Consider the following 249,831-nt stretch of genomic DNA (forward strand, 5'->3'; position numbering starts at 1 on the left):
ACGTGTTTCACGTCTCCATGTTGAGGAAGTATATGGCAAATCCATCGCATGTCTTGAACTTCGAACCGTTGCAGCTCACTCCGAACTTGTCTTATGAGGAAAGACCGGTGCAAATCTTAGACAGACAGGAGAAAAAGCTTCGGAATAAAATGGTCAAGCTAGTGAAAGTCAAATGGCTTAATCATTCGGAGGAGGAAGCTACGTGGGAATTTGAGCCAGAGATGAAGAGTCGATATCCCGAGTTATTCGGTAAGATTTAATTTCGGGGACGAAATTTTTTTTAAGGGGAGAGAGTTGTAGAACCCGAAAATCAGATTTCGTATAAGCCATGCATAATTGCTATTATTTAAATAAAAAATGAATTTTTATAAATATATGAAGTGTTTAAGTCATTTTTATAATTGTTAAGTCATGATTATTTATTTTAAAAGTAGATGTTTAGTTTTATCTTTTCAGAATAAATACGCGAGGCCGGACCGGAGTTTGGAGATTAGGGATAAGATTAATAATAAGAAAAAATATTCCTAAATTTAATTTAAGTCAAGGAATAATTTAATTTAAAGAAAAAGAATGTTTTATGATTTATCAAATTAATTGGAGATAAGTTATTAAATAAATTATTTTAGGTCCAACATTCATGTTATGTTATGAGCCACTTGCTTAGAAACATTATCTCTTTCAGAAAAATTTTGACATGATATGACAGAGCTCTATCGAGCAAAGCTTTTACGTATGATTTTCAGATATGCACGTATTTATAATTACTCATGATACGATTTTTACCGTACGCTTCATGATATTATATTTTTACGTTGCATGTAACTTTATGATATATTTACTTGTTATTCACGATATATACATGTTGAGTCTTTACACTCACTAGACTTGATTGTTGTAGGTACTGATGAGGTTGAGACGGAGGGCGGAGGCCAGTGAGTATCTTGGGGCAGCAGTAGTAAACCCGATGACCTCATGATTGAGTTTATTTACCTTTATTGTTCAAACTCAGTTTTAATACGCCGGATATATTTTAATTTTTGTTTGAAAACAATATTTACTTCCGCTATTATTTTAAAGTTAAATTTTATTTACATGTTTATTTTATAAATGAGGCAAGTTAAATATTTATTTAGAAAATTTTTAATAATTCCGCAAAAAAAAAAAAATACGAATACGAAATACGGGCCTTTACATGACAACAACTTGCTTTCCGATTGTTTTCTTGATCGTTTGTGGTGTTTAGGTGATGCTCTAGGACTCTAAATTCATGAAAAACAATACTTAATTTTGTTCTATTCTTGGCAGCTCTCTTAAACACATAATAACATGAATTTGGAATAAAAAACTATGCTTGAAATTTCATGTGGTATACAAAAACGAAAATACACAAAAGTGTCACTTGTTTCCCATATTTTCATGCATGAAAAAAACATATTATGGTGTGGTAATGTTTTGAAGGAAAGAAACATGCATGCCTTTGCGTATTTAACACACGAAAAATCGTTGACGATTGCGAAGAACGGGGCAAGAACCTTGGCTTTAATTCCTTGAGCTTGTTCGAATTTTTTCTCTTCAATTGTTGTGTGTGAGTCGTGTGTTTATGGAGTGTTTTGGTGTGCCAAAATTCTGAAAATTGAGGCGTGTCTTTTTTTTGTATAGTTTGGGGTGTTTTACATATTATATACCATTAAATTTTTTAATTAAGATTAAGCCCATTAAGCCCCCAAATTAAGCCCACTAGTGCTTGATTAAAGTTTAATTAAAATTTTAAAATAGTTTTGTTAAAATAATCTTGTGAATTTATTGGCCGGGTTACCCAAAAGTTCGTATTTTTGTTGAAAAACAACACCGATAAAATTTACGTCCCAGCGTATAAATCATCTCAAAACTCCTTATTTTCAAAAATATGAAAACCATCAATCATATTTTAAACAATTAAAATAATTATTAAATAAAAACATTTTACGTTTTTCAGCCATCGGTCTCCGTTCTTCGATCGAAATTTGAATATCCCTTAAACAAATACAATTTTATGCATAATGACAATGAAATCCTATTTAACATATAATCATGCATGTCACATAATCAATTAAGCAATTACATCAATTAATTACTTATTTTTCATATTTCCCAGATTTGCATGAAGTTGAATTACGTCGTCTTAATTTTGGACCTTACAATTACTTCCCCCTTAAATAAAATTTCGTCCTCGAAATTAGAACATACCGAATAATTTTGGATAGCGACTCTTCAAGTCCCTCTCGGTTTTCCAAGTAGCTTCTTCTTCCGAGTGATTCAGCCACTTGACCTTGACCGTTAGAATGACTTTGTTTCGCAGTATCCTTTCTTGTCTTGCCAAGATTTGGACATGTCTTTCTTCATAAGTTATATTTGGAGTCAATTGTAGAGGTTCATAATTTAGCACATGTAATGGGTTCGACATGTACTTCCGCAACATTGAAATATGGAACACATTGTGAACTCCGGAAAGCATTGGTGGCAATGTGCTATACGCTAGTGTCTCAATTCTCTCCAAGATCTCAAACGGACCAATAAATCTTGGACTAAGCTTGCCGTTCTTGCCAAAACGCATAAACCTTTCATAGGTGCTATTTTCACAAATACATGATCTCCCACTAAAACTCCAAGTCTCTTCGTCTTTTGTCCGCATAACTCTTTTTCGACTTTGTGCAGTCTTCATTCTATCACGAATTTTGACTACATGCTCGGCAGTCTCTTCAATCACATCCGGACCGATCTCTCTTCTTTCACCAACCTCGTCTCAATGAATAGGAAATCTACATTTTCTTCCATAAAGTGCCTCAAAAAGAGCCATCTCGATTGATAATTGATAGCTATTATTATAGGTGAACTCCACTAGATGTAATCTTGGTTCCCAACTGCCTTGGAAATCAATAACACAAGCTCGTAGTAGATATTCCAAAATTTGAATAACTCTTTCGGACTGACCATCCGTTTGAGGATGGAATGCTGTACTGAATAATAATTTGGTCCCCATCGCTGCATGCAGACTCTTCCAGAATGATGACGTAAATCTCGGATCTCTGTCAGAAACAATAGATACAGGAATCCCATGCAGATAAATTATCTCTCGAATATACAACTCCGCATACTAAATCATGGTGAATTTGGTCATAATAGGTAGAAAATGCACTGATTTCGTAAGACAATAGACTATCACCCATATGGAATTAAATCCCTTAATAGTCTTTGGCAATCCCACAACAAAGTCCATAGTGATGTTTTCCCATTTCCACTCGGGAATAGAAAGTGACTTAAGTTTTCCTGCTAGTCTTTGATGCTCTGCTTTAATTTGCTGACAAATCAAACACTCGGATACAAATCTCAAAATGTCCCTCTTCTGCCTAGCCACTAATACAATAACTGCAAATCTTTGTACATCTTCGTGCTTCCCGGATGAATGGAATATGGTGTGTCATGAGCTTCCTTCATAATGAGATCTCTCAAAGAGTCATCACTGAGAACCCATAAACGATCTCGGTATCGAACTATACCATCCACCTCAGAATATAACTTCCGGCCCTTAGCTTCATCTCTAGCTCTCCACTTTTGTAACTACTCATCAGTAGACTGCCCATCACGAATTCTGTCCCTCAAAGTCGACTGTACTGATAATGTGGCAAGAGTTGGGGCCTCACCCCTAGCATAGACTGTAAGCTTAAACCGCTGTATCTCGGATTGCAACGGTCTTTGGAGTGATAATTGAGTGATAACTGCTGCATTTCTACTTAATGCGTCTGTCACAACATTAGCTTTCCCCGGATGATAGTTAATCTCACAGTCGTAGTCCTTCACTAACTCAAGTCATCTTCGCTGTCTCATATTTCATTCCTTTTGGGTGAAGAAATATTTTAAACTTTTATGATCGGTGAATATTTTGCACTTCTCCCCATAAAGGTAGTGTCTCCAAATCTTCAATGCAAAAACTACTGCTGCAAGCTCAAGATCATGAGTAGGGTAATTTTTCTCGTGAATTTTCAACTGTCTCGACGTATAAGCTATAACTCGGTCATTTTGCATCTGAACTGCACTCAAACCAAGTTTAGAAGCTTCGGTAAAAAGAACATACTCTCTTTGCCTCGATGGCATAGACAACACTGGCGCTGATATCAATGCTTGCTTCAATATATCAAAACTTGTCTTGACACTCGGACCCCCAAATAAACTTTGCATTCTTCTTAGTCAAGGATGTCAAAGATACTGCAATAGATGAGAATCCCTTGATGAATTTACGATAATAGCCAGCTAGTCCCAAGAAACTGCGTATCTTGGTAATGCTCTTCGGTACTGGCCACTCTTTCACCGCCTCAACTCTACTTGGATCGACTTCGACTCCACTACTATAAATTATGTGGCCTAAGAATGCCACTCTATCAAGTCAAAACTCACACTTACTGAATTTTGCATATAACTTTCTATCTTGTAGTACTTGCAGTGCTGTCCTCAAATGACGTGAAACGTCTGCCCTTTTTATTGCTTTAAAAGTACTAGAATTTTTTTTCTATAAACACTCACTTTTCGACCATACACAAAAATCTCATGAAAATAAAATATTTTCCCCTTTAAAATAAAACATCATCCAACTAACATTTTAAAATCAAGTGCAATAGTCATAAAATGAAATCGTCGCATATTTTACCAAACCTAAAAAACAATAAATTTGAAAAGTATAGCTCATACTAAACCTCTCAAAAATCTCTCAAAGCATAAATAAATAGTCTTAAAATCTTTTACGTAAATCCTGAATCATAAAATGTAAATGCGGAAAAGTAGAAGCGCTGGTCCTCAGGTTGTGTGAGCCTTCAGTCCAGTCAAATCATCCGTCAAGACCTCCCTCAACCTCACCTGCATCCATCACACCTAGTGAGTCTAAAGACTCAACACACCATCATCTTTATAGCAAGTAATACATAATACAGTCAACATATAACAATGAAAAATACTTGTACTAAAAATATAGTTTTTATGAAGATGCATACACTTCAAACATGAACATTTTCGTAAACCTTTTTATGATGCATGAACTTTAAATAGAAATATTTTCATAATGATGCATTAACTTTAAATATAAACATTTTCATGACATTCATCACATAAACCTTAACCTTTTCCTTTCTTTTTCCTCAAAATGACATAACATAAAACATTTTTCATGATCATAAACATTTTTCCTTTTCCTTTTCCTTTTATTGAATTCAGATCGTTAATTATGACTTTCCTTAACCTTAAAAAGTCGATGGATCCATCTACATGAAACCACAGTACTGGGTGGCTGGGGACACCAGCAACACTCTCACCGGTCAACTGGGCCCTGACCTATTCTCTTGCGAATAGAATACGATCGTCGGGACTCCCTCTGGGGCCATTTCACATAAATGGGCTCCCTCTGGGGCCATTTCACCTCACGATATTTCATTCTTACCGTTACCACATACCGTTACCACATATTCGTAATGATGAAAATACGATCGTCGGGCTCCCACTGGGACCGTCACCCTCACGATATCTCCAACATTATCGAATTAGTCACAATTACTTCACTTCCTTCAACGTTTACATTCTCATTACTTTATAAAAATCATGCATAACATATTATTTTGTTTTGAAACCAAGCATGCAACATATCTTTTAAATGTCTTCCTTAAATCATAAAAATCCCATAGACATTTAGAAATCATAATTTAATCATGAACATTTCATAAACATTTAAAAATGACATTTTAACCTCAAAACATTTAAAATAACATTTTGACATATTAAATCATAAACATATAAAATTCCTTAAACATTTAAAATATCATTTTAACATATAAAATCTCATTAACATTTAAAATATCATTTTAACATAAAAAAATTCTATAAACATCCATAACTATAGAAAATAATCATATTAGCACATAAAACAGCATTTAGGGCACTGCCATTACGTTTACTAATTTTAGGTGTAAAAAGACCGTTTTACCCCTAGACGTAAAATTCATCGTTTTTGACATTTTTCCTAATTTCATTGACTCTAACATGTCCCAATTAATTATTTAAGCCTACATGAATTTTTCTATATTTTTATTTGGCCTAAATCGACGACTTTTAAATTAATCTTTAAATAAGACTTATTAATACATTTTAATCCCGAATTAAACCAAACCTTAATATAAAATTCTCAAATTAAAAAATTAGACTTTTAATAATTATTTAAGTTAAATATAATTTTTCATTGTTTAATAAAGCTTAAAACTAGGCGTTTCAATTCACTCGTGTGTTTGATGCATGTGATATTGATAATTATGATATTGGAGGTCTTGATGGGTGACTTTGCTGGACTGTTGGTGCACATAACCCGAGGGCCGGAGTTTCTATTTTCCGCATTTAAGTTTATGAATTACGTTAAAGATTTTACGACTATTTATTTATATTTTGAGAGATTTTGAGAAGTGTAGTATGAGCTTCATTTTTCAACATTTATTGCTTTTTAGGTTTGGTAAAACGTTAACGATTTCATGTTTTGACTATTTCCTTTGGATTTTCAATTACTAGTTGGATGTTTTATTTTAAAATGGTGAAAGATATTTTCAACATATTTATATATGTATATGTAATTGCCGAAATTTTGAGAGCTTTTTTTAAAAAAATTCTAGTACTTTCTTAGAAAACGATTAAGCAGACGTTTCAGTTAGTATCAGAGCAATGGTTCTGTAAAGGATTGTGCCACCATCAGTGCCGGAAGCTCAGTCATCAAGCCTCAAATTGTAAGTTTACATGCTTTATATGATTTATATGTTGTTACCTGCATGACTACATGAATTATATTTTTACGTCACATGTTTAATAGCATTATGAGGATATATGTTTTATATGCTTTAGAATTTTTATACGTGATACGATATGAAATAAGAAATTATTTGATTTCAACGCATATTGGCTTTGTGGTGAAATTGTAATATGTTGATTTTGTGTGTTAGTATTGACATTCTACTTTTTGGGTCATAAATTAATCGTGAATATTATGAATGCTTTTGGGACATGTAGATTTTTCTAAGAAAATATTCATGATTCGTCACTTCTTTCAGAAAACAAAACATCCTTATTTTTTTTTATCTAAATATTTAATTAGCTTAAATCGTAGACTAATAAATCAGAAATAAGTTATAGAAGTCGAGAGATGTGTCCACTCTATTTGATCACATAGAATCGATCCAGACGCTAGGAGCTTACAATAAAAATAAATTCGTATTTCTACTGGATAATGGGAAAACGAGCCTTCTTTTTTTCTTTAACCAAAAAAATAATCTTTTTTAGTTTTGTTCAAAGAGTTGAATGAAAATATATACTACTATTATAAATAAATGGAAAAGAAAAGGAAAATAAAGCCCGTTTAATGTCACATGTTCAGAATTTTTTCCATAATTATCAGAAAGTTAATAAATTATATATTATCGAATTGTATTCTTAAAAAAGTAATTTAAGAATAATTTGATGACGATTATGAAACGTGAAAGCACTATGGGGTACGGCGCTTTTGCATAGCATTATTGCAAGAGCATGAAAAATAAAACCCATGGATTGATTGCATCGGAGAAATTGGATTACCATTTTTTTTTAAGAAAGCAAAAGAACAGTGCCATATTCACTTCAAAATCATTTCTTCACATAAAACAAAGCATAGGCAACCACGCTTCTGTCTTAACATAATGACATATATAAACAAAGATACAAGCTTGAACAAGACGACTCACCTATAAACCCAATATTCAAAAGCTGTGGGCACATCAGATTATTCGGAATGAGAGATCCAATAAATCAGCCCGCTGCATGGGAAAGCAACAAGTAAAAAAAATCACGAAAGTTGCATAGATACATTGATCAAGATTCTAAAATTGATGGACCTTTCTTTCAAGTATAAATTTGTCATTTTGCTGAACAGTTGTTTGTTCATACGCCAGGGCAGTAGAAAAGTTAAATGTAAATACACAGATCTTTAAATGTCATAACTATATGTTAAAGTAGGAAGAAAAAAAACCCAGAAAACAACACATCCCTTACCTGATCAGCACACACACACATTGAAGAACACTTGCAACGCCTGTCCATGCTGAAGGACCGGTTGTCACCATCGCATCTTGTATCAATATGCCAACTGATGCAGCCAAAGAGACAAAAGATACAACATACGCAATGAAAAGCCAAACTTTCAACCTGAAAAATTAAGGGAGCGGCAAAATAGATTAAGTAAAAAGTTGTGTCATTTACAAGTCAGTTTGCAGCGAATTTTATAGCAGAAAGAATGCATGCAGTCGATCAGATAAGGATTTTGATGTTATTTGTTAAGATTTGCGCTGTTATATTTAAGCTAATGCATAGCTCACATGGATGACAAGAAACCTTAATTAGATAACACCATATAATAAGGAGAAACATGCAAAGACACAGAGATGGTAGAGAAGATTCAAGTCATTCTGATGTCACGCCAAATTACACAGTTGATGACACAAAAATAACTGAAACGAAGATCAACACATAGGTGAAGATATACATTCTACTTGTATCAAATTAAATTGGATGAACACGTAAAATTAAGCACGCATAAAATAGTTTCCCTAACTTCTTTAGCGAACAAAATCTTACTAGTCACCGAAAATACTAGAGTTCCGGATCATCGAGTTTCTCTATACTACAATCTGAGGTGCCTTGATCTAGGGTAGTTGCTTAGTATCTAGAATTTTGAATAAAGTTTTCCAAAGATCAAGTTTGCATTCCTAAAAGTGTCCGTAATCCTTGGAATTTATCTCTGGCCGATATGCTATACTAAACAGCGGTGCAAAAATTTACAAAATGGTTCTCTTCTTACCATAGATTGCGTCAAATAAAAATCCCAAGCCCTAACAACAATCGAAAAGACACAATGTCATCACGTCATGTCGGTACTTTAAAAGCATGTAAGATACCTCCACTCTCCTTCATCGTAGGGCGAGTAATCAATGTCCTCTTTCTTCACGCAATTAAACATCAAAGCAGCAAAAGATGCAAAAATTCCTGCAAATAGCAAACGGAAAAAAAAAATCTAATAACAAAACGCAATATATAATAACAAAACCAAACTTTGTATCTATAACTTGAGGACAAATACCTGGGAGAGAGTGGACGAAAGGAACCTTGACGACGCTACAAACAACAGCGTCAACCCAAAACCACCAGCCGACACCGAATACCGCGCCAGAGATTCCGGGTCCGAAGATGGCCAACACCTCAACAAAATCCATAGCACGAAACGAAAAATCAGAATTCTGAACAGGACTGAGGATTTTGGAGCGATTGAATTGATTTTGATGAAGTACTGGTGTGTATAATGATTTAACTCTAAACAAAACAATTTCGTATAAAGTGAACAAACATAAGTACGAGGATGTCATTACATCGTAATGGTAAATTGCAACTGTTCTACAATAGAGTAATTAAATTTCCTTTCCCCAGTTAATTTGATTTTCGAACAGAATATCAAGCTATATATGTATAGCTCGGAAAAAAAAAAAAAAAGCGAACCAACCAAACAAAATTAAAAATGGACAACTCCATAAATTCAGAAGAAATAATTGAAAATTAGAACGTTTACTAAAAAACATTCGATTGGATTTATATTTATTAAAAAAACAAAGCCGTTACTTCCGATTTTATCAATAATTAGTAAATAGATTTAACCAATTTTTATAACGATAATCATAAGCAAAATAAACAAATTGAGCCAGTTTTTTTAAAGTAAGAATCGAATTTCCGAATTAATCGGTTTGATCTAGTTTAACCAAAGTTTTACTCCCCTAAAAGAGCATATCCTAAGCACAGAAGCCAAGTTAGCTAATCGCAGCACCACTCTCCACTGTCTTTTAAACTCGTGCAGATATCATCAAACTCCACTCGGAAAATGACGACTGTATACCAAGTTTGGACGCAACAATTCAGTGTCCCTTTTGAAAAAAAGGAACAAGGGTTGAAGATTAACTCGACCAGTAGCTCAAAATACTGAAAATCATCGACAGCGAGAGAGAGATCGAACGCCGCCTCATAAAACACTGCTAGACAAGCATAGGAATACATGCGAGAAAGTCGGCATCCAAAAACTGACGATAAATTCTGCCCGTCTGCCAGATAATTTGCATCCATAGCATCTACCGCTCATGTTACTAAACATGCAACAAAAGAAGAAGAAAATAATGTCATCTCATGAAAGAACAGGACTCGTGCAATTTAACAGCAGGTTCAATCACCAGTTGAAAGAGATTCTTCCGATTAATATATACAACCCAGCTCCCGTGGTGAGACTACAAGTTCGATTCTAGGCTTCTAGCCAAACATCCAATCACCCGTTGAAAGTGATGCCTCTAGAAAAATAAATGCAACGCAAAATGATGCCATACCTTTACTCTGTGTGCCACAAGGTGATGGACTGAAGGATTGCTCAAACTATCATAATTCAAACCATCTCCTGCCCAAGTGCAATTCGTTGATGTTCACGAAAACTGAGCATTGGATGCAAAATATCAAACAGAAAAAAGCAACTTGAAGAGCATTCAAATGGCTCCCGTGCGACCAAGGAGGGTCAAACAAATGAATAACTTGAGCTTGCGGTTGCAAAACTAGTATTTCAATAGGTCAAAAACTTAAAATATTACAATGGAGACACATATCAGCTAATTGGTAAAAAGAGAGAGAAAAGAAGGGAGCGTACAAAGTAAAGAAGGATCACCTCAATGGGAGCCCGGTTCATGAAATATCAAAGCAGCAACTATAAACATTGTGAAGCATGCCAGCGTAGGAGGACACTGAACGGCCATTTGAATCTCTTCGAATGTAAGAAAACAAAAACATCAATCAACTTACTTCTGGCAATACGAAAACCAGAAACCGGACAGAAAGGATGTGGTGCATCCATAAGAGACAAGTCAAAACCAGATCACACTCTAGTCTCACAGCAAAGGTGTGAATTGAATTTATCATGCTGGGATTATTCTGCTGCCAGGTAAACTAATTGCTTTTAATGTAGAATTGAATATATACACCAACTTTTACAGAGTCTATAAAAGGTACTCCATCGAATGGCTTTATACAATTACAAGAAGCAGAAACTCATTGCCCTTTCTAACATGGAGAAAGAAACTACAACTAATCTAAGAGGGTTAAGAAGACTAGAAAACAAGTAACGCGACTTAACCAATTGAGCTGCTTGAAATACATGAAATGGGAAGAAATCCCTTTCCACTGTACAGTATGCTTTGATAACGCATATACAACAATAATGCCCAACTTCCTGAACCGATCACATGCTCAGTCCATTTCAGCACTAAATCAGCCATTAATGGCACGAAAAAAACATTGCTGTGCCAAGGCAGGTACTGTTCTGGATTAGGACTTTGCTCACAACTGCTAGGCGCCTCAGATCCAAGATGATTATGAATCTACACATTACGTTCCATAGGTTCACCAGAAGATGCATCTGGAACAGTTTCCTTGTCCTTAGAAAGGCACTGAACCGGAACATAAACAAATCCTTTAGGTAGCCGCTGATTCTTCATGGATGCTTGGTCTGAGGTCATTACAAGCTCTTTTTCGAAAGTTTCAGTATGCTGCATAAATATCGAAAATAAATAATACTATTACGATACAAAATAATCTGAATCACATCAAATACCATAATGACACTTACTTTATTATACTTATAATGCTTTTCCACATCATCTGAAGGATTCCGAGGCACAAAAGAATCTATGTGTGGAGTTTGCTTCCCAGAAACTGAAACCCTCTCCATAGGTTTTGGTAAATGAAGGTTTTGGGATGCAGAACTGTAGGCTGGTCTTTGGTTGTCCATGGAGATGGAAATTTTAATTCGCCTTTTACCTGCAACTGTGCTATCGACCGTTATGTCGTCTGATCTTTGTACTATTTCGCTGCCTGATTTGTAGCCATCAGTGTAACCTTGGATTGAGGTTGTAGCTGATTCCGAACTGATTTCAGGCTGATAAAAAGGGTGACGAGCCAAAGCAGATAGAACAGAGTCTCGACTTGAAGCAAGAATATGATGTGAGCAAGTAACCAATTCACGCTGAAAAGTACAAAAGCGGAAGAAAATTTTAGTACTCCACAGGTATGGTTGCGAGGAACACATGCAGAGCTTACCTTCAATTTCTCCCTTTTGATTATTCTTTCACATAGAAGGCGCAATCTTTCCAGTTCAACCTGCCAAACACAAACGTGGATAAAAGTCAGTCCTATGTAAGTTATAAAAACATAAAAGAGAGAACCTGAATATAGGAAATTTGATTCAAACCCAAATTCCCTTCCACTGTAAAAAGTGTAGCTCATTAAATAGCCCAGAGTTGGCTAAAACAACATAGGCACACAGTTTTATCAAATATTATCCTTGCCACACACCAAAGGTTCAGTTAAGATCAATTATGTCCATGAAATCCCGATCTAAACAATAAGTGTCAAGGATTATAAATGAAAAGAGCACGAGTTATAATCTCACAGATAAATATCATTATATTACTGTATGTTCTATCAATTGCCCAACTAAAAAAATCATAAATTTTCATTTTGAATGGCAGAAAAACAAGAAGCAGATACGACCACACAAAAAAAAGGAAGCCATGGTCACTTACCCTAAAATAAAATACCTTGGCTTTCTGCTCTGAACTATGCTTTTCACAGTATGCCTTGTGTTGTGCCTTGCCCCCAACAGTATGCACCGTCATGTGGAAAGCAGAACTTCTAGCACAAGTAGGATGAAATGTGGTCTGACAGTGACCATAACTACACTACATAATTTTAAAAAAAAACACAAATAATGACGTTGACGAAAACTAAGGTTAAGAACATGTGTGACAATCCACATATCTTATATATCTTCACCTTAAGGCAGACACCCTGTTTTCGAGAGCAAACAATACAAGAATCAACTCCCTTGCAGACAGTTTCCTGAAAAAATAACGACTTATTAAACCTCACATAGGCAGTAAAGGAGCAAATGAAGAAATAAACCCAAAATCAAAATACACCTACCATTCTCTGGATAGGATTGACTTGTCCTCTTTTGTAAGTTGCCTCCAACACCCACTACGTTGATAACAAATGACAAAGCACAAACTATGAGGAGAATGCAAAATAGAACCAAGAAAGTAAAATAATTTTTTTAGGCGGAAGAAAGAAGTATTTACTTCAGCACATAAGGCGTGTACCCATTGACCATCTACTGACTTCCTGAAAGCACCTGCGGTACCACCACATAAAACACATTCCGCAAACAAAGAGTATGTTGTCGAAGCTCCAGGTCCTTGAGAAGAAAATAATTCTTCACATAATTCACAATGCCATGGCACCGTTGAGTTTTTGATGCTACGATAGCAATCCAAATGTACGGTAACCTATGAGGCAAAGGAAGGTGATTAACACGATAATACTATTCGGAACATTAAATAAGAATGCTACTTAACAAATAAAAATTACAGAACTACGAAAATACCTTGCATCTGGAACAAACTAAAATTGGGTTCAAAATTGTCTCAGAATGTCTACATATATCACAGGTTCTGGGAAGTTCTTTCGAAATATCTGAAGCTAAATTGAAAGTATCACATGTTGTATCTAGTGAGCTTCTTGCAACAGCAGACGTAGAAAGAGTCTCTTTCACTCGAGGATTCAACTGAGAGTAAACCTCGGGCCTTAAATCAAAGGCATTCGTTTTCAAAAGTTCCTGAATATGAAAATAAAAATAAATATACAGAAAAACAACAATCGCTAGTAAAAATTTTAAGCAGAAGGATAACCTCCTGGTGTGCAGATTCTTCGAGTGTATCTTTCCTAAATGATGAAATTCTAGATGAAGCAGCAGCTGCAGCAGTTGCAGCAGCCAATATAGCCTGAGCTTCCCTGTGCCGACGCTCTTTCCTGCCTTGCTTTTTTGTTTCCCTAAGCTCATGATTATATTGGCAAATGAACACAGCATCCCATTTTTTATTTCTTACATCATCAAGCTCCTGAGGAAGACTCCTAACAACCTTCATCACCACATCATCTGGACACAGAACAGCAGGGAAATAAACTCAGTTACATCCTTTATAAGCATGTAACAAGAAAAGCCACAAGTCTCCAAATAAAAAGGTAAGAAAATGCGACAGAGCACGGACCACATAGGTGTCTTTTTGTCACAACGTTGCTAAGGAGCCTTTGCTGATAATAAATGAGTTCCCCTTCCACATCGTCTTCAGGAGACAATTTCAGCATACTTAGATTTCTCGCCTTGATCAACTGGTCAAGACTTTCTCTGTCAGATTCAGATAGCCCGCCGCCAGAAGTTGCCCGCAAGCTGTGATTATGACAACAGTGGCCAGAACTAGAAGATGCTTCGAACTGTGAAACTTCTCGGTCTGTCAAATCTGCCAGATTTAGTAAGAAACCACCTGGCCCCATGGATAAATACAGGAAAAACAGACAAAATCTTACCTGAAAACTCGTAATCCACAGTCTTCTCAAGCATGCCATTCTCTGTCTGCAACAATTTGTGGTAGATAAATGGATGCACATATGAACCGGCCACAAATTCCCCATTTCTACAGAACAAAGATAGATTATGTCTGAGACTATCATAATAATCTTAAAGAGCTGAAAAATAAAAGGGAAATAAAACTCAAGGCCCTAAGACACCTACACCTAATCACAAAATAGCCATATCCCAATAAAAAAATGGTTCATTCAACCATTCAAGGCTTACGTCACCAAGAGTGAGTGAGTAGTCATCTGCTTTGATTTTTGAATCTCCCGAGCTAGACCATGACACTGGGACAGATCGCTCGACATCTCATCTGTCATAGCAAACAGTCAAGGTATGTAAGAAGTAGGCAAACAATATTTGAGAGAGTGGAGGAAAGAGTTCTCAACAAACAGAACTCGCTGAGAAAATCATAATATATTAATATACCAGTTCCAACAAAGCTGAAACACAAGTTCAACAGTGATAAATCTGGCGCACGAAACTCAAGGATTCATCGCGAAATAAACTCAAGGACTCGTCGTTTAGCTAAGAAAGAAACCATAAAAATAGCACGAAAGGACGATAATGAACTTCAATGCTTATCTGTTTTATTCTGCTAAGTTATTCTTGAAGGCTCCTTTGTAAATAGAGATACATAAGCTTCTTAACAACAAAATAGAAATTCCGAACATTAATATAAAATACTCAGATATATTGTAGATACAGAAAATTCAATAACATCCAGGTACCATTTATTCACCATTTTCACGAGGAAGAATAAATCAAACCACATTTGTGACAGTGTCAATATAAAACAGGAGGAAAAGAGGATACACTGTTATCCGGGTTCCAGAGAGTAGTAGCAGGTGCATTAAACATACAACAGAAAAAAAATATTCCTTGTGAATAGCTTAGACCTGAATAGTAATTGATTTACACACTCTCTCTCTCTCTCTCTCTCGCTGAATCACTTTTTTTAAAGGACTCTTTCACCAAATTAAGACTTCATAAAATAAAACTTTATTATTTGAAAAAAATCCTCATTTGACAGAAACAGCACATCTGCCAAGGGTTTTAATTTGCTCAATATACAATTCTTGCTTAGACTGATAAAGGAAACAAGAGGTAGGAAATGTCTGAATATTCAGCTCCAGGTTGCCATAAAACAGAATCGGGAAGAGTTGGAGAAGGTTGCCATAAAACGATATTTCAACAATGCTGGGGTCAATTTACTTGTGGTTGTTTAATGATGATGATACTTGACATACTCACTGCAACTATGTACATCTATTACTTCTGAGAAAATACAGTAACCTTATTAAGAAAAGTATACAAATTAAATGCAACACAGAAGTAGGTTTCATCAGAGTAAATTTCAAATCAGTACCACCTTCAACAGCTGTTTAAATTTAAATGTGTAACATCAATCCCCTATCTTCTAACACAACCATCACACACTGGATTAAGTAGCATACCTCCAATTTTCAAGGGTTCGCTCAATGAACTATCTTCGTGCAGCACAGGATCAATCACCACCTGCATAACAGAAAGCATATGATGAAACTTTAGAGGTTCAAAATCACATTAGAAAAATATGAATAGATTTATTGAAATTAGCACAATGACATCCTTCATTACATTGGATGCAGTATCAACCTTGAAAAAAATCAGACTTCTGACCACGAATCAGAGACAACCAAAAAGAATTCCACAGCACTAAAAGGTAATAAAAGGAAACCAAGAAGGTGATCGAATGTCTAACTGGATCTCTTATATGCCATAAACGGGACTCTTAAACAGATGGGTTAATACTCATCAATCTTACGTTCTTTCACGAGACACTTCCACTTTGCAACCACGATAAAAATTGGAAAAAACAAATGTGACACGCAACACAAAAACTTGGTTAACAAAGGCAACGCAGAAGCGCACCAAGACTATCACCAAAAGTTGAAACCTTTAAAACACAAAGGCCGTCAACAATACCTTGGTTAGACCAGGTAAAAACTCCCCAAGTGGACCATTTAAATCCTCTCCACCACGAACGCACATATCACCACCTTGCTCGGTGGTTAAATCAACTTTCTCCTTACCTCTACTTGATTTTTCGTCTCCCGAAATCCTCATGTTTCCTTTGGTTCTTCTCCGGTGAGGAACAGATTTAACAGGAACTGTATCAGGCAATATCAGATTTCTCAACTGAAACAGAACTAGCACCTTCAGCTACATCAACAACAGCATCGGGTATGACTATTGGTTTAATCTTCACTTTCAAAGTTTTCTGTAAGCTAGCAATATGAGCATGGTTTTTTAACCATTTAACTATTTTGCATTGTAATTCAGGAGCCATGTGATTATCCTGCTCAAAGAAAAACAAGATGAGAAAATGCAAACAAGCAAAGCAAGTAAAAGCAAATGAAAAAGGATAAAAAAATGTAAAGGCAAATCAAATCAAAGATACATCAACCGATCACCCAGAAAGATAAATGTTCTATCGACATTGTCAAATCAGCTACTGGATTTACAATATTCAGCTTGCAACTGAATCAAATCACTCAGCAAAGAGAAAATACAAAAAGAGAAAAATAAGAAAATGTGAACATTACAGTTAAAATTGAGTTCAATGAACCCGGTGCAACACCAATCTCTAAGGCCACATCTTTTGCGTCAACTTTACGCATATCAATCAACTGCATAAAACATATGATTGGCTTATTAAAAAAACAACAAGAATTATTTTGCTATCCTACATTATTTCACAATACCTTCTTCAGTATAAAAGTGAAATTGAGAGCACCATATGCATTAACATCTTCATTGTCATTCCTATCTACCGCCTCCTTATCAACATGATGGGGTCCAGAACTTGGTCCATTATTATCTAATAAAGCCTCTTTATCCATCAAAATATCATCCAGCTTACTAAGATCCTTGTCAGCTGTTTCAGTGTCAACAGAAAAGTTATCACTCTTTGTTTGGGTAATTTTTAACTTGTGAGATTCATTTACTGTTGACATCATCTGTCGTTGCTTACTAACATGAGAAACAGAATCACCTGCAGAAGAAACATCTTCAGCATTTTGACTGCTACTATCATGCTGAACTTCCGAATGTTTAGAGCAATATGCACGCAATTCAACCTAAAAGACATTGGAAAACCAGAAGACATGAACAAAGGGAGAGGAAAAGAAAGAAAACTGCAAATATTAAGAGGTCTATAAATGAGCTAGCTTTAGCAACAAAAAAATGAGCTGTTTTCAAAACCACAACCACAAAACAATAGGAATCATAATCCCAAAATAGTTAACTTACAGTTTTACAGATTAAAGCAACAAAAGAATTAAAAAAACAAGAGTACACACCTCATCACATCCAAGTTTTCCCCATATCTCCATTCTATATGTAGCCTCCCTGGCACAGATTGGATGGAATGAGGTTCTACAAGCTCCTAACCAGCACCAAGTGAACAATTCATCAGTAACAAGCCGAAAAACAAATTAATGGGAAGCAATTAAATGAACCAATATCTATGATCACAGAAGGAGCTTAAATTATTTCATTCTAGTCAATTACTTCGACTCTTAAACGAGGAGGAAGAAGCACATGTGGCTTCAATGAGCCGGTATAAACTCGCATTGAAACATAGCTTCTACAGAACACGATATGATATCAAACAAACCACCAAATCCATCGGGTAATTAACCTCCGTTCAGTAGAATGTCATCCCGGAAGTACAGCTTCGGGTATACAAACTGCAGAACCCCTTCAAAGAACAATTTTTAAAAACCCTTGATTTAACAAAATCAAAGAGCTTCATTTGATTTTTTTTGAGATGGAGGGGGTGCAATGGGTTCTTCAAAGACAAAAAAGATCTCCATGACCAGTATAAACAATTTAGATACAAAAATTGAAAAGAACCTTAAGTCCTTAACCACACAAACTAATCCATAATCTACATTTGAGTAAATTCTATAAATATGAAAAAGAAAGGCTTATGCTACAGATATGTAAATATAATATCTCCACTTCTGCAATTAATCTTAAAAAATATTCATCCATACAGGTAATTACTCATTTCATGCTTCGAGTAGACCTTAAGTTCTAGATCAAATCAATTGTCTGCCCGCCAACATGGTCCAGATTCCAAAAATTTTAAATATACAAAGTAAAGTAACAAGTGCATCAATACAAATTAACGAATGGGACAAACCAAATGATGATCATCGTAAAGAAAGATATACAGTGAAAGAATCCAATATCAAAGTTAGACCATGAGACTTCTTTCAAAACAGAGTTAGATAACCTTTATCACCCATTTTGTTCAGTATTCCATTAGAAGTGATTTACAATTTGATTTTAGTTTTTCATATTCCATGATTAAGCATAACATCGACTAGTAACCGTAGCACACACGCATGTCCACAAAATATAAAAATAAATTCAATAGAGTTTTGTAGAACAATAGAATCGATTGTGAATTTGTGATCTTTGAAAGATTTCTATTTTGTATGATATTGTATGAGAAAAGAAATGAATTGTAAGAGTTGAATGAATTGTGGATCGTTGCAAGAAAAATATTGGAAAAGCATTTGCACAAAAAAAAGTGTGAAGTAAACATTCAAACAGATAAAAACTGCACACACGAGCTTCAAACACAAATGAACTAATGAAGCTGCCAAAGCTTTTCAGTGGGATCATGATGCACCAAGCATTTAAATTTAATTTCCTTCATATAGGTTAAATTTTTTCTCAGGAGAGGAGACACTGCTGTAATTTTTTATTCTCTCGAACGATTAAAAACAGAATTATCTCTAGAAACAAACAATCTATGTCGATCATGCCAGCTTCTGGAAACTTATAACTCCGAGTTTTTATTTAGCCAAATAACAAAGAAATGTTGTGTGTCCAGCCCATTCACATGGGGAAGAGGGTAGACTATTTAAAGGATCTTACAACGGAACCATTTTAAAAATGAAACAGCTACACACGGACAATTACCACAGCATGATTAAAACTGATGTACCAAATCCTTCTAGTTTTAGATATGTTGTTTGCATTTTCCTCGACGGCCAACAGACTTGTGCAAGATGTGACGCAAATTTTAGTCGCAACCCACAATTTACGGAACATTAAGTATCATGCACTTAAAAAACTGTGGGCCATTTGTTTCAGCGGGCCTGACATTAAAACAGGTTAGAGGAGAGCGATTATAGGATCCAAGACGGCCAAACCTTTTGCATCAAAAAGCAACTTTCACAAACAATAGAAAATCAATTGCAAGGTCAGTAAGCAATAAGTATTCAAAGTCACTGTAAAGGCCGCCACTAACCCCAAAAGAAACATGCGCTACTTGTAGGAAAGGTAAATTAAGGGAAATAGAGGAGAAATATAATTTTTGAAAAATGAATGTCAATCTCTATTTTATTAATTATTTTCAATCAGTCTCAGTACAAAATATTAGATCAGAACGTGGCAGAGCTTTCTCTATTAGATCAAGTAGTGAACTACTAACATAAAACAAGAATCAAATGACAAAACATGGAGCAGTCCAACTGTCCAATATGTGAACGCACTAAGAAGCCATAGCACAATCACAAATATTTGCTGTCCTGCCATCCAAAAAGAAAATGGAGGGTGTAACATAAGAAAGCAGTAAAGCATACCGTTGCTGCACCAGACACAGGCACCACATTTAACCTTGCACAAAGTACAAACCGACTTCCTTCTCACGTTCTTTAATTTATCCAAATTCATGATTGGCTCCATTGATCTAGTGTTCTCCAAGTAGACCTCAGGAATCCACTGGCAGCAAAACAGATGAGCAAACTCAACCTCGGAGCTCTCATCCTCACTCCCAAAACCTGTTTTACACACAGGCTTCAGGGCACCACCTTGTTTTGGGCAAAGCAAACATGGCCTCTCCGAAGTTAAACCCAGAGTATCCTTAAATTTACACCACGAACACAGCCAAGAACTATTGACCTCTTCTTCAACCCCATAACACCTCTGATGTACCACCATCCCACAAGAACTACACTTGATTAAGCAATTCAAGGGGTCACCATTTTCACCATAACTACAATAATGACAGATATAATCTAAATCTGCAATTGGACGTGCCACAAGGAGCTTCTCCAAGCCTGCATCTGTCCCTAGCAATTTCCTTTTCTTAGAAGGACGCTCTGATGCCAAATAAATTTTATTCCTTGATCCTAAAATCCATTCTACACCACTAAAAGAAGAAAGTTTTTTCTCGTCGTTTTCTCTCTTCTCTCCATTATTTTCATCATTGATTAGTAGATTGCCATTTTCTCCCTCGTCGCCATCCACATCCATGGAGTCTTGCTCGTTCTTTTCTTTCACCAACATCTCCTTAACCATCCCATTCCTATTCAATTCATTTGCATTAGCTATACTCGAGTCATCATTATCACGGAACCGCATAAGCAATCCATTTAATGCATCATATCGTCGACGAACACTGTCATCATTATCCAAACATGGAATCATAAAACACTTTTCATTGCCAGAAAACCCAACTGAGACCTCTTCCAGCCTTTCGATATCCTCAATCGTCAATTCTCGAAAGTACTCATCAGTCTCAGTCCAAAGAATGCCTGCGCGTGGCTGCCTGGGGGCTGAGGACTTTTTATCCGCGCCAGAATGCGGCTTCTTGTGCCTTTTACGACCATCGGAATGCCTACTCAACAAATGTGTCAGTCCATTGGGTAAACCATTAGCACCGGAAACTGAAGCTGTAGATGTCTGTGACTCGTCTGAAACGAAGGGAGGGCGAAAGGATAGTGCTTTACGAGCATGAGTGTAGAAATCAAGCTCAGCTGTAGACGTCGGGGGCAGTTCCGTAATATTTGGAAAACCCGGGGGCGTTTCGGTAATTTCGGAATTGGAATTAGGGCACTCGTTATGATTGGTATTAATATCAATCTTGGTCTCGGTGGTGCCCCTACCACCGGCCATCGTTTTTCTACGCCACTGGCGTCTACCTCTGCCTCTGCCTCCGCCGGTCATCTCGCCCATCGCCGCTTCCGACCGCCACTGAAATACATTTTCCTCGAACCAAACCCTAAAAATTTCCCCAAATCCTTAACAAGAACTAACCTAATTCGATTCGCCTTCTGCAGATTCAGCAGAGAGAAGGGGTGTCGCGGAGAAGATTATCACGTGTCTGTTTTGAGTGCGCTTTGGTTGGAGGATGCGGCTAGGGTTAGGGTTTCTTTTCAATTTTGGGGGTAAATTTTTGGGCCTGCTTTTTTATTTAAATTTAGTGGGAGGGTCCGTTGGCTTTTGTGGATCCGTTTTTGGGTACGTATTTCGGGTTTCTTCGAGTGACATAGACAGAGTCGCGTTGGTGAACAGCGGTTCCTTTAGGGGTTAAGAAAACGCTGATTCGTTCGGTATCGAGAGATGCGACTTCTGAGCCCGTATGAATGGTTACGTGTTGTCGTGTTATTGGCTCGGTCTTTGACACGTATATTGGTGCAGTGTGATAATGCGAGCTTCGGAGTTTGCTACGGTGAGATGTTAACGTCGAGGCCCGTTGTCTTTGCATTCATATTTTTGTATTTATGTATATATTATTATTATTATTATTATTATTATATCTATAGTATCTTATCTATACTTCTATACTATTCTATACTTCTATATTATCTTAGTAAGTTTGCGACACTTAGAGTAACTAATTTTTGTGTCATGGTCTGTTTTAATAATTATATATATTAATAAAATGTTAAAATTTTAATGCAAATTATATGTAGTTCAGCGGATAGAGTTATTGTTTTTTGGGTTTAAGTTATATGTTCAATTCTCATTGAGGTCATTTTTTTATTTTTTTATTTTTCAATTTATTTTTTAATTTATATATCAAAATTACAGTGTAGTCCCTCGCTATTTCTTATAATTATATTTTGATCCTCATTTAAATATAAATCAAATAAATTATAAAAATATTATACAAACACGCAACGTGTGCGTCGGTGCACTAGTATTTTATTAAGGTTGAAGACATGATAATAATCACCTAGAAAATGACACCAACTTTTCTTCCAACTTTACCCTTATATGATACTAATATTAAACTTTTGTTTTTTTTTTAAATATTCAATACACACTTTTTTTTTATTTTTTTATTTAAAAAATTCAAATATCAATTTAGTCCTTCCATAATTTATCAAATTTCACTTTAGTCCATCGATAATGATAAAAAAGACTGTACACAAGCATCACGTGTGCAGAATAACTAGTGTGTGTGTGTGTGTGTGTGTGTATATATATATATATATATGTTACATTGAGAGGCTAATTTCTTTCCCCAAAATTCCCTCTCTAATAAAAAAACAAAATCATCATCCATATTAAAAACAATAAAAATATAAACATTGAAATTTTATTTGTTAAAAAAAATCATTTATGAAAAATCTTTTTACCTTAAAAACGAAACATAAACATAATAAATTTGATTAAAAAATTAGCCTAACACAAAAAATTATTCAAACAAATTATAATCTGAAATATAATTATTTTACATAACATAAATACTGATATTATAAAAAAAATATTAAAAAATCATGCAAAACGAGCTTACGAAATACGAGTACGTCGGAGAGTAAATTAATTGGGTAATAAAACTTGAAAAATAAATTTGTACAAGAGTATAAATTCTGATCTTTAAAGGAGAAAATAAAACTAAATTTTAAAAAGAAAAAATCAAATTAATCAGATTGCAACTTCAAACTAAAACTGGATCAAAACCAAAATAGCCAATCTTTATGTTCCTCTGGCCCAATAGGATTCAGCCTGGCCCACATTTACCCGACCCAAGAATAAAAAAACGATCGAACCCGGAGTCGAGCTCAAAGCGTCGTTCGCCAGCTATTTTCATATCTTGTCGGCCAAGTAGGTCGATCTCCATTTCGAAGCCCCAAAATGTGAGAATTTGCGACCATTTGTTTGTTTCAAGGTCATGATTACAAAATTTCACGAGCTCAAGCTACAATGTTATTTTGATTTCTCAATTTTAATCTCCTGCTGTTTCAATGCTTCTTTATTGATGGGTTGGAGCAATCACAATTCAAGATTACATTGAAGGTTCGTTTTTTGAAAAAATATTATCTTCTTCCAACTGATTGCAACTCTGTAGATGATTTGGAGGGCCAAATATGCCACGAAGGTTAAATCTCGATGTTTTTTTTACTGATAATGTTCAAATCTTGATGTGGAGGTCATGGATTGTTATTTTATCTCAAGTAAACAGTTCTAGATGTTGGATTAAAGGTGGGCTTTTAGGCTTATGGGCTTTCCACGTGAGTGAATGGAAATTTGGAAAGGTGGGTTTGTCCCACATTGGAAAAATGAAGTGGTATAGATAAGTTATATTGTGTTACACTTTATGGAGGTGTAACTATGATTGGTCAAGAGGCTCTATCTCGCGCACACAGGCGCAGGGGGGTGCAAATCATGGGCCCGATTTGCAGTGGAAAAAAAGCTTGACTCGTGTGCAAGCGTACGAGCGCGACCTGGGCGCGTCGAATGTCGGACCGATCAAGGCAAAAATCGCCTAGCAGTCTATGCCATCTTTTGTTATTTTTTTTTTGGTTGAGACCTTTCACATGGCTTGGCTTTTGATGCTTCATCTCACCAACTCTTGGTGTTTCATCTACCATCTTTATGGCAACCTTTGGCCTTTCATATGGATGGGATTGACATGTATAAATAGGAGATGTGCTTAGCCAAGAAAGGAGAGAGAAAAAACACCTGCAAATTCACTTTCCCTTGCATTCTGTTTTCCATCTTGCTGTCGTTCTGCTGAATTTCTGGTTCTACTGCAATTCTGCTACAGTACTGAAATTCTGCTACAGCACTTCTGCTACAGTACTTCTGCATTGCTCTGCTACAGTACTTCTGCATTGCTCTGCTACAGTACTTCTGCATTGCTCTGCTTCTGCTCCGTCTACTGATAAAGTTCAAGTACTGATTTTGTTCGCTAGCATAGTGCTTTGTGCTGCAACTCTGCTGGTTTGCCCGTTGTATCCTGGGAAACAGACGTCCGTGAATCCTCGGAGCACATACTGGAGGGGGCGAATCTGTTTTAAGGAAACTGTACAAGCTACAGGCCTCTGTTTGATTTAATTAAGCATTATTCTATTGTTTTCTTCAAGATACTGATTTGCTGGTTTTATACATTAGTCATACTCTACTGTGAACAGCACGCTTGTTTGGTTTACTGCATATCTGTCCTGTTTTTCCTTATAATTTTATCAACAAACTTAAAACAGATTTTACTCATTACGCGGTTTAAAGTTCAGATATGGCTACTGAATCCAGCGTGCAAAGGGAAACTAGTCATGTTGTCCCTACTGTGCCTACTCAAGTTGTCCCACGTGCTGCTGCGGTTACTGTCCCAGCCAGCCACGGTGAAAAGCCTGAGAGGCCAAGAAGTTTCTTGTAGGCCGCTTTCTGGATTTTAAAATGGTGGATTATAAGCCGGTTATCAGTCAAGTTCAAGAAATCCAAGTGATTCTTCACGAGATTCACGCCGAGGGGATGACGTTGAGCGAATCTTTCCAAATGGCTTCTATAGTTGAGAAACTACCACCAACTTGGAAGGATTTCAAAAACTACCTGAAACACAAGCGAAAGGAGATGAACGTTGAAGAGCTCATTGTTAGACTTCGCATCGAGGAAGACAAGAAGAGTTCGGAAAGACGATTGTTTTCTCCTGTTGCCGCTAAGGCAAATGTTGTCGAGCATGGCCAAAGCTCGAAAAAGAGAAACTTCTCTCCCTCCAACAAGAAGTTGAACCTCAGACCCAAAGGAGGTGTTTCAAAGAAGAAGTTCTCTGGAAAATCCTATAACTGTGATAGCATGGGTCACAAGGCATCTGAATGTAAGAAGCCAAAGAGAAACCGAGAGGTGAATATGGTGGAGAACATATCTCAAGAGGTTTCGAACATGAATCTCTGTGCTGTAATATCAGAAGTTAATCTGGTGGGTTCTAACCCGAGGGAGTGGTGGATCGACACTGGTGCCACTCGCCATGTTTGCTCCGACAATGAGATGTTTGCTACTCTTGAGGAATCTATGAATGGTGAAAAACTATTCATGGGAAATTCCGCCACTTCCGAGATCAAGGGACAAGAGAAAGTTGTCCTAAAGATGACATCTGGAAAAGAACTGACTTTGAACAATGTGTTGTATGTGCCCGACATCCGCAAGAACTTGGTGTCAGGGTCGCTTCTGAGCAAGCATGGTTTCCGCATTGTATTCGAGTCAGATAAGGTGGTTTTGTCGAAAAGTGGAATGTTTGTTGGCAAAGGTTATGTTTGTAATGGGTTATTCAAACTCAATGTTACGGCTGTTAAGCCTGTGATGAATAAAGTTAATACTTTTGCTTACTTGCTTGAGTCTTCTTGTTTATGGCATGGTAGACTTGGACACGTTAATTACGATACAATTCGTAGACTAATTAACATGAAAAGCATTCCTGCATTCCAAATTGATAAACAACACAAATGTGAAACTTGTGTTGAGGCAAAACTAACAAGATCATCTTTTCGAACTATTGAAAGAAATAGTGAACCACTTGATCTAATTCACAGTGATATATGTGATCTAAAAGGTGTACAAACTCGTGGTGGAAATAAATACTTCATCACTTTTGTTGACGATAGCACAAAATTTTGTTATGTGTATCTCCTCAAAAGTAAGGATGAAGCTATTGACAAATTTGTCCAATATAAGAGTGAAGTTGAAAACCAACTTAGCAAGAAAATTAAGGTGCTATGAAGTGATCGTGAAGGTGAATATGAATCACCATTTGCTGAGTTTTGTGCTCAACACGGTATCAAACACGAAAGAACTGCACCTTATTCTCCTCAGCAAAATGGCATTGCAGAGAGAAAGAATCGCACATTGAAAGAAATGATGAATGCGTTGTTATTAAGTTCTGGTTTACCAAAGAACATGTGGGGGGAAGCTGTTCTAACAGCAAATTACCTTTTAAATAAGGTGCCCCAAAAGAAGCAAGATAAAAGTTCATATGAGTTATGGAAAGGTAGAAGTCCTTCTTACCAATACTTGCGAGTGTGGGGGTGTCTTGCCAAGGTAGCAGTACCCACTCCAAAGAAAGTAAAGATATGACCAAAAACTGTGGATTGCATTTTCATTGGATATGCTCAAAACAGTAGTGCATATCGTTTTCTTGTACATGAATCTCAAATACCTGATATTCAGAAGAATACGATAATGGAATCAAGAAATGCTTCGTTCTTTGAACACATGTTTCCATGCAAATCTAAGGAAGAACCAAGTTCATCCAAAAGATTATATGAAACAAATGATGAAGAACAAGAGCTTGATCAAGACACAGAACCTAGACGTAGCAAGAGAGCTAGGACTGAGAAATCATTTGGTCCGGATTTCATCACTTTCATGATGGAAAGTGAACCTCAAAGCTTCAAGGAAGCAATGAGTTCATCTGAGGGACCTCTATGGAAAGAGGCTATCAATTCCGAAATGGAATCCATTTTACAAAACCATACGTGGGAATTAGTAAATCTTCCTCCGGGAAGCAAACCACTAGGCTGTAAATGGGTTTTCAAAAGAAAAATGAAATCAGATGGAACCATAGATAAGTATAAAGCCAGATTGGTAATTAAAGGTTACCATCAACGTGAAGGGCTTGATTACTTTGACACATATTCTCCTATATCGAGAATAATCTCTATTCGTGTGATACTTGCGATTGCCGCCTTGCGGAATCTTGAAGTACACCAAATGGATGTAAAGATAGCTTTTCTAAATGGAGATTTAGAAGAGGAAGTTTACATGGAACAACCTGAGGGATTTTCTGCGACTGGGCAAGAAAATAAGGTTTGTAAACTGGTGAAGTCTCTGTATGGCTTAAAACAAGCACCAAAACAATGGCACGAAAAATTTGATAAGGCCATGTTGGAAAGTGGATTTAGATTCAGTGATTGTGACAAATGTGTATACATAAAAACCACTGAAAATGGATATGTCATTTTATGTCTTTACGTAGATGACATACTTATCATTGGTAGTAATGATAAAATGATCAAATCCACCAAGAAGTTATTGAACTCTAGATTTGACATGAAAGATTTGGGCTTAGCCGATGTAATCCTTGGAATTAAAATCCATAGAACATCAGAAGGGCTAATCCTAAGTCAGTCACATTATGTTGACAAAATACTTGAAAAGTTCAATAATGATGACTCTGCATTGGCTAGAACCCCGATAGATACCAGTCAACATCTATCAAAGAATCGAGGTGAAAGTATGTCTCAATTAGAATACTCTCGAGTCATTGGAAGTCTGATGTACTTAATGAGTTGTACAAGACCAGACATAGCCTATGCAGTAAGCAAATTGAGTAGATTTACGAGTAATCCAGGAGTTGAACACTGGAAAGCAATTATCAGATTGCTAAGATACTTAAGGTACACTCGTGATCATGGGCTGCACTATACCAGATATCCTGCTGTTATTGAAGGATACAGTGATGCAAATTGGATATCTGATATGAAAGACTCAAAATCTACAAGTGGATTTGTATTCACTTTAGGAGGTGCAGCAATTGCGTGGAAATCTTCCAAACAAACTGTAATAGCCAGATCCACGATGGAATCTGAGTTTATAGCTCTAGACAAGTGTGGTGAAGAGGCTGAATGGCTGTGTCATTTTTTAGAAGATATTCCAGGATGGGAAAAACCAGTGCCGGCTATATGCATACATTGTGATAGCCAATCTGCGATTGGAAGGGCAAAAAATAAAATGTATAATGGTAAGTCTAGGCATATACGTCGTAGACATAATACCATTAGACAACTACTCTCAACTGGAGTTATCTCTGTTGACTATGTAAAGTCAAAGGATAATATAGCGGATCCGCTAACCAAAGGGTTAAACAGAGAGTTAGTTGCGAAATCGTCAAGGGGAATGGGGCTCAAGCCTATAGAATAAATTGGTGCGAAGGAAAACCCAACCTACGCTGACTGGAGATCCCAAGAACTAGGTTCAATGGGACAACCTAATCGCACTAATTTGGAGAATCATTGTGGGGGTTATCCCTAGTCCATTTCTATTATGAAACAGTGAATGTTGATGATAAGCTTACGGCTTTTAATGATTCTGATAAGAAGCAATATAGAATCACCTATGTGAGAGAGAAGTGAGGCCGCTTCGAAGGAATTGCAGGGCTCAATTCTAGACCCTCTTGCAGAACCAGGCGTGTGTTCATGGCCAAAAAGAACACAATCATGAGAACTTAATAGTATCAGGGAGAGTCTTGTGTGAAGTATATCACCATTCACACAAACGGATGTACAGTTCAAAGACATCACGTCTACTGTCAACCAGTGAATTAATATGCTTTCACAAAGGAAGGTTCAAAGGGTAATACCTATCTATCCTATGCAAGACTCAACTGTTGAACTTTATCAATGGAATCCTTTCGTATAACTTTAAATTCCCATTCATGTGGGGGATTGTTGGATTAAAGGTGGGCTTTTAGGCTTATGGGCTTTCCATGTGAGTGAATGGAAATTTGGAAAGGTGGGTTTGTCCCACATTGGAAAAATGAAGTGGTATAGATAAGTTATATTGTGTTACACTTTATGGAGGTGTAACTATGATTGGTCAAGAGGCTCTCTCTCGCGCACACAGGCGCAGGGGGGGTGCAAATCATGGGCCCGATTTGCAGTGGAAAAAAGGCTTGACTCGTGTGCAAGCGTACGAGCGCGACCTGGGCGCGTCGAATGTCGGACCGATCAAGGCAAAAATCGCTTAACAGTCTATGCCATCTTTTGTTATTTTTTTTGGTTGAGACCTTTCACATGCCCTTGAGACCTTTCACATGGCTTGGCTTTTGATGCTTCATCTCACCAACTCTTGGTGTTTCATCTACCATCTTTAAGGCAACCTTTGGCCTTTCATATGGATGGGATTGACATGTATAAATAGGAGATGTGCTTAGGCAAGAAAGGAGAGAGAAAAAACACCTGCAAATTCACTTTCCCTTGCATTATGTTTTCCATCTTGCTGTCGTTCTGCTGAATTTCTGGTTCTACTGAAATTCTGCTACAGCACTTCTGCTACAGTACTTCTGCTTGTTCTGCTACAGTACTTCTGCATTGCTCTGCTACAGTACTGTTTCTGCTTGTTCTGCTTCTGCTCCGTCTACTGATAAGTTCAGGTACTGATTTTGTTCGCTAGCATAAGTGCTTTGTGCTGCAACTCTGCTGGTTTGCCCGTTGTATCCTAGGAAACAGACGTCCGTGAATCCTCGGAGCACATACTGGAGGGGGCGAATCTGTTTTAAGGAAACTGTACAAGCTACAGGCCTCGGTTTGATTTAATTAAGCATTATTCTATTCTTTTCCTCAAGATACTGATTTGCTGGTTTTATACATTAGTCATACTCTACTGTGAACAACACGCTTGTTTGGTTTACTGCATATCTGTCATGTTTTTCCATATAATTTTATCAACACTAGATATGATAAGAAATTAAGTCCGCTACTGGTGCAAATCTTTGGCTTCATTTGATTGTTGGACGACATCAGTAAAAGACTGGAAATGGTCTACTTTGGGTTGGGTACATGTTTGTCTAGTTGAGATGTTTGGGTTGGGTGAAGATTGTGGTACGTGTTTGTCTAATACAGTTCATTTGATTGTGGGTATACGTTTGTTTAGTTGAGATGTTACACAACTATAATAGAAGATTGGAAATGGTCTACTTTGGGTTGGGTGATGCACAAGTATTACTTGATCATGAGATAAAAATGTGCACCGTTCTCGAATGTCCAATGTGTTTGTTTTTTCTTTTTTTCATAACACTGCTTGTGTTTAAATCTTTTTGGCATCGATTAGGGTAGAATGGGCAGGAAAGCTGGTACGTTGTATATTAATCCAAAGAAGTTCGGCAATCTTCAAAAACCTTGTATGAGAGAAATGGTTTCATTTCTCAGTTGTTTGGCTCTAAGCCAAGGGAATGATGTAAAATGTACTCGGCAGAAGTCACTTTTGAGTGCTTGCATGGATGCTCAGGTAAGTGCAATGTGAACATTTTATTCAACTCCCTCTTGGCAATTTTCGCATAGAATTTGGTTTCGTGCTCCAGGAAAATTATCTTCATGTCGGGGCATCTTGCTAGTGACTTACCATTTCTATTCCCTTTCTGCAGACTGCTAATAAAAGAAAGCCTTGGGGTAGCATCAACTATCACTTGCAGAGGCTTAACAGAGGAAGAAAGTAGGAACTGGACTTTGGTATTTCCTTATGATTATGAGACTGCATCAGCTGTCATCTTCTGTGTGGAAAACAAAGCCCCGAGTTTAAGTATTTTTTTATGGGAATTCGTTGACGGATTAGCTAAAGAATATTCTGTTTCTTCCCCTTCTCATATTCTGGCTGTTTGTTCAAATCTAGTAAACAAACGTAATTTCAGAGTTTTTTGCAAGAGTTTATAATGTTTATGTTTCAAGCTGGAGGGAACTTATGTTCGGGAAATTTGATGTGATTTGGATCGATCCACAACCGTATCTATCTCATCTCTGTTGGCATTCCTATCCCACCAATGCGCTGTGTGAGTTTCTGCAAATAAGTTCTCATTTAAGTATTAAGAACGTATTAAAGTTCCCTTTATCCAAGAATGGCTACCAGATATTCTCCTCGAGTCACTTGAATCGGCACCAATTTATCGTGATTCATTGAGGACACTTTCTTTCACCACCATTTCTACAAAATGCACAAGCTATAAATTTTACACATTAACAAGGAGAAGACTCGAAGATGGAAGTCTGAAATTGCTATTAATTGATGCATTAACCGTAGTGTAATGAAAAGCTCGTTTGAGCAACTGTTTTTTAGAACACAAGACTTCTTCTTCTTTTTTCTTTGAATCAATATATATATGGTAATTTATGGTAATTTTTATCTATTATTTTACTTCAAAAAACGTTTATTCACAATCAAATTTGAAGCTGGATCTCGCACTTTTAAACTTGACAATAAGCTCGAAATACCATGATTTTGTTTCTTCGTCTCTAGATCATTAAAACTAATTTGTTAATCCAGTACACTAACACCTGATCAGTGGAAATATTGTTGACAATCCCATGACTAGTGAGTTTGTAGGAATTAGACAAATTGACATGCTGCAATAAGTTTGAGGATTTTATGCTGCTTGTAATATATCCTGGCACTAGTAAAATGTCAAGTTGTTCTTTATATGTAAGGCTCTATTTTGACGGATACTTATGAAACCATTTTTTTTTATAAAAATATTTTTACAAATTTTTATGAAAAGTTTCAAAAGTTGTTTTAAGAAGAAATATGTGTTTGGACAATTATTTTATAAAAATGTTTTTACGATTAAAAAGCAACATGTTTTGATTTCAATTATTTCTTTCATTTCTAAAAACATTTCTCAATTGTTATTTAAAACTGTATTTTTATAACAATTTTAAAAAAAAATTAATCGCTTTACGAAAATATTTTTAAAAATATAAAAATGTTATTCGAATACATACTTTAAATTTTTTCACTTGTAAAACGCTAAACATAACCTTATTGTCTACTGTTAATGTTGAAACTACTTTTCTTGTCTTAAACCAAAACGAAAAATCATTTTGTTTGAATTCGAGTATGTATCGATAACTGGTTTGAAGTATGCATGTTTTGACAACTCCCTGTTTAGTGTTTTCAATCAGCCCATTTGGTTGAATTTTGTCCTAACAAGTAACAAAAACTGAAAAAGGAAAAACTATGAAATAATTAAGAGAAGAGGTTACATCTGAATTCGTATATGTTATATATATTATGTAGGTATATATCATCAAACCGGTGGCCTAGGTGGAAAATTGTAGTTTAGCAAATGAATCTGTTGAACCTGCAAGTGTTTTAGAGCCACGCCGTTACACCTTCTCTTCCAAATATTTATCTCATCCTCAGCGGACCCCTAGCGGCGGTGCCGCCCTATGCACCACTGGCAAAGGCGGATCAAGGTCACCTATATCCACCACCTTAACACAACCTTCACCACAGCCATTAGTCTCTAACTTTATAATCGTCGTCTCTGCGTTTGTTCTGCAGCCTCTGATTCCACTTTTGGCTCCGTTATTGGTGGTTGTGGGCAAAATGGTTTTGCTAGAAAAGAGTTTTCTCGGTTTGGTCGACTTGTGGTAGTTGGCTGATGGAGCGGGGTGGCCAAGCACTCTGCTGTTTCTCTTGACTTGTCCTATGCAACTGACTTTGGGTGATGCAGGTTCTTCCACTGATGTATGATCTTTCCGGTGATTGTTTACTTTGATGTCTTTGATTGACAAACGGCAAAACATTGGCAAGAAAATGGTTTTTTGGTGGATGTTTTTGCTGTGATGATCACATCTGCTTCCCATGAATTTTGTTTTAAAATCTTCTTCTCTTTATGTTTTTTCGGGTCTTGGTGTGTGCTTTCTCGATTTGAAAAATAAAATGTGCTAAATCTTGGGATTGGTTTTCTTATATACATATGTAGGCATGGATAGACAGGCACGCTCAAAACTAAGTAGAAATTTGAATACGGTCATAAAGACTCGTGTCTCAATGTGAATTATTACACATCAAAAGTAGAGACACCAAAAGGTTGATAATTTATACAGTAAGGCATACTGTCTTGTGGCATTAAAATGCCAATTTCTGGTAACCTCGTCAAAAATATTTTTGGGAGACGCGTATACATAGTTAAAAACATCTTCTATTTGAAATCGTCATACATTTAAAATAATATTGAAACCATAATACTGTAAATTTGAGTATATAATCTAAAAAAGATTAGCATGCTCGTGGATATTTAACGATAAAAAAAGCCTAAAAATTTTGATGAAAGTACCGTTTCTAGAGGATTTAATGTTATTGCGATAATTTGGCCGTCAAGATGATTGATTGCCATGTCCTTGCATATCAATGGAAGGAGCACCACTGGTTATTTGAAATATAATTCTAATTATTTATTTTGTAATTTCAAAATATTTGTTCAAAGTGGGAGAAATGAAACCAATGCTCGCATTCAATTTGTAGCGCATGACACAAGATTTCATACCCCACTATTCTCACACCTCGAAAACATGTATGCACATTGGTATAATTAAAGATGCAGCACACATTAAAGTTATAATAATAAGGAACATAGTTTATTGAGATAATATTACCTATGTGCAGCTTGCTGTCTGGTTGCCTAGCTGGGGACAAGCCCTGAAGTAAAACTATCTATTTAATAAACACTATTTTTCTTGTGTTTGAAGATTGTCTCCTGCTGCGAATTTTCGCTTTAGATTTTACGGACCCCAAGATATGTAGGGGATGATTTGGAAATCGAAAAATACAGTAGGAGATTAATTAAAAGAAGAAGTGTATCTCTCTTTTTTACCTTTTTTTTTTATTATTACAATGAGCACAAACATCAGATGCAATATTACACGAGATAACGTGAGTCATGGTCATCTTAGAGAATTTTCATCCCCTCTATCCCCTTGAGTTCGCAAAGTTCCTTCTTCAGACAACTTTGGTTTCACATTTTCCAACACAGAAACAGATCCTTCGCCTAGGTCATTGACTAAACTAGAAACGTTTTTAAGATCATTGGTTTTTTCTGATTCCTAGGCGTGACGAGGCAGTCACGCCCATTCCTTTGGCAAGACAGACATACTTCAACACCAGTTGCTTGTAATTGTTTAGCAGATCTTCTACATCACTAACCGTTAGATCACCATTATAGGCGTATAGATACGGGAAATCATGAAAGATTTGGCTTATGTCGTCTTCCTTCAACACCATGGTTGCACTTTTATTTTCCAAGTTTGAGATAGACGGAAATTTATCCGAAGATACCTGATCTTTCCCGAGAGATTCCTCGTTTCTTGACCCACTTTCAGACGACTGGACCTGTAATTGAGGTTGTGTTGCCGAGAGCTGATGTTTCCTAGAATTCGACGCTGCTTTGTAACTCCAGTGGTTCTCCCCTAAGAATGTGTCCGATACTTCGATCTGCTTGACTATATGAATCGTCTGAGCTCTCTGAAAGACCGGAAAGAAGTGCCCGAGCTGATTCCATGTATGTTTCATATTCTATTTCATCCATTGAAACTGAAAGGGCCTTTGCATCAAGATTCATAATGAAAGATTCTACAGAGAACATGTTTGTAAAGAAGTATGCCGCTTCTGATACCAAGTGAGTTTGCCGCCTAAACCGTTGTACATATAATAAGTTGGGGTGTAGTTGAGGCGGGTTCGCCTGGTCAATGGGCGCTCAGTGATTTAGTAGATTACAGCAACTACAATAATGAAGAATCACCATGATAAGTTCTTAATGAACACGTGTATTCAATCGGACAATCACGAAATCACGTAATAACAGATCCACCGGAGAGAAGCAAATTCATATAACATTAATGGCGAACCAGATAGCAGTCGTCAAATTGAATCATAAATGGTAAATAATAGAGAATCTTCCAACTGATGCCAAATCAAAGAAACAGAATTACCTTTATGGTGACATAAATGAGAACTGGGAGAAATTCATCAGCTCCTGTATGATCTTGGTTAGATGCAACAGAGACATTGACCAGTAGGTTGTTGATAACCTTACAACAATGTAGAATGCACAGAAGTTTATCTCTAGGTGCCTTGTACATGTTAATCTTCTGCAGCTCTTTCTGTGCAAGCTGGACGATGGCAAAACAAGAGTGAAGTTAATTTCAATTTATAACATCTAGTGGAGTAAATGATTTTAATTCACAGGGAATCGCATAGCATTAGATAATTTTCTTAGAATAATCAAGGGCATACAGATCTCTGCTCATCTTCTTTCTCTCATCGAGTAACTTTTTGTTTAGAATTACTGACTACAAGTTAACTTCTCCCTTCGATTGATCAGTCACCAAGAATGCTATATAGTTTGTCAAGTTCATCGTGCCGCACAGCATTCAACGACTTAGAATACTGAATAAAATACAAGAAATCTTGAATGACTTTGCTGGCTTATTCATCAATATCTGAAATATACTCATGAATTTGTTCCAAACATCTGGCATATCACATATAACAAACCAGATTGATGATTCTATAAGTAAGCATTGAACTAATTACTATAAGCTGTGACAAATAGGACAAAAAAATTATCCGATGAAACCACACATGACATCCAAGGTATCTGGATTGAGAAGAAGACTGATTAGGTAAGAGTCTACACCTGTGTTACACCCTTGATTTCCTCAGGAAAAATCATTTGCAGCAAACTTAACAAATTGTTGTGAAGTACATAGCTAATGAATCTCATAGTTTCACTAGTCACTTCCTTCACAAATTTGACTCTGTCAGAATTTACTGTAGCTAATTTGTAAGTTTACTTTTCAATTATAAGCAGGAAAGAAAATTATGCTCCCCCTATCAACGACATATTGCCTACGGTGTCCAAGAAATTACTCCAAATAAAATCACATCAGGACGATCAATTTCATCTTGGGGCATATGGTTTGAAACATCAAGAAAGGCCATGCCATGCCAGCACAGCCTCCTATCTGTGGTAATCACATACCAAATGTTGAAAAAATATCATTATCTTAATTTTACTGCCGTGAAGGGGGAAAAATCAAATTATGAAGAATGAAAACCTTTTTACAATTAAAATCTTAATTCTCGTCTATATGAAAAAGGTCGACAATGAATTGCCATAAACAAAAAAAGTTTAGACAATGAAAACCCATTTTATTAAATAATTCTCTTACAAATTTTTTTAATCGATAGAATTGTGCACATTTTGATATTTGCGAAATGATTCCAATTGAAAATCTGAAGGATGAAAAATGATTGATTTAATTTGATGTGGAAGTGATATTTGTTAGAAAAATAATTTAATGATGCAGCGTGTCAAAATATTGGTTATATTGAAATATGCAAGTTGTCAAATACCTGGAGTTACTTATTTCAAATCCATAGATTTTGAATATATTTTTTTGATGACAAAAACTTGTGTGAAACGGTCTCACGGATCGTATTCGTGAGACGGATCTTTTATTTGGGTTATCCATGAAAAAATATTATTTTTCATGCTAAGAGTATTACTTTATATTGTGAATATGGGTAGGATTGACCCGTCTCACAGATTAAGATATGTGAGACGGTCTCACATGAGACCCACTCTTTTTCGATAGGCAAAAATTGCGTGAGACTGTCTCACGAGTTGTATTTTGTGAGACGGATCTCTTATTTGGGTGATCCATAAAAAAATATTACTTTTTATGCTAAGAGTATTACTTTTTATTATGAATATCGGTATGGTTGACCCGTCTCACAGATAAAGATTTTGTGAGACCGTCTCACGAAAGAACTATTTTTTTCGATATGATTAAAATTCGTGGTTGCACACTAAATAAACGCCTAAATATATATAAATCTATTCTATCTTATTAACGTTGAGCACTTAGTAACTACATAGGAGGACACCAATTTTTTCTTCCAATTTTATCCTTTTACGATACTAATATTACATTTTTGTTTTTGTTATTTTGTTTTTTTTTTAAATTTCAAAACACATTTTTATTTTTATTTTTTTATTTCAACCATACAAATATCAATTTAGTCATTTCATAAATTATCAAATTACACTTTAATCCATATAAAAAAATTTTTTACACACGCGATCACGCGATCGTGTGCATAGTAACTAATATTAATTAATATTGAAAATATCCGGAGAGATTTAACTATATTACGCCTCTAATCCTTTTCAGGCTAGGGTTTCCAGCCTTTCCCCCCTATAAATACACGCTGCTCTTCCTGTGTCTATCTTCCCCCCTCTGCCCTCAACCACGAATTCGAAGCTTAAAATCTCTACCTAATCTTTCTTCACTTTAAATTTTCCCTTCTCCTACCAGTTAAAGGTTTTTTTTCGGTCTCTAATCTTTCGATTTTTTTGTTTATTGCGTTCTATTGTCGATGTACGTTTTTCATTTTGAGTTTTGTTGATCAGTAATTTTTATTTTCTCGATCCAGTTTGTTATGTTACTATTTTCGCTTGTTTGATTTACAGATCTGTATTTCTATGCGATTTCTTTTATTTTGTTTGATTGATTGAGATTGGGATTGAGATTATTGTGTAGGTGGTTTAGTCGATTTAGGATTTGAGATGAATCTGGATTTCATGGTCATTGTTTTTAGTTCTGAATTTGTTAGTGGTCGTTTGGATTCTGAAAATGGAGATTTTAATTGGATTCAGTTGGTTTTAAAATATTGAATTTGAAGTTTGAATCGATGACCTAAACAGTTGTGATTGAATTACTTGGCTGTTATAATTTTTAATCATATTCTAAAATTGATTTTGAGATTGTGAATATTGAATATGATATTTATTTATATACGCGCGATAATCCACAAGATTGACAGTATAATATATGCGAAGAAAGATATATTTTCTGTTAATAGTTATGGATGACATCATAAGAGTTTATCTGTATCAATTTTTTTTCAAAAACCAATATCTTCACTTCTTTTATTAGTAGGGTTCGGTTACCTATTTGAACTAAGTGTGGCGGTTTTTGACACTTTTTCTGTGTTTTGGATCAGAGGATTGCTATATGAGTGTTCGTGTTATGTATCAATGTTATGGCTTATCAAAAGTGTGCCAATTAATACTGATGAAGTAACAAATGATCTGAAAATTATTTATGAATTTCACGCCACTCCTATCCTTAATGTCGAAATTATTGATTTAAATCTGATTATAAAAACTATCTAGTTCTGCTGATCAAGGACTATCATTTTCTTAGTCTTCTTTGTCAGTTGATAATATTTGTGTACTTATACTTGGATTCCATAAATTTACAGGTACTGATTGGTACAACTGCGGTTGCTGCAGTCAGCAAAAGTGGAGGAAATCAAGTTAGAAACGTCTTTTATGTCTGAACAGGCCACTTTCGTTTTATCGTCGATCGGGTTACTTGGAGAATACTGCCCTTGGTCAAGAAAAAAAGATAGCCATTTCGCTATCAAAATTGGCTACGCTCATCTAGAGTCTTTGCAAGGATACGATATTCACGGCCAACATTTCCAGTTTATGTGGACTGCTCCCTTAGCTTGGTATTTTTACCATATCGAAGATTAGTTATATTTTCTTCATCTGTATAAAGATATCCTGCTTAATTTCTGAGTTGTCATGCAGAGATACATATTAAAGAGTAGAAAATGGCTCTGCTGAATATTGGCGCTGGAAACCAGGATGATGCCTTCTACAGGTATAAGATGCCCAAAATGATTACCAAAATCGAGGGTCGTGGAAATGGCATCAAGACCAATGTAGTCAATATGGTTGACATCGCGAAGGCATTGGCTAGGCCTGCTTCATACACCACAAAGTATTTTGGTTGTGAACTGGGAGCTCAATCCAAGTTTGATGAGAAGACTGGTACTTCCCATGTCAATGGGGCCCATGATACAGCAAAACTTGCTGGACTCCTTGAGAACTTTATCAAGAAGTTTGTCCAATGTTATGGTTGTGGGAACCCTGAAACTGAAATTGTTATCACAAAGTTGCAAATGATTAATCTCAAATGTGCAGCTTGTGGTTTTGTATCAGATGTTGACATGAGGGACAAGCTCACAACATTCATTCTCAAAAACCCTCCTGAAGCAAAGAAAGGATCAAAAGACAAGAAAGCAATGAGGAGGGCTGAGAAGGAGCGGCTGAAAGAGGGTGAGGCTGCCGATGAAGAATTGAAAAAACTCAAGAAAGAAGCTGGAAAGAAGAAGGGCTCGACTAGTAATTTGAAGGATGTGGCCCCAAAAGTATCCAGCAAGAAGAAATCCCATCACTCTGATGAGGACCATTCGCCATCTGGTAGCCAGGAAGATGAGAATGAAGCAGCAGTTGCTGCTGGCGGCGGCAGCGATGATGATGTTGAGTGGCAGACCGACACCTCTGCTGCAGCCGCGCAGCAAAGAATTCAAGAGCAGTTGAATGCTGTTACCGCTAGTATGGTCGTACTTTCGGCCAACGAAGATAAGCCAAAATCAGGGAAGAACTCTCCAGGAAGGGAAGAGAAGCCTATAGTTAATGGACAGGCAAATGGGGTTAAATCTGTCAAAGCTCATGTGGAACTTGTTGACGCAATCAAGGATTATGTTTCGAAAGGTTCTTCCACAAACGAACTCAAACCCTTTTTGGAATCTCTCACTGGCAATGCCCAAGAGATAACGGATGCCTTTTTTGAAGCCCTGTTCGATGGAGTTGGAAAAGGTTTCTCGAAGGAGGTTGCGAAGAAGAAGAACTACATTGCTGCTGCAGTTCAGGAAGATGGTTCACAGCCAATTCTGCTTCATGCCATAGAGAGCTTTTGCGTGAAAGCAAGCACCGAGGCAGTAAAAGAAGTGGGTTTGGTCTTGAAAGCACTTTATGACAACGATATGCTGGAAGAAGAGTTCTTAGTGGAATGGTACGAGAAAGGCTTGCATGGTGTCAATAAAAGCTCCCCAATTTGGAAGAATGTGAAGCCGTTTGTGGAGTGGCTGCAGAGTGCTGAGTCTGAGACTGAAGAAGAGTGACCCTCTTATGCATACCAAGTCTCTGTTATTTCACCTATTACTGTTTCTGTTGGTGCATCTTTACTAGTTTGCATAACTTCTGTGATTGATAATAATGCCATCGACTTGGTTGGAGTGGCTTAGTAGTTTGATATTCTCAGTGTGTGTGTTGTGTTGTAAGCCTTTTTTTAGACGGTTGAGCCCTTGAAGGCTTTAAATATGAGCTAATGTGGTGGATTTTCTTGGGTTTTATTATACCTTGCTCGGCTTGTCGTATAAATCGGTGGAGTATTTCAATGGTATTTAATCAAATAATATGTTGGGTAAGATAAGTTTGGGGATGAGCGATTTTGCTTCTTCATCTCAAATTTCTTAAATCTTTACCCGGTTACCGGTGTATGGTTGATATTGGTGGTGATTTTGAGTAATTTTGCAACTGTATTTCATGATCCCAAGTTTGGTTTTTGTTTTCAAGTTAGAAATTTCATGGTAGCTCTAGATTTTTACCTTGGTTTTGAATTATTAAAATTGGAAAGGCGATTTTAATTTTAAAGTGATCAAATTTTCCTACCTACATTATGATTACATGTACTCGACGGATGACTATAACCCGTGGTTGGCTGGGGAAAAAATTTGGTTTGGTTTTAAATTGAAACCCTAAATTTGGTTGAGCTTTGGGTCCCATGATTGAAATGCACGAATGAATCGAACCCAAGCTGTATCGCGTTTTGTTGTTTAAGCTACAGAAACCTAACCGAAATCAATCTGAGTCCTAGAAATAACAATCAAAATACAAAATGTTTTAAAGTATGTGTTAGTTTCTTCTTTTTTCCTCGAAAAATGCAGCCAGATTTTGCTAATGACATTCAATTGTAATTCAAAATAAAGAACTAAGTTCTAAAAATTACAAATAATAGATTTTTTAACTTTGATCCCATTTCACACAAACATTCGCATAAAGAAGTCAATTGTTTTATTGTTTAGCTGGATATACTCCATATTCTTCCCATAAACATCGTCAAAGTCGAACAACAGCACAAATTCATGACAAAATTTGTCGTCTTCGTCGCAGCCACAGTATTAGCTTCTCTGTACAACATCACAATTTACTCTACTGAAGTAGATTTTAGCTTAACCTCGGACAAGAATTCACTTTTTGCTTTCAAGAACTCAATCATTTTGGACCCTTATCAAGTCTTGGCCAAAAACTGGTCAAGAGATGCATCCGTTTGCAGCTGGATCGGTGTGTCTTGCAGCGCCGACACCAGGAATCAACGAGTCACATCCTTATATTTTTCAGGTTTTAGTTTGGATGCAACCCTTGCTCCGAATTTTGGAAACTTGACGTTTCTCATATCTTTAGACCTCAGCTTGAATGATTTCGGACTCCATTCCACCTGACCTCCCTAATTTGCGCAGATTAGAAGTGATCAATTTAGAGTCCAACGCATTTACCGGAGAAATCCCATCATGGTTTGGAACCTTACCGAGACTTGGGGAAATTTTTCTGGGCATGAACAAATTCTCTGGCAGCATCCCAACATCATTATTCAACAACTCAAGGATAAGGATATTAGGATGGCTTACAATTTTCTAGATGGAAATATCCCACAAGAAATCAACAATATTTCTTCTTTGGGATCATTAGATCTCAAGTACAACGCCATTACGGGTGTGATACCCCACGGTATCTTCAACATGTCTTCACTTGCATCCATCGATCTCACTGGCAATAGCCTGTCAGGTAGTCTTCCACTGGATATGTGCGATAATATGTTGAAGCTCAACCAACTCTTTCTCTCTAGTAATAAGCTTCATGGAGAAATTCCATACAACATATACAAGTGTGAGGAGGTTCAAGATTTTTCCTTGTCTTTTAATCATTTCAGTGGCAGCATGACGAGATCAATTGGCAGTTTAACAAAGCTCCAAAATCTGTACCTTGGGATAAACGATTTCCTGGCGGTGTGTATCTTTTTCTATTTGAACTAAAAGTATGTCATATAATTTCTTGACTTGATTTAAATATATCTCAGAATCATATTTGTAAATAATGTTAATATATGATGGCCTTCATTTACAAGAATCCTTGTATCTGAGTTTTGATTACGCTCCAGGAGAAATTCCATCAGAACTTGGCCATCTTACACGTTTAGAATTATTGAGCATGCGGGAGACTCTCTAACAGGGAAAATTCCATCTTTTAGCTTCAACATGTCCTCCATGATAAGTCTCGATCTAGCCAACAACAGTTTGTCTGGAAGCCTGCCGGTTGGCATGTATTTTAATCTTCCAAACCTGGAACGGATGTGGCTCTATTCCAATAAGCTAACTGGCCAATTTTTTTACCTCTTATGGGGATGTAAACGCCTCTCTTTCTTTTCATTGTCTGAAAACAGCTTCACAGGTCACATACTTAAACAAATTGGAAATCTCACCGGGCTGCCATATCTTTATCTAGCTAATAACAATTTTACAGGTGTGTTTTAGAGAGCATAATTGATATCGATTTTTCTTTTAAAGATTTCATGTGTATGCCACAGAATAAACTTCGGTTCTGGATGATAATTTCCCATGAGTAGCTATTTTGACAGGTGAATTGCCATCAGAGCTTGCAAAACTTAATCTTGTGGTATTTAATGGCCTTAAACTTGTCGACGAATATTCTTAACGGATCCCTGCCACCTGCTATTGAAAATCTTAAGGTTGTCGGAGAACCAGACTTATCACAGAATCAGTTCTCAGATGAGATCCCTAGTAATATTGGCGATCAAGAATCCTTATCTTTCCTTTCTCTGGCGCAAAACATATTAGAAGGATCTCTTCCCGGGTCTATTGGAAATTTAAGAGGTTTGGAATCCTTGGATCTCTCTTTCATTAATTTGTCCGGATTCATCCCAATGTCAATAGAGGAATTCGAGTACTTGCAATATTTTCACGTGTCTTATAATAGACTAGAAGGGCCAATTCCTGCTGGAGGAAAATTTGCAAACTTCATTGCTCAGTCGTTCCTTAATAACTCCAGTCTATGTGGTGAAACGCGTTTACAAGTTCCACCTTGTAAAGGAAAATCAGGATTGAATTATGCTGTCAATCTGATGATCAGCAATCTTGATAGTGGCTTTGATTGTTATACTAATGAGGAAAAGAAAATCGAATAGAGGCACACCGGAGTGTGAAAGTGCATTAATTGATTCATGGGGTGGAATTTCATATCAAGAACTCTTACAGGCAACAGATGACTTCCATGAAAGCAACTTACTGGGAAGTGGAAGTTTTGGTTCAGTATACAAAGGAGTGCTTTCTCATGGCTTAGTTATTGCTGTTAAAGTTTTCAATTTGCATTCAGACAGAGTAGCCAAGAGTTTCAAGACAGAATGTGAAGTTCTTGGCAAAATTCTCCACAGGAACTTAGTTAAAATAATTGGCTGCTGATAGAGATTTCAAAGCTTTGGTTTTAGAGTACGTGTGGTGGGAGTCTGGATGAAATGGCTTTATTCCCAGAAGTTTTTCTATTTTGATTTGTTACAAAGATTGAACATAGCAATGGATGTTGCGTTATCCCTGGAATATCTTCATCTTGTCCACACATCAGTTATCATTCACTGTGATTCTAAAGCCTAGAAACATATTGTTAGATAATTATATGACTGCCCATATTAGTGATTTTGGTATTGCCAAACTCTTTGACGAAGGGGAGTTATGGCTCAAACCAAAACTCTGGCAACGATCGGATACATGGCACCTGGTAAAACTTTTGTGCACTACATAAAATTCCACTTCAAAATGTTGGATCTGAACATATCTTTAACCTGTCCAATTGTTAAATATCAATGCCGAATATGGGACTCAGGGAATAGTATCCACCAGCGGTGATGTGTATAGGTTCGGTAAAGTGCTTCTGGAGACTTTCACAAGAAAAAAACCGACTGATGAAATGGTTTGACGAGGAAACGAGCTTGAAAGATTGGGTGATTATCTCACAATAGAAGAAAACAATACTTGAAGTTGTGGATACCAATTTGCTTAAACCAGAAGGCCTGGATTTCTCTGCAAGGGAGCAATGTGTGTCTTCTGTTCCTGTTTGGAGATGCCAGGATCGTAATCAGGGAAGTCGCCACCAGACTGTAACAGATTAATTTTACTTTATGTACAAAATAGCATGGCTCGAAATAAGTATGTTTGTATAAATATCATAACAGTTATGACACAAGTGAAGTATTTGTCTCTTGTGTTTCACGGGTTTATATTCGTGAGAGGGTCGATTCGATCTATGTCTACCATAGAGAATAATAATTTTGACATAAAAGTTAATAATTTTTTATGAGTTGGATCAGATCGAAAATCCGTCTCATAAAATTATTAATTTGTAAGACAATTTCACGAAATTTTTTTTGTAGACATTAGTTTTTGTATTTTATTTAGAATGCAAACAACCATCCCCTTCAATTCTTTGATTTTGTTTATTATACGAGTAAAAATTATAATGAAATGAAATTACTACAAATCCAATATCGAAAGAAAGAAAGTAAATGGACCGGCCAGGGCCGGGCTTTTACATATGGAGCCTCCAGTTTTTATATTCCGACTCTGTCGGCTCTCAAATTCTCCATCACTCCAAAACTGGTCCATGCTCGAGTCAATTCAAAACTGCGTCGGTGGGTTCTTCGATTAGGGGTTGCGAATTTGCCATGGCTTCGATGCCTCCGACCACCGGAGCTGAACCTTCATCAACCTCCCAATACACGTACACAGCCTCCACCGCTTCCTACTTTCCCACACCCTTTCATCTCCAACAGACGCCTTCCGTATCGTATATTGGAGCTGCAGCTCCGCCACCTATTCCGTCGGTTCAGCTCCCCGTGTATCCCGCTCCTCCATCGGTCTACTCTTTGCCACAATATCAACAGGCAATTTATTTTCTTTCTTTCCATTCTAAATAATCTTGAATTTACATTTTGTTGCTTCTTTTTAATTTGTCAATGGAAGTTTCAGGATTGTTCATATAATTGAATAGTATGCGAGTTTTTTTTATTCCTGAATTTTTTTAGCATGCCCTAAATGCTTTGGATGCATGTGCTTGAACAGGGATTTATTTAAAGTTAACATATTTGAACTTGTGTTGATGCATATAACATCATTACGGCATAAAGAGTAATCTTAGATATTGTGGACTTACCCTTTTCCAGAGTATGTGGGATATTTTTCAATTCCTGCATTTAGCATGCTCTAAATGCTTCGGATAGATGTGCTTAAACAAGGATTTGTTTAGAATTTTAACATCTTGTTTGTACGCAAATAACACCATGGAAGGTATTGACAGCATAAGGATTAAGGAGTCATCTCAAATATTGTGGTCTTAACCTTTTTTAGAATCGTCAATTTCTTCAATTCGACAAAATTAGGGGCTATTGTATTCCTGTATAATTATATTGTATTGGTGAGAGAGCCCTGACAATGACTTCATCTTTGACGGGAGAACTCATCATATATGTTTGATTACCATTCTGATACATGTTTTGAAGCTACATTATAGACATTGCTCACTATGTCGACTTTTCTGTTTATTTACATTGATTTTTATAGGCATTTTTTTCCTGAAAGCTCGTGTGCTTGTTTACAGGCACAACAGTTGTTTCAGAGAGATGCACAGACAATAACCCCGGAAGCACTTGAGAGTGTGAAGGCTGCACTTGCTAGCAGCGAGATCGAGCGCAAAACAGAGACTAAGAAAAAAGCAATCCCCCGGAAAGCTGCTGGGCAGGCTTGGGAGGATCCAACTCTTGCAGAGTGGCCTGAAAGTAAGAATTTTCTCTGTTTTTTTATGGTATAATTTTCTGATTTTGCAGACATGGTCAAGACTTTGAGTTATTGTTTACTCCTCTCCATTTCCCTCGTTAGTGTTTGCTGTTAGTTTTTGTTTTTTCCTTTAAGAAATGTTGGGGTTAAACAGGTATCCAGGATTTCAATCTATGCATAAATCCCCACAACTTGTCTGCGTTCTGGAAAAGTAGTTATGCATTTTTTAAGGTCCAGTGGCCAAATTTATTTACTCATCAATTTGCCTCAAGATCATATGTAAATGTTGCCAAAATGATAAAAAACAATGAAAGGTTCTGATCATTTGAACCGTGTCTCATTTGCTTGAGATCGACTTGCTTGGTAGCTCGAAACCGAGATCAGAAAAACTCCAAAGCTCTTACTTGATTTGCATCTGCATGTCATCTTGGCTCGTATTGTGTGCCTATTTAGGAATTCGTTTTCATTTTATCACATGTAATTGTTTTCAGTATATTTGTCTTTTCATATCTACTCTTGTCCTTTCGTCTTTCTGTGCCGAAAATTGCAGGAAGCAACTCAACTCGTGATATTTTCTAACTTACAGATGATTATCGTCTATTTTGTGGTGATCTTGGAAATGAGGTGAATGATGATGTTTTATCGAAAGTATTTACAAGATTTCCTTCCTTTAATATGGCCAGAGTAAGTTTTTCTACAGTCATAAGTTGTTTCTTGTTTGTTCATAATCTAATTTACTTCTCTTACTCATGTAACAATCGGTACATGAGTATTGCATGCTGTCTTCAGACGTTAAGTTAAAGAGCAGAGCCCTCCTTTGACTCGTGTTCAGTGAGGTAGAATTCTCTTTGGTTTATGCTATGGTGTGCTTGTCATGATGGTTTCAATCTTCAAGAGCAGATTGATTGACGGTCAAATTAACATGTTTGCTGCTGCAATAAAACGCTATAACAATTGACTGCACAACCTGACTGCAGTTCAGTAATGAGATTTGTAGGTTCTTGAATCCTGATGTTTGATAGTAAAAGGTAGGCTAACTTTAGCAAGTGAAATATTCTTGATGTTGCAATTTTAAAATTGCAAAGCTTATCAGTAATCAATCCATGTTGACTAATCTGAGGTCATAACAAACAAACCTGACAGGAACATTCAGATGTGCAGTGCTACCCCAAATTTTTACTAGAGATATTTTAAGTTCACATTATTCTGTATTTATTCCTTTTTGGGAGTTTTTACTAGTTGTGTGTATTAGGCGGCGTCTCCCCATGATATAATGCTCCTTTCACTTGGCATACATTTCTGGTAAATTACTCAAAATAAATGTGGGCTACTAATGAAACAGGTTGTTAGGGACAAGAGAACTGGCAAGACCAAGGGTTATGGATTTGTTAGTTTCTCCAATCCAGCAGACGTCGTGGCAGCACTGAAGGAAACCAATGGTATGCCCGTGTATCTGTTGCTTTTGTCTGGCCTTTTGAGTTGTGGCATTTCTTTTCTTGTCCTATGGACCACAATTTGTGAGCCTAATTTATTTTTGTCGCATATAGTATTTACTTGTGGGCAATCACATAAGAGTGTGGCCTCCCCCATTTCACTACTCTTTTGAGGTCGGAACTTGGTGCTTACTTGTCGCTTGTTGGAATACGACGTGTGGCTTAGGTTAATTATTTAAGAGTAATTACTTATGCTTTGACCTCGACTCTGAACTCTGCCCTGTTTGCATTTTTGTCTAGTGCTGGTCGCGTGTATAAAAGTCTTGATGATGCATAAAATTTCTTACTGCAGGTAAATACGTTGGCAATCGACCAATCAAACTTCGAAAGAGCACATGGAGAGAGAGAACTGATCATGAAGCCTTGGAAAAGCAAAAGGTGAGACTGATTATTGGTTTACTTGGTTCTACACGCTAAATTAATGATATCTTGGTTCTTATTTCATGGTTCTTGCTTTTGGTACAGAACCACTTCCAGAAGAAAACAAAACCACCAAAGAAAAGTGTGTTACACAAGTGAGAACCAAGATTATAAAATCCCTGTGACGATCTATTAAACATTGTTGTTGGATGTTTTTAACAACTTGATTGGTTGATACTTGGCCTTGCATCTCATGAGACGAAATTTCGGCATTGTTAATTGCAAAAGTTACCTATTACTGTACGCCCGATACTGATATTTTTACTCGGTTGACATATTTACTTTACGTGCAACTCTATTGTTGGTCCCAATTCCACTGGTTCAAACCATGGATCTGCCATTTTGGATAGTAGAGATGCGACTGTTTAAACTGAAAACGTCGGATGAATACGTAAGCATTACCAACCAATAAATATAGCATGGTTGATTTGTTTCACAATAGGACAAAGGGGTGCCAGTGTTAGAGGGCGGGCGCGAAGGTTTAAGGATTTGCATCGGAAGAAAAACACAATACTAAAACCTTAAATTGTTACAACCATGCAAAAGAACTTAAATTACACAAATTGTTGCAACAACGAAGCTTCAACCGCCACATGCCGGTATCCGCTTGTGACCATCTATCTGAGACCATGAGCCTTCATTTTTCGAGTTTTGAGCTGTGATCGACCGATATAACCACTAATCGGCGATGTTCTGTGATCGACCGATATAACCACTAGTCGGTGATGTTCGTATCTAACAGTGCCCATCTGGATTATAACATGACATGAAAAGATGGTGATTCCAACTAGTATTAGATCATGACTATCAAGAAGAGCTACTACACTGCATGCGAAAAATGAAGATCTCAAAGGGTGCACACATCTAATTTGTGGCTATTTCTGCAGGTTCTCACACACTCGAATGCACATGGTTATGAGTAATGCTACCATATTTTTAATTTACAAATCTACATGCACTGTCCAAATCAACTTTCATAACATTCAGCCAAAAAACTTGTTAAAAAAATCTTGAAAGAGATGTTCTGATCAAAATACAAAATACATAAAATTAGAATGTTAAGGCATAGACGTGACACTGAAACTCTACCATTCTGATGAAGGATTTTGGGTATTAATCCTGTTATAAAATTGAGTGAATCTTCGTCGGCCGGCAGGCTTAGGCCTGACATGCTTCTTCCGCAGACCAAAGATCTCCTGAACTAGAGGCACGTGAACCAGCACCAGCTTCCATGCCAACAACCAACCTATACACAACCATAAATGAAAAAGGAAAAAGATCAAATCTTTACGCTAACAACAAAAACAAAATCCCATATTCAATATAAGCATCGCCGGAAAAATTAACCTCAAAATATTCTTAAATGAAAAATTCCATTATTCACCTAAAACAAAGAAATATTGGAACCTAGGTCAAGAAACCCCTAAGAAAAATATTACTTGCTCCAACTTTTCAAGGCACCACATCAAGAGAAGTATGCCAAGTTTACACAGTACCTAGAATCAACGAAAACTCTACAGGCTACGCAAAGTCGCAAACTTCAGCGTCCCAGATTAATTCACCTTAAAATAAAATCAAATGGAACCTCCCACGATTACATACCCAAAGGATGCATAATATCAATAGCACAGAATAAAAAAATACGAGAAACATGAGTTAAGATCGCTTGCAGAAACACACATAGAGACAAAAATTCACTGACCGACGAAGAGTATCGAGAGGGAAAAGAGAAGAGCGGCAATAGGGCGGAGAAAAAGTAAGGTTAAGTAATCCAAGTTGTAGGGAGACGGTGGTTCTCGGGAGAAAGAGTCCATTTTTTTTGGGGTCGCAGTCTCCGATCGAAACCAGTATTGTATTTTATATGCTCAGCAGTTTTTTTTTTTTTATTATTTTAAGCAATATAGTATGTAGTTTCAAGTTTGGGTTTCATTGGCAATTACCAGAAAGCTTTTATTAATCTGTTTAAAATTCTTGCGAATCAATTTTTTAAAATATTATGAATTTTTTAAAAAATATTATCTTACTTAATGTGTGTGTGTTCAAATATATACTCTCTTTTTCGAAAAAATAAAAATAAAATTTAAACCACATTTTATTGATAATTTTTTTTATCATTCTACTACACTTTTTCGGAAACTTTATAAAACTAATGTGTTTTTTTAAAAAAATTAAGCAAAAATTTGTGTGATACGGTCTCACGGGTCGTATTTTGTGAGACGAATATCTTTTTTGGATCATCCATGAAAAAGTATTATTTTTTATTGTGAATATCAGTAGGGTCGATCTGTCTCACAGATAAATTCGTGAGATCGTCTCATAAGAGACCTACTCAAAAAATTATCGAACCACGGTGACCAAATTGTTTTTAAAAAATTGACGTTATGTATATATTTCACAAATGGAATCAAACAAGTCGAGAAAGCTACACAATCCGTGTAAATTCAAGTAGAAAATAACTAATCTTTTTAAGTTTGGAAGTAAAATGAAAATGGAACAACACACAATGGTTTCCTTTATTCTCAAAGATAAGAATGTGTTGTGCATAAAGAAAAAGAAAAGGATCATACGGTGCTTTTAAATTACAAAATAAGTAAAATAACATAAACAAATTTGAAAGCCGCGTGCGTCTACGGCGTTAATCCGATGGTGATTCCTTCGACGGCGGCCGCTGATCCTACGTCATCTTCCTCGAACCCAAGAAATCGTCGAAGCCCTTTTCGGTATTTTCACTGTAGCTGCTTCAGACGCTGCTGCCGTTGCTTCTGCTGCTTTTATTTCTATCCCTGACCTTTGTACATGAAATAAGTTACAGCACATGTACGTGTGATGAAGTTCTTGTTTTTTTCTCGTATTTGCGATAACTTTAAATTCCATTTAGATTCTGATTGTACACGAGGTTCTGCCATGGATACGTATGGGATTATCTATGTATAAATTATAAGCTCTGTTGTTAGAGAGTAACTTATTTATGTGACTTGTACGAGAATTTCCTTGGATTGATGTGTGTATAATTTGGAATTGCTCCTCATATTTCTTGAAATAATGAGACACGAAAGTGCAGAAAAAGAACAGAGGGCAAAATGACAGAACAACAGACCTTGAGTTCTATAACCTTCTCCTGTCCATCATCATATAATTCTTATGGCTTATGGGATTCTTCTGTCATTTGAATCACCATGTTGCAAACATTACCCGATGTAAAGGTCTGCACGTGTCAGGGACATCACATATGGATTATGCATCGGGAAGATGACAAAACATCCAAGTACAAATTCAAATAGACAGAATATACCAAATCTAATGGCAATCAATGAGCCACAAAAATCTCTAGACAGATGAACGCAGACAGCACAAAATGGGAACAATGATATGCAACCATAGCATAAGCACACATAAAAGCAGGCTACATTTATCCATCATTCTAGTTTCTATTGGATGCAGCTCATATCTCAAATAGATTGTTATAAAACTTATACGAAAAAACTCATTTTGAATTACAATTCAGCTATTTAGGTTATAGTTGTTGACAACATTAAGATAGAATTATGCTGTAAACAGTCTATCATTAGATACTTCGCAGAGAGTGTTTTCTTCATCGTTTTTCTTCTTCTTGCTGTTTTTGAATCACACAAGAAAATGTGACTATCCCATTGAGTATTGACCAAACACGACACGAGTACGGTAGATACAATGCAGACATATCTGTCTTGTTTGTTCCCCAACTCCCTTGTTACACTTTCATGGTACGAAAGCAATACCATATTTACATTTATGAAACTATTTTTTCTAATCTTCATAATTTTTTATTGTCATTTTACACTATAGGAAGTGTTAACAGAGACAAGAAGAAGATGGTCTCCTGATGAAAATATTGCTTCCATAAATTGCAGATAAGATGTCTCCCTGCATCGAGGCTTTTATATGCTGGAGATTGCTCCAATAATTTGGAGTAGATATGCATATAAAGCTTGAAACAAATTGATGGTATCATATAAATAGAGTCGAGATCTGAGTTTTACTACCTAGTGGATAGCATTATTAACGGAGAAACTAGAGAATAGAGATAGAGCAGTTGGACAAAAAATTGTTCTTGATACAATGGCCCTACATTCAACTTGAATTGAGTTAAAGTAATCATCATCCAAGATATGAATATATATTTTACAAAGAATTTCTTTCCAAATTATTTTGTTGCATTTACTTGTTTAAACATTTGTTTTTGGCAAATAAAAAATTCAATACTTTTTCCAATAATTTGATTAATTTCCAAACCAAAATTCAGATTTTGCAAAAAGTCTAATGGAATTAAGTTGGTTTTTCACAAACTTTTTTAACATGATTGATCAATAATATCTCTCACCTATGTGGGGTTTGCACCATTTATATAACTAAAACTCTTTTCCCTTTCATTCCAACACTTCTTATTCTCTCTCACACATTATCTCTAGGAATTCAGCATACAGACAAGCTTTTGCTTTGTTACTGACTGAGCATGTGCAGAAAAATTCTGTTAGCATTATTTTCTAGGTGAGGCCAGCATTTTCCAATCTTTTATTCCCCCAAAATTGAAAATTATTTGGTGGAAAAATAGTTGCAAATTCATCACCACTACAAGGCATATCTCATTTAAATCAAACCCAAATATTCTCCAAATGGTATTTCATTGTCGTCAATCGAAAACATATTCCAACATTAACATAATAATCATATCTTAACAGAAGACAAATCAGAATAACACAATCCATGGGATGTTTACCTTTATTTTTCGTAAATCAATGTTTCGCCCATTATTTCTTATTCTATATGTCGAATAATGATATTTTCCTCGTATAATGTTATTTCACAAAATTGGCATGGATAATGAATTTTCCATGTCCAGCAACCATGCAAGAATCATTCTTCTTATCCACGACGACTATGTATCATATATATTTGACCGCCGAATCATTTAGTTGAGGATGCTTGTCTTTGTTTAAACATAGTCATCAAATTTGTTAGGAGTAGTGTTGATCGAATCATTGGTTATCTTAAAAGTTATCATCGTGGTTGTTGGTAATCTTGATGTTATACACAAACCGATATTAAAAGATGTTTATATATCAAAAGAGACAACCCACGGCATGCAGACATGCACAACAACACAGAGACAAAAGAGATATTGCCTGTCGTTCAGCTTATCTCACCAATGCTCCCAAAAATCTGTGTATGCATTTCATAGCAAGAATATAGGACAAGTTGTTGAACTGTGCACTGAGGTTGGAAGAATACAGTCACTGCTACAACAAAGTCAAGTATAACTTTTAAATTATCCACTCTGGTGAAGACATAAGATGCAAAAGTACTGACTATTATAATAAATCCTTCTCCCGATTCTTCCTAAGCTTGTATCCGTGTGACTTAAGACAGATTGAACTGTCCCTAGTCGTGTATATTATAAATAACACATCGCATATCATATATATAAACTTAGAATCATTTCAAATCATGATTTATGTTTCAGTAAAATAATCAATTAAAATTAACCTTGAGATTTATATTTAATATGATCGAGAATAGTGATAATTTAATATATAAAAATAATATAATTGGAATTAAATGAAATGATATAATCAATGTAGACACTTAAATGTAGTTTATATTTTCAAAATATATCAAATTCAAACTTTAATTTAAAAAATAAATTGAAAAGCTTCACATTTAATTATGTATTTATTTTTATTTGATTTCAAATATTAATGAAGCAGTGAATGCGATAATACTAAAAAATATTTCTTTCATAGTATATTATTTTTGACAAGAACTTTCTAAATATGGTAAAAACTTTCGTAGTATATTATTTATCAACACCTTATAGAGTAGTTATTGGAGTATGTAAGCATTTGGTCAATGATCAAGAGTTCAATTATCTCTACCAACATCTTCTCGAACGAAATTTTCATAGGGTTTGCATGTGGTTTACTTGGCTAACAGTGATTTGCAAATTATTGTGTTTATCCAGATGTTTACTCAGTGCACATCGAAAGATGGCAGTTGCAGGATGCTTTCAAAGGAAACACACAAAACCAGACAAAAGCTTCACAAAGTGCAAAAAAATGCATTTGCTTTTGACATTAAAGCCAAACCCAGGAATCCAACAGTCCTTTTTACCAAAGCCACCCAACTGGGAATGATCAACATTTTTACCGCACACAAAGTCACTACCAGACGATCAAACAACACAACAACAATTACTTTTTCTATTAAAATAAAAGAACTATATATATAATATCAAGATTTGGCCCCTGGTGTCTCCCTTCTGTTTGTTCAACAAGAAGTTTCTGTTATTTATTTTTTATTTTTATTTTTTACTGCTTTCTTTTTATGGAAGACAGAAACACAGGGAGGCTTCTACATTTATGTTTGGTCAAGTTTGCTTCTTCTGCATTGCAGCTTGTTGTTTGTACTGTCATGTTCCTTTTTTTAACAAATCACATACAGTGATACTAACAATTTGGCTCGACTTTTTTTGAGTTGTTGGCCATTGGATTCTCATGCTGGAATCTTGATGATTGTTGAGTTTGTGGTCTACGGCATAATCTGGCCCCCGTCATATAAGTAGGATGAGTTTAGTTATATTCATAAGTTATTTCATTTGCTAAATATTTGATTTTCTTTTAAGGAATTTCCATTTTGGGGTCTTGGAAGAAAGTTGTGTGCACTTTTCTCCAACTTTAGCAGCTGTAAAAACAAAGAGTCCACAAAAGGATGGGAGGACATATGGTTTAAAAAAGAGAAACTAAAGATTTTTTTTTTAAGAGTTACATTCAACCAACTGTTAATTTTTCCTACACTTGTATTTCCTTCTTTTTTTGGCCATTTCTTGGATTGAAAAAAAGCTCATTGATTCTCTACCTATGACTGCAGAAATCCAAGAGCATCTTCCTTCCTTCCACAATTTCATCAAAAAAATCATCAAGCTGACCAATAATATTCTCAGTCCCAGACCTCAAAATCCCAAAACAATCCTTCAAATTCTCAACACTTTCCCTTATCCCTCCTCCTGACTCCCAGTCCACAGTTCCCTGTGAACTCCTCGTCTCCATCTCCATCCTCAGCTCATCCATGGCTTCTCTAGATCTCCTGAATTCATACAGCAGAATTCCGGGTCGACCTGCTATCTGATTGATTTCACCCGCCACCCTCTGTTGCAGCCTGCTTGTTGACATCATGAAAGGTGATCCAAATAACATGCGCCCTTCGTATCCGATGTTTCTTGAGAAATTTGATTCAGGCCAGCAGAACACTAATCCATAGAGCAAAATCAGGAGTAAAAATGAACTGACATTTCTCATTGCATAAAGCACTCCCCTGAATCCATTGAATCCATTTAGCTTTGATTCTACTGAAATGTTTTCATCAAATTTCAATGAAAGTGGTTCAATTCTTGTCTCTATGAGAGACCTGTTTTCTTCCTCCAGCCCCACGGCCTCCCTTCTGCATCCAGATATAGCCCGGATCACCTGTTTGATCAAGAAATTAAATAAGAAAGAAAAAAACTTATACAAGCCATCAAACCAAAAATCTAATCTTTATCGATAAAAAATAATCTTGATTGCTAGTATTCATTCACCTGGCGTGAAAGCTGTGGACTTAAATGGCCATGGCCGTCGAATGAGGAAGTTATGTTAAGGCATGCAGAGTAGTAATTCTCCATGCCCGAAACACCAGATTTCAGGACATGGCAGACTTCCCAAAGCTTGGAGCTCTCATCCATGTATTCATCAAGCCATTTTTCACCAACCGGCAAGCTTAGTTTCCCCACCAAAAGGGTCATCCGCGAGTGCAAAGATCTCAGAAGGGACAAAACTCTTTGGAGAAACTGGATTGACATGAAATTGTTCGACAGAAACATACGTTCAAGATCATCAATCCCTCGAGTCAAGTAACTGTAGAATCCATTGACAGAGTTGGAGGAAGGATCCATCATTAAAAAAAACAAAAAACTATATATCAGGAAACATATATAAAACCAAGGCTAGATAAAAGGACTAAGAGAGACTGATATTTATATCGAAATAAGGGGGAAATAAATGAAGGAATATAAATGTTAGAAGCAGCTCAGGTTTCTAAGATTGAGAAAAGATTGTTGGGAGCAATGATGGTTGTTTCCTATTGAGGGGAAAATATGATTGGTAATCTGCCATTTTCATTGTTTTATGCGAACAGAGGAAGAAGGAAAATAAAGAAAAAGGGGAAAACAAAATCCCCTCCTTAGGAAAAGAGATAGTGAAAGGAGGCAAATTTGATGGACATGAAATCCTTATGAACTTTCATGCAATTTCTTCCTTTTATCTGGTATGGAGGGTGGGGTGGGGGTGCGGTGTGGGGGGGGGGGGGGGGGGGTTATATACTTGTATTACAGAGGAAAAAATAAATAAACAATTTGTACCAGTTTTTTAAAGTAAAATCTTGCTTTTTGATGATGCTTTAAATGATTTTAGATTGAGTTGTAACAAGTTTGACCGAATTGACTGTGACTGGAGACCACAAACTAAAGTTTGTCTATTCTTCAAATTCCCTTTATTTCTTTGTTTTCTTTTTCTTGAGTTACTTATGCCTTCATTTAAAAATCATGGAAACAATTGTTTTTTCAATAGCAAATAAAATTTAAAGATAATATTATACATATATTAACATCTTCTTTTGGTATGAGTGCTATTTGGCCTCTTCTTTCCTTTTTTTACTTCCTCGAGCGACTGACTTTGTTCCTTTACTTCCCTTCTATTCTCTTGAAATTTGTGGGGTTTTGTTTTCTATTTATACTATCTATTTAATATATGTCTACTTTTAAAGGATTTGAAATCATGGGATTCTTTGAATTTTGAAAAAGAAAAAACCAGACTTTTTAGGCCACTCAACCCTTGTTTTACTATTTTTTTATCACATAAAAAATTATTATTATTTTTATTTATTTTTCCCACAACGATTTTTCTTGATTTTTGGTCGTACAATGTATGATGCTCCCCCTACACCTTACGGTTAACAAACCCACAATGACATTTGAAGCTCACCATTTGAATTATGGCCCTTTGGACCCCATCAATCATCCTAAAGTGTCGTTTTGGTCATTTCCTGATTTATTTAGAAGATAATGCAAAATAATCCTTATTACATGGTAATTACAAATTTCGAAATTATTTTAAATTATTGGTGCATCTTTTTTCTAGGTGGGATAAGGGGGGACAAGAAATCTTGTTTGTATTGAATTTCTGTATTTTGTATTATTTATTTTCTACCTTGATAGTGCTCGTGGGTTTTTGGAGAGTGCGAAAGGATGTTGGTGTTTTGAGATCTCATTGGAAAGTGGGATTTTTACTACTACTTTTTTGGTGTCTTTGTTTCTTTGTTGTCGTGAGACCGTTTCACACAAGTTTTTACCCTCGTAAAATAGGTATTAATATTAATAGAACTAAGTGTTATTATACCGGGAGACCATCCTTTTACATCCTATGCGGATGCCATGGGCTACAATTTAATTCGTTCTCCACGAATGTTTCATTTTCCTCTTAATGAACCATAGACGGATACAAAAATTTCTTAAATTATTTTCGTTGTTTAGTTATGATTATCTGGAATTAATGAACTGGTAATAACATATAACCTTGAGATAAATACATGGATTTGCTCGTTGATTATGTAATTAATTGTAAGTTGTCTTAATTAGGTGTGTGATAATAATAATTAATAATTAGTTGTCAAATTTCAATGCTTAGTGAGGGACCACACCACACATACGTACACGAAATGAGCTAATAGTGTTGCATAATGAAATTTGATTAAAGGCTACTTTGTTTTAAGATGATGATAGCTTCTGCGCATGGCATTCGCAGTAGTTAGGAGACAAGGGTAATTTCAAATTTGGCCACTCAAGTATCCATTCTTGGAGTTAGAGCATGGATAAGGTTTTTTGTTGCATTGGTTTCTTTTTTCAATTTCTTTTTGTTTGACAAACTAAAAACAAAATAAACATGTCATCCGTGAGGTGTTTTAGTTGATGGAATAAGTAAGTGTTTGACCAATGATCATTAGTTTGATTTCTTCTATAAGTTTTTTTGGAGACGAGTTTCTTGCATAAGACTTGCTCAATGTTGTTTATCTTGATAACGTGATTCGCAGATCACCGTGTTAGTCTGAAAGGTATACCCAATGAGTAATGAAAGATAACGACTACGAGTTTCCCGATCATAAAAATATATGTTCTAGAAATAAATTAATATATTCACTCTATGAATCGACCTAGGAGTTAGTAATATAGCAAGTATATTTATGAATATAATATAGTAGGAGAGATGTGTAAGACCAAATGTAACACACATAAATGTAAATTTGGGAACTTTTTCTAAGCTTGACAATCTGAAAGAATCAAACTATGAGAATAGCAATAAAGAAAAAGTTGGAGAACTCAAACCAAATGGAGTGTGGAAAGTGTAATCATTAATTAAGAAACAATGAATGCCAAAACGCACAAGATTTTGTGTTGAGCAATGGTCATTTCAGGCCCAATGGGCATTGATTCGCACAGCTGTTGGTTCACTTTACTGTAATTTTGTGTGCGCTGTCTCTTTGAAGCAGGCAATTATAACAAAAACGAACACTTAAAACACTGCAAATTTGCTCCATCCGTGAATAAAAATGAATCATAATGGCCATGAAAAAAGCATAGAAATGATGCAGAGAAAGACCCTTTTCAGCCTTCTTTTAAATTTCAGCATACATAATTTTCCACTACCTGCTATCATCTCAATCATTATTATAAGAAATGGGGGATGCTGCATGCACTTTTGTATTAATGAATGAATCACCTAATGCTAAAAGAGAACATACATCACATATAAATGAGGCCTACTCTCTCTATTAATGCATAGGGTTGGCTGACAATGCCATGCTTAGGTTGGCGCCGTCCACTACTCTCATCCATCCACCATGTGTTAATATTATAGTTGACTATCTAAATATTTCAAATCTTTTAACCTTTACAAGTGTTACTTCAAGAAAAAGTTGAAGTCGAGCCGATGCTATACCGGGAGTTTTACACCTCGAGTAGTCTTCGCTGTTGAGTCGCATGGGTTCCACATGATTTCATATGTGAGTTGTGACTCGTGTATTTTGAAGTGTTATTATCCACCTTTGAGTCATAGCCTTTCCCCAAGGGAAACCTACTAATAGATAAAGCCTACCAATCACTTTTCCAACAACACTTTCTCAACGAAAATATGTCATTATAGTTATAAACATGTTATATTTTTCGACATTTTGATTCATTTTTTAAATTCCAAGCGCTTGATAGCTCGTCTAGTTGTTATTTATCCTTGTAGAGAAGGGATCCAAACATATATCAGTTTTTGAAGAGTACGAGGAAATTGAATTTGAGGATGCAAACCATGAAGCCATATTGCCATTGTGTACAAAAAGTGAGGGATGATAGTTGTAATGCTGGAAGTGGCAATTAAAACAAAATGGGAGGCTACCAGAACAAAATCTTGAATTCTCTCTTTTCTACTTTTTCATTGAGTTACATAATCCATTTCACTTTTGGCCTTTGGGGCTAGTATTATATGTTATTTTCCCTCTTTGGAAGGTAAAATAGATGCACTTTTTGAATAGAAATTGATTGATTTTATATTTTACATAGAGGAACAACCATCACTTTTGGCAATTAACATTTGCTTATCTTTATCGGGAAAGCTTGAAGACAACTCGAACTATTGTCGAGTCAATTTTTAGATGTTGGATTTGTTGCACAATATATCAATGATAAAGTACAGTAAATTTTCGTAAAAATCAGTGAACTAAAAGGTGAAAAAAATACAGTAGAGCAAAGCTTAAAATAAATCAAACTGTGGCATGTACGAAGTACAATGTCCTTAAAACAGATTTGTCTCCTCCTGTATGTGCTTCGAGGGTCGTCTCGGACGTCTATTTCTCGTGATACAAGGGAACAACAAGCAGTGACTTAGCATGATGCACTACTACGACGAACTGAAAACGTACATTTACTTTATCACCGAAATTTATTGAAGCCAAACGGAAAGCTAACAATATGAAATGAAAGAGAATGCTTGAAAGAGATAAGATTTTCATATATTTGAAATGAGTAAACACACTATTTATAAGCATCAAAATACATAGCAAGAGTCATGCAATGTTAATTTACTCAATTAATCTTTCTATTAACTCAAGAATATGAAGAGACAAAAGTTTTCAATTAACTAAAGAATGTAGAAAGTCAAAAGACAATTCCATAATAATGAGCCACAACTAATTCAAGAATTTGGATAGTCAAAAGACACTCACACATTCATGAGACATAATTTTTATTCACCGTAAATTTGATTCAAATTTTCAGCATGATTCTTACAAGATATGTCGAATAGTTTTTGTAATTACTACTTCTATTGTATCAAATTATCTTTTTTTAAAAAATAAAACCCATCAATAAATCGAAATTCCTTGCCCTTCAATTATTATTTTTCATAAATATAGTAATCCCAAGCCCAATCTTGAAATAATTCTACACACGTACACTCAGATTCTCTATGGCTGACTAGTCATTCGATTGATCACATCAAAAAAATAGGCAAAATACGACATCCAACCCAATATGTACAATGCATGTGTGGGAATGTCTGAAAAGATATTTTCAATGTTTTTGCATATGATTAATATTCCTATAGCGACGCTTCAACTTACTCCGATGATCGGATTTGATTCAAAATCTCAATAATATTATTAATAATTGGAAATGATTGGAGTTTGAGCATAAACATTCTATTTATAAAGTTATTTTTTAAACAAAATTGAGATAAATTTAATCATTTTAAATAATATAATAGGATTTCTTGTTTCGGGTTTGGTTTGGTTTCATTTACAACTTTATAAAACCGATAGCATTGTAATAATTCAAGTTTTTATCATAAATCAAACTAATATCGTATTGCTCAACTCTAATGATAATACCACATGCTAAGTAAGATCGTCCTTCTATTATTTGTATTTTATTTTCATTTTTACTCGAAAGAGATAATTTTTTATGTTGAAATAAATTCGCTCCATTAAAAGTTAAAACAAACATTAGTGAAAGGGCAAAAACTTGTGTGAGACGGTCTCATAGGTCGTATTTTGTGAGACGGATCTCTTATTTGGGTCATCCATGAAAAAATATTAATTTTTATGCTAAGAGTATTATTTTTTATTGTGAATATCAGTAGGGTTGACCCGTCTCACAGATAAAGATTCGTAAGACCGTCTCACAAGAGACCTACTCTAGTGAAAAAAGGGAAAAAAAATCAGAAATTGGGTTGGTTTTCTAATAATTTGTTGTCCGAACCAATGCCACGAAATTGTTAGGCCCAGATGGGTTTGATTCAAAATCGAACAAAAGTGTGTGAGCCAAATTTAGACAGAACTTACGAAAAAGATGAACTTTTCAAAATTTGAATTCATGAAAGTGGCACACATAAAAGTATGGATATAAGTGAAAGCTAAATAGATATTCTTGCCGCTAAAGTAAGATAGACCCCACACGATCATATGTTTCTTTTATTTTCTTTTTTTTTTATTTATTTTTTTGTAGTAATGAATTAGAGATCATTCAACCGATATATGGATTGACTTTCTATCTTTCAATAGCTGGTTTGATTGTTTGTGATCGAACAAAAGAAGAACAAGATATTTGGATAAACATCCGAGCTAACGCAGTAGTGTGTAAGTCATGCTAGTCATGTAAACCTCATTGAACAAACTCGATGCAACATTATCGCTTGAAAAAATATTGATAAAGAGATCGAACTTATGGCCATTAATTAAGTGATCATCTATTCCACCAACTCGGCACTCACGAGCAAAGTTATGTTTCTTTTGTTTATATGCAAGTTGGGTATATCTATATTGGTAAAAACTTGTGTGAGACGGTCTCACATGTCGTATTTTGTGATACATATGTTTTATTTAGATCATCAATGAAAAAATATTATTTTTTATACTAAGAGTATTACTTTTTATTGTAAATATCTATAGGATTGACCCGTCTCATAGATAAACATTCGTGATATCGTCTCACAAGAGACCTACTCATCTGTATATACATTCATTGGAAAATGCAATTTTATACGATAATATCAGTTGAGATTTAGAAAACCACAAAGGTAATTTTTCTCTCGTGTATTCATTTTCCTACAACAAATATTGATTTTGCTAAGGTTGCATGAGTCGTTTCTTCAATTCTTGGATTTGTTCAAGAAAAATGAAAGGTGTGTGTTGATAATTAATTAATACCCATTAATATTATTTGAAAATAAAATACATAGACCGCTAAGAATATGACGTGTCGGCGAAATTATATCCTATTGAATGTAACGGGTAACTACTATATCCTAAATTGCTCTTCAGTCCAAAATTTTTAATTAATGGTTCATTAACTACAATTGGTTTGAGAATCGCCATTATTTTATTTCTTTGTTTTTTGTTTATTAAATAAATATTTATATATATTTATATTCATTATTTATTGAAAAATGTCAAAATTTCAATTTATCATGTTATATTAAATTTAATTGACTAAACCAAACATACTTATTATTTATTCATTATCACTCTACATCTAGCTTAAATATTTTAATAATCATAATATTATTTATCTATACAGGCATTTCGCACGTTTGGAAGAACAAACCCTCGAATATAATTTATTATTTAAAAGTGTCGAACACGATTATTTTAAAACTTATTTGTTTTATATCATTTCGAAAATATGTTATTTTTCGGATAAGATTAGTTGACATATAAAAACCACTAATTTTCTTTTGTCAATTCATTAACCATTTTCCTCTTGCATGATTTTGTTAAGTTTGCATGTGTTTTACTTTCAATTCTTGGGTTTATTAAAGAAAATATAAGGGTGGTTTGAAAAATTATTCACTTTTTGTTCGATAGCGATTTGGACATTTTTTGTTAATAAAAATCTTAAATGTAACGTGTTTTCAAATTACTTTCATGTTAAAATGGATCGAGGTTTATTTGAAAATAACGATTTTTTAGTTTCAAATTTGCTTCTAATATTATATAATTTTTTAAATAAATATGTAAATGTGCTGTTTAATTTGGAATTGCTTTTTTAAATAATAAAAATTAATTCCATTTTTAAATATCATATATTATAATTAAATATCATTCAAGTTACCCGACCACTTCAAAATTTCGTCAATTTGATTGTTATTTTAATTCATGTTCACCTATCATTTTCGCACCAATCGATTTTTATCAACCTGCCGGGTACTTTTATTTATTATTATTTAATTTGAATACAGTAAAATTTTGTAGTATTCACAATTTATAGTTTTTTTTTAAAAAATAATAATTAAAAGGGACTAATTCGTTATTACATAAAATATAAATGGGTTGCTGAATTTAAATATTTGGACAGCTTTCTTATATCACTAAATTTTTATCCAATCTTCTTATCCATAAAAATGGTTTCTTGTATATGAAGCTAGCATCCCTCTGTTTTCTCCTTTCTTTTATTCACCGCCTACAAGCTACAATAATAATTATCATAATAAAAAAAAATCCAAATTGTAAACAATTCTTTAATTTTTTTAATTCACGACTTATTTGATTTTTACAGACTCGACATGGATAATAGTAAAAAAATTAAGAAAAATATTATTAAATATAAAAAATACTATATATTATATATGAGATAATCCAAAATGAAAAAAAATTCATATAATTGAGATGGATGGAGTAACGATGATAATGAATAGATAAATTAATATAAATATATATTTTTAAAATTGATTATTAAATTTTTTAATTTAAAGTAATTTTATCCGTTTACATTAAATGAATGCAATTTTCGTGCTGCTTTGTGTCCAAATCACGTATGTAGGGAGCCTTTTTTCTTCGCATGTGCTTTTTAAGAATCTACCCCTTGTCTTTCCATGATATTTTTGTTTACTAATTTTAGTGACCAGGTTCCTCATTGGACGATTTCACGTATTGATTTGTGTTGAATATATCTATATAGAGTAATAACTAAAATTTTTAACATAAAAATTAATAATTTTTAACGAGCCGATAAAAATATTTATATTATAAAATTGACTATGGATACAATTTAACAAGAATTTTTTATATTAATTAATTAGATTTTATCCGGCACGGTATTGTCAACTCAATGGAAAAAGTAATTTAATATTAATACTTTATTGTTTTGGGTTGATTTAATATTCGTGCATCCGAGATCATGTTTTTACGCAAAATTTTTGTTATGCATAGACGTTGTCGGATGATGTATATTTATAATAAAAATAATATTTTTTTATATAAAAATAATATTTTTATGAGTCACGGAGATTCCTCTTATAAAATTGACTCATTAGTTAGTCTTATAAAAGTTATATTGTTTTTGAAAATACTGGAACTACATGTATATACACATATAAATTATATCACTCACAAAAAAAATGTGTACACAATTTTGATGTGTTTTCCATCTATCGTTCTATTTTTGTATCAACCATCGAGATAATATTAATATGTAAGACGTGATTTAGCATATAAAAATTGTATGTATGTATGTATGTATATATATGAACTGGATGATGAACAGTACAAATTTGAATTTTCCGAGCAGTTAAACACAAGATGTGGGCTCCAGTGGAGAAAACTTAATTGCTTCTTTTTCATTCCGTCTCCACCAAATTTTTTTTCTCTCATTTTATTTAACTCATTCTTCTCTTCCATACATTTTTTGGTGACTTGAAATCTATAATCCAAGATTTTCGGATTTCTACCTTTTGGAGCTAGAGATATCATCTGGGATTCAAGATTGGTAATACTTTGTGGTGGAAGTTCCAGATTGTGATTACTTGTTCGTCGGATTTACTCGGCAGTAAGTGTGTTGTGAATAAATTTTTTTTGGGTTCTTGGAATAATTATTTAAAAAAAATCCCAATATTATTATGGAATCAGATTCACAGTTGGATGGTTTTGATGTTGTTTTGTTCCAGCTGGATTTATGTGATTTACCTTTCTTGAAAATCACGATTAACGATGATCGGGTGCTACATTGACTTGACAGTCACAATCAACCCGCTCATAAATTCTTGGAGGTTTTGGTTGTTGGTTCTTGTTTTTTACTTTGCATTTCAAAGATTTTGACTTCCTCAATTGGGAATTCGAAGCTGAGCCCCTTGGAATTTGAAATTTCATCTTTTAACTTCTTGGTGCGGTAATTAGTCTGTCTTGGTAATTTTCGTTCTTGGATTCACATGTTTATCTTTCGTTTGCCCTGTGAAGTTTGACGACGGGATTGTTATGAGTTATTTTCCTTGTCTGTATATTGAAACTGAAAATCTTTAATTTGAAACCAGGATACGAATTGTCTCTTGTTAACTCGTATTATATTGAATTAAACTGTTTTAATCCTCAAGAATGATCGTGTATAGCTGTCGCTATGAATTTTCAGGACACAACTTGTATTCTTTTTGTTGCTAAACGCATTTTGGTTGTTCCTCTGTATTTGATCAGCGAATTGAGTATGCACAAGTTTTAATTGATTTCTTGCAAATTCTTGGAATTTTATGTTGTTGTCTGTCTACTGTTCTATTTGGGATCTTGAGTTTTTGTCCATCTTTCCACCGAATTAGATTGTATTTCTGAATTTTTTTAGTCGGCATATTCAGGTTGACAGGATTTGTGGCGCACATTTGCCAACAGTCAAGTAATTGCACTGACCGCGAATGCGAATTCTAATTGTGCACACTTTATCCAATTCTGCAAGTTCTGGGTGAACAAAGCTACAAGGATCCAAAAAATCGAGAACTCTCAAGAAATGTGTAACACCCCAAATATTTAAGGTACTTATAAATAAATTAAGATTAGACTTTACACGTAAGTTATAAGTATATAAATAGGTATGTAATATACTTGAGGAGAAAAGTAATTCTAGAAAATTATTATTTAGTATAAATGACTTAAAAATGAATAAAAAAAAGCCAAAATAAATACTCAAGTATACTACATCTCATACGTGCAAAAATATACTAAATTAATAAATAGAATAAGCACTTGTGAAAATCATTGAAGTGTCTAACTATTATATTAATTAATGAAAAGTGTCTTTTTTTAATTAATTTTAATAGCAAATAGGTGCCACCAAATTAGGCCAACACTTGGTTATGTGTAGTGACTCGTCCCATCTCACTTTGCCTATAAAGAGGTCTCTCATCACAAAAAAAAACCTCTGAAATTCGTGGCTTTAAAGAGAAAATGAGTGAGGAATTAGAGTAGGATAAGAGGGATAAAATAAGAAAAAATGGTGGAAAAATAGCAAATCATCTTCAAAAATTCCAAATTTTTTCACAAAACTCTTATTTTACAAAACAATCAACGTGTATAGAAGGTGTAGCAAAGTCATCAATCAATTTTGCCCAGAAAATCAACATTCGCAAATAAATTTTTTTTTGAAAAATTCTAGAAACTTGTTTTTAAGGTACCTAATTCAGCCTATATTATTTCATCTTCTTGAACAATTTTCACTGCAATTTTTAAATAAAAAAGTGTTCAAAATATTTTCTAGTTTAAATATGTGCCGGCCGATCATCCTTCTAGTCGCCTGAAGTACATTTTTTGGTCGGAAACGAGCTTGATCACCATTTTAGTTTTTCAAAATCTGTTATTGATCTTGTTCGAATTTGAAAAAGAGTAAAATCGAAACCAAATTGGTCGGAAAAATCCTATCCGCGCGTGACCATCTGAGCAGCCACACGCGCTGGCCAGAATCCGATTTTCACCTTTACCGATAAATTTTCGACATGATTCCAGCCATCCGGTGAAGTTTCGTATTTTTTGGACATGTCTTTGATTTAATATGAATTTATAAATTTTTAACCAAAACTATTCGATACAATTTTTGTACAAAAATGAATTTCACAATGTTCCAATATATAATCTTGATCCTACCAATCTCAAGTGACTTAAATTCTATTCATAGCATTTTATATTGGCTTGAGCTTGTTAACTGGGCGAAATACTAAGTTATCAATGTGAGGTTTCTATCGTGACTTCGTTACCAGTTTTCTTTCAATTATGACTCATATGGCATTTGTCCTGGAATTTACAATAAATTTTCATAAACTACCGATTCATTCATATACATTGCATCATATTGTGCATTTAACATTTTTTTTTGATCATATTGTTCTGCATACTTGAATTTCTGAACTATTGGTTCCTGACTGATTACCGATCAGCTATTGACTGATCGAATAATCGAATGAATGAATGACCGAACTCCTGGACAACGGTCAATGTACCGGATTGCTTTACTGGACAACATGGCTTTGGCTTGGAAAGTGAGTCAAATGAACCGGTTTTAACCCCTGTATATCGTTCATCTGAACAACTTGAGTTTGGTCCGGAAATGTGGATTTACATTGGTTCGTAAATGATCGATTGTAAGCATCCTAATTGAGTACGTGGAGAAAAGTGCTACACCGATGTTCCTTTTTAGCCCACAATAGTCACTTTAGAGTCTTGAACAGTCACTGCATTTCATTTGACAATATATTTTTGTAATGATACATTATTACTATTACATATCATCTCATACTGAATTACTGCACTAAGATATTACCGTTTGATTTGTTATAGTATAAATGAGCTTAGTTTATTCCCTCACTAATCTATATTTTCTTTCTATTTTTTTTAAATTCTAAATACAGGATTTCAGGACTTTTAATAGAAAAGAAATTATGGAAATTGAAATACTGGCTTAGTAAGATCGTGAAATTACGTTTGTCTTTTGTTCGAGATTGTACTGGTAGTATTTGAGTTATCTTTTATAAAATCAAGGATTGTACACGATTTCGCTACTATAAGTTAAAAGTGATAATAATATTACAAGTTGGTGCTCGCAAAATGCCATCTATCAGTCCCTCTGGTGCATTAAGAAGCTGTGAAAGTTCTGTATCATGCTGCGGTAATTTCTCGCTCTATAGTTTTTCCATATTATTTGATAATATTTTCTATGCTCTTACTTACATTCTTATTTTGCAGGTGATATATCAGTTGATGCAAACTTTTCTGATAGGTATGCATTTTACTTTAGTTCAATTAATTATGTCTAAGAAGCATGATAGAGAAAATATTTTGTGTGTAATTTTAGAGAGAATTCAGATGCTCTTAATTTCTTCTAGAGCTTACTTTGTTTTCCTGTCGGCAGATATATTGAAACAAGCCGCTCCGAAAGTGTTGATATTTCTTCGAAAAGGCACGAGGACAACTCAAATTTACCAGTTAATGGCAAACATGATATTGGAGAAGTTAGCAGAAATATAGAAACTGCTGAAAGTGGTGAGGTTGGGGAAAGAGCAAATTACACTTTAGAAACAGCCGGTTCTTTAGTTAATTATGGATCTGGAAAGTCACTTTCAGGTGAAGTGGATACTGAATTTTGGCTTCCTCCAGAACCTGAAGACCAGGTGGACGATTTAGTAGGTAGTGTAGCAAATTATGAGGACGATGATGATGAGTGTGGCGATAGTGGGGAATGGGCTAAAACTAGCTCTTTGAGTGGTTTTGGAGAAGAAGGCAGTGGAACTAAAAAATTCAAAGAGGAAAAGCTCAAAGTTATGAATGATGTTAGGAATGGGAAGTTTAAGGCCCTTGTTAGTCAGCTAATCAAGTCAGTGGATGTTGATTCGTGTCGTAATTATTGTGAGAATTGGGTGGATATAGTGACTTCTTTATCATGGGAGGCTGCTGCTTTTGTGAAACCTGCTGCACACAAAGGCACAGCAATGGATCCGGATGGACATGTGAAGATTAAATGCATCGCAACTGGTTCTCGTAATCAAAGGTAACAAGACTACCGTGTCTTTTTCCATATGATCTATGTATGAAAATCGGCTTTTTGCTTAGAGAGTTGGAGAATCCATTATGTCATGGATTTTAGTTATATGTCGACCGCTTGCTTGACACTTTAACTTATATTCATCTTATCTCCTCTCGAAATTTTAGCTTAGCCTGTAAGGTGTTCCCGTTTATTTTAACTTGTCTCAAGATGGAATTTTTACTTGGTTTATTGTGTGCTAAAGCATTACTACGGGGGGAATCTTATCTAGGTCTTTTGCATTTATTAAATAGCATCACCTCGAGTTTCTGTTTTTCTGATTGTTACAAGGGTCGAGGTTTCACCTTTGTGTTTAGTTACTCCCACGGTTCAAATTTGATATCCATGGTTGAAAAGTCCCAGAGTCTTGATAACAGTTCAAAAGGTTTATAATGTACAGCTCTACACTGGTAACCCCAAGGATATAGAGGTCTAGACATTAGTTTTAGAAAAATCGTATATCTGGAAAAAATACAACGTGACTCTATTTATGGACATTGAAATACGAAGAGTTAATAATTTTATATTTCCTATAAATATCTTAATCATGGATCATTGTACAAAGTGATTTAACTTATAAACTGATTGTGTGTTTTATGTGTCTTCAGTGAAATCCTGGTTTTTCTGAATGCAGTAATTTCTAATTTAATGCCAGTAATTTCTTTTGTGAATTATATATTCTGAACGAAAAATTTCTTTACACTCTGTAGCCGAGTAGTTAAAGGGTTAGTGTTTAAAAAGCATGCCGCTCACAAACACATGCAAACGAGGTACAAGAACCCAAGACTGCTGTTGATTTACGGGTCACTTGATCTTTCTTCTGGTGGATTGTCATCATTTGATTCAATGCAGCAGGTAAAGCATGAATTTCCTGTTTCAATCCAGAAACTTGATATCTGTATGTCTATCCTTTCTGATTGTATATTCATTTCACAGGAAAAGAACAATTTGAAATCCATTGTTGAGATGATAGACATGTACCATCCAAATGTTATTTTAGTCGAAAAGTCAGTCTCTCGTGATATACAAGAGTCTATTCTTGCTAAAGGGATCACATTAGTCTTTGACATGAAGCTCCATCGGCTGGAGAGAGTTGCTCGTTGTATCGGTTCACCTATCTTGTCATCTGAGGTTGCAATTGGCCAAAAACTGAGGCAATGTGATTCCTTTCATATTGAGAAGTTTGTGGAAGAACTTGCTGTTTCCACAGAGGCTGGGAAAAAACCAAGTAAAACGTTAATGTTCCTCGATGGCTCTCCTGCTCATGTTGGATGTACCGTAAGTCTTCCTTCTCTGAAAGGATATTTTTTTCCTGGTGTAAGAATTACTTTTGTGGGTATGGCACAAAATTTTCTATTCACTAAATGATGTCCTGTTTATAACTTGTGGAAATGAAAATGATAGTGTGTTAGAAAACAGGCATGCATTGTATGGAACACTAGGAAAGTGACTAGCAGATTTCTGCTACCTATTTAATTCAATTTTGTCAAACACTAGGGTTTAGATAATACCTGCCAAACTCTAGGAAACTGGCTGTTTCCTATAGTTTTTTTAACAACATCATCACTCTTTCATTTGTACAAGCTTGCCTCGAATTCTTTTCTGTATGAGTCATGTTGTTATTTGAGTATCACCTCATTTTAATTAAAAACCATCTTTTATTAAATGAACTCAATAAACTAACAAATTTGCATTGCACAGATTCTGCTGATGGGAGCGAACAGTGATGAATTGAAAAGGATTAAATGTGTGGTCCTATGTGCAGTTGTCATAGCATATCATTTAATCCTTGAGACATCTTTCCTTTTAGACCAGAGAGCAATGTTTTACACGATTTCACCCTGTGAAGTAGTGGACCTAGCACTCACCAATAATAAATTGATATCTGTTGGCTATGACAAGACCAGCATTTCTTCCCAAAATGAATCTGATGCAAAAATTGATACATCATCTACTCTTGATATACCTATTTCTGATGGGGTCCAGGGAACGGGGTCTCATAATCCAATCCCACTGTCAAAAGAAAATTCATCATCTTCGTTTGAGCCTTACAGCACGACAACATATCCGGGATTAACTCTTTCAACATCTATTAAAAAAGTCATGGATGACAGCTTTCCTTGTTTCTCTGACTCTTCTCTGAGTACACCCAGTTTACAGAATTTCAATGGAAGAAATGAGTTTGGTCAATCTGAAAATGATATTCAGATAGCTATTGATTTGGGCGTGGCTGACCACAGTGATACTAATCTTGAAGCTAGATCTGAGGGGGACAATTTACTTAATCATGAGCAGCCATATATGCTAGAATCTCCAGATGCTCAAAATCTAAGTGATAGTGCTGAAGAGCAAATGAATAACAAGGATGAGATAAGCTCAGTATTGGATTCTGAAAGTATTTTAGTCTTGATGTCCAGTCGCAATGCTTCAAGAGGGACTGTCTGTGAGCAGAGTCATTTTTCTCATATTAAGTTTTACAGAAGTTTTGATGTTCCGCTCGGAAATTTTTTGCGGGATAATTTACTCCGACTGGTTAGTTAAACATTCTAATTTTGATTTCAAGTTTTATTTTTCAGAACTTTATTTGACTTCAAGGTGGCATAATTGATGCATTTTTTCATTTATGCGATGGTGTTTCACTTAACCTAGAACATGATGCTCTAGATGGATGACAGCTACCAAAATCTGAAGACATGGTCTCATGGATGTGTAATGGTTTTAATAATAAGTTTTAATAAGTGCTATGATTTACTCGCCTGGTGAAATCAATGGTGGTATTACCCTGCTTTATTGATATTCTCAAAACCTAGTTATTTTCATCCTCTGGTCTATTAAGTTGCTTCTCGACGACAGTATTTGAGGTTGTTTTTCCTTTTGTTTTAACATAACGTGTTACTATTTTGTATTAACTGAAACATTTTTATTGACAAACTGGTCCCTTGAAATGAGCTGTGTGATTTCTTGATTGGCTTTCATAAATCTGTTAGCCTTGATTTTATGGTAAACTGTATAGCATATTTTCTTACAGACACTCCAGTGTAAGACTTGTGGAGAATTCCCTGAGGCTCACTTTTACTACTATGTACACCATAATAAGCAACTTACGATCCAAGTTAGACATCTTCCTGCTGAAAGAAATCTTCCTGGGGAAACTGAAGGGAAGCTTTGGATGTGGAGTCGCTGTGGTCAGTGTAAACTGCATGATGGAAGCTCAAAATCTACAAAAAGGGTGTTGATATCCTCTGACGCACAAGGTTTATCATTCGGAAAGTTTTTGGAGCTCAGTTTTTCGAACCAATCTTCATTCAGTAGTCTATCCAGCTGTGGTCATTCTTTTGATAAAGATTTCATATACTTCTTTGGGTATGGAAAACTCTAACATCGGAAGGTCTAATATTTGTGCTATTTCTTCAGCTTAGTGTCATTGTATTTTCATTTCCAAAGAGACATGTTATCTCTAGGTGATTGTCGTGGAGGAGATTGTTGTCTCCTATATGAAGTGTTTTCTCTTTTTATTATTGTCATTATCTTTCCTCTCGGTTTTGAATTTCCCCCCTTTTATGCTAGTTTATATTGTTTCTCAATGATAACCTTTTTAAAAACTAGACATAGCCAATTCTTTCATTTATCATTTTATATTTTTCTGTCATTGTTTGCAGATTAGGCCCAATGGTTGCCATGTTCAAGTACTCTCCAGTTGCAACTTTTTCGGTTTCTCTGCCACCTCAAAAGCTGGAGTTCAGCTGTTCTGTCAGAGGAGAGTTTCTTAATAGAGATTCCGAGGATGTATGAATGGTTATGAAATTAATGCTCTTATATCCTTCCCCACGAATCTGTGATCTGCAATCTTTACTTAAAATTTATTATATTTCACTCTTTCAGGTGTATTTGAAAGGGATTTCAATGTTCCGTGATATTGAAGAGTCTTTGAAGGATATACAAACTCGATATGCTAGGGTAACTCTGAATATTCAAGGATCAGGCAAGGAATTTTCTGATATTGTGGAGATGTTGAAGCGGGAAAGATCTCAGTTTGAGGTCATCATCTGCTAATTACATTTTTTTGTTTATCATCTTTTATTATGTGGTATAAGGGCACAAAGAATTATTGTAATGAAGCATGAAATAAGCCGGTGTCCTATTTATTTTGATATGACAGTGTATACTCGCATACAAGTATTTGCATGTAGAAAATGGAAAGTATGAACTCTGATTTTGTTTTTCCAAATGTTATTTAGGAATTAATTTTAGTATGTATTGGTTTTGCTCATACCTGCCTCAAGTTTTGTTATGGACTTTTATATTATTAGGGTTTTAAAATATTGGGCCTGATATCGAATCTTGGAAGAATCTAGAAATAGGGGGAGTGATAAATAAAATATAATGAGGAGGTAGTTTGGGAATTCATTCTGTTAATTTATTAGGTTTGGAGACTAGCTTGTGCTAGGGAGGGGGTTGAGCTCTCTTGTACATAGGATTGCCTCTGGGAGCTTATATTCTTCTTTGTTTTAGTTGATTATTGTTGATATATTAGCATAATTTTGTTGTCGCGACAATTTTCCACGATAAAGGTTGGAATCTGGTCTAGCAAATTGTTGATTGATATCGTGGTTTGGTAATATTTTTTTGCTGTTGTAGACGGAAAAGAAAGCAGTGATTTGCTAAGACTTAAATCGTTGTTAACTGTTTTTTATCTTTCATATATGATTAAGAAGAGATGAGTTAACACCGGAAATCAACTTCTCAGCTATGTTTTCCAAAACTTTAGTTTTGATCTGTGTTTCTTTGCTATGTTATATGTTAAAAAAGTGTAGCAGGGCCATGATTGTTTTTCCTTGGTCGTGTAAATGTATAATTAGGTCGACATTAAAGAGTCTGTAAAGAATGGAAGCCAAGGAGATAATGTTTGTAAATTTCTAAGTTTGAATAGACTACGAATGGAGCTTTTGCTTGAATCATACCTATGGGATCAAAGACTACATGCATTACTCTCATCCGATCTTAAGGTGGACTGTAATGAATCAAGTAAGTTACAATCAACCAAACCGTTACTACAAGAAGATGCAATCGCTGGGGAAGAGTTTGGTACAACTGAGATTGCTATTGAAAATTCTTTCAGTCCTCTCGAAAATACTTCTGGAGCTGAAAATATGTTTGACATATGTACTGATTGCAGTGAGTTTCCAATTGAACACATTCCTATTCATGGGCCGGTTGAAGGACCTACCGAAGATAATTCATGCTCCATAGACGAATTGGATGAAAAAGGATCAGCGGTTCCTGATATCTTGATGAAACCTACTTCCGAAGATTATTTTGATGATGTTAAGAGAAACTCTGGAGAGGATAATTTTGATAAGACAGTATCAATTGCTACTGAAGTTGAGTCCAGTGGTTCTGATGCAAACAGTTCTCTCAAGGGTAACCACAATCTATATGTTTCATCTAACCTAGAAAACGATAGAGGTTGGATATGGGCTCCATTTTCAGACATTCGACGTGAATACATGGAGGATATCCAGAGAGGGTATTTTCCAAAATTTGAATATTTAAACAGCCATGCGGCACAATCTACAGCTCAGAAATTGATTGCTGATGAAGGTTCTCGACTGCACATTCCTCTTGGTAAGGACTATATTGTGACTGAATATGAGGATGAATTGTCAAGCATCATAGCTTGTGCTCTGACATTTTTGAAGGATCGAGATACCGTGTCAGAGGATCTAACAGTGGATGCTCAGAAAGAGAGAGGAATGGATGCCAAGCTAAGCGGGAGTTCCCAGAGCATGACTCAAACATTCTCTTTGGGTTCTCCTCGTTGGTCTTCATTTGGTTCCTCAGATTCCGACAACATTCTATCTCCACTCGCTATTTCCTCAGAAGATTCACATTCATCAAGTTTTGATGGTTTAGATTTGTTGGATTCGCTATTTTCTTATGGTGCTGGTCACCCACAAGTTTCTTTGGGTTCAGGGAAGAGTCGTGGGAAGCGTAAATACTCTGTTATAAGTACATATGCAAGCCAGTTTCGTCAGTTACGAGATCGGTGTTGTCCTTCTGAAATCGGTTATATTGCTTCTCTAAGCCGTTGTAGGAACTGGGATGCCAAAGGTGGGAAGAGTAAATCTTTCTTTGCCAAGACATTAGACGACCGATTGATTATTAAGGAAATTCAGAGGACAGAATTCGATTCTTTCATGAAGTTTGCTCCAAATTACTTCGAGTACATGAACCAGTGCTATGAGCTGGGAAACCAGACCTGTCTTGCTAAAATTCTTGGTATCTATCAGGTGAATGATATTTACTTTAATCCTGGTCCAAGTCATCATCGTTTCATATCTATTGTAGAGCTATTCATAAACCAACTATTCCTTTTTTCTATTTTTTTTCCACTCATTCTTAAAAATCTAAACTATTTCAGGTCGTCATTCGAGCGAAGAATGGTAAGGAGGCCAGGCATGATCTCCTGGTGATGGAGAATCTTATGTTTGGTCGGCATATAGCTAGGCAGTATGACCTTAAAGGAGCTTTACATGCTCGATTTACCCCCACTGCCAAATGTTCAGGAGATGTTCTCTTGGATCAGAATTTTGTCAATGATATGAATGTTTCACCTCTCTATGTTAGCAGCATATCAAAGAGGAATCTGCAGCGGGCTGTGTATAATGACACACATTTTCTCAATGTGAGTTACACATTTTTCCAACTGCATCTCAATTACTATCATGTACCATCTATGGGCCTGACCTTATGTTCGATTACTTTTTCAGTCAATCAATGTGATGGACTATTCTCTTCTAGTGGGAGTGGATAGTCAAGGTCGTAAACTGGTCTGTGGGATCATTGACTATGTCAGGCAGTATACCTGGGACAAGCAAATTGAGAATTGGGTTAAATCTTCACTTGTTGTTCCTAAGAATCATTCGCCGACTGTAATCTCTCCCAAAGAATACAAGAAGAGATTTAGAAAGTTCATTGATACACACTTTCGGAGTGTACCAGATCACTGGTGTTCCCGAAGATCTAAACCTTGCAAACTGTGTGGTCCTGTCGAGGAAAATGGTCTGGGACTTGTGAAGTCTCAAAAGAAAGGTACTGACAATGAATTTTCTCTTTCAACGGCTCAATAGCAATGGAGAGATCACTCTTGTTTTTGTGAGATCTTCCCATTATGGTATAAACAAAACATCTTCTTCGTATCTTTTTATATTGTATATAATTAATCACAAAATCGTAGGGTCCCTCTCATCCTGCTACTATTTTTCAGCAAAGTTCTGAGGGTGTTTTGCTCTGTCCCATGGTAGGTTGCACATATCTATTTTTTCTTTGTATTTGTGCAAGCAACTGTAAAAATATCATTGTAACTCAATTTTTTGTTGTTGACTACTTGCCGCAAAATACGACCGTGGATGTATTTCTTGAACTTTGAATATCCATAATCTATTCAAATACTTTCTGTTTTGATTATATTGGATGATTCTATGTGAAGCACCTGGATTTAACATGCGAGTTAAATCTTTGGTTATGAAATTTCTCCAGTCACATACCTTATTTTTCTCGGCATGTCTGTCTCTGACAATCTCTCCAAGTAAGGAAACTTTGGCCGTGTATTAACGTAAACTGGGTTAGGTTCTGAAATTATTAAACATCATCGCATCAATCTTGAAGGTTATGTAGGGACAAAACCAGGGTCAGAATCCAAGTTTGAACTGTATTATGGCACGGGTTTCGTTTGAAGTAAAGCTTTTCCTTCAATGGGGTTAGCATCATTCATTATCTGCAGCGTGGTCCCTTTAACGTGGTTTTGATTGCAATTCGGGAACTTCGAATACCATTATTATATTTACTTTGAAGCCCAACAAACTTGCAGTTGTAACCTACCAGATATTGAAGACATACTGAAGTCATTACATAACTGGATAAATATGCTGTATTTTACAGCAATCAAGGCACAAATACATATAGTGTAATTAAGTTTCCGTGAGTTTTTAACCAAAAAAAAACTCATCTGGATGGATAGATAATTAAAACAAATTATAAGTACGATGAAAGATTAAAGAATCGACAAAAATCATACAAATATAAAGTGTTCAAATGCAGTGACAGTGAAAGATTAAAGAATCGACAAAAATCATACAAATATAAAGTGTTCAAATGCAGTGACAGCGAAGTGGTACTGAAACACCTGGAGGTTTCCTCCTCTCCCGCACAATAGCTTCTTTGATCATCGGCAGTTTTTCATGTACCTTTTTCCAAATGTGATTGACTGCACCATCCAATGGTGTAGGACCTACGCCTCCGGGAAAGCCATTTTCATACTCAAAGATTTGTTGGATCTTAGCCATGTTTTTGCGATACACATCCTTCTGTTTATCAGAATAATTTCTTAGATGACCCACGAGCCAATTAGGCCTCAAAGCATCACTAACTGCTACAAAAACTGAAAATTCAGAATAATCCACCATCCCTTCGAAGGGAAGCTCTACGTTGTCACTAACAATAACTGGTATACAGAGACTCTGGATGGCATCAAAAAGCCTACATGATGTAGGCGTGTCCCCTGCTGGGTGCAAACAGAATTCTGATGTCCTCATTCCCTTTATCGACTGCTCCTTCCCGGTAGCATTGGGAAAGCCTTCTTCTATAATGACTCCAGGTTCATTGATCAGTAAATCCCATAATTTTTCTCGAACAAGTCCACCCTATAGATAACAAAAATAAGTTGATAGAAGTTTTGTGTTGATAGAAGTTTTGTACGAGCTCAAGTGGATGGTAATAATTGTAATGTAACTGATTGATCAGTGTATAAAGCATGATTACCAGCAAAAACAATAGTTGCATTGCAGAGACAATCGTGGAATTAAAAAGAGCAAGGAACAAATGTTCTTAAGACAGATCTTCAAGAAACACGTTGTAGCTCAGCAGATGCATACGATTTACAGAAGTTCAACATATGTTCGGAAAAGTAAAAAAAAAACTAGTCAGGAAGTCATCAAACCACATTTTAAAGTTCCTGGCAAAGAGGACATTACTAACCCGATGCCTATGCTTGGCTCCTTTGAAGTAAAGAAGAGTGTGCCTTTTCTGGTTTTCCGATATGTGCAACCTTGGAAGTAAATAGGAGTATGGCACGATGACATCTTTCAGCAGTGAAACTTGGGTGTGATGTATCATCAAGTCAGATGAGTTCTCGTTGGATGATTTGGAGTCGAGCCTGAACCAGCCGCCAAAATCCACCACAAGGAGAACTGCTGGTGCAATTTCATCCTTGACATGCCACATAGCAACAGGGTCTGCCAAAGAATGCTTCAAGTTTTAACATAACCTGACAATTCAGAGGCTAAAATATAAGCAACTAATGCATGCAGTACACATACCCCAAGTTCCCTAATTAATGAGAATATATCAATGGATGTCTAAAAAACCTGCAGAACTAGCACAAAAGTTAGACAAATTTCAAGACATTGAAAATTACAATTTTGAGTCATTTAAGATCTCAAAATTCATGTTCCTACACAATCCAGCTCAAGGACAAACATGAGAGAGAAAAACGCTACACATCCACCGATCCTACATAAGAACACAACAGGTCTTTATCCATCTAGCTAATTGTTCTATTTCACTTTGTAGTCTTCCATAAAAAATACAAAAGATGATATGTTAAGTAATCATTATAATAGATGTCCAATTTGGCACACGCCATAGTCACTAAACGTAACCTTTTTTATTCCTGTTTCATTTCTATGAGTGTCTAGCGGGATTTTTTATTCCTGTTCTATTTCTATGAGTGTCTAGCGCATGCCCGCTCGATCTATGCACATTCTAGCTTTGTATTATGTTCGCAAACCACATCTAACAAAGACTATGGTTCCTATCCTCGTCAGATGATCTTGATATACCCACTTGATAGCTTGAAAAGACTCTAATGGAATCATCATTACTATCGAGCTTTTCAAGCAGCAGCAGGATGAAAATAAACGAAATGGGGACATCAATAACATAAATAAAATAACACATTGGTATTTACCGGTGAGAACAAAGACATGATCTCTGCCACCAGACTTCTGCCAAGCCTCTGACATTCTAACCGTATCAATCACCATTCTTTGCCTCTTATAATCCTCATTCTCCTCAGCCCTCTTTCTAAACACACCTTTATTAATAACCAGCTGCAATTCAGCACTTAAAGTTGCGAAAAATGGAACGAAGATCACATCAGCTTCCCTGTAATCGAAAACCCTTCTCGCGAAAGACTCTCTTTTCACCTCTTCGGGCGCCAACAAATCCCCCAAGATCCAGTACTCCGCGCTGTACTGTTTGATTATTGGGTTTTGAGGATAAGGAAGATGTTTTTCAAAATCTTTACGCAAAAGGGTCTTTCTTATTTCTTCATCTACTTCGCTTCCAACCCTTGAATCGGAGTTCAAAACCCAGTATTTTTCTAAGAGGCCATAGTTGAGGGATCTGGGGAGCGGTGAAATGTAGACATTGATGGATTCTTGTTTGGCGGACAGGGTATTTTGGTGATTCGGTAGAGGTGCTGAATTAGTGCTGGAGTTCCAGTAGAAGAAGGCGAGTGAGAGAACGGAGAGGAGAGTGAGAGTGAAGAAGAGGGGTGGAGTTTTTAAGGCCATTGGAGTAGATTTCAGCCTTTGATTTGAGACGATGCGGAAGTGTTTGCATTAATGCCCCCTCGTTCTGGTTTAGATTTCGAGTGAAACGCATCCGAATGCAACTCCAAGCTGCAAGGTTTCTAAGGCACGACACGGTTAGTTCGATACCCAAGGGGATCCAACGACGGCAAGAAGGTGACTAAGTTTTTTCTTCTTTTACAATTTTTGGATTTGTTCAGAAATTACCATTAGTTTTCTGGAATAATTCACAATTTGAGGAAATCAATCCTTTCTAAAAAGAATTAATACTATGATTATAAGAATAATGTGTGATCGTGACACTTCAATTCAGTGTGAGTCGATCTCACGAGTCGTACTTGACGAGACAGATGTCTTATTGGTCATCCATGAAAAAGTATTACTTTTTATGCTAAAAGTATTATTTTTTACTGTGAATATCGTTAGAATTGACTTTATCTCAACCTACCCTAAAAACCTTAGGTACATCAAAATTATAGTTTGAATAATTTTTTTACTAACTCTCCAAAGTTTCCATAATCTTGTTTTTGAATATAAAATAACGTGAAATAAAAGTTGTTCAAGTTCATGGTAAAAAAAATAAAATTTGAGAAATTGACTAGAAATGGCCAACCATGAAAGATCAGGACACCAAATTCCATGAATTGATTACTAAACTAGGGAGAAATCAATTCGGGTTTAATTTCTTGATTCATTACAATACTAGGTATATGTCGATGCTTACACTAAACAGGGAATATAAACAATTTCTAAACTTAGAGCTCAGCTAAGTGCTCGGAGCTCAGAAGCTCGCCATAAGCCTTCATCTTGAACGTTTTCTACTCTCGATCCGTGGACTAACACTCCAGAACCTCTGCATCAAAATTCCAGTCCCTTCTTACGGCACGGCTTCTGACAAGTCTTGGAGCACCTGCAACCTCAGTACTACTCGGAATGGAAGGTTGGGGCATCACCTTAGATGATGTGATGCTCGGATTAGCTCTAGGATGTGGAAGTGATGATTTCCTGGCCAAACAATTGGCAATCACATAACATCTTCCTTCGTTGTCAGCACTGGATACGGAGTAGCTTCTGAGTGAATGGGATGGGCTTTCTACGCCATGGCATACAAGACATGCAAGACTCATATTGATCAAATGCGATCGTTCGATGCTACAAGGCAATCAAATCAAATAAGAAAAGAAAGTAGGCGATTCTTTTGAACATCAAGATACTAGGAAAACAACTATTGTAAGTTAATTGTCAACCATGGAGATCACTAGTCATCCCCGAGGAGATGGCACCAGCTTTCATTCATATACAAGGATAGGGTTACTATTTCAAGACAAGAAACACAAATTTCTCCATCGTTTCCCATGCATCATTCAACTTTCACAGCAACGATTTCTAATGCAATTCGAAGGTCACCAAACCATTGACACACCAGAAATCTTTTCCCACTAAAAAAGTGCATCAAAGGTTAGCTTGACACCACACTTAACAATGGAATCATTAATCTTGAAGCCCTAGACCTTAAATCAGAGATTCAAACACAAGAAGTCATTAAAGTTGAACTTCACCCAACAATTTTTGAGAATCAAGCATTCAATTTCAATGAATGCCAAACAAGAAAGTACTGATCAAACACCAAAAATTACAATTTCATTTATCCCCATTTGGAAATAGCTAGTGAGTATACTTTTTCTCCCCTCAAAATGGGTATGACAAAAACATAGTGATTAGCAAAGGATCAAAATTCAAGAAATATAATCCCAACCAACAATTAATCAAATAAAAATCAAGAAACAGAACAAAACCCAATTATCAAATAAAAGCCACAACACAATTCAATAATTTAAAAAAAAAACAGAGGGATCTTGTGAGAATAACCTGAAACAGCTCAGTAGTTTGTGAGATTGTGTGTAATTACTAATTAGTATTGAAGATTCCAGGAGCGTTGAATCCTGAAAAGAAGGATCTTGGATACATGGGTCAGCGTACCCGAGTAAAGAATCGTTTACCCAAAATTTTAATTCCAAAATACTTTAAATTTTTTTTGACGGTAAAAATACTTTAAATTTTGCTTACAATTATAATATTTAATAAGTCTCTAGTGATACATCTCATGAATTTTTATATGTGAAGACTGTCAACCTATCATATTCACAATAAAAAATAATAATCTTAACATAAAAATTAATATTTGTTCATGGATGACCCAAATAAAAGATCTGTCTCACAAAATACGACCCGTGAGACCGTCTCACACAAGTTTTTACCTATAATCTTTACCCAAAATATATAAAATAAAATTTGAACATATCTAAGGTGCCGCGATTTGTAAACTCGGTTATTAAACATTTTTTTAAAAAAAAATTATTTGATATTTTGGTAGATTTATTTATTTTGTATATTATTTAAATAAAAAATCCGATATATTATGAAATCAAACTCATCAAATTTTGTTGATAATACAATTTATTGAAATATGATTGTAAATCAATGTAAATTAGAGTTTATTAGTTTGAAAATAAATGGTCGATAAAAAGCGGTGGAACATTTTATGAGAGAATTAAATTAAATATTTTATGATTTTAATTGTTTAAATAATAAATTCTAATATTAATCGGTGGGGTCGTACGTACAACATGAGAGGGCAGTTTGTACCACACTGTCAGATGTTACATTGACTTTCGCGTCCCCTCGAATTTAAAGCACACTGCCTCGTAATTAATTGTCCAGACTACTCACTCCCTCCCCACCATCAAAATGCCTTTTTAAAATTTATTGAAAATTTAAATTTTTTTAAAAAAATTCAATTTTACTTTTATTTGATGAATGTTTTAATAAGATTAAAAATTTGTTACAAATAGTTAATGTATTTAATGATGAGATAGATTGATAAAACAATAGATAAAATACTAAATATAGAAAATCGACTGTATATTTGTGACGGATGAAGAAAAAATGTAGTTTTTATATTCAAGAAGTAATATTTTTGGAAAGACACATAAAAATTAGTTAAAAAATTATAAACAAATCTATATATATTTACATCTGAGTTTTTTTTTTTTTTTTTTTAAAAAAAAACGGATTATGCATTTGATTGCTTCGAGTAAGGGATTCTTGTGGATGTGTCCTGGTCAATATCATTAAAGCAAGTGATTGAAAAATATAGCATGTAATAATGATGATTTGAATTGAATATTTTAAATCATATAATTTTGTAATTATTGAATTCATTTACCTTCGAGGAAATTGTTCACTGTAAATATTTGACTAATTGCTTACTTGCTACAAATAAAAATGAATAATTATGTACTGAAATGTTCGAGTTCATAGAGTATATAAACAAATTATGAGTTCGGTTAACATTTTTGTTGTCGAGTTTTTCGCACAGAGTTTGCTTTTTAATCTGATTGACGTTGTTTGTAAGCTGAAGATTAGGATTTACTCCGTGGAACCCGGAGAGTGACATCAACATGTTCCCACGTAAAAAAGAAAAATAAGGAGACTCTCATTTTTCATGAGTTCTTAACCATGCATGCTAAATTAGGGTTTGTTCCTTGTTACCAGTGCAAGCAGGGTCCAGATCTTGAATGTGTCCATTTGTTTTTACTAATTTTTGTGTATCCGGACAGGATCTTGATACAAGTAAAAAGTTAACACATGTCAATGCCTGACGTCGACCAAACCCTAAATTAGACCCAACTTCCTGTTTATTGCTGATCAAGTCCACGTGGCCAACACATCGCCGTACGTCGATTCTGCCCTTGGATAGGGGAGGCAGGATCGAAGTTTCCACCGTAAATAACAAAAAAACTTTTCATGGTATTTCATTTTTTACCGAAAGAAATGAAAACTTCAACGAATTTTCCTTTCCTCTATATACCCAAGCTGTACGTGTACTTGTCTTCGCACCTCATTTCTTCAAAAGAGAAGAACACCGCCCAACCCTTTAATTTGCTCAATGTCCCAAGCAAGTCTTCGAAATTTCATTCTCTTCTGTTTCTTTCTCTTCTCTTTGATCTCTTTATGCACAACCACACAACAGAATGATAACACCAAGATCGATGGCATGTTTGTGTTTGGAAGCTCTCTTGTTGATAATGGGAACAACAATTTCCTTCCAAATTCCATAGCCAAAGTCAACTATTTTCCTTATGGAATAGACTTCCCTCTTGGCCCTTCTGGTAGATTTACCAATGGAAAAAATGTGATAGACTTGCTCGGCGAAAAACTCAACCTTTCAGATTACATTCCACCATTCTCTGATCCTTCAACTGATGGGAGTAAGATTGTAAATGGGGTCAACTTTGCTTCTGGTGGTTCTGGTATATTGGATGACACTGGTGCAGTTGCTGTAAGAACTTCTTTTTAACCATGTTAATGCTTTTGTCATGCAAAGTTTAACTTTTGAGAAAATTTAATTTCTATCTTTTTCTTCTCTCTTCCGTGGCTCCACAAGATTATTAGTCACTTGGGTTTTTAAAAGCCAAGGGGTTTAGGACTGACACATGTTTTTTTAAACATTTTGTAAATTAAAAATTATTTTAATTTTTGGTGAGAACGACATATGTTCCCCAAACTTTGGGGCATCATTGTCATATATATATCATTACTAGAAGACATATACGTATACAACAACCGTAATTTTTAAATTTCTCATGATATATTTTGAAATTATAAAGATCTATATATAAATCGCGTCATTGAAAAATTAGCTACAAGTTCTACAAGTATTTACCGAAAAAAATTTGACAGGACATAAAACAGGGAGATAATTGTAATATTTAAAAAAAATATTATTTTTCGAGCAAAAAAAATATTTAAAAAACATAAGTAAAATCTTATAAATCATTTTAAGTAATTATAGATGTAAGAATAATTTGTTTCACAGAAAAATGATTTGAATTCATTCTTATTCCTGATCATTTTCTATCACTTTGATGTATATAAAAGTAATTATTACATATAAAATCAATTTAAGCTCATTTCAATTCTTTTGAAGTGTTCTCTCATGGCACCAAATAATTATTTGGGTCTATCATGCATAAAGCTTTACGGTTTGGTCCATTGACACTCAAGTCAGTGCAATTCTCATTATGTTTGCAATTAGCTTTGTATATGGCTTTGCACGATACATCACAATTATAAGAAATAAAAGTCTTGTCTTGGGTAACAAATATAACATTTGACCTGAAGATCAAGAAATGTTTGAGCTAAAATATTAATCTTTCATTGTTATTTAGTTTTGTTGAGTTAAGCATGCACGAGTGAGAGTAGTACTAAGATGGATGAAGTCTTAGGAAGTTCTTGTGTGTATTGCTGACATTGTGTCGTTTATTTTAAATTTCATTAAAAATATAATTATTTTTTAAAAAAATACTGTAAATCTTATTCCAAAATAAAATTTCGGTTTTCTTTAATTGATTTTAAAATTCATCAATGACTGAAAAATAAAAAAAACATGTATTTATTAATATTATTTAACGAAAATAAGGACATACATGTAAATTCAAACAATTTACGTTATTCATGGATGCTAATTCACTAAAGTTAAAAATAAAATTATCACAGAAACTCATATGAAGCTGTTTCGTGAGTCAATTTTGTAAAACATGTCTCCAATCCGACCTGAATCATGAAAAAAATATTGTTTTTCACTCCGGGAATGATTGGGTCGACCCGTATTAGGATATATATCAATGAAACCATCTCACAGAAAACCTACTCAAAAATTGGAGAACTATAAAATTTTGAAGAATATTGTAAAATTCATCTTCTTCGATTTATTTTAAAATGCATTAACATTCATTAGTTGATAAAAAATGTCGACTCGTCTTAGAGATATATCAACTTGATACCATCTTACAGAAGATTTACTCAAAAATTGGATAACTATAAAATTTTGAACAAAAACATAAACTTCATTTTTATTCTATTTATTTTAAAATTTATTGATTAATGAAAAAATATAAATCAAACAAAAAGACATCCTAAAAAATAAAGATAGAGTTCACAAAAAAAAAAAACAGAGATAAATAAAACAAAAATAAATATTTTAAAAATAAGAATATAATTCATTTTTTTAAAAAAATGGAACGTAAATTTTATTATTCTTCTATTTATTTTAAATTTCATTACATATATTGTTTTTTTAAAAGAAAAAATATAGAGTGTAAATTTCATTCTAACACGTGCTGACTGAAATTTATTTTTCTTTAATTTATTTTTGAATTCACTAATAGATGTGAGAACAAACCAAAAAATGTATATATTATTACTATTATTTTAAATTTTATTAAAGATATATATATTTAAAAAAAATTGAGTACAAATTTCATTCCAAAACATGGAAGGTAAATTAAATTTCATTCTAAAAAATGATAGCTAAATTTTTCATTCTAAAAAACGATAGTTAAAATTCATTTTTCTTCAATTTATTTTATAAGTCATTAATGGCTAAGAAAAAACAAACAAAAAACATATATTTATTATTGTTATCATTGTGAATTTCATTAAAGATATAATTTTTTAAAAAAAATGGAGTGAAAATTTCATCATAAAAAATAGAGGCTAAATTTTATTTTTCTTCAATTTAATTTAGATTTTATTAATTAATAGATGAAAAAACAAATACAGTTACATATGAATATAATTTCATGAACATAAGAACATATATGTAAATTCACAATTTAAAGTCATATATTTAGAGTCGTAATAATAATAATAGTAGTGGCTAGTAAAAAACAAACAAAAAAATATATTTATTATTGTTATCATTTTGAATTTCATTAAAGATATAAGTTTTTTTAAAATTTAGAATATTATTATTATTTAAAATTTTATTAAAGATATATATTTTTAAAAAATGGAGTGCAAATGTTGTTCCTAAAAAATAGAAGATAAATTGTGGGGCCCTTAGCTACTAATCGTTATTACAATGCAATCTGATTAGGGTTAACTAATTACAGCGGAAAACGAGTTTAAATTTTTTTTACAATGAGCCCAAATCATTTTATTTGAATACTAAAAATAGTATTTAATCTCACGTCATAAACATGCCCACACGTAATCAAAACCAATCATATACAAACAACTCATATCCTCGGGACATGCCCTGGTATATAGATACATATACATATATACTGGGAACAAGACATAAACATAAATTCTCAGCCCAAGCTGTGGATCCCTCCAGAAGTACCCTCTCCGGTCTCCTGATATCCTGGAGTACCTGTCATTGTCCACACACAAAGACAACAACAACCCCCCTTGGGGGTGAGCAAAGCTCCGTATGGAACAACCAATCATATATACAACAGATATCTAAACAATGATACATGATATGCAATGCATGTATGTCGTGGAGGTATCAGGTCAAATGCCCATCCACTGAGCATATGTCAGAATCAATCGAATCGCTATCAAATCAATGATCGAGCTGGCACACCGGCCTCAATAAGGGATACTGGTATGATAGCGTCGACAAAGCGCCATCAAATCCCAAATCTCATATCCAATCATCGGGACCACAATTGTCTATGCTTTACGGGTCATATAATACCAACATAGCAATTGTGTTCACAAACCCCAGAATCCAATCAAATCATATCAGGGTATCCAAGGATCATAGTTCAACGTGCATGTCATGTATCGATGTATGCATCAAACGATATGTGTTAACAAAACATTTATTTTATAAATCGATATCTCAATCTCAATGTCATGTATGCCACATCAATCAACAAATAAGGCATATAGACATGTATTCGCATTCCAATCAATCAAATCAATCCGACATATATCATATAATACAGATACCTGTCGTATGTTACCCGGTCGCAACATATATCTCAATTCTTCGTTTCCAGTTGATGTAGCCTGAAGATATCGGTATAATAATCTATCTACATCAATAACATATTCATTTCAATCAATAACATGATCCAAAATCAATAATATAAGTTTCAAATATATTTTGAAACTTCAAAAATTCATATCAAATCGAAATCATAACATAATTCAATTCCGACTTCAAAACTTAGTTTTTTGTCGGTTATTCTACCGCATATATTTATCAGAATTAATAATAACTGACAAATAATTATTCAATCTCAACCCTACGATTAAAATTTCCTAATTATAATAAATTAGGAATAATTCAAAATAACATTACTATAATAATCTCTTCTTCGTTAAAATCATACACTAGTCAGTAATATTCAATTTCTGTATGATTTAACAATTTATCGGATTTATTCCAGAAATCGACGAATTTCAAATATCACCAAAACTATAAAATTTATACCTCAAATCGAAGACCCCGTGTCAATGATCCCAGAACTGAAGTCGGTTCGTCGATTGAATAAACCGTTAAGTCGCAAGATCGAAAAAAAAAATCAAAACCCTGTTATTTCTTTTCTCTCCTCCACTGCCTTTCTCGTTCGATCACAGTAGGCAAAGTCGCCTTAATTTTTTTTAATTAATTTTTTTAAAATTTTAATATTATATTATATTGTATTATTATATTATATTATTAATAATATAATATAATATAATATATACTATTTAACATTTTAACATCGGTATATCCTTTTGAATCAGTCAAACGATCAAATTTTCCAAAACTCAAAACATGAAACTTCTATATCTTTGAGTTTTCTACGTTATATCCAAATCTCAAATTATTTGGACTTCATATGACCAAGATATGTCATATTTTATTCTTAAAAATTAATTAATTATTTTTCAAATTATTTACAAAAATTCCATCAATACTATTTTATTTTCAGGGTCTCACATAAATTTAAATGACACTATAAGAACTCTAGGCGAAATCCCACATCGCTAAACAACGGGAGAAATGTTGGGCATTTAAATGAGCGAGTAGCAACCCATGCAGTTTAAAGCCGTGAGGCCCTCGGGCCAAAGCGAACAAAATCACAGGTGGGCTGGGCCTTGACATTTGGTATCAGAGCGACTCCACGTGGGTTTGGGATGGTGGGGCAAACCTCAGCGAGGACGCTAAGTCCCGAAAGTGGGGGTGAGAAGGCCCCTAGGCGAAATCTCACATCGCTAAACAACGGGAGAGATACTGGGCATTTAAATGAGCGAGTAGCAACCCCTTGTGACGCGTTTTAAAGCCGTGAGGCCTTCGGGCCAAAGCAGACAATTTCACAAGTAGGCTGGACCGTGACATGGTAGCTAAATTTTTCATTCTAAAAATAGTAGCTAAATTTTATTTTTCTTCAATTTATTTTAGAACTCATTAATAGCTATGAAAAACATTCCAAAAAATGGAAGATAAATTTAAATGACATTCTAAAAAATGGTAGCTAAATTTTTCATCTAAAAAATGGGAGGAGGAGCTAAATTTCATTTTTCTTCAATTTATTTTAGAAGTCATTTAATAGCTATGAAAAAACAAACAAAAACATATATTTATTATTTTTATCATTTTGAAATTCATTATATATATAAGTATTTTTTTTAAATGGATTGCAAATTTCATCACAAAAATTGGATGAAAAATTTTGTTTTTCTTCGATTTAGTTTAGATTCTTAATTAATAAATGAAAACAAAACAACCAAAGAGACATGTATTAATGAATATTCAACTCCTATATTTATAGTGGTAATAGATTCAATAATTAATAAATGAAAACAAAACAACCAAATAGACATGTATTATTAAAATAAGAATATAGATGTAAATTCACAATTCAACTCATATATTTCTAGTAATAATAGATAATAGATTTACTGCTTAACTGGTTTGAACTTTGAATTCTTGGGTGACTTTGCGATTGCTTGAATTTAATGTCATCATGTAAAAGTTGTGGGATGCTACTGCCCACTTGCCACCTCTCAGCAAATCTAAATTTAAGAAGTTGGGTCACATCAATGGAGTAATTAATTCAACCCGCTTTAATATCTAAATTTGATGGTATGTAGAATTTTGTTGCAGTAATAATTTATAACAGATAAGAATCAGGTAAATATTTTGTTCCCAATACTATACAGGGAAATGTGATCAGTTTGAATCAACAAATAAGAAACTTTGAGGAGTACACGCTCCCAGAATTGGAGATGCAATGGGGGAACAAGAGCAAAGAAATCCTTCCCCAGTTCTTATTTTTGATTGGAAGTGGTGGAAATGACTACTCACTCAACTACTTCATGGGCTTATCCAACAGTACTAACACCAGCATCGAAGCTTTCACTGCCAATTTGATCACAACCCTCGCTCACCATCTTATGGTACCCTTTTTCCCCCCCTTTTTTTTTGTCGAATTAATTTGAGGCGATTAAAGGAGTTCTATCCGTTGGACCACTCAAGGCAAACGGAGTCGGGATTCGGAATTCTGATAACGGATGTATGGAGTAGTTCCCCTCTTACGATAATTGTTCACGGTTCTTGGATCAGTCGGATTTTCAATTTGATATTTTAAAGAACATTAAAGAAAATTATGCATAATAAAGCAATTGTTAAGCTAATAGTCTCACTTTCAAATGACAAGCAGAGGTTGTACAATTTGGGTGCTAGCAAGTTCGTGTTGATGGCTATAAATCCTAATGGTTGTAGTCCAATGGCTAAAGCGAGGGTCCCGACACGAGAGGGCTGCATACAGACGTTGAATCGAGCAGTTCACATGTTCAATGCCAAGTTGAGGAACTTGGTAGATACCATAAGGACACAAATGCCTGGTTCTAACCTTGTTTTTGTCAATTCATACAAAGTTATTATGGATATAATAAGACATCCTATTTCAAAAGGTAGTAATATAATTATGTAATACGTTAATATACATCTGATATCATATGCATGCGTTGTCCATTAACGTCTGTTGTTCATGCAGGTTTTGTGGATGCAAAGAATGCTTGCTGTGAAATAAGCAAGATAAGTGAAGGTGGGAATGGGGTTTTGTGCAAGAGAGGAGGATCCATCTGTGAAAATAGGGAAGAATATGTGTTTTTTGATGGATTGCATCCAACAGAAGCTGTAAATGTTGTGATTGCAAATAAAGCTTTTGCATCCAAATTTAAACTTGAGGTTTACCCTTTCAACATCTACGATCTCTCACAAATGTAATATTTCTTGTCTTCTTGTGTGACTTCAATTTACTTCAATTCCCTCGTATCTATGAAATGTTAAGTAATAATTCAAGGTATACTTTTTTGCTATTTCCGCATAACCATATAAAGATTTTGAAAGACTCGAGATTCTTGACAGCATTCTTTTTGGACTTGTATAGATTCTAAATTTATATATACAAGAAGACACGTTCGATTTCAAGAAAAACATGTTCCAAGAAATTTATTCGACCTACCTTAAGGTACTGCTCAAACCATCCACCATGGTTGTAAAGAGGGGGGGCGAAATCATGATCAAACAACAAATTAATTAAAATACCAAAGAACAATATTATTATCAGGGAAAATTGCAATAGTCATATAGTTTATATTTTGGATTTTAATAATGTAATTTGTCAAAGTTTGGTTTGCATTCAGTAATTTGAATTTTTTGAATGCAGATTTTTTTATTTACCGAAACTACTAAATACATAGTTTATTGGATATTGGTGTTCTTATACGTGATATATTTGGTGAAAATAAAACTTATATTATGCACATTAAAATATTTGAAGCAAAAAAATAAAATAAAATGACTTAAATACTTCAAAAGGTGAGGAATTTTTTTTCAATTTTTCTTTATTTTTGTTTAATTATATTTTAGTATGTATAATATATAAGAAGAAAAATATTGATGAAGACGATGAACCAGAAAGCTTAATTCCATTGATTATAATGTGTACAATATATACAGCCATCTATACATCTAATATAGGAAAACAAACAATCAGTAGCTAAGCTTGCGCCTAAAGACTAGGAATCAAGAAATATAGGAAATAAATATATTCTAAGATATGGAACACCTAAATAAGGAACATGAATCTCAACACTCCCCCTCAAGTTGGAGCATGAAGATTACAGATGCCCAACTTGCTTAATAAGTGATGGAACTGTCTGAATCCTAGTGCTTTTGTGAAAAGATCTCCAACTTGATCACTTGAGCGAACATGAGAGGTTCGTATCTCATTACTAAGCAACCGATCACGTACGAAATGACAATCAATCTCGATGTGCTTTGTTCGTTCGTGGAAAACTGGATTGGCAGCGATGTGGAGAGCAGCTTGGTTGTCACAAATGAGTGACATAGGCGATGATAATGTAACTTTGAGCTCCAAAAACAGGGATCGTAACCACAATAATTCACATGTTGCATTTGCCATTGCCCGATATTCAGCTTCAGCTGAAGAACGTGAAACTATAATCTGTTTCTTTGATTTCCAAGAGATGGGACTTTGTCCAAGGAAGACTATGTAGCCAGTGGTCGATCGTCTAGTTGTGGGGCAACTTGCCCAATCCGAATCACAATAGGCTGTCAAGTGTAATGAGTTTGAAGAAGAAAGGGTGATGCCTTGACCAGGCGCAGACTTTAAGTAACGAAGAATGCGAAATGCTGCATTTAAATGAGGTATTCGAGGGTCTTGCATGAATTGGCTTAGAACTTGTACAGGGTAAGTGATGTCAGGCCGTGTAATGGTCAGATACAATAGTCTACCAATGAGCCGGCGATATTGTCCCACATCTGAAACTGGATCTCCAACATTTGCAGCAAGATTATGTCGTGATTCCATGGGGAAGCTTGCTGGTTTAGCATCTAATAAGCCCACCTCTTCAAGAAGATCTAGTGCATATTTTCGTTGGCTAAGAGTGATTCCTTCTTTGTTGCATGCCACTTCAATGCCGAGAAAATATTTAAGTGTCCCTAGATCTTTGATGCGAAAGGTTGAGTCCAAATAGTCTTTTACTTGACTTATAATGTGCAAATCATTTCCTGTTAGAACGACATCATCAATGTAAACCAGCAAAGCTACAAAATGATTATCTCGTACCAATGTAAACAAGGAGTTATCTGCTGCACTTTGCTGAAAACCTAAACTGTTTAAGAGACTTAGAAAATGTTTGGAACCAATTTCGTGATGCTTGCTTAAGTCCGTAAAGGGACTTTCTTAACCTACAAACGCGATTATCACCTGGTACAGCAAAGCCTTGTGGGACTTTCATGTAAACTTCCTCATGTAAGTCTCCATGGAGGAAGGCATTGTTTACGTCCAGTTGATGTAACTCCCAGTGACGTATGGCAGCAACTGAAAGCAAACATCGTAAAGTTGTAATCTTGGCAACCGGTGCAAATGTTTCATGGTAGTCTAACCCTTCAACTTGCGTGAATCCCTTAGCGACCAAACGCGCCTTAAAGCGCTCGACAGTACCATCAGATCGATATTTAATTTTATAGACCTATTTAGAGTCAATGGCATGTTTGCCTTGCGGTAAAGGTTCCAAAGTCCATGTATGATTCTCCTCCAATGCACGAATTTCTTGATGCATCACATGTTGCCACCTGGGGTCTTTGACAGCTTGATGGAAAAATTTAGGCTCATCCAATGAAGAAATAGAGGCCAAGAAAGCTTTGTGGCTATTAGTAAAACGAGAATAAGATAGACAATTTGAAAGAGGATAGGACGTACCTGAGTTCGCTGATGGAGGAGAGCCTTGTGATGGCGCTAAGGATGGCAATAGCTCATAGTCGAAGCCAGAGAGCTTTGTGGACACACATCGGGACCAAACTGGTCGTTGGAAGAGAGAAGAGCTATTTTCATTATTGTTGATTGGTTCAGGTTGTGTGGGATTATTGGTTTGGGAACTACAGCGATGAATTTCAGGCGTGTTGTGGTTAAAAGATGGAGATCTGACTGGTGAGGTCATTGTGGTAATCTCTTCGCCTGTGTCATCATTTGGATAATTGTTAATCTGAACATGCTCGATTTGGTCGGAGACGGCATGATCTGAAGGATGTGCTTATTGGTCAGCCGACGGTGATGGAACATGTGTATTCAAGTTAGTGTTAGTTTGGAATGGAAAAATCCTTTCATGGAATATCACATCTCTGGACACAAACAATTTCTGTTCTTCCAGATTATAAACCTTATAACCCTTTTTTCCATGTGGATATCCCAAGAAGATGCAACGATGTGCTCTAGGTGAAAATTTGTCTCTTGATTTATCATGAACATAACATAGGGAGCCAAAAACTCTCAAGTGGTCATAATCAGGTTTCTTATGAAACAGAACTTCATAGGGACTCTTATTTGCAAGAATGAGTGTGGGCATCAAATTTATGAGATGGACTGCAGTAATAACACACTCTCCCCAAAATTTTAATGGCAAGTGTGCATGGAAACGTAAAGAACGTGCTACCTCAAGTATATGACGGTGTTTTCGTTCCACTCTTCCATTTTGTTGTGGTGTATAGGCACATGTAGTTTGGTGTTCTATCCCATGATTAGTAAGGAAATCCCTCATTCTGTTTGAAACAAACTCTCCCCCATTATCACTTCTTATCACCTTGATCCTGGAATGGAGTTGGTTTTGCACAAGATGGTAAAACATGGTTAGGTAATCATAAGCTTGTGATTTATCCTTCATAAGATAAACCCAAGTACATCTAGAACAATCATCCACTATGGTCAAGAAAAAATTAGCACCACTTAATGAAGGAATTGAATAAGGACCCCAAACATCCACATGAATAAGGTCAAAACAATTGGTTTTTTTTTTTTTTTATTGCTGATAGGAAAAGATAAACGAGTTTGTTTCGCTCTATGACATGCATCACAAACTTCATGAAAATCATTAGAAGGAGAATTCTCAAAAATAAATTTAAATTTGCTAAAGGGATAATGTCCTAATCGCATGTGCCACAAAACATAATCTGTTTCAAGAACACTCCGACTCGCCATTCCACATTTTCCTTCCATTTGATAAACGCCATCTCTCAGCTTACCCGCTCCAATCAGCGGTCCTCGTACGTAGGTCCTGAAAGATACAGAAATTAGGAAAGAATGTGACTGAGCAGTTCAGGTCATTAGTTATCTTAGAAATTGAAAGGAGGTTATATTTAAAACCAGGTATGCAGAGGACCTTTTTTAACTCAATGTTTGGTGTAATGCGTACATCACCAACATGAGTGACTGAGAGGGAAGAACCATCTGGTATTTTTACATTTGGGTGTGTCAAAACATGCACATAGTGATCAAATTGCCTCTTATCTCCAATCATATGATCGGAGGCACCACTATCAATAATCCAAGGGTCATTAGTCAAGGAACTTTTACTTGCAAAGTTTGCTAAACCTTCATTACCATTGTTCTGATTGGCAGAGGATGTGAGAAAAGACATCAATTTAGAGCATTGATCTGCTGTTAGTCCCAGAGTTTGTTGAACTTGATGTTGTGCAGTGTTAAGCTCATGATTTCCTGGTCCTGAGTTACGCCATTGCTGTTCACCAAGGCTTGATGATCGGGATCCTGATGTGGTTGTATTGCTGTAGCCTTGCTCACCAAGGCTTGATGATCGGGACCCTGCTGTGGCTACATTGCTGTAGCCTTGTCGCTGCCTCAAGGCACCTCTTCCATTGCTTCTTTTTTTGGTTGTTTTTCCAATTGGGAGGATACCCTATGATCTCAAAACATTCTTCCTTGAGGTATCCATTCTTGCCACAATGCCCACATCTCTTTTTTGATCGATTTGTTGAGCTTTGGCTTCTGTTTGCATAATTCTTTTCGTCACCATTTTGCCTTGTTGCGAATGCTGCACCTTCTATAGTAGATGGTTGATCTGTATCCTTTGGCATAAGAGATTGTTGTTGTTCTTCCAGTGCCAAAGAGAAAATTTTGTTGAGTTGTGGTGTTGGTTCCATTGATAACACATGAGACCTTAACCTATCAAAATTGCTGTTCAAGCCCAGTAAAAATTGATGAGCTTTTTCCCTTTCACGATGTTCTTGAAATCCCTTAGCTGCTTCACACCTGCAGTGGGGCAAGGGGTCACAAATTTGTAATTACTGCCACAAGGTTTTGAATTTGGTATAGTATTGTGTTAAGGGTTGTCCATCTTCTTGACTGAGATTAGAGAACTCCTTTTTTATTTTGTAAAGACGAGGTGCATTGCTATGCCCATATCTCTCGCAAAGTTCATTCCATATCTCTTGTGCCGTGTCCGCATACACAACGCTTTCTTGTATGTCTTTAGCTAGAGAATTTCTTATCCAAGCTTTAACCATAGCATCATTCTTTTTTCCATCGTCCAAAGTCTGATGCGTCTGGTAGTTGTAAACTTCCATCAATGAATCCACCCTTGCTCTTTGCATACAATGCTGTTTCCATGGAGTTTTTCCATGAAGCAAAGTTTTCTCCTGTGAAAGGTGTGGTGACAAACACAAGCCCTGGATGATCTGAAGGGTGAAGAGTGTATGGTGAATCATCATGATTCTGCATTGTAACTTCTCCCCCTTTCGTTGAGCTTCCTGATTTTTCCTTTTGATGTTATTGACGAGATGAAGTCTGGTTCAATTTATTTGAACCTGGCTCTGATACCAAGAGGAAAAATATTGATGAAGACGATGAACCAGAAAGCTTAATTCCATTGATTATAATGTGTACAATATATACAGCCATCTATACATCTAACATAGGAAAACAAACAATCAGTAGCTAAGCTTGCGCCTAAGACTAGGAATCAAGAAATATAGGAAAGAAATATATTCTAAGATATGGAACACCTAAATAAGGAACATGAATCTCAACAATATACTTTATTTTTATCATAAAAAACCACATTGTAGAGCAAAGTCAAATAAATGGTATTCGGTTGATTCATTGGTAACAAAATAAAAAAATAAAATCTGATTTAGCAATGAAAAACATACTTGGACAGACAAATACCCAAAGGCCAAAACAAACCAATTAATGTAATTAAAATTACAATTTTTCTATATTATTATTTTAGATGTAAAATTGTGTAGCACCTTTCAATATCCTGAAAGTCAAAGTCTCCTTATTGCTGTCTTTCCAACTTCGGGATTGTCAAGAACGATATCTATGACTTGCTGGCATTTTACTCCCCTGGGACAGCGTTTTTGTTGTTTGTAGGATACAAAAAGTGGATAAAACTACGATGCCGATCATAATATTCATCCTCGTCTTGATCGCGGGCCCCGCCACCGCCGCAGACATTCCTTTGGGCTCCACTCTCTACGCTTCCAACCCCAACTCCAAATGGGTATCTCCGGACAACACCTTCACCTTCAGCTTCGTTAACGTTCCCGCCTCCACCACCACCGTCGCTGCCATTGCATACGGGAGTATAGCCATCTGGACAGGGGGTGGTCCCTCCGTTTCCCTAAATTCCTCCGCCATCCTCCGGCTCTTGCCCTCGGGAGATCTCCAGCTCCTACCATCCTCGACATCCAGCACTCCCGTCTGGTCATCCGACACCGCTGACCTCGGCGTCGTCTCCGCGGCCCTGGAAGATTCGGGGAACTTTGTGCTTAAGAATTCCGCTGGAGCAGTTGTGTGGTCAACCTTTGAACACCCGGTTGACACCATTGTTCCCACTCAAGAGTTGAATGTCAATCAGACTCTTTTATTTGGGATATATTCTTTTAAGTTGCTGGAAAATGGGAACTTGACGCTTTCTTGGAATAATAGTATTGAGTACTATAACTCAGGATTGAATACTACTCTGAATTCAAATATAACAAAACCCGTTCTTAGTATTCAGCCCATTGGAATTGTCACACTTTCAGATCCCTCGCTTTCTACTCCACTGGACCTGGCTTACGCCAGTGATTATGCCGAGGAAGGTGATATTTTGTGGTTTCTTAAATTGGATAACGATGGAAATTTGAGGCTTTATAGTTTTGCCCGAGGTAGTGGAACTTCAACTATGAGGTGGGCTGCGGTGAGTGATCAGTGTCAAGTTTTTGGATTCTGTGGAGATATGGGGATATGCAGCTACAATGATTCATCCCCTATATGTGGTTGCCCTTCACAGAATTTTTACTTAATTGATCAAATGGATAGCAGGAAAGGGTGCGAGAGAAAGGTGGGGCTCAAAGATTGCCAAGGGAACGAAACTATGTTAGAGTTGGATCATTCTAAGTTCTTGACTTTCCCTCCTGAACTGTCATCTCAGGTGTTCTATTTGGGGCTTGATCCTTGTAGGCTGAATTGTCTCGTTGGACCTTGCACAGTTTCCACATCCTTATCCGATGGATCAGGTATTTGTCTCTTGAAGTCAAGTGATTTTGTTAGCGGCTACCAATCTCCTGCAATTCCAAGCACATCATTTGTGAAGGTTTGTGGACCGGTGATACCGAATCCCTCCATGGCTTCTGCTAGTGGTGAGAAATGTAAGACATGGAAGTTAACCGCTTGGATTGTGGTGCTGGTGGTGGCGGTGACTATTCTTGGTTTGATAATTGTGGAGGGTGGTTTATGGTGGTTGTTCTTTAGATATAGTCCCAAGTTCAGGGAATTGTCCTCGCAATACGCTCTTCTTGAATACGCATCTGGTGCACCAGTGCAATTCTCATACAAGGAACTTAATACGGCGACCAAGGGCTTTAAAGAGAAGCTTGGAGCTGGTGGATTTGGAGCTGTGTATAGAGGGGTTCTTGTTAATAGAACTGTTGTGGCAGTCAAGCAGTTGGAGGGGATCGAGCAAGGTGAGAAACAGTTTAGAATGGAGGTGGCGACGATTAGTAGCACCCACCATTTGAATCTGATGAGATTGATAGGATTCTGCTCAGAAGGGCGGCACAGGCTATTAGTATATGAGTTTATGAGAAACAGTTCTTTAGACAACTTCCTTTTTACATCTGAGGAGCAATCTGGGAAGCATTTGAACTGGGAATATCGGTATAATATTGCACTAGGAACCGCTAAGGGAATCACATATCTTCATGAAGAGTGCAGAGACTGCATTGTTCATTGTGATATAAAACCAGAGAATATTCTACTCGATGAGAACTACAATGCCAAAGTCTCGGACTTCGGTCTTGCAAAACTCATCAATGCAAAGGATCACCGGTATAGGACCTTGACTAGTGTGAGGGGAACTAGAGGTTACTTGGCTCCCGAATGGCTTGCAAATCTTTCCATGACTTCGAAATCCGACGTTTATAGCTATGGACTGGTGTTGTTAGAAATCGTGAGTGGGAGAAGAAACTTTGACGTCTCTGAAGAGACCCACCGCAAGAAGTTTTCATTATGGGCTTACGAGGCATATGAGAAGGGAAATTTCACCGAAATCGTTGATGACAGGCTGTTCGGCCATGAGATGAACATGGAGCAGGTTCTGAGGGCAATTGAGGTTAGCTTTTGGTGTATCCAAGAGCAACCATCTCAAAGACCGATCATGGGTAAAGTGGTTCAAATGTTAGAGGGAATCGTGGAAATTGATCGGCCACCGGCTCCTAAGGCCATAAAGGAAGGGTCCAGTCCATTGCTGGTCATGGTGTAACTGGTACCTGTAGCATCAGTGGTACATTAACTTTTGCAGCTTCGATGCCAGTTCCATCTTCATCGTCATCTCATAAAACAGCTCGAATTCCTTCGCCTGTCTTCGGAAAGCATGGGAATCTTGCATCATCTTCATTGTTAAACTCTGAGTGAGAGACAAGGTGAGGACTCTCCAAATATATTGTTATTTGCCTACAGGAGTTGGAATATCAGATAAGGAAGAAAAAAACACATTACTCGGTTACGTGTATGTTATGGACTGAAAAAGCATTTTGGTTGCAAGAAATTTCGATTAAATAGGAAATTGATACATGAACTTTTATTAATTGATCATAATTTTCCACAAAATTTAACTAAAATACATATTTTTTTTTACTTTTTATCATTTATATTTAGATTTTATTTAAAATTATGTATATTTAGATAATATACTATCCCACAATAAAAATAATATGTAAATAATTTTATATAACTAAATTGATAAATATAGAAAGTAAATTAGATATCTTTATTTGGTAAGATTTTTATTTATGCATACTATCTAATGAAAATTTCAAGTAAAAAAAAATGTGATTGACTTGAAAATTGATTTAAAAATTATAATAAAATAAAAAATATCTAATTTGCTTTCTATATTTATCAATTTAGTCATTTAAAATTATTAACATATATATATACAGCCATCTGCAATTATGTATATATTTCATTTGTTCATACTTTGCAAATTTCTTATTATGTCTTTTTTTAATAAAATTTTCAAATAAATAATAATGATGATTAAAAAAATTAAAATTTTAGTTAAGTGAAAATTAAATTAAATGAAAATTTAAGTAAAAAAATGGTTGACTTGAAAATTGATATAATTTTAACTATAGACAATATATTTTCTATATTGATCAATTTTGTTATTTTAAAAGTATTTACATTACAATACATTTTTGTGATAAGTAGTAAAAACAGGTTTTATAGCTAAATTTTATATGTATAAAAAAATAGAAATTTGATTTCATTATTATTATATCAGTTGAGCTATTGAGTTTCAAGAAAGAGAAATACATTATGTAACTAACGAATAGGACGTTCTCACAAATCTTTATATGTGACAATGGTTAACCCTATCGATATTCACAATAAAAAATAATATTCTCAGCATAAAAAATAATACTTTTTCATGGTTGACTCAAATAAGATATTCATCTCACAAGATACGATCCGTAAAACCGTTTCACACAAGTTTTTATCGTAACTAATATACTATCTCACAAATTTAATGTTCGTTGGCCTGTCTAATTTCAATTTAATTACTTCTCTAAATATTTAGTATATCTGAAGTTAAAAATATGAAATTATTTTTTAAACTAATTAAATAAAGATAAAATAAAAAAATTAAAAAATATTTGTATTAAAAACCATTAATATTTATATTTTAGGGGAGCATATTCTGGAAGTGGAGACTTTGAAAAACGAGGATGACTTGGGAAAAATTGCTTACATAATTATTAAACAAAATAGTAATAAACGTATTATTTTATTTTTTCACAAAATATAAAATGGTGCAGTACCTTTCGATAAGCAGGAAGTCAAAAGTCTCCCTCCGGCAACACCCGTCGCCATTGCCGACGACCACAAGAACAATATCTGTCTTGCTAGCATTTTCTTCCCTCGGGATGTTGTCTTTGCTGTTTGGATGCTGCAAAAAGTGGATAAACCTAACGTTGATAATCCCGATTTTCATCCTTGTCTTGCTTGCCGGCCCTACCACCGCTGCAGACATTCCTTTGGGCTCCACTCTCTACGCTTCCGACCCCAAATCCAAATGGGTATCTCCGGACAACACCTTCACCTTTAGCTTCGTTAACGTTCCCGCCTCCACCACCACCGTCGCCGCCATTGCATACGGAAGTATAGCCATCTGGACAGTGGGTGGTCCTACCGTTTCCCTAAATTCCTCCGCCATCATCCGGCTCTTGCCCTCGGGAGACCTCCAGCTCCTACCATCCTCGACATCCAGCACTCCCGTCTGGTCATCCGACACCGCTGACCTCGGCGTCGTCTCCGCGGCCCTGGAAGATTCGGGGAACTTCGTGCTTAAGAATTCCGCTGGAGCAGTTGTGTGGTCAACCTTTGAACACCCGGTTGACACCATTGTTCCCACTCAAGAGTTGAATGCCGATCAGACTCTGGTATCTGGCATATATTCTTTCAAGATGCGGGAAAATGGGAACTTGACGCTTTCTTGGAACAAGACTATCGAGTACTATAACTCAGGGTTGAATTCTACTATGAACTCAAATTTGACAAAACCCGTTCTTAGTATTCTGTCCATTGGAATTGTTACACTTTCAGATCCATCTCTTTCCGCTCCGTTGGACTTGGCTTACGCCAGTGATTACGCCCAGGAAGGTGATATTTTTAGGTTTCTGAAATTGGATAATGATGGAAATTTGAGGATTTATAGTTCTGCCCGAGGTAGTGGAACTTCAACTATGAGATGGGCTGCTGTGAGTGATCAGTGTCAGGTTTTTGGATTCTGCGGAAATATGGGGATATGTAGTTACAATGATTCATCATCCCCCGTATGTGGTTGCCCTTCACAGAATTTCGATTGGATTGATCCCATGGATAGCAGGAAAGGGTGCGAGAGAAAAGTGGAGCTCAGAGATTGCCCAGGGAGCGAGACCATGTTAGAGTTGGATCACTCTAAGTTCTTGACTTTTCTTCCCGAACTGTCCTCTCAGGTTTTTTATGTGGGGATTGATCCCTGTAGGCTGAATTGTCTAGTCGGACCTTGCACAGTTTCTACATCCTTGTCCGATGGATCAGGTATTTGTTTCTTGAAGTCAAGTGATTTTGTTAGCGGCTACCAATCTCCTGCAATTCCAAGTACTTCATTTGTAAAGGTTTGTGGGCCGGTGATACCTAATCCCCCTGCGGCTTCTGCCAGTCGTGGGACGAGTAAGACATGGAAGTTAACCGCATGGATTGTTGTGGTGGTGGTGGTGGTGACTATTCTTGGTTTGTTAGCTGCGGAGGGTGGTTTGTGGTGGTTGTTCTTTAGAAATAGTCCCAAATTCGGGAGATTGTCGGCTCAATACGCTCTTCTAGAATATGCGTCTGGTGCACCAGTGCAATTTTCCTACAAGGAGCTTAATAAGGCAACCAGGGGCTTTAAGGAGAAGCTTGGAGCTGGTGGATTTGGAGCTGTATATAAAGGTGTTCTTGCTAATAGAACTGTTGTTGCGGTCAAGCAGTTGGAGGGGATCGAGCAAGGTGAGAAACAGTTTAGAATGGAGGTGGCAACGATCAGTAGCACCCACCATTTGAATCTGATGAGATTGATAGGATTCTGCTCAGAAGGCCGGCATAGGCTATTAGTATATGAATTTATGAGAAACAGTTCCCTAGACAACTTTCTTTTCACCCATGAGGAGCATTCTGGGAAGCATTTGAACTGGGAACTTCGGTATAATATCGCACTAGGAACCGCTAAGGGAATCACATATCTTCATGAAGAATGCAGAGACTGCATTGTTCATTGTGATGTAAAACCAGAGAATATTCTCCTGGATGAGAACTACAATGCCAAAGTCTCGGACTTTGGTCTTGCAAAACTCATCAATCCAAAGGATCACCGGTATAGGACCTTGACTAGTGTGAGGGGAACTAGAGGTTACTTAGCTCCCGAATGGCTAGCAAATCTTCCCATAACTTCGAAATCCGATGTTTATAGCTATGGAATGGTGTTATTAGAAATTGTGAGTGGGAGAAGAAACTTTGACGTCTCGGAAACGACCCACAACAAGAAGTTTTCATTATGGGCCTACGAGGCGTATGAGAAGGGAAATTTTACTGAAATCGTTGATAAAAGGCTGTTCGGCCAGGAGATGAACATGGAGCAAGTTCTGAGGGCAATTGAGGTTAGTTTTTGGTGTATCCAAGAGCAACCATCTCAAAGACCGATCATGGGTAAAGTGGTTCAAATGTTAGAGGGAATCGTGGAAATTGATCGGCCACGGGCTCCTAAGGCTGCAACAGAAGGGGGGTCCATTGCTGGTCATAGTGTAACTGGTAGTGGCAGCATTAGTGGTATATCAACTTTTGCTGCGTCTTTGCCAGTTCCCTCTTCATCGTCATCTCAACGAACAGCTGGAATTTCATTCCCCGACTCCGGAAAGCATGGGGATCTCGCATCATCTTCATTATCACACTCCGAGATAAAGTGAGGAGTCTCCTAATACCTTCTTCATCAGTCAACATGAATTGGAATATCAAACATGAAAGAAAAAAAACACAGCCGAATTGTATATTTTGAATTATTTTTATCATTATAAAGTGTATTCTGTTTGTGTGTTGTTTAGTTTTGAATACTCTGTTACATGTAGTAATGTTATTTATTGTTTCAAGAAAGTTTACATCTATTGGAGAATGTTTTCAATTCAATGACAGAGCTTCCTTTCCCTAGTAAACTTTTTATCATACATTTTATAGTTTCCATTAATCAAATTATTCCAAACAGTTAATACATGCATACAAGGTCGTGAAATTCTATTTCCCACCGTGAACTTCTATTTCCCACCGTCTCGCATCATCTGTAATACCGCATCCACAATCAAGAATGGTCACGCCACAGTGGTCCATACCCAAGACAAGTGTCACAGCTTCAATCACCAAAATTGTAAAGGATATTTCACCAAGGATTGTAAAGGATATCTTTCTCTTTCTGTATATAGTACAGCAATCCAATAAGGCATATCCCGCAATTCAGAAGCTCCATCTTTCTCCAGGCCTCCTTGTCTATCTAAGTCATAATAATTCAGAAGTGTTCAACATTTTCGAACTTGAAAACGAATTCGAGCTTGAAATACCACGAGCTTAAATACATGTTTTTGTACGTATATCTCTTCAAAAATACATTACAAACTATCCAACACAATGACAATAGCTCTCTGGCTCTCTGTCACAATGATGACCAAATGTTGAAGTAGGATTTAGTTCCTCATAATTAGACTTTAATTTGGTATTTAATATCATTAATCAAACCATAAAGTTATTCATTGGGAAATTAAAATTATCAGTAATAAACCAACTATATATTTTAACTGCTAATTAATAATTACGAAAAAAACAATTCAGTTCGATTTGAAGGAATAAGTGAACGCTTAACACTTTTTCGGACAAGTGTGTCGTATAATACTTAATTGCTTAACATGGTTTATCTGAATATCGTGGTTCACGTATTAGTTCTCTGATTTATTCAGAGTTCATCAAACGATGACGACTGTGTATTTATATGTCATGAATAAAATAAACAATCATGGAAGAGAAATTTCAATCTTTGACCAAGACTGAAGAAAATTCCGACCGCGCAGTCATACGAGAATCTTTCACGTTTCAGGAAAAAAAATCTAATCTAAATATTAAAGGGTTATTGCCTTCAAGCAATCACCAAATCAAGGATGGAGCAATCTTCACATTTCACAAACCTGCCATTGGAAATCGTCACTGATATTGTTTCGAGACTTCCAGTTCTTCACATCGCGCGTCTCAAATGCGTTTGCAAGGCGTGGCTTGAGTTATTCGAGTCTCCCGAGTTCTCCAAGCTCCATCTTTCTAAATCATCTGCTGCCCTCCTTGTCCACCAACAATTCAGGGGGTCACCCTCGCTCAAGATCTTCGGATTCGAAAACGAACTCGAGGTTGACCGCCACGAGCTTAACTACGTTCCAATCACAGAATATGGTCTCACGGAATTCAGGAGTCAAACGATAGCAGGTTCCGTTGATGGTATCCTTTGCCTGCGAGTGATCGGGCATATCGACAATCTTTACATCTGTAATCCATTCACACGCGAGTACATTACACTTCCAACGCTTGAAAGTTATGTTCAGTTTCCTAGTATAGTCACATATGGGTTCGGGGTAAGCACGATCGGTTGCCAATACAAGGTGGTCAGGATTTTTCACGAGTCGGAACTCGATCAGACAGGGGTGTGTGTAAGAATTCCCAGGTCCGATTGCCATGTTTACACGCTGGGAACAACTGGGACATGGAGAAGCATTGCACCTAGTCCCCCATTGTATTACAACTGCTATTCGATTGGAGCTTTTCTAAATGGAAATCTTCATTGGTTGGCTGGAGATTTAAATGATTCCTATCTGATATCTTGCTTGGATCTTGATAAAGAAATGTTTAGGACCTTCTCTGCTCCTCCTCTGCCTGGATACACCAGGTGTTTGGGGAGCTTGGTGGTTTTAGGGGATTGCTTATCCGTATGCGATAATACTTCTGAGAATGATATCGTTATCTGGATAATGAAGGATTACGACGTTGGGAAATCTTGGACTAAAGAATATGTAATCAGCAAGATACCAGATCTTTCTGGTGAATGCTACGAGCTTGTTTTCCTATCAAACTATTCAGAAATGGGGATATATTGATGATATGGGGTGATTTTCACTTGTTCTATTACTCCAACAAGATTAAAACTGCTTCAAAAACCGGTATTGTTGAGATGCTGGCCTCGGGGGCTATGGAAGCAATACTTCACGTTCCTTCTTTTGTCTCACTCACATGTTTTGGAATGGAGAACGTCAACTCTTTTTGATTATTTATGTTTGATGTCAATACTTCATGTTCCTTCTTAGTTCACTACTTTAAGTTTCCTAATATAGTTACATAAGGATTCGGGGTAAGCACGGTCAGCGACCAATACAAGTCGGTCCGAATGTCCCAGGTCTGTTTGTCATGTTTACACACTTGAAACAAACGGGACATGGAGAATCAGTTCACCTGCTTCCCCATTTCATTGTGGCAGCTATTACATCGAGGCCTTTCTGAATGGAAATCTCCATTGGCTGGTGGGAAATTTACAGAATTCCCATTTTATATCATGCTTGGATCTTGATACAGAATTGTTCAAGACCTTTTCTGCTCCTTCTCTTCCAGGATGCAGGTCTGTTTGGAGGAGCTTGGTGGTTTTGGGGGATTGCTTGTACAATACCTCTGATATCTGGATAATGAAGGATTGTGATGTGCATAAATCTTTGACTAAAGAATTTGTAATCAGCTAGATACCAGATCTTGCTGATGAATGCTATGAGCTTGTTTTCCGCTCAAAGTATTCAGAAATGGGGATATGCTGATGATATGGGGTGATTTTTACTTGTTCTCTTACTCCGACAAGACTTAAACTACTTCAAAGAATCGATCTTTTCGAACTCGATTACGCTGAGCGCATTGAGGCAAAGCTTCATGTTCCAGCCTTGGTTTCACTCACATGTGTTGCAAGAAACATTCACTCTTTCTGAATTTATGTTTAATGTTAATATGTTTGTTTTTATGTACTAAACATATAAGTTTTTAATGTAAACATTTTCATTGATCGATTCACGCTCTCAATAAGTACGTACATATATATATATGGAAAATAGTTAATATGGTTGTAGAGTTATGTGAGTATCGATGAAGTGATATGTACAATTATTTTATAAAGCACAAGAACAACGAGGAGATTATGATTTATAAAGCACGAGAATACATTTTTTAGAAACTCATTACACCAGTTTTTTAAAAGATGATTGCTTTTACGCTTAATGTCTTTTAATTTAATCAATATATTTTAACTATAATAAAAAGAATGCTTTAATTGTCATAAAACTAACCAAGTTAGTTTAATCTCATTTAACTCGTGTGATTCATGGGAATTGCGTATGAATCCATTCAAGGAAGCATATCGGTGAAAATTCTCTCTGTTTTTATTCTTTCTGATTCTGATATAAAAAGCAAAAATATTATTGATTTAGGAAATTAACCAATTTGCATACAAGCAATCACACTAATTATATATTATCAATTCATACCTAAAAAGAAATACATGTTAAACTCGTGTATTTTTTCAGTCAAAAAGATGAGAAAGTTGCCTCAAAGTCATCTTCTTCAAACTCGCTTTGCAATAAAAATTAAAAACAATTAAACACATACGTAAAATTCACAAAAAAAATTATTGTTTTATTTTAAATAATTTTGTAAATATCTAAATTATGACAAAAACTTCTGCGAGACGGTCTCACGAGTCGTATTTTGTGATACAGATATCTTATTTGGGTCATCCATGAAAGAGTATTACTTTTTATGTTAAGAATATTACTTTTTATTATGAATATCGGTAAGGTTGACCCGTCTCACAAATAAAGATTTGTGAGACCGTCTCACAAAAGACCTACTCCTAAATTATTATGCATTGCAATTCTAATTTTTAATTTAATATGGCAGGCATATTGTTAATTATATGAAATAAATGTTTTAGAAAATGGGGAAAAAATCCAGATATTAAATGTGGTTATTTATATATATATATATATATATATAAATAACAGCATCTTCAAGCGATCACCAAGTAAACGATGAAGCAATCTTCACAATTCACAAATCTACCATTGGAAATCATTACCAATATTCTTTCAAGACTTCCTATCCTTCTCATCACACGTCTCAAATGCGTTTGCAAGGTGTGGCTCGAGTTATTCGAGTCCCCCGAGTTCTCCAAGCTCCATCTTTCTAAATCATCTGCTGGCCTCCTTATCTATCAACATCTTGGGGAGTCATGCTTGCTCAAGATCTTTGGATTCGAAGACGAACCCGAGGTCGAACGGCATGACCTTAACTACAGTCCAGTCACAATATTTGATATCACGGAGTTCAAGTGTCAAACGATATCAGGTTCCGTTGATGGTTTCCTTTGCTTGCGTGTCGTCGGGCATATGGACAGTCTTTACGTCTGCAATCCAATCAGACGCGAGTACATATCACTTCCAACGCTTGAGAGTTTTGTTCAGTTTCCTAGTATGGTCACATATGGGTTCGGGGTAAGCACGATAAGTTGCCAATACAAGGTGGTCCGGATATTTCACGAGTCCGAACTCGATCAGACAGGAGTGTGTGTAAGAATTCCCAGGTCCGATTGCCATGTTTACACGCTGGGAACAACTGGGACATGGAGAAGCATTACACCAAGTCCCCCATTGTATTACAACTGCTATTCGATTGGAGCTTTTCTAAATGGAAATCTTCATTGGTTGGCTGGAGATTTAAAGGATTCCTATCTGATATCTTGCTTGGATCTTGATAAAGAAATGTTTAGGACCTTCTCTGCTCCTCCTCTGCCTGGATATAGGTCCAGGTGTTTGGGGAGCTTGGTGGTTTTAGGGGATTGCTTATCCGTAAGCGATAATACCACTGAGAATGATATCCTTATCTGGATAATGAAGGATTATGGTGTTGGGAAATCTTGGACTAAAGAATTTGTGATCAGCAAGCTACCAAATCTTGCTGGTGAGTGCTATGAGCTTGTAAACCCTATCAAAGTGTTCAAAAACGGGGATATATTGATAGTATGGGGTGATTTTTACATGTTCTATTACTCCAACAAGAATAAAACTACCTCGAAAATCGATATCATTGAAATGGCGTGCTGCGGGTCTGTTGAAGCAATACTTCACGTTCCTTCTTTGGTTTCACTCACATGTTTTGGAAGGGAGAACGTCAACTCCTTTTGATTTCACGCAGTTCGGAAATTTTATGTTTACTTATCACTATATTCGAGGTACTTTGTTTTGTTTTCATGTACTAATCTCCTTCATTACTCCGAAGGATTACGAACCATTGGAGTCGTATATATTTATGTTTTACCCTATAATGTCATACATTCATTATGTTAACTATTTTTGCAAGATTAGACGAATCTCCAATTCGGCTAAAGATGAAAAATACCATGCGAATTTGTTAACGTGCTTCTGTGCCGATAAATCCAAGTTATGTTCGACCGACTGGAATTTAGGTTCATTCAGAGGTGCCAGTTATGAAACTTTTCAGCAACAGCACTTGTTCCCACTAAATAATCTCTCATAAGTCCTATGATGGTGCTTTTTCCAACTTCCAAAATGTGAAACTAATTCATCATTTCATTTTTTATCAACAAATAGTGCATTAACCCCAAAAGGGTGGCTTAGCGGTTTGGGCCAAGATATTGATACCATACTACTTATCTTCATGAAAAAGAAAGTCAGAGAAAGACAATAAGTTATACAAGGAGAAAGATATACTTCACTACATCTCTATGCGAAAGCATATAAGTTTTTGTCATGTCCAGAGCCGCAGTTCGTACAAAAAAATATACACCAATGTTGACATTAAAAAAACATTATTTAATAATGACTACTGCACAGCTAGCTATTCATTTACCAAGCCAGATCAAAGAAAACTGTGGAAGAATGGAAAAAGAGCTACATTACACTTTGACATGAAAAGCCTACAGAAATTTACCCTCGATTGATTACTTCGATGAACTTATTGGAACTCCATATTAATGTCTCCCTCAATGCTCCTACCAGAAGAACTTGGAAAACAACTTAGGAAATCAGAGAATGGTCTGGGAGAGAATGAGCTTGAAAATTCATGATCAAAGTTCCTTTTGCTCTACTTAAAATGGTCTTGCTGAATAAATGCCACGAATTCAGGATGCAATTCATCATTGTCTTTCTGCTTCCATATCTCACCATTTGCATGGACAAGCCACGATATTTGAGGAGAAAGTGCTGTATTATAATCTGAAAAGTACCAGAAGTCAGATATGTCATAGACCTTTGCTTGACAGAATCCAATGATGATTACAAAATTCGACATTCTAGCTTGAAAGTCAAAATATTCATGGTTTTAAAGTCGCACTTATCCTGTTTAATATAAGAAGTGGAGCCTATACCCGTAGATGGAAGTTTTTCTGGATCTCTAGTACTGTGCAAAACCATTGTGCCAGAAATAACAGTAATAAACCCACATAGAACTGAGACAATGCTGCTAATGCTCTGACCTGACCAATCCTAAAGTAGCAGAAAACAGATAAGAAATTTTAACGCAAAGAACCAACACCAACACCCACACCCGAAGATGCAAAATTTCTATTACCTTGAACATTATAGCGCTGGCGAAAATCGTAAGCGATGTGAACATGGCATAATAAATTGGAGATACGACAGCAGTGTTGAAAGTGTCCAATGCCTGGGAAAGAAACAAGTCCAGTTAAGGGAGTGAGAATATCAAAATAGAAACATCACTCGAAGAAAATTCTGATGAATGGTACAGGGCACCAAACCTCAAAGATAATTTGGAATTTGAAGAACATGAGTACAATGATGGGTGCATTGTGTTATGGTCCCAGGTTTGGATCACATTATGAGACGATCAACGTGTTTTGGATAGGGTTTTGAGGCTCGTTTTAAGAGAACCTCATGATCTTACTTTCACTATTTGATTTTAGAATTCTGAATATTCTTATACCTTACAACAATAGTCATTTAAATACAAGGAAGACAATTAATTTTCCTAGCAAGAAACTTGCCGTAATTCCCTTAACCATGGCTAGAATGCATGCAATATTTAAAGAAGACCATAATTCCTATATCTATGGCTAGAATGCATGCAATATCGAAAAAAGAAAGTAAATAAAATCTTTCTATTAATTCCTTATTTCTGAATCTTCCACCACTTCATCATTGATTTCAGCAGCTTGTCCTTAATTCTTGCCCATTACACACTGATGCAAAAGTTTTCAATAAATTTACTTTACATTGTCAAAAAAGTGGCATAAACTAGTCACTAAAAGCAGTAATAAATTAACAAAAGGAAAGGAACGCAACCTTGTTTAAGTAGTTCAATTGAGTGATTATACAAGTAGCTGCAACCATGGCAAATACCCAGGATTCGAAGCGGGCTACCTGGCTTGAGCCCTCCAACGTGAGCTTTATAGCAATACCAATTGCTTTAATGCTCATGACCTACAGTGAAGCCACAAATTTTAATTCATCCATGAAGCAACAAGAACAATTTGTCTATTGTGAAAAATACTTATTTCCTTCATACTCCTATTTACACCTAGTCCCATACAGAAATCAGTAGCTCTAGGAAAAACAGGGTAATATAAACAAACACATAGGTCTCAACATTGTCTCGCGCCAGTTAAAACATGCAGTGAAAATGGTGAAGTTCACCAAACTCAAGCTAGCATCTCTGAAGGTAAACCAAACCTCAGTAACGACTGAGGCTCGCTGCAAGTATTCAAACTCCTGATGTGGTGGTGTTTAGTACAATTAGATGAAACCTTAGGAGGTCTCGATGAAATGTGCGCCAAGAAATACGCCACTGAGGCTCAATAGACATTCAACCTTGTACTAGCATAATCCCTGATAAAAATTATTTAAAGGGGTTTAAATAGTAAGGTAATAGAATGATCATTCAATAACATGAATATAGAGTTACACTCGCGTGATGAAGCCTTTTTGACATAGAATAAGGACATAAATCGCTCAGACTTAGTAGTATGGTCAAGTACTTACTGTTAAGGATCCAATTATTGAACAAACACCAACGTAAACCATGACGTTTGTCTGCCCACAGTGAGGTTCACAATGCAACACAAATACCAAAACCACAGCTACCGCCGAAGCTGTGTATGAAAGAAAAGCTGGGCACCCAAAGTGTTAGAAACACTCATTCTTTTCCTCTGTTGAAAAAAGAAATAAACTCTTAAATGTATCAAAAAACAGTGGTGACCTGGCTGTATAGCTAATTCCCAGATTTCTTCGACTGAGCTGATACTGTGTTCAGCAGGTGCATGAAGCACAATGATCGTAGAACCAACTACACATAAAATACATCCAAGTATTCCTAGCTTCCCCAGTTTCTCTTTCAATAAGAAGTGAGCTAAAATAGCACTACAATTGAAAAACAGCGGATTAGCTCATGTAAAGCTTGTCATCAGTTATATTGGATAGTGATCATCAACTGTATAGTACTGCAGTTGATAGATCGCCAGGTTCTTATTTCTGGGAAGGGAGAAAATTGGATTAGAAATGACAACTCTACTCATAATTACCTGACAATTATACTTAATGCACCAAGTGGTGTGACAAGGACTGCAGGCGCATACATATAAGCCACAAAATTGGCAAATTCCCCAATGATCACTGAAAATTTAAAAGACACTCAAGTTCGAATACATGGTCAGACTTTCACTTTAAAAGCAAGACTTACTAGTGGCCATGCCAATCCACCAAAGTGGTTCCAGCAAATAATTATACCCTCCTGAACCTTCATTTAGAAAATCGAGCATTGTTAGTAAGAACACCGAAATAATACTTCGGTTTATCAACCAGGCAAGACTGACCAGCATCAAGGTTTAGTGAAAAATGATTTTAAATTATTTCAAAAATTTCTGCCAAAATAACAGATTGCGAACAATCACATCCACAAGAATAAACACATGAATGCAAGTAATTAGTCCATGTTCCACTTTGTTTTCTTTTTCATGTCTTCAGAGAAGGCATCATCTGATCTCGCACTCAAAATTTCTCGACTATTTTGCGCACAATATTCAAATAATCTAGAAAGGGGATAAATATACCAACTTCAACCACATGCCCTTCTGATATACCACAGCTTTAATCTCGTTTATTACCACATTTATTCAACCAACGGACAAAAGAAAAGACCTAATCTTTCCTTTTTTATCATTAACTATAAGGTCTGGATAATGAAGATTTGATAGAACTAGCAACATGCTGACCAAATTCAATAAATAAAAAACTTCAGAATTGCAGGCACTCCAGAATCTAATACATAGATAAAAAAAAATGATCATAAGCCCAGGAAGTAAACAGCAACATGTCTCGCGTTTAAGCTCAAAATTCGAACTTTGTAAAACCAACAAAACAAAAACTTCAATTACGACAGAAAGGTTTAAACAAACTAAAAAATAACCACAAAAATACCAGCACGAGAGCCAGAGGCACCGGCCCGCTGTAAACCCTTCTTTTTAATAATGAAGCTGGATCCAATAAACGCACTCGACCCTACAGCCAAGCTGAACCCAATCAAATTAGCCGTATACATGACCGACCGAAATCGATATTTTGCAATAATGACACTTTCACCACTACAATCTGGGACTCAATTCTCATATGTACCCCAACTATCGCAACATCCCCTTCCCCACATAAAAAGAAAACGAAAATTTAAGAGAAAGAAGAGATATCGCAGCCCCAGGATTTCGTGATCGGGAACGGGTTTCGAATTCGTGTGTACGATGTATTCAAATCACTCTTGCTGCTTGAATTTGGCGCTTATGGATTTGGAATCGGAGGGATTAGTTTATCTTGCAAATTATATTCCTCTTCGTTCTAGCTGGATTTTTGCAATCAACTGTGTAATTAACAATTTAACAACTTTTATTCGAATTTCTATTAAAAAAAAATTGTGTATATATATATATATAAAAAAAAAATAAAAGATAAAATCTCGTAGAAACGTGTTTCTGCAGGTGCTTAACTTGGTAGAGACGTGTTTACTACGGAATTCATGATTGATTTATTGTGCTGGAAATTTGGCATTCATATATTAATGTGCTGTCGATGAATAATTCCTTCGATTCATTGACTCATCGGTCTAAGTAGGGCTGTAAACGAATCGAATCGAATTTTATGAAATTTTCAGTATTCGAGCTCGAGCTCGAATTCGAATAAACATATTCGAAACTCGATTCGAAACTCAAACTTTTATTATTTTCGATTCGAGCTCGATTCGAACTGAGGCTCGAGTTCGAATTCGATTCGAACTGAGGCTCGAGTTCGGATTCGATTCGAATATATATATATACTTAATAATATTTTATTTATTTTTTAAATATAATGCTAAAGTTCGCGAACAATCGAACAATATAATTTTAGCTCGAATTCGATTCGAAAAATATTCGAACATGTTCGAGTTCGGCTCGAATTCGATAATTTCGAATTCGAACAAAATATTATTCGAACCGGCTCGAAAAGTTCGTGAACGTATTCGGTTCGTTTACACCCCTAGGTCTAACAGGTCGCGACGAAAATAGTAAGTCGAAAGTGATATGAGATAGCACTAATAAATACACATTCGGATAAACAATAAAGTGAATTATTGTATGAAATAAATTAAAAATATTTTTTTTATCTATTTTTAAAATAATTTAATCTTTTTAATCTATAATTTCGATCGTACTTTTGTTTGCATAGCTAAAATATTTTGATTATATATGTTGTACACCTAATTAAAAATAATAATTTCATCAAAAGATCGAACCCAATTGATACCCAGGAACGAGGATGTGCCCGGCCTACTCTCAATAGCCCAGACAGTTAGTAGTCCAGCGTTCAGGAACCCCTGGCAGGACATCCAGACGTGGAGGTCATCCGGGAGATCATCTAGCCCGACATCCAAAACACCCGTAATCAAGGCAGAAAAGACAGGGTCGACCTCCAAGGCCGAGCTCCCACGAGTTTCCGAGCTGACCTCCCATATGTTGTTATCACACCGATTGGACATAGTCTGGCCGACCTCCCGAGCCGAGCTCCCACAGGGTCCAGAATATGGACGGGCTCTTGCCTAAGAGAGCTTATATTTAGATATTAACGGGTAGCCCATAAAAATAAGGCCCAAGAGAGTCAAGCCCAATAAGATCTAATCAAATTTGGCACAAGATCTTACCAAATCTAGCACAAGATATACCCAAATCTTTCAAGATTTTGAGAATCTAAACCTACCAAATCAAGACTCTATTGTTCTCCTATAAATACCTGGTTTCGTTAATTGTTTATGGACTCATATATATTTATATTCTCTCAGCACCCATATTACTCTATCATTTTTCTGTTCTCTGACTTGATCATCGGATGGGCTACGCCGGAACAACCTTCCGGCCCCCTTCTAAAACTCATGTTTGTGCTTCCAGATTTCGAATGTCCGATCCGAGCTCTACAAGTGAAGATCCGAACTCTCAGCTACCTTTCGAAGGTCTGATCCGAGCTCCACAAGTGAAGATCCGATATATCTTCCAGTTACCATCCCGGATTTCAGCAATATCACCAATTATAGAAAAATAAATTATTACAATAAAATCACTAATTTAAAAATATTTATGGGAAATAAAAAAATCAATCGATTCAAATTAATATTCACTAGTTTCGAATGTATTTCTTAGAAAATTTGAAATTTTCTTATTTTGAAAGTATTCATTCCAACAATAGAAAAATTATAAAAATAAATAAATATTAAGCTTTGCATATAAAAATATACGAAAATTGAGTAATTATTTGAATATTATTCATTTGTTTCATACAATGAAATAATTTTAAAAATGTATATTTGTCCATTTATAATATAAGAATTCAAAATAGTGTGTGTGTCGTAAACAATATTATTTGAAGTGCAAATATGAAATACACTAGATTTTTTAAAATAGGTATAAAAATTATTTGTAATTGTCACACAATAATTCAACATGTTCTCTATCCAAAAGTGATATGAAATCAATTACATAGAATAATTTACAAGATTAAATGAATAGTTAATATTATGATGCATAATTTATATTCAATTTGTACACTTTATTTTAAATTTTTTTCCAATCATATTTTAAAATTTTTATGTACCAAATTAAAAATTTCTAATTAATATAACAATTAGCAAATATTAAAAAAAAATCGGTCTAAAAATAATGCTTAAAAAGTGTTCGTTTTTATGATATAACTAAAATGACATTAAGGATAATTTCGTTCATTTTTAATGCAAAAAGTCAAAATAAAGTGTGCATAATGTAGATATAAATATCATCTCCCTTTCCATATACAATAAATTTTCGCGTCCAATTTAAGACATCTGGCCCACTATTTTCTTGAATAAGTTCCTCCAAATGTAGGGATGAGTTTTATGCTAAGTAATTGACAAGAGTAGGAAACTTGTCATGGGTTTTACGTATATTTATTCGTGAGACATGTTAATTCTACTCATATTTACAATAAAAAATAATATATTTTCATGAGTTACTCAAATAGAATATATGTCGCACAAATTGACTCGTGAGACCGTGAAGTTTTTATGTTTTGACAATGCATTGAATCTGTAATCATTAATTATAAAGTAATCAAGTAATACATCAAAATTAAAGGAATCAATTGAATCTCTTGTTTTTGGACATGCATATATGCTCCAATAAGCTAGACATTTTCTAACTTGGTCCAAATATATGTATTATATGCAATTTGTGATCTTAATGCTCTTGAAGAATATCCCCCAGTTTATTGATTATTAATTTCACATATAAACTATAATCATTATTATATATGACAAAAATTTGTGTGAGACGGTCTCATAGGTCGTATTTGTGAGACAGATCTCTTATTTGGGTCATTCATTAAAATTTTTTACTTTTTATACTAAGAGTATTACTTTTTATTGTGAATATCGGTAAGGTTGATCCGTCTCACAAATTAGGATCCGTGAGACGGTCTCACATGAGACCCACTCATTACATAATATCAACACACACACGCACACATATATTATATATATATATATACACACATAATAAATCCTTTAATTAATGCATCCAGCTAATTATGATGTATAATATATCGTATTCGTTTTTAAACTCTATTATTCGCCAAATCCCATGAAATATTTGTAATATTTAAATTAATCATTGCTTTCTATAATAATATTATAATATAGTTAATCTAGATATATTTTATAAGATTCATAGAATACACACACACACACTATGTATTAAGTTAAATATAATTAGATAAAATCTTTAGCATAAATAAGTTGGGACAATGGAATTATATTTTAATTAAAACTTAATATATCATACATATATCGGGCGACATACACAACTAGCGCATCCGTATATATATATTTGTATAATTCAATTCAAGAAAATTAAGGAAAGTGTGTCACCTTGTTTATTTAGCACCACATAAATATATTATCTGTAGAGTAGGTCTCTTGTGAGATGATCTCACGAATCTTTATTTGTGAGACGGATTAACCCTATCGATATTCACAATAAAAAGTAATACTCTTACCATAAAAAAGTAATACTTTTTTCATGGATGACCCAAATAAAAGACCTAGTCTCACAAAATACGGCATGTAAGACCGTCTCACACAAGTTTTTGTTTTACCTGTATTTGGATACAAGGATTTGGAAATAAAAATTCCAATTTAATTATCCAAATTCATAAAATTATATTTTTGGATAATTTTTCAAATATATCACTTTGGAATTCTTCAGTTTTTGTTTATAGTAGTCTTTTTGTTTGTAACAATAAATTTCAAATCTTTGTTTTTGATTGAGTAATTTGAAACTTATCCAAATCAAATCATCCAATTCATCAACTTATTAAGGCAAAAATATAGGGCTAAAATACGTCTCCGATATATTGTTACTTATCCATTATTAATTCCTCGTACTATATTAGGAATTGGTTTACAATTTTAATATATATGGCAAAAAATGAACCTAATAAATAAAAAAACCAATTCGAGAAAATTGTTGTTTGTCATGAATATTTTCTCCGTTGCGATTTTGATATTTTAAAAATATGTTGTCAAATTTCAATCTTATCTCTTATTATTATTTTTTGACAGTTTTAATATTTTTTTCGATGTCGAGTCACATCAACACTTTCGATAAATAATTACTAAAATCATAAAAAAATCAAAAAATAAAATACTAAAACTGATATTCGATAGCATGAATAACAAAAATAGCAAAATAACAAAAGAGAACTAGAAAGACAATTTTCCCAAACAAATTATGAATCATTATTATATTGATTCTACCAAAAGGGACCGTTGGATTTTTATGGCAAACCATGATTCTCGATGTCAACTTGGGAAGAAAAAGGAAGATAAAATGGTAAAAACTAATTAAATCAAGACCGTATCATCTTTTCATGCCAATCATATAATGACCTTTTCGAAAGAAATGGATGGTGTTGCTGGATATTTCAAGAGTAGGTTTCTTGTGAGACGATCTATAAATTTTTATCTGTAAAACGGGTCAATCCTATCGATATTAACAATAAAAAGTAATATTTTTTCATGTATGATCCAATTAAGAGATCCGTCTCACAAAATACGATCCGTGAGACCGTCTAACACAAGTTTTTGTCATGTTTTAAGCTAAGCAAGTACAATGGGTTAGAGTTGCTACTTTATGTTATGTCGATAAATATCTTTTTTATTATAATATTATTAGATCATATAAATTTTATATTTTTAAATAACTTGATATATACATTGATGATATAAAATTAATATTTAATCAAGATATAAAGAAAGAAATATTTTACACGTGACATAGAATAATATCTTACAACCCCATGCATCCATTTCTTATCAAGAATACAAACCGTTGCTGGTATTTCGACAAGCATTTCAGAACCTTGCAAGTACCAAAATCCCCTTCCGCTGCACCCGCAACAAAGCTGCATGTAAATATATCTGTACATAGATACACAAAAGTATATATACATATATAAAGAAAAAGGAGAGAGTGACAGAGGGATTTTGCAATGGAAGTTGAAAGCGTACATCCCTCAACACCACCGGCGCCGGTGATCAAATTCATTCTTGTGGCATCGATAGCCGCGGGTGTGCAGTTTGGATGGGCTCTGCAACTCTCCCTTTTGACCCCTTACGTTCAGTTACTAGGCATACCCCACATTTGGTCTGCTTTTATTTGGCTATGTGGTCCAGTTTCGGGATTGCTAGTTCAGCCCATAGTTGGATATTACAGTGATAGATGCACCTCCAGCTTTGGCCGACGCCGCCCCTTCATCGTCTCCGGAGCAGCGCTTGTTGTTGTTGCCATTGTTCTTATTGGATTCGCCGCTGATTTAGGCTATATCGCCGGAGATTCTCTGGCGAAACCTTCTAAGCCGAGGGCTGTTGCTATTTTTGTCGTCGGTTTTTGGGTTCTTGATGTTGCCAATAACATGTTACAGGTATATGTAAAATTTATAAAAATTTTTTCTCTTTCGGTTTATTACACAAAATATATTGACATGGATTTTTGGTGATGTTTCAGGGTCCTTGCAGAGCATTCTTGGCAGATTTATCATGCGGAAATACAAGAAAAATGGCGGCTGCGAATGCATTGTACTCGTTCTTCATGGCTGTCGGGAACGTGCTCGGCTACGCCGCCGGATCATACCCGCAACTCTACAAGGTCTTCCCCTTCACCAGAACCACCGCCTGTGAAGTTTACTGCGCAAATCTCAAGAGCTGCTTCTTCATCTCCATATTCCTTTTGTTGACTTTGACCATAACAGCACTGACCTTCGTATCGGAGACCGCCATTTCTGCGAAACCAGAAGACTACAAAAAGGGAGGCATCCGAGTTTTCGTGGAGCTATTCGGAGAACTGAAGAACTTGCCAAAATCCATGTGGATTCTAATGCTCGCCACAGCCCTGAACTGGATCGCGTGGTTCCCGTTCTTGTTATTCGATACAGATTGGATGGGGAAGGAAGTGTACGGCGGAAACATTGGGAAGGGGAGATTGTACGATCTCGGGGTCAGCGCCGGCGCATTGGGTCTGATGTTGAACTCTGTGGTCTTGGGGTTCGCTTCTTTGGGGGTGCAATTCTTTGCTCGTGGGTTCGGAAAAATCAAGAAACTGTGGGGTGGTGTCAGCTTTTTGTTGGCTGTTTGCTTGGCATTGACAGTTTTGGTCACTAAGTTGGCGGACGCCAATCGCCAACACGCCGCCGACGGCTCCCTTCTTCCGCCGACTGCAGGTGTCAAGGCCGGAGCTTTGGCTCTCTTTGCTGTTCTCGGAATTCCTCTATCAGTACGTTGCATCAAACTCTGTTTCTTAATTAATTTACAATAAATAAAGATGGATACTTTTAAACAAATCTATTCGATTGTGTAGGTAACTTTCAGCATCCCATTTGCTTTGGCGTCCATATTTTCCAGTACCTCTGGTTCCGGACAAGGTATAAATTTGGAACAGATTTAGGGCTAAGAAAAAAAATTATATATATATTTATACATCTAATCAAGGTAATTATATATTGATACTATGTACATATAATATGCGCAGGTCTGTCTTTGGGAGTCCTAAATCTGGCAATAGTTGTTCCGCAGGTAAACTTTTTTAATCCATGAAATACTATTAGCTTATTATTCCAAGTGTATATCCAATGAACATTGATCATATATCGAAAATTATGCATGGAAAACCCGGTATAAAGCTTCTCTTGTTTTCTAAACAGATGTTTGTATCGATGATAAGTGGACCGTGGGACGCCTTGTTCGGAGGAGGTAATCTGCCGGCGTTTGTGGGCGGCGCAATCATGGCGGCTGTGGGTGGAGTTGTAGTGCTTGCTATGCTTCCATCTCCGAATTCAAATGATCAATCCGACAACTGATGTTCATCTAATTGCAGGCACGAGGGCAGCCTTGACTGTGTTCTTTTCTCCTTTCTTCTGGTGTTTGCCAACAATAATTTCTTTACAGCATTTATATCCAATTATATTGTTAAGACAAAGCTCATTTTTGTCGTTCTAATTTATGTTCTTAGTTAAATTAGAAATATTATAACATTCATTCTTCACCAGTTTGAATTTGAGATGAGATATATATATATATATATACCCTTAATTAACACATTTTCTAAATAAGAACAACAATTTAGTATAATATGATTTTATAATTGTTTATTTTTTCTTGAAATTTACATGTAATTAGATTTCATCTCTAATTTTTCATAATTCATGACGAAGATTTTGGAGTAGATCTCTTATGAGACGGTCTCACGAATTTTTATCTGTGAGACGGGTCAATGCTACCGATATTCACAATAAAAAGTAATACTCTTAGCATAAAAAATAATATTTTTTCATGGATGACCCAAATAAAAGATCCGTTTCACAAAATACTATCCGTGAGATCGTCTCACATAAATTTTTGCGAAAGATTTTGTGTTGCATTAGTTAATTGGAACAAAAAATTATGAAAAGTAGTCGCTTCCTCTCGTATATATAATTGGTTCCAAAAGTCACATTTGTCCTTAAGGCTGCATTTGGTTTGTGTGATTAGATAATGAAATGATTAGTATTTGTAGTGATCAAATTTATGTTTCTTAGATCAAAAAGTACTATTTCAAATAATAAATTATTAATTTATCGATTATATGATATATATATATATATATCTAAATTAATAAATTTCACGATTCCAACATTATCAATTTATAGAAGTTTCACTGTATTGATTGATTGAATTTTAAAATTTGCTCGACAACCTTTTTTAAATCAATATATTCTTGAAATTATTTATTATGAGTTATAATTTTTTATGAAACTGTTTTTTTTTTATTTTATGTACAACATATTGGATGAAACTCTTTTAGACTTTTAATTATGTTTCGAGTAGGTACTTAGTAAGATAATATCACAAATACATGTTTATTCGGTCCTTACAGTAAAAAGTAATGCTATGGTATAAAGAGTAATATTTTCATGAATCGAATCGAGTCAAAAATTTATCTTATAAAATTGAACTGAGACCGTCCTACAAAAATTCGTGGGTTATGAAATATAGTACATCGGCTAAGGTAGTGTATTTAAAAATAGAAAAAATCTAAAATTGATAGAAATATCCAAACAAATTGGAGATAGCCAACGAACTCGATCACTGGTACACAACTATCCAATATCGTGAATGAGACTCAAATACATTAAATAAATAATAAAAAAAGAATTATCGAATAATTAATAAATTGTACTTGATTTGTCATGATGAGCTGTACAGCTCATCGCTCTTAATTCAGATAGTAATAGCAGCTAGAAGTCAATCAAGGCCGATGTGGATTTTGTATATTGTCACAGCCCTGAATTGGATAGAATGCTTTCCGTTTCTATCATATGATACCGATTGCATGGGGAAGGAAGTTTATGGAGGAAGAGTAGTGGGGACTTCACACATGGCCGTGTGTAGAGGCACGAGAGTTCATTGACTCAAGCCCATTTATTTTATGGAGCTTATAATTTTTTGAAAATTTTATTATATATTAGTATATATTTTTCTAACATAAATATATTATTTTGGTTTTTTCATAACAAAGTCATTGTCTTCCTCAGACTTTATTCCACACATTTCAATATTCAATATTTCTTATAATTATATCATTAAAAATATGAATATTATAATAACTACCTTTGGTAGGTTGATATCTCCATACTTTATTACAAAAATAACAATCATTTTTTTTTTGTTAATTTCAATTTAATATTTCATGTATATGTTCTATTTTATTAAAGTTGAGGACATGATAGTAACCACCTAGGAATTACACTAACTTTTCTTCTAACTTTACTCTTATATGATAATAATATTACACTTTCATTTTTTGCTTTTTGTTTTTAAATTTCTACACACACTTTTATTTTTATTTTTTTATTTCAACAATTCAAATATCAATTCAGTCCCTCTATAATTTGTCAAATTTCACTTTAGTCAATCGATAATGATAAAAAAGACTGTACACACACATCGTGTATGCAGAGTAACTAGTATTTCTTAAGTCTTAACCCGCATAAAAGAAAAAATTTGCTCTGCCTACTCAATGTTTAATTAGTGGACATAATATTTTTGACTCTATTTTTTAACTCGCGCAATCCTCATGCCCAGACACTACTAGTTCGTATGAAATATTTGACTACAGAGAACCTATTGAAAAAAAACGTTCGCTACCGCTTCTTGTCGCCAGCAAGCGGCACAGCGGCGCCTAGAATCGAGATTCATTCGGTGTTATTCGATTAATAGTGAATTCCCTAGAAAATCTAAACCATGAAGTTTCTCGATCTTTCTAGATAATCATGAATCTTCCGCTATATTCTTTACCGTATCTGACTATTTTTGGCGGTTGGTTTTTCTTTTTTATTTTCTCGTACAAGATTGTTTTGCTTCATCGAGCACTAAAATTTTGTATTATAGCATTAGACCAGTAGTATTGCTATAGTATCCGACAATTCCATCTGTTGTCTACAATCTGTTTGGCGAAATGTATAAATCTGCTCTATACGGTGATTTTTTTAGTTATCATTTTGGACGTGTTTGATCTTTTTATTCGTTTGTTTTTTATATTAATTTTAATATATTGATTTAATTCGAAAAAATTTTTATGAAACTAAAAAATATGAACACACGATGAGAGAATTTTTAAAAAAAGTTAGACTCGCCCAAAAATTGTTAGAATCGGCCTTGACTTCACAACAGATTGATCTGTATGATCGAGGGGTGTGTGCAGGGTCCTTGGGGTTACTGCTAAATGTGGTGGCACTAGGGGTTGCATGCGTCTCTTTTCATGGATCAGTTTTTGCATTTCTTTGGTAACGTAAGGCTCTTCGGGGAGTTGGAAACTTCATTCTCGCTATTTGCATGGGGTTGCTGTTTTGATTACTAAAATGGCAGTACGTGCTAGAGAAGTTGCACTCAATACTCAAGGGATTTCACTCGTTCCTCCTTTTCAAGTGAAAGTCTCTTGTGTTGCTCTTTTTGCTGCTTTGGGAATGCCACAAGCGGTTAGTTTAGTACCCAGCCTTGTGACTTCCGTATTGTTCTTGATTTAATTGCTGTTGAATAGATATACAAACTACTACCGATAGTAATGGTACAATGCGAATTTGTAAATCAAACCTTTCCATATTTCGAGCATCATTTCCATCTTGTGCCGTTCATTTCGTCACACAAGATGAGAAATATAACAATTGCTCCTCAACCATAACTCACGTTCAAATTTATAAAGTATCATCAGACCTTGATACTCAATGTAGTTCACTCTGTTCTAAGAACAAATATCAAAGTTCCAGATTATTTAAGTAGTATCGAAACATTTCTGCAGGTCACTTACACTATCCCTTTTGCCTTAGCTTCCACATATTCGAAAGACAGTGTTACTGATCAAGGTATATAATTTAGAATCGTATATTTCTGTTGATACATATCACAATCTGCACAGACTCGATTTCGGACTATTGATTTTTCAAAAGGGCTTGCGTTAGGATTACTGAATCTCGCAATCGTAACTCCACAAGTAAGTTCCCATATCTCGTTTGCAGAGTACCATTCTTTAGTCCATGATTACCACAAGTTTTAGTCGAAACAGATGGGAGTAGCTCTCGTGAGTGGACCATTGGATTCATTATTCGAGGTAGCAACTTGCCTGCCTTTATGTTAGGAGGAACTGCAGCAGTAATGGGAGGAGCGATTTTCGCCATGAAAAAGCTACCAGTTGACTGAAAAATTAAAAAAAAAAACATCACAATTCTTGAGCTATTATTGTCCTTGTGGCCAGCATATGATTTTCTTAGCAAAACATGATATTGAGCCAAACCCGATTAATGTTTCTTCTACCATTTTACGCACCGGTTTTAAGGAGAATTCTACAAAGGTTTTTTCCATCCTACGTTATTCAGTATTTTCTTCGTTTTCTATCTTGGCCAACTGTTTTCCTTTTATTTTTGCAGGGATTGAGACAAGTTAAAAAATACTGTATTCTTAAAATAGTTTTATACTTAGAATAGTTTTATAGTTAGAATAGTTCAATTTTCTGCTGCCCACTTGTCCAAGTTAAACAACAGAACAAGGCTGCCATTATTTCTGAATTCAATTTTACATCAATAGATGCATCACAAAGACAACGAAGTGAAAGACTGAAAACTGCAGTCGCAGGAAAAATAACAAAAATTTCAAATGTAAAAATTGTGAAAAATCCCCTCTCTCAAATAGATCAAGTTATGTTCTCGATCAAAAATAATCTGTATACCCTTCAAAAACTGTCTGCTTGTCACTTTTACATAATGAAGATGCAATCAGTCGCAGTTAACATGATAAAACTGAAATTCAGAAGAAGGCGTGAACAAAAATATATAGAAACAGAGTAAAAACTCAATCCTCTTTATTACTAGCTGCTCTCGCCCGATCTCTGAGCTCGGCTCGTTTCCATCTAACAATCAAATGGCACATCGAAAACAATGTGTTCACCTGCAACCATAATTAAGACAAAATATCAAGCGAACGATAGGAGTAAAAAGAATATGAACTAGATTTGACTGATTGGTTACCAAGATCAGGAGTGCCATCACCAACAGCGGCCCAGACCAAACTACAGAGAGAAAAAGTCCATGCGAATCAAAATAATTTTGCCCTGCAAAACTTTTCCAATTTCCAGCTAAGATACGATTAAGCCTCTCAGCGAGATAAACTCCTCCAACTGCAACAATGTAACTGCAATAAATAAATTGCTTCCGAACAGGCAAATAAGAATTTGACGTCCCAATACACATGCAACACTATCTTTATTGAGCATCATCTTCAGCCTGCGGCTTATATTTTCATTATTATGTTCACGAACAAGTTACGGTGTGGGGATTGATACAGATGCAACACTATATTTATTAAACATCTTCTTCAGACTACAGTTCATATCCAGGGCATGGAGATTGGCCACAATCCTTGAACCTCTATAGTTTCTGCATCTGCTGCATAAGAGACTAATATCTACACATGGTTCTACTAATTTTAACAATTGATGCTAGTTCCTTTTGATGTCAACGGAGTAAGATTACACCTGTTTTGGAATATTAAATCTTATGGTACAAAATTACAAAGGAGAAGGATTCAATGTGCAAGAGTATTATGTTCAAGAGAAAAGGATTCAATATGCAAGAATGTTATGATCAAGGAAAATACAGCCAGCTTACGTGCAAGAAGAAACAAACACATCTGAAAGTTGACATTCTTCCTTGATGCGAAAGTTAGTAGCAGTAAGAACACATGGAAGGAAATAAGACATATCAACCAAGGTTCCTGGAGACAAGAAAGGATAGCCAGATATCAGACACATGCAGGACGAGCATGTAGGGGTTATAATAACAATTCATGAAGTTTTAATGACAATTAGAGGTATTCTTCGAATCCTTTCCCAAATCAAATCCAGTACTCCAAATCAAACCCATCAATCCAAAACAACCTAAAAGTTATTTTGGGTATTTGATCAAATTAAATAGCCTACTTTAAAAAAGACAAAAATATTATAAGCCTTCAACGAGGGATCAATCGCATTACCACACTTCCACCAGCTGCAGCAAGTAAAATGTGGTCACCACAGAATTGTAAACCAGCTTTAGTATAAAACCTAAAATAATCTAACACTAACAGAATGTTCAGTGAGACGAAGTACAATCCAAATCGCAAAACCTCAATGAACAGATCTAAGATCATTAATGCAAATCAATTCCACTATGTGCGCAGTTGGATAGAGAAGCTATTTCGTTAAAAAGGGCCTTTCTTTCTTTTAAAAAAGCCGACGTTTGAAGTGGAAACAGGCATGACACTCAACTTGGCCAGAAACTAGCAGCTTTAATCAAACAACGTTGTTATCTGTGCAATACCTTCCAATCAATGGCATAAAAGAAGCCCAAAAAATTTTCATACGCGGGCTTGAGCCCGGAGCGGAGCTCTGCCGTGATCTTTTCCACCAGATCTGCCATTTGATCCATGTGCGAGTTTATTGCGGATTGTAGCTCCTCCATTGTTCTTCGCTTCTCGCAATTTTTTTCTTGATTTCGGAGTCAATTGAACACCTCCTCTTCTACTATTTATGAGATTCGTTGCTTATCTGGCACGTTTCAGAAACTCTTCCACTTCAAACGGTGACGTTTGGGCATGGATATTTGGGCAGTCAACTCTTCATTTTACTAAGGATTTTTTCCTTTTTTATTTTATTTATAATTATAACAATTTACTCTTTAAAAAAAAATCAAAATCGTAACATATTTATGTTACTTGAAACTGTCCAGAAAATTAATATCAAAAAAGAAAAAATTTCAATGCAAATTCAGTATAATCGTATTATGATCCATAGATTCTCAGTGAAATACTCGAGATCATGGCCACACTTTACATATTTATACAATTTCATTTAAAAATCTCATGTGAAATACTCGAGATTCATATATTTTAGGGATCCAACAATGACTAATGTGACACTGAATATTGATGACTTGTTTAGTGTCATAATAGTAAAAATTAAAAGCTAATGTATTAAAACCAAAATTTCGAAACATAGTAAAAACACAATCCAAAATAGAATAAGTTATTAATTAAAAAAATCTAATTATCAATGGTACAACTGATATATTATTTAAAAATTCAAAAGTATTTTATTGAGATATGTTGGTTATAAATAGACTAAAAATTTATTAAAATAAATTCTTATGATATTTATTTGTTAAATGAATATGATATAAATTTTGTAAGATTGTACAATTTCAATGTTTTTCGAGAATTGATATATCGATAAAGATAAAAGAATGTCGATTATAATACTGTAATTAAGAGATAAAAAAAGTAATTATTTTTTTACAAAACTATTATGACACCGTCATACGAGTCAATTTGATTAAATATATCTCCGACTCGATTCGATTTTAAAAAAAATATTTTTTATTATAAATATATAGTCGAGTCGTCTCAATTTTACGGTGGTACTATTTTTTCATTCTTATTTGGCTGTTATATGTTTGTCGACGAACGAGAGGGATGATAAATTTAGCCGTTTTGCCAGCTGTACTCGTCCGCTTCCAAACGGTCGCTATTTACAAAATTTCATTCGAATTCCCACTTCCCCTCTTATCCCTTTTCAATTCAAGAATCAAGAAACCGAGAAACAAAACCCCATTTCTCCGGTCACAGATCCACGCACACTCGGCGCACTCTTTCGATTGCTTTCGGTATCCTCAACAATGGGAGACAACCAAGAACAACTCGAATCAAACGAGAGGGAAATCCCGGTGTTCACAGTCTTGAAAAACAACTGCATCCTCAAGAACATCTATCTTTTGGATAATCCGCCTTCACTTTCTCCTTATTCATCTTTAACTGCGAAGAATGGCGATCAAGATTCAGAAATAGAGGAGACGTTGGTGGTGGGGCGGCACCCAGATTGCAGTATAAAGTTGGAGCATCCGAGTATCAGCAGATTTCACCTCCGCATTACCTTGAAACCCTCTTCTCGTTCCCTCTTCGTCACTGATTTGTCCTCTGGTGAATTCTTCTTTGAAACCCTTTTAAATGTGCGTGTGTACATTATCGTGAATTGTTGATGGATTTTCTTCCTATGGTCTGATGATGATATCTTAAACTGATTATGATCGAAATGCCGAAATGCATCAGTTAATTCAGTTTAGGTCCATTTTTGGTAATGATCTGATCGTGCCCTGAATTGCACAATTATTTAATCTTTGTTTGGAATTTATTATTCTTTAATGTATAGCTCGACGGAAGTAGTTGCCATCCATGATGTTCCGTCGCTCTTGATGTGACTAACTAAGAAGTTTTTGTGTGACAATGTGGATTGAATTCATTTGGTTTTCCTAGCTAATGATTTTGAGGGGCACATTTTTCCAGTACACGGAACTTGGGTTTCGGGGGAGAGAATTGAGGCAGGAGTCTTGATGAAAATGAATGAAGGTGATACATTGCAACTTGGAGGATCGAGTAGGTTATACAAGCTGAATTGGATTCCATTAAGCCGTGCTTATGATATAGACAACCCATTTGTGCCTCAATCAGATATCGCAGATACCTTCGATGCAGACGCAGAAGGGGAGACATTTCAGGTCAATTTTTAGAATTCACTTGAAAAGGCGTTCTTACAAATGTGGTTCAATCGATTTTCTTATGATACTTCTTTTGTATTTTATAAATTTGATTTTTCCAGGATGTGACTTGCATGAATGATCAAGCTCAGATATTGAGCGATAGTATGAAAGGTCTACAACTGCTACATTCTGATGAAAATCCAGCATTTTCAACAGAAAAATTGAGTCCATCAGGGAGTCTCATGCCTGAAAACTCGTGTAATTCATTTTTCAACGACAAGAAGATGGAAACCAAGGAAATATACATTCAAGAGAATAAAATCTTGAGCATACAGCCATGTGAGTTTGACAAAGAACACGATACCTCTGGAGTACTTTGTCCCTCACTGGTGTCTCAAACACAATCTGCAATAAAAAATACGAAAACCCCTGGAATGAAGTCAGAGAAAAGATCGGGTTTGAGCATTTGGTCAAGAAGGGGTAAACCGGAAAGTGTTCAGATTGAAACTGGAAGACATACAGAAAAGAGTAGTGCAGGGACTAGCAATAGTTCACATGCTAAATCATTGGTTGATGAAAATTGTCGTACTGAATCAATTTTAAAAGACACTTTTGCTAGTCCTGACCATGAAGAAGAGGAAATATTTACTCCAGACAAGGGAAATCATTCTCCCTTTTCTCTTGTAGTTGGATCCTGGATGAGCAAAGCTGAGAAGAATCGTGAATCGATCTTGAAGACTCCTACGCCTATTAATAGTTCACATGTTAAATCATTAGTCCATGAAAATTACCACGCTGAATCAGTTTCGAAAGATGATTTTACTGGTACTGATCACGAAGAGGGGGAAATATTCACTCCAGACAAGGAAAATCATTCTCCCTTTTGTCTTTTAGTTGGATCCTGGATGAGCAATGGTGAGAGGAATCGTGGATCAATCTTGAAGACTCCTATGTCCAGTTTGAATCAGGATAAAGACATTTTCACTCCGGACAAAGAGAATATATCTCCCAATGCTCGTTGTCTTAGGCCTACAAAGAACATGGAAATATTAGAAGTAGTTAAACACCCGACTTCTTCACATAGATCATCGCCCTTGAGCAAATCTGCTAATTGCAACTTGTATAAAGAGGTGTATAATCTTTCTACTTCAGATACAGAAAGTCAGCCTGATAAAGTTCTTCTGGCACAGAAATTAGAAAGTTCTGCATTCAAAAGTCATGCCAACTTCAAGAAAAAACTGTCTATCTTAAAGTCCAGAGGAGATAGAAATTCTTTTCAAGCTCTGTCCCTGAAGCCCAGTTGTAATGGTAGTGGCAACTCAAAACCTTCAACTCATGAAGCCACTATGAGAGGTGGCAGACGTACCAACCTTCTCAAGTCTGAAGAGGCTTTTCTTCCGCCTGTATGTGTAACGGGCTTGTTTTCTTGTTTGATATAGCACTAGATTTTTTGACACAATTTAAGAAAGCAGCAACTTCATCTTTTTCAGGACAACTTTTGTTGCATTTAAACTATAATAGATTAAAAAGTTCAATCTTGCATTTCATATATTCCATGCATTTTGCAGAAAAAGTCTATGACGGAGGAAAGGAAAAGGTGGACTATCATTGTAGATACTGCTAGTTTGCTAAACAAAAACTCCATGAAGGAGCTGCAACTTCTGCGAGGTCTAAAAGGGACTTGTTTGATCATTCCCAGAATCGGTAAATGCCAGTCATTGAACTATTTAAACTCTCGATACATTTTAGTATAAAAAATTATGGACTGCCATCTTTACTTTGATTACTGATTATGATCTCAGTCCTAAGAGAACTGGATTGCATGTTAAGATGTGGGGGTTTCTTTAGAAGAACGGGCAAGGTTTCTGCAGCGTTGCAATGGATTGAAGATTGTATGGAGAACACAAAATGGTGGATATACGTGCAGAGCTCAGCAGAGGAAGGCATGCTGATTCCTCCAACCCCACCACATGCTTCGTCTCCTCATTGGTATAATGAGTTTACAAATACAGCTTCCGTTGGCTCAATTTCCTTCTCCCCATATGGTTTACATGAAATTGTTACTCCTACTACTGAAGATCATATCCTTGAGTCTGCGTTTTTCTTTAAACGAATCAAGAATAATGAAAAGTTCGTGCTTCTCAGTGATGATGTTACTCTGAAGATAAAGGCCATGGCTGAAGTACGGGAATCTCTGCATATATATTACATTTTCTGTCCGGAGTATTTATAATGTTTCACTTTAATGTTTGTTTTGTTTGTTGCAGGGTCTTATTTGTGAGACTGCAGAGGAATTCCGTAGAAGCTTGGTGAATCCTTTCTCTGAAAGGTTTTTGTACACCCAGAGTTCGCCCAGAGGACCTACTTGGTCCATTGTGGATGATTCCATACTTAAGGAGATATATTATCCCAGCCCATCGAAGAAATTGTCAAAATCTGCTGGAGAATGTGTGAAAGGCCTGAAGCTCATACTACTGCATAATTCTAATTTCAGCAAAAGTGTCACAGAACTCTAAATGAAGATTCCCCTTCCGTTTGTTTCGAAATGTAAATTTCAATTTCTTACTGCAATGAAAACGGCTTTGTCTATCAAAAACTTCACCGAGCTATACCCTTTTAGCATGATATTCATAAATTAGCATGATATTCATAAATGGTCACAATCTTACAATTGACAAGCTAATTTTTCACCTTCATGATATCAGCATACTACTAGTAATAAAAACGCTAAATTATTATTGGGGCCGTTTGAACCAATCCATGCAGCAAGAAACCATAGATTCATTCTACCTCTTGAAAAATGTTCCTGTATAAATGATAGCATTAGCGAACCACACCCATCTCTCCGACTATAACAAGTGAATCAATTGTAGAACTTGGTGAACCAGGATGTCCAAGTTAGAACATGAAACCGAAAGTACTTTCCTGGCTAGAGAAGGAAATCAATCATCATACGAGCTATGGTTGGTCATTTCTTCTTTGATTTTACAGGAACTCCTTTATACATGCTTACTTTCTCCTTCAGTTCATCTCTTCTGGGACGTGCGATCTTGTTATTAGGATCAAAAAGCAGAACTTCTTCAAATGCCTTAAGAGCGGATTTTAGGTCATTGGACTTTTCGTAAGCATCACCAAGGTTGTTCCAGGCAGTGACATAACCAGGTTGAAGTTTGACAGCACTCTCTAACTGAGCTATTCCCTTTTCAACTTTTCCATCACGGACATAACTGACACCAAGGGCGTTATAAACCTGGTGCATTAATAAAGAATCGATGAATTAAATGAGTGACCGAATGCAAGAATATATCGCATCACAAAAATTATCCAATGAGTGCTAGCCAAAGTTAACAGCGCCAGCTCCGCACAGCGAAGAAACAACATTTGTCCAGTTTAAAAGGAAAATAATGGTGTTACCAGTTCCATTGGTTGAAGATAAGTTCTCTATTTTAGAAATCATGTACACCCTAAACAAAAATAAAATTTCACAAATCAAAGCCAACTTGATAGAATCAACAATGAAATAGAAGTTGGCAGTGCCACCATCTGCGCTACTGATAACTATAATCAAGATGATGAAATGAATCGTACTTGAGCAAGATCTTGGTCATCCCCATCCCATTTATCAATTGCTTGAAGAAGAAACTTGGTGGCAGCAGGATAAAACTTTCTTCTCAGCATCACAGCTCCGAGTTCAAATAACTCAGTAGCACTAGCATCACCACTTCTAACTTGCTCCTGTGATTTTATAATTAAAAATAACTCAAAGATAAATACACAAAATCAAGCATCTTGATTAAGATTATAAGGGGAAAAAAAGCATCTTGCAAAAAGCAAGAAAAAATACGTGAACTGATGTATCACAAACATCAACCCAACTGTTTGAAATAATATACTAGAGCAATCAATTTAGCTACTGTGACTTTTAATTCATGTCGAGTATCTAGATAGTTATTAGCAATAGATAGATTGCAACTAGAGTACTAATAGTAGGGGTTTAATTATCATAATAGAGTGCCAAGGGCATGGGATTTAAATGCCAGCTTCTTAGGTAGAAGGAAAACTACAAAGAAAGAATATACAAGAGCACTAACTTGCAATTCCTTTGCAGAAAGATCAAGCTCTCTGCGCACGAGTACTTGACGAATCACGAAGAAAGATCCAACTCCAAGCAAAGCTAGAAGTAAAAGCAAGTAGGAAAGCTGGATTCCCAATTCAAACAACTCCCCAACCTCGTATACCACATTTTCTCTTACATCTTCACTCGCTTGCGCCACTTGTATGGGTATTAACCATGAAAGTGATGAGCATAAAACTGATGTTATGAAACCGATAGGCACATCTACTCTTTCTGTATCATCACCGACAAAAGGCTTCTGCAATAAGTCTGAAACTATATGCTTATATCAGCATATAAAATGTTGCTAAATTATACGGAAGCAATTAAACTATGCTTTAAGCTCTATATCATGAAAAATTAAAAGTTTAAAAACAAGTTCAAAATATCCATGAACAAAAAATTATACCAAAGAGTTTATGAATCAACCATATGATAAATCTTGAAATATAACCGAAGCTAACATCCAGATAGCACACATTGAAATGTAAATCGATCTCATAATGCTAGAAATGGAGACAGAAACAACTCGAGGAGAGTAAGGAGCTTTCTTAGGTGTCTCTACTTTCACGAGTTACCACTTTCCTCTTCATGATGTAGCCATCTATAAATGATTACATGAATGACAAAATTAAATTTTTAGAAGCCAAAGTAGAATATTAGTCATGTAAAGATTTCAGCTATATCGGAGCAGGAAAAGGAGTTCTTAGATGTCAGTAAATGTACCTACCAAATGACAGTCATCATTCATATTTTATAAAAGAATATATTCACAACAGATTGGAGGGCAGGAAGTAACAGAGATCGTCGATGTACACAATGTTGTAATTCACTTACTTGGCCAGACACAAACACAGAAAAGGAAGAAACGGGTTCTCGTTTTTTGCACGAATAGGCACTCAAAGACAGAATCTCTAAAAAGAAGGCAACCTTATTACCTTTAGCTTTTGTTGAAGTCAGGGATGAGCACCTTTGAATTTCCTGTTCCTGTACCTAAGGTCATTGAAAAACAAATCAATCACTGGCATGACAGGACAAGCAAGCACGAGAAGCCTAATAATTACAATAAAAAATAGTGGCTAAAACAAATTAACATGGATGCAATTATTCATTTGGGTTGCTGATTATTCAACTTCAATCGCCAGAAAAAAACTACTTGACGTCGCCCAGTCTCAAAAATTTTCATGTAATCCATTCTCATTCACTCTACACTCGTATATAAAACATTCCATAGAGTAAATTAAAGTCCAACTTGATTGTTAATTTTCAATGATATTCAATAAATAACCTAACCTGGTTCTTCCCATTTCCTAGAAACAACCAATGCTGTTGTTTAATTTAGTCCAGTTCATAAAATCAGTTATCACTATTTAGCAATAGCTACAATAGGATGGGTGAGCAGGCGGTCCTATTCCCCAATATGGAAAAAAAATCACTAGTGTGCATAACCTATCCAAAATAAACTAAGTCAACCCAACTACGCTGACATTCCGGCTCTGCAGTCGACTGCCTACAAGCAAAAACGGTAAAATCTTAAAGAACCCCAACACCAAAGAAAGGTTGGCACAACACTCTGTCGAAAACACGAGGCGGGAGTGCGTCGAAGCATGAATTGACCTAGCGACGTGAATCTATACCTGAAGAGAGAGCTTAGGAACTGTAAAATTGAGCTTCCTCGAATTGGGCTTTCTTGAAAAGTAACAAAAGGCAGTTTCATTTCCATGAAAGAATGAAACTGCACAAGAAAATGGGCTCTGAAACTTGATTCTTGGAGATAAATTGGGTATGGTGATGGCGGTGGTGCTTTCACAGTGTCGTGTAGGAAGTGAAAAGGCGCACTGGATTAGCATCTCTTCCCTTCTAGCAGTGTTTTTCCACACTACTCTAAGCTTCCGTTGGATGGTGCCCGTGTGTGCGCTATGGGTAAAGATTGAATCTTGATTCTTGAAAGAATCCACGGTGAATTTCTTTGTTAGCTATTGTGTGCAATGCGTGTAAAAGTTTTGGATTTTATTTTTCTCTATTTTTTCGTCGGATAAAGCTCCCACTATCAATCTCGAGCTATATTCTCAAACCAGCTGGACCAACCGCCAACCGGCAGAAAAAGCAATAAATCACTGTTTTTTTTATATATCTATATATAGACATCCAAAATTCTACAGTATTCTTTATTTTATAAGAAATATATAATACAATAAAAATTTAAACACAAAGTCTGATTCCAAAATATAATAAAATAAAATCTTAAACATAGAGGAAAGAGAGACGCAAAGCTCCGTCGACAATTTTAAGTGTGATCCCTTTTTTTTTTTTCTAAATGAAATTACTTTAAAAAGAATAGTATAAGTACAACTACACTCTCGTAATAAGACAAGAACATAGTTCTTAATGGCTTTTATGTTCTTAATGGCTTTTTACATACTACACGTCATCTATTACATATATCGCACTCGGAATACAACAAAAAATTAAAATCTTGATCTTCTTAATAATAGCGTCAACATTCGGCTTTTCGTTTTCAAAAATCGCCCTATTTCTCGTGTCCCAAACATGGTATAACGTAGCTGCAAGTGTCATACATCTCGTTTTCAAAGATCTTGAACTGATTCGGTGAAATCAGTTGGCTCCTCATCTGAACTGATTTCGCTGCTTCAGTTGAACTGGTCAGCTGGGCTATTCATCATTTGAGCTCTTCATCAGCTGGCTGGGCTTTTGAAGGTCATCTGCTGAACCACCTATCAGCTGGACAATCAGTTGAGCTGGTCTTTGATATATCAGTTGAACTGATTCGGTATGGGAGATTAATTTGCGCTTTCAGTTTGCGTCTCGATAGCTTCAGTTTTGGCTCGATAATTGATCAGTTCGAATCCTGATCAGTTCTAATTTCTACGCACTTAGGTAAAATCATTAGAAACAAAATAACAAGATTTGTTAATATCAAAATTAAGATTATGAACATGAAATGTTCCAACAAAGCTAGATGGAACCGATGCACTCCAGACCCTTAGGTGCAGAAACGAATTAGCAATCACACAAAATAAGTTTCTTGAAGCAGATGTGAAATCAAAACTTTTTCTGGATCCATTTTTTTGTATAATTTAATAATGGTAAATTGGCACAAGATATTATAAATTGCATAGAATCAACAATTAAAAAAAAAAGGAAAAAAAAAGAAGAAAAAAAAAACAGAAACTAACACCTAAAACACAGTAGCATGAAATAAAAACGAAGATGAGGCAGTTGAAAGGGCATACATCCACAATAATTGAAATAATAAAATGGTATAATAAATTAAACATTGACTCTTCGTCTATGTAAAATTTATTCACACAATTAATAAATGATATAAACAATATATAGTTAAACTCACAAAAAATTTAATTTACAATTTTAATAATAACACAATTAATAAAAGAAAAAAATAAAATACACGGACAATATGGAATTTAACACATAAATCAAAGAACTCAAATTGAACTTAACACAACTAATAAAAGACAAAATTTATTATACAAGAACAATATGTACAACAAATAAATTTAATTTAAAGCAATTAATAATACCTAATAAAACATACAAAATTCAATACAAAGCCAATATAAACAAAATAAAATGTTACTAATAATTTTAAATATATATATATATATATTTATTTATTTTTCTAATATATAAAAATAATTATAATAAAATTTTAAGAAATAAATAATAAATCATTCAAATTGAGCCGGGCGTACTTCTATAATTATTAATTAATTAATTACATAAAAGTCCGGTCTGATGGAGGAGTACTGAGAATACCGGTAAAGTTGGTTGAGGTCTTGAAACCTCCGTCCGTCTCCTTTTGATTCGATGCGTTCGAGAAATCGCCACTCTTTCTTGCTATAATTCCATTTGAATTTCATCGAACATTTGTAAATCATCAGTTTCTCCAAATCGACAATGTCTTATTCTCACCTCCTTCACACTTCCTTCATACCCATAGCTCCTCCGTACCGCAGCGGAGGAGATGCCAACCTCACACGGACCACTCTCCCAATTCAATCCAAGATCCGCGAGATATTCATGCCGGCGCTCAGCTCCACCATGACTGAGGGGAAAATCGTTAGCTGGGTCAAATCGGAGGGCGAGAAGCTGGCCAAAGGAGAGTCTGTTGTAGTGGTCGAGTCGGATAAAGCGGATATGGATGTGGAGTCGTTTTATGATGGGTATCTTGCTGCAATTATCGTCGACGAAGGCCTTTCCGCTGCTGTGGGATCCACTATTGCTTTGCTTGCCGAATCTGAGGAAGAAATTGCACTCGCCCAATCTCAGAAATCTTCTTCCTCTGCTCCTGCTGAAACAGAGTCTCCGAAGGTTGTGGACGAAATATCGAGCCCGCAGACGACCACTTCAGCATCTATATTTGCCAATGTTACCAATGCTGCAGTCAATTCAGGTGCATTGGCATTGGCCGTGCATCCAGCGTCTGAAGGGGGGAAGAGAGTGGTGGCGTCACCATATGCCAAGAAATTGGCTAAGGATTTTGGGGTGGATTTGAGGGGTGTTATTGGAAGTGGGCCAAACGGTAGGGTTGTGGCAAAGGACGTTGAGGCTGCGGTGGCTGCTGCAAAAGTGAGCGGCAGTAGTGCTACAGAGGTGCCTACCGACATGGCTAAGCCAAAGGGTGTTGAGTTGGGGTCAGTGGTGCCTTTCACCACAATGCAAGGGGCGGTGAGCAGGAACATGGTGGAGAGCTTGGCAGTGCCGACCTTCAGAGTGGGCTATACTATCACAACTGATGCGCTTGATGCTTTGTACAAGAAGGTAACGTGATGTCACTGTAGAATTACATATTTTTTCTTTCTTGTTTGAGAGGTTAAATTGTATATGCCAAGCAATCCATATGGTTAAATTGAATATGAATTAGTGAATCGTGATGATGTAGGTGATTCACAGGAGAATTTAAAAATACTAGCTTAATTTGAGAAAAAAAATCATTTGTGAGTTCCATGTGGATAAGTGCTAACGAAACATAAAAAATTCTGACTGTTGTTAATAAAATGGATGAATCAGGGGACGCTTATCTTATTATCCAGCAGTATTCATGCTCATATCGTAGATTTGATCTGATAGTTCTAGTTAGTTACCAAGTCCTTGTTTGTTTCACTTCCCAGAAATAACTTTTTATTCATCAAAAACACTACCATTCATTCTGTTTTTCTTTCCCCAACACAAAAATTCTCTCCTCTTCTCATATTCTTACTTATTATTTTTAACTGTACTTCTCAGTAATTTCCTAAAAATACTCTAATATCATATAATATTTTAATCCAAAATGTTCTAATTTAAAATTTAAGTAACTTTATTAAAAACTTTATGACATGATTTGATGGAACAATTCTATTTCTTCATAACAAAATCACAGGCATATATATTTTCCCAAAACCGTGTCTCCTAAATATTTCCTCAATACTCTTCCGGAAACACCCCATAGCAAAACTAAACACGCCCTAAGACTTTATATCAACGAGGCCTTTCCTTTTTTTATTTCGGCTTATGATTTTGTTTAGCAAGCTTTTTTTTTCCCAATATTTTTCAGGTAAAGTCCAAAGGAGTGACGATGACAGCATTACTAGCCAAGGCCACTGCTCTTGCGCTGGTCAAACATCCTGTAGTGAATTCCAGCTGTAGAGATGGTAAAAGCTTTACATATAACAGTCACATCAACATTGCGGTTGCAGTGGCCATAGATGGTGGTTTGATTACACCAGTGCTTCAAGATGCTGATAAGGTAACCATACTCCACTTCTTGCCATTCAATTCATGTGAGACTCTGCTGTTTGTTGCCCCTCTCTATTAATTACTTGATTAACTTCGATTTCTCATTATATTTTTTTATTAGATCGACCTTTATTCACTATCAAGAAAGTGGAAGGACTTAGTTGATAAAGCAAGAGCAAAGCAGCTCCAACCTAATGAATACAGTACAGGTAAGTTCACTAGGTTACACAAATTGCTGCTAGCCTGCTAAACGACTGTATAAAAAGTCTTCTTTTCCCTTAATATGACTCTCAGTGGTTTAAGTCATCTTGGTTGTTTTTGAATTTGTCAGGTCATAAAATCAACAAGTGTCTAACCCTGAACTGTTAGTGATTGGGAGCTTTAGCTGACTTTTATCCACCGCCCCTTAGAAATGATATAGTTCTGGGCGGGAACGCTAGCCATCTTTTTGAATTGTACGTCTGATAAAGCTCCCTTTAGCCAATGATAAAGTTCATCTGTTCAAGAAATTTAGTTTGATAGCTATAATTAGATTGTGAAACTTCATTCATTGTCCATTTATGGACATAGATCATTGTCTTCAAGTGTTAATGGGAAGTGTGAACTTACTGTGAATATTGGCAGCTCCTTCATGATATTGGCTTTTGGTTCATGATTGTTCGATATGTTACAGGAACTTTCACTCTATCTAACCTTGGAATGTTTGGCGTGGATCGCTTTGATGCCATCTTACCCCCAGGAACTGTAAGTTGGAAGCTATAGCAAAGGCACAATTGCCATGAATTGATTGATAATATGAATTTGCAGGTCATTTGATCATTTTGAACCATATTTGGCATTTCTACAGGGTGCAATTATGGCTGTTGGAGTTTCTCAAGCCACTCTGGTTGGTACCAAGGATGGTAGGATCGGCCTGAAAAATCAGATGCAGGTGGGTTCATGTGTTTCTATAATTCGTCTGGTCAACTTTTATGTCTGCATTTATTTAATGAAACTTGTCACCTGCTTGAGTTATTGTGCTCTGCCCAATTCTTCCAGGTGAACGTTACTGCAGATCATCGGGTCATATATGGTGCTGATTTGGCAGCTTTCTTGCAAACATTAGCTAAGATTATTGAAGATCCCAAAGATCTGACCCTTTAAATCAAACTCATAATCAAAGATCCGAGATTATGTATTGTCTTAGCATGTGTCTCATCGAAGTGCTTTCCTCGCAAGAATCAAGGAATCCCCAATGTCTTTGTCAACCGAGCAATTATGATCCCCAAAATGCAGAAAAGAGATTTTGATCCAGCCATTTGTGGTGGCATGTGCTTCAATTTGTTTTTTCAACTTTAATTGTTTTTCATTTTTTATAGATACTTCACTAGATTTTGTTGTTAACCGGGTACATATATAGACTATTTTGATCTTGAGGTTATGAAGTTTTCGCAATGTTTCGCATCAGATATCATTCTGATTGTTATGCAGCTACTATATATCTTTATGATAGTGTAATCGAATGCATATTAATGGAGCTGAAAACACATCAAGAAAGCATATGATGTTTTATCCAAGCAATGTCGCCTTGAAAATCATGTGTAAACACTTATTTGAAACCTTTTCCGTATAGACTCAAAACTATCAGTGCCAGACACAAACTAAATAAAAAACTCTCACAATTTTACACACAAGAATGAAGACAGATGCTAAAGTCCAATCCAGACTATAGCAGATAAGGTGGTAAAACTGATTTGCTTTTACATATTATGCAGCTGTTTCTCCATCTCATGCATGTTATCTTGCATTTAGTAGCATCCGCAGCACGGTTCTCATCTTTGGCCTCACCCCTGGTGAGATACTAATACAAGATAAAGCCACCTTTAGAACTGCAAGCATCTCGTTTCTAGAATCAGGTGATGTCTCCGTTATTTTAATATCAAGAATTTTGTCCCAATTATCTTGCTGAACTGAGTTGCATAAAACCCACTTAGCCAGTTCAGTACCTCCACTAACAGCTGGCTTACCTGTGAGCAGTTCTAGAAGAACAACACCGTAGCTGTAAACATTTCCAGCTTCCGTGACTCTCATCGTGTAAGCATACTCTGAAATCCAAGGAAGAAAGACGTGAATCCATTGTTTTGCCACATTATTGGCAGTTGAGCATGATAGAAAAAAAAATTTCATGCATGTAATTTATATTGGACATAATCGTGCAGGCCGCAGTGACACTGAAGAGTTGTGGGAAAGAAGATTATATAAATCATATCTTGGTTAGTTCGAGTGTTTTCAATGTATGTTGTTGAAACGCAATACCTGGAGGAATATAACCGACAGAACCAGCGATAGCAGAAAGACTGCTTGTATTCTTTGAAGGATCAATCACCTTGCAGAGCTCAATGTCTCCAATTTGGGGTTCGTTTAGGGAATTCAGATGAATGCTTTTGCAGGAAAGATCAAGGAGAAGAATTGGACCGGAGCTGCATCCATGGAGAAAGGTCAAACCCCGAGCTACCGCAATTGCAATGCTGTAACGGTTCACCCAACCCAAAGTACTGCCCATGCCATTGTGAAGAACGTCTGAGAGAGTACCCTTTGAGGTAAAGTCATAAAAGAGATAAGCACCATCACCTGTCAAGACATATGCCAGAGGGATCATGACATTAGAATTATACAGTGTCCCAAGAACTTTTAGTTCCTCCCCGAATCTGTGGTGGCTACCCAATTGGAGTATCTTGTCACTCCAGTTAAGCTTCTTGACAAAATAGCTGTTGCTTGATGGCATGACAACTTTGTAGTAAGTACAGAATCTTGTCTTCAAGATGACATTAGAGGGGTCGGTCACATCTTCCATGGCTTTCCTGAAATCAATATGTGAGCGGTGAATGTTGCTCGGAGTCAAAAAATTTCCATGAATAACTTGTGCAGGAGAAATTTCTTCTTCTGAGTGCTCGTATTCATCACTGATCCCATAATATCTTCTTGAAATGAATAGAGCTATCAGAATCAATAAACCAACTGCCGTGACAGCAGCAGAAGCGGAAATGACAATTTGTGAAGAAAATGATTTTCTCTTGCTTGGGGATGGAGGGGAAGGATTTGCAGCATTTTCAATCAACCCATAATTCCTATCCATTTCAAGAACAACAAATGGTCTAAACTTTGGGACAACTCCAGAGAGTTGGTTGTCCGAGAGTACCAGCAGTGTTAAGCTGGCCATTCCAGCAAGAAAGTCTGGTATCTTGCCTGAAAATCTGTTATGGGAGAGATCCAAAACTTCTAATCCACTCAATGCTACAGTCATTGGGATGGGTCCTTCAAAGTGATTGTAGCTGAGGTTCAAGGCAATTTGTAACCCTGGTGGCATCATTGGAATGAGGCCACTGAGTTGATTTTTTCCCAGCTGGAGTTCTATCAGGGAATGTAAGCTTCCAATGGAGTCCGGTATTGAACCACTTAGATTATTACCTTGTAAGTCCAACCGTTCAAGATCATTCAATCTTGAAATCGATGATGGTATTACGCCATTCAGCAAGTTCCTATTAAGATTTAGCCATTGCAATTTATTCAATTGGGTTAACTGTGCTGGAATTTCACCAACAAAATAGTTGAACTGAAGATATAAAGCCCGAAGATCGGTTAAATTGCCCAGTGCTGGAGGCAGCGAACCAGTTAATTGATTCTGGGCTAAATTCAACAATTGCAACTTTCTGCACGTAGCCAATTCATTAGGTATCGTTCCATCCAACCTGTTGTCATCCAGCTCCAGATAAGTTAGTTCCACAAGATTTCCCAGTGACCCAACTGGAATCATTCCTTTGAGGGAATTGCTTCCTAATCTTAACCTAACCAAGTTTATGGATATATTTCCAGGAATCAATCCTTCCAATTCATTGTATGACAAATCAAGAGACTCCAAATTCGGCCCTGATAAGATATCAGATGGGATCGTACCTGTCAAATTGTTATAACTAAGGTCTAAATTTTTCAGATACAAAGTTATCCCAGATGGGATAGTCCCATTAAAGTTGTTCTGATTAGCAGCAAATCTTTGAAGTGTGGTGACATTGGATAGTGAAGTGGGAATCCCACCACTCAAACTGTTGAGAGATAGGATTAAGATTTCCAATTTGGTGAGTCCTCCCAATTTCTCAGGAATTGAGCCAGAGAGTTTATTGTTACGAAGATCAATCAGTTTCAGGTTGCTGTATTTTGAGAGTTGTGCAGGGATTTCACCAGAAAAATTGTTGAAAGAAAGCTGAAGCTCCTCTAATACGTTCAGCTTCCCCAAGCTTGTAGGAACACTCCCTTCAAACATATTGCGGCTAAGATTCAGACTCCAGAGTGAATCCATCTCCACCAGCTGCAAACCAATCTCCCCATTGAACATATTGTAAGAACAATCAAGCGACTCCACCATTTTAAAACCATTGAAAGCAGGCAAATTTCCTACCAACTTGTTCCCACTAAAGTCCACCAATTTCAACCCCCTGATACCTCCACAAAGAGTGAAAAACCCATCTGGGATTGAGCTCAGTTGATTGTTAGACACATCAAGTGACTCTAAAGTATCAATCTTGCACAGAAGTGGCAGGAATTCAGAGGTGGTAATGGAAAAATACTGAAAAGATAGTCCAACAATGGAAGAATTATCATAACTACAAGAAACACCCCTCCATGAGCAAGGGCTAGAATCTTTTCCAACATCTTTCCACACAAAAGAAGAACCAGTAGTGTTCTGAAAGATTTCATAAACCTGATTCATGGTATTGGCCTGATCAGCAGACAACTGTGCGGACAACACCAACCGAAGGTAAAGAAAGAAGACAAACAGTGTAAACGCAGCATAATACACACACCAACCCATTTTCTGCCTATCTTTTTCTCTTTATATGCTTTCTGATCACTCACTAAAACGACACAAAGAAAGAGAAAAAACTTGAGCTTTATTCAATTTTATCCATCAATAACATGAAATAAAATGGAACAAGTGTATTCAGTATATGTATATACAGAAAAATTTGATTGATATAGTTCGACTCGTGAAGTTGAACACAGACAAGCCCAGAGGCATAGAAAATGGGGAGGAGATTGTGTGGAAACTTGGGTTTCGGGAGTGGAGTTGACTGGACTATTGAACAAAACAGTGGTGTGGATCTCATTTCTTTGTTGACTGACGAAGCAGAAAACACGCACAAAATTCTTCTTTTCAGACTAAATAATTCATCAATTCACTCGTCATCAGTCAACGTCGTCCCAAGACTGGACAAATATTTTTACTGCATAATAATTTATTTATTTATTTTTTTAGAAAATCAACGGTGATAGTTCATGTTGGACGCAATAATTATCCCTGCTTGTTAGAACGATCGAACTGTGTTGTTTGAGCTGATGTACGGTTTAAAATATTTGAGTTGTATTATTCTTGATAATTTTGGAAATGGTTTGTAATAATAATAATAGAATGAAAAGAAGAATAAAATCAATACAATTTTGTAGAATGGAAAAAGTGGAGTCTATCAACAAAAAAAAAAAAAGAAGGAAAAAGTAAAAACAGATACGTGATATATGAAATATGACTCATTCAACTGGGTATTATTTTATGGCAAAAACTTGTGTGAGACGGTCTCACGGATCGTATTTTGTGAGACGGATCTCTTATTTGGGTCATCCATGAAAAATTATTACTTTTTATGCTAAGAGTATTACTTTTTATTGTGAATATCGGTAGGATTGACTCGTCTCACAAATAAAGATTGGTAAGACCATCTCACAAGAGAATTACTCTTATTTTATTATCTTTTTGGGTCGATATATTTCACGGATATAAATTTGAAGACGAGAGACATACTCATCTTATTATTATTATTATTATCTCAGAACAAAATGATATTTAGATGTATTATCACCCACGTATTTTCTTTTCTTTTTTGTTATTCCTCTTTAAGTTAAGCGACTTTGACATATAATTTTTTTTAAACGACAACTTTTTATTTTATCTAAAGAATAATTGTAATAAAAATATATCATAATCAAATATGAGCCATCAATCACACGTATTATATGTACACAATTCATTATATTTTTCAAAAAATATATATATTTTATTTTGAAACTCAATATTTGTGTTGATCTAATAGTACTATAACCAGAAATTTGCAAAACGAAATTTAAACAAATATGTTGAATTTTATAAAATAATACAGGAAGGTATTATGAGAACTTACTAGATAAATTATTAAACAAGAATGATTTTAACATTATAAAATTTGGTCATTTCCACACTTAAAAATCCCAAAATTAATCATTCTACCATAGTCTATACATATATTTATTTATTCATGCATAATATAACTGAGCAAACAAGACGTGATCTTTTACTACACACAAATATATAAAATATAATCATCCCTTAATTTTCATTGTTGATGTGTCTCTGATCGGATCACGAGCAGATAAAACCGAAACAATATTGTATGATAGCGGATTGAGAAGATAACTCAATCGAAAATCGAAATCGAATTAAGTTAGCTAAATTGAAATTATATTTGATCCGACCAAATTGGAATCATTTAAAAAAAATCATTATTATACAAGGAAATTAGATTTAGTATCATGTCAGTTATTAATTTATTTATGAATTTTATATACACACATATGTAGTGTACATGTTATCTAATATAGTTATATGAAACTGATCTTGAACTAGTTTTGGTACCATATTAAAATGGTTTTGTATCAATTTTGAAGCAACTCAACTCGATTAACTATTGATGTTGAATTCGATTCAACTCGATACAAATTATATCAGTTCTGGATTGAATAGGACCAAATTCAGATTGATTCAATATGTTAAAAATGCCTAGTTTGACAAGTAAATATTCATATGATAGAAATTTTTAAACCAACAGAAACTATAGACCCAAAGAGAAAGCAAAATTAAATAACTTGTTTACTACTAGCTCACCGTGTTTAAAAACCATGCTTGTAGAAACAATACTTGTAATTAGTCAACATAGAAGAATGTTGATGAAGTATAGTGAGTAGGTATCTTATGAGACGGTCTCACGAATCTTTATCTGTGAGACGGGTTAACCCTACCGATATTAACAATAAAAATTAATACTCTTAACATAAAAAGTAATGTTTTTCATGGAATACTCAAATAAGATATCTGTGTCACAAAATATGACATGTGAGACGGGTTAACCCTATCAATATTTGTGTGAGACGATCTCACATAAATTTTTGTCATAGTCCTATCCTATCACAAAGAGTTGGCCTATTATCTTAAATTGCCATTAAATATTACTCAATCCAATTACCATTATTTGGACACGAAGAGCACGGCAAAATTACTCTTGCCTACTTGCACCATTTAATTTTATGGGCCTAATTATTGTTAAATCCTACAATTTGTTGCCCATTCTTTATTTTCGGGTAGACTAGATCAATTAAGTCACATTTAACAAACTTCAAAAGAATCTAAACAAAAGAATGTCTTTTGTGGTTGAATGTTATGCTAGAATTTAGATTATGCATATTTTATTTATTAATAAAACTTTAAAGTAATTTGTTTTATATATTTTATAAATAGATAATGATATGCAAAAAATTTACGGACTTTGAGAACTTGGGGAAAAGAAAATAAGGGAAAATTGTTTTTTTCCCCTTCTTTTTATGTTTGGCTATTTTCATTTTTGATAACGATCAAAATTGATTTTAGTCTTGTACATTTATTTTTTGGTTCATGTAATTTTAGTGTTTTTTGACAGGAAGTGTTTGCGTGACATTTAACACGTTAGTATTATATTAATGTTATATTGATGACAAGCTATGTTTGACAGCATAAATTCTCAAATTTACAACTTTTCCAAGAAAACTATAAGATATGGGACAATTATAAATATATAATCACAGATTTCCTATAGAATTTTAATATTTTATGGCAATCTTTAACTAATGAGAGAATGATGGTAAAGACCAGAGTTAATTTATAAAGGATCTATGAGCATCATGCATGCACCATAGATATATAATGATATTAGTCTATGATTCAACTATAAAGAATAGTATTTGGCTGATCTGATTTGGATCTTTTAAAATGCATAGTACATTGTTATGCACCGTAGAACCGTTGGATCATGTGAACTTCACGAGGTCTACTTAATCCACCGATAATCCTGTGAACCGCACCATGTCCAAACGCCAATTTCACCATATTTATTTTGCAATTAATGGAACAACCAACTTTGAGATATACATAATCTGATGGACTAAAATTACAAAAAGAGAATATTAATTACAATGTAATCCCATGTAAAAAAGTAAAGTACCTTCAACCTACTCCCCAGTGTTTTCTGAATCTTATATAAACCAAAGAATTGAAGACAACCTCTGCAGCAGCAATGGCATATTACAACGGAAACCTTACATTTCTCCTCCTTATTACAATACTTTTCTGCGTGACGGCGACTGAAGATGAAAGTGCCGAATGCAGCAAGATCAATTCGGTGGAGGAAATATGCACTTTGACTATGTTTCCCAATTCTTGTTACAACGCCCTTGTCAAGAATCTTGCTCCAAAAGTACCCACTCAGCCTGAGATAATTTACATGAAATCTGTTCAAGTAGCCATGGCTGAAGTTTCAAGAACGACCCACGATTTTTCCGAGAACGGAACGCTTCAAAAACTCGTAGTCGGGAAAAGTAAAGACAAGGAACCAGCCCTTTCTGCAATGGGGATTTGTAGGGAACTTCTTTCTCTTGCCATGGACAACGTTAACAAATCTTCGTCCTCGAACGATGGTTCCTCTTTGGAGAAGAATTTTGACAACATAAGAAGTTGGCTAAGCGCAGCCGCAACCGATCTTCAGACATGTGAGGATGGGTTTGAGGATTTGTCCAAGGAGGTGAGAAATATTGCTGCCGTAAAACTGAAGAATTCGACCGAGTATACGAGCAACACTCTTGCCATTGCGACTGAGATTGGGAAATGCGAAAAAGCAACCAGGGAACATCTGCAAACGGCTAATTCGAATGCAAGAAAATAGCCTGGTCGATCGTTTAGAGTTGGTGTAGGGATCGGAATCAAGGTTTAGTTGGCTTCAAGATAATATTGTTCCTTTCCATATAGTATAAACTGAATGAATAAATTTTTGTGAGAATTTCTCTAAGAACTTTAAGAAAAAAAGTGATGATAAACATATTTTCCAGCATTATTTTTTAAAAAAAATAATTTTCCAGCATTATTTTAATAACATTATAATAATAAAAAAGACTAATATCTGATACCTATCCAAGCGAAATAATATCTCTGGAAATTTACAAGTGATACCCCCGGATGGAGGATGGGCTCGGCCCGCTCTCGATAGCCCATCTTGTTGGGAGCCCAGCATTCGAAGGACCTGGGAGGTCATCCCAGCCGACCTCCCATATTAGAAGTTCCATCAATTGAAGAGGTCAACCGACCTCCGATGGCCGAGCTCCCATACCGACCTCCCAGCTTGAAGCCGAGCCGATCTCCTTGGTGTTGATATCGTGATGATTGGAGGCGCCTTTGCCGAGCTCCCACAAGGTCTGGGTGGCAGGTGGGCTCACACCTACGAGAGCTCTTACTCAGACATTAAAGCGCATAGCCCACATAAATCAAAGCCCAGAAAGGTAAAGCCCATTAAAATCTAATCAAATCTGGCAATATCTGACCAAATCTTCCGAAGATTCTGAGGATCTAAACCTACCAAAACTAGGACTCTATGGTTCACCTATAAATACCAGGTTTTGTTAACTCTTAATTCAATTCAGATATTCACATTCTCTCAGCACACACATTACTCTCTCAGTTTTCTATTCTCTGACTTGAGCGTCGGAGGGGCTACGCCGGAACAACCTTCCGGCCCCCTTCTAACACTCTTGTTTGTGTTTCTTGATTTCGAGGTGCCGGATCTGAGCTCCACGATTGACGTGCCGATCTCCCAGCCAGTGTATCAAGGTTTGATCCGAGCTCTCCAAGCGAAGATCTGACCTCCAAGTTAACATCACCGATTTCAGCGACATCAATTGGCGCCGTCTGTGGGAAAAGCTGAGAAGACGTAGGCATGTGGGGACGAACAGGTAGAAGAACAGGCCCCGCAGGGGGTCGAGGCCATGAAGGTGGTAACCAAGGTACCGAAGGCAATAACCGAGGTCCCAGAGGGGGTCAAGGGGGAAGAATGGCTGATCTTAGCTTAGACCAACTGGCCCAGTTGATTAAAAGATCTGTGGATGAGGCCCTCTGTCGGAATCAAGCCCCATCACCACCACCGCAACAACCTCCTAATCCTCCTCCTGAACATCTAGAAGCCATATGGGAGGAAGTCAGAAGGCTTGGCAGGCAGATGGGAGGCCGACCTCCTATACTGGATAAGGAAAGCCCGGTCTCTCCCGAAATACTGAATGAGGACCTCCCCGTTAACTTCCGCCAGCCAACTATTAAAGATTATGATAGGAGTACTGACCCTGAAGAACACCTGGGGAGGTTTAGTAATTCTGCCCTTCTCCATCGATACTCAGATGGGGTCAAATGCCGGGTTTTCCTTACAACCTTGGTGGGACCTGCTCAGAGGTGGTTCGATCTGCTCCCACCACATTCCATTACCAGCTTCCGAGAATTTAGCGCCCTCTTCATAAACCAGTATGCCACAAGCAAGAGATACTTGAAGACCTCCCTAGGATTGTTCAAATTGAAATAAGGAGATGCAGATTCATTGAGGGACTTCATTAAGCGGTTCAACAGTGCAGCCTTGGAGGTCCCCGCCGCGACAACAGAAACCTTGGTAAATGCCTTCACGCAGGGGCTTCGAGGGGGACAATTTTTCAACTCCTTGGTGAAGAAACCCCCTCAAAGTTATGATGAACTCCTGAGTCGGGCTGAGAAATATGTGAACCTGGAAGACGCACAGAGGCAAAGGCGAGTGGATACCCGACCCAGCGATAAGGATAAGGGGAAGGAGAAAGTGGAGCCGAGCAGGAAGAGGCCTGCAGAGAGAATAGAGGAGAGGGGTCGAGGTCCTGCACCCTTCCCCTATGCCCCATTGGCCATGAGCTTGGAAATAGCCATGGCAATTTGCGACGAAAGAAGGAAGTTAGAGCGCCCGAAACAAGCCGAAAAGGGGCCGCGTTTACCTCCCTCAGATAAGTTTTGTGAGTTCCATCAAGAGTACGGTCACATTACGAATGATTGCCAGAAATTGGGTGAAGAGGTCCAAAGAATCATGCAAAGAGACCCTCACATGAAGAACCTCTTAGCCCGATCAGAAGGAAGGTATCGAGATGATAGAAGGGATCGAGGACCTCCTGGGATGAATCAGAGGCCACAACTCCGGGAGAACCGACCCAACCGAGGGGGTCGAGATGACCCCCCGCGACATCAAGGACCTCAGGTCCAGCAGATTACTAATGATCCGACCAGAGGTATAATCCATATGATAACGGGCGGCGCCACCGACGGAGATTCAGGCAGAGCTCGTAAAGCTCATGGGCGGAGATTGGAGAGTCTGGGGTTAGACCTTGCCCACAAAGACGACCCCGTCATTGGCTTCGGGCCGGATGATCTGAAAGGTGTTGTGGCGCCTCATAACGACGCCTTATTAGTCACTCTTACTGTCGCCAACTATGACGTCGCAAGAATCTTTGTTGACACCGGAAGCTCAGTTAATATTCTTTTCAAAAGAACCCTGGACCAAATGAAGGTGGAAGGTTTCAAGTTTGATCATATCTCTACGCCTTTATTTGGCTTCACAGGACATGCGGTCCAAACTATTGGACAAATCATGCTCCCCTTATCTTTAGAGACGGGACCGCACCGCATCACCAAAATGACATGTTTTACTGTGGTGGATGCCCCTTCTTCTTACAACGGTATACTTGGCCGACCTGCCCTGGCCGATTTCCGAGCTGTAAGCTCCACCTACCATCAAAAGCTGAAATATCCTGTGGGGAATGAAGTGGGAGTCGTAGGGGGAGATAAGAAATCCTCACGACGTTGTTATGTAGATGAGGTAAAGCAGGAAGTCAAAAGATCTCGGATCGAGGTGGGGATGATTGTGACCCAACCAAATGTGTCCTCCAAAAAAGAGGTTCAGCTCACAACAGAAGAGGAGCCAGAAACAGTAGAAATAGGGGTCCAACAGAGCGTCAGAGTGGCGGCTGATCTTGATCCCGGAACTAAGCATGATCTGCTGACCTGTTTGAAAGCTAATCTTGATGTATTTGCTTGGTCCTCACAAGAGCTCCGTGGGGTCAGCCCCAGGATAATGGAACACCGCCTCAATATACTTCCTGAAGCTCGGCCAGTCAAACAGAAGAAAAGGCATTTTGGTCCCGAGAAGGACAAGGTAATAAAAGAATAGGTAGACGAGCTCCTTAAGACAGGGCACATTAAGGAGGTCTTTTTCCCAACATGGCTATCAAATGTTGTCCTGGTCCCCAAGAGCTCCGGAAAATGGAGAATGTGCGTCGACTTCAGAGATCTTAACAAGGCTTGTCCAAAAGATTGCTACCCCTTGTCGAGGATAGATCAACTGGTTGACTCCACCGCAGGTTATCAGTACTTATGTTTGATGGATGCCTATCAGGGATACCATCAGAGCCCCCTAGCAGAGGAAGACCAGGACAAAGTGAGTTTCATCACCTCCGAAGGGACGTTCTGTTATGTGGTGATGCCTTTCGGTTTAAAAAATGCGGGAGCCACCTATCAAAGGCTCATGGACAAAGTTTTCTCAGCTCAGGTCGGAAGAAATGTGGAAGTTTATGTGGATGATATTCTTATAAAGTCCAAGAATTCAGCCGATCTCATAGAGGACCTCCGCGAGACCTTTGCCACTCTAAGATCTTACGGGCTAAAACTCAACCCCCAAAAGTGCACTTTCGGGGTCAGAAGTGGAAAGTTCCTCGGATACATGGTAACGGAAAGAGGAATTGAGGCCAATCCTGAGAAAGTGAAAGTTATTCAATCTATGACACCTCCTGGGAATCTCCAGGAGGTCCAGAAGCTTGCCGGGAGAATCGCCGCTTTGTCACGATTCATTTCAAGAGCGGCGCATCGAAGTCTGCCCTTCTTCAGAGTTATCAGGAAAGCTAAGAAGTTCGAGTGGGATGAAGAATGCGTGAAGGCATTCGATGATCTAAAGAAGCATTTGGCGGAGCTCCCCATATTAGCCAAGCCAGCCTCAGGGGAACCATTATATGTCTATCTCTCGGCCACTGAGATGGCTGTCAGTTCAGTCTTGGTCAGACAGAAAGGCACCGAACAAAGCCCAGTATATTAAATCTCTCATGCCCTCAAAGGAGCGGAGCTCAGATATACAGTTGTGGAGAAGCTTGCTCTGGCTTTGGTCACAACCGCTCGAAGACTGAGGCCATACTTTCTATCTCACCCCATTATGGTCCTCACTAACAGTCCTCTCGGGAAGATAATGACTCATGCTGATATCTCGGGAAGGTTGGTGAAATGGACCACCGAAATGGGAGAATATGACATTCAATATGGACCCAGGACCGCAATAAAGGCACAAGCCTTGGCCGATTTTCTTGCTGAGACTTTGCATGTTGATATAGAAGATCTTTGGAAAGTATATGTGGATGGTTCATCCACCAATGAAGGTAGTGGAGTCGGTGTGTTATTGATCTCTCCGAAAGGGGATGAACTAAAGTTAGCTGTGAGACTAGACTTTAGGGCATCCAACAATGAGGCAGAATACGAGGCGGTCTTAGCGGGTCTAAGAGCAGCACGGCAAGTCGGAGCTGCTCGGGTCCACATCTTCTCTGATTCTCAGCTGGTGGCCAACCAAATGAATGGATCCTATGATATCAAGAATGAAAGACTGATAGAATACGTAAAAGCGGTGGAGGCGGCTAAAGAACTCTTTACAGAACTGGTTTTTAAGCAGATCCCCAGGGAGGAGAATGAGGGAGCCGACTCCCTCGCAAAAATGGCAAGCTCACTCCACAGTTGGAAATCAAGAGAGGTGGTGGTCCAAGTAGAACTAAGTCCTTCTTTGCACTACCCCTCTCATGAGCTCGAAGACAATGACTGGCGCGCCGAGTTATTGGATTACATGAAAGATGAAGTGCTCCCCGAAGATCCAAAAAAGGCATACAGGATGAAGCGAAGGAGCCTTCGGTTTATACTGGTCAACGGAACTCTTTACAAGAGGTCAGCCTCTCGGCCTCTTCTCAAGTGCTTGGGTCCCAAGCAATCTAACTATGTGCTAAGGGAGATTCATGAAGGCTGTTGCGGAAATCACTTGGGATCTTACTTTCTAGCACGAAAGGCACTCTTGGCCGGATATTTCTGGCCCACTATGTTAAAAGACGCTCTAGCCATCGTCATCTCATGCGACAGCTGCCAACGTCATGCTAAACTCCAACATCAACCGGCTGCACTAATGAAGAGTATTGTGGCAGCCTGCCCGTTTGACCAATGGGGGATCGACATTGTGGGACCTTTTCCCACGGCCCCAGCTCAGAAAAAGTTCTTGCTTGTTGCTATAGATTACTTTTCAAAATGGGTGGAGGCTGAGGCTTTGGCTAGGATAACTGAAAATGAGGTATTCAAATTTCTCTGGAAGAACATTGTCTGCAGGTTCGGGGTCCCGAGGAAGTTGATATCTGACAATGGAAGGCAATTTCAAGGAAGCCGGATCCAAGCCTGGTGTAAAGAGATGAAGATCCAGCAGCACTTCACCTCTGTGGCCTACCCTCAGTGCAATGGCCAAGTGGAGGTCACTAACAGATCCTTAGTGCAGAGCCTGAAGACCAGACTTGGGAACGCACAAGGTAATTGGGTGGAGGAACTCCCCAGCGTGCTTTGGTCATACAGCACTACTCCTAAGATAGGCACGGGGGAGACGCCTTTCAGCCTGGTCTATGGAAATGAAGCCGTGCTTCCGGCGGAGATCGGTGAAGAGACACCTCGCGTAATATTCTATGATGAGCAAAACAATGAGAGGCGAGCAGCAGACTTGGATTTCCTGGAAGAAAAGAGGGAAGCCGCGGCCATAAGAATGGAAGCTTACAAGAGACGCATAGCCCAGTCTTACAATAAGAAGGTCATTCAGAAGAGCTTCCAGGTTGGAGACCTAGTATGGAAGAAGGTTCAAGAAGAGAAGGTCGGAAAGCTCGATCCAAGATGGGAAGGACCGTTCAAAGTGGTGGAGAAGCTCAGCTCAGGTGCCTATTACTTAGAAGACTGGGCAGGGAAGAAATTGAAGAGGCCATGGAATGCTTATCACCTCCGCAAATATTATGCTTAGATATTGTTAGAAGCTTTAGTTTTTTATGTCATTTACTTTCGATGCAAGGACGTCAGGTTTTAATGGTTTATTCAAATATATTAATAAAATTATGCATTTTGTGTTAGAAATTATTATTATTGCAGAAAAGGGTTTTCACCCTCAGCAGCTCAGGAGCACCAGTGCTCACCTCATCTTGGTTACGCCAAGTATGAAAAGGGTTTTCACCCTCAGCAGTTCAGGAGCCCAGAGCTCATCTCAATTCAGGAGCCCAGAGCTCATATCATCTCAGGAGCACCAGTGCTCACCTCATCTTGGTTACGCCAAGTATAAGGGTTTTTACCCTCAGCAGTTCAGGAGCCCATAGCTCACCTCATCTTGGTTACGCCAAGTATAAGGGTTTTCACCCTCAGTCAGTTCAGGAGCCAGAGCTCATCTCATCTCAGGAGCATCAGTGCTCACCTCATCTTGGTTACACCAAGTATGAAAAGGGTTTTCACCCTCAGCAGTTCAGGAGCCCAGAGCTCACCTCATCTTGGTTACACCAAGTATAAGGGTTTTCACCCTCAGTCAGTTCAGGAGCCCAGAGCTCATCTCATCTCAGGAGCCCAGTGCTCACCTCTTCTTGGTTACGCCAAGTATGAAAAGGGTTTTCACCCTCAGCAGTTCAAGAGCCCCGAGCTCATGCCAGTTCAGGAGCCCAGAGCTCACCTCACCTTGGTTACGCCAAGTATGAAAAGGGTTTTCACCCTCAGTCAGTTCAGGAGCCCAGAGCTCATCTCATCTCAGGAGCACCAGTGCTCACCTCATCTTGGTTACGCCAAGTATAAGGGTTTTCACCCTCAGTCAGTTCAGGAGCCCAGAGCTCATCTCAACTCGGGAGCCCATAGCTCATCTCAACTCAGGAGCCCAGTGCTCACCTCTTCTTGGTTACGCCAAGTATGAAAAGGGTTTTCACCCTCAGCAGTTCAAGAGCCCCGAGCTCATGCCAGTTCAGGAGCCCAGAGCTCACCTAACCTTGGTTACGCCAAGTATGAAAAGGGTTTTCACCCTCAGTCAGTTCAGGAGCCCAGAGCTCACCTCATCTTGGTTACGCCAAAGTATAAAGGTTTTCACCCTCAGACAGTTCAGGAGCCCAGAGCTCACCTCAGCTCGGCATAAACTTTACGGTTCAGTGTTGTCGCCAAGTATTATGCCGAGCTCCTGGGGCCGAGCTCATCTCTCACGGCATATTATTGTGGCTGACCGAGCTCCCATGGCCGAGCCGAGCTCACCGCTGTTTTATCTTACCAATTGTTGAGTGTTGGGCCGAGCTCCAAGAGCCCAGCCGACCTCTCTCAGCGTGACATTGGTTTATTATTTTGTTGTGTCGGGCCGAGCTCCAGGAGCCCAGCCGACCTCTCTCCGTGTGACCTAATTGGTTTATTATTTTGTCTTGTGTCGGGCCGAACTCCAAAAGCCCAGCCGACCTTTCATAGCGTGACCTCATTGGTTTATTATTTTGTCAAGTGTTTAGGCCGAGCTCCAAGAGCCCAGCCGACCTCTCTCCGTGTGACCTCATTGGTTTTAAGTGTTGGGCCGAGCTCTAAGAGTCCAGCCGACCTCTCCTGGTAGGACATCAACTTACTATTAATAAACCGACCTAAAATTAACGGGCTGACTCACCACTAGAGACGATACCCATAATACAATAAAATATAAATTAAGTGCATCACAAATTCAGTACAAAGGGGTTGGAGACTACTAATCACACATCAGGGGGGAGGGTCTCCACAACCTTCTTGGCATCCAGGAAATCGTCCGAGGTCCCCTCTGGAGGATAGCCAGCTTCTCTGAATTGGGCCACGGCGCCATCAAAGCCTACATAAATAAAGTTAAGGGCCTTTTCAGCAACGACGTCCCAAAACTCCTCAGACTTCAAGAAAGCCTCTTTGAAGACCTCAGCCCCATTGGCAAGGTCAGCTCTTGCAGAAACAATCTCCTGCTGGGCCGCGATAAGTTCCTCCTTAACGGCTTTCGCCTCCTCCTGAGCAGCGTCAAGACGTACCTCAGCCAAGCGCAGCTCGTTCTTCAGTTTCATGGTCTCGGCGGCAAAGCCCTCCCGCATGTCAGCCTCCCTCCGCTTCGAGTTGGCCTGTTCCTTTTCCAGAGCCTCGGAAATAGCAGTGAGTTTGCTCTCCAGCTCAGCCGAGGTTGATTGGAAGGACCTCGCCTCCCTGGAGGACTGCTTCCGAAAATTATTGGCTCTGAATACCACCTCAGCACTCAGCAGAGCGGCCTGCATGGGAAAAATGTTAGCCAAATCTAAGTAGCATAAAGAATTAACCTAAGGCAGGTTACCTCAGCACTGGCACTGGTGGACCTCCTGACGAGCCTCAGACCAGTTCAGCCCATCTAGGAATTCTGCGTCGGCCTTCGAGGCGACGTCCCGGAGAACAGCCCCGGCGAGTGGAGACGGCCCTGCCCCAATGATGCGCAGGTCCTCTCGGTACATATCATACAGATTAGAGCGACAACGGAGGACTTGTGAGGAGATATCTGACCTCATCTGTCGGAGGGGCAAGGCTTTAGTTTGAGGGGGGCCGAGCTCCTCACTACTTGGAGATCGCCCATGAGGACGGGGGGTCTCGGGGGCTCGGCGCTTCCGAGAGGAGCTCGTGGGAACCGCTTGCGTCTCAGCAATGGAGACAACCGTAACCTCCTCTGCGCTAACCTCAGCAACCACAGTCTTTCCCTTGCCCACATTCGCTGAGCTGGCCTTCTGTTGCCTTCGAGCCTCAGCCTTTTTGATGAGAGCATTCATGACTCTGGTAGTTGAGACAATCACCGAAGCTCAATCAGGACAAAAAAAAAAACAGAGAGAGAGAGAGAGAGAGGAATAACAGAGAGTGGAGGGGATCAACAAAGATCGAGCTGATTTCCATACCCTCGTTGACTTGGGGAGTGACTTTGGCCGAGCTGAGCCCGTAATAGCGCAAGAGGTCCTCGGCTAGGAGGGTGGGAGTATGGAAACGCAGACCCCTGATTGCCCCAAAGGGTTCGAGAAAGGTGGGGGTCTTGCGAAAGCCCGAGGGGGGAGTAGGGAGCTCGGGGAGAGCTGCTCTCCACCGAGAGCATACATCCCATGAGTCTGAGGGTTGGACAAAAAAGAAGTGATTTTTCCAAAACTTGTTGGAGGAAGGGGCCCCCTCGAAGAATTGGCAATTCGGCCGGGCTGAGAAGTAGAAGGGGCCCTCTTCTGACCTCTTGGGGAGGTAAAAATAGGAAAAGAGAAGGGGGTCAGGTGTGAAGCCTAAAGCTTTGAAAAGAACTATGAAATTGCATAAAGTACGGAAGGCGTTTGGGGTAAACTGACCGAGGTGGATTTGGTAAAATTGGCTGAGCTCTTGGAAGAAGGAGGGGAGAGGAAAGCGAAGGCCACCCTCTAATTGATCTTGATAGAAAGTGTAGTAGCCGGGAGGGGGGTTGTTTGCTCTTTCCTCAGAGTGAGGGAATATAAAGTCATAATCAGCTGGGGCATAAGAAAGAGCTCGGATGCGAAGCTCATCCGAGGTATCCAGCCACGAAGGGTGGAGCTCGAACCAGGGGTCAGACGTCCTGATTGGCTCCTCGGGGTGACTGGGACTGAGCTGATTCAGGGCTGCCCCATCATCACCAGTAACGAGGCGGGAGCTGATCCCCACAGTCTCAGGATACTCACCTGATCCCGAGGCGACCTCCGTGAGGGGATCATACTGATCCACCTCTCGGAAGATCCCCTCGGAGGTCGACTCAGAAGAACGGTTGGGGGAGGCCATGAAACAATACCTACTGAAGAAGATCGGGAGAGCGGGAGTTTGAGGAAAAGGAGGAATTCTTTTGGAAGATCGGAGCCGAGGTGAAACGATGGGAAAGTGAAAAATGAAATGAAGGGGGTGGTTAGTATTTATAGAGGGACCATGAGGAAATCGGACCGTTGAATCGAGATTAGGTGGACGGCTAGGATCATCTCGGGATGTGTGAAGCTGGCCGTTAAACTGACAGGTGACAGCGACGTTTCATTTTTGGCTCGAGAATCAGCAGGGCTTGAAACTGTGAACCTCAGATCCTGATCAGTTCAGCATGGGTAAGGACGACTTAATCAATGTGGTTAGGGACTCTGGGTGCCAGCTCCGTTCAACTAGAACTCTGTCACAACTCCGCATGGGGGTGTACTTTGCTTAGTCATTCAGATCAGGCTAAGAACTTCGTCTTCCAGTTCAGAACAATCAAAAGCTCATCTCAGATGAAAAACTCGATTTTTAGGGTCAGAACACCCTATAACTTGGTCATTCCCGATCAGCACGGCTGAAATCCTCTAAGATCGGGAAGCATCTGGACTTCGTCACCACATATCGGTATCATTGAGAGTTCCTAAGCTCAGCTGAAGGATTTCATTCTTCTGGACGTCCATTAGCTTGGTCATCTTAAGCTCAGAACATCCCAGAAGCTTGGTTAGAGGTTATTGCCCATCACATCAGGACTTACCAGCACTTAGTCATATAAGATTAGCGCATCAGTAAGCTTTGAGATCAGTAATCATGGGCCACCGAGAGCTCATACAACCACGAGCTTTTGGTCTGCAACGTCAGCTCGACTCGAGGGGGGGACTCGTGATACCCCCGGATGGAGGATGGGCTCGGCCCGCTCTCGATAGCCCATCTTGTTGGGAGCCCAGCATTCGAAGGACCTGGGAGGTCATCCCAGCCGACCTCTCATATAAGAAGTTCCATCAATTGAAGAGGTCAGCCGACCTCCGATGGCCGAGCTCCCATACCGACCTCCCAGCTTGAAGCCGAGCCGATCTCCTTGGTGTTGATATCGTGATGATTGGAGGCGCCTTTGCCGAGCTCCCACAAGGTCCGGGTGGCAGGTGGGCTCACACCTACGAGAGCTCTTACTCAGACATTAAAGCGCATAGCCCACATAAATCAAAGCCCAGAAAGGTAAAGCCCATTAAAATCTAATCAAATCTGGCAATATCTGACCAAATCTTCCGAAGATTCTGAGGATCTAAACCTACCAAAACTAGGACTCTATGGTTCACCTATAAATACCAGGTTTCGTTAACTCTTAATTCAATTCAGATATTCACATTCTCTCAGCACACACATTACTCTCTCAGTTTTCTATTCTCTGACTTGAGCGTCGGAGGGACTACGCCGGAACAACCTTCCGGCCCCCTTCAAACACTCTTGTTTGTGTTTCTTGATTTCGAGGTGCCGGATCTGAGCTCCACGATTGACGTGCCGATCTCCCAGCCAGTGTATCAAGGTTTGATCCGAGCTCTCCAAGCGAAGATCTGACCTCCAAGTTAACATCACCGATTTCAGCGACATCAACAAGCATTGGGTAGGCGATCAGAAGCTAATGCTAATACACGAGAAAATGGTAAATTTAATCTTGGAAGTTATCATGTCTTGTGCTTTGGTATTTTAATTTGTCGAAATTGTGTTCTAGGTTTTTGTCCATGAAACTTTGTTTTTTTATTGGTTTTTTGTTCTATTTCATCTTGACACAAACTTGACATCAGATACATTATCAATTTTTCGATGCAACATCAGTGCTTCCGATGTCATATAAGTACTCTAGCGAAATATGACTGAAACCTAAAAAAAACAAAACTATAGGATTAAAACACAATTATGCAGGTTAATCTATCACAATTATAAATAACAATTATGCAGGTTAATAATGTATATGATGCGAAGTAAATGGTAAAGTGAAAAACAGAGTTAGTAAAGGAATGATAGTTACGTAATTAACCACTATTTCACCACTTATATTGAAAATCTTGATCAGTTAGCCTTCTCTGTTCAAGTTTTTTTGGCATTTAAAAACATTGTAATTAATTATTATATAATACACACATACATATAAATGTATGTGTGTGTGTGTGTGTGGGGTCTTGGATGGTGAAATTTTAATTAAGTCCACTAATCACAAATATAAATAACAATATATAATAGCCGTTGAACTAAACTTGTACAAGCTTATATTTCAACAACTGGACTCTTCAATGCTCCACCAATTCATTAATAAACCTCAAGAGAACAAGTCCATGGCCTCCGACTTCACTTTCCCCGCCGCCGCGAATTCACAGCCATACTTCATCGGGTCACCGCCTCACGTCAAAACTCAGAGCTACATTCTGAAAGTGAACAAGAAGATCAAGAGAAATCCAACATGTCTCTAATACAAGAATTCAAAGCCAGTAGTGTTGATCGGAAAGAGAACACTTCCACTGAGGAGAAAATGGATATGCTCTGGGAGGATTTGAACGAAAAAATTTCAAGAAATAGTGGGAAAATTGCGGTGGAGGTCAGGTGTATCAAAGCTACGAAATTGTGGAAAACAAATGGGCATGTCTTCTCTGGAAAGAAATCAAACATTCTTCTTCTCATCAAAATCGTCAAAAAGATGTTCAAATGGGATACACTGTCCTTCATGGTAGCTTCGATGCTACATGTGGGGCACTGTCCCCACATGTTTTGGATGGACAAGATTCACACACATATGTGATTTTAGAAAAATTAGTGGACCCCATGTATGTGTGGCTAAATTTGAGCCCTTGATTCTATCATGGGGTAGTGCCCCTATATGTAGGATGGAATCAACCGTCCTTCATATCACAAGATAAACTCTTACATGTTTCTAGAAAAATATAAAACATAATCTTAAAATTCATAGAAATTTTCAGATTTAATGTTATATAATTATTAGAGAAAATTTGTTTTTGAAAAAAAGAAAAAAAACAAAAAGAATAAAAATGGAAGTAGTTTAGAAATCACAAAAATGACAGATTTTTACTATTCATTATTTATGAATTATGATAGGTCGATGAACATTCTTTTCATCGAATTATTGGTGAGAGATATTACTTTACTTCATGTGTTCAAGCACAGATTTAATATTTTTTTGCTTAAATTCGACAACAGGGCAAGAATAAAAAATTGACAAAAAATTCATGTTGTCAATAACAACGAATTGAATACATTGGTACAAAAATATCTGGCTATTCGTTTAAGAATTATACATTCAAAGAAATTAAATGAAATTGGATTTAACTGAGGACCTGTGCTCAGATGTTATAGTATCTTTCCCATGAATTGAGAATCCGGTGATGCTGATCTTGCTTGCTAGCCTCGTGTAAATGGAGCGCACCGGGTTCTACCATTCTTCACAGCAAGTTGGTAATTACATATGTTATATTGTGACAGATCCACCATTCCAAGAATTATGCAGATTGCTTACAAAATGAAAAATTACCGCGTTGTCGGATATATGGCACAAAAGAATCATCTGACAAAGCTAGAGCATCGTGAAACTACCCCATCTCGATTTGGGGGATATTTCTCTTCTCTTCCAACCTGTGGTGGTACAACTTAGCAATCTTTCGCCTCTCGCAGTCCTGAAACAGAGATAATAGGCAAAAAAAGAATCGCTACATGCTGAATTTTGTCAAATACACATTGAAGAGCTTGCTTATATACAGGGTGAATTAAAAGTTGCACCTTGAACATATTGAGATAAAATGGTTTATCAGGATTCTTCCTTCTCAACTTGTGATATGTATAGGCAAAACTTAGCTGATCACGAGGAGTAAACCGATCAACCTCATTAAACCAAAGGCAAGAAAATAAGTTTGACATTGGTGTATGTGCCCTAACAATGAAAGATCCCTCGGGTACATCTGCAAAAAATTTACTGTATCATGTAAAAAAGCACCAAAGATCATGTTGAAAAAAAAAACATGTATAGATATTGGGTGCAAAATCATACTGCTAGGTAAAAGTTTGTCTGGGTCTGACGCATTGAACCTTTTCATCCGATCTGCTTGATAGAAAGCAAATTGTTCGTCTATTACAGTATGGTTGTACTTGTTAAGCTTTTTATTCTGAGCAACCTCTTCCCACAAACAATGACGGTCATAGTGATTGGAAATAGCATACTCATAATCTTTTCTCCAAAGGAAGTATTCTAAGATGACCAAAGGATCAAGTTGAAGACGAAGTTTGCTATCCAACCAAATTGAGTACCTAAATATGAGCCAGATGGATATTTATAAGGGAAGGTGGTAAAATTAGATCAAAACAAACATTCAAATACAAAAAAGAAAAATCAAAGGTCTCAGAAATGAAGTCTGTAACTCCAGAATCCAAAAATATTTATAAACTGCAAATAATAGAAAATGAAACATCTAAACATTAATACGAAAGCAGCCTTTTAAGTGTTTAGAGATGCTTGTATTTTTGTTCTACACGTGTTAGATCTATCATCCTGAAGTAAATAAGGATATTGTCATAACTTATGTGTATTTGAATTACACCAAATGCATTTAAAAGAACTGAATATGAATATTATTAATATAGAAAAAGAATAGAAAATGGTGTGAACAATATTTGTGCAATCTAATGACCACAATAATCAACTAATCATTTACCTGGCTGAAGGAAAAAGTCGGTGTGGCAAAAATTTTGGTATCTTGCCAACTCTCCGCATATCAGTATAAGGAAGATTTTTTACCACCACAATCCTCCATAGCCCAATAAAGCCCATCATATCTGTGGTTTGGCCTTCTGAGGACAGAGCTTGTAGAGTCAGCTCATCCATAAACATGACAAAGCACACATTTTTCCTTGATGCGCGAGAGACCTGAGTTTGGAAAAGAAGGAATGAAATCAAATGTCGTAGCTGTAGCAATCAATTACTATGCATTAATTATCAATAACGAGTTTGCTTTATTTAACCACTTGATCTTTCCACTTCAATTGTTAAATCTCTACAGTTAGAATCGTGGTTCTTATCTGAGAAAAGCATGGTACCGCTAACAAAAGTTTTTTCACAATGATGCGCTCCTTTTCTTTGCTTTAAGAAAAAAAATCTATAAAAAATTTCACCAGTGTGTTTTCACAAGTGTTCAAGATGGTCCGCTATATCGAGAGGAAAACTATGTCAGCATCAATGAAAACAAAAACCAGATACCAATACATAATTATGTACTTTATAATAGATCTTATTGAAAGCCAATGAGTTCAGCAAATCAAGCAGAAGAACAAGTTATGAACATTATCTCATATTTTTGTATCAGTTCCCAAAACCTGAATGTAAACTATTTATAAATATTATATTGATATGCTATTTTCCCTCAAGCTTACAACATCAAATCACTGATGCCCACTCCCATTTTTAACATTGGCCACAGGGTTCAAATCCAATCGATTTGTCGAAATTATGAGTATCATTGCATTTTCTTTTGCTAAGCCAAAGATCTCATCTCGTTCGTGTTTTTCATATATCCAAGATGTACAGTGTTTTAAAGACTAGTAAACTAAGGGGTAAAGAATAATACCGTCCTGCCCATTGGTGATCTCAAGCGATCAGAATTCCCAAAGACACAAGATATTACAGCGATGTGGCAGCTACTAATGTATTTTGCATCATCTTCTGCCACGTCAAATCCTGTACTTGGTGACCCTTTAGGTCCTTTCACGAAGCCACAGTTTATTCTCTGATCATGAGCAATAAATGATTCTTCCCTCTCTATGAGAGTCTGATGTCCGGCAAATCTAGATTCCCATTTTTCGTTTTCAATTATTTTTTCCTCTATTTCTGTATATTGCAAGGAAAATCTAGCAAATTTTCGACTTTGTACAGGCTCAACAAGTAGAGAAGAAGAATCCAAAAGTTTCATCTCACAAGAACCATGAAATTGTTGAGCATCAGCATCTCAAGCCAAACCAATAACAGAAATGGTGAAAAAGATAAAAGGAAAAGTGCAGTAGCATACCAACAATCAGTCAGTATCAAATTTAGATGGCTATATTTCAATCAGGAAAAAGTAAGGAAATGGTTGACATGATGTCAATGAGTAGATACACGTGCAGGGGTGATTCAAAAGCAATTTTTTTATAAAGTTACATATTTATTGTCTTCAAAAACTGGAAGTACATCTGATACGAAAAAAAGGCAAGTACATATTGTGGTAATAATTAAAATTTTATGAGACTACACATAAAATTGAATGAGTACTCTATGTGGTAGCTAAAATTTGCGTAATGTCCAAAGTGGAAATTTTAACTTCACAGAGAAAGAAATTACTTCGTCCTTCAATTCCAGCAGTGTAAAAAAACAACCACAGACTTCTCTACTGATCAAGTAACATGATCTTCTAACAAGAAGGAATCAACTTCTTATTTACAAGTAAAACTACAACTTTGTGAGAAATAAAACAATTACCTGAAAATTTTCGACGTTTTGGCTTCTTCTTGCTACCTGAGTGCCTTTCAGGTACTAATTTTCTGACTGGATGATCTTTCAGAAAAGTGATATTTTCAGGATTTGTATCGACTTTTGGATGCTGAGAGTGTAAAAGGGATTCTTTAGTAAACAAATCAGCAGAACCTGAATCAACATTTTCAATTACTACTTGCTTTTTATTTCTAGCGTGATGACCAAGAAAAGACTCTCCAGTGTTAATGCTATGGGGTTTACTGGCAGCAGAGTGGTCCTTGCTATTATGTGCAGTATTATCATATTCTTCCATTTGATCATCCTGAATGTCAATACCATCATCATATTCTTCATCAGCGTCTAAAGCTCTATGTTTTTCATCATTAGAATTGCCGAATTGCTGGTTGCTACTGTCATTCACATCCATTGACTCTCCAATGCTCTTTAGTGAGGCTTCATATTCAGCCTCATACATTTTTAATTCGTTGCGCCCAGCCTCATTGTACAAACTATTACCCCGATGATCTAAAACTTTCGAAGGTTTGTCTGAAAGTGACTTTTTATCGTTGTCTTTCACTTCATGAATATTATCCACAGAATCATCCTGTGTTTGCTCCAATTCCTCCTCACTATAATCTTCATTCCTTCTCCTATCATCCTTGTCCCAATATCGTGAATCCCGGTCATGTGCTACTGATCCATCGCCAAATTTGAGCTCCTCCGATTTTGGAATTTGTGTGATATTCATGAGAAAATCCATATCATTTTCCATTTCATCATCCTGGATTTGGTTTATATTTGCTTCCCCTCCTAAACAGATAGAATAAGTAAATACCAAAACCAAACTTCCAACCAGGTAGCCAACCATAATCTAGTATTTCATTGACCGTAAAGTTGAAGCATTTGTTTAGAATTAAAATAGTTTCATGATTTCATCTAAGTTCAAGTTAACTTTATATAAATCCCAATGCGCAATCACACACATTTCTAAAACCCCACACTTCTTGCTAAAAATTCCACAAGCATGGTTTCTCAAATCTATGACATGTCTCATTAAGGCTTTAGAAACTATTTGGTTCAGATTGCAAAAGCATTAGAAGTACCTCTGAATCACGGCTCCAGCATCAAAACACCCTTGTCATTAAGGGGAAAAAAATCAATTCGAACCAAAATGCCACCATCTTTCAAATTCACCAATACGCACACCTTTTGCAATGTTGCTAGTTTTTTCACTCAAAAAAGAAAACCTTATTTCCACGTCAAATCTAGCGAAGAAATCACTAAAAGCTGCTAACAGTTCGGGGAAAAAAAACTTAATTAATGTCAATTCAACTAACCAACCAGTCCAATCATCACCTATTACAACAATTTCCTGCCCTCTTCAGCTACTTGAGGCAATTAATCGATAGTTAAAATGAATAAAACCAAGCACAAACACATGATCACATACAACCCAAAAAAAAAAGGATCTTTATCTTTATTAAGGAAATACACACCTTTACTCTGCAATAAGAAATAGAAGAAAGCGGAGATTGAGAGAATAAGGAAAAGCATCAGACCACCAAATCCAGTCGAAATCTTATAACCCTGCGAGGTCTTCGATCGCCGATGCTGATGGTGATGAGAGTGTCGAACGGCGATCGACACGTGGCCCGAAGTGACGCCATTTCTCGCCCCACTAATGCCGCCGGATTGCCTGAACTGAGCCATCCGCGCATTATTCCCGTTCTGACAAGACGGATACAGGGGGAGTTCACCGGACAGAGCTATTCAGTGGCGGGAGGTGGATTCAATTTATTTATTTGATATATTTGTTACATACCAAAATGCTCCTGCTTCAATAAATTAGGAAACTCCCGTCAAATCTTGGACTTATTAACATTCCTACAATCTCAAAATTCCAGAAGATAAAATTTTATATGAGAATCAAATGGAATTCAAGGAGAACTGAAATTAAAAATATCATTTTTATGTTTAGATTGATGAATTTTAAAATGAGATTAATATTTGGTGGAATTTGATGAGATTTTATTTAAGTATGTAAATTTTTAATAAAATAGATCAGATTTCTCAGGACTTGATTACATATAAAAAAATATTTTTCCTAATAAATTTCAGATGTTCTTTCCAAATTTTATGAAGTACCACTTATCCAAAAATATATATTATCAATTCACACACATTTATATTATATATTTTTTTTTGAAAAAATTATTTCAAAATCAATTTAAAATATTTTTATATTATTAAGATATTTATATTAAAAAAAGTATTGTTTTAATAATAAAACTTAATTTATCAAATTTTGATAAAATTTATTTTTAATTTCTTATGATAATTTTTTGTATTTAGTAAAAAAAATTGTTCAATTAAAAAATATTTTTTAAATATTCAAAATAAAAATATTTATATAAATATTGTTGATAAACAAATCATTTTAAAAAACAATACAATATTTTTTATATAAAATAAATTAATTTTGATTATTAAAACAAATTTCAAATAACATTTAAAATTTTACCAAATCCATATCTATTTTTATTGTTCAAATATACTTTTAGGGTTTCTTGCCTTTTTACCCAGTATAAATTCGCGAACACTTCCTTCACCTATCTGCCAGTCCGTCCCCAGCCATGTGTTCGAAGCTTAAATTCTCTCCTTGATATGTCTTCACTCAAATCTACTAGTTTCAAGGTATTTTTGGTTCTCCAATATTTGGATTTATCGTTTTTTCGCTCTGTTTTTGGAACTACATGCTTTTAATTCGAGTTTTATTGATCAGGTAATTTTATGTACGTGACAACAAGTTCCACACTGAGGCACTCAATGAGCTTTTAGAATCTGATTATCAGTTTGGTTTTATTGTCATGGATGGTAATGGAACCCTGTTGGGGACATTGAGTGGCAATACCAGAGAATTTCTTCATAAATTCACGGCGGACCTCCCTAAGAAACATGGAAGAGGAGGGCAATCTGCTTTGCGATTTGCTCGTCTGCGGATGGAGAAGCGCCACAACCATGTGAGGAAAACAATGGGGCTTGCCACCCAATTTTTCATCAATCCTCAAGACGAGTCAGCCAAATGTTCCATGACTCATACTTGCTGGATCAGCTGACTTCAAGACTGAGCTCAGCCAATCTGATATGTTTGATATTCATCTTCAGGCAAAGATTTTGAATGTGGTGGATGTTTCTTATGGAGGAGAAAATTGCTTCAACCAGGCAATTGAGTTGTCCGCTGAGATTCTCTCCAATGTGAAGTTTATTCAAGAAAAGCGTTTAATTGGCAGTATTTTGAGGAGATTGGTCAGGATACTGTGTAGGAAAATCTGGACATGACTAGATACACTCTGAAGAATAGCTCTACTGGTGAAATTGTTATCAAACACTTGAACAAAGATCAAGAAACTTATCAGAGTTACTTCTTTGATCAAGAATCAAAGGCTGAATTGGAGGTTCAAGAAAAAGTATCACTGCTTGAGTGATTTGCATTGTATATGGACAATTTGGTTGCACACTTGAGTTTGTTACCAATAAATCTTAAGAGGGCTCTCAGTTTTGTCAAGGTTTCGGAGGAATACTTCGCTACCAGTTGGATGTTCGAGCTTTTGATGACCTTTATGATGATGGAGAAGTTGATGACCATGATGATTATAAATCAACCAACTTCTCAAACCGAGGTGCAGTGGCTGAGTGGGAGGCCTGCACCTGTGCGTGAGGGCTCGCGCTTAGCTGTTCCGCTCGAGGGGAAATTTTTTGGAAGAATTTGGACAGGCCCATGAAGTTTATTATTTCATTCATACTGACCTTTAAAATTGTTCTAAATTTTAATTTGAAGCTTACTAATAATTAAGTCTCTGTTACCTTGGGAAGCAAGTTTTAATTATTAATTATTTTTAATATCTTATGTGCATGTGCAGTCATGGCTAAACAATTGGGAGTATACAAAAATTAAATGTGGGGAAGCAAGGTGAAGGTTTGTGACTGATTTGGCCGAAATGTGAGAATGCTGATGATCCATACCATGGTACTTGCTGTCTTACACATGATACAGTGGGAGCTTTATGTTTAATTGTGGTTTCAGAAGAGAGGGTCATTTCATCTTGAAGTTCTAAGGCATGAATTTTTATTACAATTCAGTTAAGTTGTGTGTGTTTCCTGACAATTTGGGACAATAGTAATTAGTCTTGAATTTGGAATTGTAATTTATTAACAAATCAGATTCCTTATATCGGCATATTTTGGATGCTTATTTTTATATATCATGGGTTGATTCTATTTTGTCTTCATTCAATTACATTTTCACCGTCAATATCCTATGAAAGGAATAGTGAATATCTTAATAACACAGCAAAAATTAAAATATGAAATATGACAAAAGCTGTCAATGCGAATGTCAAACATTGTCATAGATAATTTGAAAATTTTCTTTCGTGTGTCTAGTATTTGCCTCCCTTTGCTTTCGGTGTCCAAATATTGTGAATAATCGTGCTTTTGTCTTTCTTGTTTAGTATAAAATGGAAATGATGGCATTAAGTAAAAGGTTTGAGCAGGAAAGCGGTATTGGTAGCCATGGGATAGGCGTGAAAAAAAAAGAACTGAGGAAGAGGGCCCCTGTTCATGTTCAAGTTTTACACCAGGACATTCGCAACCTCTTCAAGAACAATATTGTCACGTATAAGGTTGGCTATGGGATGCAAGAAAGGCAAGGATTACATTCTAGTTTTGAATGACAATCCAGACTTCATCCCCACACTTTTCATTCTCCTATCCCATGCTCTGATAACTGTAATGCCTCCTGCGTTGATCATATCCTCTTGCTGATCCATTGATAAGTCTCACCTGTCTTGTGTTTGCACGAAAAAATGTGGGCTTATGTTGCGTGCATGTTCATTAATTTGATTAGTGTTGGGTGTTATTGCATATATTGTCAGCCAGAACGTGATTTCAGTTTCGGGTGTTTGTTCCTATCAGTAGAACTTTCACTCCATCCGTTCTTGGAACTTAATGATGTCTTTCTTGCAACTGGGATTGCTTTATATGTTTGGATATTTGCTGATTTTGTTCTGATCTTGTCGTATCCTGTGATTGTTTAGGTTGTGCCGTGGGGTGATTCTATGGTAGGAGTCTTGCTCCCATATGCCCCAAGATGAAATTGATCGTTCTAGTGTGATTTAGTGTGTAGTAATTTCTTGGACACCATAGTTGATATGTTGTTGATAGAGGGAAGCATAATTTTCTTTCGTATTTAAAATTAAAAAGTAAACTTGCAAATTAGCTACAGTAAATTTTGATGAGTCAAATTTGTCAAGCAAGTGACTTTAGAACTATGAGATTTTCATTAGCCACGTACTCCACAACAATTTGTTAAGCTTGTGCATATGATTTCGCCTGAGGAAATCAAAGGTGGAAGACAGACAAGTCTTCTTTTCAATTCGGGTACCTTGGACTTGGATGATGTCCTGTATGGTTTCATCAGATATATGTTTTGTCCTATTTGTCTGAGCTTATAGTTCCATGCTTGCTTGTGGAATTACCGATCTGGTTTGTTATATGAGAGATGCCAGATGTGTGGAACAAAGTATATTTCAGATATGGATGAATAAGCCAGTAAAGCCATTCAAGATTTCTTGTTTTTTATTCAATATTCTAAGTCGTTGAATGGCTGCGTGGCACGATGAACTTGACAGATTATGTGACATTCTTGGTGGTATAAAATATGTCATCAACTTTTCATTTACGATAAGAAATTATTTCATTGATATTAAATATAATGTAAAAATATTTGTATTCACTGAAACTTTCAGAGAAAATATTATTTAGAAATATTTAATTATAATAGTTTGATACAAGTGCAAATAATTAATGTAATAATACAATTTGTAAAAATACAAAAGAAACAACTGAAAATGATAATTGAAACACAAATGTAAGTACAAAATATAATAATTAATATATTAAAATAAAAAGAATAATTCAATAATATTTTTTGTGTAAAATTTAAAGTAAAAGTGAAGAGTTTTATGTTGAGTTTGGTGCATAAACTCAATTAAGAGATACATTTTTTATTCATTAACTTGTCTATTTTTTATTTTGGTCAATTAAATTTTCAAATTTTTGTTTTTTACACAAATTTTTAATTTTTGGCTATTTTGGTCCAATTCTGTTGTGACGCCGTTAAATGATGATCTGACATCAAAAAATGCTGACATATTATTAAAAAATGCTGACGTGTCATCGAAAATTGATTATGTGTCCGATGTCACGTCAATAATTAGATCAAATTTAAAAGTTAGATGGACCAAAACTAAATTTTGAAAACTTAACATATAAAAACCAAAATTTGGACTATGCAATGGACCCAAAAATATTTTCTAAAAAAAAAAGAAAGAAAATCTTTTGCAATGATTTCAATTGTGATAGCCATCAATTTCCAAAAGCACTTTCTGAGGTGCAAAATACTAATTGGAATTGAAGTGGCAAGTAGTATATAAAATATGTAGGAGATTACTACAACAACATTAATTATATTTAGATATATATACTAGGAATCTAATTGTGTCGTAAAATGTAACAGGAAGAAGGCTGGGTGGTTTGTCGGGCATTCAGGAAACCGAATCCAACTCAAAAACAAGAGTTTCATCCATGGAACCACAATATGAACAGAAGAAAATTCATGATCCCACCATATCCCAGCTCCCCAAGTAGTAATATTCTGCATAATTTCAACCCCATCACTCAATATGATCAAACTCCACTATCCCCACATTTCGAAAATCATATGCTGGGGAGCTTCCAAATCCTGCCAGTCCCTCAATTTCTTCGAGTTTCGCGAACTTTGATGATATCCAAGATGAAAAGAGCAGCTTTCGAAACGATTGGAAATCGAGCTTTGATAGAGATGATATAGTATTTGACATGAAAAGAGCAGCTTTCGAAACTCCTAGCCGTGATTTGCCAAGATTCAATTCTATCCAGGCCTTCCAATCCTATGAATACACACTCGATCCCCTCTCTTCTCCAAGAAACAATTTAGTACTCCTTTCCCATTATCGTTTGTAAGTATAATTGATACCAAGGAACCATGGAGCTGGCCTTCTTATCTTATTTTCTTCCTCTTGTACTCCTTCCTCTCTCCCAATATTTTATCTCATTTATACGTAGAAAGGTTTCGACGGGCATGAAGCTGCCTCCCGGCTCAAGTGGTCGGCCAATGCTAGGAGAAAACATGGAGTTTGGACCACAGAAATTTGTCAAGGATAGGATGCAAAAATACTCTCCAGACGTGTTCCAGACCTCATTGTTGGGAGAAAAAATGGATATATTCTGCGGTGCACAAGGCAACAAGTTCCTTTTCACAGAACGATAACAAACTACTGATTCCTGGTGGACACAATCAATGAAGAAGGCCCTGATGTTCCCCGAATTCGTTGACAATAATTTGAATGAGGTGTCGGCCTTAAAGCTTAGCTTCCACCACGACATTCTCAAACTCGAAGCACTGAAACAGTACATACCGATTATGGATGCCTTAGCACGTGACCATTTGGATAAAGACTGAACCCTCAATGCAGTAGTGAAAGTTGTTCCCCTGGCAAAGTACACCTTTGAACTGGTTTGTAAATTGTTTCTTAGTGTGGTTGATCCTGAGCGTATAAAGAGGTTGTCCGATCCCTTTATGCTTGTGACAAATGGGATGTTCTCTGTGCCTGTTGATTTTCCAGCCACTGCCTACAACAGCGCGATCAAAGGAGGTAAGATGGTACGTGAAGGACCGATGAAGATCATCAAGCAGCGGAGGAAGGAGTTGATGGAAAACATGGAAACTGAGGGCCGAGATTTACTGTCGAAGATGCTTCTTGTTACTGATGAAGATGAGGAGTTTTTAAGTGAGATGGATATTTCTAACAACATCATTGGTTTGCTTGTGGCCAGCTTTAAAACTACAAGCTCTGCAGTAATTTCTGTCATGAATTATTTTGCAGAACTTCCTCATATTTATGAAAAGGTCTTGAAAGGTAACTACCCTTACATAAAATAAAACAGTAGTATTTCAAGGAATAAATTAGCAACTAACAAAGTAGTAACTAAAGACTTGATAGTTTGAACTAAAACATATGAAAAGGGGCTTAAAAGCACTCTTGTTGCAGAACAAATGGAAATAGCTAAATCAAAAGATGCCGATGAGCTATTGACATGGGAAGACATCGAGAAAATGAAGTATTCTTGGAACGTTGGACGCGAATCGCTTCGTCTAACACCCCCTGCTCAGGGAACTTTCAGAGAAACAACTACTGAGTTGACCTATGCTGGTTTTACCATCCCTAAAGGATGGAAAGTGAGTGTATATAATCTAATTTAATCTCATACTTGCATTTTACATGGTTCATAATATTACTCGACATGAATATATGCAGCCGTATTGGACGGTGCATTCATCGCACAAGAATCCTAACTACTTCCCAGATCCTGAAAATTTTGACACATTCGAGCCGTTCGGTGGAGGGCCTCGAATGTGCCCTGGTAAAGAGTATGCTATGCAAGAAGTTTTGGTTTTCATGCATAATGTGGTGAGAAGATTTGAACTTGAGAAGGATATTCCGAACGAGAAGATTGTGTACTATGCTTCCCCTACGCCAGTTTATGGCCTTCCAGTTCGCCTCCAGACACATCGAGAAAGTTCATTCTGCTACTTTCTGTACTTTATTTACACTTGTTATGAGTATCATCAAGTGCAATAGACTGCTTCTGTCAATTTTATATAAAAGATCGATCTGTTTATAATAAAATAATAATTTATCGATCATAAAGAAAATCACACACATGCATGACAAGTTCCTCAAAGGAATCTCCCTTGTTAATTACTTGGAACTCTTTCTCATCGTGACAGAAATTAAATGGAAAATTTTCATTTAGAGATTCTGAGTACATTAAATGATGATTCTCATATTTCCCGAACAAATAAAATTGAAACCTCTGCAACTGAAGATTACGAAATAACATGCAATAGATCAATTTTCTATTAAAAAAATATCTGATTGATCTATAGATCAGAAGCTTCCATTTCCATAAATTCATTTGAATCAAATCAAATGGAAAAGGCTAGCCAAGAACATGCAGCGACTCGTGCTTTTCTTGAAAATTATGTACACTTTATCATTAATATCAATACATCTTCCAGAAGCCGTTTCACCTTTCTCCAACAGATTCAGTGATTTCTTGTTATGAATCATCTGTTATCTTACATAACCACGTATGCAGTAGGGTTTCAAGTTGGAGTTACCTTAGCCATCAGGGACGTCTTCTTGTTACATTTAGTACAGCAATTGATCGATATGAAATCATGATGTTTCAAGCTCTGAGTCGCCTTAATGCGATATACGCAATTAATCTGTACCCTACAAACATGATCAGCAGCATGCTCGCGCACACTGCAGGATGGATTTGGCCACGAATATCTTCGTCTATGAATTTACAGGTCGATTTATCCTGTCTCCCAGACAAGCAACTGAGGAATGTGTAAATTCCTTCCCCATCCCCATATTGAACATGGATAAGAAGCCTGTAGCTGTAAAATGTAGTTGAAACATATTTTATCCATGACATGAAGGATGGCACTTTGTGAACATAATACCCTCCAGTCAGGACAAATGCCAGCATTGTGACAGTAACTACAGTTGAAGCTTTCTTGGAATCCATTATCAGTGCGCCCAATGCAAGACCGAGCCCTTGAGAAACGAGCACATAGCTGAGCAAGACTAGCAGTGTCAGCAAAAAAGAAGAGAGCTCTGGTTTTAAACCAGTCATCCAATATGCTATGAAAAGGAACAAAGTGGGAAGGATTAACTCCATTGGCAAGTCTCCAGTGATTCGAGCCATGAAATAAGACAACAACGTGTACATACTGGAGGCCCTTTCCTTCATGAAAATAGCTCTTTCTTGAGGGAAGGCGAATACCGCATTGAAAGATGGGAAAACTCCCCAAAAGATGCTGATGAAGAAGAGAAGGCCAAGACGGTCTTGGATGTCATGGTAATCTGAATGCCACCACATGAAACCAGCTAGCAACGAAGCAGTGATCACTTGAAAAACTCGTAGAGAATTGAAAGTTTCATGCTTTCTCTCCTTGAGGTTTCTTCGGAGGAGAATGGTAAATTGATTGAAGAAAGTTGAAAAATAGCTTGTCCAACCATAATGCTTGGTGGTGTGGTTCAATCTCTCTTTCGGGACCATGCACGGGGCATCCCTGCAAGCTGACTTTACCTTGGGAGCTAGTACACTATTGTAGGATTGTACGAGGGATTGTCTCACATTAGGCTTTTCTTTCTCACTCGAACCATCAAGCGGGCATACACCTGCACTCACGAAAGTGGATTCGATCAGCACACATCAAAAACTGCAACCTCGCCTATATATGTATGATGTATCAACGCATGGTTCAAAATCTATACACACAAGCATAGATGATAGAACTCGACATCATTCGCATTTGCATCTATGCAGAATCCCATTTCTTAATTTCTTCAAAGAAGATTTCATTACATTCCCACGTAAAAGGTAATGGATATCCGCTATATTACTCCCACAACTTATATTTGAGCAATGTTCATGAATACTCTCTACCATGTACACGTTAAACATAATTCTTAAATGGGTAAAGAAATTTAAAATTTATGATATTTACCCTTAGGCTTGCATGGCGAAACACATACAAACTATAGAATGATACCATTATAGAACATTTGGTGCGTCGGCCCAAACACATTAAATGCCATCTTAGTGGAATGTAATATTTAATGCACGTCCATGCAACATATTTACTATTGATAAATCAAGTTTCAACACATATTAAAATACGATTGGTTAAGTTAAAAAATTGCTGTTGTGGAATAGAGTATTTGAGATATTTGAGATTTAAAAAAATAATGAGTGGGAAAGTGAAGCTAACTAAAGCTATAACCAATATTGGTGGTGGAAAGGTGGGAGTCCACTCAAATAATGCTTGCTGCTAATGGACTTGGTCCACCATTTCCGTTTCCTTTACATTTATTTAATCATTTTGTAAAAAAATAAGAAATTTTGTTTAAGTGGGAGAAGGCTTCATTTGCATGGCATCCTAACACGTGGACTTCTTCCATTTTCCAAATGAAGGAAAATGATGCACTTAACGTGAATAATATAACAAAAAGGAAAAAAAAAAGATAAAGAAACATTTTATCGAAATTTAAGATTCTGACAATATTATGAACTACTCCCAAATTAACCAACTCACCAGTTTTTTAAGAGAATTTTAGTTTACTAGCGAATATTAGTTTCTTCGCGATTTTCATCAAATTTTAACATCAGTCAACTATCTATATTTGTTTGCAATTTAGAACCTTTTTTTACAGAATAGAGAGTTGATGTACACATCAGCAATCCCTCTATAAATGACTAAAATCATAAAAAAAAAAAAACAATTCCTTATTTTCGTATAAAAGTTTAAGCTTAAGTCGAGCTAGTGTTGAGCTCATTCATCTTGCACGTAAAAAATTCTTTATACATATGCCAGCCTCCAATCCATTTGCGTAAAATGGAAATGTACGCAAGCAATGTAATATAAGTTGCCACTTTTCACAGCCTAGTTTTTATATATACATATCGGTTAGGTCAAAGCAGTGGAGCCGGTGATCTGATAATGATTTCAATCAAACAAATTCTATTTCAAATATCTCCAATCATACCAAAGTGAATGGTCTGCCGATACTTTAAAGTAAAGCAAACGTCCCCAACTCATGTATGTAATTAGTACCAATAAATTTCTTTCTTAATTTCTTATTCCTTTCTCAGATGTTTGCATGTCTTCATTTCGATACAAAAGTAAGAGATACGCCAAAAAAAATTTCGAATACATGCAAATATTATGCATAAGAAGATATATTGGATGTATTTGGGACTAGTGATATTTATCTATATTGGTTATACTAGAAGAGATTTTGCTTATTCTAAACAACAGTCTAGGTATGGATTATGAGACATCTAAGGTTCCGTTTGGTACGTGTGATGGGATAAGTAAATGATTAGTAATCAGAGTGATTAAAAAATGAGATATATGGATTAATAATATGGTGTGATAAATAACATGGTGTTAGGTATGGTTTTAAAATGATGGATTAATTTTGTAAATTTTATTGCAATAACCAAAATGGTCCAAGTGTTAGTTAAATATATATTCTTAAAATAATTGGATAGATAATTAAATATTTATAATTATAATTTACATTTATTAAAATTAATTTAAATATATTTATTAGAAATAAATTTGTAAATATGCATTTATTTTAATAATTAAAATAACAGTAATATTTTGAATGTTAATTAAAGTTTAGTAATAATTACTATATTATTATTTTTTAAAATAATTATAAATATTTTTAAAATAATTTGATAGATAATTAAATATTTATAATTATAATTTACATTTATTAAAATTAATTTAAATATACTTATTAGAAATATATTTGAAAATATTACGGTAATTATTAAACAAAATAAATTAGAATTTAATAAATATTTATTTTCATAAAAGAATTAATTAACAAGATTAGAAATTTATAAAAATTTAATTTAAGATAGATTTAAATTATAATTTATTTTCTTTAAAATGATTGAAAATAATAAAAATATATGAAATTAATTTATAAAAAATATAATAAAAATTTAAATATTATATTAATTTATCATTATCACTATTCAAGAATTATACATTATCACACTTTTGAGGAGGGATATTTAATCACACAAATAACATAAATAGTGAGGGCTTTCATCATAATCAAGGGCCTCCATGCTAAATTAAAAATGAACCAAACATGAGGTAAGGGATGATTATTTAATAATCATTCCCTTATCATGGCTACCAAACATAGCCTAAAAGTGTGGGGAATAAGTATGTTGAAATCATTTTTAAAAAAAGCAAAAAAAAAAAAAACAAGGAAACCTGTATTTTTTTGTCACGTATGTTTTTTTTGGGATTTTGATATTTTATGTTGTCAATTTTCAAATTTAATCTGTTATCTTCGATTTTTTTGACAATTTTAATTTTTTTGATTAGCGTCAATTGGACCTTGACGTAGAGGTGACAAATTACTCTCAATGAAAAATATCAAAATTGTCAAAAACAAAAAAAAAATGTAAAACTAAAACTGAAATTTGATAACATAAACAACCAAAATCACATACAAATTAATCATCAAAAATATACTTTTCCCAAAATAATAAATTAGATTTGAGAATCCAGTTACATAAAAAATAGTGTTTTATGCTCAAAGAAGAAATAATACACTCCCTAAAAAGTATATACAGTAGATAGCAAAGTTCACTACTTCTCAAAGACTATGGGACACGTGTTGAAAACTTAATCCTTTGCAAGTCAATTTCCCGACCAAAGACATCAACGATCAGGGAAAGAGTGGATAAAAACCCATAAATCTGAAAACGTATAGATATTGGGTACGTTTATCAAAACACGAACATTCTCCTAGCTGGTATGGTTTTTTGAAAATTTCATTTATATAATAAGAGTACCATCTCTCCACATAAGTTCCAAACTTAGGAGAAACTATACATTTAGTTCTTGATGGGTATAATAAATTGAAAAGTTTGAACGATAGAAAGATATGTGTACGATTATTTTAAGATTCAAACGGAAAGCATATTAATTCTTTTAGCCTTTGCATAAGAGGTTTTCTAATGTAATGCAAATATATGCTTATCTCAATAAAAAAAAATATATGTGCTAAAGTAACGGTGCGTACCATTAGCGAGATCAAGCATGAAATCAGCAGGATTCATGGGAAAACATGGCGAAAACCCCACGCTGTCAAAATAACCCATCGCTTCGCTTCGTTTACCGAAGTATATGCACCGCCCCTCGGACAACACAATCAAATCATCAAACATCTGGTACACACGGCTCGACGGCTGGTGCAAAGATGTTACCACCGTCTTCCCCTTAGCCGCCAGCCCACCCAGTGTCGCAACCAGCCAAAACGCCGCCGTCGCGTCCAGACCTGAGGTGGGTTCGTCCAAAATCAACAAGCTCGGGTCTATCAACATCTCATGCGCTATGCTCACTCTTTTTCTTTCGCCGCCGGAAATCCCGCGTATGAAACTGTTACCTATTATTGTGTTCTCGCATTTCGACAGACCCAGTTCTGTCATCACCGACTCTGCGATCGAAAGTTTCTCGTTTTGGGGTACTGAATTTGGGAGTCTTAGTAGGGAGCAGAAAACAAGAGTTTCTCGAACAGTTAGGTGAGGGTATAACACGTCGTCTTGGGTAACAAAACCAGTTCTTTTAACCACCTCTTTCGTCAAATTCCGATCGTTGAAGAGCACTGTTCCCGTGAGGCCGTGCCCATGGTGGAGGCGGCCGGCTAGTGCGTTCAGCAACGTTGATTTTCCGCTGCCGGAGGGGCCGAGAATGGCCAAGATCTTCCCCGGCGCGGCCATGCCTGTGACTCCATTCAAGATGGTTCGTTCTAGATGCTGTTGAGTCACCACCGGCGGATTCTCCACGTCTGATAATGGCGCGGACTCTCCAGCAAACATGCTTCTAATGCTGGCGGTTCTTGATTTCGTGTTGCTGTCATGCATCTTTATTTTGTATGAAACGTCGGCGAACTGCACTCACACAGCCAAAACAAAACACTTGATAAAACACCAAGTTATTCAAAACTCAACGCTAACTCGAAAGCATTATCATTTAAACCAGTACTGGAAATGCTTTCTTACTTTCAGGGTAATCGGGAAAGAAGATCGAAGAGTTGAATCCAAACATGAGCTCTCTCTTCCATTAGTCATAGAATCAGCTCCTTCTGCTTTTCCAGACTCCAGCATTGTTATATTCTTTGAAATGGGAAATTGAGTTGAGAAGGTGAAACAAAAAGAAGTGGAATGCAGAGCCATCTGCTCTGGTACATGGGCTCTATTTATTTAGTCGTTCCCGCATCGAACCCAACATCATATTCGCAACGTGGCGTTAATCCTACAAAGCCAGGTGGATTCTTGCTTCGTCAGTGCGTTCGTCGAATTAGCGACCACTCCACAACTAATTTCTTGCTTTTTAATCATCTGCTTTAGCTTAAGCCACTTATAATTAGAACTTGAACTAATAAGCATTTTGTAAAGCCACTTATAATCATAACAACAAAATTAATTCTGTTTAAATTTCAGACATTTATATACGATGATTTCTTTTCATAAAACTCCACAAACCAACCTAGTATTATATATGTAATGGTTTGGGATTTGATAATATTTAAGTTTTTCAAACGTGACAACCTTCCCCATTGAGCTTGACACCTCCACTGAGGGAGGATAGGACACCTCATTTTGGCGTGGAGGATCGAGTGTAAAGTGGTCTAGTTCCTTGTGTCCATTAGAACACGTGGTTGAATATTTCAAACAGGTAGCTAGCCTAGGGTTGTACGTAGCATCATCTTTTTTGAGACTGAGACCACTTAGGATATTCGCAGGTTCACTCGATCTTTAAGTCGTCAATTATTTGACAAAGTGACGTATTATATGTATTTAATGCGTTGTTGTTACGTAGGAAGAGCGTATGGAGGATCAGAGTAATCTGGTCTTTGGCACTTTATCTAACAAATTCAACGTATTCATGCAGCTGTTTTTAGTAAACAGAGATTCAAAGTTTCCACCAGTACTACAGAGGCACCGAATTCAACGAGTGATCATTATTGTGCCATGTGAAGTTGTTTGCATTATTTACTCAATCAAAATTCACATACGCGAGGGCAGATTTTTTTTTTTTTTTTAATTGAAATACATATTTTTCAATGGTGATGGATGAAAATGGAAATTGCAGAGAATGCTTCACACTGTTTGTTGAGAAAAAAAGCATGCAATATGACAGTTCTTAAGGCGCGTGTCGCGTGTAAAGCTTCTGTGTTTAGGGCAGATTTCAGACTAGGTCTGATTCGGTACGGTATACCGATTTTTTTTAATAATATCATATACTGATACCGTACCGAAATTTCGGTATGACATAAATTACATACCGTTCTTACCAAAAAAATTTGGTATACCGCAATTTCAGTACAGTATCGGTATAATACCGTCTATACCGAAATTTTTTTTAAATTTTTTTTAATCTCATCACAATCACAACAAAATAATTTTATTATAATAATTTTTCAGTATTTCGGTGTATACCGAATTACAGAACATTTCAAAAACATATACTGATATCAATACCGAAAATTTCGGTACGGTATTATATCGTTTCGGTATACCGTTAATATTAGTATATGCGGTATATTTCGATATGATATGCACGGTATACCGAAATTTCGATATTTTTTTCCAGCCCTATTTCCGACCTCCGCATCTTAAAAGGACAATTATATATTTTACTTAATTTGTGAGTTTTATATATTTTTTTTAGATCAACTTACAGTTTTAAATTATTAATTAAAATTTTAGTAATTTATCATAAACATATTGACATGAAATCAAAATATAAGTCCATATTGCAACTGAAAGGTTTGGTAAATGATGAAAAAAGAAAGTCTTTTTTTTTCTCTCCCACTAATGAAACATTGACAACCTTTTGAAAGTTAGTAAAGGAGTTGAAATACTAAATAATTTAGTGCAGTTGAGTTCAAAAATTGTTGTGATTCTTTACCATTTCGTTTGATCGACATAGCCTTATTTTCATCTATTTATAACTACAAAGGCGGCGTGTTTCTGCAGTCGAGTCGCTATCAGCTTCTCACTGCGTTTTTTCCCCCTTCTCACTAATCAAACCGAATATATCGATATACTTGACAAATTTAATTAGCCAAATTGATATTAGTTCAAGTAAATTAATTTAAAATATTAAACAATTATAGAGTTTATAATTCTAGTACGGATAAAACCATATTCCTGGTTCTGCCATTGAAGTAGTACACCTCGAGGTACTGCCGAGGAACTGAGGGACCTTCTCGAGCACAGGATAAATAATTGAAAGATAGAGGTAGCTCATTCGTTATGGGGAATCAATGCTCCGGGATTTCTGCCTTGTTATCAAAAAGGGAGTTGGGTAAAGCAAACTCCCTCCTTGGAGGAGCACGGGCTTGGTCAAGTAGAACCGGGTTGCGCTGCTTGAGGAGTCATGTGTGCATGGGCAGTTATCTCGTTTTGAACCAAATAGTTTTGGAATACTCGAGAGTGCACCTATAGAAAGTAAGTCCATGACACATGAAACCTACAAAGCAAACTCACTAGGAACAAAGAACAAACAATAAGAAAAACTAGAGTTGTTTTTTTCCTCGTAAAAGTGATTTGGGTGAACATTTGCAAGTGGCTCGGCCTAAGAAATTTCCTGGGCTACTTACAAGAACCGAGAAAAGGAGAATGTCGAGACAAAGAGTAGCAACGAGAAAGGACGAAGTTGGCAATGAAAAAAAATAACCAACCCTACTATAATTGTGCCACAAAAGCCGGTGATTCAACCAATCATAAACATAAATTTTGGCATAACGGCCAATGTGTACATTCTACATTTGTTTGTGTTAAAATTAAACTTTGACTAAAAGGATTGGGCCAAGTCCAGTAGGATAGGATCACTCGACATTGATGTTTGGTAGACATGAGATTGAGTGATTATTAAAATTATTTTGAATTGGTTTGGATCGACAAGTGGGATCACTTAGTATGACGGTGGACGAGTGGGGGGATCAACATTTTTTAGTGAGTTTTTGTAGTTTCTTAGTTTTTAACATGACAAATTCTTTAGGAGACAATAGGTTATAGACCTTTTTTTAAACTTCTCCTCTTTTGTAGGGATATTGGTAAAGTAATTCATTGGTGAAAAAATGTATATTCAGATTTTAGGTAGGTTTAGTAGATTACACAACTCCCCCAACCATTTTAATTAATGTAAAAATACATAATTGTGAAGCATCCACATCGTCGCTACTTCCCCGCGTCAACTATTTAATAATTCCACTTGCATTCATTTCATCTATTTTCTGTATATCATTTTCATATAATTTACAGTTGGGGCCGTTTTGTTTTTTGATCTTTCACTCCCATTCACCAAATTTAAAGCTTTTTTGTTATCTTTTAACTGTCCATATATATTCCCACAAAATTAAAAAGATAGACTCCTCCTCAAGAGCTATCTATCTATGGATTCTACTCACACTCAAATTCTCCCAACCGACGAAGAACCGGCATATTATCCCACTTCAAGATCATTCCGCCCGTCGGGCCGCCGGACTGCGTCATTTTCATCGTCGTCCACATCGAATTCGTGGGATTCATCCTTCGGATTCTTCAACGACGAGTACCCTACATTTAGTCCAATCTCCACCCCACCTAACTTCAACGGAGTTCCATTTTCTTGGGAAAAAATTCCCGGGATCCCCAAGCACCAATTAGCAACCAAAATGGACGAATCCTCCGGGAATCTCCTCCCATTGCCGCCGGCTGGAAACTCCAATTCCTCCACCAACAAGTCTCACAACCAAGAACAGAAACATCACTCCAGCAACAGATTGAAAAGGGATCCATTCTTTGCGGCCCTGGTGGAATGTTCCAAGGATGGAGACCATGATCACGATGACACAAACCTTGTTCATACCGGGAAAGGGTCGAGCTCCAAGATTTCAAGAACTTTAAGGGATGGATTGGGGTGCTTTGACATGTACACTTCTTGTAAGAGAACTTGCGCCATTACGGAATCAATTGTCTGTCTACCTAAATCAAAGCCACGTTACAATCGGCTCAACCGACGCTCAAGTTAGCTTATCGACGCGTTAAACTAGTCGGCCCTCGATTCGACCAAGTTTTTGGTCACCATGTACTCTTAAATTTTAATTCAAAACTGCTTGGTTATGGTGCCTAGCTTGATCCATGTTTTGTTGAAATAGTTGGGACAAGACAAGTCGCTAGCCATGATGTAAAATTTTAGTAATTTAAGCTATGTATTAATTAATAGTAATAGCTAAGAACAAGTGGGGATTTAATATATTTTTATTGCAATATACAGTTGCAGTGTGTCTTATAAGTAGATCTTATGCGATTGTCGTGTACTAAAAATTACGCAATCCTTTCTGGATAGCATGTGGTGCGATTTGGAAGTAAGTGTGAGTAATTAATTAGTACAAAGTTGACAAATGGCCCGTCATAAATTATTGTATTTATCAGTATTAAATGATACCAAAAGTATAAATAGAATAATAAATAAAGAAATTTTTTTAAAAATAAGGATTTTTTGTCCATAACGTGTTAAGTTGTAATGAAAATCACAGTAAGAGAAAGAAAAGTTGGAATTTTTTTTATATTTTATTCAATAATCTAACGTTTTGGCGTTCTAGACCATTATCATCGGATTCGACGGAATGAATTAAAAATATATGCGAATTGAGCATGAAGGTGGATAAAAAAAATCAGTAAAAAAAATCATACAAAGTTATTTATATATAAAAGTTGAAGTCGTAATTCTGCTCTGATATTTCTTTAAATTTAATTGAAATATATAAGTTAGAAGTCGCTACTCTCCTCTAATATTACTTTAAATTTAATTGAATTTGTTTTCGGATGAACTATCAGTCATCAACATGATGCCTATGATTTTGAATACATAATAATCTTGGATACTAATGTTGTTTTTCCATAGTCAAAGTTAAGCAAAAAAATAATTGCTAGCCTAATTGAGACTGGTGGCTAACTATTTAAACCCTAGCTTGACTTTTTATTCGGCAACCAAATGGCGATTAATTTAAAAACGTTTCACATGAATTAAATAATATTGTGGCATTTGAGTGTACCTAATATCGAATGGCTCGAGGAATGATGAACGAGGTAAGGTGTGCACTCATCCCTTAAATTAAAACATGGTAACAATGGTGCGAAAAATGTATATATTGATCTTGAGAAGTTTGAAACTTGATCCAAATGTATTTTAGGAAGATGAGCTTATCGTGTCGATGATTTGGATACAAAAGTTTCAAGTTTAAGACGAAATCTTGAATTCGAGAAATCAATTGTAACAAACTTCTGTCAGTATTTAAAACAAAAAACAAATTATCATTAATTTATTTTTCTTTTCTTCTCTTGAGATAAAACATTTCCTCAATCTCACATCTCAGAACATAATCTTTACTTTTAAATATAGTCTTCATTATTTGCCAAAGATACTCCAAAACTATAATATATTATAACCTAAGAGTATAATATTTTAAAAAAATTAAATTGTTTTAGTCACATTTCGGATATAATTTGACATCTACCATGACAATTTCATTTTCCCCAAAGTAAAACCAAGCTTAATTATATTTTATTCTACCAAAATCATTCCTCCAAAATATGTTTTTCCAAACATTTTCCTGTAAAAAATATCTTGATGATTTTCTATATTTAGAGTAAGCAAAATTACTTCTTTCTTTTGAATAAATCAGTATAAAATTTGATGGTTTTATATTTGAAATTTTAACGAGAATAGGTCTTTTGTGAGACGGGTCAACCCTACCGATATTCACAATAAAAAGTAATACTCTTAGCATAAAAATTAATACTTTTTCATGGATGACCCAAATAAAAGATCAGTATCACTAAATACAACTCGTGAAACCGTCTCACATAAGTTTATGTTTTTTAATGAAAGACACGTGTCAACTACAAACCAATTAATTAAACGACAAAATAAATCGGATGAAAAGGATTACAATTAAATAAAAGGGTCGACAAAGTGGTTGATGAATAATTTAATCTTTCCTTTACTCATGATGTGTAGATGTATTATATTATTAATTTATACTGTTATATATACGTAGGGTTGGCCCATAAATATGGTTCTAATTATTATTATTATTATCAATTAATTAATTAATTATCAGGGTTGGTTAGATGGGTTGCCCTCCCTACTATATTAGTATTATATAATACTAGTGTTCAAGTTTGAGGCATATATATATACAAGAAGGAGGAGGGAAGAAATTTGGGAGGGAAGGGTCGCAAGCAGATAGGAGCGAAAAAAGACGAAGGAAAAGAGAAAACCGATTACAACAACTCTGAGACAAGCAACTTTCTTTTGACAGCGAATACCCTTGTTTTGTTGGAAGACCCAGCAGTAGAACATGTGGGGATCCGGATGCTAATCATCTTATTAATCGTCATTGGGACTAATTTAATTAATTATAATAAACAGGGTTTAAATTTTTTTTTTAAATGCGGAACGTAATGGCATACATCTTAACATACACGTCAGTATTAAAAGTACAACTCTTGCACTATATACAATCAGTCCCAACTAAGGTTTAACAACTATATAACAAGTGTTTAAACCCTAACTCCAGTCCAAGTCCGTAGTCTCCACTCTAACTCGATCTTTTTTCACCTCTGTGACCCTGAACCTGTCCCACCTGTTGCCATGCACACATACAGACAAGACAACAGCCGGATAACTCCGGTGAGATATAAATATCCCAGTATAAACAATGTATCAATGCAATCATATAAAACATATATAAAAGCATAAACAATCATTAAAACATGTATCCAATCTGACTACATAAACCAATACGAATCTGTATTTAAGTCAATGACTTATTATCTTATCTCAACTTATTTCTAACCTAGGGATCCCGATCTAATTTAGACTTTGGTATGCTGTATCGAATGTCTACAATAGACGTCGATCTACATCTAAGCTCATCGATACACCGTAAGTCTAGAGTCTACGCGGTTCTGACAAAGACTCGGCGGTTCTGCCCTAGCTAGGGTGATCTGCCCTAGACTCAAACTCTGGCTCTGCTATAATTCAATAGACTAAACATATCAATCTGATAATCTGCAAATATCAATGCAATAAAATAAAGTATGTGATTTTGAGAAACTCAAGTCAAACCTAACTCGATTTGTGCAATCCCGAATCAACATTTATTTATACCTTTTATTCTGTCGCTCTGATACAATCGAAGTCTCGACTCAAAGCCTGTCAATTTTCAATCTGGCAATGACAATATCAATATACTGCATTAAGATAATATATATATATATATATATATATATATATATATCGTACATGCAGGAGGACGAGTGGCTCAACCTTTGCAGCACACGTCTCGCGCATATGCGCGACCCCAATCGGCGCATATGCGCGAGACACTCGGTCTCCGCGCGTGTCATGCACATCGCCTCGCGCATATGCGCGACTCATCTCCGCGCATATGCGCGAGACTCTCGGGAGTTCCTCACATAGGCTTCGCGCATATGCGCGACATCTTTCGCGACCGGATGCGCGCACATGCGCCAAACAGGCAGAAGACCTCGCGATAACAGGCAGAAGACCTCGCGATGCGCGAGGTCTTCTGCCTGTTTGGCGCATGTGCGCGCATCCGGTCGCGCATGTGCGCCGATGCTACTGTCCTCGCACATCAATTTTCACGCGATCTCATTTCGTGTATCGGTTAGCCCTTTCATAATTATCTCGATTAAAAATCAATAATCGTAATTTAACACGGTATAAAATTTCAGGCATTACAGAACACGTGTTTTTTTTTTACCGATAACCGTACAAAAACATGCCCATTTTAAATTTTTCGTGCTTTCATATATGTAGATATATTCCTATTTTTTTTTATTTTTTGAACGATTATGAATTATATTTTACATCCAATGTAAATTCCTTTAAGATTAATGGTATTTAAACAAGATTTTTGCATTCACTTGAATTTGGCATTTGCATCCCTTATCAAAAGTAAAAATTATAGTAGTTTATTCCACATCTGAAGTAATTTTATGGATATTCTACCAACATAATTAGATCATATTGATCTATCTTATTTTAATAGAAATTAACATCATTTGTTGATAACGTAGAAAAATCCGAAAAATGGTAATATATAAAGGAAAGTAAGTATCAAATACAATAAATATAGGGGTGGTAGTTGCTAAATAAACTCCATTTCAGTTCAACCATTTATAATGTATATATGTGTGTGTAAGTGTGTTTTCATGTTTGGCATTGTAATCTTAAATTATAATAGGAAATTAGAAATTAATTAATAATTATTTCGGCAGTGAGCATATTTGATCTTAGAGTAGGTCTCTTGTGAGACGATCTCACGAAACTTTATCTGTGAGACGGGTCAACTCTACCGATATTCACAATAAAAAGTAATAGTCTTAGGATAAAAGGTAATATTTTTTCATAAATGACCCAAATAAGATATCAGTCTCATAAAATACGACTCGTGAGACCGTCTCACACAAGTTTTTGATTTGATTCTTAATTAGGCCTACTCGGATTCGGTTCAGGATCCGACACAAGTAATTTTAGGGTAGCAGTCTGTGAACTGGATAGGCCCAATATACACATACATCTTCCGGCCCAATTCATCCCTGGCGGTGCTTGGCTTGCTCGCCCTTAGCTTTTAAATCGCTAAAAGAAAACGCGATGAAAGAGTTTACTGAAACGCGATTTAACATTTTTCATATAGTACCTCTTGCTGCGAAATCGCGAAGCAGCTCCCTCTCGTTTCGTGAAACCCAAGTTCTCTAGCTCCCTCTCAACTTAGCTTTAACCGGTGCAAAGTTAGTTCAATTTCTTCCACCTTCTGATTAATCCGTTGTTTTTTTTTTTTGCGGTGTTAGGTTTTTAATCGATGTTATATTATCGGAATCTGGTCCTTAGAAGATAAATGTAGTGTTTTTCCGCGGCTGATTTCCCTGTTTGTGAGTGAAGAAGGAATTGGTGTCAGGTGTTGGGGGAATTTTCTTCTTGTTTGATGATTTTATATAGTTATTGGTGCATGTGATTGGTGGGACTATGCATATTTTCTGATGAACGCCTATATTTCATGTGTCTGCCGTAAAATGTTGAATATTTTGTATCTATTTCATAAATTTATTTCTGTTTTGTAGCTTTTATCGCATATGTGTTATAACTCTGCATTGTCTCTGTGTGCTCTTATTGATGGTGTTGGAGTTTACTGTCTTACAGTGGCACAAAGCGTATCACCCCTAAAACGCTTCAATGAGCGAGCAGTCCCATTCGAGTGGGACATTGGGATAGTTGTAACCCAAGAGGAGAAGCTTAAACCAAATTATCAACTTTTTTATTGGAGAGTCCCTTGAATTTATTAGTTACTCCATGACCATATGTGAAACCAATATGGGATCACAACATTGTCAGCTCCTTTAGACTCCATGAGGTCCCTAAACCCTAGAATCCAGCTTGTTAAATGAACATGAGTCACATTATGGACACTGGTCCAATAATAGTCCCTCCCTGCATAAATAAACATTTCGTGTGTGGACTCTTTAAGGAGAGCACCAATGTTAGGCTATATGCCAAGAATAGAACCCAAACCCAACTAATCTTTTATTGGGAGAATCTTTCTACCTTATTAGCCTCTTGTAATTGCTTGTGGAGATGATGTAGGATCACAATAGATTCGTAGACTTCATTTACTCGTCCATCCATATTTCTACTTTTACTTGTTCTTCCTTTTGTGTGTTGCTACTATCTGGCTCCGACAATCTTAATTTTGTGCATCTTTGTCTTGCCACTATACTTGGGTCACAAAGAATCCCTATGTATAGAACTTACGTTTGTTAGTATAACTAAACTCGTGTGATTTTCACGTGTGGGGTTACCCGCAATTAAGCTTCTTAGAATTCATTTGGTATGTGAGCATGTGGTCAATGATTTATGTACAATAGAAAGTTTCTTCCTCCATAATTCACCTTAGGTGGACTCTAAGTTACCACAGATTTGATTACCAGATGGAAAGAGTATAGGCAGTCTGTTGATAATTAGTTGTGTCCTATTTAGATTGCTTGATATGCCATATTCCGTGTTAGAGTTCATTTTTTAGCTGAACCTGCTTGAAGTTCTTATAACTTTAAAAATAGAACTTGTTCAAACTAATCAGGTTTCATTTCCCATTGTTTCACGGTTTAGAAGAACAAGGTTGGTGAAAATTCATCCAGGGCGACTTTCAGTCAACAGCGTTAGTATACTACCTGTAATGCTGATGTCATCACCGGCAAATGTATTAATATGTATCACTGATTATGCAAAGCTTGCAGGCCTAGTGAATGCACCTTATCGTGTTTTCCTTTTTTTAAATTCTAAGCCAAAAAATATCACTGTTGTATGTGGTGCTCGTTAAGGGATGGTTATCCAATTGTGTTCGGTTGGTGTTAATGGGTTGATAACTTTATCTCTATTTATTTATGTCTCACGCCTAGAATATAACATTTTAATTATATAGGGAAGTGTCAGGCAAAGTTCTAAAATTTTGTCTGACTGTGCCTGTAGGTCATGTATCTGTTTTTTCGAGGTGGTGTATTATCTCCTTTTATTAAGTATATCGTTGTACCTTACGTTATTGATTCCACTCTTCTTGACATGGTAAACCTTCTGTATCTTTTTCGACAGATGTCTCGAAGATATGATAGCCGTACAACAATCTTTTCCCCAGAAGGTCGGCTTTACCAGGTTGAGTATGCAATGGAAGCAATTGGAAATGCAGGGAGCGCCATTGGGATTTTGAGTACAGATGGAGTTGTCCTAGTTGGCGAAAAGAAAGTTGTTTCTAAACTGCTCGAGACCTCAACATCAGTTGAGAAGATGTATAAGATTGATGACCACGTAGCATGTGCTGTTGCTGGGATCATGTCTGATGCCAACATTCTTATCAACACAGCCAGGCTCCAGGCCCAGCGTTATGCATATGCTTACCAAGAACCGATGCCAGTTGAACAACTGGTTCAGTCTCTATGTGACACCAAGCAAGGCTACACGCAGTTTGGTGGCCTCCGCCCCTTTGGTGTTTCATTCCTGTTTGCAGGCTGGGACAAAAATTACGGATTTCAGCTTTACATGAGCGACCCTAGTGGGAATTTCAGTGGTTGGAAGTCTGCAGCAATTGGAGCTAACAATCAGGCCGCACAATCTATCCTTAAGCAGGATTACAAAGACGACATGACTAGAGAAGAGGCAGTACAGCTTGCAATAAAGGTTCTCAGCAAGACGATGGATAGCACAAGTCTCAACTCAGAAAAGCTTGAATTGTCGGAGATTTTTCTGTCTTCTGGGAAAGTGAAGTTTCAGGTGTGGTCAGCTGATAAACTCAACAAGCTGTTGGTAAAGTCTGGGTTGACACAACCTGCTGCTGATACCTGAGTTATTTCAATACCTGAGTTATTTCAAAACAAAACTTGCTATGTGCTTTAATTTTTCAGATTAAGTTGACGCGTGTTACTCGGTTCTTGTTCTGGTTCTTGTTTGCAAAAACACATTTGATGTGCATCTACTCTGTTAAGACGATTTCATTGCATATTTTGTTCTCGTCTTTGTGATTCTATGACGTTAAAAGAATTTATCAGAAGCCCCAATTATATGGATCCGGATTCTCAAAAATTCATATTGTTGGATTACATCCATAAAAAGAAACCCGTGTGACTCTAAGTTGTGATACTATTGAGCTTATTGGAGTTTATATTCCACACTGTTCGATGAACATTTATAGATGGTTTTATCCAAATACTGTCACCGCTAATGAGATTACTCCCTTTGACAAACAATGATTAATAAGATTCGTTTGAAGTCGTTTTGATTTGCCTAATAAAATATATCAAGTTGTCTCCAATCCCCGTGTAATTATTGAACCAAAAATAGAATTCTTACTCTTCTAAAAAATATGAATTCTTATCCTATCAAAATGCATTGAATAGATCCAGCATCTTCTAGGTGCTGGTTGGATAATTTTCTTACACTTTAGGAATATCACCATACATCTACGGCATCTTTATAATATGTGGGTCAATCAATTTTTTTTATTTTAAGAAACCCAATAAAAGGTTTCCAAAAAAAAAACCCATCAAAACGACAAGTAATCTACCTATCTTGCCCTAACATTTGGCACTTTAAGAAACCTTATAATAACCGTATAAAAAATCAATAGAATTGCGAATTTTGATAATGTAGTGTTGATAAAAAAAAAGTTTAAAAAAATTTGTGGCAAAAAAATTTCAATTAAATGAGTTAATTTGATTCATATTTAAAATGAAAAGTAATATTTTTAACATAAAATATAATATTTTTTATAAATCATGTCGAGTTGAAGATCTGTCTAACAAAATTGAACGTAGACGGTAGAGTTTTTGTGTCACTGGCAAATGTCTATAGTAAATTTGATATTTGTTTTGCAATTTATGATATGTCATTTATTTTTTAATCAAATTGGAAATAATAAATTATTGGAATTTTGAAAGACATTAGTTTGTGTCAAAAGAAAATTAGTTTTGCTTGGTCAATTAAAGTCAAGATTGAATATTATCGTAATATTATTTAATATTATTGTATATATTTATTTATGAGAACAGTTGGACGGATATTAATGCATCCAGTGCAAAGATTATCATCATTACAGCACATCCACATAAATAAAGACAAACCAATATAAGTGGCATATATATAATTCCCATTATTAAAATACTCCTACTACAAATCGAACCGACCCAATTCCGAAGCGTTTGCAATTTGCAAAACCCCTTCAAGATTCGCATAATCTTACTGCATTATGGAAGCTGATGTTTCAATTCTGAAAAGCCTCGGCAGTTATTTTTAAAGATAAAAGGTTCTGTTTTGTCCGAGTGTAAGCGGGGGGTTTTCGGGTTTTTGTTGGAAAAAATTGAGATCTTTACGGTTAGAAAATATGTTGAAATTCTGGGGATTTTTCCGCTGCCTTTTCTGTTTAATGTGTTCTTTCACGGCTTTTGGGAAGGTGGTTTTGATTGGCAACAATGTTACTTCTTCTTTTCAAGACATTGAAGCTAATTTTGGTTAGTTTAATTATTATTATTTTTCTTGCGAATTATTTGAATTTTGTATCAGGTGGTAAAACCAATCTATTTTGTTGTTTTGGGATTTCGCAGGTGATTCAATATGCGCTTGATTTGAGTCTTTTCTTTCTGTGACGAAACTGTTTCTTGTTTTTCATCATTGATCTGTTTGGATCCCGTTAGATTTTTCTCTTTGTTGATATTGGTTCAACTTTAAGTTATTTTAATTACTAGTGATGGAAAGACACAAACTTTATCTGATGAAACTTGAGATTGTGTAAATGTGAGGTTTATATATTTTAATGCTTATACTTAGCTGGGGAATTCTGGATTTGGTGTTCAAGTTTATTGAGTCAGATGGGTCACTTCTCTTGCAAAAGGATGATCCAATTCTCCGACATGATGTTTGAGATCATACGTGCAAAGTACTTCCTTACTATCGAGCGATTTCGCGTAGAATTGAGGATCTGTATTTCAGCAAATTAATGAAACTGTCAGGCATTAGCTTATTTTCTTGGCTGAATTCCGACAATAACAGATAGCAAGAAACTGTGTTGAGATAGAAGTATATGGATTGGATACATATTCTTTTTTGTGCGGTTATATTTGAGAACTTCGAAGACTGTATTTCTATTCGCGACAGTGTCTCGAATAACAAGTAAAGAGTTAGGTTAGTATCCTGATTTGTTTTGTGTTTGCTGATACAAGTCTGTTGTGATTTCAGCTCCATCAGTGAAAGGGTCGGGGATATATGGCACATTATACATGGCAGAACCATTGGATGCATGCTCTCCTTTGACTAATAAAATTGTTACAAAAATAAATGACACCAGGTATCCATTTGCTTTGATAATCAGAGGAGTATGTAGCTTTGATGAAAAGGTCAGGAGAGCGCAAGTTGCTGGGTTCAAAGCAGTCCATCGTCTACGATAATGAGGATGGCGAACTAGTTGCAAGTATTGGCCTATCTTCAGCTCTCATCTTTACTGTGATTTCGTCGATTAATTTGTGTGTTAATATAGAATTGAGGCTGCTGATTAAACTTTAGAATTCATTTACGCTATAAAATCATGAAATTATTGGTATTTTAAAATGTAGTGGCTGGAAATTCTGCCGGTGTAAAGATCAATGCAGTTTTTGTGTCCAAAGCCTCAGGTGAAACACTGGGAAAATATGCTGGTTCTGTTGATACTGAGATATGGATATCCCCAGTGTATGAAAATTCAGCATGGTCTATCATGGCTATATCTTTCATATCGCTACTCGCCATGTCTGCTGTGTTAGCTACTTGTTTCTTCATTCGAAGGCATCGCATAAGAAGAGAACGGCCTCAAGCTCCTCAAGCTCCTCATGTACGAGAATTTCATGGGATGAGCCGCCGCATGGTAAAAGCTATGCCAAGCCTGACTTTTACTGCAGTTTCGGAGGACTATTGTACCTCAAGTACGTGTGCCATATGTCTTGAAGACTATAAGATTGGTGAGAAGCTTAGAATTCTCCCATGCTGCCACAGTAAGCCTTTTCTTATTTTTATAGCATGTACTTGTTTCCTCTCATTTTTGAATTGTAATCCATCTGTTACTTCATGTTTTACAGAATTCCACGCCATATGTGTCGATGCATGGCTAACATCATGGAGAACGTTCTGTCCAGTCTGCAAGCGTGATGCAAGAACCAGCACAGGTGAACCACCAGCATCAGAATCTACACCTTTACTGTCATCCAGCCCAGCATCATCTGCGCTATCGTCTTTTAGATCATCATTAGCATCATCATCAGCCATGCAAATCGGTCAATCATCTCTGCAATCAACCTCCTTTGCTCGTCCCCAGTCCATCTCTACCACTCCTTACAATCAATATTACCATCAATCGCCTAACCTAAGTACAAGTCGAAGCTCAGTCGATCTAAGAAATATGTCTTCACAAAGATCTCTTGGAAGTTACTTGATTTCACCTCACTCACTGGGTTACCCTTCAATGTCGCCTCTTAATTCCAGATACATGTCTCCATATATCCCTAGCCCAAGCAATGCTTCATCGAGTTATATTGGGTCTTCAAGTCGGCCTCCTAATCTGCTGCATTACAGCGAGTCAGCTGCAAGCTTTTCACCTTTTGCATCAGCCCAGTCTCTTCCAGGATGCTAATGAAGTTACATCTGATTAGTGATTTTGCCAAAGCTTCCAGCAACTGCGGATGGTTTTGCCGTGAACGCAGACCACAAATCTGTACATTGTAGCATAATATATATAGATTGTTTATTCATGCATTTTTACTCCCTGAATTTGCTTCGTTTCTTGTTATTTTTTCCGTCTATTTTGGTGCGGGCGTTAAGTTTTGTTAGTTTAATTCCTCGTCTATTAAAAAAATTCACCGATTTGTTTTCCTTTGTCGATTATGATAACTTCGAAGTGCACTCTCCAGTCATGTAAGAAGCCCCACTCCAGTCATGTAAGAAGGCCACGAGGATATATACCATACTGATACTATGCACAAACCATGAAATGAAATTTGTCCAGCTTTGCATCAACTTCACGCCCACCGATATAATCTTGGAATCCATTCCACTGTAGGTTAATCCATTTTTCTTACATGATACAGACTAAGACATATGAAGCTAAAACGTGCTCGCTTCCTTTGAACTAATCGGTTGGACATGGTTCCTTTGTAATCGATAGTCATTACAATTGTCTACGTTTCAGCAATCATAAATTCAGTCTTCCTTGTTCTCATTTCGATGCAAGTCGTTTGTTTCTGGGTGCACGGTGGAGCTCCTTGCATCATCTTGGTCTCGGATACCACAGTTGCTCTGTATATGTTGACCGGATCAGCACCATAATCAGTACCACAAATATAAGAATTAGAACATACCTCCCTTAAAGTAGAAAGTTCATGAAATCCATCAAGACAGAACCAAGGTAGCGTTTTTCTGTAACTCTTCCTTCTCTATAACCTTCCAGGAATCTTGATGCTTGGATCCCCATATCTGTTTCATCAATAGCTTTCTAACCGATGACCTTAGTTCAAACAAGAATGAGACATCAATATGCACGTTTGCAATATCTTAATCGGTATAGGATTTTTGTAATACCACAAAAATTAGTGAAGGTAGTAGCTTTATAGAGTAAGATACCCACCTACCAAATAATATTCTTCATTGCCCTCCCATATAGGATTTTTGTAATGCCACAAAAATTAGTGAAGGTAGTAGCTTTAAGAGTAAGATACTGTCACCTACCAAATAATCTGTCACCTACCAAATAATATTCCTCATTGCCATCCCATAACACCATCCTGGGTAACTTTGTTTTCTTGGAGACATCAAATGATTCAGCAAAATCTTCCCCCTGCTTGAACCCCACATAACCAAATATTAGGTCACGATTTTCAGAGGCAGCGCCTTTAGAACTTTTAACAATCCTTTTGATTTATCATCTCCTTCATCATTCAATATCGTTGCGACAAATTTTCTTGGATCATCCTCTAGCGAGCCTGAATCAGTACAGCACTTGTTCTTCAAATGCTCTTTCTCCTCGGCAATTTGGAAGGATATTCGAGCGTGGCTAGGCATGTCTAAAAGAATGGAATCTCCAACGGCAATTCTGAGAGCCTTCAGAACAACTTATGGTGGGAAATCGGTTCTAGCTAGGATGTGATTATCGGCTCTTGCAGCAACTATTTACACCGTTTGGAATGCTCGGAATAGGACCATGTTCGATGAAGAAGATCATAGGATTGAAGACTTGGTGCGTAAGATTAAGATTATTGTTTTTCGTTGTATTCCTAGCTCTACTGACATGTTTGATACTATGGATTGATTTGTGATTCGGGTGGTTGGGGATTAATTTTCTCGGGTATGCCCGATGTACTTGTACTTTAACTTTTTACCATATTTTAATGAAGTCATTTTCATTATAAAAAAAAAAAAAAAAGACAAGTATCACCATCAAGTTTGAGTCCATTATTAGAGTCACAGGTGACCGCAACTGTGTCTGTGTGCGCGCACATCCATCTATACATATAATTGAAATACATAATAACCACTAAAGACTAAAATTGATGATTAGAGATATTCTGACCTTCAAGAGGCCTGTAGAAAATGCTATGTTCTTTGGAGGCTAAATGAATTGCAGCCAAAGCAGGTGCCTTGTCAAAATCATATTGAGTCGTTATATTATCAGAGAAATCCTTGGCAACAGAAAACCATGATCTCTTCTTATACTTGATAGGCAAATTTGATATTGTGGATTCATTTAAGCCAAAGCCTATGAATGTAGGAAAATAAATACCAGCTGCTTCAATAAATTCTCTAATAGCAGAATCAGAACAGAGAATAGCGACATCAGGAGCAACAAATTTTGTCAAATATCGAACAAGTAAATCAGCTTTCCTTGTCCATAATATTCAGTAGAAACTTCATGCACAAATATCTTTACAGTTGGATATCCACTGCATGAACAAAATATATAGTTATGAGTACTTTTTCCATGTCTTAGTGATTTATATCAGAATGTTAACTAACAACTAAACCATTCATCCAAATAAAAAGAAACAAACACACACCTAAAAACCCAGGTTGTCAAAATAATATTATGACACAAGGCCATGAAACATACTCAATGTCATGCTTAGAAGCAAGATTTGTGTACTTGTCAGCATCTACTTTTGCAACAACCATAGGCTTCTTCAGTCCAGATAAAAGAGGGGCTGCTTTGTCCAGCTGCAATCCAACATTCATATCTGTTAATCTTCTAGCACATGCCTAACGATCAAAAAGTAAAAACAAGAACTTATCCCTTGATGGCAAAAAAATATGAAAAAGTCATTTCATGTGCACTGCTTCGTTCTCCCAACTCTTCTCAAGTCGTTTACCTAGTCTGTGTAAGAAAAAAAATTGCGGCACATTTGATTAAATTCACTTCAACTGTGTATGTAGTTTCATCTTTGCACGTTAGAGCAAGTCAAAATCAATGGTGACATAATGCAGAGGCCATGTATAGAGTTCCTCAAAAATCATAAATCATTAATGATGTTTTTCAAATTCTCCCATTCAAAACTTTGCTGGAACCTCGCCAATCCGTAGCATAAACAGCAAAGAAGCGCCAGAGTAACACGGCCGTCACTATTTCCACATCAAGATCCGACTTTGAGTATAAAAAGATGAAATGAAGTTGTACCATCCAATTTGAACTCATTTTCCGATACCCAGATGGATGAATGAAGCAAGAGTACGTGGAGGGAGAAAAATGTGAAATAGAAGACTGATGTGGAAGCGGGAAGGGATCATCGATTACAGACTACCCAAATTTGGTAAGTTCGAAAATTGAAGTACTCGATCCTTGAATTTAAGCACTTTGCTCTTGATTTAACATTTATTCTTTTTGTAAAGTTGATACTTTTTACCTGTGGTGGTTTTCTTTTTACAGAATAATGAGTCTGTTTTTGTTAATCGAGGGAGCACTACGAATCTAAAAACTCGTCACAAAGTTGAAATTTGTATATATCATAGGCAATGGTAAGTCTATTTGAGTTAATAATTTAGGTGCATTTATAAAAACATGTCCACCACATACATATATAGACAATTAAAAAATAGTTTCGATTTTAGTAGGAAATAATACTCCCATTATAAATATTAATGTGGCAAGTAGCGGATTACTGGCTTTTGACAGGATGTTGCAAATAACGAAAATAGTATTAGAAGATGAATACAAAACAATAGAAAGATATCATTATACAAACGCCTAAGTTTGTCAACTACTGATAAGTTTGAGTGGCCGAGCATCCAAATTTCAGAAACAACAATCAAAATATGTGGAAATGAAAACGCAAAAACAGGCACAATAAATCAGCAGAAAGTGGTCCTGAATCAGAATCGACTATTCCTGTTTCGTACGGTCCACAACGCTTGGACTGGACTGAATCATGCTAGCCTTGGCATCGGCAAGGAACTTAGGATCTGGTTCGTGTTTGTCTGAAGGTTCTTTCATGGCCAAGTAAATGTATAATCCGATAACCACATTCACGGAGATAACTGCAAGTATTCCACTCCACAATGTCATGGACTCGGGTGACAACTGAGTACTACCTGTTCTAAAAGCATGATAGCAAGTATTAGAAAATTACATACAGCCTTAGAATATGACCTTTTTAGTTTCTCAACTCGAAATTCAGTTGTACATCAGTGCTACTTAGTATGTGTAGCCAGGTAAGGAGAGGATGCGGAGTTGATTCATAATACTAGACACATCTTTAGACAACAGAAGGAATAAATTTTGAAACAGGAAATACGGACAGCAGCACAATGTTCAATCAATTAGAACCTTAGAGGTCCTATTTCCACAGGAAAGATTAGAAGCTTTGGCTGGTTGGATATTTTTTATCAAAGTCATGGCACTTGCTCTACCCACTTATGTGATGCTTTATGCAGCCTTCATAGTGCAAAAACGATAATTATTTGATTGAATTAACAGCATTGTAGGCAATTACACGCCAAATATTTCATAAAAACATGGGCATTCCTGCTATGTAACTAGTGATGATTATGTAACAAATGCATAAACCCGCGCTAATTCACTTTTTAGCAAGAACCTTTGAAAGAGGTCCATTTTACAGTTCGTTTCTTACTTTTTCTTATCAGCCAATATCTTCCAGATATCAACGCATCCAAGTTAAGTTGGAGGAGCAGGAGTCAATGTGAAACATTAACCAAAAGCCACCATTTTATGATTTGATTGAAGATCAAATGAATGCTTACCCGGCAATAACTTGTGATTGAATCCATACAGAATTGCAACAGGAGCTGCCCACATAAATATGGATGTAATAAAAAACTTGTTTACAACCCCAATCATTGCTTCTCCAATCTATGAAGAATCAAAAGTGAACATATTAATATAGAGTAAACAGATATCCAGTGACAACGACGTTGAAACCTTAAGTCGTGATGAGAGAAAGATGGGGAGAAACAACCACGAATTTAGCAAGAATGTCACGATTTGAAAGTAAGAATCATGCAAGTACCGATCTTTTAGCTTACTAAAGAGGGAAGGGAGAATAAATATTTAACTGATATTCAGATAATCACGACTAAATCCCTTATTTATCTATATTCAATTATTCGGGCAGAGATTGTTCGTCCATTCAATCGGTAGAGCGGGGAATTCCTGACAACTAAATTGCCTTAAGAACATAATACCAACACCTGCAGTGCAAATTTGCAACCATACTTCTCACAAAACCCATAATTTTACACAGTCACGCATTAAAGGCTTGGTCTTTGAACTGATAATCTAATCCAAGAGATGAGAAACTTACTTCGAATGGATTCAACACAGATTGGTCGCAGCTCTCCTCCTTCAAATTCCCTTACCACTAAAATATAATCCACGTTTCAATTCCCTAGATGAATGCGAGAAACACCAGATTTCAATTAGATTTGACATTTCATTGAGAATTGACGCTAAAAGATTTATGACACGAACTCAAGAAATCGGGGAAGAAGAAAGGCCGTGAAATAATTTCAGTGAAATGAAATAATACCTGAAAATTGCTTTTGATGCTAGTGAGAGCTGCCGGTTGACCACCGTGGAACTCAAAAGGTCGAATATCTTGAATGAAATGGACCTGGGCTTGTTAATTGCTGTCCCTCTAACCTTTTGGGCTTTTATATTTGGGCCATATAATTAATATCACATGGCTCAAATGATGGCCCATGAATCGGGAATCTATTAACAGCTAACAGTGTATATGGGCTGACAGATCATTACGCAAGATCGAAAACTATATTCCGAAATGTATTGTACCGTATTAATACTTTGTTTGGATCAGTATTAAAAATTCGGCCCAAGATTATTACAGCCCATTACATTGAAATATGAAATTCACACTCTCTAAGTTGCGTTTGGATCTATGCATTTCAAACTGTTTTTGTCGTTCAGATAAGTAAGAGTATAAACTTCTAATTCACTCTTTATATGTTATACAATGTTTCATATTAATTAATATGGATTTTAAATTCACTTAATAATTGTTTTATTTGAAATTTATTCTACTTTGTATTATTAATGTGTAAATAAGTAATATAAAAATTTAAGATTTGATCTACTGTTTCACAGTAAATAAAAAAAATTATAATCGAAATTCATGAAATTCTCTCTAAGTACACCCTAACAAGCTAGGATAATTGGGATTGCGCCCAATCCAATTTATATGTGATGGTAAATTACAGTTTTGACTATGATGAAGAACCATGAAGAAGACAAATCACCCAAAATTATAAAATTATGTCTCTATGAGACGGTCTTACAGATTTTTATTCGTGAGACGAGTCATGTTTACTTATATTTACAATAAAAATTAATATTTTGTACATAGAAAATTAGGATTTTTTTATAGAGAATATATATTCATAAAATCGACATGTGAAATGAATTTTCGTGTTTAGATTTGCAAACCCGGCAAGTGGGACAAGTGCACGACACTACAATCGACACGAGTTTTCAAAAAGTCTTGGTCCAAATTAAATTTGATTTGGCAATGGTGCCCACAAATCGTGACTCCTACGATTAAATGAAAAGTCGTGGGTCAATTTTCCTTTTTTCCCCCGTTTTATAGTCTTCCTCGAACTCAAACCTCTATTCCCCTGTTCCATGGTCTTCCTTTGATATGGATAAGATCTCCACATCGTCTTTTCGTCGTGGAATAATTGTAGAGGAGACCCCAAAATAAACTCCGACAATACAATACTTGTTGCGCAACTTGTTTTCTTCGTTACATGGGGTTGAGTTTTTTTTTTCATCGTCATATTGGTTTGAATTCAGCTATTTCGATAATTTATGCTACTGCACCACAAGTATAACGGCCATTGTTTCATAATTTCGCGTCGTTTTCCACTTTCCTTTTGAATGACTAATAATAAACATAAATAGTGTAAAGTTTACGAGTTATTAGTGAATGACCCGTAAAGACGATTCATGATATGACGATGAGCATGAGCTCTCATGCCATGTTAAAATCATGGACTTGATTCTAATTCAATTGTCCAAGTTCATATATACAACTCTCGATAAATTAATCAAACCGATATAATATATCTAACAAACTCTTCCCACGTCTAGAAAATGAACATCTATAGCGAGAATTTTACAAGATATTAAGGACAATCAAACATATAACGAAGTCTGATATTTGATATCATGTTAAGATTATTAATTTATGTCTAACTCCACCTAAAAAAATAGCTCAATTGGTCTGTATCTCCAACTTTTAATAAATATCTTACGCATATTTATTTATTTGACAATTATAATCATTTATCGGACGTGACGTGATGTAGAATTGATGCGTCTAGTATCACATCATCACTCTCAATTAAAAGAGATAAAATTGTCAACAATCAAAATTACATAATTAAAACTGAAATATAATATCATAGATGATCAAAATCGGAAAAAAAAAAAACATTCAAACCAAAACTGAAAATTTTCAAATTATAAATATGACATTAACATGATATGAATATGTCTAAACAAATGTAGTAGTTATGATTTTGGCGGCTAATAAGTTGGAGGAAAAAAAAATTCACAAGTACCTTAAATTTAAACCAAACATCCCAACGACATTGTTTGAGTGATAAGTCGACTTCAATGGGGAGTCAAATTTCTTGAATTCGGAGCAATGGCTGGACCTGGACACTTCCCAAATCCCTGGGAGACGTTTGCAATATAGGAGTCAAGTTCATTGAATCCAGACAACTAAATTAAGAATATAGTGTGTATTATAATGTTTGCATCGTCGATAATTATCGTAAGATCAAATATTATATGTGTGACGTTTAAAATTACCACAATCGTGGACCATTGTTTTGTTTTTAAGTAAAATTTTTAATTTATTCTTGTCACAACATCCCCGACAAAAGTTTAGCTAAATCTCCATTGGTAGATAGATATCACGGAATAGGACATCCTTTTCATCGATCTTTTTATAAAAAAGTATGTTTTTGTGAGACGATCTTACGAATCTTTAAATGTGAGACGGGTCAACTCTATCAATTGGGTTGTTCACGGTTAATATATGCTTGACACTTGAGCTTAAGCCAAAAAATAAATGTCCACTAAAAATATGTTGTTTAGACTCGTAAGGATATAATCCCATCATCCTACATCTTTCTGGGGTGGAATTTGGATTCTCACCATATCTAAAACATAAAAATTCTTTTGCTTCCATTATGTGATGAAATATACTTATTGTGACAGCTATAGAAATATGACAAAAATTATCACGAGAAGATCATTTCATGTGTTATCTTTATGAGAAAAATCTTCAATCCGACTCGACCTATTAGAAAATATAATTTTTATGTCAAAAATATATATTTCATAGTAGGTATGTATCATATTGATCCGTCTTATGGATGAAGATTTGTAAGATCGTCTCAAACGAGACTTATTTTATAATTATTTGGTTGTATTATGTGAGAAAAAAATATCCGATTGATGCAATCTAGATCCACGAAAAATATATAAATTTATTTTTATTCAATTAAAAATTAAAAATTAATGAATCATTAAATATATATGTCTAAATTTATATAATAATATTTAAAACAAAAACAATATTATCACAAGTTAAAATATATCGACTTATATTCAATTAATAACAAAAAAATTATAATGATATATTTTCATATTAAACATGTAAAATTAAAATAAAATTATTTCAATCCAAAAATAAAACTAAAATTATAGATAATGTATTAATTATCTATAATTTTAGACCCGTCTCGAACTCATTTTTTTAGACCCATTAGACTGAGTCTAAACTCACCCGCCAAAACGAGTTTAATACGCAATCGGACTTAAACTCGACATAATGTAGTCCCATTCGAAATCCTACTGTTCAATTCCCAAAAAGAAAAGGTTAGCGAAATAACATCGTCAGGCCCACACGGTTGTCGTTTAGTCCACGGCAATTTCCTCGTGCCTGTTAGCCTCACCAACCCACGCCTCCTCAACTAGTTCAATTTTCCTTTCACTTATTTAATATTAATATTAATTAATTTAATAAAATATTAATATATAACAACCACCGGCCACATAAGTTTCACGTTTTAACACATCCCACCCAAAAATCAAACATATTATTTAAAAAAAACATATAATTTTTTTCCAAAATAAATTTATTTTACTCTTCCATATTTCGAGTTGGAGCTCGAGTATCACATTACTCGAGCTCAGCTCGATTCGAGTATTAATTTTCAATCTTGACAGGATAAAGTATCGAATTACTTGAATTTGAAAAACTCGATTTCATTTTTTTTTGAAATTTAAATAAATAAAAGTGATATAAAGAAATATATATAATTATATATTTATATATATTTATATTGTCGAGTAGCGACCAAACTTAACAAGTACTCGAGCTCTGGTAGTTCGACTCGTTTGCCACCTTAATTTTACCAACTCTAATACTCATTGAAAAATAGCAAAAACTTGTGTGATACGGTTTCACTGGTCGTATTTTGTAAGACAGATCTCTTATTTGGATCATTAATGAAAAAATATTACTTTTATGCTAAGAGTGTTACTTTTTATTGTGAATATCGATAGGATTGACCCGTCTCACGGATAAATATTCGTAAAGTTAATTGTTCTTGATTTGGATGCGGTAGGTGAGGGCCTATTTGAACCGGCTAACACCCTTAAGTCTACTGTAATAATGAAATATAAGCTGTTAATACAAAAGTTGTCTTTAAATTAATATTGTTTTTAAATTTATTAATACCCATAAGGCTATTGTAATAATGAAATATGAGTGGACAATAGGCAGTTAATTAATACTTTTTTAAAAATATTTTAATTGGATAATGACTGACCTACTTTCAGGCCTCGTTTATCATACGCCATTTCTCTCTCTTTCTCACACAATCTCTTTTCTTTGTTGGTTGGTTGGTTGGTTTGTTGACTGGTCTATATATACAAGCTTCCGCCAACGTGATTCTTTTTCCTCTCTTCTCCATTTTGACTCCCCTCTATCTCTTCTTTTCTCCTCCGCTAATCCCGTCGGCCGCCGGCTCCCAGGTATATCTCCCTCCACATTGTCTTCTTACATTCTTGTTTCTTGAGGCTTCTCTCTCCGTGTTTTTGTGTGTGTTTTCTTCATTTGTGGAGGGGAAATATTACAGATTTAGATCTGACGTATCTCCGTCAGTTTGGCTGTTTTTATACGACACCCTTTAGATTCTTAAATCTCTTTCCACACGCAGTATTTACTTCTATCATTGCTTGAGATATATGGGTTATGCTTTTTTTTTTCCCACCTTTTCCGTGATGTTTTTTTGGCGGATATTTTAAGGTTTAACATGTCTCTTCTGTGCTTTCTGGATTTATGTGGTGTAGGCCTATGATTATGTCGACTATACCTACTTGTAAATATTCAATCTTTGTATACCTTTTTTTATTTTATTTTGCCGGAGCTATATAAGGAATTCATGCTCTCTTTTATGATTATGCAATATAATTTGCTCTTATAATATTAGAGGGGTGATTGAAGTTCCAATCTTTCGTACAGTGCTAGTTTTTTTTAAAAAAAGTTTGGATGGTTGGTGGGATTTTAGCTTTCCACGTTTAGGCGAACTATCTCTTACGCATGTTATGTATGCATCTTGTCAAAACCGTTAACTCTGGAGCAAGATTATAACTGGGAACAGTAATGTTTCTTTGGTGAGCCACATGTATTAGTTTTTTTTTAATTACAAGTTTGTGCGAGATCGTTTAAATGTGGTGGTAAATTTGTTACCTCTTGGATTACTTTCTGTCGGTCCAAATAACTTTTATTCCATTTTTGACGTGATACGGGTTAGGTATTATGAATCAAATTCCCGACTATCATATTTTATGTATGTACATTTTTACTTTCCTTTCTTGTTCCATATTCCATGGTATTCTTGATGAAGAAAGGTTTTTGTACGCGGTGTTGGACGTTTTTCCTCATCATTTTAGATTGTGCGTGCAAGTATGTGTTCTTCATCTTTATCTAATAGCAAATTCCCCCTTGTGACTGAAAGTGTAACGGAAGATGGATAGTCTTAATGTTATTGTGGATGGTATGAGGAATGGTATGGATGGTGCAAAAGAGACTACTGGCCTTAAAAATGTGAGTTCTTATTGCTCGATCCCTGATTTGACTGACTATGATCTGTCAAAGCTGCTCGATAAGCCCAGATTGAACATTGAGAGACAGAGATCTTTTGATGAGAGGTCTTTAAGTGAGTTATCCATAGGCTTGTCCAGAGGTATAGAGAATTATGAGAGTGCATATTCTCCCGGACGATCCGCATTGGACACCCCAACTTCATCTGCTCGGAATTCTTTCGAGCCGCACCCAATGGTTGCTGATGCTTGGGAAGCACTCAGACGCTCGCTGGTTTCCTTTAGGGGCCAACCAGTTGGCACAATTGCTGCTTATGATCATGCTTCAGAGGAGGTCTTGAATTATGACCAGGTAATAATTTGTTAGAGAAAGTAAGAAACTGTTGTTCTGTCCATTTTCCCGGTAATTTGATTCTGTAAGGAGAAAAAGTGTGCAACGAACTGAAAATTTACTTTTGTCTATTAAATTTAGGTTTTTGTTCGAGATTTTGTACCAAGTGCACTGGCCTTTTTAATTAATGGTGAGCCTGATATAGTAAAGAATTTCCTAATGAAGACACTTCAACTTCAAGGGTGGGAGAAAAAAGTAGATCGATTCAAACTTGGTGAGGGTGTTATGCCAGCTAGTTTCAAAGTTCTTCACGATCCAGTTCGCAAGACAGATACTATAGTTGCGGATTTTGGTGAGAGTGCAATTGGAAGAGTGGCTCCAGTTGATTCTGGTTTCTGGTGGATAATTCTTCTTCGTGCATATACTAAATCTACGGGAGATCTATCTCTGTCTGAGACACCAGAGTGTCAAAAGGGCATGAGACTTATTATGACTCTGTGTCTGTCCGAAGGATTTGACACATTTCCTACCTTGCTATGCGCAGATGGATGTTCCATGATTGATCGTAGAATGGTGAGTTAACACATAAATCTCTCTTTCATAACACTGTCTAATGTTTTCATTGCAGCTTGGATTTACGTTTTTATATTCTTACAACAACATCATTTAAACAGGGAATATATGGTTACCCCATTGAGATTCAAGCACTATTTTTTATGGCGCTGAGATGTGCTCTGGCAATGCTGAAGCCTGATGCCGAAGGCAAAGAGTTCATCGAAAGAATAGTGAAGCGCTTGCATGCCTTGAGTTATCACATGAGAAGTTACTTTTGGCTTGACTTTCAACAATTAAATGACATATATCGGTATAAGACCGAAGAATACTCACATACGGCTGTGAATAAGTTTAATGTGATCCCGGATTCGATCCCTGAGTGGGTCTTTGATTTTATGCCAACTCGCGGCGGCTACTTTATAGGCAATGTCAGTCCTGCAAGAATGGATTTTAGATGGTTTGCGTTAGGAAATTGTGTTGCAATCTTATCTTCTCTTGCCACCCCCGAGCAAGCTTCTGCTATAATGGACCTTATAGAATCAAGGTGGGAGGAGCTGGTTGGAGAAATGCCTCTAAAAATTTGTTATCCAGCAATTGAAAGTCATGAATGGCGAATTGTTACCGGATGTGATCCAAAGAATACAAGATGGAGCTATCATAATGGAGGATCTTGGCCAGGTTTTTCCAATCTCTCTTCGTTTCCTCTGATATATCATATTCACAGTGTATTTCACCTGCTCATATCAACTCGTGCATCTTTTCTAATGACATTTTATGCATCTGGAATGCAGTACTTCTATGGCTGCTAACAGCGGGCTGCATCAAAACTGGACGCCCACAAATCGCAAGACGAGCGATAGATCTTGCTGAGAGCCGTCTGCTCAAGGATAGCTGGCCTGAATATTATGATGGTAAGTCAGGAAGATACGTAGGCAAACAGGCAAGAAAGTACCAAACATGGTCTATTGCTGGATATCTTGTGGCAAAAATGATGTTGGAGGATCCTTCACACTTGGGAATGATCTCCCTTGAAGAAGATAAGCAAATGAAGCCTGTTATTAAGAGATCCTCCTCATGGACTTGCTGAAGAATCATTCTACTGCATAGAGTAATATCAGAGAAGAACAAAACCTTGTTGTGGGTTCGATGAAAAGCTTGTTGTGTGTACTATAATGCCCTCCAAGACAAGCATATCTTGAGGTCTCTTCTTAATAATATAGACATTTAATCATCTGTGCTTCATTTTCCAAATGCATTTTGAAATATGAATTTGAGATTTGGAATACATGTGTTTAACCAATGGCTGTCTGTGAAAAAGTCCAAATTTTGGATTAAGACATTTGGAAATCTTCTTCAATACATGATGACAAGTTGCTCTTAGAAAAATACCATCAGCTAATGATAAGCATCTCCGAGCTAACTTTCACTGAATTGTGCTGTCAGATGGTGGTTGAATACAAATACCAGAGTATTTAATTTTTCCACTTTGAACTCTTCTACGTAGGCCCATGCTTGTATTACAAATTTAAAACAGAAAGAAAAAAATGTTGTTGATACCAAAATTTTATTTTTGGTTCGGTCTTGGTCTTGTGAGTGGATTTTCAAATCTCCTAAAATTTTGGGGTCAGGTTGGTGCTGAAGAGTCTACGCAGTCAAAAATAGAGTTAAAAGGCGCCAGTTATTTTTCCGGTGTCGTCCCTCCAATACTCACGTCAGTGCTCTGATTAGGAGCGTAAAGAGCAAATAGTGCGATATTTTAGTGCAAAGTGAGCAGGAGAGTGTGAATGTCCCAAAATCATAGCAAATACCTGGTATTTATTGGAACTGGAAGAGTTAATTACCTTGTTGAAATATGATTCTTAACTCGGTAGAATTTTGATCGAGGTATGATACTTCAACTAGCAGGACTCGATAATCATGCCGGCTATTACTCTTACCTCATCTTCATAGATTTGACCAAATACCACGTTTAAGGAGATTTTTTTACTTATCACCGAAGATCTTGATAAATTCTCCAAATTGACCCTTTTCAAGGCTATCATTGGGCTCAGATTAGTCCAAACGCGATAATTTTAAAGAACATCATATGTCGTGGTTACTTGGAAGTTGGAATTCTCCCCTGTTTTTTTTATAACTTTATAGGATATAAATATGTTGTAGTGTGTTCGTATTCCGTCTAAGTCGTTTTCATCTGTGATCCCGATTACCACGAATCACTGGTCGAGTTTACCACGTACATTTAAAAAGATCAACATCTTAGATAAAGTTTTAAAGGAGTTCATTCTCCTTGGATTAAGATTTCGAGTTCAAGTTTGTCGACGTAGAGGTAGATGCTGCTAAAGTTTTCCCCGTAATGGATTCGATCCGACTCTGGGTAAGTCAGAACCGCGGTGGACCAAAAAATGAAGTAATTAGGTAGGGAGTAGAGTGGGTCAAGTGTGGAGATGAGCTGGATTTTTTTGTTGTTTTTAGATGCTGTGATATTATCATCTCTCTCACCTGAGCTGTCCAACCTTAGCTTGTCCTCTCCAATCCAAAGACAGTAGAGGTCCACGGCCATTAATATATTGAAAAATCCTCCATCTCTTTCTGTGGCTCTAATTTCTTCATGTCACTTTCTCCAAATGGTCCCTGCTCTTTCATCTACGTAATTCTGTTTCCTGCTTAAAGGGGTGTGTGCCTATTTACTCTCTCCTCCTCTACTTTGACTGCTTTCAATACATGTTTATGAAATTTTAATATTGAAACTGTGGCAAAACTTCAATCTTACGATAATGATGGGAAGAAAAAATTGTATCGAAATGCAAGAGAAGACTGCTTATTGAACTTGATGATTGCCATTGGCCCATATTAATGGTCATCATCAGCATTCAGGCACTATGCGTTATTATTTAATCATTTGCTTATCCCACATGAAAAAGAGGCGTTGAGTAAAAAAGAGTGAAAAGGACTACGAAATACTTTAGCCACCATCACTATCGGTTGAGAAAATTTCTCAATCAAGTTTTCCAGCTCTCACACTTGAAATATCTTCTTCCACATGAAAGTATTAAATCATCCAACATGTTCCTTGGATTAATAATAAAGATATAAAGCAAATGTAACAAGTAAACAAGAAAAAATTTCATTATTTGCTCATTGCAATTTATTGTATGACTTAACATATCTTATCCTACCTGCTACGCTCCGGTCATCACAACTTCTGTTTTTTCCCTCAAATTTATTGAACATACTGTTTAGGGAAAACCCATATAATTAGTAACTTAGAACATAGTTTCAAAAGAAGTAACCATGTAACTGAAATTCCTTATGGGTAAAGTGGGTGGTACAATACCAATATCATCCCCATCATTGTAGAAAACAAATAGTAGGAGCTGATTGAGGGAGGAAGGCTGCTGAACGGTCCAGTACTGTGTGTACTACTTCCCTTTTATTAATGTATATATAAAGAAGACCCCACGAGTGGGCTACAGCATCTGCAACAATTTACTCGTCTTTTCTCTGCCGAAGTACCCACCACCACTTTGACGTGGCCCCCGACAATCGTCTCTCAGCTAGCACACACTCATTCCACCTTTTTTCCATAGCTTCACAGACACACACTCTCTCTCTTCAGTCAACCACACCAATACAATTCACTTGTTCAGTTGGTTCAACAAAAACAAGTTGATCCATGAGGGGGGCCTAATCTTCCATTCTCTCTGTTTCTTTCTACCTCTGAATCTTGGTTATTGGATTTGAGGCATGTTTAGAGTGCCAGAATTATTGAACAATCCAGTAAAGAACCCCTCTTAATTCCCAAAAGGATAGATATATGGAATTCATGGAGCCACATACCAAAAACAAAGGCAGTAGTAGTAACTCAGACCACCGTGAATCAGCTTCCCCCCTACAACTCGTCTCTCCTCATCATCACCGCCAAAGTCAACCCGAACCCGGTTCTGGGTCAGGTCCAGCCCCATCCCTTGGCCCCTTCAATATGGGCTCCATCTCCATGCAACAATCAAGAAACTTAGTCCCCTCGTCTTCCACCCCCACCGCCACTACAAACAACCGTCCTACCACCACCACCACCACCACCAACACAGACAGCAACGACAATAATTCTTTGGCCGCTAAAGCTGTCAAGAAACCGTCCAAAGACCGCCACACAAAGGTGGACGGCCGTGGGCGGCGCATACGCATGCCGGCCTTATGTGCAGCTCGCGTTTTTCAACTTACGAGGGAATTAGGTCACAAGTCTGATGGTGAAACAATAGATTGGCTGTTACACCAAGCTGAACCAGCAATCATAGCCGCCACCGGCACAGGCACAATTCCGGCCAATTTTTCAACCCTCAACGTGTCGTTGCGAAGTAGCGGCACAACCATTTCAGCCCCACCATCGAAATCTGCGCCACTATTCCTCGGCGGAACAACTGGCATGCTGGGTTTCCACCCCCAGCTCACCTCATCAAGCACTAATTTTGGACTAGACCCAGTTGAGAATTACTTGAAAAAACGATTCAGAGAAGACACCAGCGACGCCGCATCACCTAAACCGGGGAGAAACGGAGTTCAAGACCAAGAACCGGGATCAGACCCGAAACCCGGTTTGACTCATTCCTCGAGTTATATCTCGGCTCCCGCCATGTGGGCTGTGGCCCCTGCCGCTGCGAATATGGGGAACACTTTCTGGATGCTTCCAGTGACTGGAGGGGCCTCCACCACACCGGTAGGCCAACAAGAGTGGCAGTACAAGGCCTCCCACGTGCAGAGAATAGGTGGATTCGAGTTTCCTGGTGCGGGTCGGTTCAATCCAGTCCAGATCGGTTCAATGGTGCTGCAGCAGGCACAACCCCAGGTTCAGCAGCTGGGCTTAGGTGTTACAGAAACTAATATGGGAATGTTGGCCTCAATGAATGCATATAACAGCAGCACCGATAGTAGAATCAATCTAGGAATGAATTTGGAACACCACCACCACCACCACCAAAGTCAGCCACAAAACAGCGATAGCGGCGACGAAAATCCTAAAGATTCTCAATAGTGATCGATGGATCTACCTCAAAATTTTTACAACCCCTTCCATTTTCCTGATTTCTATTCTTGTTTCAATAATTGTAGTATATTTTGATTAATTAAACATTTAAGACTGCGTGCATATTTTTTCACTGATGTTGCCTCGTTAAAAATCTTGTCTGAGCTCTTAACTGGCTCTGTTCTACGTTCCCTCGAATGCATAAACAAATTGAGGATGTTGGGTTTGAAATGGAAATAAATTTTCTTACAGGATGCAATGATGTCCCTCCATGCGGTAAATTCTAGAAGTGTACTGTAAAATCTTGATAACCGTAGCATGTTATTCCCAACTCCATTATTATTAGTACGATACAATTCTGTACAAAAAGCTGCTGAATTAAAGCCATCCATCTGATTGGTGATGGATTTGGAGGTTCGGTTTCTTCCTCATTTGTATGACTACTTCCAAGCGTGGACTTGTGTATTTGTAGGGTTTTGTAACGTTCGTCATTTCATTCTTTGGATCGCAACATGTCAAATCATATTTTGTTCATTACGGTTTATTTCATCCTACCCATGTGAGCATTGGCCTATGATAGAATGGATGGTCCAATATTTGCCCATTAATATATAGGACCCACTTTTTTTTTTTGAAATTGTATGTGTGGCAAGATCTTACCACTTGAAATGAAGTGAGGGTAGTGCCCGAGTTTGCTTCCCAAATTCCGGGTAATCTTAAATTTGAGTATTTGATAAGGAATTAGGCTATATTTCTGCCAGAAAACAAGCAAACATGGATTTTTCTAGGCCAAATGATAGTTTTACTTATGTTGTCTAAACATGCCATAAGTTTAACTCGAGTCATGTCATAGGATGATTTAGTGACAAAAGGAAATCAACAAATATTCTATTTGGGTCAAAAATATTTTTTATTTGTAAATATAAATATGATTAATCCATCTCACGATGAAAAATTATTAATATCGTTTTAAGAATAACTTCTCCTTTTGAATTGCTTGGTGAGTGCTTCCACTTGCATATGAATAGTTTGCATGATTAAAGGCTTTAAATCCCCCTCCCTTGTAACCCAAAAAACAAAAGGGTTTTAAATCAAAGAGAGGATAAGGTTCAAAGAGGAATAAGGTCACTTTATTTTTGTCTGCCTTTCAAATTGTAGTATCATCAAAAATTTTCAAATACCCCCCCTCAAAAATAAAAAATTTCACAAAATGCCCCCCTCAAAAATCAAAATTCCCTGTCCCTTGTCTTCTTTACCAATTACTAGGTTCCCATATTTTTTTCCTTTCTGGTTAAAGGACATAATCTATTATTAACCTTGTGTGAAATAATTATCGTATATTTTATAAAAATGTTATCTGGTTTAACTAATTTTAATCTATATCTTCATCATAATGATAACATCAATAATAATAAATAATATATATTATAATTAATTTTTAGATAATTTTATTTTTATAATAATTATAATAATAAATAGAACATTATATATTATATTAACAATAATAAAATAATATACACTATATTAATAAAAAAAATAAAAAGATGATAATTTAATAACGATGTTAATATTAATAATTCAAATAAATAAAATAATAAGTCAATAATCATGGTAATAATATTAATATAAAGACATATAATAAAATAAAAAAAACATAAATATTTGATTATCAAAAATAATTTCATTCTATATATTTACCATTTCTTTCCGCACCCGTCAGTAAAATGAAATATAAATATCATTTCATTCAATTCCAAGAACGATTTAATTCATGTATTATTTCATTCATTCACACCAATCATGTCGTTAGTGTGTTAGATCAGGTTTAAACAAGCCTCCACAAATGTCAATGTTCCAACAGTGTCACCAAAAATCTTCAATATTGCACTGGAGCATCCTTTAGCAAAAGGTCATCATCCATCAAGAAAGATCTGCTTACTTTTGGGAGCTATGACACATGCAAGGACCCACGATAGGACCGTGGGAAGAATTCCTACATAACAACTGGTGTATCAGCAAAATTGGACAAGCTTGATTTGCAACACAAGTGGGGAGGAAAAAGAAACGAAACTTGGAATCAGCCAAAGCTTTTTTTTCCCCTTCATTTTGCTGCCTCGTATTAAGAGTCGAGACTTCTGTCACTTAGCTTTAGAATCTAATAAAGTTGACAGAATTACAATGACATGGTCGGCATCCCGAGGCATCAAGAAACTGATAAATCGTACGATTAATTAACAATGAGAAATCGATTGATTTAATATGAGTTTCACTTTATCCAACGATCAGATGTAGCACAGTTTTTTCCCATTAAAAGCAATACGACAAGGATACTCTTGTCAAATGGTAGGACGAGGTTACAAGATACAGATAATCATGAATTATAGCCTCACTTGTTTGAGTTTAGATAAATAGAATCGCTTCACACCACATTGTATATATATAAAAAACATTTTGGACAATGCAAGAAAACACTATCGCAACACATCGACTAGTAACTTGCAAATAACATTGTAAACACGGTTAATTTTCACTTATGACCATGTCTCCATTTTCTTAAACAACTAAATATGTTTTGCTCGATTTGTAATAATTATGATGAATTTGAAATACAATCGTTAACGGTGTCAAATAACTACCCAAATCAAATTAGTCCAGCACACTCGACAAATGGTCTAATGAGATGGATCCGACTTCTGAGGCCTGGGCTTTTCGCGCTTTTTGTGCTTGGGTTACTTGAATGGGCTATTCATTTGTCTCACTTTGGAAAAAGCCCAAAGACACGTGGACAGGCTCGTCTTTCACCAACTTCAAAAATGGCGCTCTCATGATTTTTGCCGCTCTTGCTTCTTGAGGAACCTCTGTTAATTTATCCCATCCACACCGAAACCCTAATTAAAATCGAATTATCAACTCTCCAACGCGTGCAAACGATCATGGGTTCCACTTCCCACCCTCTCAACGTCACAGATAATGACGATGTGAGTTAGGAAGAGTTCATCCGTTTAATTTGTTTCGTATTGTCATTGTATTATTTGCATTTGTTTTATACTTTATAGAAAATCTGTAATCTTTCCTATTTTAATGTCTTCTCTGTGCATAGGAGTTTGATTGGGAAGCGGCCGTGAGAGATATTGATGTGGCGTGCGAAGCTACTGCTCCTGAAAAGCTCACCCCAGTTAATAGTTCTAGTATTGCTCACAGTTATTTTAAGTCGAACCCAGTTCAAGAAACGTGTAGAAAAGGAGAATGTATTGCCACAATTTCTACAACTAGGCAAACTACATTAGATAAGTTTATCGGTGTTTCTGCTAGCAATTTGAAGCAGTGTACGGAAAAGGCGGAATTTTCAAACAGTGTGAGCTCTGGTGATGTTACTGGTGATAATCATAGAGGTGTTTCCGAGTGTGAAGTTATTGAAATGAGTAGCACATATGTCAAGATCGATCCGGAGGCCGCCAAGACGTGGGTTTACCCAGGTTCTTTTCTTTCCACAGAATTTTCGTTTCTATGTGGTAATCTCACAATGTTTCCATGATTTTTTAGTTTTTATCATTTGTTAATCTTTTTGGGGAGCTGTGGTGGTGGATAGGGATTTAGGGAGCCAGTGGCAGTTTTCGGGTTTGAAAAGTGACAATGCATGATGAAGGTGCTATCTTTCAGGCATATAGTCCTAATTATCAGGTTGATAATATGCATGCTGCTGTAACATTGCTTTCCCGTGTTTTGACTACTGATATTTAAGTGGGACTGCTGAAAAGTATGTTTTTCCTTTTTTTGGAACTCAAGCGCTGGGTAATTATCATTTGATGATTTCGATCTCTTGGTCATTTGTGGGCATATTTGAAGAACTTTGTTTTTCCCATGTCATTGATTCTAGCTTCAATATCCTTGTGCCAGAATCATTTTCATGCTATTTGAATACTCTTTTCTAACAGTGAGTAATAATTTCGAATATGTAGAGAAGCACTCAATTCCTCTCTGGGAAAGTGAATGCTCTGCTGAAATTTTCTAACCACTTTTTATATAAAATTTCCAGATGGAAGAACTTGTGGGGACGTTAGAATTAACAAACTATACATGCAGAGAAAAACTGAGGAAGTAAAAAATTAACTTGGGAGTTGGGAAAAAGTTATTGAAGAAAGGTTAAATCATTTGTGGTTAAGAATGAAAATTCAATTTCAAATGAGAGATTCTTGTAGTTAACTTCTACTGCTTTGGGACCGAAGCTTGTGTTGGTGATTATTGTTCAGATATATTTCAAATAACTGGTGATCAATGTCAGCTTGGTTTATTAAGTTAGAATTTACATGTTTATGAAACGACATCTTCATGCAAAACTTCATTTTCTCGTTAATTGATATGGAATTTCGAATAAAGGACTAGACATTATTATGCTTTATCCATAAATCACAGTTTCTTTCAGCGTTTACTACATTAGAAAATAGAGGCTCATTTAGTCATTGTTATTTATGGCAGTGAACATCTCTCGTCGTGATTATCAGTTTGCTATCACCCAGACTGCACTGTTTTCCAATACCTTAGTAGTATTACCAACAGGGCTTGGAAAAACTTTTATCGCTGCGGTTGTCATGTTTAATTATTTCAGATGGTTTCCTGAAGGTAATGCGATTCTGCACCATATTGCTCTCGGTATTTTCATGTTTATTTTCTTTATTGTTTATTTACTTCATACTTATCCACGGCACATGTGTAATAGTATTATAAATCAAGATATATGAAGAAAATTATGCGACACTTTGCCCCGACCAGTAACTCTGAAAACTGTGGGACGAGCCTGTTGTCGTGGCTAATTATGATTACGAGACTGTTATATTACTTTCAAGCTCAGTGTATGAAAATGATAAAATAACCATCAAGACTTCACAATGTATTCCGAATTTGTCGTTAATAATCATGCTTATGTGTAAATCGAATTCAGGTTAGCACAAATTGGAATTAAGCTTAAACAATGTAAATGGAACTTCTGTACGAGACGAGTGGTACGGGCAAGACCGGATACTCGGCTGGACCTAACCACGCCTTTGTCCTGCATGCACTTGTTCTGGGCTTTTAATAATTACGCTTCCTTTGAAAATTATTTCAAATGATTTTTGTTATTTCTATCGGAAACTTTTATTGTGCAGCAACACTATATACTTCTAGTGCATTGTTGGCAGGAAAAATTGTTTTTGCTGCTCCTACTCGACCTCTTGTTATTCAACAAATAGAAGCTTGTCATAAAATTGTTGGAATTCCACAAGTGAGACGCTGGTTACATCACTCTTAGAGTTTATTTACTAATGTTTTTAGTTGAAGTGTTTCCATTTCTATACTTAATTTGAGAACATTTGCACCACACTTGCTACAGGAATGGACCATTGACATGACAGGCCAGACGAGTCCTGCTACAAGAGCAAATTTATGGAGAGATAAACGTGTTTTCTTTGTCACTCCACAGGTGTTGGAGAAGGATATACAGTCTGGTGTGTTTGTCGACTTGTTAGAATATCTTGTCAAAGACTGATGGACATGATTTTAAATGAAGATAACTTATTAGTACATACAAGCTTTGATGGAGTACTTCAGATGTTACCTAGTCTATGATCTATTTATGATTCAAAATCTTTTTGCTTTTATTCAATTGACAAAGTTTAGCATCAATTTATTTCATCTTATACTGTCTGTGGTTTCTTTATCAAGTTGATCAAATATATCCAAGCAAGGCTTATAGGATTGAATGATAAAATTTGTTTAAGTTTACCCTGTGATATCTACTGACAGTTGGGATTGGATAATAAATGTTGGTTTAATGGATCTCTGAAGATTCAATCATACATATTTACTCACTAGATGTACATCTATATCTATTCTCTGTTTTGTGACTATGTTCACTGACTTTGAAAATAATAAGAATTCAATATTATTCTGAAGTTTGATCATACTAATATATTAGTAGTTCGCAGAGATCCTCTTAATTGAATCAATGTTGCAGGTTCATGTTTGGTAAAACATCTGGTTTGTTTGGTAATTGATGAGGCACATCGTGCAACAGGAAACTATTCCTACTCTGTTGCAGTTCGTGAGGTTGGTCATCTTAATTCTTTTCTTCCCGTTCTGCACAAGGTTTATAGATATGCCCACATATTTCATTCCACTGAAGTTCCTTTATATTAGACATGAAATTTGTTTCGTGATTTTGGTTTTGTAAGTAGTATTGTTGATATCTACCTCGATGCTAGATTTGTGTTCCCTTACCGAAAATCTCGGTAATTCATAAGTCCGGGCTTGTTTTGTTGGAGTGATGAGGGTGTGATTCTTTCTGATATCTGAAATTTGAACCATCAAATTAAAAGTCTGTCTCTATTAAAACTATATACCATAGTTGTTTGAACCTACAAGCAAGGGAAACATTGAGATGAATACATGGATGAGAATCATGTAACTTTGCAGTTTCAGGAGAAACTTGCTTTCATATCGTTTATTCAATTGATTATTTTTAAATTGATGCTACTTTCTGTTCACTTTGAAGTTGATGGATGTTCCAGTGCAACTACGAATATTGGCGCTCACAGCAACACCAGGAAGTAAGTATTCCATTGGGCCACAAGACAGATAGTTGATTTGGTATTCTGAGTTCCTTTCTGGTGCTGCTTTTCTGATTATTCATGTTGCAGGTAAACAGCAGGCAATTCAGTGTGTAATTGACAGCCTTCAAATATCTACTCTTGAATACCGAAACGAGAGTGATCATGATGTGCTTCCATATGTGCATGAGAGAAAGATAGAAGTAATTGAGGTGCTTATATTTTTATTTTGCTGATTTCAATTTGACTATTATATGTCAAGGCTGCACCTAGATGATGAAAATCCAGCAGTCAAAAAGCATCGCCAGCTTAAAGCATGGTTTGTTCGAATACGTGAACGAGAGGTGTTTTCATCTAATGCATATGTTAGGTGGCTATGGGCGATGAAGCTGTTGAAATAAGTAATCTGCTTTTGGAAGTAGTACGGCCATTTGCTGCCCGGCTTTGTGCATTTGGGGTGCTTCAGAAGATAGACGTCCAGATGGTATGCCTTGTACCTTACTATTTGGAGTTTGTACCAACTCCTTTTTGTTTTATTTTTTTTTCTTCGTTGACATCAGTTGATAAAATTTCCAGAATGTGTTACTCAAGATTTGGCTTGGTTTCTTGCTGCAGTCCATATGAGTATCTGAAATAAGGGTCGAATGGTGTATATTTATTAACTCATTCATAATTAGTCATTTATCTGTTACATTTCACAATTCTGGTTAGGTGGATTCTCACTTTGTCACGCCCCGAAACTCGGGAATGACACCGACGTTGTTTAACAATCACACAATCGCAACAACAAGCCTCTTGTAGCACAGTATAAACCGAACCAGTTTATATATCATAATCTTAAATTAAATAACCATTGTCTTTACAATTCCCAAAATAAATAAGACGACATAGTTTTAATGCGGAAACGTAAATCTACTTAATAATAACTTAAACTGAATTCCTTGAGCGTTCACCATCCCCAGAACTGTTCGGACTCCTCATCCTCGAGTTCTTCTTCGGGCTTATCTGGGAAGGGTTGTAAGGGGGTGAGTATTTGGGAAATACTCAGCAAGTGGGGGAAATCGAGCACAAAATAAAGCAACATGCATAAATTTCGAGAATAATACATGACTTGCATACATACTTCATAAACATGCATAACATTGACACAGCATTGCGACTCATCTACCTTCTACGGTTTACTGACGTCAGTCCCTAATTTTTACTCCTCTAAGGGGGCGAGGCCGTATAGCGGTTATGTCCCCCACCGCGTAAGGGTACGTCGTGGTTGGGATTCCCTACCGTATACAGTCGACTCCTCACAGTGCTTTAAAAATCGTATGACAATTACACGAAAAGAGTAGAAAGAAGATTCTACTCCACTATTTATTTTTCTTGTAAAAATCGAAAACATGTATGCATAAATTCGAGATTTTTAAAGTTTAAAAAAAATAGCCCACTTACCGTATTTGATTGCTAAAGAAACGTGAATGCTTGGCTTTGGAATTTAGATCGCTCCTCGCTCCTTGTCCGGGCAGCGCTTCGGTTCGATTTCTCGGATGATTTTGAGACGATATTTGGGCAGAGTTTCGCTAGGGAGAGGCTGCTGAATTTCGTGAATTTCAGCAAAGGGGATTTCGAAAATTGTGGTGTCTTGTGGAGTAAGGTGATGGCCTATTTATAGTTGAGGGGAGTGGAATTGAATATGGCATCAAAATCCCACATATTTGCACTCAAGATTCACACGATTTTTTTCCTAAGAAAATCATTCCATGATGAGTTTATTTTGCTACCAATTAATGAGATTCATTCCTTAATCCCTTGCCCCTCAATATTTTCGAAAATTAGGTTGCTAGGTGGGAAAGATTTTGAGCCATCTTGGATGATATATTTCCCAATCACACTAGTATCTATCCATCACCATAACTAGGAAATTAATCTAGGAGGGATTTTCGAAATCTCTAGCAATTATCATGCCTCAACCCTTTTAATTTGTATGATACTCCAATCATGCAAATATTCTTTCCAATTTTCGAAAATTAGCATGCCTTAGTGTAGGTATTATTGACTTGGTAAAAAGATTTCTAACAATTAATTTCCCAATGTGCATATCTTATTATCCTACAAATTTCCTTACAATTTATTTATTTATTTTTTTTTTATCTTTAAAAAAAAATTTCGGTTCTCACACAATTATTGTTTTCTTTTAACAAATTTCTGGTCACGGGCTCTTTTTTGTCTTAAAAACGTTATTGATAATTGACAGTTAAGCCCCTTCAATCTACTCAATTCAAGGGATAAATTTCGGCTAGAACCTCCAGTGGACCTTCCTCATATGAAATATGGAGAAATTGAAGGCTATTTTGGTGTTCTTATAACACTATACCACGTGAGAAAATTGCTCACAAGCCATGGAATAAGGCCTGCGTTTGAGATGCTTGAGGAGAAATTGAAACAGGGGTAGGTCTCTATTCATCATTGAATAAAGTTTGTTTTTTTCCTTTTTCAATCATGCATAATATGAATGAGTATATGTGATTTTTTTGGATTCAAGAGGATTATTGTATCTTTTTATCCTTCTTTTCATTGCAAACACTCTGATGGTGATCAAGTCTTTGCACCTGCACTCTCACTCATGACTTGCTTTTTTTGTATTGGAGGTGTTTCCCTGTTTAAGTTAATTGATTTGTCGGTTGGGGTTTCCTCAACTTTTTATTGAAACATCATTCCAAATAATATCATTTGCTATTATATCTGCACTTACGCTAACTCAAATTTTTTTATCTTGTTAGCCGAAAAGTGTTCGAGAAGGTTACAACTGATTTTTTATGAAAGATGAGGATCTTTATGAGTATAGTTGAATGGTTTTGCAGGTCCTTTGCCCGGTTCATGAGCAGAAATGAAGTTCTGTTGAAAGCAAAACTTCTGATGCAGAAAACTGTCTCCAATGGTGCCCCGAGCCCAAAATTGGCAAAAATGCTGGATGTGCTGACTGACCATTTCAGTATGTAGCATGAAAAGTATTTCAATTACATGACAAGTCTGTGTTTGTGGGCATGTTGCTTCTGACTATGTTAATTTTGCTGTCTAACAACTATAAAAAATACAGCAGTTTGAAGTTGAAATAATGCATGAGATGACAGCTAACAGTATGTTAAACTCTTAAAATTGCATCATACCTGTCTGTATAATGTTATAGAATGATATGTAAAACTTGAAGGGAAGAGTTCCAGGATCACGGCTGCTTTTCTTTCATTTCAGTATTTTACATTTGCGCTACATTTTAGTATTTATGCAGAGCAACTGAGTCTGCAATTTCTCATGCAGAAGTGAAAGATCCACAAAGCTCCAGAGTCATAATCTTCTCAAATTTTAGGGGCAGTGTCAGGTCAAATTGATCTTTGTTTCTTCAAATCTTTCTACATCCTGTCCTGACATCAAATTAGAAGTATAATAAAATGTCGTTTCTCCTTAAATGGTTCAGGGACATAATGAGTGCTCTAGAAAACATTGGGGAGTTTGTTAAAGCTATGGAATTCATTGGCCAAAGCTCAGGTTTGTCACTCAACTGTTCTTTGCTTTTGTCATTGTACATTCCCAACTTGATGAATGTAAACATTTTAATAATTGGTTTCAATCTGTTTTTCCTATGCTCTTCAAGATATATTTATGAAATTTTGAGTAAATGGGTTTGAAAATAATGCAAGTCACAATGGTTGTAGTTGTAGTCCTGACCATTCATATCTGAAATCGCTTCGCCGGTACGTAAATTCAACTTTTCTTTGATGGAACTATATCAGCTTTCCATTTGAATTGAAATGACCTATCACTTTTCTCATTTGGGTCTAAGCAAGATTTTCAAACTAATTTCCACATGTATTTTTTAATTGGTGGTGGTAGTTCTCCTCTGTCGGTTGCACTGTAATGCTTAATTTGTTTTACTACAATGGGCCGGTCAGAGTGGTAGTTTTCTCAATACTCGACTGGCTCGTTTACGTGGATGCTACAGCTCATGCCATTTATGGCTCAACCAAGTGACCAGATTTGGTGCAAAAGTCCAAAAACCGGAGTGCATATATGTTCCACGATATTCCCTCACATTTAGCGTTCAAACAGCCAACTTGGTATTATTTATTTGGTCTCATGAAATTATTGATAAATATTTGTGATTTTTCTTGTATTTCTACGAAGGAAAAACGTTGAAGGGACAGCCACAAAAAGTTCAACAGGCTGTTTTAAAGGTACTACTTTTTTGCTTCCTCTCGTGTTCTGTCCTTGATGGTTTACTTAACTTGCCTCTGTAGAAATTTCGGACAGGTGGATACAATGTTCTTGTTGCGACATCGATTGGTGAAGAAGGTCTAGATATCATGGAAGTTGATCTCGTTGTATGCTTTGATGCAAACGTATCACCTTTGAGAATGATTCAGCGCATGGGGAGGACTGGAAGGAAGCATGAAGGACGTGTAGATATCCATCTCCTTGTTCTTTATCTTGAAGGATTCATTTTTTTAAGCTTGATAATTGAATGTCTGTCACATCCTATCGATAATATAAAAACTTAAAAATGTTATTGTGGTTCAGTCACTCTTTCAGAAATTTTCTTAATAAGATTTACTAGTTTTAGCATGTGAAGGATCTGAACTGAAGGGTTACATGCGAAAAAAAGCAACCAGCAAGTCCATTGACAAACACATGCGAAATGGCGGACTGAGTAGCTTTAATTTCCATTCTAGTCCAAGGATGGTATGCTTTTCTGCTGATTTTTTCTGTAATTTTCTGGTAAAAGAAATTTCTGTTACTGTGATTCAGCTAACACCTGGGATTATGTCCATACGCACTTGCAGGTCCCCCATCGTTTTAGACCAGAAGTGCAATTTCTTAGAATGTCAATTGAACAATTTGTTCCGCGTGGAAAGAAAATGAAAGATGATAGCCCTGTCTCAGTGCCATCATTCAAAACCAAATTAGTGGAGGCTGAGATGGACTTGCTTGCCAATTATTTTCCCGCTGCCATTAAAGTTGCTTGGAAACCATCTCTTGTCGCCTTTCCTCATTTTCAGGCATTTCCCTCCCCCGTGAATCAAGTGCTGCATTCATCTAGAACTTGTTTCCTAATAGATACAATGCAATGTTTGCAAGGCCGATCATTCTGTATAGAGAATATAACTATTTTTGCCAAGGTTTGTGTTCTAGCTCTTGTCGAACTTTAATCATGTGTGCTATCCTTTATAATTATTCGAATCATTTTTGGTCAGGATGAAGATATTTCATATCCTTCCTCACGTGTTGAAGCTGTGGAATCCCAGAAGGGGATTGTGAAAGGTTAAGAGCACCTTCCTATTAAATGTTTTTTGCTGCTTAATTGCATCGTGAGAGCGTTTCAATCATTGTTCATGGTTCACCATGCATTTATGACGTTGGAATAGATTTTCATACGATACAGTTTGATTTGGAATGATTATTGACTTGTAGTTCATCCACCTAATACATTTTGAACCAATGGTTGCCCTATTGCTTTATTTATTTATTCAATTTTTTTAGCTGTAGTTTAATCATGCATACTAAAATTTAGAATTATTTTAATTTATTTAACATATTATCTAACCTAGTAACTTTGGTTGCTACGTGGTGATTGCTAACTAATTATTTTATTAGCTGGCTCTGCTTGGTTTGAGTTGCCGGCCATTTATTTTTCACTTTTCTGCACAAAGGTCGAGTAAAGGCCCAATTTACTATATCATGGGCTACCTGAGTCACTGGAAATACCCAGATTATGAATACTTGCTTGATACATGATGAAACTTTGGGCTAACACTGTTATAAATTTAGAAAGGAATCCTGCTGAAGGGCATTGGGAGACAGTAGAAAATGATAAAGAGCTTGAGGAACTAGAAGAACAAGAGAGATGCACATTGAAGATTTAGACAAAGAAAAACCATGCAGGCATACTCCCCTGTTTGGATCAGAATCTATATCAGTGGATGATCTTGGAAATGTTCTGGTTTTATCATTGCCTCAATTTCCTCTACAATCTCATCTGAAAAGCAGAAACAGTATTGGTGTTTCGTCTGTAAACAAGTTGATGGATAATTCTGAAAATCCTGAAGAGAAGATGCAAGCAAAAGGTAAACTGTCTCCAGGGTCAAGATCCCCCCGATGTAAGGATTTTTTTGAATGATTTCTATGTAATCTGCAAAAAGTACATTTTTCCCAAAGCTGACAATTTATGTGAACTTAGGCACTATCAGAAAATCAGAAGAAATGGATCTCTCTGGTGAGGCTCATAAAGTTGTGTGTAGCATGATCCCAGTTGTTGAAGCTGAGTCCAGCAATGAATTTAGGGATTCTGATCTCAGTCCTCGGCTGACTAATTTCATCAAAAGTGGGATTGTTCCAGAATCTCCCTTAAGTAATGCTCGTTTTCTGAATCATCATACCTGTTCTATCGTGTCTTGGTGCTTAGGCTAATGTTTGCATTAAAGTGTACAGGTAAATGGAATTGTGATGAAGACAGTTCAATTCTTCCTGCTCTTGTTTCGACCCCACAAGTACAAGCACAGATTTCAATGAACTCTAGGCAAGTTGAAGAAAAGGAAACGAATGTCCCATGTTTGAGTAAAGGTGTCATTCAAACTCCTGGTCTGTATCTGGACAAAAATGCACCAAGTGCATGCAAGTCACCTGTTCCAGGTGCTAAAGAAGCACAAATGCCTAGTGATAAGTCCTCAAACTCAAGCAGCAGCAGCAAAGATTGGCTTGTAGAATCTGTAGAAAAATCTGTAACATTTGAGCAGCATCACAAGCTAAGAAGGTTACGCAAGCATGGAGATGGCAGTGGGAAAGTTCCTCGAAAATCCGATGATCAAATTGTTACTGGAGTTCATACTAAAATTAAGCCAGTCAAAGGTTAACCAATACGAGTTTCTTATCTGCCCTCGAAAAATATCAGTTTAGCTTAAACTTTCTTGTAGAACTAGGTAATTAAACTCCATATCAATGTAAATAAGCTTTCTCTGTGCTGAAACATGCTTATGTTATTCTTTTGCATCCAGGTAAGAGAAAGCAAGAAAAAAATGCTGTTGTCTATATTCACGATGAAGCAGAGTAAGTCACTATCGCGCTATAAAAATCGATGGCCTACTTTTGTCAGCTGGACAGACGTAATACCATATTCCCCCTTCCCTATTTTTGTGTCATTTTAAATATTTGATAAAAACATACCCCTTGCTCCTTGTTTCTCTTTTGTGGTTGCTATCATTATTTATAATTTACTTTGGCTTCTAATTTAGGGTATCTTCAGAAGTTTCTGTATCTGATGACGAGGAAGACGAGCAGATGAACAGTTCATATGAGGACAGTTTCATAGATGACGGTGTGGATCCTACATTAGCAGATTCACAGCCTGGAGTCAATCGGACTGACATGATGGCGATTTACAGGTTTTGCATGCAAACATTTCCCTTAAAAAGCATGTTTTCCATCTTGGAGGCTACGATTGATTTTTGGACAAATAATTTCTTTAAAAAAAAAAAAACCACAAGGGAGATTGTTTTCTGAATGTTTTGATTGACACAAGGGAATGTGCTCTATACTTAAAAAGCAACTGGAATTGGTACCCATATTTTGCAGGCGGTCCTTGCTCAGTCAATCCCCATTTCAGAGAACTCCCAACGTTTCCATGGATTTCAGTCCTCACTCTATGGTTCAAAGTAGTACGATGAACGAAAATGGGAGTTCATCAGGAACAAAGTATAATAAGACTACTCAAACTGGCTTAGAGTTGACAGCTAAGAAATCTGGATTTTTTTCCACCGAGATTGATAATGAGTGCAGGCCAGACAGCCGGAAGAGAAAATTGAGCTTCTTTCAAGCTCAATCTGTGCCAGTGGTTAATTTAGACGACAAATTCAGTTTGCTCTGTGAAGCTACTGCCAAGACCTCATCCCAGTTAGAAATACAGAATATGGAAGAAAAGAGAGAGGTGTTTGAGGATGATGATCAATTTTATGAAGGTATTGACCTTGATGCTCTGGAGGAAGAAGCCTCAAAACAACTCAGAGATTGCTGTGCACGGAATATATCAATGACAAATGAGGCTATGCCTCTAAATCTGGCTATTCAGGGCTCTCCATCCTTTGATCTTGGAGTTTAAGTTTTCAGGGTCAACTTTTATACCTTCACATATTAAAATAGAACATTGTTGTTTTCATGTAAATATTCATGCATTTATGATCTTTGAGCATTTCCCTTGTTCTCTGGAACAACTGAACAAGTACAAGTAAAGTAGAGATACGTACGCAGATCAAGAGAAGCTGATTAAATGTACAAACTAGGCCCGATTTTGGTTTCTAATTTTTTGTACGTATATTATATATACATATTTGAGTTTTGTTCAGACTCCATTTTTTTTAAGTAGATTCTATTTATGATTCTTTTTCCAGCATTTCTTTCTCCCCAACTTGTATTTTCAGTTAGAGAATTGAAACAGAGATAAAAATGGAAATATATTTCATTTTGATAACCATCACTTATGATTTTGATTAACTTAAAGAAAACAAAGCTCTCCCTTATTTATATACTCCTATGGCTATTTGCTCCAATCGTAATAACAAACTAATATAGTAATATTCTTCCATGAGGGATAAAATCTATCCACTAGGTTCTCTTGATTCTTCTTAGACTTGGACTATATCATCTTGCAATTTTATGGGCTAGCTGAAATAGGTTTGTCAAGAAGTGGGCTTTGTGCTAATTGGGCTTGATCCTTATCTTGCCCCCTCAAGCTGGGCGTAGTTCTGGGAACAACACACAGCTTGGAACGTAGACGAGTGTACGTCATGGCTGTCAAAGGTTAGGTCAGAACATCTACTGTTTGATCATATGATGGAACGTACTGAACATTAAGCGATGGCAACCTTTTCCCAAACAAAATGAATATCCAACTCAAGATGCTTTGTTTTGGAATGAAGAATAGAATTAGCACTTAATGCAATAGTGCTAATATTGTCACACTATATAATGGGAATGCTACAGCATGGAATCCGAAGTTCTGTGAGCAGAGACTGAATCCATAATAATTCTGAAGTGGCATTAGCTAAGCTTCGATATTCTGCCTCTGTACTGGATCTTGAAACAACAGGTTGCTTCTTTGAACTCCACGATATAGGAGAGTTTCCCAAGAACCAACAGAAGCTAGAAGTGGATCTCCGATCATCAATATCATTTCCCCAATCGGCATCACAGTAACCATTGAAGAGAAAGAGGTGAGGATGCACTTAAACTAATGCCATAATCGATTGTGCCATTGAGATATCGAAGAACACGTTTCACGGCTTTCCAATGAGTTAAGAGCGGGGTTTGCATAAATTGACATACGCGATTAACACTGTATGCAATATCAGGTCTTGTGATGGTAAGGTATTGCAGGGCTCCTACAGTGCTTCTATAAAGTGTGACATCCTCAAAAGCCTCACCATCTTTAGAAGAAAGCTTAACTCCAGTAGACATTGGTGTTGGCAAAGGATTGACAAGATTCATTTTGGTTTTGAGCAGCAAGTCTTGAACATACTTGGTTTGTTTGAGCAGCAAAGATTGAGGAGAAGTTTTGACAACTTCAATACCCAAAAAATATGATAAAATACCAAGATCCTTAAGAGAGAATTGCTTGTTGAGCTGCCAAATGATTTCGGTCACTTGATCCTGATTGCTGCCTGTGATGACAATATCATCTACATGAACAAGAATGTAAACAATAAACTTGGAGTCATGTTTAATAAATAAAGATGAATCAGCTCTGGAATTGATGAATCCGAGTCGATGAAGAGTACTTCGGAGCTTATCAAACCACGCTCTGGGTGCTTTCCTGAGCCCATAGATTGCCTTGTGTAATTTACACACAAGAGGTGTGGACCAATTTTGAACTTCATACCCAAGAGGTTGCTTCATATACACAGTTTCAGTGAGAGATCCATTCAAGAAAGCATTGTTAACATCAAGTTGTTTAACAAGCCAACCCCTCGAGATAGCAATAGTTAACACTGTGCGAATTATTGTTGGTTTGACAACTGGACTAAATGTCTCAGTATAGTCTAAACCTGGTGTTTGCGAGTAACCTTTAGCCACAAGTCTCGCTTTGTATCGAGCAACAGTCCCATTGGGATTCATTTTGAGCTTGTAAACCCATTTGCAACCGATAACAGGAATAGTGGAAGGTAAAGGAACCAATGACCAGGTATGATTGTTCATCAAAGCTGCATATTCTGAATTCATTGCGTTAACCCCGTCTGGACTTTTCTTAGCCTCCCATACTGTCTGTGGCTCATGAAGAATAGATAAGTGAGCAGTAATAATTTTTGGCTTAAACGTTCCAGCTTTAGATCTAGTAATCATATGATGTTCATTTACAGGGACTAAAGAAGAGTTGTCTTCCATAGTAGGAGCACTCGAATTGCTGGAGTATGTTTTAGAGGTAGAGCTGGAATTGGAAGAAGACGAAGCAGATGGAATGACAGAAGACACAGATCGATTTGAGTGAGAGGACAAGGTGGTGGATGGAAAGCTAACATTGTGTGGTAAGGTGGAAGGAAGAAAAAGAGGAACGGTTGACGAAACATGTGGTTGAGGAATTGTAGAGCCTTCCACAGAATTATGAGCAAAAGGAAATAAGCTTTCATTAAACCGAACATTTCTGGAGATAAAAAGGCGACCATCACTAGTAATGCATTTGTATCCTTTGTATTTGTCACTATAACCAATAAATGTGCATGGTTTTGATCGAAATTCCAGTTTGTGGCTGTTATAGAGACGTAAACACGGAAAACACAAGCATCCAAAAATTCGAAGAATCGAATAATCAGGAACTTTGTTGAACAACTTTGTAAGAGGAATATCTCCAGAAAGCGCGGTAGTGGGAAGCCTATTAATTAGAAACACAGCGGTAAAGAAAGCATCTTCCCAAAAGGAAAGTGGCATAAAAGCATGAGCTAATAGAGTGAGACCAGTTTCGACAATGTGACGGTGTTTACGTTCAACAACCCCATTTTGTTTGGAAGAATGAGGACAAGAAAGTTTATGTTGAATCCCATGAGTGTGAAGAAATGTGGTAAATGATCGAAATTCACCCCCCTCATCAGTTTGAAGTGCTTTAATTTTGTGATTGAATTGAACCTCAATGTATGTGGTGAATGTTTGAAACAAGCTGTTAACTTCAGACTTGAGTTTTAAAAAATAAATCCAAGTATAACGAGTGTATGCATCGACAAAGCTAATATAGTATCGACAACCATTTCGAGAGATTGTGTTTGAGGGACCCCATACATCTGCATATACTAGATCAAAAGGGGCAGAAAAGACAGTATGAGAATGCGCAAAAGGGAGTTGATGGCTTTTTCCTAACTGACAAGAAGAACATAAAGTAAGCTTTTCATTTCTTGAAAGAGGAAGATTAAATTGTAGCAACACATTTTTAACAGTAGACATTGTAGGGTGGCCTAGCCTAAAATGCTACTGATTTAGGGAATGAAAAGATTGTTGGTGTTGATTGTTGAGGACTGGAAAAACTTGAAGCAGAAGAATCAGCATGAAGACAAGCTACTGGACTAGCTGGAGTAGACAGGGGCTTGCCAAGATGAAATTTATAAAGAACATTATGTAAGCTGCCGCGAAGAAGCACTGCCCGAGTTACTAGATCCTTCACAAGACAAAAGTTAAAATGAAATTCGAAGAATACATGATTATCAGAAGCAAACTTGCTGACACTAATGAGATTTTTAGTTATCTGAGGAACATGTAAAAGAGTTCGCAATGTGAAGGACCGAGAAAAGGAACGAAAATTCGAGTGTCCTACATAAGAGATAGACAAACCTTCTCCATTGCCGATATGAACTTTACCAGTACAAGAATAATCGGAGGCAAGAGATAGATTGCCTAAATCAGATGTAACATGATGAGAAGCCCCTGAATCGGGATACCACCATTCTTCCATAGGTGGATCAGTTTGAGAACAAGCAACAGCAGCAACATGGGATTGTGATGAAGAACTAAACGAACGTGGTGTCGTAGAGAAAGAGTTGCCAGGTGAGCGTTGACGGGGAACAAAATCTGTATCAAAACGATAGTAGCACTTCTCAGCAATATGATCGGGAACGCCACATATTTGACATACCGGACGTCCGGAATTATTGCTTCAACCACGACGACCTCCACGAAAATGTCATCCACGACCCGTCCTTGAAAAGGAGAACCAGAGTTTGGGTGGCGAGAATAGGACTTTGATGACGGCCCAAAGGTAGTGGTGTTCACAGAAGGAGATGACGACTCAACATGAGGAGTATACGAATCAATCCGTGCTTCATGTGCTAATAATAGAGCAGCAACATCAGATAAAAGAAGAGAATCAACTCTAGAAGTAACATGAACAACAACAGAATCATACTCAAGCCCAATGCCTCCAAGCACATGAAGAATCTGATCATCTTCAGAAAGAAGATGACCACAAGTGGCAAGAGTATCAATGAGATTCTTCATTTTTCCCAGATAATCCTTCATAGAGAGATTACCTTTCTTTAAAGTCTGGAGTTGCAAATTATATTGCATTACCTTAGCTTTGGAACGAGAAGCATACAAACGTGAAATCCGAGACCAAAGCTGGCTAGAAGTGAGACACCCAATCATTTGTCCCTGGACTCCTTCAGTCATAGAGGCCAAGAGAAAGGAGAACAACAACTGATCTTGACGACACAAAGACATAAAGCTGGGATTGAGAATATCAGCTTCTGTGTCGTCTGGAATAAATTGGGAAGGGACGGGTGGGTTATCAAGAATAAAGAAATCAAGACCCAATCCACGGATCCCAGCCAACACCTGAAGATTCCATGAAAGGAAGTTATCGTCACTGAGCTTGACAGAATTGATTTGGTTGGCAGGGTTCACAATCAAAAGGGATGAGCCACCATTGGTGTTTGCTCGAGGTGAAAAAGCTTCCGCCATAACTCTGATACCAAGTTAGAGAATTGAAACAGAGATAAAAATGAAAATGGATTTCATTGTGATAACCATCACTGATAATTTTTGATTAACTTAAAGAAAACAAAGCTTTCCCTTATTTATACACTCCTATGGCTATTTGCTCCAATCTTAATAACAAACTAATATTCCTCCACAAGGGATAAAATCTATCAACTAGGTTCTCTCGATTCTTCTTAGATTTGGACCGGATCATCTTGCAACTTTATGGGCTAGCTGAAATAGGTTTGTCAAGAAGTGGGCTTGTGCTAATTGGGCTTGATCCTTATCTTTTTCTTATCATTATTTGATTGTTACTCAAAGATTCGGTAACCTACCATGCGTGCAAACATTTAACATGTTCTTTCCTACATCCCTTCAATTAATTTCTTATCCTATCTTTTTTTTTTTTTGGAGAGTGTGTGTGTGTGTATATATATATATATTGGATAAATTAATAGACTAAGTAAATCATCTTCCTTTTTTATTAAGAGGTGAGAATAATTTTTCTAAAAATAGAAAGGAAATTCAATTTTTATGTTTAATACTTATTAGTAATAACAATGTTTACTATATTTGACATATATTTTTCAAATTTGATTCTGAAAATAATTTAATTTGCTTTAACACGATAAAAGTTTAAAAGTATTAATTAAAATTAAATTAACTAAAAATCAGACATAATTAAAACATCAAAATTTTACACTATTTCATCTATAACAAATTGGATAGCAATCAATTATATTCTAAAAAGGCAAATTGTATTTTTTGTTATGTAATTTATTCACTTTGCGACTTTGATTATCTTATTATCAAATTTTAGTTTATGACTTTATTTTCATATATATATTTTTTGTAATTTTAGTCATTTTTCATCGGGTTCTAACATAGAACTATACACGTCACCACTACATTAATGTCATATCAGTTCAAGTCGGAAAAATCACTAAAATTATAAAAAAACAAAAAATCAAAAGATAATATATTAAAATCGAAATTTGACAACAACATAAAATATCAAAATCACAAAACGAAAAGCTCGTAAAGACCAAAAAAGCAATTTAAAAAAAAAATCTAATATTAAAACTCAGTAGTCTCGGGAAACAGAGAACTAACACATGGGGTATCTTCATAAGACCGTTTCTTGATATAAAAATCAATTTTATTATTAATCATTTAGTGATATATAGAAGACGAAAGAGAATTTGTGTGAGGTGGTCTCACGGATCGTATTTGTGAGACAAATATCTTATTTGAGTAATTCATGAATTTTTTTTTACTTTTTATGTTAAGAGTATTATTTTTTATTGTGAATATCGGTACGGTTGACCATTCTCACAAATAATGATTCGTGAGACCGTCTCACAAGAGACCTACTCGTAGATAGATTACCTATAAAATTCAAAAAAAAAAAATAAAAATAATGAGACACAATTACATAAAAAATATTTTTCATTGCGATATTTATTCATATGCAAAACAAGTTACATAAGCATTAAACGATTAAAAATCGTATTAATCTAAAAAATTACCCAAGATCATAAATTTAACACTATATTGCACTAAACGAAAAACTAAATAAAATTTCATTAAAAAATAAAGAATGAAAGATATAACCTTTTGGAAGGAACAATGTTTAAATTTAATATCGATAGATTCTTGAAATCAGAGTCTTATAATCCGCAAAAAAAAAAAGGCAAAGAAAAAAAAGTTGAAACCACACGAGAATAAATTTGGAGTCTAGCTACCATTAGGGTGAAGAAATAGGATTAAATGAAAATTAGGAAATAAGATTTGTTTTTAGTTAAAAACTTGTGTGAGACGGTATTAAGGGTCATATTTTGTGAGACATATATCTTATTTGGGTCATCCATGGAAAAGTAATACTTTTATGTTAAGAGTATTACTTTTTATTGTGAATATCGGTAGGATTGATCAGTCTCGTAGATAAAGATTCGTGAGACCGTCTCACAAAAGACCTACTCTTATTTTTATCTTTAACTACTAATTATTATTATTATATATTTGTATAACAAAAAATACGAAAATTTCAGTTGCCCCCACTCACACTAAAATCATCCACCTTAATTAAGGAAAGAAAAGGGATGGGTTTGTCCCGCTTTTGGCATAGCGAGCCCAGTGGAACGCTGGTACGACGTGCTATTATAGCCAACCGGTAGCGGTAAAAAAATATCGGTGGCACGGGGCGTCTGCCTACTCCACCCTGCGTAGACGGGGTTGTGATACCGTTTAGAAGGATGAAGCGGATTGCAAAGTTCCAATAAGATTTTATTATTTAACAAAAATTTATTTTGTGATTTAATTAATTTATTCCATGATCGAAATAGGTGAAGATATAGGTTACATCGCGATTTTGTTCAAGAAATTACAACTATTCATCCTAAAAAAAACGGACATGATGTATCATACGAGATTTGTCTTTTCTATAGATTCATACAGATGGGATAAAAAACAATTCTTGAGTAAAACAAGTTATAAATCGAAAAAGAAATTTTTATTAGTTTTATCTCTTATTTTTTTTTAATGAAAAATGTATCTTTTTCTCGAATAAGAAAATGATGGATCCGGATAAAATGAATTGAAAGATCCCTCTACATGTTAAGAGATTACTAATTGATCAAGTGTTAATTTATGAGAAGATATTTATTTTCAAATTATTTTAGAGAATCCATTTTTTCCTACAAATCAACAAGTTTTGCTAGCTCATAAAATTGTAAACTATAAATTTACTTAGCATGACATGTGGAAAAATATGACAAAAATTTGTGTGAGACAGTCTCATGGGTCGTATTTTGTGAGACAACTCTTTTATTTGGGTTATCAATGGAAAATATTACTTTTTATGCTGAGAGTACTACTTTTTATTGTGAATATCGGTAGAGTTGACTCGTCTCACAGATAAAGATTTGTGAGACCATCTCACAAAAGACCTACTTGAAAAATATATGATCAACTCCTACTATTGCAATCACGGTCAAGTTCTTTGAAGGAAGGATGAATATCGACCAACCCTTTCACATATTATATTTATAGCACGTTTCTAATTAGTTTATTGGATTGTGAAATTGAAAAAAATAAAATAAAAAAGCAAGTTTCTTATTAGAAGGTTACAAATTTATATATTGAGACGAGTTGATCTGATCCATATTTATAAAAAATATATTATTTTTGATATAAATGTTATATTTTTTATAGAACGAGTTTGGTTTGTATCATAAAAATTATAATAATTTTTATGTCAAAGAAAATAATTTTTTTTTCTGACGAAAATCTTCCGGAAGCAGCAGCTTTTGCCTGCAACTGATTAGTAATTTATTAAAAGTCGATTACGTAGATGAGGCATATTTGGCTTGCAACTTAATTTTAATTAAGCATTATTAATCTTGCTACGACTTTTTCTAGTGACATTCTCCATTGACTTTTAATTTTAATATATTCAAAATTAATAAATTACTTGGATCAAGAGTCACCATTTGATTAATACAAAACATACATATAAAAACAAAAACAATAATAACAATTGATGTTAATTGTCTATACTGGTTAAAACAATCGAAATGTGACATTTGAGATTTTGTATGGTTTAAAAGATTTGAGTTGTACTGTTACCACAAAATATAAATTTTGACAAAATGACAAATATTTGGCGTTACAATAACAATATTCCATACTTCTCAATTACATTTGCTTACCTGTTTGTTTTATCACATATATTTAATTAGAAAATCATTGGAAAAGCAAAATTTACAAACAAATTTCCTATTTTACCTTATTTAATTCATTCAAAAAATAGTTTTACATTTTGCAAGACTTATTTAATAAATATATTAATAAAAAATAAGAAAAATATTTACTAAATATAGAAATTGGACAATATATTTGAGACAACTGAAAAAAAATAACGCCTATATAATTGGGTACAATGCACATTATTTACACTTTCGATTCAATTTTAATCGGTTTTCATAAAAATGTTGATGTGACGATAGATAACAACGACGAGTCACGTTAACACTTTAATTCGGTGAAAATGACTAAAATTGAACAAACTTAATATAAATTAGTGGACGAATTAATCGATAACATAAGTAAAAAATGAAAATCATATAAGTTACAAAATCAAAATATAATTTTTTCAAACTTTAAAATTTAGCATCCAATATCCATCTCATGTTGAAATTTATATGATCAACTCTTGCTGTTGCAATTAAGGGCCAACTTCTTTGAGTGAATGATAATCGACCCACCATTTTACATATTGATATTATATTATATTATGTTTTATTCAATAAATAATATTGATAGCACGTTTTTAATTAGTATATTGGACTTTGAATTTGAAAAAAAAAAGTAAAAAGAAAGACGAAAATAACCTGAAACGGCTCCTTGACTGCAGCTATATAATTAAAAAAAGAAGTCAAATCAAATACGTAAAAAAGGCTATATATTTGCCTAACAACTATATTTTAATCAAGCATGATTCTTGCTTTTAACGACTTTTTAATGACATTCTCCATTGACTTTCAATTTTAATATACTCAAAATTAATTTACATGGATAATAATAATAATAATAATAATAATAATAATAACTTAGGTGTCGTGTGTAAAAAAAATTGGAGATTATATCGAAATTTAAAACTTTAAAATATAACGAAATAATTATTCAAATATAATAATAATTGTATCTTCGAATTTATAGTGTTTTATAATAATCTTTTGATTTTTAAATTGAAATGATATATTAATATTGTGACCATATCATGATCATACCAAAATGATAATTTTATAGAGGTATAGAGTGTGTGAAGTAGGTAAATATGAGGTTAAATTATCACGATGGTTTAATTATCCTTACCAGTATTTTCTCGCTCTAACATATCACATATAATTTGTCTAGTAAGATTATTTTGTCATCGTGATTTACACCATCACAATATATATTCACTATTTGAAATATGTTAGTGATTACGCGATATTTATTATTTTCAGTTTTAAACGATATTTGCATAAATTATATCGTGAGATTTTAATATTATATCGCGAGATTTATATTTAACGTTTCATGAATTTGATAAATAAAATTTTGTATTGAATTTTTTATGATGTACAAATTATTATACAATTTTTCGTTATACCTATAGCATTACTCATATTATTAAGGTGGGGGAAAGAGATTCACTAATTTTGGTATTTTTTAGCCCAAATTATTTTTGAAGTACCTCTTTTAGAAAATATTTATGAGAATACTTCTATAAACAAAAATATTACTGAAAACAGTTAATGAGCATACATTTATTTAATAATACTCCAATGAGTATAATATATTTATGCATTTTCATTCTAATTAAGAAAATTATTGGAAATTTTTTTTACTTATTTTTTATTTTATCTTTTTTAATTAGTGTTTCAGTATGATATAACAGGTTAGTAAAATAATAGAAAAATAATATTAAATATATGGTAAAAAACTTATGTGAGACAGATATCTTATTTGGGTTATCAACGAAAAATTATTACTTTTTATGCTAAGAATATTATTTTTTATTGTGAATATCGATAGGGTTGACCGGTCACATAGATAAAGATTCGTGAGACCGTCACACAAGAGACTTACTCTAAATATATATACGTTATTATATATTTAAGGTGATTACATATTTAACACGGATAAAAATAAAATAAGAGTGTAGTAGATTCAATAATGAAAATTTTGATGTATGATTTGTTCAGGAGATGTGAAAGGGTGGAGCTCATGGAATAATCATTAATTTGAAGGTGAAATATATTTTTTTTAAAAGAACACTGTAATAATAATAAAGAGGAAAAAACGAAGAGTGATTTTGAATTCCCAAAGAAAAGAAGGCATTGATTTCCAAACCTAAAAAAATCCACAAATCAAATGAGAATTGTCATCAATATCTGAATAAGTCATATCGGTGAAATCCCGACTGCCACCGGTTTACACGACGTCGTCATCACCGGCGTCTGAACGTAAGAACTCGTAGAAAATATTCCTGGACTCCGCAGATGATGAGTTGAAAGGGACACTGTTTCCGTTCTTGGGCTGCGAAGCAGAAGACCCTATGGAGAGCTCCAAGTCCAGTACTGCATGTGAGACGGCGGTAGCCCCCTCCTGCTGCGGCGACGGCTGGAAGTCCTCCGTCGTGCTGCTGTTGCATTTATTATCATCATCAACCGATAACGTCAACGGCCGCAAGTGATCTTGACTTATGGCACGATCAGTCGACTTTCTGAAGTCTAAGCAAACGTTTGTGGTGGCGGCGGACTTCAGTGGACGGTGAGTTTGTGGGTCGATGCCGCTGCTGATAAGCTTGCGTTTGATGTGTGTGTTCCAGTAATTCTTGATCTCGTTGTCAGTTCTTCCGGGCAGCCTTCCGGCAATCAAAGACCATCTATATATAAAACGAATGAATAATCAAAACATTGATGAATTTTGATAATGACAGCATAAAATAAACAAATATACATACTTGTTTCCCAGCAGACTATTGAATTTGACGATGATTTCATCTTCTTGTTGAGTGAAGTTCCCTCTCTTGAGATCAGGCCTCAGATAGTTTATCCATCTAAGTCTGCAACTTTTCCCGCACCTTAGCAATCCTATTTATACACAGTAAACAAAAATAAGATACAATTTACTGTCAAATCATATAAATCTTGATTCACACACAAACTCAGACACGGATGGAAAAACTTGTACCCGCTGCTTTGGGGAGGGAACGCCAGCCGCCTTCGCCATGAGCGTGGATGTAAGCAATAAGGCGCCGATCTTCTTCTTTAGTCCAAGCTCCTTTGTTGGTGTTACTTTTTTCACAGCAAGGGGAACGACCCATTTCTAGCTAGCTAGGTAGCTACCTACTTAATTTGTATCTTAAAATTAATAATGTATATATAGCTTAAGAATTGGTTTGATTTCCTCTTCTCCACTTCTACATTCTAGCCACATAATATATGTGTGTTCATAGGTAAAGAGAGGTGATGAATGAGGTGCGATTTGGTAGGTAGGTACACTAAGCGGATAGGTTGGCTTGTCCTACTTCCCCATGACAATATAAAATCATGACATACACACACGTATATCTTAGAACCAAATGAAACATCAATTTGTATTGAGTAAACGGTTTTTTTTTTTAATAATTATGTTTTGTTTGTAAAACATAGGTGACTGTTGAAATTATTGAGGGATAATTTAAGGGAAAGGTTCAGTGATCTGAACCGTGGATTGTAGATACAAAGATATCAGTCGACCCAATACATTTTTATTACGAAAAGTAATAATTTTGACATAAAAAATAATATTTTTCTATGAATCGACCTTAGTGGGAGATCCATTTCACAAAATTGACATGCGAGATGGTTTGATATGAGTTTTTGTGCTTAAAATTTAATTTTGATGTGATAAATTTTATTTTATTGTTTTGGCATTTAGTTATATGTAAATCAACAATTAGACAAACACAGAAACTTTTTTAAGACGGTCTCACGAGTCATTTTGTGATAAAGTGTCTTATTGGGGTCACTCATGAAAAAATATTATTTTTTATAACAAAATATTACTTGTTATTATAAATATGGGTAGAGTTGACCGGCCGTTGATCTTGTCTAACAAGAAACATATTATTGGACAAATAGTTAGAAATTAAAATTTAATGCATCAAAACAAAAGTTTGATTATAAGTTAATTGATTATAATCCAAATCCAAATCGAAACAAATTAGCGAGGAAAAGTGTTATTTTCTCTTATACTTATTCATAAAAACTCTCGTGAGACAATGTTTCATAAGACAGATTTCTTATCCAAAGTGAATAATTATTCTTATAATTTTATGTAAAAATATTATTTATCATCCAAATATTAACCGGGTGGGCTTGTTCTTACTTATTTGAATTGCCACTTGCAGAATGTTTGATTCTGGCTATTAACTGATCTATTCATGAGACACAAAACGACATCCTAGGATCTGCTGAATAATTGGGCAGAAAACTTGCATCAAGAAATCGATTAATTTTTGTTGAAATTAAGATTTATGTGATTGGAACTTGAGTTCGTTCACCAACCTTAATAAATGACATGCATCCAATTGATTTTGACCCTACTACAATTTTGTTAAGGTTTGGATCAATAACATCTGGTCAAGTCCAATGATGTCATATTAACCATCAACCCATGTTATTGATGTTAAAAGTTAATGCACAGACTTTTCTGTGTTATTGTTACAGGGGTCTCGATTAGTATATTAAAGCTATAAAAGTTGTCCTTGCATCACATTTGGATCAACTAAACTTACAAAATAAGTTCCTTATCCTGTAAAAGTAGAAAAACGAGCAGTAAACGAGATCTTATTTGATCTGAACTTAACCTGCGCCATTGCATCCTTGTTCTTCACTGGGAATTGTTCGGTTGGTGATCGTGGTTGCGGCGTTGTTTGGGATTATGCTGTGTATTCATTTGCATTTGCTGTTGCTTCTGTAAATGATAAAGAGTTTGCAGCCTCCCAATTTCTCTTTCTAGCATCTCTTGCTCCCCTGCAAACATTTCAACGAAAATGGTACAAGGCGGATTATGAACTAAACAAGGGAAAGAAAACAGGGCCCCCGGATGTTATATGATCATTAAAATTTGTAAGTTAAAGAAGAAAAACTATATATTACAGTGTTTAATGATCTGCTCCTGTGATATACTCTCCAGGCGTTGCGTAAGTGCTCTATTTTCCATTATCAGGATTGCATTTTGCTGTTCAAGAAATCTAAGTTCAGCTGAGATTTGAGACCCTTCTGCCTGTTATATCAAACATGGAGATAGGACATCAACTCTTAGCATCATCATAATGAAAAAATATAAATTATTCAAAGGCCATATACCTGTAGCATTTGCACAGTCCTTTCAAGATGAGATATGTATTGAAGTTTCCTCACCCGCGAACGATGAGCATTGTGCCTACATCATAGTGTCTCAAGATTTTGAGTACAATGGGTTGCATTCAAACTCAGACTCGATAAAAGTCATAAGTAAACAGCATCCTCGACACTCCTGAACTTGTTCACATCAGGTGAAGTTTATGAACCGTTTCAGAACTCGTGTAAGGATACAATGTGAAACATTGATGTCGAAATACTTACTGTTTGGCTCGCTTTGAATCCAACTTTGATGCAGAAGGCTTAAGTTGAGAATCACTAGCTTTATCAGCTAACCCTTCAAGAGTTCGTGAACTTCTTTCCTCTCTGTTCTTCCCTACACCTATAGTTCCTTCCACTTCTCCTGTCACCTGCAAGAAAATCAACCCCTCATGTTTACGGACTTGACATTCTAATCTCTATTACCAGCAATATAAAAAAAGGACATTGATATCAGATATTAAAACGTAGATGATATGGGATTAGTCCAATACCTGATCACTTTTCTCATCCAAGGAGTTGATCTTGTTGTCAATGGAGGTGCTGTCTAAATCTTTTTGGGGTCCTAGGTTCCCAATAAATGCACTTTCATATTTTGATTTCCCTCTTACGCTAAATTTCTCTGCTGCATCACCTAAGTATGCATAAGAATCGCTTGCTGATCGGCGATGACCTTTGTGGGTAAAAATTTCTGAGTCGTTGAGAAGATCGTCGAGCCAAGATGGTTGCTCCTCGAGGAAGCTCTCGGAAGAACAACGCTGGTGGGTATTCTGAGCTTCGGGATTCCTCGGCTTTCCTTTCGATTCAAATGGTGCAAAGTGAGCGTAGGTGGTGGAATCAGCAGGGAGGAAAGGGAAATGTGTGCCAAGATTTGAGCTTTCCATATAATAATTCCCTGCACAAAGCCAGCCAACCTGCATGCTCCAAGATATATTCCGATCAATAACCAGAAGTTACATGCCATGCACATATGTCCAAGATTCAATGAAAGTAGCTGTATATAAACATTTTCAACACATACACACGCGTACCCAATGTAATGGTGGCAATGGCACCCACAATTTAATATATTGATGAATTTGTTTTTTCAGCTTTTGTCTTTTTCACAGGGAGAGGAAATTAAGGAGCATCCCCATTCAACGCAAACAAATGAAGATACAGGGCTCCGTTCATTCATCTCTCCGTGTGCGTGTTTCTTACGTGATTGGTTTCCCTACACCCTCTCTCACCTGCATGCACGCCTACACCACTAATATCTTTGCAACCAAATATAGTTACATATTATATATAGAGAGCGAGAAACGAGTGTCCGAAATTTTGGATGTCGTCAATATTAGTACATGGCCACATCTCAGTTTGCACACATTTCGGCATAAGAACATCCTTTCTGTTTAGTCATCGTCCTCGGTCGACTTCTCTTGTTGCGGCACTCAGGACAATGCCAGGAAGGAAGGCAATTCAATCCAGATCGACCACAAAATCTTTGGAAAACAGTCCTAACTCCTAGTTATTGCTTTAAGAAAAATTAAGATCTTGCACTGGTATATTTTTAAATTTTACATATATAATGAAATCTTGATAAAATTATATTGATTAATTGGCATCCATTTATGACAAGATATACATTGATATTAAATGGTGGCGTGCCACGCCAACATTTTTTGATATAATTTCAGTATTTTTTGGTGTCACGTTAATATTTTTCCTACACATTAGCACTCTGACGATCGATCCGACGAAATATGACTGAAAACAAAAATATAATTGGTGCACCTAAACCAAAATTTTGAAAATTTTGTGGACCAAAAAAGTTATTTTACCCACATTAAATATCACAATCTTATAATTTGACAATTAAATATGCATGTTTGAAAAACATTGGTTTAAAATTAGTAAAACAAGAGTCGCAGTTTCTTCATTAAAATTAGCCAAAGACAATGTTGAAAAAGCTACTCAAAAAAATAACGATACACCGACAATTTCTGCATTCAAGATTCATAAATAAATTGAATACTCAAAACCCTTTTTATATATACATCAAGCAGGAATTTCAGTTGCAATTGCATAATAATATTGATGCCTCGAAAATTAAATATACATTAATGGGAGAATTAATAAATGATTAATTCTGTTTACTTATAGTTAATTTTATTATTTTGATTAAATTACTCACCTCTTATTGAATGACCAAATTAATCAAAAAATAAGTTTGAGTGATACATAATGAATAAATAATCTATAATTAATTTTGCATTTAAAATATTAATTTAATAACTAAATTAAAGTGTGAAATATCAATATTAGATTTGATAATCAAAAGAAGTAAACCTGTTTATAGATACAGAGAAAGATTCAATGCCAAAATTACAGACTTACTCAACTTAGATATATACTTGCACTCAACGAAATAATGAGTATTATCATAAATATCAGTCCATGTGAAAAGGAAGTTTGCCAAGGTTGTGCAATACTTTAGTTGCTGCCTCTGCTTAAGGACTTATTTTGTACAAATCTCAAAGAAGAGAATCTGATCTGGCTGGTAATCTCTTGAAGAAATTGACGGGTGTCGATGGCATCTTGCGTCGAAATCGGGGATGGCGCAGAGTGTAAAGCCCAAACAGCACTGCCACTACTTGGAATGGAGTGACATACAGAAACACAGCGCTGATCAATGCAAACAATATGATAATGGCAGTGGCCCTAGGATCTCTCCAGCTCAGTATGCTGAGCATCCTCTCCCCTTGTGTTGCTAGATCTCCTATCACGGTCTGAACTCTTCCTGCCGCGCTTCGCAACCTGTCGTACCTCATCCTCACCAGGTCAGTAGGCTGAGAACTGGGGAACGTGTCGAATTCCTCGTACAGTTCATCTGGATGAGCGTTCTCTGCTTGAGAAAGTCGAGCGTCCATATGGGGCGGAAGCCTAGGCCTATACCGGTAGTTCCACAGGCCAATGACGAAAAGGTAGAGGAAGATTGTGGACAAGATCAACTCCGGATAGCATACAAGTATCAAGAACAGAATGTGCACGAGGATTGTTGTCAGCGGGTTTTTCCAGAAGCAAATGCCATCAAACCATCTGTAGACGTATGTGACACCAGATAGAAGAGACATTATGCGGTAGAAATTTGCTCTGCTTCTCCTTAGGCTCCACATGCGGTCATCCACATCCAGCATATACTCGACTATCTCTCTTCGGAGGGGTGGCTCTGCCCGGGATAATTTTGCTGCCACTATTTGCATAGCCTGGTGGCGCAGCCAGTCGATGTGCCTGACGGATATGGGCTGAACGTAATGCCTCTTCGGGAGCAATGGCTTCCCGTATTGTGTCACCATGCTCACCCAGGCTGTGCAGGAGAAACGTATCGCCAACTGTAGTTCCCCATGTTTCATCAAACCAGAGGGAGAAAGAACCAGTAGTGGATAGAAATGTGTGTAAATTCGATCTGTTTCTAAGGTTGAAAGCCTGATTCTCACCTTTCCAATTTTCTGGTCCCTTGCATCGTCTTTCCCATTGATGTGGCAATTGTCAAAAACGCCAATCGTGATCACGGTACAAGGATCATGAACTTCCCAAGTATACTGCTCGTTCCAACGAGGATGCAGAGAATCAAGAAGAGTTCTGGTTCGGACCCATTTGTTCCCATACTTTGCTACGCAATAAGCATCTGTCAATTTACCATCTCTGCTCTTCATTGGTCGCAGATTTCGAGCACTTAAAATACCAACTTCAAGAATTCCAATGCTATGTTTTCTCAGATGCTTGGATGACGGCTGAAGGTCGCTGCTAAAATGTGTGGACTCATCAAGAACATGGTAACCAGAATCTAAGCAGAGTCGAAGAAGAATCCTGCTCGCGAATTTCACCTCTTTTTTCTTCTCCACAGTTTCCTCTGCCACAAAAGGCATGAAGAGAGCATACCATCGAGGATCCAGCATCTTCGCAGTTTCAAATCTCTGCGGAACCTCCCTAATAGGTAAAACAATCTTTCCAATAACTTCATCCTTGCCCGGTCCAATTCTTTCTTCCACACTGATTATAATATACTCGTCAAAAGGCTCAGATGCTACAAACATAAGTTCTTCGTTCCATTCCGGATTAATGTGCCTCATTGGGGAAGGCCTGGTGAGCCTTAACTGATGCCCAAGCTGCACCTTCACATATGTTTCCAGGGGTCGGCTTCTATCCGAGGGAATAAGATCCTGGGCAGCGATTATATGGACTCGGAGGTAATACAACTTCGGGGAGAAATACACTTTCGATCGTGTACTGGCAAGACTTTGCTGGTTTAAGCTGTGAGCGTCAGAATGCCAAGCATCAGGGAAGGCTTCATCAGCTTGTGTTCCCATCCAAACTGCAAGCATGATCTCCCCATGATTGATCTTATCCCCTTTCTTGTCCACCAATCTGTACAACTGAGGAGCCAGAGGACTATCAGGCGGCACTCTATGAGGGATTTCAACAATATCAAACAAGACTATACCCACAAAATCATCCTTCACAAGATCCTTAGCCTTCACAGTGATTTCAATCAAATTGCTTTGCAGTCTCTCCCTTGAAAACGCAAATACATGTTTCCACACCGGATTCTGATTCTTGTCGAAGTGCCTGGTCACCCCTTTGTAGTTCCCAACTTTCACCTCGACGTATGGATTGAGACTCCCAGTTATGTCCATCAATGGAAGATCCCTAGCTTTTACGACGCTCACATACAAGAAATGCATCTGCTCGACCAAATCGTAAGTGCTTGCAGTCTTGTCCCTTCCCCAGTACCCCATTCTCGCAGCCACAGGAGGCCTAGTCTCCACCACAGCATACTCAGGTTTCTGCCCCGGAAATTGCATCTGCATCACACTGGCTGATGGAACCGGTCCAGCCTTAGTAAAGTCGCTCCGTGTTTCAACAAATGCTGGCTTTTCAGCCGGCGGTGGAGGAGGGCCACTGCCATGGGAACCGGTCCCTACGGAATAAAAAGTCCTTACTTCCTTTTTCTTCTTGTTTTTCTCGTAATTTTCCATGTATTGATACTCATCATCGAACTTATTAGTATTGACCTCCTGCAATGATGTAGCAGTACTTTCTGTAGCCTTAGCATAAATATGATCGTCATTACGATGATGCTGGTGATGATGATGATTTTCCACACCATTCACGTGCTGCAAAACTTCCTCCACGGGATCAAAAGACTTAGATTCTTGTATCACTGCACGTATTTTCAGAGCAATATCACCCTTTACTCGAGAAAAGAGACCTCTTTTATCAAGCGGGTACCTCTGAACAACGGACTCCTCCTCGGAAAATGGAACGGACATGCCGGAAATCCGAACCCTTCCAAGAAAATTCTTGTGGTGTCCGTGTTTGCTATCATTGTACACAGACACCTCTATCGTCTCATCAGACAAATCTCTAGGATTTTTAACATGGAACACCAGCTTCTCATTCCAAAAAGGATTGAGATCTTTGAACTTCGTGGCGGTCCTCTGGCGCTGTCCTTGAAATTCTACTTCCACAAACGGACTCGAGCTCCCTTGTCCATCTTTAGGCATGAGATCGACAGAATCAAAAACTTCGACAACAAGTTTTGCCATCGAAGAGGTGAAATGATAGAGAAGAGAGAGAAGAGAGAGCTACGGAAGGGGGTGGATAAAATAGCAAGCTGTGTGGGTGTATTTTGGAGGAAGAAGACAGAAGCAGAAACATACGTACCTACGCACTCGGTAGAACTAAAGGCTAGCTTTTTCTTGAACGATACAGGACGAATCATGACACGTCATCTCCCCTTCAGAACCAACCTTCACGGCGATTAGTTACTTCACATACCTCAAAAGCATGCAGTAGCAGCCCTCCCTGGTGATTTCGCGGCCCCACCAAAACGAGGGTCATGTCTATAGAAAGAATGTTCAAATACCAATGTTAAGATTTGGACAGAATTTTTAAGAATCATATATATAAATTTGAATAATTTTATCTATTTGAGCTAGATTTGTCAATCTTAACAATAAATCAGAACTCGAGTCTATCTTTGTACGTTGAACTGTCCTGTCAGTCATCTGTTAATATTTCTTGATCATTTATGAGAATTGGATATATGAATTTAAAATCAAAAGTCTCAATCTTTAACCCATGATACTTGGGCTAATCAGTATTCCCACAACTATCTTTGTGGGCCCTATACCGTCAGTATATTCATATCTCATTCTTTTGAAAGTCGTTCGTTGTAAATTTCGACTCCTTGAATTCTCAAGACATTGACAGAACTTTCAAATTAAATTACAGACGATCTTCCTTTCTTCTCGTTTTCAGGTTTTTGAAACAGTTCACACTGTGATTTGTTCGATATGGGTTTTGTGTTTTTAACAATAGTACATAAATATGATATATCGGGACGACTATTTCCTTTTTTAAAAAAAAAATAACACACTTTTTCTAAATAATTGAAGAAATAGATTGTACGGTATTTTCATGGGTCTGAAACCATTAAACACATTGAATTGCTATTTCTCTTCCTTTAGTTGGATGGGATTTCGTTATCAGGTGGTGGAACCGTGGAATCGACATTGTTTTCATTGCAATCAATCTCGGGTATTTTTTACTCGTTTTATGGTAAAATAGTTTCACTAATTTATTGACAGATTAATTCGATTTATATTTTTAAAAAATAATATTTTTTTAATGAATTAGACCGAGTTGGATTTTTGTTTTACAAAATTAACATGTAAGACCATTTCAAATGAGTTTTATGATCTTTTTGACGGTAACTCTTTTTTAGGCATATGAAATTTGTTATGTTATATATATATATATATATATATATATATATACACACACACACTAAGACATTGTTTGGTGTACATGATAAGAGATGATTGATTTTTAATCTTTCACTTATTATGTGTTTGGTGTACATGATTAAAATTGTGATTAACCCGTTCAGCCTATACCCAGCCCACACTGTCGGCATTATTATGCTCTTGCCGATGGTTATATAATATCTTGGAGGAAAAATGATGATGTTTGATTAATTTAATTTTTTTAATATTTTAAAATTTAAAATAATCAAGAATTCAACAAAGTTAGTAATATTTAACTATGATTTATAATATGACTAATATTATTACTAACTTAATTATTATTAATCATAATTTAATTATTATTATTATATTATTTTTTATCGTAATATTATAAATGTTAATAAACGTTATTTAATATTCAAATTTGTATTACTATTTTAATTATCACAATAAATCCATATTTATGTTATTAATAAATTTTAATTAATTTTTAGTTGATTTCGAAAATTGAAATAGTGAAAATTTAATAATGAATATATATTTTAATTGTATCATAATTTTTTAAATAAATTAATTCTAGAAAGATATTTATTTATTCAATCATTTTAAGAATATATTACAAATTAATATATGATTAAGAAATTTTAATAATCATAATATAATTAAATAATAATAATCAATCAATTTAAAATCATATTAAACATCATAAAATTTATCACGATATGTTATTTATTTTTGTTTTTTATTTTATGATAACTTTTATTATATATCATTTATTTATTTTATCATGCGATTTTTAAATTGATTTCTAAGTATAATGATGACAATCATTAGTAAATAATTATGTTGAAACTTACTTTGATGTCTCAACAGTAAACACGCGGCACAAACTCGGTGGCCGAAACATCATCCATTCTATGTTCCAAACATCGGAACAATTTTTGCTTCATTTTTCACTTTAATCCGAAAAAGGTAATTTCCATTCCGATCACATTTCCCATTTTCAAGGCAGTCTTTTTTAGAAATATACAATATATATCCGGCATGTGTTTCTCAAAAAGTGTAATGTTGAGTTTAAATTATCATGAAAGTGAATATTTATTTCACAAAACTCTTATTAAGTCGTTTTATGAATAAATTTGATGAGACATATTTTTTATCTGACTCGATCTACAAAAAAATATTATTTTTTATGTCAAAAATAATTTTTTTTCTCCAAATGTAGATAAGACTGACTACCTCACGGATATAAATTTATGAGATTTTATCATGAGAAACATTTTAATTTGTTTGTCGCCGTATCACTCGGGTGTCAAATTTTGGCTAATTGGTAGAGATGGGTGTTAGTTGTCCCACATCGGTTGGATAAAATACCTGGGAGTTGTATATATGGTCTTGGACAATCCTCCCCCTTGATCTAGCTTTTGGGGTTGAGCTTGTGTTAGTTGTCCCACATCGGTTGGATAAAATATCTGGGAGTTGTATATATGGTCTTGGATAATCCTCCCCCCTTGAGCTAGCTTTTGGGGTTGAGTTAGGTCCAAATTCCAATCTTAACAAGGGGACTACAAAACGTGAAGGCATAACGTTTGGCTGTTATTATATGTAAAAGTTAGGTGCACTCTAGTCTAATATACATAAGCTATAACCATTTGATTTTGTCCACTAACAAAATTCCCTGTCACGGCTATTTTCCTCGTCGTTGATACATTTGTATATTTTTATTTTATTTACCAAGAATAGATTAAAAATATGGGTGATCATGGTGCGTTTCTGTGGTTTTTTTTAAAAAAAATTCAAACCGAATTGTCATATGCGGTCGGTTAGTATTTTGAAAAATTAATCGCAGTTTTACATGAAAAATTAGCTCTACGGATATGTTGAACATCTCCCGTTCAAATTTACGAGAGTATCGATGAGATGACATTCACTTATTAAGTGTCATATCATTGGTGTTCATATAAATGTGCACGGTGGGTGTTCAGTATATCAAATTATACACACATATAATTACATCAAATGGACGAGTGTCACATCATCGATGTTCACTTAAATGTATAAAATATCAACTTACACAGTTATTTTACGATAGAATAATAAGATCCATGCACATATATTCAATGTGTTTATATTTAATAATTCAAATTAAAAGTTGGTGTCCATTTAAAAATCACACTAAAGCGAGATGCATAAAGTAAAGTTGGAGCTAAAATATTAAATATTGCATTAATTAACCAAAAGTTCAGTTACAAGGAATACTATTTCGCATCAACTACAATTTTTTGTTCCAAAAATTAAAGAAACAGTAGAAATTGGATTGGACTAACCCCTTTCACTTAGGTAGTACTGTGATTAGTTGAGGTGACAAGTACGAATAATGGGACATATTTATATATTGTCTTAATTTAGTTACATTAATTAATTTATAATTTATGTGAAACTTATCGAATGAATTCATAGTGTCATGTGAAGTACTACATATTAAAATTAGGTACAAATTAAGAGAAGTAGGTCTCTTGTGAGACGATCTCATGAATTTTTATTCATGAGACGGGTCAAACCTATCGATATTCACAATAAAAAGTAATACTCTTAACATAAAAAGTAATATTTTTTCATGGATGACTCAAATAAGATATACGTCTCAATAAAAACGACCCGTGAGACCGTCTCACACAAATTTTTGTCAATTAATAATTATATGAGACATACTTCGAACAGAACGTCATGAAGATGAACCAGCATGAAAGTGATTGTTAATATTGTTATTCTACATTCACATAGTTTTTGTTTTAAAATGGATGTGACATGATATAATGTCGTGTTACATCATGTAACGGTTATATTGGTATTATGTGAAAATGATTAAAATTTAAAAATAATAATAATAAATTAAATTTAAAATTTGTTAATATAAATTATACAGAGCATAATATATATAGGCTGCAGTATGGGTTGTATATATACAGATAAATGAAGTTTGGTAATCTTGAAGATGGTGATGAAATTATATTAAGGGTTGAATATTAATGTGTACCCCAAACAACAACTATTAGATGTAACATCTTTTCGTAGACAAATTTACAGGAGCATGACAACATTTTTAACTCATAAATAAATTATACGAAATTACAGGAGTTAACGTTTGTCGTTTTATCAAAAGTTACAGTTAGGTGGTAATAGTGTATCTTAATTCTTTTGAAATATATATCAGCTGAAGCACAGCATTTCGATTACTTTACTTAGTTGAGACAATTATTGTATCCAACGATCTCTCTCTCAATAATTACACTTATTCCAATCAATCGAAATCGAACTCGTGACCTTAGCTTTGATACCAGTCGTAAGATCAAGTGCTTGTCGTTTCACCAAAACCTACAGCTGATGATATCGGTAGAACTCAAATATTTTAAATCATACGACAATTCACGCAACACGTTTCGATTGCTCTATCTAACAGAGACAATTATTGTATATAACATAAACAAATAATTACTCATATATGTATGTATGTATATATGTGCTGGATATATCACTTCAAATGTAGTAGTTAATTAATTCGTTGTGTGAATAAATGAAATAATGATGGTGGGAGCAGTAAGTCCAAAGAATCCGTGAAAGCCTTTCAAAAGCATAATTAGTAAATAATTACGAACCAACAAAGAGTAGGACAAGATCATTATTATTATTGATTATCTTAAAACAATAATAAAAAACAAGGAAAATGCCTCGCATGGACGTCTTCTTGTCCTAGTGGCAAAACCCTTTCTCCGGTCAGAGAGAGATGTCGGGATTCGAACACCGAATATTCGAAGACAGCTAAACAACTCCCCAAATTGTAATAAAAAACCAA

General features: G+C 36.1%; 38 protein-coding genes, 2 long non-coding RNA genes and 4 pseudogenes across 61 annotated transcripts; 23 read left to right on the plus strand and 21 right to left on the minus strand.

Moving 5' to 3' along the window:
- Window positions 1-4,647: 4,647 nt before the first annotated feature.
- LOC142551710 (uncharacterized) lies at window positions 4,648-9,534 on the minus strand. Of its 3 annotated transcripts, XM_075661084.1 has the most exons (5): window positions 9,167-9,516; window positions 8,985-9,072; window positions 8,083-8,235; window positions 7,776-7,847; window positions 4,648-4,887 (listed from the first exon to the last, which is right to left on the minus strand). In XM_075661084.1, the coding sequence occupies exons 1-4, from the start codon at window positions 9,447-9,449 to the stop codon at window positions 7,814-7,816; spliced, it is 558 nt and encodes a 185-aa protein (XP_075517199.1). In that variant the 5' UTR covers window positions 9,450-9,516; the 3' UTR covers window positions 4,648-4,887; window positions 7,776-7,813. The 3 variants fall into 3 exon arrangements, with proteins under 3 accessions (XP_075517199.1, XP_075517200.1, XP_075517198.1); XM_075661085.1 differs by lacking the exon at window positions 4,648-4,887 and having other exon boundaries at window positions 7,585-7,847; window positions 8,083-8,176; window positions 9,167-9,534; XM_075661083.1 differs by lacking the exon at window positions 4,648-4,887 and having other exon boundaries at window positions 7,585-7,847; window positions 9,167-9,515.
- Window positions 9,535-11,428: 1,894 nt separating this feature from the next.
- On the minus strand, window positions 11,429-21,999 carry LOC142550746 (uncharacterized). The gene is given in 20 exon segments (XM_075659812.1): window positions 11,429-11,654; window positions 11,735-12,130; window positions 12,205-12,408; window positions 12,519-12,845; window positions 12,940-13,005; window positions 13,090-13,143; window positions 13,245-13,451; window positions 13,550-13,780; window positions 13,854-14,101; window positions 14,214-14,462; window positions 14,530-14,636; window positions 14,798-14,888; window positions 16,033-16,093; window positions 16,544-16,735; window positions 16,737-16,916; window positions 17,164-17,247; window positions 17,323-17,495; window positions 17,613-17,697; window positions 17,920-18,005; window positions 20,221-21,999. Coding segments are annotated over 20 exon segments (4,584 nt in total). The 5' UTR covers window positions 21,596-21,999; the 3' UTR covers window positions 11,429-11,486.
- A 1,355-nt stretch (window positions 22,000-23,354) lies between these two features.
- LOC142551712 (uncharacterized) lies at window positions 23,355-31,176 on the plus strand. Of its 5 annotated transcripts, none has more exons than XM_075661086.1 (3): window positions 23,355-23,505; window positions 30,470-30,646; window positions 30,783-31,176. In XM_075661086.1, the coding sequence occupies exons 2-3, from the start codon at window positions 30,476-30,478 to the stop codon at window positions 30,852-30,854; spliced, it is 243 nt and encodes an 80-aa protein (XP_075517201.1). In that variant the 5' UTR covers window positions 23,355-23,505; window positions 30,470-30,475; the 3' UTR covers window positions 30,855-31,176. The 5 variants fall into 5 exon arrangements, with proteins under 5 accessions (XP_075517201.1, XP_075517206.1, XP_075517205.1 ...); XM_075661091.1 differs by having other exon boundaries at window positions 23,411-23,505; window positions 30,475-30,646; XM_075661090.1 differs by having other exon boundaries at window positions 23,423-23,665; window positions 30,475-30,646.
- A 1,371-nt stretch (window positions 31,177-32,547) lies between these two features.
- Window positions 32,548-32,937, minus strand: LOC142550747 (uncharacterized). The gene has a single exon (XM_075659814.1). The coding sequence runs from the start codon at window positions 32,935-32,937 to the stop codon at window positions 32,548-32,550; it is 390 nt and encodes a 129-aa protein (XP_075515929.1).
- A 1,061-nt stretch (window positions 32,938-33,998) lies between these two features.
- On the minus strand, window positions 33,999-35,316 carry LOC142550748 (vacuolar protein sorting-associated protein 9A-like; annotated as a pseudogene).
- A 2,031-nt stretch (window positions 35,317-37,347) lies between these two features.
- Window positions 37,348-40,408, plus strand: LOC142551713 (eukaryotic translation initiation factor 5-like). 2 transcript variants are annotated; one of them, XM_075661092.1, is made up of 3 exons: window positions 37,348-37,518; window positions 38,462-38,713; window positions 38,796-40,408. In XM_075661092.1, the coding sequence occupies exon 3, from the start codon at window positions 38,819-38,821 to the stop codon at window positions 40,172-40,174; it is 1,356 nt and encodes a 451-aa protein (XP_075517207.1). In that variant the 5' UTR covers window positions 37,348-37,518; window positions 38,462-38,713; window positions 38,796-38,818; the 3' UTR covers window positions 40,175-40,408. The 2 variants fall into 2 exon arrangements, with proteins under 2 accessions (XP_075517207.1, XP_075517208.1); XM_075661093.1 differs by having other exon boundaries at window positions 37,380-37,529.
- Window positions 40,409-41,074: 666 nt separating this feature from the next.
- Window positions 41,075-44,372, plus strand: LOC142550749 (uncharacterized; annotated as a pseudogene).
- A 369-nt stretch (window positions 44,373-44,741) lies between these two features.
- On the plus strand, window positions 44,742-48,151 carry LOC142551714 (uncharacterized). 7 transcript variants are annotated; one of them, XR_012821614.1, is made up of 7 exons: window positions 44,742-45,063; window positions 45,777-45,954; window positions 46,539-46,636; window positions 46,742-46,788; window positions 46,853-46,980; window positions 47,295-47,391; window positions 47,738-47,823. XR_012821614.1 is itself a non-coding variant. In XM_075661094.1 (6 exons), the coding sequence occupies exons 1-6, from the start codon at window positions 44,845-44,847 to the stop codon at window positions 47,962-47,964; spliced, it is 732 nt and encodes a 243-aa protein (XP_075517209.1). In that variant the 5' UTR covers window positions 44,743-44,844; the 3' UTR covers window positions 47,965-48,151. The 7 variants fall into 7 exon arrangements, 1 of the variants encoding a protein (XP_075517209.1); XR_012821615.1 differs by having other exon boundaries at window positions 46,930-46,980; XR_012821611.1 differs by having other exon boundaries at window positions 46,539-46,788.
- A 208-nt stretch (window positions 48,152-48,359) lies between these two features.
- On the minus strand, window positions 48,360-49,764 carry LOC142551715 (uncharacterized). The gene is made up of 3 exons (XR_012821616.1): window positions 49,568-49,764; window positions 48,955-49,111; window positions 48,360-48,614 (listed from the first exon to the last, which is right to left on the minus strand). It is a non-coding gene; the product is annotated as an uncharacterized LOC142551715 (long non-coding RNA).
- Window positions 49,765-54,633: 4,869 nt separating this feature from the next.
- Window positions 54,634-56,194, minus strand: LOC142550955 (uncharacterized). Its single transcript, XM_075660005.1, has 2 exons — window positions 55,475-56,194; window positions 54,634-55,364 (listed from the first exon to the last, which is right to left on the minus strand). Exons 1-2 carry the CDS (start codon window positions 55,829-55,831, stop codon window positions 54,753-54,755), a joined length of 969 nt encoding a protein of 322 aa, XP_075516120.1. The 5' UTR covers window positions 55,832-56,194; the 3' UTR covers window positions 54,634-54,752.
- An 8,381-nt stretch (window positions 56,195-64,575) lies between these two features.
- LOC142551717 (putative 1-phosphatidylinositol-3-phosphate 5-kinase FAB1D) lies at window positions 64,576-76,264 on the plus strand. 2 transcript variants are annotated; one of them, XM_075661096.1, is made up of 14 exons: window positions 64,576-64,795; window positions 65,576-65,762; window positions 67,629-67,885; window positions 67,963-67,996; window positions 68,129-68,764; window positions 69,508-69,652; window positions 69,734-70,075; window positions 70,499-71,329; window positions 71,826-72,160; window positions 72,457-72,583; window positions 72,680-72,835; window positions 73,657-75,087; window positions 75,219-75,482; window positions 75,568-76,264. In XM_075661096.1, the coding sequence occupies exons 3-14, from the start codon at window positions 67,825-67,827 to the stop codon at window positions 75,925-75,927; spliced, it is 4,722 nt and encodes a 1,573-aa protein (XP_075517211.1). In that variant the 5' UTR covers window positions 64,576-64,795; window positions 65,576-65,762; window positions 67,629-67,824; the 3' UTR covers window positions 75,928-76,264. The 2 variants fall into 2 exon arrangements, with proteins under 2 accessions (XP_075517211.1, XP_075517210.1); XM_075661095.1 differs by having other exon boundaries at window positions 65,589-65,762.
- A 429-nt stretch (window positions 76,265-76,693) lies between these two features.
- LOC142551718 (putative arabinosyltransferase ARAD1) lies at window positions 76,694-79,587 on the minus strand. Its single transcript, XM_075661097.1, has 3 exons — window positions 78,825-79,587; window positions 77,834-78,090; window positions 76,694-77,499 (listed from the first exon to the last, which is right to left on the minus strand). Exons 1-3 carry the CDS (start codon window positions 79,429-79,431, stop codon window positions 76,948-76,950), a joined length of 1,416 nt encoding a protein of 471 aa, XP_075517212.1. The 5' UTR covers window positions 79,432-79,587; the 3' UTR covers window positions 76,694-76,947.
- A 466-nt stretch (window positions 79,588-80,053) lies between these two features.
- On the minus strand, window positions 80,054-81,476 carry LOC142550956 (uncharacterized). Its single transcript, XM_075660006.1, has 2 exons — window positions 81,319-81,476; window positions 80,054-80,601 (listed from the first exon to the last, which is right to left on the minus strand). Exon 2 carries the CDS (start codon window positions 80,574-80,576, stop codon window positions 80,286-80,288), a length of 291 nt encoding a protein of 96 aa, XP_075516121.1. The 5' UTR covers window positions 80,577-80,601; window positions 81,319-81,476; the 3' UTR covers window positions 80,054-80,285.
- Window positions 81,477-83,272: 1,796 nt separating this feature from the next.
- Window positions 83,273-90,611, plus strand: LOC142550957 (GDSL esterase/lipase At1g29670-like). Its single transcript, XM_075660007.1, has 4 exons — window positions 83,273-83,791; window positions 89,458-89,694; window positions 89,958-90,210; window positions 90,294-90,611. Exons 1-4 carry the CDS (start codon window positions 83,399-83,401, stop codon window positions 90,524-90,526), a joined length of 1,116 nt encoding a protein of 371 aa, XP_075516122.1. The 5' UTR covers window positions 83,273-83,398; the 3' UTR covers window positions 90,527-90,611.
- A 5,684-nt stretch (window positions 90,612-96,295) lies between these two features.
- On the plus strand, window positions 96,296-99,182 carry LOC142551719 (G-type lectin S-receptor-like serine/threonine-protein kinase At1g34300). The gene is given in 2 exon segments (XM_075661098.1): window positions 96,296-98,838; window positions 98,841-99,182. Coding segments are annotated over 2 exon segments (2,499 nt in total). The 5' UTR covers window positions 96,296-96,516; the 3' UTR covers window positions 99,018-99,182.
- Window positions 99,183-100,392: 1,210 nt separating this feature from the next.
- Window positions 100,393-103,317, plus strand: LOC142551720 (G-type lectin S-receptor-like serine/threonine-protein kinase At1g34300). The gene has a single exon (XM_075661101.1). It carries the CDS (start codon window positions 100,415-100,417, stop codon window positions 103,085-103,087), a length of 2,673 nt encoding a protein of 890 aa, XP_075517216.1. The 5' UTR covers window positions 100,393-100,414; the 3' UTR covers window positions 103,088-103,317.
- Window positions 103,318-104,174: 857 nt separating this feature from the next.
- On the plus strand, window positions 104,175-106,247 carry LOC142551721 (F-box protein At3g07870-like). Its single transcript, XM_075661102.1, has one exon. The coding sequence runs from the start codon at window positions 104,321-104,323 to the stop codon at window positions 105,299-105,301; it is 981 nt and encodes a 326-aa protein (XP_075517217.1). The 5' UTR covers window positions 104,175-104,320; the 3' UTR covers window positions 105,302-106,247.
- Window positions 106,248-107,262: 1,015 nt separating this feature from the next.
- Window positions 107,263-108,567, plus strand: LOC142550958 (F-box protein At3g07870-like). Its single transcript, XM_075660008.1, has one exon. It carries the CDS (start codon window positions 107,267-107,269, stop codon window positions 108,416-108,418), a length of 1,152 nt encoding a protein of 383 aa, XP_075516123.1. The 5' UTR covers window positions 107,263-107,266; the 3' UTR covers window positions 108,419-108,567.
- A 375-nt stretch (window positions 108,568-108,942) lies between these two features.
- LOC142551722 (putative magnesium transporter NIPA6) lies at window positions 108,943-113,147 on the minus strand. Of its 2 annotated transcripts, XM_075661103.1 has the most exons (9): window positions 112,685-113,145; window positions 111,948-112,004; window positions 111,790-111,880; window positions 111,468-111,628; window positions 111,251-111,378; window positions 110,555-110,692; window positions 109,824-109,916; window positions 109,621-109,738; window positions 108,943-109,468 (listed from the first exon to the last, which is right to left on the minus strand). In XM_075661103.1, exons 1-9 carry the CDS (start codon window positions 112,803-112,805, stop codon window positions 109,338-109,340), a joined length of 1,038 nt encoding a protein of 345 aa, XP_075517218.1. In that variant the 5' UTR covers window positions 112,806-113,145; the 3' UTR covers window positions 108,943-109,337. The 2 variants fall into 2 exon arrangements, with proteins under 2 accessions (XP_075517218.1, XP_075517219.1); XM_075661104.1 differs by lacking the exons at window positions 108,943-109,468; window positions 109,621-109,738; window positions 109,824-109,916 and adding an exon at window positions 110,348-110,451 and having other exon boundaries at window positions 112,685-113,147.
- A 4,993-nt stretch (window positions 113,148-118,140) lies between these two features.
- On the plus strand, window positions 118,141-120,303 carry LOC142551723 (sucrose transport protein-like). Its single transcript, XM_075661105.1, has 5 exons — window positions 118,141-118,732; window positions 118,816-119,580; window positions 119,665-119,728; window positions 119,836-119,879; window positions 120,008-120,303. The coding sequence occupies exons 1-5, from the start codon at window positions 118,301-118,303 to the stop codon at window positions 120,161-120,163; spliced, it is 1,461 nt and encodes a 486-aa protein (XP_075517220.1). The 5' UTR covers window positions 118,141-118,300; the 3' UTR covers window positions 120,164-120,303.
- Window positions 120,304-123,007: 2,704 nt separating this feature from the next.
- Window positions 123,008-124,782, plus strand: LOC142551725 (sucrose transport protein-like). The gene is made up of 4 exons (XM_075661107.1): window positions 123,008-123,319; window positions 123,640-123,703; window positions 123,788-123,831; window positions 123,904-124,782. Exons 1-4 carry the CDS (start codon window positions 123,203-123,205, stop codon window positions 123,973-123,975), a joined length of 297 nt encoding a protein of 98 aa, XP_075517222.1. The 5' UTR covers window positions 123,008-123,202; the 3' UTR covers window positions 123,976-124,782.
- On the minus strand, window positions 123,919-126,444 carry LOC142551724 (uncharacterized). The gene is made up of 4 exons (XM_075661106.1): window positions 126,191-126,444; window positions 125,501-125,606; window positions 124,862-125,010; window positions 123,919-124,781 (listed from the first exon to the last, which is right to left on the minus strand). Exons 1-4 carry the CDS (start codon window positions 126,329-126,331, stop codon window positions 124,686-124,688), a joined length of 492 nt encoding a protein of 163 aa, XP_075517221.1. The 5' UTR covers window positions 126,332-126,444; the 3' UTR covers window positions 123,919-124,685.
- Window positions 126,445-127,356: 912 nt separating this feature from the next.
- On the plus strand, window positions 127,357-130,919 carry LOC142551727 (FHA domain-containing protein PS1-like). Its single transcript, XM_075661108.1, has 6 exons — window positions 127,357-127,844; window positions 128,208-128,419; window positions 128,521-129,804; window positions 129,970-130,105; window positions 130,204-130,583; window positions 130,669-130,919. The coding sequence occupies exons 1-6, from the start codon at window positions 127,544-127,546 to the stop codon at window positions 130,915-130,917; spliced, it is 2,562 nt and encodes an 853-aa protein (XP_075517223.1). The 5' UTR covers window positions 127,357-127,543; the 3' UTR covers window positions 130,918-130,919.
- A 243-nt stretch (window positions 130,920-131,162) lies between these two features.
- Window positions 131,163-134,561, minus strand: LOC142551728 (tetratricopeptide repeat domain-containing protein PYG7, chloroplastic-like). Of its 3 annotated transcripts, none has more exons than XM_075661111.1 (5): window positions 134,153-134,561; window positions 133,454-133,508; window positions 132,493-132,749; window positions 131,990-132,136; window positions 131,163-131,651 (listed from the first exon to the last, which is right to left on the minus strand). In XM_075661111.1, exons 1-5 carry the CDS (start codon window positions 134,363-134,365, stop codon window positions 131,370-131,372), a joined length of 954 nt encoding a protein of 317 aa, XP_075517226.1. In that variant the 5' UTR covers window positions 134,366-134,561; the 3' UTR covers window positions 131,163-131,369. The 3 variants fall into 3 exon arrangements, with proteins under 3 accessions (XP_075517226.1, XP_075517225.1, XP_075517224.1); XM_075661110.1 differs by having other exon boundaries at window positions 132,493-132,785; XM_075661109.1 differs by having other exon boundaries at window positions 132,493-132,791.
- A 1,733-nt stretch (window positions 134,562-136,294) lies between these two features.
- Window positions 136,295-139,721, plus strand: LOC142551730 (dihydrolipoyllysine-residue acetyltransferase component 5 of pyruvate dehydrogenase complex, chloroplastic-like). Its single transcript, XM_075661114.1, has 6 exons — window positions 136,295-137,318; window positions 138,094-138,285; window positions 138,397-138,484; window positions 138,949-139,019; window positions 139,123-139,206; window positions 139,314-139,721. Exons 1-6 carry the CDS (start codon window positions 136,455-136,457, stop codon window positions 139,416-139,418), a joined length of 1,404 nt encoding a protein of 467 aa, XP_075517229.1. The 5' UTR covers window positions 136,295-136,454; the 3' UTR covers window positions 139,419-139,721.
- Window positions 139,722-139,799: 78 nt separating this feature from the next.
- Window positions 139,800-143,431, minus strand: LOC142551729 (uncharacterized). Its single transcript, XM_075661113.1, has 3 exons — window positions 143,315-143,431; window positions 140,571-143,164; window positions 139,800-140,359 (listed from the first exon to the last, which is right to left on the minus strand). The coding sequence occupies exons 2-3, from the start codon at window positions 143,119-143,121 to the stop codon at window positions 140,052-140,054; spliced, it is 2,859 nt and encodes a 952-aa protein (XP_075517228.1). The 5' UTR covers window positions 143,122-143,164; window positions 143,315-143,431; the 3' UTR covers window positions 139,800-140,051.
- Window positions 143,432-146,662: 3,231 nt separating this feature from the next.
- LOC142550750 (putative pectinesterase/pectinesterase inhibitor 24) lies at window positions 146,663-147,307 on the plus strand. Its single transcript, XM_075659815.1, has one exon. It carries the CDS (start codon window positions 146,663-146,665, stop codon window positions 147,305-147,307), a length of 645 nt encoding a protein of 214 aa, XP_075515930.1.
- A 1,044-nt stretch (window positions 147,308-148,351) lies between these two features.
- LOC142550751 (uncharacterized) lies at window positions 148,352-151,561 on the plus strand. The gene is made up of 3 exons (XM_075659816.1): window positions 148,352-148,926; window positions 149,029-150,628; window positions 150,725-151,561. The coding sequence occupies exons 1-3, from the start codon at window positions 148,352-148,354 to the stop codon at window positions 151,559-151,561; spliced, it is 3,012 nt and encodes a 1,003-aa protein (XP_075515931.1).
- An 8,947-nt stretch (window positions 151,562-160,508) lies between these two features.
- On the minus strand, window positions 160,509-163,361 carry LOC142551732 (putative hexosyltransferase MUCI70). 2 transcript variants are annotated; one of them, XR_012821617.1, is made up of 6 exons: window positions 162,897-163,361; window positions 161,988-162,199; window positions 161,327-161,583; window positions 161,059-161,237; window positions 160,814-160,955; window positions 160,509-160,722 (listed from the first exon to the last, which is right to left on the minus strand). XR_012821617.1 is itself a non-coding variant. In XM_075661117.1 (5 exons), the coding sequence occupies exons 1-5, from the start codon at window positions 163,236-163,238 to the stop codon at window positions 160,872-160,874; spliced, it is 1,074 nt and encodes a 357-aa protein (XP_075517232.1). In that variant the 5' UTR covers window positions 163,239-163,361; the 3' UTR covers window positions 160,509-160,871. The 2 variants fall into 2 exon arrangements, 1 of the variants encoding a protein (XP_075517232.1); XM_075661117.1 differs by having other exon boundaries at window positions 160,509-160,955.
- Window positions 163,362-163,495: 134 nt separating this feature from the next.
- Window positions 163,496-165,757, minus strand: LOC142551731 (uncharacterized). Of its 2 annotated transcripts, none has more exons than XM_075661116.1 (2): window positions 165,337-165,757; window positions 163,496-164,587 (listed from the first exon to the last, which is right to left on the minus strand). In XM_075661116.1, the coding sequence occupies exons 1-2, from the start codon at window positions 165,485-165,487 to the stop codon at window positions 163,716-163,718; spliced, it is 1,023 nt and encodes a 340-aa protein (XP_075517231.1). In that variant the 5' UTR covers window positions 165,488-165,757; the 3' UTR covers window positions 163,496-163,715. The 2 variants fall into 2 exon arrangements, with proteins under 2 accessions (XP_075517231.1, XP_075517230.1); XM_075661115.1 differs by having other exon boundaries at window positions 165,274-165,753.
- Window positions 165,758-166,563: 806 nt separating this feature from the next.
- LOC142551734 (eukaryotic peptide chain release factor subunit 1-3-like) lies at window positions 166,564-168,066 on the plus strand (annotated as a pseudogene).
- A 1,131-nt stretch (window positions 168,067-169,197) lies between these two features.
- On the plus strand, window positions 169,198-172,560 carry LOC142551733 (beta-amyrin 6-beta-monooxygenase-like; annotated as a pseudogene).
- A 147-nt stretch (window positions 172,561-172,707) lies between these two features.
- Window positions 172,708-178,855, minus strand: LOC142551736 (ABC transporter G family member 25-like). The gene is made up of 3 exons (XM_075661118.1): window positions 178,553-178,855; window positions 177,574-178,441; window positions 172,708-174,132 (listed from the first exon to the last, which is right to left on the minus strand). The coding sequence occupies exons 1-3, from the start codon at window positions 178,724-178,726 to the stop codon at window positions 173,129-173,131; spliced, it is 2,046 nt and encodes a 681-aa protein (XP_075517233.1). The 5' UTR covers window positions 178,727-178,855; the 3' UTR covers window positions 172,708-173,128.
- Window positions 178,856-187,212: 8,357 nt separating this feature from the next.
- On the plus strand, window positions 187,213-190,127 carry LOC142551737 (proteasome subunit alpha type-4-like). 2 transcript variants are annotated; one of them, XM_075661119.1, is made up of 2 exons: window positions 187,213-187,363; window positions 189,216-190,127. In XM_075661119.1, the coding sequence occupies exon 2, from the start codon at window positions 189,216-189,218 to the stop codon at window positions 189,960-189,962; it is 747 nt and encodes a 248-aa protein (XP_075517234.1). In that variant the 5' UTR covers window positions 187,213-187,363; the 3' UTR covers window positions 189,963-190,127. The 2 variants fall into 2 exon arrangements, with proteins under 2 accessions (XP_075517234.1, XP_075517235.1); XM_075661120.1 differs by lacking the exon at window positions 187,213-187,363 and adding an exon at window positions 187,410-187,530.
- Window positions 187,631-189,207, minus strand: LOC142551738 (uncharacterized). The gene is made up of 2 exons (XR_012821618.1): window positions 188,555-189,207; window positions 187,631-188,518 (listed from the first exon to the last, which is right to left on the minus strand). It is a non-coding gene; the product is annotated as an uncharacterized LOC142551738 (long non-coding RNA).
- A 1,109-nt stretch (window positions 190,128-191,236) lies between the features above and the next one.
- On the plus strand, window positions 191,237-194,009 carry LOC142551739 (receptor homology region, transmembrane domain- and RING domain-containing protein 2-like). The gene is given in 5 exon segments (XM_075661122.1): window positions 191,237-191,623; window positions 192,348-192,538; window positions 192,540-192,579; window positions 192,722-193,135; window positions 193,220-194,009. Coding segments are annotated over 5 exon segments (1,323 nt in total). The 5' UTR covers window positions 191,237-191,496; the 3' UTR covers window positions 193,771-194,009.
- Window positions 194,010-194,109: 100 nt separating this feature from the next.
- On the minus strand, window positions 194,110-196,361 carry LOC142550753 (protein disulfide isomerase-like 5-2). The gene is made up of 5 exons (XM_075659817.1): window positions 196,240-196,361; window positions 195,703-196,013; window positions 195,033-195,196; window positions 194,881-194,970; window positions 194,110-194,190 (listed from the first exon to the last, which is right to left on the minus strand). The coding sequence occupies exons 1-5, from the start codon at window positions 196,359-196,361 to the stop codon at window positions 194,110-194,112; spliced, it is 768 nt and encodes a 255-aa protein (XP_075515932.1).
- Window positions 196,362-197,297: 936 nt separating this feature from the next.
- LOC142551740 (uncharacterized) lies at window positions 197,298-199,272 on the minus strand. 2 transcript variants are annotated; one of them, XM_075661124.1, is made up of 4 exons: window positions 199,166-199,272; window positions 198,941-199,024; window positions 198,381-198,489; window positions 197,298-197,711 (listed from the first exon to the last, which is right to left on the minus strand). In XM_075661124.1, exons 3-4 carry the CDS (start codon window positions 198,475-198,477, stop codon window positions 197,503-197,505), a joined length of 306 nt encoding a protein of 101 aa, XP_075517239.1. In that variant the 5' UTR covers window positions 198,478-198,489; window positions 198,941-199,024; window positions 199,166-199,272; the 3' UTR covers window positions 197,298-197,502. The 2 variants fall into 2 exon arrangements, with proteins under 2 accessions (XP_075517239.1, XP_075517238.1); XM_075661123.1 differs by lacking the exon at window positions 199,166-199,272 and having other exon boundaries at window positions 198,941-199,159.
- A 4,271-nt stretch (window positions 199,273-203,543) lies between these two features.
- On the plus strand, window positions 203,544-206,902 carry LOC142551741 (putative alkaline/neutral invertase D). The gene is made up of 5 exons (XM_075661125.1): window positions 203,544-203,703; window positions 204,690-205,126; window positions 205,247-205,678; window positions 205,780-206,338; window positions 206,452-206,902. Exons 2-5 carry the CDS (start codon window positions 204,701-204,703, stop codon window positions 206,745-206,747), a joined length of 1,713 nt encoding a protein of 570 aa, XP_075517240.1. The 5' UTR covers window positions 203,544-203,703; window positions 204,690-204,700; the 3' UTR covers window positions 206,748-206,902.
- Window positions 206,903-209,029: 2,127 nt separating this feature from the next.
- LOC142551742 (transcription factor TCP23-like) lies at window positions 209,030-210,811 on the plus strand. The gene has a single exon (XM_075661126.1). The coding sequence runs from the start codon at window positions 209,475-209,477 to the stop codon at window positions 210,687-210,689; it is 1,215 nt and encodes a 404-aa protein (XP_075517241.1). The 5' UTR covers window positions 209,030-209,474; the 3' UTR covers window positions 210,690-210,811.
- A 2,708-nt stretch (window positions 210,812-213,519) lies between these two features.
- Window positions 213,520-225,488, plus strand: LOC142551744 (DEAD-box ATP-dependent RNA helicase FANCM-like). Its single transcript, XM_075661129.1, is given in 25 exon segments — window positions 213,520-213,658; window positions 213,781-214,156; window positions 215,157-215,300; window positions 215,858-215,940; window positions 216,049-216,163; window positions 216,673-216,764; window positions 217,210-217,264; window positions 217,355-217,476; window positions 217,635-217,748; window positions 219,510-219,703; window positions 220,117-220,247; window positions 220,571-220,631; window positions 220,728-220,798; window positions 221,435-221,484; window positions 221,548-221,713; window positions 221,862-221,989; window positions 222,091-222,426; window positions 222,502-222,568; window positions 223,076-223,169; window positions 223,172-223,404; window positions 223,485-223,655; window positions 223,736-224,152; window positions 224,299-224,350; window positions 224,536-224,685; window positions 224,876-225,488. Coding segments are annotated over 25 exon segments (3,990 nt in total). The 5' UTR covers window positions 213,520-213,613; the 3' UTR covers window positions 225,399-225,488.
- Window positions 225,489-236,106: 10,618 nt separating this feature from the next.
- On the minus strand, window positions 236,107-237,260 carry LOC142551743 (myb-related protein 330-like). The gene is made up of 3 exons (XM_075661127.1): window positions 236,993-237,260; window positions 236,763-236,892; window positions 236,107-236,684 (listed from the first exon to the last, which is right to left on the minus strand). Exons 1-3 carry the CDS (start codon window positions 237,123-237,125, stop codon window positions 236,231-236,233), a joined length of 717 nt encoding a protein of 238 aa, XP_075517242.1. The 5' UTR covers window positions 237,126-237,260; the 3' UTR covers window positions 236,107-236,230.
- Window positions 237,261-238,422: 1,162 nt separating this feature from the next.
- LOC142550959 (uncharacterized protein At4g06598-like) lies at window positions 238,423-240,418 on the minus strand. Its single transcript, XM_075660009.1, has 6 exons — window positions 240,219-240,418; window positions 239,682-240,101; window positions 239,413-239,558; window positions 239,155-239,230; window positions 238,945-239,071; window positions 238,423-238,818 (listed from the first exon to the last, which is right to left on the minus strand). Exons 2-6 carry the CDS (start codon window positions 240,069-240,071, stop codon window positions 238,676-238,678), a joined length of 882 nt encoding a protein of 293 aa, XP_075516124.1. The 5' UTR covers window positions 240,072-240,101; window positions 240,219-240,418; the 3' UTR covers window positions 238,423-238,675.
- A 1,155-nt stretch (window positions 240,419-241,573) lies between these two features.
- Window positions 241,574-245,075, minus strand: LOC142551745 (FT-interacting protein 7-like). The gene is made up of 2 exons (XM_075661130.1): window positions 244,894-245,075; window positions 241,574-244,723 (listed from the first exon to the last, which is right to left on the minus strand). Exons 1-2 carry the CDS (start codon window positions 244,949-244,951, stop codon window positions 241,701-241,703), a joined length of 3,081 nt encoding a protein of 1,026 aa, XP_075517245.1. The 5' UTR covers window positions 244,952-245,075; the 3' UTR covers window positions 241,574-241,700.
- Between the last annotated feature and the right edge of the window lie 4,756 nt (window positions 245,076-249,831).

This window comes from Primulina tabacum, chromosome 7, assembly GCF_025594145.1.
Source record: "Primulina tabacum isolate GXHZ01 chromosome 7, ASM2559414v2, whole genome shotgun sequence".
In the NCBI taxonomy this organism is placed as follows: domain Eukaryota; kingdom Viridiplantae; phylum Streptophyta; class Magnoliopsida; order Lamiales; family Gesneriaceae; genus Primulina; species Primulina tabacum.

What these genes read in the sequence shown, in the direction of transcription:
- LOC142551710 (XM_075661084.1), bottom strand. Translation starts at nt 9,449, where the DNA reads ATGACATCCTCGTACTTATGTTTGTTCACTTTATACGAAATTGTTTTG. An exon ending in TTTCGTCCACTCTCTCCCAG is followed by an intron (nt 9,073 to 9,166) that starts GTATTTGTCCTC and finishes TGCTATTTGCAG; the next exon opens with GAATTTTTGCATCTTTTGCT. An exon ending in TGTGTGTGTGTGCTGATCAG is followed by an intron (nt 7,848 to 8,082) that starts GTAAGGGATGTG and finishes TTTCCCATGCAG; the next exon opens with CGGGCTGATTTATTGGATCT.
- LOC142551712 (XM_075661087.1), top strand. Translation starts at nt 23,718, where the DNA reads ATGATTTGGAGGGCCAAATATGCCACGAAG. An exon ending in GGGCCAAATATGCCACGAAG is followed by an intron (nt 23,748 to 30,469) that starts GTTAAATCTCGA and finishes GGCATCGATTAG; the next exon opens with GGTAGAATGGGCAGGAAAGC. An exon ending in GTGCTTGCATGGATGCTCAG is followed by an intron (nt 30,647 to 30,782) that starts GTAAGTGCAATG and finishes CCCTTTCTGCAG; the next exon opens with ACTGCTAATAAAAGAAAGCC.
- LOC142550747 (XM_075659814.1), bottom strand. Translation starts at nt 32,937, where the DNA reads ATGTTTTGCCGTTTGTCAATCAAAGACATCAAAGTAAACAATCACCGG.
- LOC142551713 (XM_075661092.1), top strand. Translation starts at nt 38,819, where the DNA reads ATGGCTCTGCTGAATATTGGCGCTGGAAACCAGGATGATGCCTTCTAC.
- LOC142551714 (XM_075661094.1), top strand. Translation starts at nt 44,845, where the DNA reads ATGGCTTCGATGCCTCCGACCACCGGAGCTGAACCTTCATCAACCTCC. An exon ending in CTTCCTTTAATATGGCCAGA is followed by an intron (nt 46,637 to 47,294) that starts GTAAGTTTTTCT and finishes CTAATGAAACAG; the next exon opens with GTTGTTAGGGACAAGAGAAC. An exon ending in AAGCCTTGGAAAAGCAAAAG is followed by an intron (nt 47,824 to 47,910) that starts GTGAGACTGATT and finishes CTTTTGGTACAG; the next exon opens with AACCACTTCCAGAAGAAAAC.
- LOC142550955 (XM_075660005.1), bottom strand. Translation starts at nt 55,831, where the DNA reads ATGATGGATCCTTCCTCCAACTCTGTCAATGGATTCTACAGTTACTTG. An exon ending in GTCCACAGCTTTCACGCCAG is followed by an intron (nt 55,365 to 55,474) that starts GTGAATGAATAC and finishes TTGATCAAACAG; the next exon opens with GTGATCCGGGCTATATCTGG.
- LOC142551717 (XM_075661096.1), top strand. Translation starts at nt 67,825, where the DNA reads ATGCCATCTATCAGTCCCTCTGGTGCATTAAGAAGCTGTGAAAGTTCT. An exon ending in GATTTCATATACTTCTTTGG is followed by an intron (nt 72,161 to 72,456) that starts GTATGGAAAACT and finishes CATTGTTTGCAG; the next exon opens with ATTAGGCCCAATGGTTGCCA. An exon ending in ATGACACACATTTTCTCAAT is followed by an intron (nt 75,483 to 75,567) that starts GTGAGTTACACA and finishes TTACTTTTTCAG; the next exon opens with TCAATCAATGTGATGGACTA.
- LOC142551718 (XM_075661097.1), bottom strand. Translation starts at nt 79,431, where the DNA reads ATGGCCTTAAAAACTCCACCCCTCTTCTTCACTCTCACTCTCCTCTCC. An exon ending in TCATGTCTTTGTTCTCACCG is followed by an intron (nt 78,091 to 78,824) that starts GTAAATACCAAT and finishes ATTCTTTGGCAG; the next exon opens with ACCCTGTTGCTATGTGGCAT. An exon ending in GAGCCAAGCATAGGCATCGG is followed by an intron (nt 77,500 to 77,833) that starts GTTAGTAATGTC and finishes TGTTATCTATAG; the next exon opens with GGTGGACTTGTTCGAGAAAA.
- LOC142550956 (XM_075660006.1), bottom strand. Translation starts at nt 80,576, where the DNA reads ATGAGTCTTGCATGTCTTGTATGCCATGGCGTAGAAAGCCCATCCCAT.
- LOC142550957 (XM_075660007.1), top strand. Translation starts at nt 83,399, where the DNA reads ATGTCCCAAGCAAGTCTTCGAAATTTCATTCTCTTCTGTTTCTTTCTC. An exon ending in CCCTCGCTCACCATCTTATG is followed by an intron (nt 89,695 to 89,957) that starts GTACCCTTTTTC and finishes AATGACAAGCAG; the next exon opens with AGGTTGTACAATTTGGGTGC. An exon ending in AAGACATCCTATTTCAAAAG is followed by an intron (nt 90,211 to 90,293) that starts GTAGTAATATAA and finishes TTGTTCATGCAG; the next exon opens with GTTTTGTGGATGCAAAGAAT.
- LOC142551720 (XM_075661101.1), top strand. Translation starts at nt 100,415, where the DNA reads ATGGTGCAGTACCTTTCGATAAGCAGGAAGTCAAAAGTCTCCCTCCGG.
- LOC142551721 (XM_075661102.1), top strand. Translation starts at nt 104,321, where the DNA reads ATGGAGCAATCTTCACATTTCACAAACCTGCCATTGGAAATCGTCACT.
- LOC142550958 (XM_075660008.1), top strand. Translation starts at nt 107,267, where the DNA reads ATGAAGCAATCTTCACAATTCACAAATCTACCATTGGAAATCATTACC.
- LOC142551722 (XM_075661103.1), bottom strand. Translation starts at nt 112,805, where the DNA reads ATGTATACGGCTAATTTGATTGGGTTCAGCTTGGCTGTAGGGTCGAGT. An exon ending in GCATTAAGTATAATTGTCAG is followed by an intron (nt 111,629 to 111,789) that starts GTAATTATGAGT and finishes TTTCAATTGTAG; the next exon opens with TGCTATTTTAGCTCACTTCT. An exon ending in CCAGCGCTATAATGTTCAAG is followed by an intron (nt 109,739 to 109,823) that starts GTAATAGAAATT and finishes CTGCTACTTTAG; the next exon opens with GATTGGTCAGGTCAGAGCAT.
- LOC142551723 (XM_075661105.1), top strand. Translation starts at nt 118,301, where the DNA reads ATGGAAGTTGAAAGCGTACATCCCTCAACACCACCGGCGCCGGTGATC. An exon ending in TTGCCAATAACATGTTACAG is followed by an intron (nt 118,733 to 118,815) that starts GTATATGTAAAA and finishes GTGATGTTTCAG; the next exon opens with GGTCCTTGCAGAGCATTCTT. An exon ending in TACCTCTGGTTCCGGACAAG is followed by an intron (nt 119,729 to 119,835) that starts GTATAAATTTGG and finishes TAATATGCGCAG; the next exon opens with GTCTGTCTTTGGGAGTCCTA.
- LOC142551725 (XM_075661107.1), top strand. Translation starts at nt 123,203, where the DNA reads ATGGCAGTACGTGCTAGAGAAGTTGCACTCAATACTCAAGGGATTTCA. An exon ending in CTTTGGGAATGCCACAAGCG is followed by an intron (nt 123,320 to 123,639) that starts GTTAGTTTAGTA and finishes ACATTTCTGCAG; the next exon opens with GTCACTTACACTATCCCTTT. An exon ending in TCGCAATCGTAACTCCACAA is followed by an intron (nt 123,832 to 123,903) that starts GTAAGTTCCCAT and finishes TAGTCGAAACAG; the next exon opens with ATGGGAGTAGCTCTCGTGAG.
- LOC142551724 (XM_075661106.1), bottom strand. Translation starts at nt 126,331, where the DNA reads ATGGAGGAGCTACAATCCGCAATAAACTCGCACATGGATCAAATGGCA. An exon ending in TTTATGCCATTGATTGGAAG is followed by an intron (nt 125,607 to 126,190) that starts GTATTGCACAGA and finishes TCTTGTCTCCAG; the next exon opens with GAACCTTGGTTGATATGTCT. An exon ending in GTGTTTGTTTCTTCTTGCAC is followed by an intron (nt 125,011 to 125,500) that starts GTAAGCTGGCTG and finishes ACATTGTTGCAG; the next exon opens with TTGGAGGAGTTTATCTCGCT.
- LOC142551727 (XM_075661108.1), top strand. Translation starts at nt 127,544, where the DNA reads ATGGGAGACAACCAAGAACAACTCGAATCAAACGAGAGGGAAATCCCG. An exon ending in CGTCACTGATTTGTCCTCTG is followed by an intron (nt 127,845 to 128,207) that starts GTGAATTCTTCT and finishes ACATTTTTCCAG; the next exon opens with TACACGGAACTTGGGTTTCG. An exon ending in AGATAAAGGCCATGGCTGAA is followed by an intron (nt 130,584 to 130,668) that starts GTACGGGAATCT and finishes TGTTTGTTGCAG; the next exon opens with GGTCTTATTTGTGAGACTGC.
- LOC142551728 (XM_075661109.1), bottom strand. Translation starts at nt 134,365, where the DNA reads ATGCTAATCCAGTGCGCCTTTTCACTTCCTACACGACACTGTGAAAGC. An exon ending in TTCCTAAGCTCTCTCTTCAG is followed by an intron (nt 133,509 to 134,152) that starts GTATAGATTCAC and finishes CAATGACCTTAG; the next exon opens with GTACAGGAACAGGAAATTCA. An exon ending in GACTTCAACAAAAGCTAAAG is followed by an intron (nt 132,792 to 133,453) that starts GTAATAAGGTTG and finishes ATAAGCATATAG; the next exon opens with TTTCAGACTTATTGCAGAAG.
- LOC142551730 (XM_075661114.1), top strand. Translation starts at nt 136,455, where the DNA reads ATGTCTTATTCTCACCTCCTTCACACTTCCTTCATACCCATAGCTCCT. An exon ending in CCATCTTACCCCCAGGAACT is followed by an intron (nt 139,020 to 139,122) that starts GTAAGTTGGAAG and finishes GCATTTCTACAG; the next exon opens with GGTGCAATTATGGCTGTTGG. An exon ending in GCCTGAAAAATCAGATGCAG is followed by an intron (nt 139,207 to 139,313) that starts GTGGGTTCATGT and finishes CAATTCTTCCAG; the next exon opens with GTGAACGTTACTGCAGATCA.
- LOC142551729 (XM_075661113.1), bottom strand. Translation starts at nt 143,121, where the DNA reads ATGGGTTGGTGTGTGTATTATGCTGCGTTTACACTGTTTGTCTTCTTT. An exon ending in TGTCGGTTATATTCCTCCAG is followed by an intron (nt 140,360 to 140,570) that starts GTATTGCGTTTC and finishes CTTGGATTTCAG; the next exon opens with AGTATGCTTACACGATGAGA.
- LOC142550750 (XM_075659815.1), top strand. Translation starts at nt 146,663, where the DNA reads ATGGCATATTACAACGGAAACCTTACATTTCTCCTCCTTATTACAATA.
- LOC142550751 (XM_075659816.1), top strand. Translation starts at nt 148,352, where the DNA reads ATGTGGGGACGAACAGGTAGAAGAACAGGCCCCGCAGGGGGTCGAGGC. An exon ending in AGCGCCCTCTTCATAAACCA is followed by an intron (nt 148,927 to 149,028) that starts GTATGCCACAAG and finishes GCGGTTCAACAG; the next exon opens with TGCAGCCTTGGAGGTCCCCG. An exon ending in TTGGTCCCGAGAAGGACAAG is followed by an intron (nt 150,629 to 150,724) that starts GTAATAAAAGAA and finishes CTGGTCCCCAAG; the next exon opens with AGCTCCGGAAAATGGAGAAT.
- LOC142551732 (XM_075661117.1), bottom strand. Translation starts at nt 163,238, where the DNA reads ATGAAACTTTTGGATTCTTCTTCTCTACTTGTTGAGCCTGTACAAAGT. An exon ending in AGACAAACTTTTACCTAGCA is followed by an intron (nt 161,238 to 161,326) that starts GTATGATTTTGC and finishes AATTTTTTGCAG; the next exon opens with ATGTACCCGAGGGATCTTTC. An exon ending in TTTATCTCAATATGTTCAAG is followed by an intron (nt 160,956 to 161,058) that starts GTGCAACTTTTA and finishes TCTCTGTTTCAG; the next exon opens with GACTGCGAGAGGCGAAAGAT.
- LOC142551731 (XM_075661115.1), bottom strand. Translation starts at nt 165,487, where the DNA reads ATGGCTCAGTTCAGGCAATCCGGCGGCATTAGTGGGGCGAGAAATGGC. An exon ending in TTTCTTATTGCAGAGTAAAG is followed by an intron (nt 164,588 to 165,273) that starts GTGTGTATTTCC and finishes CTATCTGTTTAG; the next exon opens with GAGGGGAAGCAAATATAAAC.
- LOC142551736 (XM_075661118.1), bottom strand. Translation starts at nt 178,726, where the DNA reads ATGGCTCTGCATTCCACTTCTTTTTGTTTCACCTTCTCAACTCAATTT. An exon ending in CTTTCCCGATTACCCTGAAA is followed by an intron (nt 178,442 to 178,552) that starts GTAAGAAAGCAT and finishes GTGTGAGTGCAG; the next exon opens with TTCGCCGACGTTTCATACAA. An exon ending in CATGCTTGATCTCGCTAATG is followed by an intron (nt 174,133 to 177,573) that starts GTACGCACCGTT and finishes TCGTGAGTGCAG; the next exon opens with GTGTATGCCCGCTTGATGGT.
- LOC142551737 (XM_075661119.1), top strand. Translation starts at nt 189,216, where the DNA reads ATGTCTCGAAGATATGATAGCCGTACAACAATCTTTTCCCCAGAAGGT.
- LOC142550753 (XM_075659817.1), bottom strand. Translation starts at nt 196,361, where the DNA reads ATGAATGTTGGATTGCAGCTGGACAAAGCAGCCCCTCTTTTATCTGGA. An exon ending in AATCAAAAGGATTGTTAAAA is followed by an intron (nt 194,971 to 195,032) that starts GTTCTAAAGGCG and finishes GGGTTCAAGCAG; the next exon opens with GGGGAAGATTTTGCTGAATC. An exon ending in GCAATGAGGAATATTATTTG is followed by an intron (nt 194,191 to 194,880) that starts GTAGGTGACAGA and finishes ATTAACCTACAG; the next exon opens with TGGAATGGATTCCAAGATTA.
- LOC142551740 (XM_075661124.1), bottom strand. Translation starts at nt 198,477, where the DNA reads ATGATTGGGGTTGTAAACAAGTTTTTTATTACATCCATATTTATGTGG. An exon ending in CAATCACAAGTTATTGCCGG is followed by an intron (nt 197,712 to 198,380) that starts GTAAGCATTCAT and finishes CTTTTAGAACAG; the next exon opens with GTAGTACTCAGTTGTCACCC.
- LOC142551741 (XM_075661125.1), top strand. Translation starts at nt 204,701, where the DNA reads ATGGATAGTCTTAATGTTATTGTGGATGGTATGAGGAATGGTATGGAT. An exon ending in AGGTCTTGAATTATGACCAG is followed by an intron (nt 205,127 to 205,246) that starts GTAATAATTTGT and finishes TATTAAATTTAG; the next exon opens with GTTTTTGTTCGAGATTTTGT. An exon ending in TAATGGAGGATCTTGGCCAG is followed by an intron (nt 206,339 to 206,451) that starts GTTTTTCCAATC and finishes TCTGGAATGCAG; the next exon opens with TACTTCTATGGCTGCTAACA.
- LOC142551742 (XM_075661126.1), top strand. Translation starts at nt 209,475, where the DNA reads ATGGAATTCATGGAGCCACATACCAAAAACAAAGGCAGTAGTAGTAAC.
- LOC142551743 (XM_075661127.1), bottom strand. Translation starts at nt 237,125, where the DNA reads ATGGGTCGTTCCCCTTGCTGTGAAAAAAGTAACACCAACAAAGGAGCT. An exon ending in TTCCCTCCCCAAAGCAGCGG is followed by an intron (nt 236,893 to 236,992) that starts GTACAAGTTTTT and finishes GTGTATAAATAG; the next exon opens with GATTGCTAAGGTGCGGGAAA. An exon ending in AATAGTCTGCTGGGAAACAA is followed by an intron (nt 236,685 to 236,762) that starts GTATGTATATTT and finishes TTTTATATATAG; the next exon opens with ATGGTCTTTGATTGCCGGAA.
- LOC142550959 (XM_075660009.1), bottom strand. Translation starts at nt 240,071, where the DNA reads ATGGAAAGCTCAAATCTTGGCACACATTTCCCTTTCCTCCCTGCTGAT. An exon ending in GGACTGTGCAAATGCTACAG is followed by an intron (nt 239,072 to 239,154) that starts GTATATGGCCTT and finishes TTGATATAACAG; the next exon opens with GCAGAAGGGTCTCAAATCTC. An exon ending in GGAGCAGATCATTAAACACT is followed by an intron (nt 238,819 to 238,944) that starts GTAATATATAGT and finishes AAATGTTTGCAG; the next exon opens with GGGAGCAAGAGATGCTAGAA.
- LOC142551745 (XM_075661130.1), bottom strand. Translation starts at nt 244,951, where the DNA reads ATGATTCGTCCTGTATCGTTCAAGAAAAAGCTAGCCTTTAGTTCTACC. An exon ending in TAGTTCTACCGAGTGCGTAG is followed by an intron (nt 244,724 to 244,893) that starts GTACGTATGTTT and finishes TCATGCCTAAAG; the next exon opens with ATGGACAAGGGAGCTCGAGT.